Source organism: Brachyhypopomus gauderio, chromosome 10 (assembly GCF_052324685.1).
Source record: "Brachyhypopomus gauderio isolate BG-103 chromosome 10, BGAUD_0.2, whole genome shotgun sequence".
In the NCBI taxonomy this organism is placed as follows: Eukaryota; Metazoa; Chordata; class Actinopteri; order Gymnotiformes; family Hypopomidae; genus Brachyhypopomus; species Brachyhypopomus gauderio.
In genome coordinates, this window is record NC_135220.1 from 13,931,688 (window position 1) to 14,220,045 (window position 288,358).

The 288,358-nt window shown below is 42.8% G+C and overlaps 12 protein-coding genes, 2 long non-coding RNA genes and 1 pseudogene across 40 annotated transcripts; 9 read left to right on the forward strand and 6 right to left on the reverse strand.

Moving 5' to 3' along the window:
• Nucleotides 1-6,247: 6,247 nt before the first annotated feature.
• ankrd55 (ankyrin repeat domain 55) lies at nt 6,248-18,127 on the forward strand. Its single transcript, XM_077019704.1, is given in 12 exon segments — nt 6,248-6,788; nt 7,485-7,604; nt 8,538-8,668; nt 9,438-9,530; nt 9,532-9,548; nt 10,753-10,813; nt 11,536-11,664; nt 13,012-13,196; nt 14,184-14,351; nt 16,214-16,839; nt 16,928-17,020; nt 17,353-18,127. Coding segments are annotated over 12 exon segments (1,932 nt in total). The 5' UTR covers nt 6,248-6,748; the 3' UTR covers nt 17,622-18,127.
• Nucleotides 18,128-19,279: 1,152 nt separating this feature from the next.
• On the forward strand, nt 19,280-19,813 carry LOC143524905 (polyadenylate-binding protein 1-A pseudogene; annotated as a pseudogene).
• A 3,888-nt stretch (nt 19,814-23,701) lies between these two features.
• Nucleotides 23,702-36,334, forward strand: il6st (interleukin 6 cytokine family signal transduce). 2 transcript variants are annotated; one of them, XM_077019706.1, is made up of 17 exons: nt 23,707-23,861; nt 24,327-24,627; nt 25,045-25,120; nt 25,420-25,725; nt 25,893-26,034; nt 26,232-26,395; nt 26,649-26,803; nt 27,250-27,409; nt 27,525-27,598; nt 27,711-27,912; nt 28,377-28,565; nt 30,342-30,455; nt 30,613-30,756; nt 30,910-31,050; nt 33,246-33,342; nt 33,683-33,764; nt 34,505-36,334. In XM_077019706.1, exons 3-17 carry the CDS (start codon nt 25,045-25,047, stop codon nt 35,066-35,068), a joined length of 2,610 nt encoding a protein of 869 aa, XP_076875821.1. In that variant the 5' UTR covers nt 23,707-23,861; nt 24,327-24,627; the 3' UTR covers nt 35,069-36,334. The 2 variants fall into 2 exon arrangements, with proteins under 2 accessions (XP_076875820.1, XP_076875821.1); XM_077019705.1 differs by lacking the exon at nt 24,327-24,627 and having other exon boundaries at nt 23,702-23,861.
• Nucleotides 36,335-36,350: 16 nt separating this feature from the next.
• On the reverse strand, nt 36,351-38,351 carry LOC143525585 (uncharacterized). The gene is made up of 3 exons (XR_013133701.1): nt 38,294-38,351; nt 38,078-38,184; nt 36,351-37,180 (listed from the first exon to the last, which is right to left on the reverse strand). It is a non-coding gene; the product is annotated as an uncharacterized LOC143525585 (long non-coding RNA).
• Nucleotides 37,137-47,201, forward strand: LOC143525584 (interleukin-6 receptor subunit beta-like). 2 transcript variants are annotated; one of them, XM_077019707.1, is made up of 15 exons: nt 37,137-37,394; nt 39,145-39,225; nt 39,328-39,469; nt 39,618-39,781; nt 39,874-40,028; nt 40,365-40,524; nt 40,640-40,713; nt 40,856-41,057; nt 41,395-41,583; nt 42,514-42,627; nt 42,982-43,125; nt 43,343-43,483; nt 43,742-43,838; nt 45,460-45,541; nt 46,002-47,201. In XM_077019707.1, the coding sequence occupies exons 2-15, from the start codon at nt 39,165-39,167 to the stop codon at nt 46,542-46,544; spliced, it is 2,268 nt and encodes a 755-aa protein (XP_076875822.1). In that variant the 5' UTR covers nt 37,137-37,394; nt 39,145-39,164; the 3' UTR covers nt 46,545-47,201. The 2 variants fall into 2 exon arrangements, with proteins under 2 accessions (XP_076875822.1, XP_076875824.1); XM_077019709.1 differs by lacking the exons at nt 37,137-37,394; nt 39,145-39,225; nt 39,328-39,469 and having other exon boundaries at nt 39,630-39,781; nt 39,879-40,028.
• A 95-nt stretch (nt 47,202-47,296) lies between these two features.
• Nucleotides 47,297-53,597, reverse strand: LOC143525586 (interleukin-31 receptor subunit alpha-like). 2 transcript variants are annotated; one of them, XM_077019710.1, is made up of 16 exons: nt 53,397-53,595; nt 53,193-53,263; nt 51,995-52,279; nt 51,781-51,910; nt 51,144-51,307; nt 50,810-50,949; nt 50,202-50,352; nt 50,017-50,093; nt 49,701-49,908; nt 49,447-49,611; nt 49,263-49,358; nt 48,995-49,144; nt 48,762-48,902; nt 48,508-48,586; nt 48,338-48,419; nt 47,297-48,213 (listed from the first exon to the last, which is right to left on the reverse strand). In XM_077019710.1, exons 2-16 carry the CDS (start codon nt 53,242-53,244, stop codon nt 47,761-47,763), a joined length of 2,373 nt encoding a protein of 790 aa, XP_076875825.1. In that variant the 5' UTR covers nt 53,245-53,263; nt 53,397-53,595; the 3' UTR covers nt 47,297-47,760. The 2 variants fall into 2 exon arrangements, with proteins under 2 accessions (XP_076875825.1, XP_076875826.1); XM_077019711.1 differs by lacking the exon at nt 48,508-48,586 and having other exon boundaries at nt 48,338-48,468; nt 53,397-53,597.
• A 131-nt stretch (nt 53,598-53,728) lies between these two features.
• ddx4 (DEAD (Asp-Glu-Ala-Asp) box polypeptide 4) lies at nt 53,729-64,060 on the reverse strand. Its single transcript, XM_077019712.1, has 23 exons — nt 63,906-64,060; nt 62,981-63,027; nt 62,301-62,328; nt 62,060-62,113; nt 61,861-61,923; nt 61,715-61,756; nt 61,480-61,533; nt 61,352-61,402; nt 61,242-61,268; nt 61,101-61,157; nt 60,958-60,999; nt 60,813-60,848; nt 60,678-60,716; nt 60,394-60,536; nt 60,090-60,242; nt 59,745-59,899; nt 59,298-59,427; nt 58,960-59,126; nt 57,864-58,009; nt 57,423-57,522; nt 54,893-55,163; nt 54,680-54,787; nt 53,729-54,349 (listed from the first exon to the last, which is right to left on the reverse strand). Exons 2-23 carry the CDS (start codon nt 63,002-63,004, stop codon nt 54,266-54,268), a joined length of 1,974 nt encoding a protein of 657 aa, XP_076875827.1. The 5' UTR covers nt 63,005-63,027; nt 63,906-64,060; the 3' UTR covers nt 53,729-54,265.
• A 1,131-nt stretch (nt 64,061-65,191) lies between these two features.
• slc38a9 (solute carrier family 38 member 9) lies at nt 65,192-74,664 on the forward strand. Of its 2 annotated transcripts, none has more exons than XM_077019713.1 (15): nt 65,192-65,524; nt 66,757-66,871; nt 68,042-68,171; nt 68,584-68,702; nt 68,909-68,972; nt 69,106-69,199; nt 69,697-69,867; nt 69,974-70,033; nt 70,376-70,576; nt 70,839-70,946; nt 71,489-71,595; nt 72,102-72,215; nt 72,373-72,521; nt 72,926-73,015; nt 73,312-74,664. In XM_077019713.1, the coding sequence occupies exons 2-15, from the start codon at nt 66,780-66,782 to the stop codon at nt 73,475-73,477; spliced, it is 1,665 nt and encodes a 554-aa protein (XP_076875828.1). In that variant the 5' UTR covers nt 65,192-65,524; nt 66,757-66,779; the 3' UTR covers nt 73,478-74,664. The 2 variants fall into 2 exon arrangements, with proteins under 2 accessions (XP_076875828.1, XP_076875829.1); XM_077019714.1 differs by lacking the exon at nt 65,192-65,524 and adding an exon at nt 65,633-66,036.
• Nucleotides 74,665-74,861: 197 nt separating this feature from the next.
• Nucleotides 74,862-82,874, reverse strand: sh2d4a (SH2 domain containing 4A). Of its 2 annotated transcripts, none has more exons than XM_077019717.1 (9): nt 82,206-82,386; nt 81,459-81,762; nt 80,960-81,119; nt 79,554-79,683; nt 78,998-79,145; nt 78,575-78,773; nt 77,713-77,843; nt 77,292-77,509; nt 74,862-77,056 (listed from the first exon to the last, which is right to left on the reverse strand). In XM_077019717.1, the coding sequence occupies exons 2-9, from the start codon at nt 81,631-81,633 to the stop codon at nt 76,964-76,966; spliced, it is 1,254 nt and encodes a 417-aa protein (XP_076875832.1). In that variant the 5' UTR covers nt 81,634-81,762; nt 82,206-82,386; the 3' UTR covers nt 74,862-76,963. The 2 variants fall into 2 exon arrangements, with proteins under 2 accessions (XP_076875832.1, XP_076875830.1); XM_077019715.1 differs by lacking the exon at nt 82,206-82,386 and adding an exon at nt 82,439-82,874 and having other exon boundaries at nt 74,863-77,056.
• A 6,861-nt stretch (nt 82,875-89,735) lies between these two features.
• Nucleotides 89,736-173,197, forward strand: psd3l (pleckstrin and Sec7 domain containing 3, like). Of its 14 annotated transcripts, XM_077019719.1 has the most exons (18): nt 89,736-90,373; nt 91,034-91,109; nt 93,438-94,719; nt 104,259-104,373; nt 107,098-107,983; nt 108,893-109,336; nt 123,013-123,204; nt 126,464-126,544; nt 126,794-126,903; nt 127,966-128,024; nt 134,051-134,140; nt 154,969-155,012; nt 159,405-159,595; nt 160,820-160,890; nt 164,136-164,293; nt 164,906-165,050; nt 165,364-165,507; nt 169,726-173,197. In XM_077019719.1, the coding sequence occupies exons 3-18, from the start codon at nt 93,538-93,540 to the stop codon at nt 169,924-169,926; spliced, it is 4,113 nt and encodes a 1,370-aa protein (XP_076875834.1). In that variant the 5' UTR covers nt 89,736-90,373; nt 91,034-91,109; nt 93,438-93,537; the 3' UTR covers nt 169,927-173,197. The 14 variants fall into 14 exon arrangements, with proteins under 14 accessions (XP_076875834.1, XP_076875835.1, XP_076875833.1 ...); XM_077019720.1 differs by lacking the exon at nt 91,034-91,109; XM_077019718.1 differs by lacking the exons at nt 89,736-90,373; nt 91,034-91,109 and adding an exon at nt 91,925-91,944.
• A 4,808-nt stretch (nt 173,198-178,005) lies between these two features.
• On the forward strand, nt 178,006-183,857 carry pofut3 (protein O-fucosyltransferase 3). Of its 2 annotated transcripts, none has more exons than XM_077019734.1 (4): nt 178,006-178,265; nt 178,998-179,250; nt 181,708-182,543; nt 182,796-183,095. In XM_077019734.1, the coding sequence occupies exons 1-4, from the start codon at nt 178,185-178,187 to the stop codon at nt 182,844-182,846; spliced, it is 1,221 nt and encodes a 406-aa protein (XP_076875849.1). In that variant the 5' UTR covers nt 178,006-178,184; the 3' UTR covers nt 182,847-183,095. The 2 variants fall into 2 exon arrangements, with proteins under 2 accessions (XP_076875849.1, XP_076875848.1); XM_077019733.1 differs by lacking the exon at nt 182,796-183,095 and adding an exon at nt 183,170-183,857 and having other exon boundaries at nt 178,008-178,265.
• Nucleotides 183,858-191,237: 7,380 nt separating this feature from the next.
• Nucleotides 191,238-195,931, forward strand: LOC143524906 (uncharacterized). Of its 2 annotated transcripts, XM_077018315.1 has the most exons (13): nt 191,238-191,330; nt 191,416-191,560; nt 191,855-191,972; nt 192,132-192,223; nt 192,322-192,439; nt 192,590-192,676; nt 192,768-192,971; nt 193,076-193,593; nt 193,866-193,981; nt 194,165-194,206; nt 194,489-194,597; nt 195,200-195,270; nt 195,426-195,931. In XM_077018315.1, the coding sequence occupies exons 2-8, from the start codon at nt 191,492-191,494 to the stop codon at nt 193,234-193,236; spliced, it is 849 nt and encodes a 282-aa protein (XP_076874430.1). In that variant the 5' UTR covers nt 191,238-191,330; nt 191,416-191,491; the 3' UTR covers nt 193,237-193,593; nt 193,866-193,981; nt 194,165-194,206; nt 194,489-194,597; nt 195,200-195,270; nt 195,426-195,931. The 2 variants fall into 2 exon arrangements, with proteins under 2 accessions (XP_076874430.1, XP_076874431.1); XM_077018316.1 differs by having other exon boundaries at nt 191,254-191,560.
• A 12,920-nt stretch (nt 195,932-208,851) lies between these two features.
• Nucleotides 208,852-210,973, forward strand: LOC143524907 (uncharacterized). The gene is made up of 4 exons (XR_013133508.1): nt 208,852-209,293; nt 209,445-209,592; nt 210,211-210,347; nt 210,649-210,973. It is a non-coding gene; the product is annotated as an uncharacterized LOC143524907 (long non-coding RNA).
• Nucleotides 210,974-221,260: 10,287 nt separating this feature from the next.
• nrg1 (neuregulin 1) lies at nt 221,261-249,361 on the reverse strand. Of its 7 annotated transcripts, none has more exons than XM_077019749.1 (9): nt 247,791-249,361; nt 233,186-233,324; nt 230,558-230,616; nt 228,260-228,283; nt 226,554-226,653; nt 226,080-226,236; nt 225,536-225,666; nt 224,942-225,142; nt 221,261-224,776 (listed from the first exon to the last, which is right to left on the reverse strand). In XM_077019749.1, exons 1-9 carry the CDS (start codon nt 248,485-248,487, stop codon nt 224,104-224,106), a joined length of 2,181 nt encoding a protein of 726 aa, XP_076875864.1. In that variant the 5' UTR covers nt 248,488-249,361; the 3' UTR covers nt 221,261-224,103. The 7 variants fall into 7 exon arrangements, with proteins under 7 accessions (XP_076875864.1, XP_076875863.1, XP_076875861.1 ...); XM_077019748.1 differs by having other exon boundaries at nt 225,536-225,663; nt 226,554-226,656; XM_077019746.1 differs by having other exon boundaries at nt 226,554-226,656.
• Nucleotides 249,362-253,056: 3,695 nt separating this feature from the next.
• LOC143525596 (pro-neuregulin-1, membrane-bound isoform-like) lies at nt 253,057-265,309 on the reverse strand. Its single transcript, XM_077019755.1, has 4 exons — nt 265,093-265,309; nt 259,676-259,841; nt 257,556-257,677; nt 253,057-253,984 (listed from the first exon to the last, which is right to left on the reverse strand). The coding sequence occupies exons 1-4, from the start codon at nt 265,154-265,156 to the stop codon at nt 253,962-253,964; spliced, it is 375 nt and encodes a 124-aa protein (XP_076875870.1). The 5' UTR covers nt 265,157-265,309; the 3' UTR covers nt 253,057-253,961.
• Between the last annotated feature and the right edge of the window lie 23,049 nt (nt 265,310-288,358).

Genomic DNA, 288,358 nt, shown 5'->3' on the forward strand with positions numbered 1-288,358 from the left:
ACTTGGTAATAAAGGACTTGGCAACAAAATAAAAATGACATGTTTTCAATAGGTTGTGTAATGACACCTGACGGCTGCATCCCTATGTCTCTTCAGGAAATGTAAAACTCTGAACCCCCCTCCCCACACACACACACACACACACACACACACACACACACACACACACACACACACACACACACACACTGTCATTCCCTTTAGTCTTCCCCCAGTCTCTCTCTCCCACACATACACACTCTCTGTATCTCTCTCTCATCTCTCTTTCCTTCTCTCTCTCTATATAACTCCTTCATTGCATGGCTCTGTTCCATGTCTTTGTCTGGCCTCTCTGATGACTGTAAATCATCTTGTGGCCGGCAAAGTTTACTGCAGGGAGAAAAGGCCCCTTTTCAAAGCCCCCTTTTGTACTTCTCTTTCTTTCTCCTCCACACCCTAGCTCACACTCCCTCCACCCCCTCCACACACCCTCCACACACCCTCCACCTCCCCACACTCCCTCCACCCCCTCCACACACCCTCCACCTCCCCACACACCCTCCACCTCCCCACACTCCCTCCACCCCCCCCACACAAACCTCCACCCCCACACACCCTCCACCCCCCACACACCCTCCACCCCCTAGCTCACACTCCCTCCACCTTCCAGCTCACTCTCACTCCATGTCCCCACACCCCTCCATCCCTCCACCCATATTCCCTCCAACCCCTCCCCCGGTCCACTGACCACACAGGTCAGGTCATGTAAAACGAGCATGCATCAGTTTCTTCTTTGTCTTGACAAAGATTACGGAAAGGGCCAGACTGCAGCTGCATCTGTGAGATAATTGCACTTATAATTGCCTGGGGGTGTTGATTTAAACCTTGGCACTGGTGCAGATCAAATGTAGCTCACTACAACCGTTCAAGGCTGCAGGCAACTTGGGTGTTTCAACTCTGATTAACTAATCAACTCATGCCTGATCTCCAGGCACCATGTCCATTATAATACAGTATAATCCATATAATAGTTGGGAGGTTGTCTGATATCACAGTCATTTCCCTGTAGTTAATCCTAATATACTGAAGGTCCAAAATCAGGCAGAATTCAGTCAGTCATGAGGCAGTCCTGGAAACATCATATGTCTGAACTCTCACAAACGCACAGTTCATCAGATAAAGCGCTGGCTTGGTCTGCAAGTCTTTGAGAAGGCAATCGGGATCAGGTGGAAGGAGGTGTGAGAACAGGTGCTGTGGCGGGCGCAGGCCGGCTACAGCCAAATAAGGATCTCTGCCTCAAATCTCTCCCTCGATTTGTTCTCCGAGGGGACCAGTGAGGTCCTGCCAAATCCTGAGTAATTCCATTAACTCAAACCCCACCAGAGTAATGAAGAAAGTGGAAGAAGAGACAAGCAGACATTCAAGCATTTGAGATCCAGTAACAGCAAGACCCACTTCACTTTCAAAGTCTTTCTGCAATTCTGCACTATTCTGTTATCACAAACCTGCACTAATTTGATCCCCCGTCCTAAAAAACATGTGCTCGCGTACGAGTTTTGAGTGGACTGTTGTTGAATGCTTAACTTTAAAATCTAAACCTGAACACAGCACCAACATGGCCTTGATCTTCTCCTCTGCAGCAATATGTCCACGTGCTGATAAGAGTGATCTGTGGAAGGATGGATTAACATTTCTCCAGGGAATGGGGAGGAGGATGCGTGCTGTGGTTGGCGGCCAGACTCTGTCCAACAGCAGGACTTCCTCTCTGAGCACTTCCTGCCCAGGACTCTGCTCCACTCCAGTTGGCACTCATATTGCAGCCATTGCTTGTGATGACCATCCAAAATCATCCCAGTGATGCTGGCATGCTTACACACCACTTCAAGGGAGCGTGGGGTGGGAATCTTTGAATAATTTGTTGAAGCAGCCTTGTCAGTTGCAAAGTTTTGGATTAATCTTGGTTTTCCAATTGCTGAGTGAACTCTCATGGGAAAGACGTATATAAACCCTTGAGATGGGAAAGACGTATATAAAGCCGTGATGTTGCTTATTGGAAGGGGCTGATGTGGCTAGATCAAATTAGTATTGTTAAAAATAAATATTGAAAACCTGATCTGAATTCATAAAAGATCATTTTACTCTTAGTTCATTTTAGTTCATTTGTGCATTGTAGGTGCAAGAGTCCATGTGTGTGTCCATGGGTGTGTGCATGTGTGTGCGCATTGTGTGTTTGTGTATGTCCATGTGTGTTTATGTGAGTGCATGTGTGTGCGTGTATGTGTGTGGGTGTGTGTCCATGTGTGTGCGCATGTGCGTTTGTGTGTGTCCATGTGTGTGTCCGTGTGTGTGTGTGTGTGCATGTGCGTTTGTGTGCGTCGATGTGTGTGTGCATGTGTGTCCGTGTGAGTGTGCATGTGTGTGTGTGTGTGTGTGCGTGTGTCCGTGTGTGTGTGCGTGTCCATGTGTGTGTGTGTGCGTGTGTGTGTGTGTGTGTGTGTGTGTGTGTGTGTGCGTGTGTGTCTATGTGTGTGTGTGTGTGCATGTGTGTGTGTGTGTGTGTGTGTGTGTGTGTCCATGTGTGTGTGTGCGTGTCCATGTGTGTGTGTGTGTCTATGTGTCTGTGTGCATGTCCATGTGTGTGTGTGTGTGTGTGTGTGTCCATGTGTGTGTGTGTGCGTGTCCATGTGTGTGTGTGTGTCTATGTGTGTGTGTCCATGTGTGTGTGTGTGTGTGTGCATGTGTGTGTGTGTGTGTGTGTGTCCGTGTGTGTGTGCGTGTCCATGTGTGTGTGTGTGTGTCCATGTGTGTGTGTGTGTGCGTGTGTGTGTGTGTGTGTGTGTGTGCGTGTGTGTGTGTGTCCGTGTGTGTGTGTGCGTGTCCATGTGTGTGTGTGTGTGTCCATGTGTGTGTGTGTGTGTGTGTGTGTGTGTGTGTGTGTGTGTGTCCATGTGTGTGTGTGTGTGTGTGCGTGTCCATGTGTGTGTGTGTGTGTCCATGTGTGTGTGTGTGTGTGTGTATCCATGTGTGTGTGTGTGTATCCATGTGTGTGTGTGTGTGCATGTGTGTGTGTGTGTGTGTCCATGTGTGTGTGTGTGTGTGCGTGTGTGTGTGTGTGTGTGTCCGTGTGTGTGTGTGCGTGTCCATGTGTGTGTGTGCGTGTCCATGTGTATGTGTGTGTCCATGTGTGTGTGTGTGTGTGTGTGTGTGTGTGTGTTCGTGTCCGTGTGTGTGTGTGTGTGTGCGTGTCCGTGTGTGTGTGTGTGTGTGTGTGTGTGTGTGTGTGTGTGTGTGTGTGTGTGTGTTGTCCTCTTTCCTCCCAGCTCCACCCACCCTGAGCTGCCTCCACTCTGAATGTCTCCCACACAACTGACGTTCTCATTTCAAATTCCAAGGAAGAAAAGATGCAGCCACAGGCTCGTCCAGACAAACAACCAGCCTACAGTACTTCAGTGGACACAAGCTGCTTGGCAGAAAGCCACTCACTGTAAAAAAAAAACAAAAGCCCATTTTTGCTTTTCTCAACCCCAAACAAGGGCAGAACTACCCCCACCTCATCCACAGAATGTGTTATTAATTCACTTCATAGAAATAAATCCATTGTTTATTTTTTAGTTTTTTTTAGAGATCGATCTCACCTCATTGTCTGTTTTACGTAAGTATTAAATAAGGCAATTAGGATTAAACAGAACATTTGATTAATGTTTGTACAAGGTTTGTTACCTGCTAATTATGTTTATGCTAATTAACAGGTGCATGTCGGGGCAGCTAAACTTTCAGGAACATTGCACTGATCTAACAAACTGTTCATGCTTTCTGTTACTATCAGAGTGCACACACCTCACCGCTATCCTGATTTCCTGTTTTTCAATTCCTCTGCTTGACTAGATTTGCTTGAACTGCTTTTTCCATGCCATGTATGACCCATGGGGAATTTCACACCATGTTCAGAGTGAGAGGACCATTAATATGCAACCAAAGTGCAGAAGTTTTTCAACATTTTCTCAACTGTTCCTCAGCAAGAAAATAAGTCCACGTGCCTTTAAAGTAACCCAAATTTGTGAAAGCATAATTTAATTGTGACTTTTTTTTTACATGTTGAAGCTTCACAGTGTTAACAGTGTTCCTCCATTTAAACTGAGTGAATCTTTATTCACTGTGAGTCTAATGAAGGCTACTCTTGGTTTTGAGTAGCTCAACATATTTCAGAGTTGCTTGATGCTCAGGGATTTCCTTTGTTTATGGATCATGCTGGATCCCTTGTCTGTTTGCCTAAAGCATGTTTATCCTTCATAATTACCCAAAATCCCCTTTTTCTAGACTGGGCCAGTCAGCAAGCTGTAGAGAAGTTCATGGAGGGTCAGAACTAGACTACAGCATTTCCTCTGTTGCGAAACAGGCAGCAAAGGCCAAATACAAAATGAATAATGAAATGATTGTGAACAGTTCTGTGTTCCCAATGAGCCTCCATAATTGCTTTGTGTCCTAAAAATCAGAGAATTCCAAAAGGAATGGCTGAATTTCTACAGGTTTCCACTGTGGTATATGTTCTGGTCAGCAAGCATAATCTGCCTCTAAAAAGCTAAAAATAAACAATGCAAAAGGAAAGTTATGTACATAAAATGTTTAAAAGTATATTATTATTATTATTATTTTCATTGGACACCATGTATTGTATCGTGTCTCTTTGACGTCATCATGTTTCTTATAGGGATTCGGGCTCTATTAAATATTCCATGCAATTGAAGCAAATCTGTTCTTATTTTCCGAAGTCTTGGACTTTGCTTAGCTGTAGCTATAGATCACTGATAAAGTGTCGGCACCTGTTGGACAAACAGTGGAATTGCAGTTATGTTATTTGCATGTGCCTTTTACAGTAACATTTGACGTTTATCTAGACTTCACCGTGACGGCATGTGTCTGGGGAATTGATTCCACGAAGTTGGTGTTGCTAGCTTCATTCTCAACAGGATCTACAGGAGCTACATTATATAATTTTTCCCCCTACGTTTCTAAATCATCGATAATTGATATCTGAAATATCATGTAAACGTTTAGAGAATCTGTTCTTTAACAAATATGCACCCTAGATATTTAAATTCAAACAACTTTCGAATTAGTGTCACAAAATAGAAACTTTAGTTCCAAAGTCGTAAAGACCAAACATTGGTATCTACATGGTCCAACGAGAATTTAGGGAAAATACAATAAATCTTTAAGAAAACAAATAACATTTTATTTTATGCTTATTGATTACATAGCCTCATGAAATCATGTTATAATTTTAACATCTACTTCCTCTAATATAAACTGGTTTCACCTAGAACACTTCGCTTTTTCACATTGCTGATAAAAAAACTCTTATCCAAAACATCTCTGGAAACATTGTGGATTTTTGAAGAAGAAGAAATACAGTCGGATACAATCTGTGTATGTTCAATCTGAGATGTTCCCTGGACTGCACACTTCTGAGCTGTTCCCTGCCTGGACTGCCCTCTTTTGGACAGTGATCTCGAATGTTATTCCTGGGATCTACTGGAACCATTTTTCTAGTTTGGGGTTTACATCCCCTAGTCCTTTGATTACCATGGGAACCACTGTTGCCTTGACCTTCTATATCTCTTCTAGCTTTCCAGCTTTTCTCTCAGCTTTTGGCTTAGTCTTTCTTGAGATGATTTTTGTTTGTTTTCTATTTTTCAGAATGTGGTGTTCTTCAAGGTTCCAATTACGACAATGTTCATGATAATTATGAATGGAATTAAAACATGTTACCTCAGGGGCGGTCCTTTCTGCTGTCTGAACAGGAGCGTCACCCACAACGCCTATTTAATCCAGGGTCTCGTACAAGCTTTTAAGTACACAACCTTTTCCTTCATTTTAATTATTTAAACCCCGACATGTTTCAACAGTGCCTGGTTTTGCATAGATAACCGCTTTGCGTTTCTACGTTGTCTATAAAAATAGATTTTTGTTATCACTCACTGGTAGATACAGTAGATCTGTACTGGTGTCATTTTGCAGACAACCATGTTAGCTGTTTTTAATTATAAGTATATAAAAATAGGGCGGGGCAGCGTAGGGTGTGGTTGAAATGGCAGCACATGAATAGCATCCACTGACAAAATAAATCAAAGGTTCTACATTACTCCGGTCTCTCTGGACCGCGCACAACGAAACCAGGCTCTGCGCTCGTGCTGACAGCAGGCTGCATTGTGATGCTGCTGCACATGCGCAGTCCGCGCTTCTCCATCCCCATTCACAGACAGCTCGAGCGGTGCATCGTCTCCGCGCGCCTCACGCCGTGTCCACCAACGGATGCGTAGAATTTTCACGGCGCCCGGGAGAATCCTTTCCCATTTTCCTCTGCCAAAGCGCGCTCTCTCTCTCTCTCTCTCTCTCTCTCTGTCTCTCTCTCTCTCTCTCTCTCTCTCACACACACACACACACACACACACACACACACACACACACACACACACACACACACACACACACACACACACACACACACACACACACTCTCTATCTTTCTTTCTTTCTTTCTCTCTCTCTCTCTCTCTCTCTCTCACACACGCTCTATCTTTCTCTCTCTCTCTCTCTCTCTCTCTCTCTCTCTCTCTCTCTCTCTCTCTCTCTCTCTCTCTCTCTCTCTCTCTGCTATGGGTTCCAAAGCTAGAAGAGGAGCGCGGGTGCGCACCATGTCATAGGCTATCGAGGACTCTCATACCGGTGTTGATATCGTGGTGATTTTCTCACGCTGCGCTTCTCGGCCATGGAGTTCACCTCTTCATCTGTATTTGACCAGCACAAAGGTAAACTGCTGCGCGAGGAGTTAGCTAGTGTCGCTGCCAGTGTTGCCATGGTAATGCTCATCTCTTATCAGTAGTCTTATCAATAGCCCGCGTGGTAATGTTTTTAATCGCTGCAAGAATCATATGCATGGTAAACTCCAGTTATTCTGCAAAAAATAAACAACAGCAATATTTGTGTTTTTTCAAAAACACCTGAAGCACGAATGTGGTTTGCACAGTAGCTTTGCAGATAAGATTCGAAAGGGTACATCAGGGCATTCAGCAGTGACGTGCAAGAGGATTGCTAGTGGGTAGTTTTTTTATATTTATGCATCCCCACATAGCATTAAGGATGCAAACAAGGCTTATTAATTCAGTGATTCACTTTCATTGTTAGAATGGGAAAACAGCCTCTATAGTCATAACACAAATGACTTCAGAGGTAAAGATAGATATACAACCGCTAATACATAAGCCTAATGATCTCTTGGCTGTCTCTTGCACCCATAATTTATGATGAATGAATATGTTATGATAGGATAGGAGTATACTCCTAAGCAGTATACTCAACATAAATGCATTCTTAAACCTGGTCAGCCCCACCCCAGCTCATACTTAACGCCAGAGCACACCACACTCCATTTGGGAAACTGACAGAAAGTAATGTTTTCTGTTTCTAGAAGACCTTATCCGTGTTGCTGTGTCTGTGCCCCTTAGACTGTGTTGAGGAGGTCGACCTGAACGTGGTGTTCCAGGCGGCGTCCACGGGGGACGTCAACACCCTGACGGCTACGATCCGAGAGGATCCCTCCATCCTGGAGTGCTGCGATGGTGAAGGCACGTGCAGAGCGCCAGCACTACACCCCCTGTCCACCTCCTCTTTACCCCCTCTCTACCCCCTCTCCACCCCCTGTTTACCCTCTCTCTACCCCATCTCCACCCCCTTTACCCCCTCTCCTATTCCTCTCCACCCCCTCTCCACCCTCTCTCTACCCCCTCTCCACCCTTCTTTACCCCTCTCCTATTCCTCTCCACCCCCTCTCTACCCCCTCTCCACCCCCTCTCTACTCTCTCTCTACCCCCTCTCCACCCCCTCTTTACCCCTTCTCTACCCCTCTTTACCCCCTTTACACCCCTCTCCACCTCCTCTCCACCCCCTCTCCACCCCCTCTTTACCCCTTCTCTACCCCTCTTTACCCCCTTTACACCCCTCTCCACCTCCTCTCCACCCCCTCTCTACCCCCTCTCCACCCCCTCTTTACCCCTTCTCTACCCCTCTTTACCCCCTTTACACCCCTCTCCACCTCCTCTCCACCCCCTCTCTACCCTCTCTCTACCCCCTATCCACCCCCTCTTTACCCCCTCTCCTATTCCTCTCCACCCCCTCTATACCCCCCCTCTCCATCTCCATCTTTGCAACATAGACATCACAGAGGCCTTGTTCACAGCATGGCATTATAGCATAAAAAAGATCCAAACAAAAGCAGTGGTATTTTGTAATAGTGGAGAAGCTTAGCTGGGAATGCTAGTAGTAGCCGGGCGGCAGCGTGAAGCTTAGCAGAACAGAGTCGATGTCAGCCGTCATTCCAGACGTGTGCCGACCCGGTGGCAGGGCCTTGTTACCTCCGCCCTTCACGATACGTCTGCCGGGCCTGATCACTGCAGTGCTCACTCAGAGCAGCCGGGTGAAATATACCTTGGCAGGTGAGCAGGGTTCTGCCCCTCCCGTGAGATGGAGCCCTGAGCTGGCTGCTTATGTCTCCGGCCCAGGCTCCACGCCCCTGATGCACGCCGTCTCTGGCAGACAGGTGGACACAGTGAAGCTACTGCTGAAGATGGGAGCGTCCATCAACACCCAGGATGCGTGCGGCAGGACCTCCCTCTCCCTCGCTACGTATTTGGTACAGTCCGTACTTTGCTATTATCACATATACGACTGAAATGACTTCTGTTAATGCAGTGGTTCCCAAAGTGGGGGGCGCGCCCCCTAGGTGGGGAGCGGAGCTATTGCGGGGGGGCGCGGAGCTTGGAAGTAAAACATGTGCACATGTGTCAATATGGGGGGGTGTGTGTAGGGGGGGGGTGCAAAAATATTCTCATCTACTAAAGGGGGGCACGGCAGAAAAAGTTTGGGAACCACTGTGTTAATGAGACACTGAATTGAAAGAGCTATTTGCCATAAGAGTACTGCCCCTCCCCTGCTCCAACACCACATTTTAGGACTATAAAACATTTCCATGAAGTTTACATTTGCTGTCTCTTAGTTAATTACATGCTATCATAGCTAATGTGATGCCATCTGCAATTTAAATTATATTATCCATTTCAATACCTTATTACATTTTTTCACAAATCTATGTAGTACGGAAAAATAAGTTTGAAGACTTGCTGAAGACATTTGGCTGTTTCAGATGTTTTTTATGTTCTCACAATAATGCTTTCCAGCAGTGTTGCATGGATGCAGTATATTTTCATATGTTTTGCTGTTATTGTTGAATATGGGCAGTCCCCATGTTGTTATTGTCCTCAGGACAGGGACAGTCCTCAGCTTGCTTGAAACAGTCATGCTCTCACCAAATCAGGATTCCACCATCTCTGCATTTCCGGAGGGCTGTTTCCCGTCAGCTCTGATGGGTTCACTGATAGGGCCTTCTGTGTTGCCTTGTGCAGGGTTGGCTGGAAGGCTGTGTGTGTTTACTGCGAAATGGCGCCAAGCAGAACGTCCCGGACAAAAATGGCCGCCTGCCCCTTCACGCTGCTACCCGCCGAGGTGGACCTCAGGTACCACGATGATCTCTGCTCTGTGGCTTCTTATGTCTAAGAAAAGCTACTGAGAAGGTTCTCAGGATGTAAGACTAGATGTCATGCCGCAATGTCTATGTGTATCCAATTAGGGTGATCTGGAATGAAATCGTTTTCTGGGCAGTTAGGGTTGAACTAGGCTTGAGGTTTCTCACGGATGCTAAAAAGTTCAGGCATGCTCTTATGGAAGCGAATCTACCTTTGAATTGTTCATTGCAAAGAGAGTTCACAATGATCCTCATTGTTCACAATGATCCCTCAAGATGTTTTTAATCTTCACTTCACAGATCTAGTTCAGGCTCACATAGGTTTATGGAACACAGTCAGGTAAATAATATAAACTAGCATGATGCTGGCTGTACTGAAGTCACTTGATGAAAATAAACAATATGTTCCTTGAACGTATATTCGAATATCTGTCAAATTACATTAAATACTTCAAAATCACTTTTGTAAATAATATTAAATCCCAGCAGTTCCTTTAAGAGCACTGATTGAAATGAGAAATAATTCAAGAGTAACTTAGAAACTAGAGGCCCTAAGAGGAACCGAAAGCTCCCTGTAGTAGAAACAGTCGCTTGGTCAGCAAATCGACCTTTCTGCATCACAGTGTGGTTGTGGTGTGTGTTCAGGAGTGCAAACTCACGAGTTACTTCCCCGAACAGGAAATCCTCCATCATCAGGGCAGCATCTGTGGTGCCTATAGCAACCAGAGACCTTTGCTCTGGTGTGCCACTGCTAAGCTCCTCTGATATAAGGAGGGAGTGAGGCGATAGGTCTCCTCCTCTTGCAAAAACAAATAGAGACGCTTTATTGGGACTTCCTGTTTCTCCCCTGCCCATCTGGCAGACTCTTTCCACTTCACTAGCAGTAATGGTAATGAGAACATGGTGTCTGCATACATCTATAGGAACTGAGAGTAAACATAAGCAGGTTTCAATTAGCATTCTCAAGTTGAGAACGGCAAGAAAGACCTTTACTGTGAGTGAAGTCACTAATGACTAGTTACACATGGATGCTTCATATCAGCAGATCTAAGAGAAGGTCATGATTCGATGTTATGATGTTGAGCTTACAGTAGGATGTACTCTTCACTATTGATTCTGATGCTGATTCTTCACCAAAGATCAATGCTCATCACGATTATACCATATGCTTACATTTTATGTGGTGTTGTTTATAGACTCATGGCTGTGTTACTTCAACAATCAACCCTGTGTGAAATAAATCATCAAGACAATGAGGTAAAGGGTTGTTTATCGGTTTTCACTCTCAGACAAATGTCTCCGTGCAAAAATTGAAAAGTATTTTAAAGTCTTTTCTCTCAACGATAGAGCCAGGTTAAAAAAAGACTGTACCTCTGTTAGCAGTCAACTCAATACCCTTAGTCATTCACAAGACCAAAGATAAAGATATGAGTATGATCCATGTTCGTGATTTAGCTTTTTTCATTCTCTCCTATAAGCTCCAAACATGACTCACCCTTGTGACATTTAAAACTACAGCAAGATCATGCTAGGCTGTGATTTTGAGAATTCAGCAGCATATATTTTATGTTATCAACGAAATAAGAGCTGGCTCATTAGAAAGACCTTAAGGACTACAACCGCAGTAGAATACGAGGATTACTAACTAACTTTAACATTTAACTGAAACTGTACTTACAAACTATACTAATTGTAACTGTAATAACTATATTTTCTACTACTTGTACATACAGGAATAAAAACCAATATATGTGACACCTGCAGCCATAATTTGAAATTACTAACATAAATCTTTTAAATGTACTCTTTCACACATCTGCCATGGAAACATTCATCAGCAGCGCTTGCTATTTTTAGACAAGTTTGAAACATTTCAAAAGTTTTTAGACACCCCGTGAGAGAGGGGAAAGAGGTTGCCATTAATTTACATAACCAGCATTTTACAGCACGTTATTAAGACAAATTACTGGTTTTTACAGGGGATGACTGCTCTTCACTGGGCGTGCTTCCACAATCGCCCGGACCACGTGCAGGCCCTGCTGCAGAAAGGGGCAGACCCCACGCTGGTGGATAAAGACTTCAAGACAGCGCTTCACTGGGCTGTGCAGGTAGGAAAATGGCCTCCGTGATGAGCTGGATGAATGTCATCAGCAGAACAATGAATCATGGGTAGAAACCATGGTGACCTTCACATGAACTCCTGAGTTTAACCCTTCAGATTTAGAACAATGAATCATGGGTAGAAACCATGGTGACCTTCACATGAACTCTTGAGTTTAACCCTTCATTTTTTTCATTTGTTTCATAAGCTCCAGTATGTAAATTAAAACCCCAGTTTGTTTTGATTTTGATTTATTCATCAGAGACAATGCACAACAAATACATTAACCTAAAAATCCGGAGAAATGTAGTGTGCCAGGTTGTATCAATATGCTAATTTCCACCTTTAGTCTCTGGACAGGTTGATGTTTAGACAGAATAACAGAAAAATACTGTTTAGTGGATGACAGAAACCGTTTAACATAAATACGGGCATACAACATATAAAATTCATCTGTCTATTACACCATTCATAAAACTTACAAAAAATCCTCCAGTTATCACAAAACACTAATTTGTTCACATACACACACCTGTACATCATCAAACTTTCCCAGACAAACCTCTCACTCACACGTCGTAACTAATGGGTGCAAACTTGTTTCGATAAGAGCCATTTCCTTGTCAGATGTGCGAACGTTGGGAAACTTTTATATGTTATAATCTCATTTGGCAAAGTATTCCAGTGACTCATGGCAACAACTGAGAACGCAGATTTAGCAAAGGAGGTCCTATATTTTGGGATGCTGCACTCTCCTCTTGAGGTTGCTCTTGTGACTCGAGCTGTTTTTTCTGAGCTCAATGTTATAAACCTTCTTAGAGGAGGCGCAGCTACTCCATAGATGAAGTGATTTAAATATTGAAATTGTATAATATTTTGAAAGAGCAGGGTATGCTGTGTCATCTAGAGTCCTAAAGGTGGTCATGGCAAATCATTCTAAGGCACTCCAGAATTTAATTATTATTTAGAATGAATAATCTGAAAAGTAAGCAATTTTCAGAGTATGATTTGTATGCGTATGCCTGTGTGTGTGTGTGTGTGTGTGTGTGTGTGTGTGTGTGTGTGTGTGTGTGTGTGTGTGTGTGTGCGTGTGTGTGTGTGTTATCCCTCTGAGAGCTGGGTCAGGATGCCCTGTGTCTTAATGAGGCACACTACACTTATGTTCTCATCCCTCGGGCCATCATCTCTAGTGGAACAAGACTCAGGCTTAATTAACACAGGCTTGAGCATGAGCTAATAGACCTGTTTTCATATTGTTCTTATCTATCTATCTATCTATCTATCTATCTATCTATCTATCTATCTATCTATCTATCTATCTATCTATCTATCTATCTATCTATCTATTCTGCAGAGTGGTAGCAGATTTATGTGCTCACTAATTCTTGACCATCATCTCGGCTGCTCGGTCATCAACTACGATGATGAAAACGGGAAGACGTGTGTCCACATCGCCGCCGCGGCGGGCTACAGCGACATCATCTATGAGCTGGCACGTGTGCCGGAGACCAACCTGCAGGCGTTAGACGTGGACGAACGGTAAGAGAGCACGCCACGCACGCAACACCATATGCCTCGTGGTCTGCACACGCCCAGGATGTCTGGGTTTTAGCGCCCTTGTCACCTTTCTCATCATCCACCTAAACCCGCAATTGCAGTAAGAGTTCTACCTGCTGCTGTGATGACAACTCACTGTATAGTGCTGCACTGATGAAAGATCAGACAGCAAAGGGACTCAAACCCAAATGAGAAGCTTGGAATGAAGGTGGAATGGGATTATCTTTATTGTCCCCCTAGGGACATTTTCTTGGACAGCCCAACACTGCATTGCTTGCAAAGTCACCAACTGTACTATGTCATTCATTTACTCAGTAACATAACCTTGATTGCATTAAAACATTTAAAACATTAATCCACAACAACACATCAATCACTTAATAGAATTAAGAAATGCAGTAGATTTAGGTACAAAATAATTTTTAACCCTATTCAGCCTACATATTGGTGTTCTAAATATCCTCCCTGAATGGAAGAGCTGATACTCTGAAAAACATCATCTTACTCATCCCAAGAGATCAGGACAATCAGTTGCCCCCCTCCCATCCCCCAGCATGCATTGCTGCGGTTTGAGAAGCAGGTTCTGTGCAAGACTTCCTGCCCCGCGCTGGAGCTGCAGCTGCACAAACACCTCTGATAGTGAGAACCAGCGGTGTGTGAAGCTGCAGCAAGGCACTTCCTGAAGAGAGCATAACTGTTCAAACTGATCATTTATGACAACTCTTTAAAACACTGAATTATGACATTGATAGCTATGCTGCACACACACACACACACACACACACACACACACACACACACACACACACACACACACACACACACACATATCTTCCCTGTGATCAAGACAGGTGCACCTGCAGATTAGGTGAACTGGGTCCTCATTTTCCACGTCATGACGTGCTGTACACATTATCACCTTTAGTTCAACATCCTGGCACTTTCTGTGACCCCTGACTTCTGTGTTAGGACCCCTCTGCACTGGGCTGCCGCAGCAGGGAAGGAGGATTGTGTGCAAGCGTTGCTCCAGCTGGGCGTGGAGCCCGGGCCCAGGGACATCAATGAGAACACACCCCTCACATACGCCATGTACTGCGGTCACACCGAGAGCATCAAACTCCTCTCAGCCGAAACCAGGTCTGGGTTCCCATCTTAACTGTTCTCTTCCACTGCGATGTGACTGAACACAGATAATGTGGTTAGGTGGCACACAGTTTTGCAGCCACCTTGAATTATCTTAGAGCCATTTAGGAAACCTTGGAAGTCTCTATATTATTATGAATTACTTAAACTTATTATTGGTATTGTTAGATAAATTGGGGTTTATAATTGGCATTTTGGACTAAATGAATTTCTTTGAATTAATTACAGTTTTTTTTCCAGTCGATTTGGTATATTTTTCAGATCATGGCTTACATTGCCATCACAACAAGTGCATTTATCAAAAATCAATGAAATACCTGCAAAAGCACATACTTCACTCAAAATTATTTGTTTTTGCCTCAAAAGCAAATATTTAGGTCAATCAATTTGTCAGTGCCATCAAAATATCTAGTCTGTGTGCCATTGTTTATGAACAAGGCAGTCAAAATACTTAATCATGCAACTGCAATTCACTGTCAGTGCAGACTGTATATTCTGATGGAAACTAGCTAAGCTTTTGATTTCAAGAACGCTGCACATTCTGTGGTATATAAAATGAAACAATACATGTTACACACAAAATAGAAACTTACACAGAACACAGTTACACATGACCATGTGGGAGACTGATAGCAAGAAATTGGACTGAAATAAATCTGACTGAAATTCAGAAAAGACAGACAGCTGACTGGAAAAACTGCAAAATTAGAAACTTACTCTACACATTCAAAACAACCTGAGCACATACAGCCTCCTCTTGTTGAGGTGTAAAAATGGAACCTCTGCCCCCCCATGAGCTCATTTTGATGTCCTATATGGTATAAGAATGCAAAAATGCCATACAAAAAATTGAATAACATCAGAATTTATGTCAGTGTGCAGCATTACAGCAGAGAGCACATTTCTGAATTATCATACATGTTTTCTCTATGAAAACAATATTCAGCTGTACCCAGCGACCACCTTCAGCCACTGTGAAACCATGACTTACATGTAAAACATGGTCCACAATTGTTGCCCTTATTTCAATCTTTTCCCCTAAGCCTTACACTACACAGTCTTACCCCTCTACACCACATAGTCTTACTCCTCTTCTTGGCTGTTCACCCTGTACATGGCCTCGTGTTTCCATTATGAGACTTTGTGAAACTGCAGTGTTTAGCGTCTATAAATGTTTGCCAATTATAGTAAAGTTTCATGACACGCACTTCTGACCTATGGTTGAGACCATTGGTTTATCTAAACTTTCACAAATTCCCTTTCTTACTGTAACTGAATGTTCTCTTGTGAATAATTTAATCAAGTTAGGATAAAATTACCAAAATATAACAAAACAAAAAAAAGTTAAATGATGCCTTAGAGATTATGACAACATGTTCAGCACTTTTGCATGTAATGACCTAGGCGATGACCTAAATATTAAATGTTTTGGAGGGTATGACAATTCAACACACAATCTGTACAACACATTTTGCAAAATGTACAAAAGCATTTGCAAAATGTGAAAGACATTGAGAAATGCACAAGTGACAAGGAGATGTGGAGATTGAACAAACAGTTTTGAGAATTTCAATTCTGATCTGAGAAATAAACCAAATTGACTGAGAAAAACTGTAATATATACTTTTGAATTGAACTCACTTTTGCAAGATTTTATTTGAGTAATGTTCTCATGCCACATGGACATGACTGATGAGGTTAAATTGGTCATTGGGCTACAATTAGCGACTGCTACATGTTACAATGCTAGCACTTCAAATTTTGTAGCACAAAAGTATAAACTGAAATTCTATTTACATAGTCTAACATTACAAGACTATGAACTAAAAATAACTTGCGATCTTGTTTGTCCGCAGGTCTGAAGCAGTGCGACAGCTTCACTTTCAGAGCAGTGATCCCTCTATGAGAAAGGAGGGCAAATTCCGTGTGCTCAACCACATCTTCTCCTGTAAAAAGAAAAAAGATGTGCGCGCCATCCGGCAGAGGAACGTGAGTCAGGAGCAGCACCTTCAAGAGGAGACCTCTGAAGTGGACGACATCATCACTGTGTTCGACTGCATAGTCGATCTCCCGGGGAAGGAGGATAGCCAAAAACACGCTGAAGAACCTCAGAAGCTCCATCTGATGGAGGACCTCACTGCCAAGGACCACAAGAGCCTGCCACCCATACACACACAGAGTCTTCCACCCATAACTCTGGGAAACTCTCTGTCAGCCAGCTCACACACCGCTCTGCCTAGGACAGGGCAGGCAGTGAGTCATTTGGTCCGCAGGTCGCAGAAGAGCAAGAGCGAACACGACCTGTTTGACAGCAGAACCCAGGGTCAACAAACCGCTGGACCTGCCTGGAAGACAGAATCTAGTCAGCTGCTAACCCACAAGGCTTGGATCTCACCTCCGTCTAAACTGTTGCACGAGACAGCAAGTCCCATAGACGTGCTTTGCTCAAACCATGTGCCATACATTCAGAGAAACGATCAAGGTGACTTGCAAAAACAGCCTCTGCTTACTGAAATGTTTTTTTTTTAACACCAAACATGATGTTTTCTGCTTTTGCTCCTTTTCAGCAGTTGTAAATCCTCACCTCGTGCCCCTGAGGATGAGAGAATCTACCCTGACACCTCACAGTTTGGCTCCCATTCGTGATCACTGCACTCATAGATGTAAGCAGCTTTATAAATGCTCTATTATTCTTAAAACTATAACAGCATTTTCTTGCCTTGTTTCTCCGTGTTTATTAGGAAATGTGTCTATAGAGGGCTTATAGAAACTTTATTAATTTGATTTAGACCTGTATGAACTGCATCAGAGTTGCTCAGTGGTCCTAAGTATCTGCTACCATGCAGATTTTAGATCAAATACACCCTCATCTAATATTGAGACAAGATTAATAAGATCATGTGTGTTAGGGATGGAATTAAATTTCTGAAGAATGATACAACTGCGAGAGAAGACAGCACACTTTAAATGAGTTAATTTCCTTTCTCGTCTTCAGTTTCCCTGCCACCTGACCAAGTCTCTCAAGGAGTGAAGAAGTCCAAATCCCTGCCGCTCAGCTCTCTGGGACGTAATCTGGCAGGACTCCCACCTCCTTTAACCACCAAGGCCTATAGATCCAGCATCCGCCAGAGCCAGTCTCTTTGCTCCATCCCTGCTCCTCTGATCACTGAGCCCCTACGGAACATACAAGTTCTTCCCGCCATCCCTCCTCAAAGAAAACGAAGCCCCTCGCCCCCCAAACTCCAAACGACCACTCAAGAGTAACACTGACAGAAGAGGCTAACAGACCTTCAGTTTACTAGTGACAAAAAGAATAGTGAGAGACCTCTCTTAAGCCACACTGTGACTGGCTCCACTCTGTAAACTTGAATTGAAAATATTCTTTAGGATTCATTAGACTGTTCTGCACCAAAAACTATTCTATCTTCAGAGTTGCCGGTACATTTTTTGGCAATGGGACAAGATTGAAAGTCAGTTTCAATTAATTGTTATAGATAATGTTTGATAAAATATACGAACCTATCAGCCTATTTTTCATACATTTTTACAGAATAATTGAATGTTCCTCTATGGCATGCACTATGTACTAAATGGTTTTCTGCTTTACCTTGTAATTTCAACACAGTTTGAGTGTGTAATGTGAATGTTTTAATGATGAATATTAATAAATATGGGTATATTTTTAAAAATATTACACATCTTGATTTTTTATTCTTGTTTTTTTATTAATACCAAAATAGGTGCCTACAGTTGAAACACCAGTTAGCTCCATTGAATGAGTTGCAAAGAGCTTCCACTGTTAATTGTAAAAATCAAATACAAATAAATAAAAGTCAATAAAATAACGTGATTCAAATGCCCAATGTATTGTTAAGTTGCTGTTATTATTTCTACGACAGAGCTATGTACATTGCACTGAAGAGTCAAGCAAATGTACTGCTAAATAAATATGTAAAATATGTAAAATGTAGCTATTAAAACATTAGTTGGATAAAAAAATGTTTGCTCATTATCACAACTAATGAAGTTCTGAATTCGTTAACACTATACTACAAAGTAGTGTTACGGGCTGTCCCCAAAGGGACCAATGCAACTTGATTACTGAACAATGCAAATGATTACTGAAATGCAACTGAACAAATCGATTCCGCAGAAATTATTACTTTTTATTACTAATAAAAAATCTTAGTATTATTTTTTTTCAGAAACTTTTACTTAGTGCAGCGTTGCCAACTTTTCAAGATCACTTGTAGTGAGATTTGAACCTGGAGGGGTGGCGAACGTAAAATGGACACAAATTAGTATTATATCGTGATCGATCAATCGCCAGTGGTTGGTGGCAGAACTAACTAGTAACTCATTGAATCATAGATATGGATCAGAGCAAATAAACTAGATTATTTTTTCGGCGTGAGAAATCGGATTTGTGGCGTGAGAGCGACAGTCAAATGCGTGTCTCACGGCTTTCACGCTCAATGCGTGAGAGTTGGCAACCCTGCAAATGTTATATAAAAAAGCACTCACATACTGTCAAAAGAATATTTATGTTGGCCGAAACCCCGACTGTGCTGTGCGAGGATCTGAATGACGCCAACTGAACTGGGTTTATGGCAGAGACCCAGCAACTTGGCACCTGGCAACTATGAGCGCAGCTAACAAACCACGTGGCGTTAGCAACAGGCCCAACTAGAGAGGCCCAGCCGAGTTTCGAGGTCTTGCTTGTTAGTTACCCATTATTATGTAGTGGCACTTTCTTTTAAAGACATTTTAAACGATGCAAGCATTTGAAAAATGTTAAGTCACTTTTTTAAATTGTAGCCGTTTGGCTTTCAAGTAGTGTAGCTGGTCTACAGCGTCGACCCTCGTAAATTCCTCGGAACTTGGTTCGTTAAAAGACCTTGACCGTGACCGGACGAATCAAGATGAACCCCAGTGCCCCATGTTATCCGGCCTCACTGTACGTCGGGGACCTCCAACAGGACGTGACCGAGGCCATGCTGTACAAGAAGTTCAGCCCCGCCGGAGCCATCCTCTCCATTCGGGTGTGCCGGGACAAGATCACCCGGATCTCCCTGGGCTACGCCTACGTGAACTTCCAACAACCCGCGGACACTGAGCGTGCGTTGGACACCATGAACTTTGATGTGATCAAGGGGAGACCTGTGAGCATCATGTGGTCTCAGCGCTACCTGTCGCTGAGGAAGAGTGGGGTGGGCAACATCTTCATCAAGAACCTGGACAAGTCAATTGACAACATGGCCCTTTATGACACCTTCTCTGCTTTTGGCAACATCTTGTCCTGCAAAGTGGTTTGTGATGAGAATGGTTCAAAAGGGTACGGCTTTGTGCACTTTGAGACGCAGGAGGCAGCCGAGAGAGCCATTGAGAAATTGAACAGCATGTTGCTCAATGACAGAAAAGTGTTTATGGGGCATTTCAAATCTCGCAAAGAGTAGGATTGCCACCTAGGCCTGACAAAAAACAAGGACACTGTCATACTGACACAGGGAGGGGGGGTGGCGAGTGTAAATTGCTGACGGGGGGGTTTGCGAACGTGAATTGTTGACTGGTTCGGGGGGTGGGTGGCGAATGTAAAATGTCACGTGAAAACCGGGACAGTCCCGGGGAAACCGGGACAGGTGGCAACCCTAAGCGCAAGGCAGAGCTTGGGGCCAGGGCCAAGGAGTTGCAGGAGCAGAAGCAGATGCTGGGTGAGCGGCTGTTCCCTCTGATCCAGAACATGCACCCACCCTGGCGGGCAAGATCACTGTCATGCTGCTGGAGATGGACAACTCTGAGCTGCTGCACATGCTCGAGTCGCCCAAGTCTTTGCGCTACAAGGTCGATGAGGCCGTCGCAGTGCTCGAGGCTCACCAGGCTAAAGAAGCCGCTCAGAAAAACGTGACCAACTATGCCGGGGTCACAAGCCTCTAGGCCCCCCATACCCAAATAGCGGCCCGCGGGCCGGCTATCTATTTCTGGCCCGCGAACTGTTTTGAAAAGTGTTTTTTTTTTTTAGGAATCTTTTTTTTCAATCGCGCTATCCACTCTTATTTTGAAATCGCGCACCGCGATCTCAAGACGATGCCGGGGACAGCAGACGCCCAAATGCGTTCGCCAACACCCCCCCCCACCCCCCCCCCCCCCCCCCCCCCCCCCCGTCGACTGTTTACATCCCCCCCCCCCCCCGCCCCGTAACCGGCCCCTTCAGTGATTGAAAAAATAAAATGTGGCCCGTCATCATTTCTATTTGAGTACCCCTGCTCTAGGCCCAGGGACAGGAAACTTGCTTCACTGGGAGTGGGAGGGGAGGGGATTAAAACATCGAGATGCTGTGCCAGCATTGTGAAGATTCCTGAACTGAATGTGCTTGCTCCAAAAAAAAAAAAAAATGTATATAATGTTACATATATTTATGTTGTAAGGGCAGAAAATATACCTTTCATGTATCTCTGAATCCAGCTTGGAGATACTGTAGATAATAAGAATCGAAGGATTTGGTGCATACATTACAAATCATTATATTCATGATTATTATTAGTATTGTTGTGATCGATGATCTATTATGTAGAATTCCACTTTTAGTTAATAAACTGTTGTCAAATGTTCAAAAATATTGCACAATTAAAATAGATGCAAATGAGTTCTTTGTTTATTTATTTGTTTCTGACATTTACATAGCATACCCAAGATGACTTAGCATAAAACTCAGGAGGTAGAGAGAGAAGGAAAGTAGAATAAGTAGAGAAAGTAGCAGAGAAATTAGAATAGTGCTGAAAAAATGTGACAGGTGTAGAGCAGAGGGACCCTCCAGGAGAGATGGAGGGGGGGCACTAAACGTACTGCCACACATGTAGAAGACAACCTTGTATTCCAGAAGATCTAAGATGGTTCTACAGATGAAAGAGTGCAGACAGATAAACAGGAACATGCAGACCATTGAATGTAAGAAAGAGGATTTGATGTTTAATAAATTATGAGATGGTTAACCAGCGTAACTGATTCAGGAGGTAGCAGGAGGAATATGAGCAGACCTCCCTGTCTGTGTCAGTACTCTATCTGCAAAGTTTTTAATGTGCTGAAATCTGTTCAGGTTGTTAGGAGGAAGACCTACAAAGACGCAATTACGATAGTTAATAACAGATGAAGGCATGAACAAGTGTGTTAGCATCATTAACACTTAGAGAAGGGTGAAGATGGGTAATAATGTTGAGATGAGAGATAGCAGAGTGTGTGAGGCAGGCGATACGGCTGGGGCCTGATTGCAGCTGTGGACCAAGGACATGGTGCAGGTCTGGGGCTTAGCCAGGTTATTACAGAGAGAAGCAGAGCTCAGCACACTGGGACAATGTAAGATCTAATCACCCTAAAACACACACTCAACCTACAAGCAAAGGAGCTGCAGGACACATAAAACAGTGTTGCGCACACACACACACAAACAGATGCACACACGTCCATACGAGTTTTGTGTTAGAGGTGAAACAGCAAATGCAGGGTTGCCAACTTTTCAAGATCACTTAAGAGTGAGATTTGAACCTGGGGGGGTGGCGAGTGTAAAATGGACACAAATTAAGTATTATATCGCGATCGGATGTGTGGCGTGTACTTCGCGCGCGCTGCGCCTCAGCGCAATGAACAAATTCATGTTTTCATACACCTTTTTACAAGGTGGAATTCAAGCAGATATACGTCACTTTAAAGGTCCATTTCAATATTTCCCAGCACGTTAAACTTAATTAAGTTAAATATTTATACATATACTCGAAATTATTCTAAATAATTAGCTTTATATCACATTATTTAATGGTTGTTTATTTCCAAAACGCCCAATCTTAACGTCTTCACGTTCTCTCATGTTTCGTCCTGGAATTACAAGAGGCTCGTATTTGTTAACGTAATACAAGAGAACTGTTCAGTCAGACATATATTTGTTGTGAAACAAAGTAGTTACAATTTCAAGTATTTTCAAGTACTTTAGCCTAAATTCCAGCACTTTTCAAACCTGAAACACAAAGCAACATTAAAATTCGTCAGGTAAATGTTTCTTCCACTGTTTTTGAGGGATGTTTCAAACCCCGCTTCGAAAAGCTGTGCACTGCAAAAAGGGCTCTTTGTAGCCATTAGTTCTGTCACGTTGAGGCGGCCCCCTACCGGCCGCCTCTGTCCACAGCGGCTGTTGTTGTTGTTGTTTGGTGACGTCATGTGCGTCCCTCAGGTGGGCGGGGCCCGTGATCCGTCTCACCTGAGGGTCGTTTGTTTGCCTATATATGTCTTGTCTTTGTACCAGTTGACCGCTGGTCATTATATCCTTAATTTGGATTTTTTGCACGGGTTTTGGTTTGCACACTTTCTATTAAACCATCCTTTTTCCCTGAGACTTGGGGTGATCGCTTCCTTTTCAGTTGCTCACACCGCCCGTCACACGTTCTGACTCATTTTGATTAAAAAAAAAAAAAACAGCACAAATTGTTGTAGGCTATTGCATGTTTTATAGGTTAAAGTGTTAATATATTGTGCTCCTGAATTAATGTTGCTGATCAAGTTGAATTTATTATTATTTATTGATTTTATTTAATTTCATTTTTCAGTATCAAATGCCAGTCAGTTCAAAAATGTTTCTAGTTTAAATAGGGGTCTCATTTTTTTCCATTTCATTTATTTCTTCAGTGTTAATAAGGACCTTATTAAGGTGTACTTATAACAATTTTATAGATAAATGATACTACAGTGTGCGTATAAAAACACATTTTTATCCCATTTTGTCATGTATGGGGTTTATACGCCCACAGAATTTATAGTCGCGGCAGAGAGTAGTGACCAGGGTGGTGGTGGAGTTAGTGTGTGTGTGTGTACGTCTCTTATAATTTTTTTCGGAGGGGGGGGCGCAAAGTGTTTTCTTCTTCCTAGGAGGGCTTAACAGAAAATAATTGAGAATCACTTGTGTAAGTACATGTAACAGAATGGCCACCACTAGTCCCAATGCACGTGTTTGCTTCGAAATCCCTCCTCCTTTACTCTCATCGTGTGCTTACTGAAGTGCTAAATTCAGACTAAACGGTAAGGATACGTTCAAAAATATTTGGGATGTACCCCAATGTCCGGTTTCCCGATAGATTGGGAACAACACTCGATTGAATCGCATCCCGTCAGCCCTCCCTCAAGTGCGCTTTCGGGCAGAGGGCGGAGATTAACTGGAAATGTAATATAAAATGCCTGACGCGTTACAGGTCGTTGATCGACAGTTCACTTAACCAACCAGAAAGGGCTCGAGACAGGGCGTGTTCCTATGATTTGTGCTTGCGCATTTTGTTTTAGATCTATAGAACATGTCTTGTTCGTACGCTGCCGTGAGAACCCACTGTTCTCATCCGGGCTCTTAGTTGCCAAGTCGTGTGTTAGTGACTGAAGTATCCAAGAATGTCACTAGCTGGCTAAAAAGTAACCTTAGCGCCTCCTAAAACATCACACATAACCCATAACAATGGTTTGACAACGACGGAGGTAAGACCGATAAAAAGACAACTTCGAAGGCCTGTGTTGATCTAGACATGTCGTGAATATATACTGATTATTGCGTCCTGGCTGTTTCAAAGTAGCTGTGGTAGCTAGCTAGGTAGTTAGCTAGACAGCTTAGCCAAGTGCCTCGCAGCTACCCAAGCTAACCCGCTAACTTCACGCTAGGTAACCAACTGTTAGTATCTCGTTAGCTCTTGTTAACGGTTTGCTAGCTTCTGTGCATTCTGTAGGTTAACGTCATTTGCAGTTGTGCGTAGCTAACTAGGTAGCTAGCCATCGTTCTGTACCCAGATTCGTATTGAATTACTAACATGAAGTCTAATTGTAACATATAGTAATTAGCGCCAGTGCTCACTTTGACATACATTTTTAAGTGTGTATGTTAGTTAAGTAGCGAAATGTCTCCCGTTTGTATTTTAATCCACACTCTTGCGTCATTGGACTTCTTAGGTAGCTCGAATTAGACAGGGGGTTCGAGTTGGAACCAGGCGGTTCGAGTTGGAACCAGGCGGTTCGAGTTGGAGCCAGGGGGTACGAGTTGGAGCCAGGGGGTACGAGTTGGAGCCAGGGGTTCGAGTTGGAGCCAGGGGGTACGAGTTGGAGCCAGGGGGTACGAGTTGGAGCCAGGGGGTTCGAGTTGGAGCCAGGGGGTTCGAGTTGGAGCCAGGCGGTTCGAGTTGGAGCCAGGCGGTTCGAGTTGGAGCCAGGCGGTTCGAGTTGGAGCCAGGCGGTTCGAGTTACAGATCGTGATGTATGGTACAGGTTAAATGTGTGAACACCTGAGCTAGACCCATGCTGCAGATTCTGAAAGGGGGACATTAATTTAAATGTTAGTTGTCATTGCTCAATTCTAATATTATTTAACGACCATAATACTATACTATAATGAACGAGCATGTTCACATTATAACAAGAAGCTTTATTGTAACCTTTATTGTAATGTTTTTATAACGCGACGTCGTTTTGCATGTAAAGCGGTAACATCTTCATGTACGTGCTCTCTATGCATTTTCTGTAATTACTGTGTTCTGTGTATAGATCTAGAAAGTTGATTGTTAAAAAGTGACCTAACTCACATTGCACTGTTGTTATTTATAATACAAATCTTTGATGTAGAATATCTCTAGTATATCTTGCAAATGTATATAATTACCAATTACTATTCCAGATGACAATCAAAGTCAAAATGAAAACTTCACTGGGCTTTGTACTGCTTATCTTTACGTACTACAGATGTGCTATTGGTAAGATACTTGTTTTAACATGATAACAGATGTCAGAATACATGGCTGGTTGGTGTTAAATTCAAATCCTAGTCCATAAACTTATTTGTCAAAGCTGTACCTTCAAGTAAATGATTAGTAAAGTAATTACTGTTAGAAATTAAAATTAAATAGTTAGTAAAATAGTTACTGTTAAAAATATATATTTAAAACTGCAATTTAAGCACACTCATATCAGGAAATCATGAAAAAAGTAATCTAATTAATATTCAGTATTTTTTATCTTTAGTCTCATTTAGATTTTAATCCTCTGTCCACAGGTGACATTCCTAACTGTGCAAAAATAGAACCAGATTCTGCACAGAAAATCCCAGTTGCAATAGGCCAGGACTTCACAGCTACCTGCTATCTTGATGCAAGTTCAGAATATAGCGCAGACAACATTGAATGGCTCCTCGGAGATGCTACTGTTCCACGGGAGTTGTACAAGAAATTAAACAAATCAGCTGTATCTGTCACTGTGAAAGTTCGCAGTGACATGAGAGACCCACTGATTTGTAAAGCTCATAAAAAATCACTTTCATATCAAGATCAGTGCACATATGGTATCTTCCTTCATAAAGGATGTAAGTATTTGTTTTTTAGGTCTTGGAATTTGGAATAATTACTTTTTCAGTAGCTCCTAGATGATATTTGTAGTAATTGTAATGTTATTTTTTGGTTTTTGGATCACATGAAAATTAATTTTTTACACATACTAACAGACTGGTGGCATTGATGTGATGTCTTTCAGATCCACCATTAAAGCCAGAGAATCTGCAGTGTGTTGCGCTTCAAGATGGCAAATCAATTAACCCTTACTTGACTTGTTGGTGGGATCCTGGGAAAAGAAACCCAATGTTTACCACCAACTATACACTCAAAGCAAACAACGGGTTTGTCTTGGTGCTTGAAATTAATTGTGAAGTTAGTGAAAGGCAGTATGCAGAAAGTTTGATTTAAGGGGGGGGGGGGGGGGGGGGGGGTGGCATTGAGTCCTAAAAATCTTACTAAGTAACTTTTTTCTATTTTTATATAATGTTATGAAATGTTATAGGATGACAGTTTTTTGTTGTTTTCTCTTTATTCATAGGGAAAAAACATTCTCAGCTGTCTCCACTGAGCCACTCTGCCACAATCTCACCATTAACTTGGACACCTTTCCCCATTATATGACAATAAGGGTCTGGGTCGAAGTGAATAATGTGTTGGGTTCCATGAAATCAGATGAACTGTTCAATGATGCAGAAAATTTTGGTATGTAATAGAACATTTAAGATGATTTTCTTGTGTTTTAATATGGTGGAACTTGCTTTAATAGTCACAGCATTTAAAGGTACTAATGTGCAGTATTTTGACCCACTTTCCTTCCCAAATGTAGAATCTGAAATGTATAATACACCATTATTAGTGTATATAGTAATAGTGTATGTTTAGGCAATGAAGCGATATCTGAATTATGCAGTGAAGTGATGCATGAAATGTTTCTCTTCTTCTTTTTTTCCCAAAGTAAAACCAAATCCACCATCAGATGTGAAGTTATTTCCAGAAGCCAATTTCCCCAAATCTTTAATGGTTATCTGGACCCATCCCATTCACGAAACAACCTTCAAGCTTAAGTACAACATCAGATACTGCCAAGCAGGCTCCAGCATTTGGGAAGAGGTACCTGGAGCTTTATATTATCCTCTATATAAAGTTGTGTAATGAATCAATAACATATGGTTAATATCTCTTGACAGGTGAAAGTAATAATGTGTATTGTTCATCAGTATTACTGATGAATTTGCATGCTATTACTTATTTGCAGTTTGCTTTAATTAATGAAGTGTCATCTCATGGTGTATAAACCAAAAAAAAACTGTTGTTGCATTTTGCTGTCTGAGTCACACACTCTTCTGAAGTGCTCAGGTTGAAGAAGATTGATTTTAGTGTCTTAACTCCTTGATTATTTCTATTAATACAGTCTTTACTAGAATCATTTTAAAGTTGGTCAGTCAGACTGTGTCCTAGCTCAGGATGTCTGTGAGGTACGACTGCCTAAACCACTCAGCCAGGATCTTGGTGGACGTTCACTCTCGTGATACTCAGGGTTGACCATGTTCTTTCAGGTTCCCCAGAATTACACTAAAATGTACGTGGAGTCCTACAGGCTGCAGTTCCTTCAGCCCTACACTGATTATGTGGTGCAGATGCGCTGCATTAATCAGAAGAACATCGGTTTCTGGAGTGACTGGAGTCCCAATGCAACAGTTCGCACGCCAGAAGCCCGTAAGTCACTGCTGAGTAGATCCATCTTGGAGGATTCTCAGTGGGTGTGTAAATCCCACTATAGTTATCTGTGACCATTTGCATATGATCTTATACACCACCCTATTTTGCTCAGAGCCTGAAAGTATGCCAGATCTGTGGAGAGTCTATGATGAGAATAATGAAACACTCGTGAAGCTGATTTGGAAGGTGAAATGCTTATTAATCTTTTGAAAAAAAATGCATGTCTTTTTTTGTCAGAAATAATAAATACATGTTATGATGTCGGAGTGAATGACAATGTTTCTTTTTAATGTGACAGGATCCTGTGAAATCCAATGGAAAAATATTAGTATATGACATCACAGTTGAAGGGAACGGGAAGGATCCCGAGAGATATTCTCTCAATTCTAAAGAGCAACAGTTGCATATAAAGGGGGAAAAGATTTTTATCAAACTGACAGCAAACAATTCTGTAGGCATCTCTCCCATGGCTGCCTTAGTGATTCCAAGACGTGGCAAGGGTATGTGAACATATAGTCTCACTGTTATTGTGATGGAACATTTTGCAGCAGCTGTGAAGAAAGGAGTTTGCATGTTTTAAAATTTTTTGTCTATTAATTTGCTCCTCATTTTAACATTATAGATGTTAAAAGAATATATTTCAGAATTAGGTTTTCTGTAGCTTTTTGTTACAGTTAAACACGTTTTTGTGAGTTGTAACATTCAAATAATTTGTAGTTGCAATTAAAGATCATCAAAAGATGTGTAACTTGTCTAATAGATGGTGGCCCGACCGTGCCTTTGCTAAACAGGGCACATTTCTATACCAAGGAAGCATTTATTTATTATAAATTTATAATTGTCAGGTAACCTATAGATCAACATATAAATCATACCATAATTTTAATATGCAATACATAAATCAGTGTTAAAACAGTATGGTGTTTTGGTTTCACCTCAAGCTAACTGTGGTTTTGCCTCTCAGAGCTTCGAGTTGGAGTAGAAAATGTCTCTTGGTGGGTCCAAGATGGGCAGCTGTGTCTGGACTGGCTCCCACCCTCCAGATCCCCCTTTGAGTTCCTGCTAGAATGGGTGTCGGTTCCTGATGGAAAGAGGGACTGGCAGAGAGTCTCAGCCCAAGCAACTACCAGCTTGTACAGTGTTTGTCTTAAAGGTGAGAAACTCTTTACATTACTACAGGACTTCTATATTGTATTATACTATATTATATGAGCTATCTTATTGATGATTATTATCATATTGTCTTTTTCAGATTACTTTAGGTATATGTATGCTTGTTTTAATGCCTGGCTTTAGAATGTAATTAGTAGCTAATTCTGTTAATTATTGTATATTAATAGTTCATAAACCAACACTGTTTACAGAGCTATCATTTGTCAGGTGCAGGATAGCTCTTCTCTGCATCAGTGCTCTCATGTAGATGTTTGTATTAGTGCTGGGCGGTATACCGGTTCGCACCGAAAACCGTTGTTTATTTTTGTTATCATAAGAATTTTTCATAAACCGGCCACACAGGTTTAAAATAACCTTCACGTGTCCGGAACGCAGAACGGTCGTTAATTGTTTCTCAATTCAAAAACATTGAAGTAAAAGATGATGCCCCAAATGAACTTTTGCCAAAGAAAGGAGCCGTGTCTGTTGTCAGGATGTACCTTATTTTCTCGACTATACAGTGCACCTCAATATAGGCCGCACCTACAAAGTTAAAAAAAATTAAATGTTGTATAAGCCACACCGTGCTAAAAGCCGCATATATCTACTGAACTGAATACATTTAACTGAACTGATCAGTTTCTGAACGGTTCCTGTAGCATTTCACATGCAACAGATTTGGCTTTCAGCTGGTGTTGTGGCGAATTCCGACTCCCCTCGTTTAATTATTAAAAAAATTAATAAAAATACACACTGGATATACCGAAATTCACCTCTGACCACATGACTTCGCAGTATTACAGCAGTATTATGTCTAAATATCAAGTTAGGACAAAACTAGAGTGCTCAATTAACTAAGTTATAATCAATATAACTCCCGAATATCATTTGCTGCGTCTTTATGCGTGTGCAAACGAGGGGACTCGGATTTTGGCAGAACACATGTTGGTTTGAAAAAAATTATCCGTTGTGCCTGCTGCTTACATGTGCTAAATGAAAATGAGCACTTTCTTCTTTGATTTACAACTTTGTCCTACCACCTGATTCACTTTCTGCTCCATGCCTGACGGGTGACGAAGAATCTACAGAAAACCGCACTTCATTATAAGTTGCATGGTTCAAAGCGTGAAGGAGTAAATAGCGATTTATTGTCCGGATAATATGGGTAGCAATCGCGGGGCGCCGCTGTGGCGTGTCGAGGTCACGTTCCGCTCTTCAGTGCTGTGTTTGCAGGGCTCATCCACCTTTATAAGGTGGAATTCAAGCACTTGTATGGAACTTTCAGAGTCCATTTTCAATATTTTCCAGCACCTTCAGCTTAATTAAGTTACATATTTGTACAAATACACATATGGTCGAAATAATTCACTTTTTATCACATTAAAAGAGATAAAAATAAATAAAACGTTTTGTATTTTTACTGCAACTGTCATGCTATATGATTCATTCACTACTTTAGTGCTACCATTTGAAAACTGATCATGTGAGGCCTTGCAAATCTGTATTACATGTAATACTTAGGTGGAGACATTTTTCTAACAGTGCAATAGGGTACTCTTAACCACTCGACTGCCGTAATTCTTTTCATAATCAATGCAGTTAACACATCGTGCATGGGTGGAAAAACCGTCAAATACCATGAAACCGATATAATTTTGAAAAATACCGTGATATAGAATTTTGGTCATACCGCCCAGCACTAGTTTGTATTGGTATTCATTTGTTTGATAAGTCTGGCTTCATTAATTGAAGACTTCTTTTGACTTTACCTTCATAGGTAACTTTGAGCCATTTATACGCTACAACATATCAGTCTGTCCGATTTATCGAGACAAGCACTCCAGTCGTCTGGGGAGGCAGGTCACCGTTGGAGCCTATCTCAAACAAGGACGTATGTATCTCACATCTCAGCCTATTTCACACACCTTTCTAAGGTTGTTTTGTATTTCATAAACTTTCATATTGAGATGTGTTGACTCTTAACAAGAGTTAACGTGGTTGATTTAACTATGCTAACGTGTTGAACTTCTTTTTGATTGGGCCTCCAGCTCCTCTGAGGGGCCCCACTGTGGAAGCAAGCGCAACCCAGAAAAACAGTGTTCATTTAAAATGGGAGGAGATTCCAGTTGCCAGTCAGCGTGGATTTCTCACCAACTACACCATCTTCTATAAATCCGGAGACAACGAGCAGCGTAAGACAAAGTGCTTCAGGGGCCTCCGAAATGTTGCTTCGCTGTTACTTTTGGTCCTCTGTTGTTGCTGCACTATATTGACGTAGGTCATTAATTAAGTATACAGTCAGTGCTGAATGTGGAGTATTGTTCATAATTCAACTTGTTTGGCAGTTATTGTGGTTGGACCTGACGTCCACTCCTACAAGCTGACTGGACTGAAAAGTGCAAACCAGTACGTGGTACATATCATGGCGTCCAACGTGGGGGGCTCAGTTAATGGCTCCGATTCCAGTTTGTACACAAAGAAGTATGGTATGTATGAGTTTCATTTATTTCTGTTTTTATTTTACATAGCATACAGTATAAAGCATACTGTACTTTCAGAACTCCAGATTTTCAGATTTTGGTGAATTCAAGCACCTGTGTGAATTGCTTGTACTATATATATATATATATATATATATATATATATATATATATATATATATATATATATATATATATATATATATATATATATATATATATATATAAACTGCTCAAAAAAATAAAGGGAACACTTAAACAACACAATATAACTCCAAGTCAACCACACTTCTGTGAAACCAACCTGTTCAGTTAGGAAGCAACACTGATTGTGAATCAATTTCACCTGCTGTTGTGCAAATGGAATAGACGACAGGTAGAAATGAGAGGCAATTAGCAAGACCCCCCCTATAAAGGAGTGGTTCTGCAGGTGGGGACCACAGACCACTTCTCAGTACCTATGCTTTCTGGCTGATGTTTTGGTCACTTTTGAATGTTGGTGGTCCTTTCACACTCGTGGTAGCATGAGACGGACTCTACAACCCACACAAGTGGCTCAGGTATTGCAGCTCATCCGGGATGGCACATCAATACGAACTGTGGCAAGAAGGTTTGCTGTATCTGTCAGCGTAGTGTCCAGAGGCTGGAGGCGCTACCAGGAGACAGGCCAGTACACCAGGAGACATGGAGGAGGCTGTAGGAGGGCAACAACCCAGCAGCAGGACCACTACCTGCACCTTTGTGCAAGAAGGAACAGAAGGAGCACTGCCAGAAACCTGCAAAATGACCTCCAGCAGGCCACAAATGTGCATGTGTCTGCACAAACGGTTAGAAACCGACTCCATGAGGATGGTATGAGGGCCCGACGTCCAGAGATGGGGGTTGTGCTCACAGCCCAACACCGTGCAGGACGCTTGGCATTTGCCAGAGAACACCAGGATTGGCAAATTCGCCACTGGCGCCTTGTGCTCTTCACAGATGAAAGCAGGTTCACACTGAGCACATGTGACAGACGTAACAGAGTCTGGAGACGCCGTGGAGAGCGATCTGCTGCCTGCAACATCCTTCAGCATGACCGGTTTGGCAGTAGGTCAGTAATGGTGTGGGGTGGCATTTCTTTGGAGGGCCGCACAGCCCTCCATGTGCTCGCCAGAGGTAGCCTGACTGCCATTAGGTACAGAGATGAGATCCTCAGACCCCTTGTGAGACCATATGCTGGTGCGGTTGGCCCTGGGTTCCTCCTGATGCAGGACAATGCTAGACCTCATGTCGCTGGAGTGTGTCAGCAGTTCCTGCAAGATGAAGGCATTGAAGCTATGGACTGGCCCGCCCGTTCCCCAGACCTGAATCCGATTGAGCACATCTGGGGCATCATGTCTCGCCCCATCCACCAACGTCACGTTGCACCACAGACTGTCTAGGAGTTGGCGGATGCTTTAGTCCAGGTCTGGGAGGAGATCCCTCAGGAGACCATCCGCCACCTCATCAGGAGCATGCCCAGGCGTTGTAGGGAGGTCATACAGGCACGTGGAGGCCACACACAATACTGAGCCTCATTTTGACTTGTTTTAAGGACATTGCATCAAAGTTGGATCAGCCTGTAGTGTGTTTTTCCACTTTAATTTTGTGTGTGGCTCCAAATCCAGGCCTCCATTGGTTAATAAATTTGATTTCCATTGATGATTTTTGTGATTTTGTTTTTAGCACATTCAACTTTGTACAGAACAAAGTATTCAATGAGAATATTCCATTCATTCAGATCTAGGATGTGTTATTTGAGTGTTCCCTTTATATTTTTGAGCAGTGTATGTGTGTGTGTGTATATATATATATATATATATATATATATATATATATATATATATATATAATGTTATGTATATTTATAAATGGATGTCACACGTCAAACACGTTCACACCTTTATTGTGAAATTACCCGTGAAGGGTGCAGGCATACAGACAGAAGAAGTGTGAAGTGTTAATGTGCTTCTTACTTAAAGGGTGCTTTCATTTACATAGCGAATCAAAGATTGATACGTTTTCTACACAGTAGGTGAACATAATTCTAGATGTTGAATGTGTGTACAAATGAATGCCCTTCTCTGTGTGTGTGTGTGTGTGTGTGTGTGTGTGTGTGTGTGTGTGGTGTGTGTGTGTGTGTGTGTGCGTGCGTGCGCGCACGCTGTGTGTGTGGACTATAGATGATGGTGAAATCGAGATGATCGTGGTGCTGGTGTGTTTGGGCTTCCTCTTCGTCTTTCTTTTTATAGTGATGCTCTCCCTCAAGAAAAGAGAAGTGTGAGTCACGAACCACATGAAATACCTCATTTTGCTTAACATGAAAGAAAAACCGACAGCTAAAGTAAAACACAGGACATGCACTTACAAGAAAAACTTTAGTGTGAAAATGTATTTACTCAACAATACAGTGTTGGGTCTGGTTGTTTAAAGTTTATATGTATTTTTAAATATCAATACATTTAATACACTCAATCAGTACACAATTTTAGCTGGAAACATTCTTGCAGTTTGAACAGCAAGAAATATTTTTGTGGCTGTTAATGTTTTACATTTATTTTATGTTTTTTGTTAGTTTATTTTGTGGTTGATCTTCTCTTGTTTCTTATTCTCTGTCCAGGATTAAAAAGCGTTTCTGGCCACAGGTTCCAGACCCCTCCCACAGCACTATAGCTAACTGGTCACCTGACTGTCCCACTAGGGTGAGTGAACAGGTCATCGTTTGCATCACCTGTCCACTATAGTCTTTCACACTGTTTTTGTAATGTCATGTGAAGTTTAGGATGGTACCAGCTGATGGGCGTAGTTTGTAGGCTGCACTCTGCTCCCGATTTCATTCAAGTCACAGTATTGGATTCGCGGTTCAGTTTTCTCACGATATTTGAAGATTACAAATATTTAGTCCCCTGCAGTTGAAAGAAAATATGAAGTTTATAATTGTGAAGAAAATGTCCTGTAAATGAAATGTAACTTCACTATATATTACATAAAAATTTTTTGTTTGTTTCTGAAGCATAAACAATGCAAAACAATACAGGGCAAGTTTTTGTATCAAATTTTAAATAAGAATCTTTAGTCCTCTGCAATTCTAATAAAATACTAGTTCTAATGTGGTGTCCATTCTATGGCATAATACACAGAACATGATGGAACCCATATTCACCCTCCCATTTTTACACTGCAGTGAAGGTGTCCCCATTATTCATTACACCCTCACTCATTTGAGCACATCGGAAGGTACCTGCTTTATTGCTGATTGCCTAGATTATATGAACTTTACATTTTTGTATTTTATATCATCAGTTATATCATCTTTTGTCTAGTTCGAACATTCTCGTTTTGCAGAGTTTGGCGGTGGGATGTTGTATATGCAGGTATGCGACCCGATCGCAGACTCGTTTCAGTTCAGAGGAAGCTGAACAGCTGTTTTCAACCTTCTTAGGCAGACACCCCGAAAGAGGCCACGCAGCCTGACGTGAGCGTGGTGGAGGTGGACATGTTCGACGGGAAGTCCCTGTGCGAGGAAGACAAGACGGTCCTGCCGCTGAAGAAAGACAAGTACTTCTCCGAGGAGCACAGCAGCGGCATCGGGGGCTCTTCCTGCATGTCGTCCCCCCGGCAGAGCGTGTCCGACAGCGACGAGGGCGACTCGTGCCAGACCACTGCCAGCACCGTGCAGTATTCCTCTGTGGTGGCCAGTGGCTACAAGGGCCAGACCCCCAGCTTGCAGGCGCCTGTCTTTACCCGCTCCGAGTCCACGCAGCCCCTGCTGGACAGCGAGGAGCACCCAGAGCACCTGTTGGAGGGCAGTGGTCACCGGAGGAGCACTTACTTCAGGAGGGGCAGAGGCCTGGAGCAGCTGCAGATGCAGGAAGGGGAGGAGCCAAGCTGCAGCTCCTTGAACTTCAGTTCAATGGAAGAGGAGGACACGCCCACGCTCACAGAGGATTTACCTGGCCCCGCCCCCGGTTACATGCCACAGCAGAGTGGCTATCGACCACAGTGAAAGGAAGATGCTGCTGCATTTCAGTGTTAACAAGGTCTTGTGCCTTTTATTGCGTGACATGATTTTATTGCCACTTTTTATTGTCTGTTGTATAGTTTTTCTTTTGGTTTCATTCTGAATGCTGCTTAACCCAAGAACATGTTTAGGACACATATGTGCCTGACAATTTCAGTTTATTTTGTATATTAACAGTCATTGAAGTAAAACAAGAAACATTGCACATACTGTGTCAGAGTATATATAATAATATGCCTTAGTCACATGATTGTGAATCTCCTTTGAAATATTTAATATTCAAATATTATCTAGTATTATGTTTTCATGCCTTATTTTTCTTTACTGAACAAAAATGTGTTTTGATTGTATTTTATATGATTCATTTAAGCTGTTACTGCCTTTAAACATTTTTTTTTCTTTGCAAGTCTTCCTTAAAGCAGGAAGGATTATGAAATACTTACTCTATTGAAAATAATTTGAATGTACTTTTACTTTCATAAATCTGTCGGATCTTGGCAGGAAAACTTAACCGTTGTACATCACTGTGGCCGCACTACACCTTAAAGGTTCCCCAGTTTCCAGTTTTCAGCATGTTCTTGTCTAACAGTGTTTGTGCTGCAATTTGCCTTTGCTGGACTTCAGTTGGAGGTGGTGATTTCACCCCGAGTAATTTTACATTGAACAGCGTTCAAACTCTGGACATGTGGCTGTTCTCAGGAGGGAACGTGAGACGTCTTGAAAACTCGAGAACAGCTTCCTTATTGCTGAGGTATCACTGCACATATTTCATCAAACGCAGCTTCAATCAGGACTGAACACTGCACGGGACGCTTCATGATCCAGTAACAGGAGCACATGCACGTGTGTCTGTATCGGTGCAAGAAAATCAACACTACATTGTATAAATAGGCCGAGTTTTTAATGCATGCCTTTTCATGTGTATATATCCATTCCCCCAATCTGACATTTCATCACAGATAGTACACTTTGTAGTGACCTAATGAAATAAATGGTCATTTATTAAAACCATTTATCTTGCGCTTAAGTGCATTAGTCCACTATATAAGATTTGATAATCTTATCCATTTTGATAAGACCTTCAAAGTTCATTTCATAAAATTGTACGATGTGTAGAACTGTTGTATACGTGTATACTTAATACTCTCAAATGTGTATAAATGATAATTATTGCACATTAATAGTAACAGCTTTGATCGTTAAAGGACACCCTTTGTATTCTTCCAAATTAAAAGAATTTTATTTATGTAACTCATGTCAAAGGAAAACAAGTTTCTGCCTAAGGTAAACAGGTTTTGTTGTTTCTAACTGTTATACATACTTTGCTGTATGAGCCATCAAATGTTATGCAATGAAGCAGCATAGATTTAGATACTGGAACATTTTATATGCCATTGTTAGCTTGAGAACAGGCTGACGGCGTAAAATATCCAGTCAGTAGCAGTTCTATGTCATGTAAGTTGACCAGGGTAACAGAATGACTAACAAAACTATACATGGAAATTGATGAAGGATGTTTTAACAAAGTGGCTGGTAGGTAGGCTATATGTTATCTGTACTTTGCGAGATCTTGACAACACGGTAGCAGATCTTGTCACACATATTCATTCTTTGAGTATACCTAAACACGTTTTCTGATTATGTTGTGTCCTGCAATTACTTAGTCTTACTGGCAAGTTGGATATTTGGGACAGGTGTAGAAACAAATGTCAGTTTCTCTGAAGCTCAGAATATTTTCCTTAAAATTAAATCGTCATTGTTTTGCTTTGAAACCAGCCATGGAAAGTTAAGAAAGGTTCATTTGGGACGCTTCAAAATGAATTCAGTTCAGTTTTCCCCCCTAGACCTGACAGCAGAGATACACCAGGTTCACGTTTCTTGAAACCAGGGGAACTCCTTTCTGTAGTACCTTTCACACGTTCACGCCTGTACTACTGCATGGCTTCGCTGGAAATAATTTTCCTGTTGCTTAACGATGATTCACTATCCTGTAGACGAATCGCTGCCCTGCTCAGATTTGGTTTTAAGGTACAGTCACGCAAGCGGATGTAGTCCAGACTCCCTCAGGGCGCAGTCGGACGGAGGGAGGAGTGTTAACTGGAAATGAAAGAAAACAGGGCATATTTTGCAAGGTGTAACACTACACCAAGTTTCGCATACTGAGTGAACTCATTCAAAAGTTAACATGGCGTTGTAATACACAGCCATCTGGGATTAGTATTTTATCCAAGGACGTTTTATGGGAAGTTTGTTGAGAAAAAGCTACAGAGCGTAAAAAATCACGTAGCTTATGTGACCGAATTCAGAGGAGGTAAGAGACCCCAGACTTACTTCTTAGACATCAACGCGAAATTTCATGTAATAGGGTTCAAATAAGTTAAACGTATAAAAAATCAAAGTTGGATTTGTGCTCTGTGAATAGTTTTTGTTTGCTGTTAGTCGTTTGTTGATGTTGGGAGGAGCGCGTGGGAAGTTCTGAATACGCAGCGCGAATTTGCGTTTGGGTCAACGGTTATATGAACCCCTGGCCCACAAGAGGCAGGGAACACATGCCTTAAGACTACTGTAGTACCCAGAGAGCCCAATGAATCCTCATTATATTCAGGTGTAGACTTGATGCATTTTAATAATCACTAATCCTCCACTTCTCTACATTAAAACATCTCAATTTGCTCCTACAGTATTCTAATCTACTTTTGCTCACGCATAGTATAGGCCTACACATATTACTAATTCGTACAGCAAAACAACTGTCAAACACTGTAAATGTAATGTAGGCTAAATCAAATATCCAAATCTCTTTGCTGGCTACCTTTTCAACTTTTCTGCCTAAATGTGGACTTTATGTCTGTATTATAGGTGTCAGTAAATGATTTGTGAGGGGGGGGGGGGTGTAGTTACATGTAGCTAGTGTTTATTATATGAAGAAACTATGGGCAATTTAAGTCCAAAGTTTAATATAGGATTTCTTCTGAAAGTGTGTGTAGTGATCACCTGAATACGGTAGGTGTAGGTAGACTAAAGCTCCATACGGATCCTCACCATTATTCTCAGTCAGGTAGTCTATTACTATCCATATGCAGCTAGCTTACGAGAGTTTACTAAGGAAGAGCAAAGAGCAATGTAAAAAAAGAGTCCAAGTTCAAAACACCAGGAAAGCAGAATAAACAGAGGCACAAGATGGCTAGACAAGAGGAAGAAACAGATAACCTGGCAGAAAAATGTAAAATACGCAGTAAGGCCAAACACAGGGAGATGCAATCAGCTCGGGTCCGCTCACAAGAACTGTTGGCAATATTGCGCATTAAATGACTGCGCAGGTGTTTAAATAGTAAATAAGGTAATTGGCTAACAAGGGGACATTTGAGGTAACTATGACAGTGTCTAATATTGCGATGATGGTGACCTCTGCTGGCCAGGTGGGGGGAATGCAGAAGTCAGGGCCAGATTAATCAGGCCACGTTCATTATATACTACCAGAGACGGAGTGGATAATCGGGAGATTCGGGAGGATTCCCGATGGGCCGGCTCATGTCAATCTCTAGTTTGGGCCGATTGGGATGGAAAAATAATTTAGGGCTGGATTTGGGCATGAAACTCCTGGGCTGAACAAGGGGCCCACTCCGGCCCTGCCAACTACACTCACATAAAATCAGTGAATGATGCCTGTAAAGTGCAACTCCTCCAAAACAGATAGCAATTAAAACATTTAAAAATTATAGTAATTTCATAATTAAAATATTTCATAATTGCAGCAAAATGAAATCAGTTATTGAATCCTACAATACATCTGTCATACACACACACACACACACACACGCATGCATGAACACATGCACATAGACTCGCACATATTTCCAGGAATGATCTTGCATAATGTAGTAGTGTACATTAGTATGCATTTGTATTAGTATGCATTTGCTGTCATTGCCACATCCTTTTAAAACTTCAAAAAGTCAGCTGTTAAAAAAATGACTTAATATACATTTATTTAAATTTTTTTAATGTAGGCTCCTGTTCTGACTTTGTGTTGCAAATGTGTATAACTAAAAATCTTTCAGATGCTGTCCAGGGTGTGACAATGAGAACTCCACTGCATTTTTTACTGATGGTCTCCTATTTATCCTTTACCTTGGCATTAGGTAAGGCAGATGTCATAGATAATCTTGTTTGAAATGGTTTTACACATTTTTATCATGTTGTTATGATGATATATTTTTGACTATGACACTGATGTCTTTCAGATCTGCCATTAAAACCAAAGAATTTGCAATGCGTTGCTTTGCAAGAAGGCAGGAAGGTGTCACCTAAGTTGACATGTCACTGGGATCCTGGGAAAAAACACCCACACCCAGCGACAAGCTACACACTCTATGCACACTATAGGTTTGTACATGTTGAAATGCATATCTAATGTTTAAAATAAGGAAGCGAAAGTCTTGAAACAAACCTACGCTTGTGAAATCGATTACTTCCATTTAGCAAGATACTCAGAAAATGCAACTCTTTTTCAAAACACTTCTTTATTTTCTAGGGAGGAGACATTTTCAGTTGTCAGTTATGAACCACTTGCAAGCAACCTCACCCTTGATTTAGGCACTTTCCCAATTTATATGAAAATGAAGGTCTGGGTGGAAGTGAAGAATGAACAGTGGTCTGTGAATTCAACAGAACTTTGTACTAATGCAGAATCCTTTGGTAGGCAATAATAAATTTTTTTGAGCAATTCTAATGCAATTCAAATAATTCAATGATACCTGATACCTGATTTCTGTTTTTTTTTCTCTAAGTAAAGACAAATCCACCATCAAACGTGACGTTAATTCCCGAACCCAACGTCTCAACATCTTTAATTGTTAATTGGAACAATACCATTCAAAAAGGACCCTTAAAGCTGAGGTTCAATATTAGATACTGCCACGCAGGCTCCAGCGTTTGGACAGAGGTGCTCATGAGTTTTTACTCATTCTCCATAACCAGAATTCTTATTTAGCTGTTGGCTGATTTTTCAGAGGACTTAAAAAAAAGTACTGTATTATATTTATCATAATTCCTGAATTGTTGGGTGGATGAATTCCCCCATGTCCTCCAGGTATGTGAAGGACTGATTTATATTAGTCGTGAGGGAATGTCTGATTTCTGGTAGAATAATTTAAAAGTTGGTCAGTCAGACTGTGTCCTAGCTCAGGATGTCTGTGAGGTACGACTGCATAAACCACTCAGCCAGGATCTTGGTGGACGTTCACTCTCGTGATACTCAGGGTTGACCATGTTCTTTCAGGTTCCCCAGAATTACACTAAAATGTACGTGGAGTCCTACAGGCTGCAGTTCCTTCAGCCCTACACTGATTATGTGGTGCAGATGCGCTGCATTAATCAGAAGAACATCGGTTTCTGGAGTGACTGGAGTCCCAATGCAACAGTTCGCACGCCAGAAGCCCGTAAGTCACTGCTGAGTAGATCCATCTTGGAGGATTCTCAGTGGGTGTGTAAATCCCACTATAGTTATCTGTGACCATTTGCATATGATCTTATACACCACCCTATTTTGCTCAGAGCCTGAAAGTATGCCAGATCTGTGGAGAGTCTATGATGAGAATAATGAAACACTCGTGAAGCTGATTTGGAAGGTGAAATGCTTATTAATCTTTTGAAAAAAAGAAAAGCATGTCTTTTTTGTCAGAAATAATAAATACATGGATTAAAGTATTTAGTAATGAATGTGACTTATGATGTCAGAGTGAATGACAATGTTTCTTTTCAATGTGACAGGATCCTGTGAAATCCAATGGAAAAATATTAGTATATGACATCACAGTTGAAGGGAACGGGAAGGATCCCGAGAGATATTCTCTCAATTCTAAAGAGCAACAGTTGCATATAAAGGGGGAACAGATTTTTATCAAACTGACAGCAAACAATTCTGTAGGCATTTCTCCCATGGCTGCCTTAGTGATTCCAAGACATGGCAAGGGTATGTGAACATATTTCACTACGTCTTATGAAAAAATGTTGGTTTGGAGACGAGTGTGCACATTATCAAATCTACTTTGATCTTGCTGTGAGTTGTGACTTGTAGAGGATTGGGTAACTTAACTAATCAGGACATGATGCATGTTTAATAAAAGACAATGAAAAGCTGAATTTTATTTATATTTTTCGTGCTATATTTTATTTTTGACATTGCATCAGTACATGTAAATTGCTTCATCGTAATATACAGCATATAAATCAGTATAAATGAAAACAATGTGGTGTTTCGGTTTCAGGAGCAAGTCTCTCCGAGCTAACTGTGTGGTTTTGCCTCTCAGAGCTTCGAGTTGGAGTAGAAAATGTCTCTTGGTGGGTCCGAGATGAGCAGCTGTGTCTGGACTGGTTCCAACCCTCCAGATCCCTCTTTGAGTTCCTGCTGGAATGGGTGTCGGATCCTGATGGGAAGAGGGACTGGCAGAGAGTCTCAGCCCAAGCAACTACCAGCTCGTACAGTGTTTGTCTTAAAGGTGAACTCCAAGCTCACACTTGTATTCTGAACTATAACACTAGTACCTGTTGATTAAGTCATGTTTATTTTTAAATCATGCTTAAAGCCAATAAAAGTTGACTTTATTTGAGAAAATACTATTCAGGAGTTTCAAATACACTAGATCTGTGAAGTCGGATGGATGGATGGATGGATGGATGGATGGATGGATGGATGGATGACCATCATCATCATCATCATCATCATCATTATGATGATATTATCATGGCCTGATGGTAGGGAACTGGTCTTGTGACCGGAGGGTCGTGGGTTTGATTCCCAGACCTGAAGCCATGACTGAGGTGCCCTTGAGCAAGGCACCTAACCCCAACTGCTCCCCGGGCGCCGGGCTAGGGCTGTCCACCGCTCTGGGCACGTGTGATCCACAGCCCCCTAGTAATCACTATTGTGTGTGTGTGTGTGTGTGTGTGTGTGTGTGTGTGTGTGTTTTCTCACTGCACAGATGGGTTAAAAGCGGAGGACAAATTTCGATTGGGGTGTAAAAAATCACAATTGACAAAAATATGGCACATTATTATTATTGTTATTGTTATTGTTAGCATTATAAGCTTTTGTTGGGCTTCTTTCTTCTTAGGATGCTGCTCAAACATAAGACCACTGTCCACTGATTTACTGCAGAGTTTCATTATGTGTAAAATGCATCCAATACATTTTTTTATGAACTGAAACAATACTTTGTAGTTCACACTTGTTGATTAGTTGATGACAGCTCATTTATAAAGCTTTTTATTAAATACAGTATTCCCTAAATAAAAGGTAACAATTACATTAAAATGCCAGTATGAAGTAGTGATCCAGATTTAAGTTACTGCAATAAATTATCATTTAGAATTCTGGGTTTATGATGGGTACAGTTTATTAATATTTTTTTATTATTTCACCTTCATAGATTTGTCGCCATTCACACGGTACAGAATATCAGTCTATCCAATTTATCAAGATGGAATGATGTTTCACCTTCCGGGGAAGCAGGTCTCTGTAGAAGCTTACCTCCAGCAAGCACGTGTGTAACATGCAATTTGCTTCATGCTTTTCAAGATGTGTTTTCATTATACGATCATTTGGCTAATAAGAAAAACTTCAGTGTAGTTTAGTGCAAAAAAAAAAAATCTGATTCAATGTTAATAATATATCTGTTCTTCTAAAGTAAAATGTAACAGTCAATCAAACAAACACCCACAGGACATTAGAGCAGGCATGCAGTTGTGCTCTTGTCTCTGTCTGTCTGTCTGTCTGTCTGTCCATCTGTCTAATCTAAAAACACAGGAAAAAAAACACTGGAATTTTCTATTAAATTTTTATTTACTCATCAGTAGTGTGTTTAGATTGTTCCTCTGAAAATTTTTTTTATCTCCAGCTCCTCTGAGGGGCCCTTCTGTTGAAGCAAGTGCAACCCAGAAAAACAGTGTTCATTTAAAATGGGAGGAGATTCCAGTTGCCAGTCAGCGTGGATTTCTCACCCATTACACCATCTTCTATAAATCCGGAGACAACGAGCAGTGTAAGACAAAGTGCTTCAGATACTTATTTACTATATTACTTTACTGTTTGAGTATATATATATATATATATATATATATATATATATATATATATATATATATATATATATATATATATATATATATATATTTTTTTTTTTATATATAGATGATGTTTCTTGAATGTAAATAATAATTCATAACCGTTTGCGGCTCATGATTCAATCTCTTTGCCAGTTGTTGTTGTTGGGTCTAATTTCCATTCGTACAAGCTGACCAAATTGGCAAGTGGAAGTCGTTATGAGGTACACATCATGGCATCCAACATGGAGGGCTCAGTAAATGGCTCTGTTTACAGTTTTTACACACGGACCTACGGTATGTACTCCTTAAAGTTTGCACTGCATTTCTTGTTTTTATATTTTACATGACAAAAGTACAACTCAGCTGCATTGTTACGTTGCATTTTCATTACTGGGAGATTCTTGTAAATAAATATTTATTGCATATTTTTGCATATTGCATAATTTATAGATTTAAATAATCTATGTACTAAGACATGAACCATTGTGTGTATGTACAAAGAAATTAACCATTGTGTGTATGTTTTGTGTTCTCCACCCTAATGAACTGTAGATAATGATGAAATCACGATGATGGTGGTGTTGGTCTGCTTGGGTTTCCTGTTCTTCCTTATTATTATTAGTACAATCTCACTCAAGAAAAGAGAATTGTGAGTCAAGAATCTGTTCATCTTAATGAAAAGAGCTGCTAACTAGAGTTAACACATTTTTTTTGTATAATTGCCTGTTTGGCTGTGGAGACCACACCTACAGTGGAACTTGAATAGAGATGATTGTAGGTGAAATTTGAACTAGACATCTGTGCAATATCTAGTAGAAACCAGCCCCAAAAGTGACTGCATCTGGTATGCCTGATGGTGAACATTTTTGGGGTCATGTTTCGGATTTTAATGCAACTACATGGGATGCCTTCCCTGGATGCAATAGCCAAATAACTAGTCAGGTGGCTAATGACTTGGTCATGATGGTGATTGAAGCAGTGTTGAAAGATGAGGGAATAATATTTTGGAGATGAACAGAGTATTGTTTGGTGTTTGAAAGAGCAACTCTAGCAGATGAGAATGGAAAACCAGAGTGAGTTTGGTTTATAGAGCTCTGCCTCTTGAGTAGATTTTACGTGTGAAGAAATGGATGGAGAGGATGAAGTTGGCTTATTTCATGTAGGGTGAGGGAAAAACTAGGGTGTGTGTCTGAGGTGAAGCAATATAGTGTGATGTGTGGAAGCATCGCAATCTCGTCTAGCCTAACCAGGAGATGGAGAAGGTCTGTGGTGGTGATGCGTTTGGAACTGCATCCTGAGATTGATCCATGCAGTAGGTGAACTGGGGGTTCAGTGGAAGATGTTTCTGAAATAGAACAAAGTGGAATGGAAACTGTGTCTGTAGTTTATTAGTTCATTTATTCAAGATAAATGGTCTTTATGGTATTTTCTGGGGAAAGACAGACCCTGCAGTGGCAAAGGGCAGATAGCAGGCAGAAGGAAGAGGAGAAGGTGATGGCAAGTAAGAAGATAGAAGATAGTGGATGTCCAAAATGATCAAATAACAGGACCTAGCCATGGCGTCAAATATCTTGGAGTTGATCTTACAGCCAAGGCACAAAGTGAAGTGAAACTTGCCTTCCCAGCAAACAGATCCCAGAGGATGAAGTGGAGAACCTTGAAGGTAGAAGCGGTGTCTGCTTTGGTGGAGTCATGTCCTGCTTGATGAGAGAGGTGGTATGGTTGATGGTTGTGGAAGAGTCAGATGGCCTAAAACGTGGGGAGGGGAGGATTAGGGCAACTGGGAAGAGAGTGTTGGCTGCAGTATAGCAAAACATGCAGGTGGTTGCAGCAAGACGCAAAGCAACAAGCAGAACTGAAGACATTGCAGATCATCGTGCTGCCCAGATGTCACGGATGCTGAAGAAGAGGAATGGTTGTGATGTAAATGGGGCAGAACTCTAAGGAGTATCAGACCAGTAGGAAGTTGTTGAAGTGAGATACAGGGTTCGCAAACACAGCTAAAGTTAGCTGTCTTCTGGCAAGTAGGATCTCATTAGCACATTTTCAAGTTCCACTGAAGTAGAATGAAGGATGTGGTCTTTCTCCCAAACAAATAGCAATTACACAACTCTATTGTTGGTTTTAATTGTTTTTATTGTGATATACTTGTAGAGAGTTGCTTATATTTGTTCAACATTCCCCTTTCTCCATGTTGCTTTTGTGAAACTCAATTGCAGCTCTCATAGACTTAATTGTTTTGTGGTTTCTCAACTCTAATCTCTTTCTAGGATTCAAAAGCAATTTTTCCCACCCATTCCAAACCCATCCCACAGCACTATTGCTAAGTGGTCACCTGACAAAACTACCAGGGTGAGTGAGAACTACATTCACTGCAATGATTTGTTCTGCAAGTCTTTCTTACCGTTTGTGTATTCGCATATCAACGTTGGGATTTTTACCAGACAACAGAACTCAGTCATGTACAGGAAAGCTTGCTGCTTTATCCCTGACTGGTTGCCTAGTGATGTCATGGTTTCCCTGGCGGCACGGTGTCCATATGCTTCCTTGTTTTTTTTTTCCCAGTTCCTCCCCTTTGTTTCAGTTCCTCACCTTCATTTGTTGGTTCAAACCATCATTAGATGTTCTTTTGTTATTTAAGCCCTGTGTTCTGTGTACCTTGTTCACTGTGTTTTACTTCTTTAGCTCAGGCACCTTTGTTTTGTACTATTTTTTTGTGTGTGGAAAAATTTTATTCCTACTAAAACCCTCCTACACTTGCATCCCACATTTCATGACTCATTTGAATTCACGGTAATCTCTTTTATTTTAGGTGAACACTCCAAAGGAAGACATGTTGCCTGATGTGAGCATGGTGGAGGTGGACATGTTTGATGGGACGTCTCTGTTTGAGGAAGACAAGACAGAGCTGCCACGCAAGAAAGACACCTCCTTCTCGCAGGATGTCTCAGAGGATGGGGGCATCGGGGGCTCTTCCTGCAAGTCGTCCCCCCGGCAGAGCATGTCCGACAGCGACGAGGGCGACTCGTGCCAGACCACTGCCAGCACCGTGCAGTATTCCTCTGTGGTGGCCAGTGGCTACAAGGGCCAGACCCCCAGCTTGCAGGCGCCTGTCTTTACCCGCTCCGAGTCCACGCAGCCCCTGTTGGACAGCGAGGAGCACCCAGAGCACCTGCTGGAGGGCAGCGGCCACCGGAGGAGCACTTACTTCAGGAGGGGCAGAGGCCTGCAGCAGCTGCACATGCAGGCAGGGGAGTCCAACTACATCTGCTTGAACTTCTCTCCGACGATGGAGAAAGAAAACACGCCCACTTCTATGGAGGCTCCACCCACCTTCCATTACATGCCACAGTAGAGCGACTACCAGTCACAGTGAAAGGACAATAGTGCTACTGCATTTCCTGTGACTGGAGGGAGAGGGAAGCTCGATTCACTGCCACAGCCTGATGACTGTTGTAGGCTGTTGCATTTGATTTCACATTGAATGCTGCTTAGGCAAGAAAATAGTTTAGGTGGTGTGGTCGCACTGTTTTAGTATTAACACTGCATTGTCACTTTGATGATATGTGATATGTATATATTTCAGTTTTATTTTCTGTTATCAACATTTCTCTGGAAACTGTGTGTACTTCACTGAACGTTCTACTGCATCTCTCTCACTCTGTGTGTGTGTTGGTGTGTATATAGGTCATGCTTTTATTATTTTTTTTTACATTTTTGTATTGTAAGCACCGCAGGTGCTTTTTAACCTAGGGTTGTGTTGTTTTAACATAGGATGTGTTGTTATCGCAGCATACCTTGATTGGGTCAGATCATTACCTGGCTTTGCTCAGCTCACGCTTCCTCACGCAGGATCATAAGGCCTACCTCACAGCACACGTGTCTGGCGGGATCATAAGGCCTACCTCACAGCACACGTGAAAATGTATAAAAGTGATGAACTACTTCATTTGGCATGTGCTGCTGCACTGTCAGCTTCAGGCAATAATAAAAATAATTTATAATAAAGATCAATGTAGGATTTTTGTGTATTGGTTTGTGTGTGGTTATAAGAATAAAATATCAATACTAGATTAAGTAATGTGATAGATCAGAAAACATCACAAACAAGATGCATGCATTTTAATGCTTCTTTTTCCAGGACATTCAAAACATTCATTAGAGATTAGAGTTTCTAATAATATCTAGTTATTGATAACCCTTAGCCTGCCGTGCTAAGTGCCTGACTGTGCACTAAACACCAGTTGGAAGCAGGCGGTAACATCGCTATATTTACATTTTGACTAGCTTAATGCTGACATTTAAACAAAACAAAACAAATGCCATTCACACAGTACATTATAATCATACATTATCATACAGATACATTTTTGTGTACCTATTGTAGCTTTTACTTATGGTATGCTTTGTGGGGGTATTATGTGCAAGATGAGAAGAGTTAATTCTGGTAATATTCACATTAGTTATAATCTAACCTGCCAACACATGCCAGTTTTATGAAGACAATTAAGAAGTATTATACTTATCAGAATCTTGCTGTCTGGTATGTCAAATAATTCACAAAAGCTCTTTCACATGTTTTGAGCTCTACTACAAGCAAACACTTCCACTGCAACATATGTAGGATCTAGAGTTGCCTTTTGAGGCTTTGCTTTCAGCAGCCTCTCTCTCTCCTCCAAAGGACACGGTCTTCTACATGTCTCCACAGGGCTCAGCTGGGGAGTTGTTTGATTCCTGTAAGTCTGAGAAAAGTACATGGGACAATCTCCAGGTGAGTTGACACCCATGGATGGAAAATTATGAGATGTTTCCTGCTTGCCACCAGATGGCAATTCCACTGTAATAGGATAGCAGGCCAGCGTTGCATCCTCTTGGTGCCTTGTTGCTCCCTGTGCAGGCCTCCATGCCTTGAGCGTCAACTCTCTTCGGCTGCCTGGGGACACGCCTACTGCCTCAGTGTCCAGTTGACATGGGAGCACTTTCTCAGAGTTAAAGTCCCAAGGCAGTGTTAGTGGATTCCAGTGCTAGAAACAAAACCCATCAAATATGTGAGCATTTTTTTTTTAAAGAGGCAATTCCTGAACTCTGAGAAACATGTTTATTTTCCATAAATAACTGGTAGATGCAGTTAAATGAAAGGAAGGGCACCGTTCTGTGATTCTGCAAGGACCACACGGATAAGGAACTACGGCGAGGGTTGGGAAACGTCTGAAACAAGTATTTCCTTCGTCTGTAGAGGCAGTAAAAAACATGGATCAGATCATGGCAGTCTTCCAGTTCTATGAAAAATAAGAAATGTAATGTAATAAGAAACTCACATTATCACACTCACTATGACAAACACAGGCAGCAGGGACAGTCCTACACAGACTCCAACAAGTGTGAGAACAGGGCCTTCTGTCAAAGGAAATATATCTCTGTTTTAGACATGTGTCTCTGTAACATTCAATGCTGACATAAGTGACAACCCATGAATCATAGATAACAGATCTATCAAACCAAGAAAATCCATTCTGTAAAAGATCAACAAGGCAATGAAATGTACAAACGTGAAAAGAAAGTTAATAATTACCATGTACTTTAGTGGAGAACTGTTTTGTATCACTGTTTGAGGAAGAAGCCATTGAATTGGCTACAACATAGACACTGTAAACTGTGCCTGGCCGCAGATCATCCAGGACGACACTTTGTTGATTTTTACCCACAGTCACATCTATGCAAAAAGAGGGGTCACTGTACAGCTAAACCACAACCTTGTGCAAAATGGCACTTGGGCAAATGCAACAATATGCTAACCGGCCTTACATCTGGGCCTGGGGTCATTGTGGGCTGTGTAGATCACTGTGTAGTTCACAACAAAGGCACAACACTCTATGTGTAAAGCCGGTACCCACTGGATCTCTGCCTGCTTGTCACTAATCCACTTCACACTGACTTCAGACACTCTCGGGGGCTCTACATGGGAGATGATGATAAATGCCAATGTCGCCAAAGTGGGTTTGACTTAAAAGAGGAATTTCAGCACTTTTAAGCAAGGTGAACTCAGTACCAGGTCTGATATCTTAATACTCACCTCCTTCTTGAACATATTTATGGAGTCTGACTTCATCTCCAGGACCACGCTCATAAAATGGACTCACAGATATGGTGTAGAGAGTAAAAGGCTCACCTGTTGAAGCAAGCAACATAGAATTTTACATCTTGATCATTAACATACATTCAAAAAATTTGCAACACTGACAAGGGCAAATAAATACCTTTTAGAGAGAATTGTGTTTCCTGAGTTTGCTGCCACAAAAAGTCCTCATGAGTACTGTTCCAGACAATCAGATAGCCAGTGACAGCAGATGTGGGCTTATCCCAGGTGACGTGAATCTGACAATCTTTGGTGAGGGCAGTGACATTGTGAAGTGCAGGGAAATCTAAATCCGACCAAACGAACATGAATGAATTCAAAGGCCACTCGTGTGGTTATTTTAATCTGTTTCATATATTCCCCAAACCATCAAACCTTTTTCTGTGCTTGGCACGTTAATGCACGTTTTGCTGAGACGGCCGCCTTTACGGAACACAGCCAGACATAATCTGTGTGGCTTGTCATCCAGTGTACAAAACGTGTGATTCTGCGAGGGCTTGAAACTTGATGCAACAAACTTTGAATTGTGTGTTTCGTCAAAGAGACGATACTCATCAAAGGCATTGCATGATGCGGGGATTCCCTGAGAGAAAAATAGAGATATATATAATATAAAATAAAGAAAATAGAGGATATGGCATACATCCTCACTCAAGGAGATGAGCAGTAGAACCATCTGCTGTCGTCTTACCTTCCACATCAGGTGCACGACCCTCTTCCCCTGTCCAGATAACAAACTTTTGGATCTCCAAAGCTGAACATAACTGACTGTTAATATAAACAAAATTACATTTGTTTTACAGTCCATCTTCATCCCAGTCCAAGAAAAGTATGTAAGGAACAATTGTATTAGTGTTTGAGGAGGTGTCTGATTACCATTGGTAGAGGAGAGGACTGAAACATTTTGGCATGTGCTCCAGATTGAGCCCTTTAGCTTGCAGCACACTGAGATTGTATAGTTAGTACACGGTTTTACTCCAGTCAGTGAAAACTCACGTGTGGAGTCATTCTTCAAAAGCTCCACAGGCTAAAAGACATATGATTAATTTAAGGTCAAAGTTGGGCTTCGTATTATCTTTAATTCAGACAGAGTGTCTGATGAAATAAAGACAAATACATCACGAAATTAAAATCTGTCTAATATGACCTGACAATCAGTTAAAAGCCACTTGATTTTTACTCAGGTGTATTCATTTATTTTTTATGAGATTTATTTTATTGTATCGACTTTTTCCATCATGTAGGCCTATATATTCACTACTTTCTTACTTACCACTCAGACAGGGATACTTAAGAGTATTTGAACTACGGGTACTTGTAAAACATTACTTATGTAAAAAGTCATTGTACAAAAAATAAACAAAATCAGAAAAATAATTTCTACAAGATATTTGCTTTAAAGTGAAAAGCTAAATGTTTAAACAGAACACATGACAGGCAGACTTTAATGATTCAGGATTTCACTTTGTGAATACATGACTCACCTCAGTATACGATACATTTTCATGTTCAGCAAAATGTACATGACAGTCTATGTCAGACTCACTGAAGTAATTGTTTTTCCAGTGCCCTCTGAGAACATTCAATCCAGGTTCCACGTTAACATTTGGCCGATCGATTTGAACTAAAGGAAGTATACAACATGTGATTCGCTCAGTTGTGCAGTAAAGATGAAAACTTCAGTCAAAGAACGTAATCAGTGCCAGACAGTTATCAAATAGGTAGAGTAGGTATTGGCTTTGGGCCCCGTGCTTTTAGGGGACCTGGGAAAATTATATCAGGAGATCAAACTGTTGAGATCCATTATCTGCTACTTACCAATTGACCAAAAACCATAATGGCTAACGCTATCAGAGTAGGCTGTGCTAACTGGATTCTCCGCCTTCACTGTTATAGTAATATTTTCATTTGGTATTGGACCGAGTTCACCATGAAATGTGCAGGATTTTTTGGTAGATGTGCAGATTTTCACATCTGAACCTCTGTATATATATATATATAAAAACAAAACAAACAAACAATATGTCACGTGTGACACAAGAAATACAAATGCAAAGAGTCTATAAAGTTCATGCTCATTTAAATATATGTACATTTTTACATAATTATATGTTAAATATAAACATTAAACATAATGCTACTTTCACATTTATGCGGTATGAAGTTACATTTGAATTCATATAGCCTACATCATTATACATTCAAAGAAAACACTACATTGTTTCTTAAATCACGTTAAGGTTTAGCAACCTTCTCTATAGGGGGTAGTACACATTGAAAACAAGAATTGCTGTACACAGTAGACACGCATCAACGCATTTATATCGCAGAATTTCTAAAGTTGAAATAAATGCACAGGTATTATGGCAGTGTTACATGCATTCTGACAAAGCCATAACCATGCTAAAAAATGGTAAATGAATAAGAATTTAAATATACTAAAACTGTGACTTACTGTTTAAAATAAACAGTGTAGTGTGTGTTCTTTGTGTTGTCAAGATCCCAGTTACACGTGACGTCAAATGCACTCAATTTAAAATCAACTTTGGCAACACACGAGACACTTCGGGGTCTGCTGAGAAGATCTGAGACAGGCGTCAGGGAACAGCACATTAACAACTGTAGAGCAAATAAAATCTGATGTTGTTTCCATGAGATGTTTTACTTACAATATGAGTGAAGATTGACTCCACCCAGAATGTCTCCATCGAAAAAACACTCGATTAACCCTCGTGCTAACGAGAAGTTCCGAATGGACACGGAAGCAACGGTGGAATTGGAGTGATAGAAAGTCTTGGCTATCCTCTTACTGTTGAGTGTCCAGTACACTCTGCTAGTATTAAAAGCATTCCTATTGCGGCAGTCACTGTTTGGCGATGCTTTCAGTGATACTATTATGTCTGATCCAAATCTAATGTTTTGGTTTCCTGGAATAATTTCACACAACTCTTGTCCTGGAAGAAGATACACATGATTATAATATAGCAAACATAGTAAGCATACATCCACCCACTTTATGAGGAAAACGTACATTCACCGTTAAAAAGAATGTTAGTATTAGCATTACGCATATCTTACAGGCTGATTATCTATGTTTACATTTACAGTCTGTTGCACATCGAGCAAACCAGCACAGAAGACCATTTCTGATCTAACCAAAGCAGTAACACAGTAGGAACTGGTATGGGTTGATCAGGCACCGGTGTTACTGGACACATGGCAGCATCACTACAGACTACACAGTCAAAAAATTACTTTAGTGTGATGATAAACAGAACATACTAGTCACACACCAAATTAATATCCATTCATCTGTTTCAGATTAGGCACATTTACGGCACTCCAATCTGCGTAGATGGGGTGGGGCCCAAACCTGACTGAATAGAATACCCCCATTTAACAGTACAAAAGTCCATATTAGTCTGGTCACGTTATTTGATTAAAGAACGAATTGCGCTAATACTGAGGGTCTAAGAAATCGTATATAGGTAGAACAATTTAAGGTCCGAAACAAATGTTAGAGGCTTAACAATCAATTACTAGGACCAGTCATGACACTGGATAAAACGCCACTTCAAAAATACTAGTACCAATATAGTACTCTGGAATGGTAGATCAAATAATTGAAACGAATGCCAGAATATCTCATCACAGATCAAGTTACCTTGTTCCCTAAACTATGATATTTACTATCTCATCTCTTACGCCTTTCATGTGCAGTCTGCACGCAGTTATCCTGCGGGTTCTGGTTTCCTCAGAACCGTATTTCCTGTAAACGTGTGTCCCATTCCCTTACAATGCCGTCTAATAGGCAACCTAGTTGAAACGGGTCTAAAAAATCAAATATGAGTAGAGATAAACACCCACCTTTACACATCACTTGAAGCACCAGAACCATGATAAATGTAGGGGTCCACATTATTTTTAAACCTACATTGCTATAAAAAAGGGGGGGGGGTGTTAGTGGCGAACCTGTACACCATGTAAAATCATAATCTGAAGTGAACTTTTGACACATTTACAAACTGAAAGCAGTGCAGTAATCGTACAGCTACCAATCATCTTCCTCACCTTTGAAGCAACGAAGTTCCTCTTGCTCGTCACCAACAGCTGCTTATTAATCTGCTTAAAAGTCCTTTACGCAGTTATGGTGGTCATCACACCGTGTAATTTAGTCCGTTTTAATTCGTTATTTTTGGTTGACACAGTTAAACATGTAGCAACATGGAGATAATCTAATCTCAGGAAGCGCAGAGCAGCGAAATATTCAGCTGTGCCTGTTGCGACACATGTGTCGGACTATTAGGAAATAACTCCTCCTCCATCAGCCTGAGATGGACCCACTAGTCTAATACTGACTACTGAGTGTCACCTTTAGGAAGAGCTTTAAGCATTAACAAATGTGTTGTGTACATTTTTTATTTTACATGCCATATTTGCAAAACATTGTTGGTCAACTTATGCCTTCACAAAAATACTATGATCACAAATCAACCTGGAAACAACCCGGCCCAAAAGAACAGTTTAGCCGGCAAAATTTCAATAGCAACCTTCAGGTAATGGCTTACACAAATAAATCCGTTTGTGTATATAAAAGTCACAATGTGATGGTTCAATTTTACTTTTAGAAATTAGTGCAAACCCACACATTCTTTTCAAAGATAAATCTATGTGGTTATATACAAAAACAAAATTCACAGCAAAGTGATTCATGCAAAGAATTTAAGGCAAAAAGGTACAACTTGATTAATATCCTCAAGATTAATTTATGAAGCCACATCAACAGGTTTTTCCTCTTTTCCAGTGCCTGGGTGCGAGACCCTCTGCATCATAGGTTAATATGTGCACCTAAGCATATTCTTAACATAAAAGAAAAACATGTGTAAACACAAGCAAACTTGAAAACAAACGTAAAACCTAAAAGGTAAGCATGGGTAGATCTACTCCCAGTTTTCTTCATCATCTGCTGCAGGAGGACTGTACACTGCTGGCTGAGGTGCCTGTTCCTTCTGAAAGGAGCCACCCTGTGTGAGCACAAAACCAAACTCAGGCAATTCTCCAGGAGATCCAAGCTACCAAGTACAACATCTACATGGCAAGTAGGCATATTTTTTTATTGTATACATCAGTCTACTTTATGGCAGCTGGGTGGAAATATTAAAGCAGGGGTAGAGATTACTGCCCAAACGGCCATGATGACTGGTTCATTACCAAGTAGCAGCACACCTAATCCCCTCCATTAAAGCCCTCTGGTCTCTCAGGCGTACTCCCGCCTGATTCTCCACCAGCGTCAGGGCGTACAGGAGTTAGAAGGTCCACAAGTCATTTGGACATGTCAAACAGTATGCAAATACCTTGCGAGTGTCTGTAGAGGCAAACACCTTCCCACGTGGGTTAAACCCTGTGGTGCCATGAGCACTGAATGCAATTTCCTCCAGCCATGAAGGAACTTCCTGCTGAGCCTAAAAGGAGAAACAGCAGCAGTTGAACCTGAACTGTGCCATGAACGTTGCAATAATACATTTACTCTCACTGGATGGAGATGCATTGTGAATATATTAACAAACCCCTGACAGGACTTTGACCAGCGAGCGTGCCAATGGGGTGTCGGGGTCTGGGTCAAAGAAGGAGATTGCTCGTCCCGTATTCCCACAGCGACCAGTCCTCCCGATGCGGTGGACATACTCCTCGATGTTGTTGGGTAGGTCAAAGTTCACCACATGCTGGACATGCTCGATGTCCAGACCTCTAGCAGCAACGGATGTGGCCACCAGCACAGGACAACGACCCGTGCGAAAGTCACTGAGGGCCTTTTCCCGCTCACGCTGCTCTCGGTCACTGTGGAAAATGTACATATTGCTATGATCTTTTACTTCTTCACGTGCAGAACCATTAACAGTTGCTTAGAACTTTTTCTTAACCAGAAATAAGACGGTCCCATGAAATTTTCAGATCAAAGACGAAATGGCGCCCAGAACTCGTGTTCGAGTTCGGAACATGACCTGCAATGTTAATGTACGTAATCTCAACATCTGACAGAGGCCGATCGGTGTGCCTGTTGACAAATGGTAGATACGCATGGATAACATTATATTCACTTTCCACTGAGCATGCAAACAGTAACATGCCTATGAATTCCAACGCCCTCACATTATTCTGGACATAACTACAACCTAGACGGAACAAGCAGTGTTCAAGCCATTCGCATGCAGTTGTACCAGCCAGACATACCAGCATCCGAAATGTTTCCAATAAATTGTTAAACCAGATTAAATAAAACTGGGTCAGGATGACCAGGGGTGGGTTTCCCAAAACCTTCGTAGCGCTAAGTACTTCTTAACCTCGTACGTTTCATACGAGGTTACGAAGTACTTAGCGCTATGAACGTTTCGGGAAACCGACCCCTGATCAGTAGACTGGAAAAATATATACAAATCAGTTTCAGGCATGAAAATGGGTCAGGGGTTAAAAAGGTGAGAAGACCGGGGGGCGGGGCATGTGACATCATGGGGATACGGCGACGGGGCGTTGACATGTGACGTCATGGGTATACGGCGACGGGGGGTGGGGGGTGGTGGCTGCTGGTGTACGGGGATACAGCGACAGGTGATGCCAAATATTACGAAGCCCGTAAGGTGACATCATGTAAAAAATATAACGCGTGGCCACGACTTACTAACGCGTGCGAACGACTTACTAACGCGTGCGAACGAGAATTAACGCGTGCGAACAAGATAATTAAGTATTACTTTATATAAAGCCAGGTTTACCTTCCTTGGGCAGTCAGTTCGCAAACATCCCTGGGATCTGCTTGCTTTGCTGTGAAAAAATAAACTTTGTTGCCGCGTGTGAAAGGCGACATTAGTATCTCGCTCCCACGCGTTAGTAAGTCGTGGCCACGCGTTATTAATTTTTTTTTACATGTCACCTTACGGGCTCCGTAAAATATAGTAAAATCCATAAAAAAAAAATTTTTTGACTGTCATGTCAATGGATTCAATGTATGGAGCCTGATCCTTAAACGCGAGAGGCCGCTTTCGCCATTCCAGATGGCTCAGTCAAAACCATTACGTCTTAATGAACCAATACATCAGCGGCGAAAATGAGTGTAAAAATACCAGGTTCACGTGTTTTTATTTTCTAACATGGGCTAAAGCACAGGGTAGACTCAAACGACAAGCGTTTACAACTTCATCTTCAACCTTTTCAGCCCTGGCGCGAATGTCCTCACACGTCACTGGATTCACCAGTTACAACTACAGACACACTAGAAAAAACAATCTTGATTCTTATTTTATGTCACCGTTAACTACACGGGGTTGACGTGAACTTAATAGGCCTATCTATCTACTTATTTGTCACAAGAGCTTGTGGCTAGATCTGACAGTGTTTTACCGCAAAATATGAAAATTATTGAAACCATTAATAACCCAATTAAATCCACTGGGAAATGTACGATCTGGTAAATGTAGTGGTAAATGTATGATCTGGTAAATGTATGATCTGGTAAATGTATGATCTGGTAAATGTATGATCTGGTAAATGTATGATCTGGTAAATGTATGATCTGGTAAATGTAGTGGTAAATGTATGATCTGGTAAATGTAGTGGTAAATTTACGCTCTTCTGCCTTGTCCCCGGTGTAGCACTAGGTCCTGCTTCTCGTCCCGCTTAGCAGTAAATGAATAACATGAATGAAGAACGTTCGTATGATTGAAACGCTATTTGGCCTCTATGAAGGTTCTGGGCGGAAACTGCTGGCCACTGTCATTGAAATTGCCGATTTCGGAAGTGCTCTGTTTGCTTATTAAGTCAATATGATAATTAATACATATAATCTCCCGAACCCCCCCCCCCCCCCCCCCCCCCCCCCCCCAAACAAAAAACTCATCGGACCTACACGATTCACGTAGGTCACCCTTTTCAACTTCAAAACGGCGAATTTCGCCAAAAGGTGACAGATTTTCATGCCTGCAGTTTGTTAAAAAATTTAATAGCAACATGCAGAAAAGCACAACCATGATTTAACATGACTTTCCTGGTTACTTTTACAGTATGTTTTCCTAAAATTAAGTTTACAGCATTATATATACATACCCATGAATGCTTGTAGTTGGCACTTTCTCCTGACAGAGAAACGTTGCGATGAAATCTGCACTTCTTTTGGTTTCTACAAAAACCATTGTACGCTCCGTTCCTGAGGAAATGGTGGTTAAAAAAAACCCCAAAGACATAGACCCCAGGTTACCAACCGTGCACAATCACCCCACATATCAAAGAAAACTTATTCTGGAAATGTGATATGATTATGCATGGATCCCACTTGAGAACTGAATTTCTATTTATTTTAAAAAGAGAATTACGATGTATGGAAATACGAGATTTGCTAGCATGAGTGACTGGAGGAAAGCTCGAGGCTGAGTCTACATGAGGCATCTAGGTGACGAGTGAATACTGGAATATCAAAGGGCCAGCTGCCCCCTGAATGGGACCATGCTGTAGAGAAGGGTGATTTGAGCAGGTGAAGTTTATGCACACCTGTGGTCTTCAACAGATCCAGCAGCTGCTCCCTCTTCGAGTACTGGTTCACCTGAATTATCTGCTGCTCAACATCACTGCAGGCTCCGCCCACCACCCCCACAGCAAGAAACAGATAGTCTATCTTTAGAAACTCCGCAGCTAGCCTGTCAGGACACATTAAGAGAAATTGTGCAAACGTCAGCCTAAACTGCACGACACCTGCCCCTCACACGACTGACTGATTACTTATTTAGTTAGGAGCTCAGCCAAGTACATCACAAAGATAGACTACTTGGAAAACGTTAGGGATATTTGGTTTTTGGGTGGAAAGGTTCACAACTGGTCCATCTGGCAGGGCACTGCTCACACTGAAACTTTCATAAGTGTGGAAATGTAGCTAAAGGATGTCCACTTAGATGCCTTTCTGTGACTCTTGCAGTCTTCTCTGTTGCAACCTGCTGATGACACTCAGACATTAAGCTCAGTGGCCACATCCGTCTCGGAACATCGCAATGGTGAGGTACTGTTGATCAATTGTTAAGTGTTGTCTTGGACTCAAAACAAAATCATCAATTTGATGTCAAAATGTGAAGAGCATGTTGAGGAGGACTGTAAATACCAGGATACATAATTGAACCAGGAAATGTATTGGTCGATTTATCGATCAAGAACACCTGTTGTGAACTTTGCAGTTAAGCTTCTTGTACAAAAACAGCAAGTTGTGCAAAAGTTGCACTGAAACATTGAACAGTTGGACATGTGCATTCAAAATCTGAGGTCGTCACATCAAGTTCACCTGTAAAGGTCAGAGGGTTCATCCTAAAATTTCACCCAAAAGCCAAATTTCCCAAACATTTTGTGAGTAGTATAAATAAATGACTAGAATTGGAAGACTTGATTGCTAATAGAAACAGTCCATATTTACACTCAGTTCCATTACTCCTCAACAAAAGAATTAAAACAGATACCCAATAGAGACTTGTGCTGGGATACAGAAGAATGATTAGAAGCAATGTCTTCAAAAAGACCCACAAAAAACGCATCAGTTTTACTGCTCAACCACTTTAGCAAACCGTTACAGAAGCAGATTAATTACAACAGCAAGACCACAGACCTCTGAATATCCTCTGGGTAGGTGGCACTGAACATCAGGGTCTGTCGCTCTTCTTTGGGAGGCATTCCTGGAGATCCCACCAGCTTCCGCATGTCAGGCTCAAAGCCCATGTCCAACATCCGGTCAGCTTCATCCAGGACCAAGTAACGAAGCTTACTCAACCCAACCTGGACGACACCACAATGCTTTTGGCATACACCCAACCAAACATCACTGCCCATATAAATCCACTTACTTACATGCAATTGGTAGACAGGCTACTCCAGTGGACAAGCTATTTAAAAAGGCAACTACATTTCAACTTCTAAATTATTTTATCAAATATCAACACAACACACCTTCCCACGACCAATAATGTCGAGTAATCTTCCAGGGGTTCCACACAACACATTACACCCCTTCAACACCTCACGAATTGTGTATCCAGTGCTTGTTCCTCCATAAACAACGACAGGACGCACACAAGTCCTGCAAGACATTCAGAAGTGCCTTTCACATGTATTCTAAATTATCACACTGCAATATTGCACTCTGTGCTGCATGATCAGGAGAGATCGACAAGGTAGGCAGGGAAGACCACCAATCTGACAACCAATTTTTCCTGTTACAAAATACAACCAGTACATTCAGTTAAAATGAGATAAAGTAAATGGTTTTATACATATTAAATTCACTACAAGGACATGGTGAAAAATCAATAGTGAGGTATGAGATAAAGTAAATGGTTTTATACATATTAAATTCACTACAAGGACATGGTGAAAAATCAATAGTGAGGTTCGTACCCATATGCAAACTTGCGGGCCTCCAGGTAAATCTGATTGATGAGTTCTCTGGTGGGGGCCACAATGATGACCTCAGGTTCCTGCACCTCACTGAACTTGCTGGCTGCCACACCATCAGTCATCAGCTGCTGGAGAATGGGCAGCAGAAAGGCCGCCTGAGGAAAGAGAAAAGCACCCAACACTTATGGCTCCACCGCACACATCTGTTTGGTTTTTGCTGCAGAGGATGACAGAACAGCTGACGTGCCTTGCACTTGAGCCCTAACAATCCATAATAATCCACCTTCCTGTTTATTTTCTAATAAATATAAAAGATAATTTATTAATCTAATAAATTATTTTCACCGTTTTCCCCGAGCCAGTCTGCGCACAAGCCATGAGATCTCGTCCAGCAAATATTATGGGGATGCCATGTTTCTGAACAGGAGTGGGCTTCACATATCCCGATTTGGAGACATTCCTGCTGAGTGACTCACACAGTCCTGCCTCCTCAAATGTCTAGAAGCAAATAAACAAAAGGTTATTTTTCCCCTCCATTTCTTACTACCTTGGTATGTTTTGTACAAAAGAGGACCAACACAACAGTATTTTCAGTTTTACTGTGGTGTGGGTTTGAGAAAGTGGAAGAGATGAGTGGAGTGTCACCCACCATGATGGCTTTGGGAGGATTGCTCCCACTGACATCCACGAGGATGTCATCATATTTATCGAAGTTGATTCCCGTCTCATAGTGTGAAAAAATTGATCCCTCTTCCTCTGGTGGGGGAGGAGGCACATAGATGACCCTGGGCCCTGTAAGACAGAATAAAAAAAGAGACCGAACAAAATATTAGGATTAACAGCTCAGTGTAATCATAATACTTCTACTATTAATAAACCAATGTGAACAAGGTCCTCGCATTGTCTTGGGTTCTACTGGGCTGAATAGCTCACCTGCATTCACATCTTTCTGTTCATCCTCCACCGTTGAACCTGGTTAATAAAGGACAGAAAGGAACAGATGCAATAGGATACAGAAGAGGAGAGGAGGCCCTCAAAAGGTAAAGATACTTTAAGATAGGATCCAACCCTTGGAAAACACTTCCTCATCTCGTCCTCTGTAACCTGCGCAATTAAACACAATACAAGTACAATTCTAATGTGAAATGAACACCTTAAAAAGAACAAAAATGTCTGGCGCTTGGAAAATGTTTTAATATAAAATGTTCCTCACCTCCACCTCCCCCAAAACCTCTTCTGCCTTCTCCATTTTCACCTTAAAATAAGAGATAAATCTTCAACTTGACACACAGACAGTCAAGTGGCATGTCAGTAGTACCTTGGACAGGAGGCTTTACCCTTGACCAGCTAGCATACCCTGTCTGAAGCCACCTCCGCGGCCCCCACGTCTTCCTCCAAAACCAGTGTTGAAATCTGTAATAACAATTACCCTTGCAAATGTTTGCAGCAATAGGTTCATAAAAAATTGTCTACTGTGAAACATGTGGACTCCTTTACCATCACCACTGCCATTTTCATCTGCCTCTATCAGGGGGGGAAAATGGACGCAAGTTAAGATTTCAGACTTCCACTCAACAACAATCAAGTCAACAACTCAGAAAACTTACCTGACTGGAAGGAATTCCTATATCCTCCCCTGCCTCTTGATCCCCTGCCTCCTGTATCAAAACAACATGACTGACCACAGTAGTAAAACAGACTGCTTCATCTCACCAGCTCCTCACACATTACTTACCTCTGCCTCCTCTTCCCCTGAAGCCATCTCCATTCAAGGAGCCGCCTCCATTTTCTACACACAGGACAGGACCAAGGTGTTACAGACAAGATTATACCATCACCAGCAAATAAAACCTTCATGGGTGGCATTTTTAATCATTAAAAAATACAAATTGAAGTAATAACATTGTGACATCTCTTGCGTGTGTAAAACACCTGGCAAACAAAACAGCACGCTAGAGTGGTAAGCACACCTGAACTGAACCCGCCACTGCCTCCTCCTCTGGAGCCCCGCCCTGATGTTGAAAACATTTGGAATGGGTTCCAGAGAAAACCACATATAATCGCACAAGCACTCAAGAATCAGATACGTTAGATTTAATAGCATCAGCTCACTCACCTCTGTTCCCACCTTGAAACCCAGACCCACCGCTATTAGTTTTCCAAGAGCTGTTCTCGTTGTCTACAACCCACCACATTAAGCACATTAGACCCAAAATCACAGGCATGGCTAGGTCTGAAAATTCATGATGGTTAGGTGCTCATTTGGACTTTCCAATAATGTGTTTTGAACAATTCTATAACTTATCAAATACTACCATTGAAGGAGCCATTTTGGGATCCCCCATTTTTCCAAGAGCTCCCAGCATTTTCTAGAAAACAATTTAAATGAAAGTTTGCAACCACTTGCACATAAGATTGCAATAATATACCTGCTGTAGCATGTATGATTTACATATGTCAAAAAAGCATTTGGAAATGACTAGCATAAATGCTGCGGGGACAGTAAATGAGAAATATGTGATTGAGTGATTTGTGAATCCACTGAAACGCATTTACCAAAACTTGCATTGCTCACAACAGGACTCTGTAGAGGATTGAAGAAACACAACAAACGCAAACAAAATCACAGGTTGCAAAGAGTCATACAAAAATTAAACGGTAACAAATATGCAAGTGCACTTCTCAGTAAGTGGTCTTCTAAAAATTTTTTTTAGTATTAATACCCCAAAACTGAGAACTGCTTTTAACATTTTTAAACTTAACTTCATCTTGAGTAATACATTTCTACAGAGCCCGTAAGGTGACATCATGTAAAAAAATAATAATAACGCGTGGCCTCGACTTATTAACGTGTGGGAAGAGATCATAAAGGCGTGGGAACGAGATACTAATGTCTCCTTTCACGCGCGGCAGCAACGTTTTATTTTTCACAGCAAATCATGTCGTGAACTGACTGCCAAGGAAGGTAAACCTGGCTTTATATAAAGTAATACTTGATTATCTCGTTCGCACGCGTTAATTATCTCGTTCGCACGCGTTAATAAGGCGTGGCCACGCGTTATTATATTTTTTACAGCTTCGTACATTTCTATATAGGCTTCAAAATAAAAATATAATATAGGTTAACAAATTATACCATTTCCGTGATGGCGTTTTCCATCACTAAAGCGTCTGCATGTTCAATATTACAAATCTTTAGCCATTGATGGTTCATTCTCATTTATCCATCTACGTACCTGCTCTTCTTCCCAGTCATCCATAGTTGCTTATTGGGATGTATGAGCTGGAAAAAAGTACGAGATTTAGCGATTTAACATCACATCTAGGGATTTTATCGCAGCGAAACCCCTACCCGACGTGTTTAGTCATTTAAACTGTACTCCAGCTGGCTAGTAGCTCAACACACCCCCCTTTACCCACGCCACGAGGTCTAGGCCAACACACACTTTGCGCAACACATTACTGATGCAGGCTCTCTCTCTCTCATATATATATATATATGTGTGTGTGTGCGTGTTTGAGTACAACTGAAATTAGAAGCTATTAATTTTCTTACCGTTTTGGCAACTTAAAAATGGCGTCAAACGTGCAGCTAGTTAAATAATTAGCTAGCTTTATTTTAGCAAAAATGCTAATTAGCAATAGCGCTTGAAATCTGTAGGCCTAATGCAACTTATGTTAAAGACACAGTATTATTTTAAATAGCATACATATAAATATAAACCCGTATCTATATATATGTACACATATACCCGTACAAAGGATGAAAATCCTGCGGTGTGTAGTGTTTAGCGGCTGTATTACAGGTCAGGGCGTTAGGCTGCCAGCTATATGTCCAACATCAGAGCCAAGTTAACGCTAACCTGACTAGATAAACGCGACGTGTCAGCAGTTAAAGACTACTCCTACGCTCGCCGTTTAAAGTTTTAAAATACCCGAGTTTTGCACATTATTCATCTTTTATTGTCAAGTCCTTTAAATGCATAGTATGTAGCATACGAAATTAACTTGGCTTGAAACGTCTCGATTTCTTTCTTTTTTTTGTTGTTAGGCGTTTATAATAATGTGCCATAAATTTTAAACCGAGCAAAAAAATATTTTAAAACATTAAATTAAAGCATTTTGCGTTACATATTAAACATTTTATACAGTCTGACTCACTTTTTTTGTTTAAACCTAAATCGTCGCAGCAGCCTTCAAACGCGTCCACGTTGAAAGAGCGGATCGGCGAAAAGGGCCGAAGAGGAAAAACGGCGGGAAACGCGGAGACGTCGGGGGCGTTAAGAAAACACCTGGGGACGATTTTCCTCACAGCGATCTTAGACTAAAGTAGTCCCTGAATTATTACCCAGTGACAGAATTGCCAGGTTTGCGGTTTTCACGCCAAATTGGGCTTGCTTGAAAATCCAGCCGCGGGTAAAAATTCTGGGATGGCGGGTGCGTTTTTTTGGGCTACTAAATTACCACGGAAGTTACAAGTCAAACTTGTACAAGTCAACACTAAGAACCAGGAGAACATAACGACATAAGGGAGGACAGTGTGAAACGGAGAGAGAGAGAGAGAGAGAGAGAGAAAACAAGCAACAAACACACACACAATGTGAAGAGAAAACAGAACAGCAAGCAATAAATTATTAAAAGTTATTTTCTTTTTTCTAATTATGTTACTATTAAATGTTCTTGACTGGGATATAAAACTGATATAAAATAACTAATAAAACACTAATGTTACAATATTATTAATGACTAATATAAATAGCAATACTGATAATAAATTCCTCATAAACAAAATACTAAGTCATAGACTCATAGTTTTGCCATTTGGTTTAAAATCTGTGACAGACATATGCTTTGGGCTAGTTTAAGCTTCTGAAGGGCGAGTTTTACACTGACTTAGGACTGGATATTTTTGTAGGACCTGGCAACCCTGCCCAGTGAAGTAACTATGTGAGGTTCTATAAATAACCTTCCAAACTACGTATTAACAGTAAAGTAAATCAAATGAAAGTAAATCTATTATATTTACAGAACATTTTTAAGTGTTAACAATACTCGTGGGTCTTCAAAAAAACTTGTTTTTTAGTATATCATCGATAAAGAGAAACGGCGTTAACATCGTTAAGTGTTCATATAACGTATTGTTTGTGATATGTGACTGTGGACATTAGTTAAAGAAATACGTTACTTCGGCAGTGCCGTTAACATCGTTAACATATTGTTTATGATATGTGACTGTGAGACACTTTACTTCGGCAGTGCCACGTACCACGTGACCCGCTGCTTCACCGTCCTGTTCGAAGTAGCATACTACATACTACCGGCGTACTGATTGGGGCTCGAAATCAGTGTGCAGTGTGTGACCACGGTATGTTCAACGTTAGCCCTCAATAGCGGACTTCCTCACACGGAGATGGCTAGAGGAAGTGAGCAGGGGGTTGTAATATTTTTTGTCACAGTTCCTAAGGCCTGCCTCAAAGGTGCCGTCACATGAGAGTGCGTTTAAAAGAAAGGAGGAACACATTATAGGGACTCTATTATTTGAATTGGAGTCGAGCAAGAAAGGAAGGAAGAGAAAAGAGCAGCGTATTGAAGTAGAATTGTGGGCACTGTAGTTTATTGTTTCCTTTCACAAAATAAGAGTTTATAGGGTTTGGGCGAAACATGCACTACAAGTCCTACAATCCCTTTGTTCGGCATGTGCCTTTGCTTTTCAAAACAAGTTAGTTTGGGAAAATAGGACCAACATCAGAATAGTTTGTTTTTTCGGCTTTTAAGGGGAGGTGAGTCACCACACAGGGTTGGTACGTTACAAGTGACAATATAATAGGACTTGATTAATCCACAGAGGTAATATTTATTTTGGATCTTGGAGTAAAAGACCGGTTCTTAGACAACGACGACTTTTTATGGTTATGGAGCTGGTTAGCTAACTAGCAGTCTTGCCAGCTGAGATAACTTTCTAGTCAGTATAGTCAATTAACTGTGCAACTAGTAATATTGAAAATGTGTCTTGTTTGCTCGCCAGCTGGATTTACATCCCTCCTCCTTTCTAACATCTTTCCGCTTACTCAGGAGTTAGAGCCACACATCAGCAGTCCTCATCACGATACGGCATAGACATTTGCACTGCTTTCAGAAATCGGTCTGGTCACATGTGCAGTTTCAAATGTTCAATGATCTTGGCTAGTAGACCCATCTTCACATTTAAATGGTAGCTCGGAGAAACCTCATTTGTCCTGTGAAGAAGGATGACATTACTAACATTACTATGAGCCGGACGAGGAAGTAGCGTGTATGTTTTCCCACCTATTCTGTGTTTATTCTAACAAGTTTCATATATATGTATGTGTGTGTGTTTTGGAGGCCATAAAAAACGTTGGATGTCTTGTGAGTAGCAGTGTCGATGGCCTGACGTTCATTGATACTCTTCTTGGCCCAAAATTGGACTGATTACACTTTATTTGATGCAAACCAAGTCTGTTTGTTAGCATTTTCATGTTCTCTGCGTAAGCAGTTTGTTTTTGCACCGAAAAAAGTAATTTGATTAGGGTTTTAAATTGCCTTTATTTATGAATAATTTTGATAAGGCCGTGTAATCTTTAGGGTAGGATTTTAACCTTTAAATTAGAACTATAATTTTCCTAAATTAGACATTTCCATACCTGCCACTGGGCAGGACGTTTATGTACAGTTGTTTTGCGCTTCTCAAGAGGGTCTAGAGTGTTGGTGTGGACTAGTCTTTAACCTTTTGCCCCTTTTGTCATGCTTATATGCAGGGGTGAAGCATCTTTCCTCCCCAAATGTTTGCTTTGGCTTGCTGAGTCACCACCAGCAGGAAGGGGGTTACTAGACTCTGTGCTCATTCTGACATGATCACTTTTGGTTTGGAAGGAGGATTGACTTCTCTTGGTTCAGTTGTGGTGAAGATAAGACTACAGTTGTTATGAAGGAATTAAGTTGAGGAAATGGGTCCCAGTTTGGAGCATAATGAGACTAAGTTTTTTCTGTCCAGGTAAAGATTTTCAGTGAAGCACTATGTCTGTTAACACGGAGGACGACACACAGCCGCTGTATGCAGGAGAGTACAACGCGGACCAAGCCGACTCCCTGGACCCCAGGCTGCGAAGGTAGGGTTTTTCCTAAAGTGTCATAAAATACATTGTAAATGAACTACATGTACTTTTAAACCATGACAACAGTCCAAACTAACATTCTTTAGCTGGAGCCTCACTCAACATTGCGTCTGATTATTCCCTGGTGGCTTTTCTCTAGAATCCACAGTGTATAATGAACTATTATGCCTAAGCATAATGAAAGTGAAGGAAACAAATATAAAGTTATATATAATAACTATAGGGTGACCATATTTTCATTTGGGGAAAACCGAGACACCTTAGTGCGGGCGAGGTTGGTGTTGCTTGTTGCTTGCGTACTGACAGTCAACAGGGCTGAACAGTCAACTGAACAGGGCTGCCCTTACTGACACGGCTCAGGGATTATGGCACACGCAGCTCCCTAGTGTCTGTACATTAAAAATTTAAAGGTCCAATGAAGGTAATTTAAAAACCAGGTCATTTCTTCACTTAAAAAAAAAAAACCCGGGACGCCCAGGACAGGACGTGAAATACAGACATGTCCCAGGAAATATGGACATGTGGTCACCCTAAATAACTATATCACCAGCAAAACCATTATTAAAACCAGTATTAAGAGGCTGCTATGCCGCTAAAATATGGTGATGTTTGTCCTCGGGCATAACTTTCCTTTATGTCCTCAGTTACAGATGTACCCAATGAGCCACCATACCACATACTGTTGTGATATGTTTTTCTGACTACAGTATGCCTGGTTCTCTGAATGATCAGTCATCAATTACTCCCACCGAGTGGCAGTTTGCTGTGAGCTTTTCACAGTGCATATCAGTTCTGGTCATAGAAGATGGGTCATAGTTTCCCATCTATGACTCGAGTCATTGTAACCACCTAGCTGGTGTGAATTAATCCAGTCTGGTATTTAGCGAATGCAGACTAAGATGCAGGACAACAGTAGCATGTGAAGACGGCCCGGTCCATAGCCCATTAAATGACTGCAAAACTGTGTTATTTTTAGCTCAGCAAATTGTGGGACTCGTATTGCAAATATTTCTTCTAGACCTTCTCGGTAATGTTTTGAGAGTCGTGGTGTACGATGTGCACACCTAAATGGTGAACGCTCAGTCTCTGCATTCTAATTGGACTTCATCTGGAGTCTTTCAAATACTCATTTATACTCTTGACATGCCTTATTCTGCCTTGCAGGCCTTTCCATGTGGAGCCCAGGAACATTGTTGAGGATTCGGCGCAGGAGCGGATCTCTGCTGAAGCTTCTGTGCTCAGCAGCAGAGTCCACTATTACAGTCGCCTGACAGGCTCTTCCGACAGGCTACTGGTATTGCGCATGTGCCTCATTACAAAACTACACCAGCCAATAACACGTTTCGCCTGGCAGCCTGTACTATTGGGTTTTTACCTAAAATGTCTAGTCATGTATGGGAAAAACCATTAGTTGAACTGGCTAACCAGTGGTGACCATGCACTGTTAAGTGAAGTTTTAGTCCTGGGCTAAGCTAAGTTTTTTTTATTCACATTTCAGGGTTTTGAAGTGGCTGTCTTTGAATCTGGCATGTTGCAGTATATATTAGAAGTTTTATTTTTTACAAAGGACTGAACTGTCATGCTTTTCATATGAAATGAAACGTGACTGATTTGAGTTAACCCCCTCAGAGCAAACTGGCTTCTGGAGTTTTATGAGATGTTTATCAGAACATAATGCTTATGTTCATTGTGCTCATCTTCCAAAGGCTCCACCAGACCATGTGATCCCCCCACCCGAGGAGATCTACATTTACAGCCCTCTGGGCACCGCCTTTAAAGTGCAGGGAGGAGAGGGCACTGCTAAAAACCCCAGCATCGTCACAATGTTCGTACCAAATACTTCTCCTGGCATCCTATGAAACCTCGTTTCAACCCATGCAGTATGAACTAGTTCTTAGTTTGTAGTATATACAAATGTCCAACTTCACACATTTTCCTCTAAACTCATGAGTTAAAGGAACAGCACATGTCTAGGTTAATTATTTTATTTTGTTAAGCAAATAATGTTTTGTTTGTTAATTTTGTGTGTAGTTTTGCCATCTGGAATACAATGATGGGTACATCCATACTGAGTATCCCTTGGGGAATGAAACAGGTGTGGTTGTAGTAATTAAAAAATATATACCATATATATATATATTTATCTTTATCATATAAATGGCTATTTCCCACAACTTCTCTGATTCAGCTTAGTCCACAAACACCTTAACTTTTCTTCTGATTTCTAGGCTGGTTTTACTTTGGGAATCATAACCGTTATCTTAATGGGTCTGCTGACTCTCTACTGCTGCTACAGAGTACTGAAGTCCACCCAGTCAATACGTGAGTTCTTCTCTGGGATGGGAATGTGGGGAATGTCCCCTGTAATGTCGGCCCTTCCCATTTGGTTGGATGTATTCAACATGTGACAAGTGATATTATCACAGAATCATCCCATATACACCACATCAGTAGAAATCCAGGCTGATGTTTTGGGGGGGGGGGGGGGGGGGGGGGGGTCTCTCCTAGCAGCTCTGTGCTAACCTTTACTCAGCTCCTCCCTGCTGTCTGCACACACCTATAAGAGTGGAAGGCCCAGTATTCCTGAGTTGGCCACAGTTTGTGGGATGGTATATACCTTTGCTCAATTTTTTCCTGTGGATAGATGTGGATTTTCTTTTGATGAGCGTTTTCAAGGAGCATCACATTAAGACATTTTAACGTAGAGTCGTCATAATGAACTTATGGCCTGTTGTGGAGAAGCAAGTTGTGCTGTGTGGTTTAAATAACAACAATATTGAGAGACTCAAAGTATGTTTGTTTGTTTGTTTGTTTTGCAGCATATGTAGACACTTCAGACTGGGAATTTCCGGATGTGTGTAAATATTACTTTGGGGCCTTTGGGAAGTGGTTAAGTCTGTTCTTCTCCATGATGTCGCTGATTGGGGCAATGGTGGTGTACTGGGTGCTCATGTCCAACTTCCTGTTCAACACGGGCAAATTCATCTACAGTAAGCAGCTATTATGTGTTTGTGCATGCATGTCCATGCCTGATTCACTGTGATGTAGTTTCTATGTAATGTCCTAAGCGTAAAGTTCTTCTCTTCCCACCACCAGACTATGTTCACAACATCAGCATGTCTGACACAGAGTTCGGAACAAATGGTTCTGAGAGAGGTGGGTGCGTTTTGGACCGTTTCATGTTTCAAGTCCGTCTTGCTTGGTGAATTTATTCACTGGCTTTTTAAGTGGCATTTTCCATTGAAAGTACTGCAGAACTTTGATTTGAGTGTCTTCTTGGTGGTGTGTTTATAAACTGTCACATGCTAATAATGGCTGGCAGTCTTCATCCTCCAGAGTCTTCACCCACTCTTTCACAGTACTTCCTACTCCTTTGTAACAGTTGGTCATGTGACCAGCAGTGACCAGTCATGGCTCCGCTTTGCTGCAGTCAATGTCAGTTGAATTAAGAACATGCTCCTTGTCATTAACTGCCTGTTTAACCCCCCCCCGCACCAGTGGTGTGCCCATACCCAGACCTGAATCCGCACGGCAACAGCAGCGCTGTCCCAGGCTACCACAGTGACGGTGTCAACAGCACAGCTCTGTTTGACCACTGGTGGAGTAAGACCAGCACCATCCCCCTTTACCTCATCGTGCTGTTGCTGCCCCTGCTGAACTTCCGCTCCGCCTCCTTCTTCGCCCGCTTCACCTTCCTGGGTGAGGTGCCATTTTGTCCCGCTGTCGTCTGTTTGTCCTGAGGTTTTTGCAGCGACCTTTCAGTGCGGAGTTGTTTTGAATATTGTTTTGGTAGCCTAATAAAGTGGGATTATTTTTAACAGACATGGCGTCTCACACACGCTATATCTGAAGATGAAGAGAGAGGAATTTGCATTCTCTCCTGTATGCGCTAGCATGTTTGATTATAAAGGAGAACTCCTGGTTTGGTTTTGCGTTATTCCCTCTGGCTGTTCCCCCACAGGCACCGTGTCCGTGGCCTACCTCATCTTCCTCGTCACGCTGAAGGCCTTTCGACTGGGATTCCACCTGGAGTTCCACTGGTTTCATTCCACCGACATGTTTGTCTCAGGTAATTGCTGTAGAAGTGATGGATCTTTTGTACTATACCGTCTATATATCTAGGCACCCATTTGTGTCTTCGGATGAATTAGTCTCATAATCCAGAACTACAGAGAGAGAAAATAAAGACTTGTATTAATATAAGAATTTGAAAAAGGAGTGTTGAAAACGATTGCCTGCAAACATGGTTCTGAATTGATTGGCATATTTGCCCATTCAACATCTATCAGCTATCAATCAACATCGCACATCTTGACCTAAAACTGATGTAGGTATAGGAAGTGTTAACGTACCTCACCATCTACAAATTGTATACTTATGTTTTACATTTTTTCCATATTTATATTTGAAATAAAAAAAACATTTATAGGGACAGCCAAATTTGCTATGTAAGTATATTGTTGTAAATGCACTTTGTTTTGTGTAGATTTCAGATTGTCTGTGTGTGCACTGCTATGGATCGTGTGTGTGTGTGTGTGTGTGTGTGTGTGTGTGTGTGTGTGTGTGTGTGCATGCACATGCGGAGCTGATCCCATGTGCTTGTTTGTGCAGAGTTCAGACTGCTGTTCCCACAGCTGACTGGTGTTCTCACGCTGGCATTCTTCATCCACAACTGCATCATCACCCTCATGAAGAACAATAGAAACCAAAACTGCAACGTGAGTTTCTCCATGTGACCTCACCACATCCATTATCTCAGTTCCTGCACCGCAGTGCTGCCTTCAAAGTTGATGATGCTTAGCGCTCTGGGACGGCAACTTGGGCTTGAAAAAGCCAGAGTTCTCCAAAAAAACCAAAAAGGCTGACCGAAAGAAAATGCATAATGTGCGTAATAAGTGTTTGAATACCAGTGTGTACAGTGGAACAGAGTTCTGAATGTCTTACTGGAATAAAACTAAATGTAAAGATCAGGAAGTGTTGAATAGAGAATGCAAAAGTTTTCACTTGTGTTGGTGAAGTCCATACTACACTTCCTGCTCAGGTGCTAAGCTGAACTAATGATCATTGACATTTACTGAATCGCTATGCATGTGTCTAGGCCTAAGGCAGTAACCAGAGCGTCTCCTTTCTTTTTTTAATTTTATTTTTTCTCCCAATTTTCATCACAAGGTATTTAGGGATTTGCTTAGATGGAGTTTGCTCATGAGTGATTCTGTGGTGGCAGGTGCGGGATTTGTCTGTGGCGTACCTGCTGGTGGGACTGACGTACCTGTATGTGGGGGTGATGATTTTTGCTGCCTTCCCATCTCCGCCTCTGTCAAAAGAGTGCATCGAACCAGTAAGACTTACTCTCTGGCTGTGTGTGTGTGTGTGTGTGTGTGTGTGTGTGTGTGTGTGTGTGTGTGTGTGTGTGTTCATGCACGTCCTTTAATCATATAATTACGCTGTTGACCTTTGACACCCCTCCCCCTTCCTTCCACACCTCCCCTGGGCAGAACTTTCTGGATAACTTCCCAAGCAGTGACATCCTGGTGTTTGTGGCTCGAGCCTTCCTGCTCTTCCAGATGATGTCCGTGTACCCTCTGCTGGGTTACCTGGTGCGTGTGCAGCTGATGGGCCAGATCTTCGGGCAACACTACCCCAGGTCAGCTCTCCTTCAGCGTGGGCTCCTCGTTCTCTGCGCTGGAGAGCGTATGCTGATGACTCGACGTTGTGCTGTTTGTCCCATTAGCCTTACTGCTGCTTGCATATCGAAGAGCCCATTACTCGTATTAATAAAAGCATAGCATTAGGCTCCATTTGTGAAACATGATCAGGGCCTAACTGCCTTACCAGGAAATAAAACCTGGACAGAGTGCCGGTCCGGTCATGTTGGTGAAGACTGGTCTTTGTTCAGGACTAGTAATGGGATTAATAAAAATGGATTTGAAGAATAAGCGGGATGTTTAAAACTATTACTCTTGAAGTAAAGCAGGGAAGGATTGCAGCTTGGTCATCATGGCTGTGGTGAGGAGGTTCTGGCTTAGCACTTCTCTGCTCTGTCTTCAGTTTTGTCCATGTCTTCATACTGAACGTCCTCATCGTGGGTGCCGGGGTACTTATGGCCAAGTTTTACCCCAACATTGGTTCCATTATCAGGTAAGTGGGGGGGGAAATCGCATGGCTTCAACTTGATACAACAGCTTACGTTCAGAACTCTTCACTCGATGGCTGTATTATCTACAAAATGCAAATATTTGATCACATGTTTTGAAAACCTGAGAATGCAGCATGACATTTTATGTCAGTAGAAGTTGCAGTGAATTTGTCCTCGAAATGGGTCTGTTTCAGATCTGAAATGTAGCGTAAAACATTGAACCGTACCACAGTACATTCCTAACCCCTGTATGTCTTCGTGTGTGTGTGTGTGCGCGTGTGTGTGTGCGTGTGTGCAGGTACTCGGGCGCCCTGTGTGGTCTAGCTCTGGTGTTCGTCTTCCCCTCCCTCATCCACATGGTGGCGCTCCACCGCCGTGGAGAGCTACGCTGGCCCTCTGCCTGCTTCCACAGCTGCCTCATCATGTTGGGTGCAGCCAATCTTCTGGGACAGTTTTTCATGTAGCTTCCTCTCTGTTCTCCAGCACATACCATCCATCTCGCTCCCCCACACTGGTCCAGCAAAGCAAACGCTGTCCTGGTGTTGTACAGCAGTACTTCTGCTGTTTTACTGAACACATTGGTATTGTATGGCACATTGCAACTCCGAGTTTATACACTAGGTAGCAGTTACAGTATTACACCGTTGGGTGGGGTTTTTTTTTTTTATTAGGAAGAATAAACTTGAACCAATAAACTTCTGGCACTCGGATAATCTCGGTGAGCGATTATGACTTGTGTCTTTTTGCATAAAGGTATCACTGTTTATTAAAATGAACACAATCTTACATCCCAGAATGACAATGTTACTGATTGAAGACCTTCTGCTGCCATGAGAACTGCCCTCTAATTGTTTCACTTTTAGTTGGATTATAATCACCTACCGATGCACATAAAGCCAAGCACTGTTCAGCAGCAAAGTTTCTCCACTTTTCTGTAACCCAAAGGTGTGAGCTACGGGTGGTTTTTAGGAGCTATAATTTCTCTATGCAATTTGATTTGGAACTCCACTTTTGCCCATGCAGTATCGACTGTGATGTTGACGGAGCGCTCTCACTGGACCGTTTGGTCATCTTTATGCTGATAAAAGCTTGGCATGCAACTCCCCATCAAAGGTTTTTTTCTCGGACAAATTATTGTATATTTTTTTATAAACCACTTGCTCACTCTGCCATTTGGTTTCTTTGAGCAACATGCACAACACGTGTAACTTAAATTTGATAACTATTGATCTAAAGTCTTCTGAGCTCTGCTATTACTTTGAGTTATGAATGGGCATGTAAATAAAAGTTTTATATTTAAAATGGATCTTAATGTATTATTAATAGGATAAACAAATGGATGTTGTAATGTCTTTGGAAACGGGTACAGACAGACCGTAAGAACTGTGATTTGTTATTACCTATACTGCCCAAAAGCTGTTAATACTAAATCAGTATATACAGTTATTACTTTGTATACTGAATGCAAATTTCGTATGCTCATCCTATTGCTGGTGGTTATGCAGATTTGTTCATTATTGTCTTAATTGTCAACTCTTTGAACTTGAACTTCACAACTTGAAATTGTGTGTAATATTAGTTTTTCCTTGCTTGGCAAGCAATGTGATGTGCTGCTATATGGATTTTAATAAATGTTAAATTGAATAGCAAATATGTTTTGACTGTTTTGATCTTTCGAGTAAGCTGATAAATGTTGTTCTGTGTAGGTAATGCAAGGCTATTGGCTTATGTTTGCCAGGTGCTCAAATTTTGGGGGATAACTGCAATTCTGAAATGACACAAGAGTTTAATTTATTACTGGTTTGACATAAAGGGTTGTATTATGGTATGCTGATAAGGACATTTAAAATTCCTTCTAAAAAAATGTAACTCCAGTCTTTCCATACCAAGAACACATAAAGAGCTCGTTGTAAACAGTTCACAATGCCATTGCTTTCCCCCTCAATAATATTTAACACATATATTTGACAAAAGAGACTTCATTACTGTTCCCATCATTTGCATAATTTATTAGATATAATAAACATATTGAACTATTGGAGTGGTTCATCTCACGATGACTACAGTGTAAGATTAACACACAATTTAGATTAAGATTTGATTGGGAGCTAACAATAAAAACAAATACTGCTACTATTTTTTAAATGAATAATATAAACCAGAAAAATAAACCAGACCCAGTCGTTCTGGAAGTCCATTCTCTGGACAGACGAGTGCAAAATGTTATTTATACACAATCACAGGCACCATGTTTGGAGGAAAGTCAACAGTGCATATAAAGAGAAGAACTTCCTCCCAACAGTGAAGCATGGTGGTGGAAATGTGATTTGGTCTGGTCCTGCTTTTCTGCCTCTGGACCTGGACGACTCCATATTATCCAGAGAACCATCAATTCCCAGGCCTTCTTGGCCAGAATCTCCTGTATTCAGTCAGGGAGTTGAAGCTGGAATGAAAATGGATTATGCAACAAGACAACAATCCAAAGCATTCCAACAAAACTACCAAGGAGCGGCTTAAGAGAGAACATTAACACTCTGGATTGATCCAGTCAATGTCCAGACCTCAATACCATAGAAATACTGTGGCAAGATCTGAAGTGGGTGGTACAGATACTCCTCCAACTCTCTCAACTGGCAGGGTTATGCAGGGTGAGGGGGCAAACATCCTCCAGAGTACATGTGAGACACTCGTTTGTGGATACAGAAGCTGTTTGGTTGGAGTAATGGCTGCAAAATGAGGCGCCACAAGTTACTAACTAAAAGAGTTCACATATTTTTGCACTTGGGAGATTAGGTTTTTTGGAGAGAGAAATTGAATAATGAAAATGTATATATTTTTTCTGTGTGTCCCTTATTTGGAATGTCTGCTTTACAAATTGAGATTTGGATTTTCGTTTAGTAACATTACTTACATTTTTTGTTTTAGAAAACTGACCATGTTTGGGTGCTTCCCAAATCTTCAAGCACCCCTGTGTACATGTGTGTATATCCAAAAAAGATTCCTAGTGTGTAAGTGTGGTGTACTGAGATGTAGAGATATTCAAAATTATAGTGACATACACAAAGTTTCCTGAGAAACAGGACATTTTAGACAAAGCTAAATTCTTCTGAATTAGTAGGAGGAGGAACAGTTTATATTTGAAAAAGTAGATGTTTAAATATTAGTATTCATGCCATGAGGTTCTAAGAGTTCCAAGAGTCTAGATGAGTTATTGACTGATTGATTTTGAGTTTCCCAATTTTCCCAATTGCAGCAACTAGCATTGCAAACAGATATGTCATCATTGTAATGTCCATTAGTATTAAGATGCCTTGCCAGTGGAAGTGACATCCTTAATTATGATGGTCTGAATGTGTTCAACAAACCAATCAGCAAGACTTTGGTAATGCAGTAATTCATGAGGAGGACTGAGTGATAAGGCTACAGTTATGAATGGCCATTTTCCTCACTCTTGATGAACATGTTTTTATTTGATCTGTAGGAGATTATTGGAGGATCCTCACACTCAAAACTCTGTGTTTGTGTAGGACGATACGTCAGCACCAAAGGAGTTCTTCTTGTCATAACAGAAGATTGATTACAGTTCAGCACATCCACTTTCTGAGCAGGTAAGACAAGCAAAAACATCGTCTATGACGTCCTTAGGAATCCCACAGTTTTGGTAAGATTCATTTTGATTTTCACTGCCAATGCGTTAAGTGATTAAGTGGTGGCGATTTTGCAGGCTTTGGACTGCAAAGTATTGTATTGCAAATAGGATGGAAAGTCTGTTAGTTTGTAATAGATGGTGATAAGTGGTAAGAATTTCACTGAAACCACAAACATCCAAGAACATCCTCGTGTGCTATACTTCAAGATGTGCTCTTCTCCATGTAAATCCTAGAGCTTGGTGGAACTTGGAGAGGAACAGTGAATGTTGTCCATTTAAATGTATGTAGTTGTGATGAGGTTCAGGTGAAGAGGTCACTGTAGTCCACAGTGCCAGGCTTTTGTCCACATGCCTTCAGAAGCTGTTCCCCTCCAGACGAAGTTATGGGCTCATCCTGGTGAGAGAACCCAGAAGCAAAGATTCAGACCATAGACCATATGTACTCTCGTTGCACTAAAGCACTTTGCAGAATTTTACTAATACACATTTTATTTAATGCTGTCAAAGTATATGCAAGGAGGGGGTTCTGTGCATTCATGCCAGGTTGATGCATCTGGCAGAAACCTGCAAACACATTTGATTTCCTCTGTAGTTGAAGTAAACCATGACAGCTGTGGATGATCTCTTACTTTATGGTAGTCCACCAGGTCTCCCAGAGACAGGAACTTGAACTGATCGCCTAGCAGCATAAAGCAGTTATCCACAGCATCTATGAGGAAGTGCTTGAATCCTTCTTGGGTTCGGTAAGACAGAATGTACCCAAAGATCTTCTCACTAACACGGATCAAGAAGCTTCCAGGGCTGGAACTTCCCAGTAACTCCTCAGCCTCCTGAAGAGAAATGATGCCTACAGACAAAACAAAATACATCATTCATCTTTTTTTTTTTCCAAACTAAATATATAAGGTGCAAGAATAAATTGTGTGTGCAAAAAGCTGCAACAATGAAACGCAAAAAAAGATAATGTGAGCAACACAGATGAATAGTGGTGATTAACATCCCATAGCTGGAAAAAATGTTTGCAACTTCTACTACATACTGCAAACTCACCATGGAACCAGGGTGCCACATGGCTCTGGTCCTGGTGGAAACAAACTCTGAGGGGAAACTGTTCCTCCCTAAACCAGCGGATAATTTCCTCACGGTTGGAGGATGATACAGAATGACGCTTGCTCGTCCTCCTGTCAATCACAGGGGGGGGGGGATGAAACTTAAATGCATCCTGAAGGCTGAACACCAAATATGTATATACAATGTTTTGAGGTTTTTATTTTTGTGATTGTGTTTTTTTTTTTCTCTATGCTTTTCTTTTTTGTGGCTACTGTTTTGTTTCCCCTTTCTATGAAGACCTCATGAATTCATATATTTAATAATAAAGTATTATAGGTCTATAATAAAGTATATTATAGGGGGGGAGGGGGTGCAGGGTTGGTTAAAACAAAAAAAGAGAGAAACGTGTCCGGAAGCCACCATCTTATCTGACTGGAAACTCCAGTTTACTAGTAGTACTTGTCAATCTCATGGCTCTATGTGAGTGTGATTCAACCTGTGGTAAATAAATGTTTATCAACATCCTCAACAATGTCCTGTCCAATTTTCTTTTCTTTTTTTTCAGTGCAGATGGTATTTGACTCAGTGGGCTTGTACTAAATATTTACGGTTAGAATCATATTCACCTGTTATTAAGCAATTATTGTCTGTCAGGTATAAACAAATATTTATTTACTTTTGTTTTTGTTTATTTTTATCTTATATTGAGGATATTATGAATAGGATCTATCGATCTTTCAGTTGATTAGTCCTAACTTGTAAGAAGAGCTTAGCATGCTTATTGCTAAGAAGATTTCACAGTAACGAACTTTAAGCAGTGGATTGATTCCTTATAATGTAAAATAAAATGATGCCAACTAACTGATCGATGGGTTCATTAGTGAGAGTGAGGTTCCGGGGCTTGGCTTTGGGTGGGGGGGCAGCTGTCTGTCCCCCAAATGCTCTGGTCACGGCTGCCACGCGACCTCTCTCCAGCGCTATCAGCGAACGCCTGCGGTGATCCTCTATAGTCTGTTTGGCCAGGGACCGCCGGCGTTGGTCAGCCCTTTTGGATTTCCGCACTGAAACATACACACACACAGACACACACACACAAACATACACGCACGCACACACACAGTCAGCTTTGCTGAGTAACTCATCATGACCCAAAGCCTAAAGCATGATTCAAGCAGGTGGGATAACCAGTTGAGGGCCATCACGGCCTCCTTTCACAACAACCTGCAACTTTTTTGTCATGCAAAACTAAGAGTGGCAGCCATTCCGAGGCCATCTAGTCCCTTACAGGAATCCTGCCAAGCCCTGTCCTCCTTGTCCTGGCTTTTCCCTTGGCATTCCACCTTCTTCAGGTCTGTGTAGATCTGCTTGGTCCTCTCCTCCTCCAGCCTCCTCACCTCCTCCTCAGCCTTCTGTCTCTCCTCCGCTTCACAGCTCTGAGACAACCAGATCAAACCAGACATGCTCGTCTGCGCTGTGGTCTCACATTAACACGCTTACGAAAGATCTGTTGCATTGTAGATTTAAGCCAGATGAAAGTTCAGACCGCGCTGTATAGCACACATACATTGTTCAAATTCTGTACAGCACTTATCTATGTACTTTTCTGTTTTTCTTTTGTTGTTGCGTTTTTTGCAATCTACAGTGACATTTGGACTACCTACTGTGCCTAATCTAGGTGGATCTGAATCCGGATGCATTTTACAATAGTCACCGACCAACTTAGTTGACTATGTCTGGAGTGACCGGTGGAACAAGCCATCAAGGGCTGGGTAAACCACGTCGAGGCACATAAGCTCTGGGCGGATGTGCGTCCTGAGGCGAGGCCCCTGAGCTGGGACTACCTGGAGCGGGTCCTGCCTGTTCTGCTCCTGGGCGGCGGCTTTACGGGTTTGCTCCTTCCTGTCTGCCTCCTCTTGCTCCACCACGAACAAACCAGAGAAACGTCGCTGGAGTTCAGCCTCCTTCTTCGACCTGCACACAGCCATGACAAACAGGTTTTAGTTCGTAGTCATTTGAAATCTCTATTTATAGTTAGCGCATGGTGGAAGTCACTGGAATGTCGTTGTGACTGCTTAATCTAGGTGGAATGACTCAGCAATATGGTTGGTACGTGTCACCCCCCCTTACAGAATACCAAGAGATCCTCAAATGTTCACGGCGCATAAAATCAACTCCATGACCTCATCAAGCCTTATGTAATTTTTTATTGTCAGTGCAAAGAATGCAAACTCATTCTTTCAAAGAAATGTATTTGTTGTTCTCCATAAAGCACAAGAGTACAAGGTTTTGGGAAACCTTGGTGAATGTTTAGTGCTCTTTAATTGATTTAATTATGACAAACAGTTGTTTGTGATTTTCCTGTTCTAAAGGAAGCATTTTAGTATGTGCTATTATTATTCAATAGCCACAGCTAATGCAGCCCACTAAATGTGCACTCCACAGGGAGTGCCCCCGTGTCAATAGCATGAGATTAAGCTGGGTGAATATTTAACTGAAGGGCATGAAAGAGCAAAAGAAAAAAAACTGACACAAGGTCAATTAGTGATTAACTGGAATATTTAGAGAGGGTCGTTCATCAAGGGAATCCAAGCAGCATGTCTAAGAAGCATTAAGGGGTGTCTTCTAAGAAAAAGGGCAGGCCTACACTGACAACACATCTTCCAGCTTTAGGAGTGTTCAATGCCTTATTTCCATAGTAGATTTAGGAAGAGCCAGATACTATGGATGTAACAAACTTCAGCTTCAGATATCCACTTTAGTATTGCATGACATGTCAGTGAACAATAGTTACTGACTACTGAATAATGATTAGCTTTCTTCACATTAGTAAAATAACTACACAATAGCATTCAGTAGATGAAAATCTGAAAAGGTGGAACAGCATTTATAAGATAAGCATGAAAAACAGGATGTAAACCTTGATGGCCAAACAAAGTAGATTTGCAACTGCGTACAGCTGTAGATTTAATACTACTCTGGGATTCTATGAAGTGACTGGGTTGGAAAATGTTGAGGAAAACCAGATGGTTCATATTTACTGAAAGCCTTGTGAATAGGAACTCACTCAAAATCAGACCACACACACACACACACACACACTATCACAAAAGCACTTACACAACACATTCACAGACACACCCATCCACGTGTGCATGTACACACACACACACACACACACACACACACACACACGCAACACACACACACACACACACACACACACACACACACACACACACACACATACCTTAGCTCCTGTGCTTCTCTTTGGGCCTGCTTGGCTGCACGCTCTGTCATGATGTCATCACAGATCTGGTCGTAAGTCTTATCAGCAGGGTGCTCACCCATCACCCACACCCAGACATCACTGTCCGGACCCTTCAGCCATGACACAGTCTTCCCTGATACTGAGAGATAGGACACACACACACACACACACACACACACACACACACACAAACATACACACAAACAGAGGTCTTCTTCACTGACTTTTATGACTTTTATACTACATGTTTATACTGCTTTTTGCCTGTTGTAGTTAATATTAGAAGACACACAGTAATATTAAAGTATAAAACTGACCTTTGAAGGTTGGGTTGGAATAATGAGAATTTATTTATAATAACATCGTGTTTCATGATAGAGGAGGACGTTTGTGTTACAGGGAATGGTTGCTGCGTCATTTAAAGAAGCGAACAGTAGCTGAGCTATAAAAAACACGTGTAACGGTGACGGAAGGTCACCTTTTTTCGGTTTCACTCTCCCCGTCTCTTCCTTCTGGAGTTGCGTCTCTCTTTCTTTCCACCTCCTCACCTGTTCTTCTCGCATCTTGAAGAACAGCACCTGCTTCTGGTCCTCGTTCAGCTCTGCCAGTAACTCCGGTTCGATGTACATGTCCGTCAGGATCTGCTGCAGCATGGTTACGTTCCTGAGTCTTTTCCCCTCTGCGAGAAATCGTGTCCGTACCGTCCAGAACTTTCAAAGGTCGCCGACTCAAACGGTGGAAGCGAATTCAGTGATTTCTTAAAGAGGTTGCATCCAGCAGAACTGCATGAAAAAAACATTTGAACCTATACATATTATGTGGACAGGCTACACACGATCTGAAAGTTGTAAAAGAATAGCTTAATAAAAGTCACATTATTATGCCACATTATAATGCCATGCTATTATGTGCTAACAAGTTCGAGTTCAACCTTAATCATATGGCACTTCCTCGCTGCACAAAGGTCGCTTGCAGGCACACAGTGATGGGAACACAGAGGAAACGCGCTTTTGCTGCTGGTTACGGACTATCATGTTGTTTATATGTGTCCACTTTGTTGTTGAAGTGTAGATGTGCAGTAATTTCATTTCAATTACTGAACATTACTGAAATTAAGCAGGTGTTATTCCGCTCACTCTTTGATGCCCCACACTTGAACTAGAATATTCAGAGAGCAAGTGAGTTTAAGTAAATCAGAACCCGAAAAATATAGATCTGCACGTACCAACCATCATATCCTGAGAGGTTGAGTACACCACAGTGCACGCGGCGTTTTGTTGATTTGAAAATTATAAAATATGAAAACTAAAGAAACTACGGTATAATCACAAACTGTTACAACCCCACCAGTAAGCTTATCTAAAGTGATTAAAAAACACATTATGCGCAATTACGCACGGTCATGTCCACCGTGTGAACCTGGCACAGTCGACATCTCTATAAAGTAACTTGAATTACCGGCGATCCAGTCAGGAACTTCCTTTCTAGTCTTTTCCAAGTTCTAGAAAACTCAAACGGCTAGACGACGTCGAGTACAATCCGCTCCCAGCTTCTTCAGAACAAGTTTCATACCTCGGTGGAGTTCAGGAGGAAAGGTGTGGTCTTACACGCAGGAAAGGTGCGCTCCTCAAAAACTCTGTCACCTCATCGGGTGAACGAGGTTTTTGGACGTTCAACCCAGTCATTAGTAATGTGAAATTGAAACGTATTAGCTATTACATGTTTTGTATGTATTCCGAGCATTACGTACATTAATTGCAAACCAAATAGATGTGGTTTGCGTATTTCATAGTTTTTGCCAAGGTGCCCGTCACGTTCTTCCTGCTTAGAGTAAACAGGACACTGGCCACCGTGGCTTTGAAGCACATGGTTTATAAATAGCGATCCACATAGAATACTATGAAAAGTATATCGAAGTACATGCGTAAAATTTAGAAACTGATATATGCCAGAGAGGTTTACAGCGTTTTTATACATGGACCTGTTCAGAAAATCTGTTTGTCCAGTGTTAATGAATTTCACATTCAACGTCACACAATGGAGAAGGACTCCCCCTTCCATGAAGAGGCATTTCCGCCTGAATACCACAGATGGATGGGTTTACAAAACTCTTCCTGTCTCTGAAGCGGCTGTGTATCATGTTTCTAGTGTATCTCTGCGGTGGTGCAGTTGCTTGCGGAAGTTATTATTCTAAGGCTCTGCATCTTGTAAAAATACCGCAATAAAAACGTGTTCTTCATCCAGTCTCTGGGATCTGGGAAGTCATCAACAGTCGGCCTTCAAAACAGGTTCCGTATTTTCCGCCATCACCGGTGTCGGTTATAGCAGTGATTTGGAGCGCAGGTTCCACAGGAGCAGGACCTGGGGCCCCTGAGGGCCTTACACAAACAGGCTGAGAGACGGTAGCTTGTTCTCCACCGGGTACACAGTTTTGGCTATCGGAATAATCAAAGATAATGAAACGTGGATGCGAGACAAACAAGCACTGGAAACTAGAAACGATTTACACAAACATTAAGAAAATGTTGACATACAATGTAACACACAATCCTATTTGGTGATCTGATTTCGTGAGCTAGTGTCAGCATCATCCCACCAGATAAGAAGCGATTAACCCTTAAATTTGCCCTACACGTTTAACACAAACTGCGCTGATCACTCTAAACGTATTTGTCCTCAAAAGAAAAAGCTGCTTTTTGACTGCAGTGTGTTTATCATGGATCGGTAATAAGTGGCATAAGCAACGCATCTCCATTAGCCCAACGTGGTGAGCACGGGTCCCCCAGAGGCGATGCTGACATACGCGGCACAAAACGTTCCTGCGGTCTTGGCCTCATTTGAGCACCAGGTGGCGCTTGAATCAAATATTCGGAGATGAAAATATCGCCCATGTTGTGGGTAGTAGGTGTCCATACAGGTTACCTAGCTTAAAATTACAAATCACATGTCTATATGTAGTTTCAGTAATCTAGTACTGTCTGATTGGGGTGTTTTTGTGTAGACTCCAGTTTATATACAGAAATAAATCAGAACCAGGAATGTAGGCCTACCGTTGCCTACTGGCTAAGTAAAAGCGACATTACTGCAGTTTCATTTAGATTCTCTATTTAGTCCTTCACCCTACAGCTCTTTGTTTTGTCAAGAGTTTAGAAGTCATTGGTATTCAGCTGAAGCGATAAATGTTCTGGGTTGTTCCTGAACGACGTGTACCACATTTGTACTCCTTCACCTTCTTGTTTACACGCTGGGAACTATATGACCAGAGGCGCTCGGTGACTCAGTCTTCAACCACAGCGTTTTATATTCAAAACATATAGCTTAATCCCTTAATGACTTCATCTTTATCTTTCTCTCTTTTGTTGCTGTGTTTTCGTTAAACCCTTAACTGTGTCGGGCAGAGACCCATGGCCATGCGTATTCAGGCTCAGATGATTATAAGACGGTTATAAGAGCCATATCAAGCCATAACATGGCTTACATTAAGGCCTTTTTAATGGAAGGTTCCCCCCATGCTATTACTATACTAAATTGTGTAGACGTGCTCCTAACTGAATTAATGAATAACAATAATTTCAATTTATTTCACAACATAAATCTCTCTCTCTCTCTCTCTCTCTCTCTCTCTCTCTCTCCCTCTCTCTCTCTCATTCACATGATACCCACTGTTTTCTTATAGGACTATGGTGATGCTAATTTTCTGTTAAATTTTGTTTTCGCGTTTGCCTTTCGTCAACCCTACAGACATTTACACAACAAAGATTGCAGCATCTGCTCAGAAGGAATTCAAAGACCTTCATGTTAATTTGCTGTTTGTATACAAAACACAGTGTTGAGAACAGTACTGGGCATTAGCTCAAAGGCAATAATGATTTCCTGCGCCATGCTGGAACGGAACTCTATAATTTCTGCATGTTTATGCACTTACATGATGATATCTTCTAGAAGCTTCTCTCAGTCATGGATAAGGTACCAGGGGTGTAATTAGTAGTGACCCGACATGGTTTGATGTCAGTGTTGGGAGATGGGCAGACACAGCTAGGACATTCCTGCACTGGGCCCACGAGAGCCGTGATTTTGACTTCCTGGAGGATGTCCAGTGCAGATGCAGTTTCTTGGGAGGGAAGATATGGGCTCCTGAAGGCTCTGTAGACGGGGCAGAATGTAGCCACACACACCGTCTGTCCTGTCACAGACCCGCCATGCATTTCAGGTCAGAATAACCCATGTAGCACTCGTTCCAGACTTAAAGTGATTATGGGGTTCAATTCAAGTTCATGACATTTGAATTGCATGTGTTTTTCACAAATCAAGTCTCCACAAAGAATCATCTGCGCAAAAGGTGTATAATTCTTTTAAAAAACCATGTAAAACGCGTAACACTCGTCTTGTTCCTTCTTCTTAAGAACACAATTCATCCACTCAGTCAAACTGTTTTGTTACATTCCCACATAATTTGAAACATAATGCAGAAAGTGTAATCCAGAAAGCGTGATTCATCCTTAACTTGAGAAGAAAATTGAGGTCAGATCCACTAAGGGTGTCTACTTTCGTTTTAGGACATGCCCTGAAAAGCACATGTGGCCATGCTGTAGGGTGGAAGAGAAAACAGCATAACTGATATAAGGTCTTTGTAGGCTTGCAAGGTACTAGCCAGAGATTGCAACAGGAATATATATGTAAACCTTTTTCTTACAGGCTCAGGTTTTCTACCAGAGGTCTGGGACCTTGAGGGTCCTGCACAGTTTCAAGGACTGCAGTATTCTGGATGGAGCTCCTGAATGCTGTTCCTGGGATCTGCTGGAGTGATTCTCCCAGTCTGGGGGTTACAGCCCCTCGTGCTCTGATTATGGGAGCCTCTGTTGCCTTCATCTTCCACATCTTTTCTAGCTTGTCTCTCAGCCCTTGATGTTTAAGCTTTTCATGTTCCTTGTTTCTGATGATGTTCCTCCCCATTGCCATCACCTCAGATTTCAGGTTCAGGACCATGATGAACACCAGCGGGGACAGGGCATCACCTTGGTAAATCTGATGATCTGAAGTTGACCTCTAGTTGACCTATAGGATCATATTCCACAGCTTCATTGAGTTATTGATGAAAGTTCTTAAGAGTCCTGATGATGCTTTACAGCCTTAAGCACTCCAAGATCCCTATGTGAATCATAGGCTTTCTTGTAGCCAATAGAGGCGGTGCACGGGTTGGTCTGTCTGGCCTTACAGTCTTGAGTGACTGTCTTGAGTCTTGAGTGACTGCTATCCACCAATAGCTGGTGTTGGGTCCTCTAGTGTTCTTGCCAGTGCCTTTCTGAGCTCTGCTCATGTTGTGAACCATGTGCCTACTGATCTTACCTACATGGATGCCTTACAGGATCTTCCATGCTGTGCAGACGCTGGTTACTGGCCGGTTGTTGGATGGAACCGCCCTTTCTGGGGGTGCTTCAAAATCAGGATTGTGCAGCCTTCAGTTGACCATTCAGTATGTTACATCTGTTAGAAGATGGTTCATTTGTACAGCCAGGCGTCATGGAGTGCAATTAGCGTCTTCAGGCAGTAATGTCAGGGAGCTCTTCATACTTGACGTCCTTTCTAGAATATCTGCTAGTGTGATGGTTAAAACTGGATCATGTTCTTGGAAGTTACTTTGGTCTGCTCAATCACTTGAGTGTTAATGTTACGCAGGGACATAAGGAGCAGGGGTTGGGGGTGGTAGCGGTGCATCTTATTGTCCATATAAGAGTAAACATCTCTTAGTGTGCAGCAGTGCTAAACAAGCACTAACAGAGACAGGAAGACGAATAAGAAAGTGCTCTCCTGCAGCGTGAGCAGAAGTATCGTTCCCTGTGTGTGAGTCTCTCTCTCTCTCTCTCTGTCTGACTGGCAGGACATAGGTACATGATGCTGACGTCAGCACTGAGGTGACTGAGAGTGAGGGAGTGGTTGTGGGTGTGTCTGTGTAAGTGTGGGCGTCTCCCCTGAGTAGTGAGTGCCAGCTCACTACTACAGTCAAAAGCATTGTCAAAAAAGATATGATGAAAGTTTTGATATGTTATATATGTTATATATTATGCCTCAGTAAAAAAAATGTATTTTTATGCTTGATATATATAGCATGTATTTAAAATATAACTAATGTCTTACTTCCCATAAAAACTGAATTTGAATAGTGTTGTTATTTTAAATATAAAAAGGCTGACCTGTAAACATGGTGAGTAGCTAGATCCAAGTTTATTTTTGGGCACAAAGCAGAGTATCAGTACAAAATGTACAGGTACAAGAGACTGAATCTGGTTTCAAAACCTCTTCTTTATTTTTAATAAATGGAACATTTTAAAACCATTTTCTAGCAAAGTTTGCTGCTTGTCTCCAAAAACGTACTTATGTCCCACCATCTTGTGTTCAGTTTCTTTTTTAGAGTTCCAATGTGAAGCGGACCCTCATTATGTCTCTTTATCTCTCTAATCTTGGCTTTGCCAGTAGAGTTTACAAGTGAGTGGGAGGTCATGTCGACTGAGGTCTGACATCAGAGCAATAGGCCATATTAACACAAAGGTCAGGCAGTAGACAAGGAGGGTCAGGTCCATTGGCATAACTCAGCTGATGGAGGGAAGGAGGGTCTTGCTTGTCTTGAGTCATGGCGTGAATGGGCCCTCTGTTTTCCTTCCATGGCTCACGCGGTCTAGCCCGTGTCTTCTGTGCATGCCCTTGGGCACCTGAGTGTCACAGGGAGCTGCTATTTCTCTCAGACCCTGACACAGAATGACAGCAAATGTAGATCTACATAGAAAGCATCCATTACATCTAAAGTTGGACCTTTTTGGCAAGCTGGCAAAACATGTTTTGAATTGCTTATCTGGATTTAGATTATCCTTTTTATTTTTAAATGCTGGAGTTTTGAAAATTTTAAAATAGAACAAAGGACTTCCTAACACAAAATATTTTTACTACTACTTTTAATACTATAATACTTTTAATACTAGCCTTATATCTGATGGGTAATAGACATGTCTAATAAATCTCTACATACACCTCTCTGAAGAGAACTCACAATTGTAACATGAATCACTTTCAAGTGAAAAGTCTAAAAAGCAAATATTATCTTTTCCCGGGAACAAAAACAGGACTGTAAATCAAATAGAGAAGTAAATTCAAAATCAATGATGAATGTCTCAGACATGTGACTTGTTCATATATTTGTCTGTCCTGAATTACCAGAATGAATGAACAGTTTATGTTCACAAGCTTGTTTGCGTTAATGTAAAATATATGGAATATTCCTTGCTTGTGGATGTTAAAGTTTGGCATTTCCCATGGTAAGTACTATACCCGCCACTACATTTTAAAAAAGTGCAGTATCTATGACTTAAACTATGAAACAGGGAAATGTACAGAGAATTGTGAACTGAGACTCAGTCTGCCTCTGAACAATGGTCCTTTCAGACCACCCTCTGTTTTGACTGGAACTCTGTGCTGTAATTAGGATGACCCAGAGCTGGGGTCAACATCTGCCCCCCCCCCCCCCCCCCCCCCCCCCCCCCCAATGCATTTCAGAGGGATTTAATTTAATTGATTGCTTTAATGTCCTGCCTGTGTATCACCTTCCATTCATCATCCCATATTATTCACTGAGCACTTTCTCTCGATTTGCCATTAAACACAAAGCTGCTTTGATGCAGAAAATCATAACTGATCATCTCTACTGTTCTTTTAAATACTATTTTGACCTCTTGATTGAAGCACTGTTAACCAGTAATTATTTAATTTTCCAGCTATCACCTTCATGATTAATAAATCAGATAAGAAGATTGATAAGATTGATAAGATGTTGAATATAGATGATTAAAAACATATTAAAGAAAACATCTTCACTGTGAAATAAAACATTTGTTACTTCTGAACCCATTAATTATATCATGGCAAGGAAGAACACTGACCCACATCATTGTAAGACAGAGAGACACATGGCCTGTTGTAAAGTAGAAGACCCTGGCCTTAGTGCTTTACTGTGTCACAATTGGCTGTGCTGCATGGTTTTGGTCTCTCCAAGCAACAGTGGCAGGCAGAGCAGGTCTTAATTTACACAGTTAGCAGCTGTGGAGTAAAACACTTAATTCTGTGCAATTCTCATCATGTGCTCACGCTCCTAGGGGTGTAACTCTAACCACTTTACCCTGACCCAGATTTTTTTTATTTTATTTTGAAACATTCAATCTCAAATTAGCATTACCCTCAACTCCACAGAACACTGATTTCAAAAGTAGAATGCCCTCATTTGGTATTTTTTGAAAGGTCTGTCAGAAAGAATGATATGCATTTGAAAGAGAAATGCATGTGCTAGTTATTTATATAGGTAATACCTTTAGAATATTGATACATGAAAGGAAATTATTCTGTAATCTATAAAATATATGTTTTTAAAACAATAAAAACAATAAATAGACGAATAAATGGTCAAATAACGGTCATTTATCTATAACAAGCACCTATTTTGAATCCCTTGGCGAGTCTTGTGGTTGTTTTTAATGGGAAAGTTACATCTTGTTGGACAGAATCTGGACAGGCCATTAAGTGTCCAAGTTACCTCTAGGCTTTTTAAAATGCAGAATCACCCCTCGGAACTAGTCCAATAGCACTACGTAAGGTCCGTAAGATCATTTCCTCTGAGAACAACCCGCTCATTGTCCTAAACTGACACAAGTGCATACTTCTAGGTTTAAAGAGGGGGTGAAACGAGAAAAGAGCGTAATTGAAAACAGACCTAAGACCGTGATGAACAATACTCTGGATATGTTGATACCTGTAAGCTATTTTTTATATAACGGCGTAAACATGTTGGCTGTTCTGACCCGCGGTGAAAGATGCCTTATGTTTAAGGAGACATATTTAAGGAGAATGAAAAAAGTCTTTTACGCGCCTTCAGAAGACCGCAAGAGGAACGGTGATGATTATTCCACTTTTCTTTCCTACTGCCATATGCCAGGCAAATTCTTTTCTCTAGCATCTGCTGTAACGCAGTGAAAGTTAAACGACAATAAGAGAGTCGGTTCTAACTAGCATGTGGTGTGTTAGTATTTATAATATTGTTTCATAGACTACATTTACCTCCCGCTGATCCGTGGCTGTTCCTCCCGCTCACTACATATTGAAGTGTTTTCACTGGGAGGAGTGAACTGTAAACACGTGCGAATGAATGACGAGTCAATGGACAGGAACCAGACTGACAGCTCGCTCGCCTCGCAAGAACCAAGGCACGAAAACCGTTAACCGGGATTCACCGCTCCATCAGAGCATGTGCCTGTTTAAAGTAGCGCGCGCGTCTTCGGGTAGAAATGAAAAAAGACCGTCACCTTTATGCACGAGCTCAAACAGCTGGATTTAATCGTGGACCACAAAAGCATAGTAAGATTTTAATTTTGTTTTAAGATTCTTGAGTTTGTTAAAACAGGCCTTGAAACCTAGAAAAAAACGTGTAGCATCACGATAGAAAAAACTGTAGACATGTAGTTTTCAGATCATTACAGAAAATGTTACCGAGGGAGGGTATGTTGTTAAACCTTTTAAGTGCACAGTGCACCATGTTCTATTTAGTCAATTTTATACAGTAATGAACATTTTCCTGAGTTCATATTTAAGGTCCAGGTCATATAACAAATTGAAGCTTCATATGAATTTCATAGTAATAGGAATAGGAATGTTGTGTATACTAAAATGTGTGAATAGATGGTGTAGGGGGTCTTCCAATTTCCAAATTAGATTCTGAATAATTAATAAAATCAAATATTATCAACATAATTACATAGAATAATTACAAAGTTATTATTATACACCCTAGGGATTTTTAAAGATTAAAATCTAAGATTAGAATGTGTAAGCACCATGCATAGATTTAGTATCTGTTGACAAATGTAGTTTGTTGGCCAACATTGTTTTCAATAAGGAGAGTTTTGTCTTGGACAGAAATTCCTCCCAGTCTTGGCTCGGCCACAAGCGCGGTGTGGGTAGGATTCTGAAAACCCTTCCTCCTCTTTCTTTTATCTGCTTGGTAAATGTTTGCTTTAGTGCCCACTCTTTGCCCCAACAAGCCCTCGCCTTTATCATCAGGCAGCTAGCAGCATCGTAACAATGTGGGATGTGGGTGAGTTCAGATTGTCATCTCCTTGACTTGTCTAAGAGCTCACTGGCTCTTTCTCCTCCTTACTGTCTAAAAGCTCAAATGACTCTCTCTCTCTCTCTCTCTCTCTCTCTCTCTCTCTCTCTCTCTCTCTCTCTCTCTCTCTCTCTCTAGAGCACTGTACAGTACACTGAAGTAATGCATGTTCAAAATTTTAGCAAAGTACATAATATTTCCAGAGAACAGGTCTTAGGAGTTGAAATCATGGTGTTCTGAATTTCAGATTGTAGAACTGTTTTTCTTGAGTTTCCTAACTTCAATCTAGTTCTGTTTGAATAGCTAGTTGTTGCTATGGTAACAACTGGCAATGCAAACATATATGTCATCAAGGCAAGGGCCATTAGCATTAAAATATTTTTGCAAGAAATGTGTAAGACAACTCCGGCAGTACTAATAATTGTGCTAGTTATAGTAGTGGCTGTTAATAAGTGTACATGTAGGGTTGGCTCTGAGCTGATAGCCCAGCTGTTTTCCCTTCTTGACTCACAGTGGTCCAGCCCATGCTGTTAGTCTGCCAAAATAATGCTTCCATTGCAAATGAATCCATCAGCAACATGTTTCTCACTGGCCTCTGTGGTGAAGAGAGTGTGAGGCCATGGCTGTCCGAATCGTGAGGGATCCCTTGGAGCTTGTCAAATGACATCATTTCCTCTGTGTTTGGTTACAATAATGGGGGCACGGCGTAAGTGGACATTAGGAGTCCACACACATGCCTCCTGAACAAACTTCTATTCACCATGTTGCTGTGCTGCTTAAACTGATGTCTATGGTCTTCAGGACATTGTTCTCATGACATGAGGTAAGGAATGATCGGGAAACAGCTATAATCCCTGTTTTTTTTTCAGATGGACAAATTAAATATATCTTGGTACCTTCCGGCAAGTTGAAAGCGGTTCTGTCCAGTCCATTGTTCAGTTCTCATTCCAGAATAATGCTTTTAAATACAGTCAGTTTCTATTCTCGGTCACTATACTTTCCTTACTACCACAACCTATATTCACTACCATGACTATCCCCTCCTCATCATCACAGTTCTCTATCTGGACTGCAAATTGCAATGTCCTGCCACTATTATGGTGGATTCTACTTTTCCCCCCTCCCTGCACTGTGGCTGATTCAGGGTGATGATGGCGTTCGTCTAACCTTGGTTCATACTGTCTTAAGCATGTGGCCTCACTTGGCTCACCTCCATGGCGTTGAGAGAAGTTGTGGTTTCACTGAAGCCTCACCTCTACAGCTCAGCTCAAAATAGTAGCTGTCGCTGACATTATTTTATCATGCAAGATATGGTGATGCGCTGAAGAGGAGAGATGACTCATAACAGAGAGTATATAAAGCGGAAATAACCCTATTTGAAAATATTGTTCCCAATTTTAAGTCTGTTTTGGTTTTGTTTTTGCTGGTTCCCAGGAAGTTCTTTTCAAACTGTCAGCGTTCTTCTTTAACAAACAACATGGCACCTTTTAGCTTACTGCAGTGATTACAGTGATTTTTGCAAACCATGATTTTCCACTGCCGTTGCAAGGCAAACTGTGCAAGCCACACACGCGTTCGGACAACACGTTCGGACTTCACTGCAGGTGCACAGTTGTTGTCCGCATAATATAACACATAGTGCTTTTTTGTATAATTATACAGGAAGATTATATTGTATCAGTATGGATTATAAACCACAGAAAGCAGAAACCTGCTTTTCATTGCTTAATTTTATACTGGCCACTTGCTTTTGTAATCACGTGAAACAACAGTGTAAAGGATTCACAAACAGAGGCCTCAACAGTACTCTACCAGACACTAGCAGTTCAAATCCACATTTACATGATCATTTCACATAAGTAGGAAGGGTTTCTACATTTTATAAAGGCAAAGAGCCACAGGGATGCTAATGCAACCTGAGCGAATCTCCTTGACCAGTTATCGGATAAGTCTGTTAGTTCTAATATCTGCCTTAGTGTGAATCAGCAGCTCATTACAACTAAACAAGTAGTTTCAATAGTTATTCAGTAAAAAGAAAACATTTATTTGACAAAATACACCTTCACATAATGTAGAACTATGTTTATCCATTGTTCATTATCTATTTCTCCATTATTCATTATCTTAATTTATAGCATTTTTGTGAAATAACGTATTTGCTGACTTATCCTTTCCAAGGTACTGGAATTTACTTAGTGCTGAAAATGCAGAGGAACTATTCCACTTGCTCTGGAGATAAAGGGGCTTCTGGATGATAACGTCAAGTACCCGCAATAATCTCGCCTTTATGCTGATCATGTGCCTTTGCGTCTTTAGGTCAGCGGCGACCTGGGGTGGGCAGGGGAACCTGTGCTCCCAGCTGCTGGGGGTCACCCTGAGCTGCAGTGAAGAAGTGGCTCCCCCTCCCACAAAGGAAATGGCAGATCATCATCAAGTCAAGACTTCCTTCCTCTTCATCCAACTGCAGTCGCCCCCCAGGGCCCCTAAGCACCAGTCTCTCACTGGCTCGCCGTGCAAAGTTACGGAGGAAGGATCCTCTACTCCTCCAGCTACAGACAGACCACGACCTCCACCCTGGCACCCAGAGACCCTTTACAAGGAAGCGGCCAGGGAGAGAGAAGGTGACGTTGTCCAGAAGGACACCTCAGAAGACACCTCATCGTTAGATAATTTACTGATTGCGGGTCAAGCTCCTGAGATTAAATGTATAACAAAGGAAGCATCCTTATTGCCGTTTGATACAGTAAAGGAGGATTCCACTGCTGCTCGAGGAGGGTTTACAGAAGAACGCTCTTCATCGGATGTGCTGAGGATAGATATCAGGGCAGCTAACCAAGGAGACATTCTACAAGGAACCTCTACACCATCAAGCTCTCACACTCCCACAGGAGATGTGCCTGTAACTGCTACGGATAACCATTCTCAGGAGTGTTTGCTTCCTGACCTCGATAAAACATTGCCCGAGGAGGAAAACTCCGGTGAGGACTCAGAACGCTCCGTTTGGATCTTGCGTCAGGACGCTGCTGAAATCATGAGTGCGGCGGTCCCATCAGCTCCAGGGGAGATCGCTTCCACGTCCATCCACCCTATATCCCCGACACGCCCCAGAGTGAGCTTCCTCTACCCAGCCTCAGCCTCCGGCCCTGACAGCGGAGCTCCAGCGGCGAAGCCCAAACTGAGCCCAAAAACCACGGAAGACCCTACGGCCTCAGCACCGCCTCACGCTCCATCTAGCGCACATCGCCTGCCACACGCCAGCTGGGTGCTCAGTGCCAAGCAGAAGGATGTGGCTGCCACTCTGGGTGGAGCACAGATGCAGGCAAGCAAGCCACCGGAGAGGACCACCTTCATGTCGGCCGTCATGGAAAGGTCCTCCAAGCTCTACGGGGATGCTTATAATCCTGCTTTCACTTGGGGTTCTTCTTCCAGGTCTAAACCTGCCACAGAGTGCTCTGCTAAAGGTGAAACCGTGCCTGGCATGGGCAGCAGGGCTCCAGCAGGGACAGTAATGAATCAGTTTGCAGTGGCTGTAGCCTCTGGGGCCAGTGAGAGCACAGATGTCCCCTTAACTGTACTCACACCTACAGCGCCTGAAAAGGTAAGACCACTGTTAATCGTGGCAATGGGAACTACATGTAGTTATGATACTTGTCTGCCTACATTGTTATTTACTGCTGAGTCCAGAATGAGTCTAACTATAATTTTGTAGCTTGAATCATATTTTTGTGATTAATAAGATAAAGTACAAAATCTTATAATATTGATCTTAATAAATGATACATTTTTGGAATATAACTCATATACTCGTAATACATGTTGAGAAATTTGATATTGATTATGATCATAAATCAGGGTTTTGGAGGCTTATAGTTGTCTTTAACATGCAGAGAACAGAACGGGTCTATGGGAGCTGACCGCAATAGGGTGGATAATGTTTGGTGGCTATCCACCCAGATGGACTGATTACAGTTGGGCATTCAAGATTAATCTCTGTCATTCCAGCCCTTAAATGGACCTGAAAGAATTTTCATCTTCCTCCTTTGAAATTGCTCTTTTCTTTCTTCCATTTCACTTTTTGGTTTTTAAGTTTAAAGTTGACTTGATTATATTTTAGGATCTCAGCTCATTGTAGAACATGAGGGATCAATGCTTCTGTTATACTTGTTTGTTAAATTAAATTGTTTATTTTAAAGGATTTTAAAATTTTAATTAATTTTCCATTTGTCCCAGTAATGGAATAATCATGTATGCTGTGAAAGGTAATGTGCAAATTGACAGTATGTTTTAGTAGATTTAATAATCAAAAGGTTTAATAAGTGCCACATTGCACTTTAGCCATAACTAAATGTGACAATTTTTTTTCTTACATTGATATTGATATTTCCTCTCTGGATAATTTGATTGACCTTTCCTGGTAATAAACAAACAAATAGAACACAATACAAATGGCCAGGGATAGAGGGGCCTGTGTAGAGAAACCCCAGGGCTGGACCACCCTCTAGTGTTACACTCCTAATTTTGATGCACCATTAACATTCCCATTTGCTACAGAAGGGAGCAAATATTAAAATTCATAATTATATGTAAAAGTTGTTTTTTTTGTTCTAACCAAATTATGTGTAATTCACATTTTAAGGAAATTATTGTGTAAGTGAATAAAAAAATGTTGCAGACTTGTAAGTCTCCATGTAGGTAAGGCAGCTATGATCCATGCACAGTGTTAGTCACTGAACACATACACTTTTTTAAATATTAAGACCAAGCTCTGTCTGAAAGCAGAAATTACTAGTGTATGTCTACTCGAGAAGACTAACGTTTTATGTGAATATCTGAACCACTACCACCACCCTCAAAATCGAACATGATCATTCGTGTGACGCTAATAACATTGAGTTTCTATAAATATAATCGTTAAAATGTGTTAAATACATGACAGGCCAACATCCCGGGTAAAAAATCCCAGCCGCCCGTCCGCAAAGTCCTTCCCAAATTCTCAGCCAGCATTTCAGTGACAGATGAATTGATTTACAACTTTCGTCCCGCTCCGGCGCTCAGAACACCGTTCAAACCTGCGCGCTCGCAGGAACGTACCAAGTGTCCGTGAGACGGAGGGACGGCGTGTGGACAGAGACACCAGAGACACTCGCGGGTTAAAGCGTGTCGGTCCAGGTCCTGCGGAGACCCAATATGCAACAATGTTTATTAGAAGAGCTTAGTCGTTGTTGGTGAGTATTATTAACACAACTTTGAGCGGTGTGAGGGATCAGCCGTGCCACTTCAGTCTTGTGTTTCACTTCTCTCGTGTTTCTTATACAGGACTGTCACGCCTTCAGGTCGAGGAAACAGAGTAAGATGCCCGTTCGGTGCCGCCACTGGCCCGCTGGCCCAGTTTAGCCCAGTTGTCTGTGTGATGGGACACTATGGGATTACCGAATGGGACTTTGAACGTCGTTTTGCCAGCTAGGAACATTGTATCAGTTATTCCCATCGATTTCCTTTATGCGCTGCCTGTTCAGATAGCTTGCTAGCTAAACACAGCTACTTAAGCGAAAGCTGGAGTCTCCGAGGCGAAAGAACCAGAACCAGAGCCAGAACCACAGATCCTATGAGCACAGAGCGTGTTGGATATGGAGCAGAGCGATGGGGTGAGCGGCCAACACTCACCGCTGTAGCTGCTGTTGTAACACATTGTAACTACTTAATGGACCCGCGGCGTTAATGTCATATCGCCCGGTCCGGAGAACCAGCGGAACCAGCTTGTTCCTTTCAGGTTGGTGGTAAACTGGTTAGTTGCTGGTGGTAAACCAGTTGCTGGCCAGTACATGGTATGGTTCGGCTTGCCAGCCTTTTATTATAGGGGCAAGCTAGCCTCTGTTGCTAAGCTAATAGGAGGGTGTGTGGGGGGCATTGGCAGTTCTTCACAAACTTGTCAAAACCCCGGTTAGCTAGTTATGTAGACGCACCTAATTAAGTTAGACGCATTTTAACTTATTTCCTTTGTGTCTAAATTTCTACAAATCCAGTCGATATCCTGCCATGTGATTCAACTAAGTAGCAAGCTGTGGTTTCTCCTGGTGGAGGTATAAGGACTGTGAATGAACTCAAAGCGACGCAGATGTTTTGGGGGTTTTTTTTTGTCTACCAAGATTTCGTCCTGTTATCTGTTAACAACTTGTATTGTATTAGATGCTTAACGTCAGTTCTGTTAGATAAAAATCGTATTGCTTCTTCAGTGGATTCGCGAGGGTCCTGCTCATTACCCCAAATTTGGTCCCGTTTCTTTGTTTAGGATACGGTCATATTGCATTGTTTCTGTCAGCTTTGTGCTGGATAAGGGAGCACTCACTACAGACGTGGAATAAGGACACACACGCCTGTATTTTTCATGCATACTTGTGTGTGTGTGTGTATATATATATATATATATATATATATATATATATATATATATATATATATATATATATATATATATATGTATGTGTATATATGTATCTAGGTTTATGAGAGGCTTTATGCGTATGAACGGTAGTTAAGTTCTGCTTGGCTAAATCATTGGCATGGGTTCATTAAGTGGGTTGGAGCCCTCTGTATGTTCTCAGCAAATGTTTCCATATCAGTATGTTTTCTTTTCCTTTTACCCCCACCAATTACCATAAATATAGACTTTAAGTCTTTGAAAAAAGTATCAGACTGTTGGACTTTCCTTAGTGTGACCTTTATTAAAAGATGGGATGTGTAAGGGAGGTTTAACTGAACTGAAACATTTCAAATCCTTTGTGGAGATCATGATGGGTATTTATTATTGCATTGTTCCCCATAGAACAAATGAAGGCTAATGTCAGAGACAATATGGCAGTGTTGCCTTGATGTATAGATAGATAATCAAAAGTCTTTCATCAACCATGCAAGCAAAGTTTATATTAGACATCAGATTGTGCACATAATTCCTAGATTCTTCCTCATATATATATATATATATATATATATATATATATATATATAGTGTGTGTATATATATATAGTGTGTGTATATATATATATATATATATATATATATATATATATATATATATATATATATATATATATATATATATATATATATTCCCTTTTTTCTTTTTGCATGATAAAGTGTGCTCGGACATATTGAGGACATTTTTGAGTCATAAGCCAATGCATTTGCATTACTGACATAGCCAATAGATGTTATGGTTATTTACATATTCTATTTGTATGCTCCATAAAACCAGCACAGAGTTCTCGTTGGTGTCTCTGTTGTACACGTGTAGGAATATTTGATTTAGGTGCTGTGACGTAGCGAGAGCTGTGTGCGTGGTGCATCGGCATGGTCATGTGGTTAGTGTGTAGAGTGGTGATTAGTGCTCGTGGAGCACACAGGCCACTGTAAGCTGCTTCATGTTCAGCGGTTTGGAAAAATGTGGTTGCAGGCTTCACCAGAGGTTCCTCTATGAGATTAAACGGAGAGAGAAAGTTTAAACAAAAAAAGCATGTACGGAAAATAGAAATAGCTCCTCCAATGTGGGATTTTCTTTAGGTGCTTTGATGATTTGGGATCAATCTGAGCCACTACAGTCAATCACAGTCATTACTGTTATCTGAAAGCAGCATAGTAGATACTCAGTTTTGGTGTTACAAAACATTAGCAACATTAGTGACATTAGCAATTGTTACACAAAAAGGCTCAAACATTTGATTTAATGGTGCAGTCTCAGCAGTTTTGTTAATAAAGTGGGAAATTTAGATGGGCAATGATATAAGATAACCTATGAATAATCGTACCAAAGCTTGATTTGAGAGGTGATGGGCATTAAATAATAACTATTTTGTTTCTTCACATATATCAGACGTTTCCACTGCGTTCCCAGCTCGTATGTAAACACGGATATAAATGTAAATGTAAATAAATGTAAATGTAAATATATTTTACACACACACACACACATATATATCTTTTACACTGTGAAAACGGGGATGAACTCTTTCTTTTCAGGCTAATGCAACTTTTGTCCAGGGGATGTTTTAACATGCCAAGTGAAATCTGAGGAGAAAACATTTGCAGAAAATGCTCTCTCTCTTTGGCCATGGCAGAACACCACGTCTCGGTTTGTGGTATTAGGAAAAAGTGTAGGCTGTGTGTCTGAATATTTTTCTGTTGATCTGATATGCAGCTTGCGCGTCCAGCCGTGTTTGGAAAATCTGTCCTAATAAGATTTTCTCTAAGACCTGAACATTTTATTTGCTATCAAGATCACTCTTTAGTTTTTTGTTTTGTGTTCTGTGTATTCAGTAGGCCAGTCTTCAAGAGAAAACAACAGAGGTTGGTGGCCATTCGGTAGATATTTGGTTAAAAGTGTAGCTTGCTGTCTCGTTACCTCGTCCATCGAGCTCTGGGGGAGTATGGAAGGGCCGTGTAGAATTAAGAGATCTCTATATAGATCATCTCTAATTCTCTCTATATAGATCATCTCTAATTCTCTCTATATAGATCATCTCTAATTCTCTCTATATAGATCATCTCTAATTCTCTCTATATAGATCATCTCTAATTCTCTCTATATAGATCATCTCTAATTCTCTCTATATAGATCATCTCTAATTCTCTCTATATAGATCATCTCTAATTCTCTCTATATAGATCATCTCTAATTCTCTCTATATAGATCATCTCTAATTCTCTCTATATAGATCATCTCTAATTCTCTCTATATAGATCATCTCTAATTCTCTCTATATAGATCATCTCTAATTCTCTCTATATAGATCATCTCTAATTCTCTCTATATAGATCATCTCTAATTCTCTCTATATAGATCATCTCTAATTCTCTCTATATAGATCATCTCTAATTCTCTCTATATAGATCATCTCTAATTCTCTCTATATAGATCATCTCTAATTCTCTCTATATAGATCATCTCTAATTCTCTCTATATAGATCATCTCTAATTCTCTCTATATAGATCATCTCTAATTCTCTCTATATAGATCATCTCTAATTCTCTCTATATAGATCATCTCTAATTCTCTCTATATAGATCATCTCTAATTCTCTCTATATAGATCATCTCTAATTCTCTCTATATAGATCATCTCTAATTCTCTCTATATAGATCATCTCTAATTCTCTCTATATAGATCATCTCTAATTCTCTCTATATAGATCATCTCTAATTCTCTCTATATAGATCATCTCTAATTCTCTCTATATAGATCATCTCTAATTCTCTCTATATAGATCATCTCTAATTCCCAACATGGGCTCCTTAGGGCTGTTCCCTCCTTGCTCTGCCCTATATGAGTGCCCTAAAATGTCACCTCATTAACTCCTGTTATCATAACTGCTCAAATTCTCATGCCCCTCAGGGTTAACGTCATGTCTCCCTAGACATCCCACAATAGCAATATAATGTATGACATAACTACAGGAAATTGTGTTACCGGTAGTTCTGTGGGCTGCTGCATTGGTGTCATGTGACCAGGGTAACAAGCTGAATTAAAAAAACTGGCTTTGCTAACCTTATGCATCCAGTTTATGACAGCATTCCTGCATGCAGGTCTGATGTGTAAACATTGTGCAATATTGCATAAGCTGCTAAACGTCTAAAATAATGCTAGCACTAATGGTCCTAAATTCCTGCTTAATGTTGTAACATGCTGTGGAACTAGTAAAACACGGGTTATAGTGTTTCTTGTAAATTTGAAAAGAAATAACTGCAGAGGCGTTTAGCGTTAGGCGATAATTACTGTGTAAAGACACCAGGTCATAGGATAACATGCCGGCAAAACACCGAAGGGTCTCACAAGGCATAATATCAGACATAATCTGGAAAGCTTGAAGGCCGTGTGGTTGATCAGAGACTCGTCTCATTCCTCACCAGATCCGGAAAAATTTGAACCTCAGTTGTGAGGTGTGGAGCATTATTGTTTCCAAATGTGTTTATTTAAAAGAGGAATATTCAGAAATTAGACCTCTAGGATAAGTGCCCATTTCCCAGCAGATTCGCTGTGCGGGAGTTAACGGGACATGGCTGCAGCTGATTGTGTTGTATTTGTGTAAGCTACACCGTCTGTGATGCAGACATTAGTGCTGCCGAGTGTGAGAAGTGTGCTTTTGCGGATGGAGGCTTGGTCAGCGGCCTGATCAGCAGATCAGCCAGAGCTCGTCTGGACTGCGGCCGGAGCACAGCTGCCTCAAACCCCCACGGCCTGGAAGGCTCACCACGAGTCCAAGCCTTTAGGGCCTGCTCATACGAGACTCCTCCTATACGCTCTAGGAAACGTCTCTCAAGGGTATTTGGAGCATTACGTGTGTTCATTAGTGTTGGAAACTACAACTATTGACTCATGTTAGACAAGTCGGCAGGTCAGGAGAGCAGGGAGAGTGCCGTTGTGCAGCTGTCTTCTGAGCCACTCCACACTTTAATTCCCCAAGGGTCTGGTGCAGTAAATATGATCATTGTAGAAACCAGTCTGCCAGATTCCCTGCCTAAACTGTAATATGGCAAAATCATAAAGTCTTAGGTGGTGCACATATTTTCAGGTTCGGTATCATTTTTTTAAATTCTGAAGACTTTTGACTTTAGATTTTTTGTGTTAAAAATGATGAATATATAGTAATACTGTATTGGATTGGTTTCACTTGTACATATATAAACAATACTAATAGCCTAAAGGTTGTCTAATAAAACCTTGTACAGCTTATTAGAGACTCTTTAAAGAGACAGGGTGAAGCATCAGTAATGCATGTTTAAATCTAGATATTTGAAACTGCATTGAAATTGTCAAACCATTAGTGTCTCTAGACTTTCGTTTTCATTCAGACAGACCTGTACGAGCAAGTCTGTTCTTCTACATCATATTACACCACATGTTTTCCTTGTAGCTATAAAAAGTGTTTTTTACAGTACATCTTGACTCAGGTTCAGCTCATTCATCTCATAGAGATAGCAAAGGTGATAAAAACCATTTCAAAGCCCCCCCTAACTGAACACAACCACACAAAGACTTCATTCATCCAGGCCTTTCAAGTAGCCACTACTAAAAAATTTTAAACACTGAATTTCCCTGCCTAATTTCATTTCATTAACCACTTCCTGATCATGGTTCCGATTGGACAGCTGACTAGTGAAACAAAATGGTATGAAGTGGTACACTGCAGGGAAATACCCAGGTGTGGTTACGTTTGGAGTACTGTTTGAAATTTCTGTTCTCCAGGAAACGCACGCTTCACGCCTCACTGCGAACTGTACCTGTTCTGTGGGCTTCGTTCCTGTAAGCTCATTGAAGGTTGGCAGAAAATCTTTGGCCCCAGTTTCTATTAACACTTGGGAGAGTTTTTAATCTAGACCAGAGTCTAGATGCTTTTGTTTAGCCAACTCATGATGACAAACGTTTGCCCAGAGGTGTTTTAGTCTTAGGTCTGAGAACTGATGACATTCCTCAATGCTTATTCATCTGTTGTTGTTTGCCACGGTGGAAATGTATTGTGTGTAGTAGAGGTGAGATGTGTAGGGAGTGTTAAGGTCTTCTTTTTAAGTTTTTTTTTTCTAAAATGTTTTTAGACCGGTGTCAGATTTCTTGTTAAGATGACAATGTTAAAAGGCATTTGAGAGTTGCTTAAGTTGTAATTACTATGTTTTATTTACATCAGTTTACATATCTACCGTGTCAAGGACATGCTTATGAAACTTGTGTCTAGTGTAACCTAAACAGCTCATGAAGAAGCTCCAGGCCACTGAGTGAAGGATCATGTTACTGTTAAAGTAAGAAGAGACACCGCTAGGCTAGCTTCCGCTCTCCAGCGTGGTCTTTAACATCTGACAGCCTTGCCCTTATTTGTACTAATTAAAGCGTCTCTGTGCTGTAGATCCCACTGAGCTGTGGACGTGTTCTTTAATCCACCCTACAGACTCGCCCAGACGAGATGGAGCTGGGATCCTTGGGCTGAACTGCTGCCCTGCTCACATACCCAGCCTGCACCCCTGAGCCTCCTTATTGGCTCTGCTAATTAGCCTGTGCCATCTATTAAATCGAGGCTTCCAGGAAGCCCCGGCCGCCGTGACGCTGGTGGGCTCGACGAGCCGGCTTCTGGACTTTGGGCATGTTGTACAAATAATAGGGAGCTTTCTGATAAACGGGCCAAAGGGATACGGCCGATTTTGAGACTCCCAAATAAACTTGAACAGACAACACCTGCTTCCCACGTGCAGCACAGTCAAACCGATGAGTGGACTTACAGGGAATGCAGCAGGACCCTTATTTTATAAACGCTTGTGGCCTGTTTTTTGTTTGTTTGTTTGTTTGAGTAAATGCTTCAGGCATCATGTTTACATCATGGATATTAAAAAGAGATTGTATAGAACATTTGAATAAACATATGATGCAGAATTGAATGCAAGCCTCATGCCGGTCATGACTGAGCTGTTTATCGTGTCCTCTGCTTGCTGAGGCTTTTAAACCCGATCATGTCCTATACAGTTCTCCAGTCTCACTAATGAGTGTGTGGGCCACTTTCAGTCGCCCGCACGGCTGCTGCAAAAGTGATTAAAATAAACAAATAAACAACAACAGGCATGCGCATGGGCCCTAGAGCAGGAGTGAATGGCTGGGGCGAGGGGCCTGTGTACCCTGTCTGTCCACACGCAGCCATGGCAACGGAGCTCTCCCTCCAGTCAACACTCTTAACCTTTTGGATCTGTGGGAACCCCATGCAGGAGCTCGTGGCTCCACGTTTACATTTGCATTCCGAACTAGCCTTGCTGTCCACATCACAGCCCGATTTAAACAGCGGTCCGAGGGCTGCGTTTGAAGCGATGATGTCAGGAGCTTCGGTGAACGTGAAACGTGGGTAACTGGCTTCGCACGAGGGCCATTTGAAGCTTGCTTTTCGTTTGCAGGTGTCTGATGCAAAAAACAAAAGAGCTATAAACTCCTACAAATCCATCGCAGTTGGTGCAAAGTTATGGTTATTAACGTATTTTGAATTCATCCTAAAGGTTTGTTTCTGAGCGCCAGTCAGCATGGCCGCCGGATTATTTCTGTGTTTTTTTTTCTTTCTCACATGGAAGGACTTCAACAGCAAAGTTATGTGTTTTATTTTGTGGTCTCTTTCAGCAGGCGGAACCGTTTGTTTGGGTCAGCAGCTCTTCGTCTCACGCTCAGAGTGTTGCCAAGGCCAAGTACCAGTTCCTCTTCGGGAAGACACAGGACTCGGGTTCATCGGACAGCGGTGAGACACCGTTTTAAATTTTCATTCCGTTTCCTTTAAAGCGCAGATCATAACTTAATAACCTGTTGGGGATTCAGACTCACTCAATCATTAAGTGTAATCCCACAGTAATCTGGCAATAATTTGTCAGTTGACTAATTCTGAGCAGTTGTAGCTAATTCAGCATGATACATATAGAATTAGAGGTTCAGTAGGAAGGCAGAATCAGAATAGGCAGGCCTAGGCCAATTTATTTGAACAACACTTTTCATACACAGTGGCAACTCAGTGCTTTAGTAAAATAGCATTTTACATTATGAAAATGTGTTCTGATTTGTTTTACATCACCTACTTATGTTACAATGAATCTTCTTTTTTTTGTACCCCAAAGACCCTTTGAGGTGCACTGCCTTGCAAGTGAAAAGGTTAACTAAACCTTTTGATCTCTGATTCAACCCTTGTAAAACTCTACTCTATAGCATTTTGCAGTCCAAACTGCTTTAGAACCACGGCTACGTCTCAACCCTTTGACAAATGTCAGTTGGTGGCTGCGTTTTTGGTGATCGGTCATGGCTCCAAACACTAACCTCCTCCCTGTCATGGCCCTTGTAGCGATCGTTGTTTTAGAGGAAAGGTAAATTGTAGTTTTCTTGCCGTCTGGGTGAACTTTGGCCCTTGTTTGCCTTGTTGACCTTTCCTAATGTTCAGCTCAATCTCAGTTAAAGCCATGTGCCTTCTGCACCACTCCCCTGACCTACATAAACCCTCTGGAACTGGAGCATTGAGCCGAACGGCCTCGTTTTCTTGAGTGACAGCTGATTTCGTCACAGAGACACTCCACTTTGAGCTGTGGTTTAGATCTACACAGATCCCTGTGGGAGTTGCAATCAGAACAAATATACTCTATCACATTAGTCATTAGTGGTTTTTGCTAATGTTAATTCGTTAAACAGACATTTTAGGAGTCAAAGCATGTACGTTTGTGTTTTAAAGACGTTGTTTGTAACTGCTTGTTTGCCACCACATTCTCACATACAGTATTTCCAGTCCTGAATAGGCTCATTTGCATGACATATAGCGTGTGCTTTGAGAGAACTCTGGGCCAAACCTTGTCCATTCTTACTGACTCTGACATTTAAATGGACCTTTTCATGGAATCTGCAGACACGTAAAAAGCTATTTTTTTCATAAGTGGGTCACATTTGGATTGATCTTTAAAAGAAAACCGCAGCAACTGGACATTGGGACATTCACATGACTTTACAGTATTACTTCACATGACATTTGATTTCGAATTTGACACAAAGATTTGACTCTTTTATGTCTGTCAAGATCTTTTTTAAATTCCACCAGTGGTATATGAAATGCCTTAATTGCACTAGCATTTTGATTTGTTCACACCAACAAAACGGACATGAACATTTTATTGAGATGGTGTGTGAACATGCTATCTCCATTAGCACAGGAGCTAGCAGGTGCTGCCACCTTGTGATGTTCAGGTAAATTGAGTTCCCTTCTAGGCTAAGGGTCTCAGCCTTTAAAAATGTCAACTAATTCTTACTTTACTTTGCATTGGGATTGGAACAATGGAACACTTCCGAGGTACATTTTTAAGGTGGCGGTTGTGGGGGGGGGGTGTATGTTGTGTGGCTTAACTGCAGGTTTTAACATTTTAGAGACATATATTAACAAGTGTTTGCAAGTTTTTCATCAAGAGACATCTGCGTGTGCTTCAGCGCAGCTGTGGCGTGTGCTGTGGTTTGGACCGGGCTCTTCCCATCCCTCCCTGTTTATAGAGTGGACACAGTCCGACTCTGTTCCCTTAACCACAGTAGAACTATTCATGATTAACTCACCTCCCAGACTCTGATACACACAAGTCCACTACTAATACATTTGTAATCAGAACATGAAGATCTGAGTATCTGATAGTTTAAAACATGTTATTTCCAAACATTTTAGGATTTATGACTGCAGTTTCTCATGGTGTGAAGGTGATAATCCCAGTAGGTATGTTTGGGTTAGATGCCTTACAGGTGTGACTCACTTTTCTACCCCAGTGTAATTGATATCTGATTATTAAGCAAGCTTGTTAATAAGATGCACATTTGCACCCATGCGCACACACACAAACACATAATTAAATGAGGAATAAATCAACTTGATGCTTTTGAACTGTTAGAATGAGGCTGGATCCTGGCAGTGTTAAGCGGTGAACTCGGGCCAGGAGCCCTGAAGCCCTGTGTGTCAGCTAACTGGAGAGGCTAATGTGAAACACACCCACGGACAGCATGATTCGTCATGATGGAGATGGAGATGGTGGACTATATAAGCTATACAGCTAGAACATTTTGATTTCCTGTCACTGGGTTTTAATAGAACGAGGTGATATTGCTAAATAAATATATAGAAATGACTGCAGTCATATTTTGGTTATGAGCTTGGTGACGAGTCATCAATGTACCATTTTTTAATTTTTTACAATGGCACCATTTTTGCAGAGGGCAAAAGGATTATTGGCAGTGAATTGCAATTTATCTTCCAAACATTTCCTCCACTAAGATCTACCTCCAAGGTTGTTGCACTGTTATGACATTTTAACTGTTTTCCCCCCAACTTCGTTACAGTGTTGCTCGTGTCGTAAACGCTAGCAGTTTAAATTTTAAAACTGGTTCGTTAGCCGGTAGATTTAGATTTTAGATTTAGATTTTAATTGAAGCCCTTTCTGTCTCTCTGGGTGCTCAGTCTCTACAGGAAGCCCCCAGCCCCAGCAGGACGAGAACAGCGGCATCAGCCTTGACCCTGTCGCCCAGGACGATGACCTCGACGAGACCTCTCTGTTCCTAGAGATCGACCGGGAGCTCGCCAATCTGTTGAGCGGCCTAGCCGCCCACACGCGTGATGCTCCATCGACCGCTCAGCTGGACGAGCAGGGTAGCGAATCGGGAGACGCCGCCTCTACCATGATCCCCTGCAACGGCCACAACGGGGCGCCGCCCTCTCCGCCAGCCACAGCCAATCAGGGCTCGGAGTTGCAGAACGGTTTTGCTGACGCGGGGCAGCTGGAGTTGCCAGGCGAACCCTTCCTGACCTTTGACTCTTGGTGCGAGGCGCTGATCCAGGACCCCAGCTCGGCTGCGCAGGAGATGAGCCGTTTGAACAGCGGACTCGGTGGGGACGGCTGGGACGTGCGCACCAGCCAAAACAAACCCGCAGCCGCAGCCATAACGTCTGCGGAGGAGCCCACCATGGGGCCACGTTCCTCCCCGCCCCCAACAGAGACCGACGGCAGGGAGGGAGCGAGCGAAGAAGGTGATCCGGCCGGAGACGTCCCGGGGGGCCTGCCCGATGCGTCCCTGGAGGAGTCCAGCAGGATCCTGGCTGAGATCCCGGTCATCTTCACCGCCTTCCTGGACGGGGGCAAACATTGGGAACGGCCCCAGAAGAAGCTGCGCTTCGGAGGGGCGGAGGCCGCGGTGAACGGAGAGGCGGCTCAACCCCACAGCGGAGCAGGGGAGCAGCTGGCTGAGGGCCCGGGGAAGCTCGCGCACACACACACACCCGTGGCTGCTGCTCCACAGGTGTGTGCGCTGAGCCACAAGGGCAAGTCAACAGGACCCAGCTCAGCCAGGTAGGTATCGGCTCAACCTCACTGTTTCAGAGACCTAGTGCACAAAATATCTCGGGCCACGGCATGCTTGAAGTGTTCTTAAGATGCTGGACTTGTCGGTCAGATGCCAGAGAACCACTTGCAGGCCTCTAACATATGTAACTGCAATGTGACCGTGTGAATGCCAAGCTGAATGGCCTAAAACGTAGCAGTGTGTACCAGAGTTTCATCCTCATCTTGCCTCACGAGCTGAAGAGCTCACCAGTAGATCTGTGTGGTCCGCCTGGACTCGGGCAGCACACCACCACAGTGATTCCTGAATAGACTCGTTATGCAGAGCTGACAGGCGCAGACTCCGCCTCCCTGAACAGTAGTTACAGTGAAGACTGGGCACGCTCGCTACAGGAAGGGCGGCGCCATTGGGCCGAGCCATATTTGCGGAGGTTAAGAGGGGCGTGGTCAGTGTAATAATGCAATCGGCCCCGTAGTGTTTCCTCTGCAGTCTGCCTAGGAAATAGAGATGGGAAATGGAGACTGATTGGTAATTTGTTCCGTCTTATAAATAATGGGGAACGGAGGGTGTACAGGCAGAGTGTCAAGGACGTTTGATTTTAAAGGTCACCGTGATGGGGGGGGGGGGGGGGGGGGGGCACAGCTCTGGGTGATCTTGATGGTACCACACGTTGCTTATTTTTGTTTGCGCTTATTCTGATGTTGTGCCAGTTTTAGCATGAGATGCCAGACATTTCCGTTGGCTTGAGGTCTGGCCATCTGCTTCTGTCTATAAACTACGTTCTCACAGTCGTGAAGTGATTTTTTTATTATAATAGTGTAGCAAGAATGTCCAGCACTAGTTCCTGCTGGTAACTTTACAGTGCTCATCTCTTTCACGTCTCTCTTGCCGGTCTCCCGTGACTCTGCGCATCTCAGGCGTACGGTGGGCGGGGCCTCCGGTAACGAAGAAGCCACGGATGTGTTCAGCCGTCAGTTCGAGACCATCCTGGAGGCGGAACGGATGCGTGGGGCGTGCTACAGCAGCGTGGACTCCCTGGACGCCCTCTCGTCCTCCGCCGACGAGACCGACGGCGAGCTGGGCCGGGGGGCGGGGCCCTGGCGGAGCAAGGAATCGGCCTCCGCCCTGGACACGCCCCTCACGCCCATGATCCAACAGCGGCTGAAGGAGAGCGCCCTGCTGGCCGAGCTGGGTGACAGACAGGAGGTGCTCAGCGTTTCGGTCACCGGGCGGAGCGGAGGTCACCTGGAGGTCACCTCCTCCTTCCTGGACGCAGGTGCTGCATCGGAGGACTTCTCCAGAGGAACCCTGACCAACGGCGTGGAGAGTGACACACAGGACTGGCTTCAGGGCTGCCTGAGGTAGGACTTGGTGTTTTCAGTGGCTTCGGACCAATACTTAGTAATGGGGCCCACTTTTTGATCACCATAAAGTCAAATGGTATCATACCTACCTGGGTTGGCATTCACATTAACTCTGTTGGGAGTCTTGATTGGCAGCTTTGCAAATAGCATTTTGGAGCGTTACATTTCCAGAGCCAGTGGTTCAGTGTGGTTAAATTACACTTCAGCACAGTATGACTGGATGGAGTGTTGTTTGTTATTAGACGGAAAGATGATTAGATATATAGCAAGATGTACTTTTTTATCCCACAGTAGAAATTTAGGAGCTACAGCAACATAGAATGAACACAGTGCAATCTGGTTCATCACACACATTTAATACAAAGCCAGCAGTCCAAATCATCACATGAAATTTTTAGAGATAGACAGATTTGGTACAGGTGTGCACGTTGGTACACAGATCCTCTCCTGTTATACTTTATATACTTAATAATCCTGTTAGACTGCCCACCATGGGAGGAGTTTATTACAGGGCCTGAATGTGTAGGGTGGAACATACGGAGTTATTCTGGGATATATGATTTTACGGAGATGTAAATATGCAGACTAGGTCGGCAATTTTAATTTGAATGACAAATGGGTCAAAAAGAATGCCATGGTTACGTACGGTAGTGTAGCAGATACCAGGAGTGTCACCCACGACCAGTGTGGAATTGGACAATTTGAAATGATGGATATAGTACCTGATATAATCAGAAATATGGTCTTATTTCCATTAAGCCGTAAAAAAATGCACACAACCAGAAGTTAGTTCCCGAATACAGGAGGTCAGAGTTCGAGGTGGGGATGGATCTGAAGGGTTAATATTCACATACGTCTGAATGTCGTCAGCAGAACGTTGAAATTTGAGGTTGTTGTGAAGAATGATAAGAAACAAGAGGCAAAGAACCTTGATCCTCGGGGAATGATCTGATTAATGAGCAGTGACGGCCTTACGCCTCCCCAGTCAAACAACTGGGTGCCTAGCGGTTAGATATGATTTAAACCAGGACACAACTAGTGCCTCTAAAATCCACATTGCAGAACCGACTGTAAGCAGAACCCTAACCCTAACTCTAGCTCTCAAGTACAGACGAGGATCATTAAGACTATAAAGAAGAGCTATCTCAGCACTCAGAAGGCCTGATTGACAAGTTTCAGAAAGATTATTGGAGTTCACATTGTCAAGCTACTGGGACGCCACGACTCTCTAGACCTTTGGACATGAACAGGAGACTGGATAGATGTCTGACATTCTCCAGGCTGAACTGTCAAGACCTGATTTCTTAATAATGGGGGCTGACAGCTGCTAATTTTAGAGCAGGTAGAACATAAGCAGTTGTAGGTGACAGACTGATGATGTGTCAGATAGGATTAGAGACATCGGAGAGACTTTAAAAAAGAGAGAGAGAGAGCTGTGGGTGGGATGACGTTGTGATGACGCTGATATCACCTCAGCGGTAAAGTTAGTGCCATGAGCACAAAAGCAATCGCAGTTGGCTGTTTTTTTCTGAGTCATCACACTCTCTCACCTTTTAAACGAGAAAAAAAGGCTTTCTGACAGTGTCTCTCAGGAGTTGAACACCAGCTGTATAAAGTTGATGTGTAGGCTTTGTCAGGTTTAGCTGCTTTATATCTCGCATGTAAACAATGTTTGAAATGAAACTGGAATGCTAGGACCAGTGTCACTCGCTTTTCAACTTCAACAGTTTACATTTTACACATTTGTCAGACAGATCTTATCCAGAGCAACTTACAATTTCAAGGCAGGTAGGCAAATGTAGTGTTAGGAGTCTTGCCTAAGGGCTGTTATTGGTATAGCATAGAGTACATGCCAGATGGGGTTTAAACCCCAGTCTTCCCAGGGAGACGCATTATGGTTACCCAGTACAATGAGAATCCTGGTCTGTCAGGATAAGGAAAAAAACATAAGCACTGGATTACATGGGTGTTACTTTGTTAAATGGGGCCATCTGCTGGACTGTGCAGTGAAATGCAATCATAAGACAATTTGGCCACATAATTCCCTGCTAATGTATACAACACAACCTTAACAGGGCTCTTAAAATTTTAGAATGCCAAATAACATGAAGTGCCTAAAAACCTTTTTGTTCAGACTTTTACTTTTATTATAATGTTTCTCTGCTTCAATGGTTTCTACACAAAGTTAGGCATGGCTGTGTTACATATGTCAAAAATGAGATCTGAATGGCATTCCTGGCACGTAGGTAGTGTTTTGGATCAATGTCATTATGCTAGTATTTAATGTCCTGCAGCAATAAAATAACCAAACCATTCAAATTTCATATTGCACTTTGGACTTTCACCAATACAGGATGGCAAAACATGACAATGACATTCTCCAAAAACCAGAAACTCGTGAACTTCTAAGGTGATCTTCACCAAACTGGTCTTACGTGCAAACTGTCTGATTCTCATTCTGATTCAAACAAATTCATACATTCTCATCATAAAAGCAATTTAGTCTTCATCACAGCTCCAGAGGTACACAAACACAGACGGAGAATGGCTGCTAGGATTCCACACACATCTGCTGGACACATCTGCACCTTTAAGCTCCACACATCCACTGAAGCTCCTGCTCGGTCTGCTTGCTGGGAAACATTGTGCCATTGCTTTGCCATTTGGGTTTGCTGCTGAGACTTTTGATCTACATCTAGAACACAAGATCCCAACATGCCCTGTAGCAGGACTGACAGGGGGTTCAACTAATTCTATTGTCCCTACAGGACAGCCAGCCAAGACAGGGCTGTAGTATCTGAGATGCACATGATTGGCCTACTGGCTGATGGAAATTCCTTCGATCATTATGGATTAGAGGGCAGAGTGTCGAGGTTCTCTTCTCTCTGCTTGGCACGGCGTCCACGTCTCCATGGTTGCGTGCAGGATGGACCTCGAGTCCTACTGCACACTGGGCAGACTGGGCTGGAGGTGCTAGTCACTGGTTTATTTTGTTAATTTTCCTTCTCACCTAAAAGGGGATGAAACAAAATTATTGTAAGTTTATAGTCTGTGTGCTGGTTTTTAAATACACATTTTTTAAAATGTAAATTTAAATTTGTTTGTAAAAACAGTGCTAATAAATCACCACTGGGGTGTATTACGCCCTGAGAGGAATCTCGTGTCTTAAAAGATGGCTGTTTCGACCGTGTTATCTATCTGGTGTACTTTACACAGCAGCCTTGTAGAACACAGCTGTCGTGAACGACCCGGTTCGGGACGTCGGCACTAGGAGCCTTAAGCATGCGCCCTCACCTCTCAGCCCAGAGTCGGGTGCATCTCCGGCAGGGCGTGTGTCCTCGCGCTGGCCCGGTCCTGCTGGTGGCAGGGCAGCCCAGCTGCTGGGTTATTTATAGCAGGCGGAGTGCGCAGACTGCAGCCGGCCAGGCTACCGTCTCCTTCCCTGCAGCCCTGGCTGACGTCACACCCTCCTGCCACGCGCACTCCCATCCGTTCACTCCTGCAGCTGTCCTTTCCCCACCCGTCTCATCCTCCATCTCCTTCTCTCTCCGTCTCTTTCTCTCTCTCTCTCTCGCTCCCCCTTCTGGCTCCGTCTCTCTCTCTCTCTCTCTCCACATCTCTTCTTCCCGTTCCTCTTTCTCCGTGTCTCTGTCGTGAGGAGGAGCTACGTTCTGTCAGCGCGTGTGTGTAGGGACCGCCCCTCCCCCCCACCCCACGTCCGGCCGGCCCACAGATGGAGAGTCAGGCGGGAGGCGCACCTCTCCTTGAGCCCGATCGGAAGCACTTCATGTGCAGGGAAGGCTCATCGCTCACCCCCTGCCCTCCCGCGGGGCCCCAGGCGAGCCGGCCCTAGGTGCCCCGGCGACAGATCGGTGTCCCGGCCGCTGGGGCGGAGCTAGCGCTGCGCTGCCTCCATGTAGGTCAGAGCGGAGGCACCAAGGCAGCGGTCACATGGCGCGCAGCAGGGAAAGATCTGGAGTTTGTTAGCAGGGACTCTCCTCTTCCTCCTCCTCCTCCTCCTCCTGTCTCCTCCCGGGTCCTCCTGGCCGCCGTTGACCCCTATGGGCTCCTTCGTGTCCGGCTGCTTTGCCCAACCGGGCCCGTCCGACACCGAACCCGACACCGTCCAGTAAGTCTTGACCTTTGACTTGCATGACATGCTGGTTAGTCACTGCGATGAGTTAAAGTGCGGCGGGAAGACGCAGTCGGCTGCTCTCGCCTACATCAGGCGTGTGTGAGTTAGTTAGAGAGTGGGACAGACTGCTGGGAAGTGTGTGCACATTGAAGCGGCTCCTCAGAACAGTAGCTGGCAGCATCTGTGTGTCTCTCTCCCTCCCTCCCTCCCTCCCTCCCTCCCTCCCTCCCTCCCTCCCTATCTGTCTCTCCCTCCCTCCCTCCCTCTCTCTCTCCCTCCCTCCCTCCCTCTCTCTCTCCCTCCCGCTTGTACTCTCCCTCTCTCTTTCTAATGTCCTCCAAATATGAAGGTTGAAGTAGTGCTTTGCCGCTCCAGGTCTTCGTGATTGCCGTCTTCCTGAAAGTGGGCGGTTCTTAATCCAACAGGAAGTTCGAGGCAGATTATGACGCAAATATTAAACCAACATGCACATGCCATGCTTTTCTGCTGTTTTCTGCTGTTTTTTCTGCTGTTTGCATGAATGCTAATTTGCAATTCCTGTTTACATAATAATTCATCACATTCTGACACAAGGTGATCGATATGTGTTGCAAAATAGCTTTTAGCTTAAGTAGTTTGTGCAGGCCTTTCCCACACACTAAGATGAAGTTTGTCCTTGAAGCACGCACCCAGGGAAAATTACCTACAACAAGAAACTGTGTGTGGTAGCTCTGAGAAGTCACCCTGTGGACAACAGCAGTGAAATATTCCTCTCTGCGCATGTGTGCGCTTGGGAATTGCCACAAAAATGCGAACAGAAGGGCTCCGTGACCATGTGAGTGCATGTGCACCGTATTTGCACATGGTTCTCTATGGTGTCACACTGCAGGGTCATTTAGTTCCTCACCGCCACCGTTTGATGCCAGTAGATTTCCTGCCTCAGTGCCCCATGCAAATTCCCAGTCATGGTCGACAGAAGCCGTGATGATTTCAGACAGTTAATGAAGTGACTCACGACTCTCCAGTTAATAACACACCACAGAAATATAATGCAGAGGGCATGATGAACAATTGATGAAAGATGAACAAAATAAATACTCATCTTTAGATGTGCGTCTCGAGCATAAATTCAGCGGTGAAATTTATTCAGTAATTTTGAGACACTTCTCACAGAATATTAAAAAATAAAAATAAAAGATGACATAAAACCACCAAACCTCTAGCTTATGTGAAACAGTCCATGTTTATTACATAACATGCGACGCTTTACACTTGCATGACTGGACCGCCTGCAGTAAACAGTATGTGTTTGAGTGTGTGTACCAGGTGGCCCGCCGAGGTGCGCGGCTATCGTGTGCCAGAGACCCGCCCTTCAGGTCCCGCGGCCCCTCCCCTTGTGCAGTGAAAGCTGTCACTTCCTGCCTCCAGGGGCTCTGTCCCGGGCCACTTTCATCCTCTGCCAGTGCCAGAGGCGTGACTCAGCAGAGCCCACTGGTTGGCTCCGCCCCCTCCCTACCAGGCCCGCCCACGCCCCCAGTTTATCTCTCAAAAGCGCCGCTTTTTGGGTATTTTAGAACTGAAGCAACAAGATGTGTTCGATATATGTGATATATGTGTGGTGGATAAACATAACAGTCTTGAGCAGTTGAAGTTGCATGTTATTATGAAAATTCCTCTGGAATTCTGGGGCTTCTTTTAAGTTGAATGGGGTTTTGTGACAAAGCAAATGATCAGTCTGCATGACGGTTGAAAGAGGAGCTTTTCGCCGTCTGGAGGATTTGCAAGGTAAAACATGAGACTTGCTGCTTGAGTCAGATGTAAATTGTGTGTGTGTGTGTGTGAGAGCGAGCTGCTAGGTGTCAGTAATGAGCACACGCTAGGAGGACGATGCAGCAGCTGTTTGCACTCTGTGAAACGAGGGAGTGGGACATTCTGCCCAGCCCACAGAAGAGAGGGAGAGATCTGTATTCCTCCATACATCCCAGCCAGATAAGGAGCATAAACACCGCACAGCTGAAGTACAGCTACGCCTGAAGTGATCTACATAGCATACCATCCATTCCAACCCTGCTTCACACTACACTTCAAACAGCTAGAAAAGAAAGTCTGTTGCTGTCTATTTGTCCGAACGACAAAAAAAAAAACGATTCAGGTATCTTGTCCACTGTGAGTTTCATGTTAGCTTATTTGAGTGAAACAGTGGGTTAAATCTAGATCGTGAAGCGTGGTTGACTCCCCACAACGAACTGTAAGCAGCTTCACCCCTGAACCCTCTCAGAGGAGCACGAGTCACAGTTCAGAGGGCCTCGCTGAGTCATGAGAGCTGTAGTCCACACCCCGCCGAGTGCTCCCATGTCGGGAAGCTGTGAGCAATCGGCTTGGTGCCGTTTGTTTATCTCCTGACCTAAGCCTGATCCCCTCCGAGAAGGAGGAGAGATGTTCGACCAGCGGTACCAGGGAGTGCTTGTGTGTGGGGAGCTTCAATCTGCCTTGCGTTTCCAACCTAGCGCACACAGTCTGCTCCCTTTGACTGGTGTATAATGACTCCATGCTCATTTCTCCCTCCCTTGTATTTAACCTTTCGTGCCATGTGTGAATTCTGTGCGCTTCATTAGGGAGGTCTGTGTCACAAATGATTATCGCAGTTGTGCTGCCACGTGCTTCAGGTAATGGGAGCTTGTTGCTTTCTGATCTTTTATATTTTTCAGCGCCCCGGACTGTGAAGGCCCCACGCCGCCGAAAGCGAGAGAGGGAAGTAGAGGGATGTTTGGAATGTGTGGGGAAGGCTGAATGTGTCTAAGTCCACCGCGTTAGCATGCGCCAGTGCCAAACACACTACCACACACATAAATAAAGGCTTGTGCAAACTGTGCAGGACACGTTGGAGAAACAAGTCAGATGTTTGAGCTGTACTGTGAGCACATGGACAGAAGCTCTATGGGATGAGGAGCACTGTTGTTTGGGGGAGTCCTGTGGTCGGCGCACTTTCTGCACATACGTATGACGACACCACTATGCTACGCTTGGCTGAGATGCTGCTAATCCACACCTAGACACCTCCGTTTCACAGCTCCAGTAATAGCAGTAGCAATGGTACTATATGGTATAGTAATGGTAGCAAATGTTAATCTAATTGACCAAATACAAATCAGGTCTCGTTAATGGACAATACACCAGATGTAAAATTATCTTTCTCTGATATTCTAGAGACAGTGACTACAAAGAGGATGATTTTTAGACTCAAACCTTTTAAATGACCATGTCAGGTTAAATGCTGTTCAGAAGAAGAAGCTCTTCTGATCAATGCTATGGTGGAATGTTAAGGACCAAAGAGACCATTAAAAAAGGGGGAGATTTGACAACAACCAGATGTAAGGCTGAACTTGTCTTCAGCCTTACATCAAATTTCCTTTGTGTTGTTACCATGATGCTTTTTGAGCATTAAGTTCTGCAGTTTTTACATATAGATAAGTAGTTTTTCACCACCCTGAACATTTTCATATTTTACATGACTCCTGGGCCTGTTTCTGTAGTATCGATTCAGGCCGGGTCTGAATTTGGCGAGGAGACGCAGCGTTTTGCAGCTTTAACCACAATATGCAGACCTCTGGAATGGAAACAGACTTGCTGTAATTAAAAACATGATTTACAGGGGGAAAATAATGGGTGTGTCTTTAAAAAGTGCCTCATTCGGTTTGTTGTTATGGAGAAGTGGTTCGGTTGTTGGAAGTTCATTTGTATTTCATGAAGTGAGAAGCCTGTGGACTCGGGCTAGGTCGGTGGCACGCCATAGTGAAAGAACGACTTCCTGGTTTTCATCACTTCCCCTGAGAGATGTGAGAGCATTAGAGGAACCTAATGATGGAAAAAAAATATTGATGAAAGGGCCCGCAGCTGGAGACATCCAGACACTGCCTTAGTCATCTTATACTTCTGGAGCAAGGTGGTTTGCTTTGGTGAGCCCCACCTTAAAATGTTCTACTCCACATGGAAGTGATCATGTGTGATTTTGTACGTTACGTTGATAAGAAAACATATGAAACAATGCACAAGCTTTACAGGTGTTATACCAAAAAATAAATTAAAATAGCATTTTGTGAGAACACAAATTAATTCCTCAGTGCAAGTGTAAATTACATAAAAATATGGGACATCCTTCCAAATGATCAAAATGCAGTAATAACAAGGTTTAGTCAAAGTGACAGATCTTTGCTGCAACTCATTTTCTCTGCATAATGTTTTGCGTGTACATGCGTGTTAAAGATGTATGGGAAGAAAGTGTTTTCTAATAGGCCTACTGCAATTTGTTGTGCGTACTCTGCATTCCCCTTAAGCATAAGCAGTTTGCACAGCTGTTCAAAGTGTGCTCATGAGTTTGTCCTGGGGTGATTTTTGCGTTTTGAATTGTCTACTAAAATGTTGAATGTCTGGTATTTCCCAATCCAGCCCAGTAGTACTCCTGGGGTGTTTATTTTTAGTGGTTTTTTGTGCTCCTAATTTCTGAATCAGCTCATCGGCTAACAGCATGTATTAGGTGTGTAAGAGAACAACACTCGTCTGTGTGGTTCAGTGCACTTCAAGACTGCACTACGTTTTACCAAGGCCAGTATAAACCATTCCCTGAATATATTTGGGCCTGTGTCTGGACACTCCATTCTGTGCTTGAGAAACACGTACTATTGATCTGGTAAGCCTGCAACATTTAGAGACGTTGCTCCTACTATAAGGAACTATATCTTCATCCCCGAGTTTTGCATCCTCTTGAGTATCTCATGGTCAGCGGCAGGTCTTTTTTGCATGCTGATTGGTCGGTTAAATAAGTTTGTGCTAAACACGCGCCAACGTCCCGATTAGACGTCATCCGTTGCATCTGTAATTCATCTGAAATGTAAAGGTTTTTTTAATTATTATTTTCATCACTTCTCTTTCTCATTGCATAGCACACAAACCTTCAGAGTTCCTAGGTGCGTTTGTCCTTACTCGTGCAAAGGGGTGATGGGAGACGCCACCTCTTTCCCGCAGAGGGATCCACCCGCGCGCGGCTGCGCGAGCTGCACGGGCCGCTCTCACCTCCTCCACGCGACATGTCGGGACGTAAGCGCTCACCGCGGAGTGTCGAGCTCGTTTGCGGTACCGAAGTTTCGAGTTTGACTTGTGCGTTTTTCTAACTACGCGCGGAGTTTCGCAGGTAAACACACAGACTTGTTGCTGCCGAGCTCGTCGTTGAAACTTCGTAACCAGACACCAGACAGCGTGGAGCTGCGAGTTAGCCTGCTGTTTGTAAAAAAAAAAAAACAAACGTGTGAATGGAGTTTACGTTTCTTATTTGATGTTTACGGATAAACACGGCGCATTTAGGGAACTTGTTGACGTATTTTTCGATGCTGGAGTTTTCTCTGGGGAAAACTGAAGTTGAACTAAACGTGTAGCACGGAACTCTTTTAAGATCCCCCGCCAACACGAGCATACCGAAGAAGTCCAGGAGTTCATCACTGGCGGTATTACGGTGATCCTGTGTGTTTGTGTTTTCCACTCATCTCCTCTTTTTTCTTCTCGTCTCCTCTTTTCTTCTCATATACTTCTCAATATAAAGCGAGACTTTTACTCTTTCTAGAGCTGCCGAGCACTTTACTTCCTCCTGCATCGTCTTAACACCTATCTGGCCCATTGGGGTGCAGAGTCCACTGAGATTACAGCCTATTATTGTACAGTCGTGTAAATGGTTAAAACTTGTGTGTTGGTGGGTTTTTGAAGCTCAGTGTCTTTGCACCATGAACATTAAGTCATCCCATTTTGGTGTTGGGAACTTTCCCGTGTGTCTGAAGCGTTTTCCAGATGTGCATATCCAAGAATGTTACCTCAGTGCCCCTTGTTTGTTTGATTATTGAAAACAGAGTGAATTCGTTCGGTTGAGGCACGCTTATGAAGACTAACGTGTGCTCTTTGGGTTCAGCTGAGCTGAAAGTAGTTGTTCCACATTTTTTATGCTCACTTCACTTAAACTACAGTAATAGTTTATTTAGTCTAAAATGACAGGGTGTGCCTTCTCACTGGCGCTCTCACTATTGTAACGTTCTATTTTAAAATGACATCTGACTTGCTTCTGTGTCTATACTGCGTATACTATACTTCCCATCCAAAGTAAATGAAGAGTGCATCACAGAGAAAGGCTTGTTTTCAGGGTTTTCTAAATGGCTACACCGTACAACTGCAGTTTAAAGAACTAGATGCATTTTTAGTGTTAAACCTCGCGTATTGATTGCTGTGAGATAGCTGGAAAAGGGAATAGGCCAAAGAAACCTCAAACCAACAGGCTTCGATCTCGTAGTTCTCCTCTGTCCTAGCCTGGCTTTTGTACAGAAGCAGTCAAAATGCAAGAACTGTGGGTGTGTTTTTGTTACACCCACCGTGGCTAAGAGTTCATTCATGGCCAAACATCCTCTCACAAGGAGCACGGGCGGACTCTGGAAGTAAAAACGCGTCTTCTTGGAAGACCTCGGCCTAAGGCGGACAGAATGTGCTCTGTTGCTTTGTACGGGCAACACTGATCTTTCATTGTTCCTTATAGGCCCTGTTTTCTCTGCATGAATTTGCAAAGTGAATTTGCTTGCTGTTCCCAAGGGTTCTTTAGTGTTAAGGTTTCTTACTTTGAGTTGATGGTTCCTCTGACTGCCACACAGTGGTGGATGTGTAGAACAGCGCTCATATTTTAAAATACCTCACTGTTCGCTTTCCAACTAGCATCCTAATGGTTTCACTTCATTCGTTATAGCTGCGGTGTCCTGTTAATCTGGATAATTGCTGTTGTAAAGTCGAAGTTGCTGTTATTTTGTGTCTAAGTTTAGTTTTATGGGAAGAATGCTGGTAGTCTTTGGCATTACAGGCTGTAGCTACTATTTAAAGTCTGTGCCATGCGAGTAAACACCTGCAATTTATCTAATTATGGTGATTGCTCAATCAAGAAGGCCATGTTACTTTTGTTTTCAAGAAAGAATAAGTTTACTGCAAAACTATGAAATCAAAATGAATGGGTTTTGGTTCCTTTCTGGTGAATGAGGAAGTCCTAATGATGTAATGGTGTTTTATTTCTCTCCACTAGCAGAGATGTTGGGGAATGTGGTGAACCTGCCTCATTTTTCTGGGCATTTCCATTTCCGTTTATTCAGCATGAACTGCTGCAGTGCTAAAAACAAACACGAACCTTCATGGCTAGGTGCGTACTGAAAGGTCAGCGTCAGACTGCAGGTCACGTTTTGTGGACGGTTTTATTTTGCTGCTGTGTTAAACTGTATAAACGATCACCTTTGCATAGGTCAGGTGTACTACACTGACATCAAATAAGTGAAGAACTGGCCGTTGGCCGAAGGGCTTTCTGGCCGATGTTGGCGTGCCGTGATTCATCCGCTCTTGAGGAGGTGAAAGCGATACACACAGAACCCTCCCCCACTTTGCTTGGGCCAGCGTGTGCGATGAGTGTGTATCGGTGACCTCGGTTGCAGCGTGAGTCAGAGTGAGAAGAACATGGAGGTTCCTCAGCTTCTCTGTTCCTCGTTCCTCCTCGTGCAGCTCATCGCTGAGCCCCAGAGACGGCGAGGGTGGAGGGTGGATCTGTTTTACATACCGGGTGTGTTTTAAGAGGAACTCCCCCGCCATACTGACCTGGAGGATTACGGCTTCACACGCACGAGAGCCAGGAACTGTACTGATGGGTTAGTTTTCACTGCCCTCTTCATGTGTAATCACTACCGGGTCAAAGGGGAAACATTCATATTCAGCTATAAGACATATATAATGCTTTTTGCTTTTCTGGCTGATGAATGATTTGCATCCTCTTGAAGAGATTAGTTGCTTAAGCTGTGCATATCCAGTGCCCCCATACTGGAAAAGGAGAACATACATGAATGACCTTATGTAAATATACACTGCATAAAGTCTGCTTCCCTCTACACCTGAGAGCATTGTGCAAGAACTCCTCTGAATTCAATTTAAATGCAATTTGTGAGCAGTATAGCGAGGCTTATAAAATGCTTTAATTGTCCTTTTTAATTGTCTATTGTTCTCTTTTTCTAGTTACTGCATTTTGGATTAAGAATGAAATGCGTCATACAGTAATCATTCTGTACACATTTTCCCTGCTGTTTACCTGTCTAGTCCACAGGTGGCACTGTTGTTTAAATTTTGGCCATGGTCTCCTTTGCCTTCACATACATTTCACATTGTTATTTAATAGCCATCAAATGCTGAAAAAGGCCCCAGAGGCAAAAAATTCGAGCAGGCAGTTTCTCCTTTTAGGAAAGAGAAATCGGTTCATTGGAATCGCGGTGAGGTTCATGTTGCTAAAACTTACAGCCAGTTTTGTCTTTTTTGCTTTGTTTGCTACTCCATTGATCTCCCTCGATTTACATTGGCTCTCCCAGACTAGAAATAAAAGCATCATTAGTTTTTAGCGCCTCAAATGTCGGTAAACGCAGCCACCGTAGCGGCCGCCTCACTCCCCTTTTATTCTGGTCATATATCACCGTTTGGACCGGGACTAAGCTCAGTGTGAATAATAATGGCCTCGTTCAGTGTCTGCCCTTGCGGAATAGATGCCTTCTCTCCCCTGCGTCATCGGTGGCTGTCCCGATCCTCCGGGTGAACGGGTGGGCGTGGCCAGGGCATGGCTAGGGCGCGGCGATGGCGTGTCTGGCCGCTGCGTCTCCGGGCGCCATCCCCGCCGTCTCTCTCCGGCTGCGTTTCATGTGCCGCGTGGCGTCTTCTCGCCACCTGGGCCGGAGGTGTTGGCTGGATGCCTGCGGAGCTGAAAAGTGTGGCCAGCATTATGGAACATCACACTCCTGACTGGATTAAGGACGTGCGTGTGTGTGCGCATGTGTGTGTGCGCGTGTGTGCGTCTGTGCAGAGGGGAATAGTGCTAATGGTTGATGCACTGTGTAGTGTTTGAGTGAACATACTGAACTATAGTATAGGCAGTATAGTTCGGAACAGAGTATAAGCAGTCATTCTCTAGATCTCATTCTCTAGATCTCATTGTCTAGATCTCATGGTCTACATCTCATCCAATGTCACTCTGCGGTCTCGAGTGCAGTACTATATTCCGATGGTTTCTGAAATATTGCTTGCCGTGTAGAGGATTTGGCTTAGGGTCTCATTATGTTACTTAGCTTAAAAGAGCTTTACTGTTGGCACATATTTGAGCTCGTCTTTCAGTTAACTTAATCTAATTTAATAAACCCATTTTAAGTGCATGCCCAGCGTGAATGGAAAATCAACTGTATGCCTTATGAAGATATTCTCTGAAGTCTCACATTCTCAGGAACTGCTCAATCAATGGTACCGACAGCAGTCATCGTGAATCCAATGTTAAGCTTCCACGTAAAGGGCTTTCTAGTCATGAAAGTCCACTGATATTAACATGTAGTTCGAAAACAGAATCCTAAGGAAAATCCTGTTTTGTCGATGCTTAAGATTGCTTTGGAATGTTTTAAGCACATTTTGGAAGAAGCAGGGCCGTTTCTTACCTAACCCCTCTCTCTCTCTCCGCTCCCCCCCACAACAGTGATGAGGGGTTGAAGAACGCGCTGTCGGACTGGGACTCGGACATGGACGGCCCGGAGACGCCGAAGGAAAGCTCCGGCCCGCTTAACAACGGTCACCGCGGCGACCAGGAGGCGGCTCGGCGCCTGGCTCGACGCCTCTACCACCTGGAGGGGTTCCGGCGCTCCGACGTGGCCAAGCACCTGGGAAAGAAGTGAGGAGGAGCGCAGGGTCAGACCAGCGCAGGGTCAGACCAGCGCAGGGTCACACCAGCGCAGGGTCACACCAGCGCAGGGTCACACCAGTGCAGGGTCACACCAGCGCGCATCTTCACCAGCGCAGGGTCACACCAGCGCGCGTCTTCACCAGCATGAGCCTCTGGTGTGCTGCCGCTCCTTCAAGCGCGGTCACCTCCAGGCTCACACCCGCACACGTGGCCTCACACGACCTGGCGGATGCATGTATCCGTGTACACACACACACACACACACACACACACACACACTCGTTCTCGTGCAGAGGGACGAGAACATGCAGCCGGTTTCCCCCTCAGGTGCAACGTGTTCTCACAGCGGTAGACCCGCATCACGTGCACGGAGCAGCCGTGCACACACTTGTACGTAGGCATACCGAGACACGCATCGTGCTTAAACACCTGCTGACACGCATCAGCTATAGTTCAGACAAACTCCAAAGAGAAGAACACCGCAGCTAAAAGTGTAGTCATGCCAACATCTCCACTGCCTTATTTTCTCAGTGCCTTAAATGCACTGAACCTCTTCACGTAAAAGCCTAAAGGTAAAACGCTTCTCGATGGATTTCGGGTCTCCGTGTCATTCTGGTGCACGACGTCTTACGCTGGAGCCATGAATCGGGCCGAGGCCAGACCGGCGAGGCCTGCCGCAGCCTCCGAGGACGACAGTGTTGCTCAGACGCTTCTCGTTAAAGCTGTCGGGCCGCTCGGCGTGAGTCATCTCCCCTCTCCTCTTCTCCGCGCGGCGCCTCATGAGTTTTTCCCACAAGGCTGCCAGCCTACGATTTTGTGAAGGAGAGCGGGAAAGGGACTCTGTCGCTGGGCGACCCAGTCACATTCTGGTTAGGTTTCATGGAGCATTGATTGCTAGGGAACAGCACCTCTTGGATAACTGATCTGGGATTTAAATTTGTGTGTTTAAATTCAAGTCAGCTGTTTGTGTTTTTCTAGCCAGTCAGAACAGGCCAGTTACATTTTTTTCAATTCCCTATTGAATTGAAATGCTATATAGAATGATTCCACATAGGTGGAATAGTGCTAGATCTGAAAGTTGTACCCAGATGTGTACCTGTACACATTCCTTCCACTCTCATGAAGTCTTAGTTTGATAGAATCTTAAAGACAATATTTGCAATGTATTCCATCTAAGCTGTTTTAATCTTTAAAGTACACTGTCCGGTGAAGTCACATGTCAATATATTTGGTTATCAATATGAATCATGTTTAGCATGTTCTATAGATTCTGGTCAGTATGACCCATGCCTCAGGTGTAGCCCAGACTAGGGCAGAACAAACGAAGTGCCAATGGCAAATAGATTAACCTTTCAGTTAATATAGTGTGAGAGGCACTCACAAAAAGTCCCGAAGGGATGGACAAGTGAGAGACAAAAACGCCATCATTAGTTTTCACTAAATAGGCTGTTTCCTGTCACCGTGCCTTTACCCATTACGGAGTATTCGGCCCAGAGCCATATTTCGAACAGGTACATCAGCGATAAGGGCACCCTGACCGAACCGAGGACTTTCTCTGCATACTGAGCCACGGCCAGACTGCAGTTAGAGCTCATGCCTTCTGTGGATGGAACCGCTTCCTGTTACTGGAAGACTAAGCCTTGTCCAAGTGAATTAAAGATTGTATGATCTCTACTAATCGCAGTGCCAGGATCTTAGCAAGCACTCTGTTTTCTTTATGAAATGTACCAGGGGCTGAGGTACTTATCTACGAAATCTCCTTCATTTGGCTCTGGAGATAATGGTCTGATGGCAGCTGTTTTCCTTGTGCTCTGCCCTTCACTGATGTGGAGTTTGAGTTTTATGCCAGCTGACAAACACTTGAACCCTTTGCTGAAACTACATTCAATAATTTTAATCTTCCACATTCTTTTGGAAAATATCCAGCATTTCATAATGAATTAAGGAATCAAAAATGTCTTTGATGGGTTATTTGACGTTGACCTGTTTCTTATAAGTGATTTGAAAGAGGCGTATCTTGTGAAGTTGTCGTGTCGTATACAAAGTAAAGCAAAACATTTCTGGGAACTGTAATTGTCACTGCTATAGCAGAAATAGGTTGCTGATTCTCAAATGGCCCTTAAGTGGTAGCATTTTGACATCTTAATCATTACATTCAATGTGTTTTCTACCATAGTCCTTGCAGATCAGAGGTGCCTGGTGATGCATTGTGGGTCAGATCTGATGTGTTGTCATGAAGCGTTGCTCTTCAAAGCACCTGTCATCTGGTGTATCCGACAGCTCTTTAATTCCACCATTAAAGTATATTTTCCACCACTAATTTCCTTATAGACATGTTTTTTATGTTTTCTGTAGTCTTGGGTTTCAGATCTTAAAGATTTTCAGTCAGTGGCTCTGTGGTCTCTGTTGCCAAGGAGACACAGTTGTTTAATTTGTGACACCCTGCATCCCCGTGAGTCCTGACTAGTACCTCGCCCAGCCGTCACATATCAGTCCACACCTATCTCACCTGGTGTGGGGAGGGGCGGAATGAGATGTAAACACCTTCTCCAAACCAAATGTAAACAAAATGCAGACCGTTTTTAAATTAACCCACACTTGGTCTGAAATGCTGTTCTTTTTTTTATTATTATTATTATTATTGTTCTTTTTTGTTTTTATATTTATTTATTGTGGTTTTTCCGCCAACCGTCCGTGGGCGTGAGTCACTCGTCACTCTGCTGGTCTCTGCTCCCTCTGGGCGTCGGTAGAGGTCTGGAGGAGAGTACCACCTCCTCTGCTGTCATCAAAACCCTTTCCCTCCGTGGTTGATGTCGTGATTTAGAGTCGGTGCTGTGGAAGTCTGTGTAGGCGTTTATATAAATCTCTCCCTCTCCTTCTCACACTCGTTCGCTCGCTGTCTGTCTTGCTTGCTCTGTCGCTCTCTCCCTCCCTCCTCCCTCCCTTCATCCCCTCCTCCTCCTCCTCCTACTCTCTCGTTAGCTCTCATTTTCTCTCTTTCTGTCACTAATATGCGGTAAATGAAAGTGATGTCACGACCTAGTACACTTTTCATGCTTATGAAATCGAGTGCATGCAGACACTGCAAAAACAATGTGTCCTTGGCCCAAAAATGTGAAGGATCGGTTTTCATTAATGTTATTAGAGGACCTAAAGTAATAAAATGCAGTTCTTGACTGACTAGTGTTTTTTTGTTTTGTTTTGTTTGTTTTTCTCCTGGACCTGATCTGAATCTCTCTGTCTACAGCAATGACTTCAGCAAGATGGTTGCCCAGGAGTACCTCACTTTTTTTGAATTCGCAGGGATGACGTTGGACCAATCTCTCAGGTAGCACTCCCCAGAGTAGCCCAGTCCTTTAACGAAAGTGCATCATAATAACTCCATGATTAAAGCAGGCTAATTAAACACAGTGTTGGTAACAAAATAAGGAGATACAAAAATGGAGGCTGAATGTCCACACCAAAAATAAATATTGCTTTAACTATGATTCACAAATTAATGATCAAAAATTGGGTGGTATTATAATTTTCACATATTAAGAGTAATTTCAACCATTCTTCTGTTCTTCCTTTGTAGAGCCTTTCTGAAAGCTTTTGCACTAATGGGTGAAACCCAGGAGAGAGAGCGGGTTTTGATCCACTTTTCTAATAGGTACTATCAGTGTAACCCCACCATCACCTCACAAGGTACCAAACTTTTACTGACCTTTTGGATTCTAGTAAAAATAGTCTTGACATTATTTACAAATGTTTTTTTTTCTTCTGAAAATTGCATATGGGCAAACAAATTCCAAATGAACGGGATTGACGCCAAAGCCCTTGTTACTGACAGACTGTCCAGCCTCTTATGATTCTACACTGAAAATTGTTTGATTGCAAGCTTCAAGTTTTAATGTCAATGACTGATTTACACTTCATGGTTTCCTGAAGACCACCTGAGGAACTGAAAGTCTGACTCACACCTTGCACGACATTTTGCAAACATTTTTTTTTTACAATTTCCACTGCCATTTCCTTCGCATAAAATGGCACCTTCCCACGCGCACAGCCTATAGATCTGCTGGAGATCAACCCGACAGTCCCTTGAGGAATTAGCCATTAGGTGAGAATTATGGAGCTTGCTGGCCATCATGTTGACAAATGATTGTTGAAAGAGACGAGCAAAGGTTCGTCAGAAGGTCAACATGAGACCCCCTCACGATTCCCGCCTCTTTAATTAGTCAAGTGAAAAGAGTTGGAAGGGATTGTATGCGTGCGTCTCCGTAGTATATTTCATCATGTTTAATATTCACGTCCAACTTGGTCTCTCGTGGCTTCCGTTTTTTTTTTTGTTGTTGTTCAGTGCGGGAGTGTCATGTCTTCCCCATAGCAACCATCTTGGTAACAACAAGCCTATGTGACCAGTAGATGGGTAAAAGCTAAAACGGTCTCCTTGTTGCTAAGACTGTTGCCATGGAACTACTGTTACACTTTGGCCCAGTGTAGAGATGGATGATATCAACATGGGGGCACTTATGCATTTTCAGAGGCTCTTCATATGACTGTGTGAAATGCATTATTTTTTTGTCTGTTTGTTTTACGTTACTCCAAGTGGGCGGGGATTTTGAAGTATGTAGCTTTTGTGTGGCAAGCTGTGACCGTGTCCATGGCCGCACATGAGCTACATGTGAGCGTGATAATTACTTTTCAACTGGCGCTCCTTAAACCCACGGGTGACTAATTGCTCATTAACAATTGCTCTTTTTGCAGATGGAGTGCATTGCCTTACGTGTGCATTGATGCTGCTGAACTCTGATCTTCATGGCCAGGTATGTAGTCCCTGTTGCCCACAGAGATCTCCCGTGTTGTGTGTGTGTGTGTATCCTCAGTGCTTACTTGGTGGTTGAATGAAAATTTCTGCAGCTCCTCCATGTCCCCTGTGAAGAGTTGCAGAATGACGCGCCATCATTTGGTCCCGTTGTAGTTGATTATTCATCAGCTGGTGAAGGGAACTTGAAGCCCTTCCTAATGAGAAGTGTCCATCAGCTCCTGACCCAGAGCCCCTGCACCTCTGAGCTCTTGTGTGCTTCAGGATATCCTGACATTTATAGTTGTGCAGAGAACCTTCAAAGTCAGCCGGACTTTTCAGAGTGTTCATCAAGGTGGCCCTTAGACTGGGGGGAAAATGATTTCACTTTTAGTGTGTGGGTGTGGTCCACAGGACATTTTGATGTGGATTTGATGAGAATCCCAGGTGTGAATTGTGATTGGCCTGCAATAAAAGTGTCTTGCTCTGATTTATACATCCAGAGCTGCATTTCTTGGTATGTGAATTCAGTCTGATTTAGTCCAACCTTTCTGTCGTACTTCTTCATCTTCATTCATTTTCCATTTCCCTTTTTCTTTCTTGAGTGTCTATAGATTAATTATTGTATTGTTTCTAATTGTTAATTTTTTTACAATTAAACAATGAAAATAGTACTTAACGGTATTTTCTTATAATAGTCCTTGTCTTAATATTAATCAAAGCTGACAGTACCTGATCCAAAATGTTTTGTTTTTGTTTCTTTATTTTTAAGTCCTCCCATATAACAGAGGCCTCCTTCATTCAGGTCCCAAGTCAGAGCTTCCATGATCCTATATTTCTAAATTGAGGATTTAGACCAGGGGTCACCAACCTTTTTGAAGTTGGGAGCTACTTCTTGGATACCAATTATTGCGGAGGGCTACCAGAAAGAAAGTTGTTGGGGGGGGGGGGGGGGGGGGGGGGATTGGGTTCATGTGCGCGTTTCAATTGCTAAGCGGGAATACCGCTAGCAACCGCGGACAATCGCTAATAGCAGCAAAAACATAAACGATGCAGCGCTTTGGTGCATGGCAATATAGTGAGCTGTTTTTATAACAAGCCCACGGGCGACTCATAACGTCCTCGCGGGCGACGTTGGTGACCCCTGATTTAGACCAACTAACACCTTTAAGCCTTGTGATTCTCAAGTTTCAGCAGACCAGGCATGAACTTCTCCCCAGCAAAAGCAGGATCTTTACCACAAATTTGCAGTGATTATTGTCGGTGTAGATAGCACGTAGCTTCAGCGTTCTCTTTAGAATAGCTCGTCTCTGTCTTTTCAGAGCTTGCTCATGTGTCTTTATGCTCACGGGGTGGTGAATCTTGGATTTGACATTTTCTGGCTCCTTCTCAATAGAACACATATGCGCCACGGAGACGCCAATATTTCACGCCCACACCGCGTTAGTTTGCGAGACGCCTGAAGGATGGGCCTCACTGGACTAGCCTTCCAGCAGGTGCGGAGTGTGCTCTGTAAAGTTGTGTGAAATTGGCAAAGCAAAGTAAACGCCCCTCTTGTACTGTCTTCACAGAAATACAGAATTGGGTCTGTTTTTAGAAAATGGTGTTGGCAAAAATGTTGTTTAACGGGAGGCGTGGGCTATGAGTGTGGCTGATGCTGCCAGTCACCATGACTGAAACCGCTGTCGATAAGACACACCAGAATATTTCCTTATTCTTTCACATTGCTCTTTGGGCTGGGTTGCTGATTGGCTATTGTTTAGTTAGGGCACTGCACCCTTCAGGTGGTCTGCTGCGTTTTTTGCATAACTTGAACTCAAAAATACATAAAGATTGGAAACTGGCACGATGTTCATGTTGTATATAAATGTTTTTTCTCAAACTTTGTGATTGTTACGGTTGTGTGACCTTTTTAAAAACAGATACTGCTTCAAAGGCATCTAGATATGCAGATTACAATTATGCATGCAGATTGGAAAAGGGGCCCGATCTAACGGAGTTTACATCGGCATAGACGACCTCAGCAACGGCGTGCGAGACGGAGACCGCTGCAGCGCTGGTCTAAGAACACGGCACAAGGACGTTAGCTCATCACCATATGCTAACAACCGTCCACTGACTGAGCTGATGCCTCACACGGGGCCCCGATGTGCTTTCGTACATTGAAGTGGAGTCACAGTAATGGAGGCTCACTTTACTCCCTTCCACGTGCGCGTTAGCGGCCGGGCGACGCTCTTTCATAGCTCGTGCCAGTCCGAACATTTGTCAGCGCTGTCCACCTACAAAGTCGGCTGGTGCTGGCAGAAGCTGTAAAGTCATTGGAACAAACACCGTCTGCTCATTATTTTAGCATTTGCAGCAACCCCCCCTTGCCTTGGTCTCTGACGTTATAGAATTCATGGGAAAGCTTGACTGAGATGTTTGCAAGGTAAAATCCATGTTTAGGTTGATTAAGTAGCAGTAATTGATCACTGTGATGTAGGATGTTAATGGGCCTAAGTTGGGTATTAGTGATACTAGTTTCATTACGAAAGTTTGTTTCAGGTGTGTAAACTAAAGCCTGCTGCACTCTACAGGTTTGTAGTCCTGATTTTGATGTCGCAGACAAATTTTTGTGCTCAACAACAAACTCCCAGCGTGGTGAGAAATAGCTGCTAGCGCTCGTGTAATGTGAATGGCTCGGTGACACTGATTTCATCATCCTGTGAGCAGTCGCAGACCTCAGGTTTAAGATCGTCAACGAGGAATTGTGTAACATGCACGTGTGAGTGTGAGCACCTCTGTGACATGTAGAAGGAGGAGCAGTGAGGGCAAAAACCAATGACCATGCAAAAAAACAACTCTGCACAGCCACCGAGAACGCAAGGGCAACCTCAGCACAGCCACCGAGAACGCGAGGGCAACCTCAGCACAGCCACCGAGAACGCGAGGGCAACCTCAGCACAGCCACCGAGAGCGCGAGGGCAACCTCAGCACAGCCACCGAGAGCGCGAGGGCAACCTCAGCACAGCCACCGAGAGCGCGAGGGCAACCTCAGCACAGCCACCGAGAACGCGAGGGCAACCTCAGCACAGCCACCGAGAACGCGAGGGCAACCTCAGCACAGCCACCGAGAACGCGAGGGCAACCTCAGCACAGCCACCGAGAACGCGAGGGCAACCTCAGCACAGCCACCGAGAACGCGAGGGCAACCTCAGCACAGCCACCGAGAATGCGAGGGCAACCTCAGCACAGCCACCGAGAATGCGAGGGCAACCTCAGCACAGCCACCGAGAGCGCGAGGGCAACCTCAGCACAGCCACCGAGAGCGCGAGGGCAACCTCAGCACAGCCACCGAGAGCGCGAGGGCAACCTCAGCACAGCCACCGAGAGCGCGAGGGCAACCTCAGCACAGCCACCGAGAGCGCGAGGGCAACCTCAGCACAGCCACCGAGAACGCGAGGGCAACCTCAGCACAGCCACCGAGAACGCGAGGGCAACCTCAGCACAGCCACCGAGAATGCGGTCCATTTATTTATTTTTTGTCCATAAGTGAGAGTGGATGTAGTTTTGCTTTCAGTTCACGAGTTCCTGGTATCGCTTGCCTGTGTGAAGTCAGGACTCTTGTGTGAAACCCAGGTTTGGAAAGTTCAAATCAGATTGGTGCGGTTTTTGCTTGCTTGAGTCAGATGTTTCATTGCAGTATTTATGTCCAACTCCCTTTGAAAAACAGACAGTTCTTGGTGCCCATCGCTCCACAGTTTCCTTTTATTCCCTTTTCCTTGTGTCCATACCAATGAGAGCAGAAACAACCACTAGGCAGTAGACCAGTCTCCATATTGACCTGTGTTCTCTTGTGTGTTTTCATGAAGGAGCCGTATTTGCAGATCAGTCGTTGTTCCTAGTTGAAAGGTCATGTTCTGTGTGAGCTTTGGCCGGGATCACTTGTGTAGTGTGCGCGCCTGTACATCGACAAAATTTGTGTCGCGGATGATGAAGGCCATGTGCTCAGCAGAGCGATTCTGAGATTTTCAAAGTCGTAATGATTGATTAATTGAAGTATTGATCCAGCGCCTTGAGTAGGATCTAAAGAGGGTGCGTGCGGCTCTCTGTGTTCAGTCTGCATCTGTAGAGTGGTGGCGACCAGATTGGGAGGGTAAACAGTAACACCAACTCCCTCTGTGCCAGTAACAGCCCCCTGGTGCCCCTCTGTGCCAGTAACAGCCCCCTGGTGCCCCTCTGTGCCAGTAACAGCCCCCTGGTGCCCCTCCGTGTGCTGCCATTCTTTGACTGCGGCAGCCGGCTGAGGGCACACAGGAGAGCACCGGCTCACTGTCCAGGACTGCATATTTATTTCATAGTAAAGTATGATTGCATCAGCCCATAAACCAACAGAAAGACACAGTCGACCAATAAAGGCAGCGGATCATCAGCACTGCGTGTGCTTTTCAAAAAAGTAGAGTAATACTGACTGTATATGGCTAAACCTGCACAGGGAGGAAGAAGGTTTAAAAAGCAAAAAAAAAAAAAAACTACCAACAAGCAACATACAAAAACCCATGAGATTCAACCCAACAGCAGAGACATGTAGTGTGTGCAGGAATGATAGCAAATTTGCTTGATAGAATTTCATGAGGAGGCACTGCTGTCAGCAGTTGCTAAAAGGGATTGCTCAGGAAGTGATGGAGTGTGTTGCACTGGACAACCAGTGTTTTTCTGTGTATTGTAATTCTCAGATAGGTTTTCATTTGCAAACAAAAGATTTTCCAGAGTATGTTTTTGTGTTGTTTATGTTTTGTCCAAGAAAGTATGCTTCACCCCAATAAAAAGGGCATAAAGTGAAGACATGACATAATAAATAACATGCAAGCATTTTATCTGAAAATCTGTAAAATGATCATCAGCATGAACACTTGGATTCCCACAACTGCTGCAACCTTCTTAGCTGATTGCACCACTTAAAAACCCCAGTACTGTATTTTGCATTTTAATGTCTCATAGAGCATTATACATTTTAATTACTTTAGCCCAAATTACATGTCTGTTACTTGCATGATTTAATATTAATTTTAAATTCTACTAGATCCACTGAATTTAATCTGATGTTATTCTAATCCAACATAAAGGAGATGTAGTTATTGATATGGATATGCTAAGGCTTTTAATGAGATTTTTTTTAAATATACCAGGCTGTATCATGTTGCTACATTGTGAGAACAGGCCATGCAATGTGCCTGTGTGTGGTTTAGGTGACCTTTTAACTAATAACTAATATGATAGCGAGAGACGAATCCATGTGTATAATGGATTACGTTTTAAATTTGTACTGAGCGGTGCCTTTGCATGGATGTCATCCACCATGTTGCTTGCAATTTAGCAAGTCGGCAGTGATGGGTGTCTTGTAATTTAAAGGAGGATCTGCACCATGTTTTTGAAAGATGGCTTCAAAAGGATGAATGAGAGGGACTTCTTGCAGAGAAGGTGCTTCAAGTCGATTGGCACGGACGTCAGTTAGGATAATCGGAGCTGGCAGGCATGTACTGTTGGTTTCAATGGAGATCAAACGGTACATCAGCCGTTACGGTGTTTGATTAGTTCCTGATTGTAATGGATCATTTTATTCGCATTCACAGTTGCTGAACCTGAACCCTGTCCTGGCGTTTAATAATGCCGACCGTGTGAGCGCCTGAAATTTACAGTGTTTCATGTTCAAGCCTCCACTGTGTCATTTTTTAAGTCACTTGCACAAGCTGTTTATTTTCTTCCTTTTGCCTGTTGTTCTGGTTGGGTCATTCTGAAATAATAATGCTGTGTTAATACTCCTGTATTGATATGAAACCAAGACTGACTGATATGCCTGTAACATAGTGTTGGGATTTGGAGGTCAACGTTGAGACAGATCATTGCAGGCCCAGTTGTACACGCTGCTTGAGAAGGAATTAATTACTGCGGTTCCCTTAGCTGTCAGTGGTTACAGACAGTATGTAGCTTTAGGATTAAATAAGTTTCTGCTGGGATGGTGTATCACAGTCCTGCTACATTATCAGAGCAATAAATGTGTCTTTGCAGAATATTGGGAGGAAGATGACGTGCCAGGAATTCATCAATAACCTGGACAAGCAGAACACAGGACACGATTTCCCCAGAGAACTGCTCAAGGTAAGTCCCACTGCTTCGGCCTGAAACGTCAACCCATAAACACTCTCGTGAAAGTCCTGGGGCCTGATGAAGCATGTCAAATTGGCCAGGCCTTCATGGTATGGATAAAACGAGATGGGCACGGGCCACACTCCCAGCAATGAGAGTTTTTGGACAGTGTAATCCAAAACGCTGGTTTGGCCAGCATGGTACAAATGATCATCTGATCTCCCGACCTCTTCATTATCTCATGCACCTGATATTTGTACACCTGATATTCCTCACGACTTACAAGCCGGGGACAAAAACATCCTTACGCCGGACTAATTAGGATGGCTTACATTTTGTTATTGGATACAAAGGGAGGGGGGTCTTGGGGGCAACTGCATGACATTAATCTTCAGATTAATAGCAAGTGCTGGGATCAGTTACAGCGTGGTTCAGTTGGATTGGCAGGTGTGTGTGCATGTGTGGCGTGCTCAAACATGCCTGTATGTCACAGCATTGGATTTATCAAAAATAAACATGGCCGTCTATATAATTTTGAATAACAGCACGAATCTTAATCCACCTCCCAAGTTTTTTGGAATGTCTAGCAAGAATACAATTATTATCTGGCAAAATGTCAATCCAAATGACTGCGCTGTTAGAATTGACCCTTGGAGTAAAGATTTAGTACAGATAATCAAACTTTACTACAAAGGTGAAAATTTCTAACAACAAGGTTGGTGGTGTAGATTGCGTCACTCGTGAAATCCAGAAAGTCCCAAGGCAGTGGACTGCTCAGGACTGCCGTGTGTATTTAACACCTGTCTGCATAATGGTAAAAGTTTTTGGTATTACATAAATTACTGTGAAATTATCTGTAAGGTTTTTATGAAAGTATTTGCCTTGATACTGACTTGTTGATAACTGGAATCTTATCAGATACTAGAATCTTACAAAAGGCCTGTACTCACATTTGAAGTTTGAATGAATGTGCCTTATGTTTAAAGACTGGAATTTATTATTTTAAAGAAATGTTTTAAATGTACTCTTTAAATTTTAGATTTTTTAACATTAATGTTACAAAGCTATACTTTGGAAGAAATTTGGCTCTCTAAAATCCGTGTTGACGTAGTAACAGTGATGTGTAGACATAGTGCATCAAGTTTTTTTGTATTGGCGGGAAAGATCTCACCTGTACCTTTGGAAGAAGGAATCAAAAGTGGATGTCCCTGTAGTGTTATTAATCATTGGCTTAAATGCTTGCATTTGTATTCTTGAGGTTCTCTCCCAAAATTCAGTCCAGGGCTTTACTGATGGTGTCCTGATTTCATCTGGATATGAAAGCATAATGAAGCTTTCACACACCTATAGATTCCTGCTGTGGTCAAGTCGAGAATTAAAGCACAGCAAGTGCTTTCTGTATGTCGACCCAGTCAATAATGGCATATTCCAGTCATGACACAAACCATGGTCATAAATCTTTGATGGATAATGGTCAGAAGTTGAAGGAAAAACCACCTTATACCCAGACCTAAATTTTTTGAAGCATTACCTCCTGTTGTGACGCTACATGCAGTAAGAAAGACTGCACCAGCTGAAATCCAAAATGTATTTGCAAATGTACATATTCTCCAAAATATCCTCCATGTAATGGATAGTAGAACTGTTTAAGCTCTGTTAAGTGTTAAGACTCTGTCTTAATACGCATCCAGTGAGGTGCATTATTTGTCAGAGCCGACCAGATGGATTTAATGGATTTCTGTTGCTACACCACAGGCTCACCTGGTCAGTGTGTTGACTAGTGATGACACCTGTGCAGGTCACATGACCTGGTCAGTGTGTTGAATAGTGATGTCACATGTGTCAGTGTGTTGCAGTTGAAGTAATTTGCTATAATTATAACAAAATTAGGAGAGGAGATTTTTCTCCTCTTCTACATCTTTCTCTCCATTAGCTGAGATGGTTATTGGTTCCTCAGCCTCCCTTGCTGCCACAACAGCACTGGTTGAAGTCTGGATAGCTAATCACACTGTTCAGCTTCCCCACGTTGTCTTAGGTTTCTAACTGTTTTGCTAATACCACACTGGTCCAACCTGTTGCATCTCCTTACAACAAAATAGTTTGATGCTTAGAAAGTACTTTTCAATATGCATCTGAATTGATGGAGCAAATGAACCAGTCTTTAGGATGCTGGTTGTTCAGTGTCGCATGAAATAAATGCCATCAGTGAGGAGGTCCTTGTTTATCATTCAGTATCTCACACAATCTACACTAATGCATCTAGCAGTAAGGAGATTTTATTTTTATCACACCCAATCTTCACTAATGGCTATATTAGTGAGATTATTTCACATGCAGCATCACATAATCTACTAATGCCTCGGTCAGTGAGAACATTTGTATTTATTCAGTATGTGACACAATCTACACTAATGCCACTTACAGTGAGGTGGTTCTTATTTTCTATGTGAAGACGTATAAATTAAATATAATCTTTTTATTAGATGTAGTTTCCAGATTAGATATAATCCTGTGATGTCATACCCATTCATCCCTGGTCCATACTGATCGTTTCGTAAGTCCATACTGTTTGTTTCATACTGTTTTCATCAACACTTTGAGTTGGCTGCACTTGTTACTGGCTGCAGTTCTTTTAAAGGGATCCTGTATCCTGTTAGGTGTGAATGTCTTGTGGGCTTGATGGCTACATACATCACACACACTGGATGTGAAGATCTGGCTCCAGATTTAAACCTGAATGGTTTAACACTACAACTAAAGTCTTTGCAGAAATTGCCAGTATTGCAGATATTGCTTCCATCTCTGTGTTTCAAAACAAAGTTTGCATTTTATAAATATCATGTGCTTTTGATTTAATCTTAGAAGATACTGGAGATTACAACGATACTACAAAATAATGAAAAATCGACCATTAAACGTTACCGTTGAAAATTGTTTTTATTTATTTATTTAAATGTCAGGATTTAAATGTCAGCTTATTGTGTCCGTCTTTGGCAGACATGTGCACAGACTTGTAGTTTGTGCACTTTGTATTGGAGGATTACGTGAGTCAAAGGCCAAACTATTGGCAAACTGCTGTTCCATCGCCGTCATCGCTGGACGCATCCAGATTTGGAAGAGAGATTGTGTTCTTCATCCTCGTAGTGTAACATCTCTAATGAACTATGAAGCCGTACATCTCGTAGGACATGTGCAGAAATGTAGCGTCCCGTCATTGTTGTTGTTTGTTTTATTGAATGTGGAATTAAGTTAAGTAAATTTAAATATGCATGGCTGTCACAGGATCCATGCTGCCGTCAGCTGTTTCGCCTGAGCCCTCTGACTCCGTCCTGCGTCCTGGCACACCGTCCGCAGTGCAAGCTCAGTCCTGAATGGCCTCACCGGAACACACACACACACACACACACACACACACACACACTCCGGGCGTAAGCTCCGCTACCCGAGAAAGAAGGAAATGAGTTCCCCGTGCCAAGAAAGCCTCTCCAGCAGACTCATCACAAACTGCATATCTCTCCTTCCCATCCCCCCGCCCTCTTTTAATTAAACAAAACCCACACCTCACCCTTGCAGCAAATCTAGCGTGTTGGACTACAGCACGGCTAAAGCTCGGCCTGCTCCTGCACATGGCCCATTGGAAGGTATGACGGTGCCTTCCAATTAAGTGGAATGCCCTGCCTGGGCCTCTTGTCATGGTGCCTTGGCTGATGCCAGCTTGGATTGGCTGGTTGCTTTCATAAGCTTTTCATTACCTGCTCACAGTAGGTCTCCTTGGACTCGAGAAACCTTACAGGCTTATGGTTCTAATTAGAATAGAGTGGTGCTTTCAGTACTTGCTTAATTAAATAAGATGGCCCTCTGAAATGACCCTTTGAAGTCGGAGAGATTCTGCCACTTGAGGATTTAATGTGTGCCAGTAATGCAATCAAGTCAGCTGGGTTGATAATGTCAGATTGTTTTGCTATTGGCACAACAAGCATATCATGGTTGTAATTGTAACTGGTAAACAGGTGCAGTGACCTGTTTGGAGCTTCTGTATGGGCAAGTTTGTATGGAGCCCCTTTAATATGAGGACCGATGTGTAATACTGCCATCATAATGGGCACTGCAGTCCATATTCAACATCTTGGAGAGGGTTGGCTGGCCCTGCCTCCCTCTCCCCAGACTCAGGCTCACGTGGGTTGCCAGGTTAATGACCTTGAACCTACATGAACAAATGAAAAGAAGAGGAATATTAAACTTTGTCAATGGCAACCAATGAGTCCTACGGTATACGTTGATGTGTTAATGTCACCTTGCTTTGCATTTGTTTGCAGTGTTTTTATTGTTTGTAAATCGGCTCATAGATTTACTTTTTGTTATTATTTTTAGAATGTCAGTGTTAAGTGCATGACGGGCTGTGTGCGGTAGTCAATACGAATTCTGTTATTACAAAAGCCCACTGCTCTAAAAATACGCTGGAGTTGGAGTTGCTATTTCCCCGGCCCCGTTCACATACTGCTCGATTTAACAGATAGCAAATAAATCATTTCACGTTTTGTTTCCAAAGCTGTAGCCTTCCTCTCTTCCTTATTGTAGCTCGGTGCAATCATGTCAGATGAACGTCAGTTTAGTGTATAGTGTTCACATTTGTAAGCAGAGTCAGTTTATAGTTCAAACTTGGATCTTGCTGAGGTAGTTAACGGCCATGGTGTGACTGATATCAGTAAACCTTAGCGTGTGTTAGCATGACGACGTTAGCCATTATTCAGGCTGACTGCCTCTAGTAATTGCTGTCTTGATAACTCAGTTGCACACTGATCGCAGAGTGTTGAAATGACTTAACATTTCAGTACCAATGATGATTGGCCAACCTTGGCTGAAGGTTAGTGCTTATCGTTTTAGTAGAAAATTTGCCAGTTAAATGTCTAGTCTTTCTGGGCTCTAAGCAATCTACCTTCCTTGTTTTTACTATGTGTCTGATCATGCAGCTGTTTAAAAGGATGGAGAGGCTTTGGGTCTGATCAAATGCAGCATTGACTCTATTGATCTAGTTTGTTTGCTTGCTTGCGTGGCTGCGGCATGGTGTTTGCTGGCCAATTTGTGTCATATCTGGCAACCCAGGGTGTCAAAATGGTCCTGGGAAATGGGCAGTGGGCGGGATTGCAGGCCAAAACACAGACTTTCCACTCTGGAATAGAAATTGCAGAGAACGTACTGGCTGTAGAGCTGCTGTTGAAGAAGCCTGTATTTCAGCTTGGCATGTTTGCTTCATCTGTGGTGATATTTCATGGTCATTTTATCATTTAGGGCAGAAAATATAGTGTACATTCTTCCTTTAAATTTAAAGAAAACAATTTTAAAGTACATTTTAAAGTAGTGATGAAATAAATAAGAAAAGGGGTTGTTCCAACTGACACTATTTTGATGTGTGTGCGTCTGTGGTAAATAGGTGATAGTCAATTTGTCAATTTGATCGCACTACTGTTCCATCAATGCAGTGCTGATATGATCCAATCCTATCCTGCTTATACTGTCATTATACATGAAGTGAATCACATTGGAGCCTTTTGTTGTTGTTGTTGTGCTAGCACCTGATATCACACCATTTTTGAACACATTGTAGTATGTTGCGTGATTCCTGTCTTGATGTCTGTCTGTTTCACAGATCATCTACTACCATCCTTCTTTTTGTGCTGTGGTCCCACCTGACATCTTTGACCTGAGTGTTATAATACCAAGGGCATAGAGCTGAAATTGCCAGTTTCTTAACAAAAAAAAAAAAAAAAGTCCTGCTTTGTCAGTGAGGACGTTTGGCTGAGTCGAGTTACAGCTAAGGATCTTTTCTAAATGCAAAATGTGTTTGGGCAGTGTTCACAGAAGCAGTGGGTAGTGTAATATGAAGTCAGTAAAAGAACTGCTCAACTGAGACATTGTTATTATTGTTTTAATACTTCTCAGCAGCAAGATGTTCCGTTTATGCACACCACTCCTCTTTATAGCATGCGTGGGTTCAGGCGAGTATCTGGGAAACACAGCCCATTTCACCAGTCGTTCATCTTCAAAGGGCGTATGGGCCGTTCTTCTGAAGTCGGCCCTCTCCAGACTTCGTGCTGTCTGCGTGTCCATCCGGCCAATCGGCTCACAACGCTACGTTTACTGAATGGAAGCTACGGGCTGATCACCTACTGCGTGACCGAGCAGAGTTGAGTGGAACGGGCCTGCATACGCCAGGAGGACTAGACTGCAGGATGACGCTAATATGTTCGCTGCACGTTCGTGAAATTCCTCCGTATCTCTTGTCTCCTACGGCAGTTCGTTATCCACAGTTTGTTATGGCAGAATTGCTAGAAATTTGATGGAATTCAGGTCTGGAATATTTCGATTCAGGTTATTGTGGATTTGTAAAATAAATCCTCAAATGTATTAAATATGCAAAAGATTTTAAGTTAAAAGTTGAAATTTCATTATATATACAAATAACACACTTCCTTTCTCCAATTAGTGTGAGGGTACTTGCTGTCCTGATTTCACAAATCATGTGAACACCAAACTACTAATTTATGACGAGGGAAACTTTTGGAAAAATTGCCTCATCCACATTTTAAATAAAGTATCTTGCATTGATTTGTCAACTTATTTTTTGGCTTTTTCAGGGGCTTCTGTCCCAATCGTGGGCCCCATACATAGACTTCATAAAATCACAATAATGCAACACTGTGCAATGCATCCAAGTACAACCGTTTGGACTAATATAGACAGCTTACCCAGGCCATAGGGAGGACAGGAAGCGATACCCCAGCAACATCTGTTATCAAGCTGCCGTACCTTTGCTGTGACCTCCATGGCAGGATGTATTCTGCAAGAAACTTCAATTGATGCAGTGTCCTTCTACAAAACTTATCTAATACACGCTCGTCTCAAACAGTTTTTTCAGCTGAGTTTCAATAGTACCACAATACCAAAAAGTACCACAGTACCAAAAGCGCTCCGATTGATGTAAGAATAGCAATCCTGTATTGCACAGCCGCTTGTTCTCATGTATGCATACATTTCAGTGCTTCCTGTCACAAATGGGCTTTGAACATTCAGTATTGTCAGTATCTTGAACGCAAAAAAAAAAAATCATGATTTTTTTTGGCTAGTGGTGGTCATGGGATTAACTGACCTTTACCTCAGATAGTAAGTGAATTTTAGTTCTTAACTTTTGTTTATTTTAATTTTGCTCCCACTAGCATGCATATATTTCCTGACCTTCATACAGTATATGGCAGGGCTATTCAACTATGATTTTCTGCGGCCAGATTTGGCAGAGAGCTCTGCCATGTGGGCCAGACAATTTTCAGACCTATACCAATACTCACACACAGCGTCACAGCGGATGTAAAATTGAAGCAAACACTACAACGTAAATTGTTGACGGGGGAACGTAATCGGTTGACGGGGGGGGTGGCGAACATAAATTCATAAACGTAAACATAATTTCGCGAACGTAAATTCGAACGTAAATTTCGACACAGTGTCGTAAAATGTTGCAAATAAAATGTCTTTTATTTTTACGGCTGTTTATCAAATATTTATTATTATTTATGGAGAGATGGGCTGCGGGCCGGTACAAATTGGAAATGGGCTCAGACTGATCCAGCCTGTTTTTTTTCTCCCCCCTGTCATGGTTCTGTATCCTAGACTCAGCAGGATGGTGACCTTGAAAAATCTTCAGCATCCCCATCAGAAAGGAAATGGGGAGTTGTTTTTCTCTGAGAAGTGCAGCCATGTCAGTTTTTGGCGCCAGATTTCATTTGGAAGGATGCTGGATGAAGCGTTCTGTGGCCTGTGTTATGAAAGCTTATGCATGGTGTTTTTTTCTTCTTCTTCATGTGTTATTACTACTGCCATGAAGCACAGCATACTATGGTGCTTTAATTCATGGGCTCCCTGCTCACCACTGGGTATGACTGTCAACCAGTGTGGCGTTAATCAAATACTGGCTACATCGAAAATCGCATATTGTAGTAACAGAGATGGTTAACCTATCAGAAACCTTAGTAATCACAATTATTACCTGAAATGTTCCTGGATGTATTATTCAAAATGAAGATTCGTAGTGTGTGAACACTGAGCACTATTCTGTCCTGTGATCCCAATGGTTGGAAGCCAATCCAACCAATACAAAATGGCAGATGCTGATCCAGCCGTGTTATAGTGACTTATAGTGTAATTGATTCACCCTTTTATTTTTAGTGTGAGCTGTGTCGAAACCTAAGAAGAAAATGTGCTAAAATATTGATTTTGGTTATCTGATTAGCATGAGCCAATGTTGTGTGAGTAGGGGAGGGGGCATTCTATGAAAGCTAGCTAGCTTATTCTAGGCTCAATGTTGTCAAATGCTGCAAGACATTTTGATCTTAGAGTTTTTTTCAAAAGCCGTTGCACTACATGAATGTTTAAAGCTCATGGGCACTTTTTACATTTTACAGTTTTTACAGGCATTAAGAGTTTTCATCATGATGTTCAAAGGTCATTGGGCATTCAGCTGTAATGGTAAAATCTGCCCAAAACATTTCACACTCATTTGAAAAAGAACCAAGTATGTAATGAGAATAGTATGTATTGCCATTACAAACAAGTGTGTAGCATATTGTTCCTGATTTTGGATGTAGCCACAATCTGTTGCAAACATATAAGGAAGTGTACAGCCCCTGATGAATTGTCCAATGAACACTTTTTTATTGTTTTGACACTCTGCCGGTGCATTGGATTTGAAATCCAACAAATATGAGACTGATGTCTTGAATGTCAGACTTGTTTTGGCAGGATCTATATTCAGTGAATCATTTAACAACTACAGTCCCTTTTAATGGCTTTTGGTTCTTTATATACTCCATCTCATACAATAGATTCACCAGGATGGTTCAGCCAATATTGTCAGTAGACATGGCTATTAATGTCTAACCACAAATGCCTGTGTATATTTTCTTGGTTACTAAGCATTAGATGCTGAATAAATTTCTTTTGTTTACAAATGGTGGATCCCCCCCTCCCCCCTCTGTTTTGTGTGTAGGTTTCGTATGGTATAAATACACCATATAAATATGGTATATGGTGTAAATCCACCTGAGTGAGTGTAGCTTCTGGACTCTAGAGTTTGAATTTGATCAGAAGCAATGCAAGCACAGCTCTTTATTGGGGACTTAAACCTCCTGGGATCATTGTTCACCTGAGCGATTGAAGTGCATCTCACCCGCAGAGAATTGAAGCGCTGACCATTCAAACCAGTGTCTGGCAGGTCTGCTCAGGAAGTGCCTCTGGGTCCTAAGGTCCACCCTCACTTCTAGGTGCTCCTGAATTATAAGTAGCTTTTTGAACCTAATTATTTGAACGTGGCCCAAAAGTGTAAGAGGCATTGTGTTAATAAGAGCTTGATGGTTGGGAGGTTTTCTAGGTCTTCTTTTTATGGGCTGAGTCCAGGTCAAGGGTCAAGGAATTCATCATATCTGTTTCCGTGAGTGACACGAATGGCGAAGGCTGACCTTTTGAGAAATAAGGGACATGGCAGACTCCCATGTTTCTTTGTAATCAGACACCGATTGCTGCCATCACAGTAGTGATATTTCTATTTTGATCAGACCGACTTGACAGCTGTGCGAAGGTGGAGATTGCTCAACAGGAACAGTGTTTGTTATTTTGGACATCATCCATCAGCCCAAATAAAGAGGAATAGCAGACCTCATACAGACTGTGGCAGCCTCACTTATGTCAACGAGAAATGAACAAATGAGTGATGTACCTCCGTCATAATCTTGTGCATTACTTAATCAAGCAGTGGTCAGTAACATGTCCAGACTGATGCCAGGAGCTGGGCATGTCCTTCAGTGCCAGACTGGACAGGGTGTCCACCATCCTTTGCCACTCTGTTCCTGTCATGGTTTTGCCAATCGTCATGACCATGAATGCAAAGTTTTGCATCCTGATAAGTGTTTGACAGGAGTGTGCGTAGCTCAAGTAGCAGGCGGAAGAAACGTAATAGAAAACGATGAGGCCCTGCTGAAGTCAAACGGCGTCGGGATGTCACTCCAAGCTCAGTGGCTGCTTTTAGGTGCTTTTTATGTGAGGGAGGAAGATGAGCAACTTAAGGACATGTCACCATCCAAGACTGAAGTTGAATCTGTCACTTCTCTTGGGTCTCTCTAAGCCGTCTGTTTTTATTAGGGGATGAACCTGCATCTTCTCTGTCTAGATACTTACTCTAATGGCTGAACTCTGAGTATATGTCGATACCAGGCACTACTCTAATGGCTGAACTCTGAGTATATGTCGATACCAGGCACTACTCTAATGGCTGAACTCTGAGTATATGTCGATACCAGGCACTACTCTAATGGCTGAACTCTGAGTATATGTCGATACCAGGCACTACTCTAATGCTGGTAGCCTTTTTTTTCTCCTCTTTAAAATCTTCATGCACATGAGCCTGTAACTACCCGTTATGTTAAACGATCATTTAACAGCAAGTACTTTGGTTATTGTTTCAGTATACACATCTGAGTTTGAAGTTAAGTGCAAAATGTGGTAAATATTCAAAATATTGAATATCTTACTCCATGCTGCTGCTCTTTATTTTATCAAGTTCATTTAGAAATTTTAGTGAATGCTTAAAATACCTCACAGCGTTTCCACAATAGGTTTTCAGTGTCCAGGTAAATGTTTGCTTCTAGCTGTGTCCCGCACCATCGTGGGCACTTTGGTCAGATTTCTGCAGTGGAGGTAAACGACTGGTGTAGAATTCACAAACATGTTCGTCGCTGCACTTTGAGCATCCTTGCAGAATTTTCCCGGCAAAGGTTCCTCTTAAATTTAGGTCCAACAGACACAGAGCTTGGATCTGTAAGGAAGGTGCATATTTTAATTGCTTTGCAGTGTGTGTAGGTACTTTTAAGTAGTCTGTAATTAAGTGTACTCGGAAATATTCAGAAAGGCAAACTGTTCCGTGGTGTCGCATGTATGATACACACACACACATATACACACACACACACACACACACACACACACACACTTTCTGGCTATGTTGTCGCTGCATCTCCTGCGTGTTTTTGAAGTGTTGTGGCTTTTTGAAACCCATCCATCAATGTCTGCTCTGTTTCCTCTTGGATTCTCATTTCTGTTTGGTTTGTATGGTTTACTCATATTCCTTCATGTGGTGCTCATGAAAGTGTCTGATAGATATTTGTTCTAAACGTAAATTAATTTAGCCTGTTACATTTCAGAGCGATCTCTTCCATCCCTCAAACCACTGGATTTTCAAAGCCCATAGGAGTTCCAAAGCCCTTAGGAACTGCAGTTACATATTCACAACGACTTTCCTTTGTCTCAACTGGTTTATACAGGACCCATTTAGTGAGGCCCTTATTGGTAGCAATAAAGCCAGTTGAATATTTAGATTTTTCTTAATAATCATATTGTGTTTATAATATGTTCATAATATGTTAAACCATGTGCTTTTGTCCTCCGCTTTTAATCCATCTGTGCAGTTAGCGCGCACACACGCACACACACACACACACTAGTGATTGCTAGGGGGCTGTGGATCACACGTGCACCGCAGTCATGGCCTCCGGTCTGGGAATCGAACCCACGACCCTCCGGTCACAAGACCAGTTCCCTACCACCAGGCCATGACTGCACATGCTGGGTTTTTTTTTTACGTTTATAACAGTTTTAACACAACTGGTCTCTAGAGTATCTCTGGTGATGTTTCTCCTGCATCTACAGCATGGATCTACTACCCACCCACTGAGAGTGGGAACCAGCACTGTTCCATCAGTTGCCTTTAGACTTATTTCCATCCCTAAACCAAAATCCACAGGCTAAAAGTACCATCTCTTTGATTGCTTGGTCCAACTACCCATTTCATTAATCAAAATCTTTATTTACTGGGTGTAGAGGTTTTTTATATATATATATATATATATATATATATATATATATATATATATATTAACCTTATTTGTTAAGGAGACCCAACCGATAATAGTGACTCTGTAAGGAAAAATATCAGCGTTTAATTAAAGAGGCTCTCAAAACGGAACGGCATTACAAGCAGGCTAGTGAAGATATTGATATTCTTGTTAATGTGATGAATCAGTGGAATAGTCCCTGCAGGTTAAATCTGTCATTCATTCGGCTCACATGACAAATTGATGGCCTTGGGGCAACACTTAGGCTCTCTGACTCTAATTGAAGTCATAACCACTTACCTTCAGATCATAAAAGCTCGACTTGACCATTTCAGGTCACATCTCTATACTTGTCACTCATATAGCTTAAAAATCCTTGATATCTCCATGCAAGGTCTGTACATTAAAAATGGTCAAACATGTAAGTTTACTTTTTAACTGCAAAACATGTCTGAGAATGTTGTACATGCCGTACTCTGAACGTCCAAATGTCCTCATATGGCTCGAGTCCACCTAGGGCTGATTCGCTGCATTAGACCGTTGTGCAGCTCTCTCTAGATGCTCTGGCTGTCAGTGAGGTGTGTGCGCGTGCGCTCTAACCCGTACAATGGTCACATCATGATAAATTCTCCCATATATTTAGCCTGCCTGACATGGAAGTCTAAATATGACCCTAAAATGCCATCGCATGTCAGCGTGCTGTGGTTGTTTTCACTTGGGTGTGGCACGGGCCACGCACACCGCACTCGTCATGTAGCGTAACGAGGTGCCTGAAGGGAAGGCATGACTCCGCAGGGTTAGCGCTCCCAACTATAGCGCGTGTGGTGGAATTCTATGCTGGGATATTTGAATTAGGCACAGCTGTGTGTGTGTGTGTGTGTGTGTGTGTGTGTGTGTGTGTGTGTGTGTGTGTGTGTGTGTGTGTGTGTGTGTGTGTGTGTGTGTGTGTGTGCGTGCGTGCAGCTGTGTTTGCCGCACTTGGACTAGTTTGGCAGCGTCCCTACACATTACAGGATAAAAGGTTTTAATGTGGTAATGCAGGATTTCTACAAGATGTTATACAGCCGCTGAGCTACTTGTAATGTAGCTTGTTCAATACTTTTGTTAACTGTTGGATTTAGTAAGTAGTGTCTTTAAATGCAAAGTCACAAGTGGGTTATTGGTGGGTTATCTTGGGTTATTCTTTGTTTTCTGTTTGCCTGTTTTGGGATCGTAGGACTTGATTATCATATACTTTTCATTGTAGCTTGTGAGTTTGTCATGTCATAATAAATTGTCATGTCATAATTTTTCAGCAGTTTCAGATGTACGTGTCTGGTTGTGGATGGTTTACAGGACTATTACTGAGCTTCTGTTATGAACTGTTCCTAGTCTTAATCCTGTAGTCTTAATCAGAGTCCTGTAAACCATCCACAACCAGACACAATGAAGGATATCGACCGGTTAGTCTATCACATTCTTTCAGTCTTCTGCAATGTTGAAATCACTGAAGGTTGGTGCCATGAGCCCTGTTACAAATCACTGTGCTGTGAGCACCCTGAGCCGCACCAGGCTTGGCGGGTTAATGTTCTGTAGGTGTTTGCTGAATTAGGGTGTTGTGCTGATCCAACAAACACAAATAATTCTGCTTGGGGGGGAAAAATAACGCAGGCCAACGCTTAACATTTGCACATCAGTGGAGTGGTGTGTTTGAAACAAACAATTGTGATATGTAGCAGTGTGATGGGCGGGTTTAGTGTTTTGTTTGTACCATGCAGCCTAGCTGTATTTATTCATTTAAGGACCTGCCAAGCTCCCAGTGGAGCCTGTCCCACCAACCCCAACCCCAGTGGAGCCTGTCCCACCAACCCCAGCTTCAGTCTCCTGTCCTAATTTTTGTGAATACGGTGAAGGGACATCACCCAGACCATCCCTTCCTGTCCCCCACTCCTGTCCCCCATGAAACCCGTCCTCGTCAAATGAAGAGGGTATCTATTTTAAATCACGCCACCTGTTGTTGCTATTGTGACCGTTTTGTCATTTGACTGATTTGACTTTCACCAGAGCGGAGTACAGATGCCATTTTGGACAGAATAACCCATCCCCCCATCCCCCCCTTCCCAGCAGGACATTATCAGTTCTTGATGGACGTTTTATAGCCAGGTTCCCTCACTCACCACCACTGACCCCCAGTTTAACAGCAGATGGCTCAGTTGAAACAAAACTTCATAGAATTATTTCCATTTTTTTCTGCAGTGTGCGTCTGACTGAAGGCCGCCACTCCCATGACCATCCCCCAACCTTTGGAGAGAGTTTTTATTCGGCAACAGGTCTGCTTTTGAACGCACCGTGTCACAAACGCGGAGCATTTCGCCTGGTGTTAGTCATTTCTCTGCATGCTGAACAGTGCGTGAAGCCATAGACACCAGTCATCTTCAGGCATTTCCACAAACGCCCACATGAATGCATACTTAGCAGTAATGCATCATGGTTTAGCGTCCATGAAGCATCAGTGTACCTTTTCTCTCTTCATCTTCATGTACCTTTCTCGTCACTTTATTTGATTTTATTATTTAGTTATGTTTCTTTTTTTTATTTTTGTTAATTATGTTTCTTTTTTTCCCCCACATCTTGACATTTATTTAGCCAGTTTGTTTAGGCGACTGTTTTGACCCCTAATGTGTGATCTAGCCGCAGTGAGTGCAGGGTCAGTGTTGGAGCAGGCGGGAGCACCACTCCCTGTGCAGTGCTGAAATCAGCCCACCTCCTGCCCTCCCCCGCGCCGGGCCCTCCCCCACGCCAGGCCCTCCCCGCGCCGGGCCCTCCCCCACGCCAGGCCCTCCCCGCGCCGGGCCCTCCCCCACGCCAGGCCCTCCCCGCGCCGGGCCCCTGTCTATCTGACGTGAGGCCTTATGAAGGCCCTACGCTAGTGCACTACGCTAGTGAGATCAGACATCCAGCAGACGAGCGTCCCTCAGCACATCTTTACAATGTCAGACACTCTGGTGGCACCACTGAAGGAGTCTGTGTATTACGGTTCTGGAGTCCCCCAGGGTTACTTCATACTTCCTTTAAAATTCATCAAATTCAACATTTGAGGCTGGGTGATGACCAGACAACAGCATCATCCATCGAATGGCCTTCCAATGTCCAATTTACAGTCCAATTTAATTAGTATGTTATTCGTTGTCAACTCTATTATTTATATTTTTCAGGGAACTGCATTTTGCTTTTTGTCCATTAATGTTGGAGATGGCTTGTCATAATTGACTGAAGGGGTCCTGTCTGCACAGAAGCAATACGTAGGAAGTTATTATTAACATGAATAGTATTTTTTGTTTTTATTGACCTTGCAAATTGTATGATTGTCTTATAAAAAATAAGGCATTTTTGTGCCATACTGTAATCCCCAGTGGATCAGTGTTAACGCGATGCGCCCGTGAGCTGTGAAATAGTTCCTGCTCGTCTTGTGAGGACACGGAGGGCGAAATGGCCGTTGCTGTCTCCATGTGGACAGCAGGGGAACAGATGGACACGGTGATGCACGGTCCACAGGCTCTCTGACCACATCGGGGCATATTGTGTGGCGTGTGGACGTTCAGCTTCCACCAGGCTGCTCCTACCGGTGGACGTGCCGTCTCACGCAGGGCCCTGAGGTCCCGGTCACGCGTCTGTAACCGCCATCCTGCTGCGCAGTTTCGGTCGCACCTGTCGGTAGTTTTGCGCACAGTTGCTGTTTTGACTGCGAGCTTCTCTTGTAGTTAGTGCCATAGTTATTTTGTTTTTTGTTTTTCCGAACATAAGTGTGACGGAATAAATTGACGGTCTGGCCAAAGTCTGTTTATTGTGCAGGTTAGGGGAGCAGGAGTTGTGGGAAACTTCTTCTCAAATGATTCATAGTGATGTGCTACCCTCTCCAGTACCGTTTCATCACTGCTCTGTGGACTCGCTGGACTACGTGGACCTGCTCACCAGGGTCGCGCTCACAGCCGAATTACCATACTGTTCAAGCTGTCTTGTGCAGACACCACATATCCACCACTCGGATTTGCATCTTACCTCATTTTCGTTTGGTTTGATTATTCATGGGATGCTGCAGTATGGGGTCCCCACGCAGAAGGTTTTCATAGATCAAGGCAAAATTGAGCCTGTAATTCCACATCCAAATGGCCATTTAGTGGTGCCCCGAAGAGGCTGATTGGATGCTGGGATTCTCCACGCTCACCCCCCCGTGGGAACAAAATCCCTGGTCCCCATCCTCGCTCAAAATGTCGGCGCACTCTGTGACGTACGTCAGTAAGCCCGGCCCGCATCGCCGTGAGCTCCAGCCCAGATCAGCGTCCCCCGTGCTATGGCTGCCACTCGCCCACTGTCATAATGCTGGACCTGGTCCAATCATTTGCAGAGTTGCTTCTCCTTTAGAGCTCGGAAAGACATTTTGCACTGGCTTATGGGAAGTGAGAGGTTTTTTTTTTTTTCGCCTTTCGCTCTCCGCCGTGTTCTCGAAGGCTCGGCATGCGTTAAGACCCGCTCTCACGTCCACTGGATCACAGTAACCCGTCTTTCAGCTGGCGTCCCGCGCGCCTTCGGTCCGGCCTGAGGCCACTTTGCCTCCCGGCAGGATTGGTGCTCGGTTTCGCACCACCAGTCAGGGTCTGGCTGACCAGAATGGTTCATTAGCTATCGTGTCAGGAGGCAACAGGCCAAAAGCCCTGACGCCTCTACTCGTGGTTTATCACCTTGGAGTTCTGCACTCGCTGTAGTGGAATAATTACACCCAGCTGCTCCAGACAAATCACCATAATTTCACATGCTTATAAGCTCACATGTATTTCTTTTGGAAGAATTAGTGGGTTGACATTTTTGAATTCTTAAAAAAATTTTTTTTTTTTTTTATGTAAACTACATATGGGCCTGCTGAGTTACATTTCTATGTATTATGCTGTATAATGTCTATTGCCTTATATTGCTTGTATGTTACCGGACAGGTCGAACCAGTTGGGATCTTGTTGAATTGTACCCAGTTCAGAAAGAACAGGAAGAATTTAAGAATGATTTATTCATTATTAGTTATTGGTAGTGTGTAAAAAATAGCTACTAATCACCATCACTGCCAAAAGCATTAATATCATTACTATATGGTGTGCTTTAAAGTCTGAGTACTGCCATTATAACCTAAACACAAGGGCTCTACTGCTGATCTTGGCTTACACCCTCAGGGGGCTCCCCCACCACAGATATTTTAACCCTTACCCTCTCGTGTGTGTGTGTGTGTGTGTGTGTGTGTGTGTGTGTGTGTGTGTGTGTGTGTGTGTGTGTGTGTGTGTGTGTGTGTGTGCCACCACCACTGACGCACTGTGCTGTGTTGTGCCGTCCTTACACTCATGCTGCAGATATTAATGAGCTTCCCGTTCGGCATTGCAAGCACCACACTGTTGCTGTTTGGAATTAACTGAACCACTTGTAAAGGAGGGGAGGAGCTGTCTCCACCTCCCTGTTCTCTCTCTCTCTCTCCCTCTCTCCCTCCCTTCTTGCTCGCTCTCTCCCTCCCTCTCTCTCCCGCTGTTGCTCACACTCTCTATCTCTCCGTCTCACTCACCCTCGCTCCCTCCCACCCTCTCTTCCTCTCTCTCTCCTTCTCTCTGAAACTCCCAGTCACTGATGCTTCCAGGGGAGCTGAAGCTCTGAGTTAAAGTCCGAGCAGCCGTGATGCAGGCGAGGACTGTGCTGGCCGCGTTGCTGTGAGCGTCGGAGCCCGCGTGAGCGATCGAGTCCGTGCGTGTCCGTCTGCCGGTCTCACTCTCTCCCAGCTCTTCACGTCCAGCTCTCCACCTTTCCACAGGGCAGCGTCTGTGCCGGTCGCCAGTGCGGGCGTCCCCTCTCTCACTCTCTCTCTCTCGCGCGCGCTCTCTCCCTCTAATACCATTTCCGCCGCCACTCCAGCGCGTGGGGTTTAGCCGGAGGGCTTCGGACAGCCGAGAAGATGATCGGGGTAAATAGCGTTCAGGGCGCCGGTAAGGTGCGCATGCGGGCAAGCGGCTCGGTCAAGTACGGCAGGGAGGAGTCCATCAAACGACAGGCCCAGCATCGCTCCAAGTCCCTCAAAATGTCCAACTCCACCGAATTCTCCTCCGGACAGCCCAGGAAGGACAAGGTAAACGCTCGCGTGTGCCGAGACTCGGAGTCGTCGCCTGCTCGGTGCCCGGAGTGCAACCTGCTGCTCTGATATGTTCTAACTAGCTTTAACCGTGGAGGAAAGGAGGAAGGTGTTTTTGTCACCAGTTGCTGTGCCTCACGTTTGCTCAAGTGCACAACAGTGATGGAGCGAGTTCATGCTGCAGAGATCGCAGCCTTTAACCCAGAAAATCGCTTTCTGTTAGTTAGAATGCTGCTTCTTGCGTTGTTTCTTAGTGGTGAAATGCTTGTGGCATTCGACCCACTAATTTACCTTTGAGTCTGGTGCTGTGGTTTTCTCTAGTTTCTTCTTGACGGCTTCAGGCTTCTCAAATTGACAGATGGACCTGTAACTACCTTTTGTGGATCTGACTGCATGGGGACGGTCAATTGTTAGCCTTGTGTTGGACTTGCCTTCTAACGGACTGATATGTCACCCTGCCCTCGCTGCTCTCTCTCCCTCTCTCCCCCACTCACTCAATCTCTCACTCTCTTCTCACACTCTCTCCCTCCCTCTCTTGCTCTCCTATTTCTCTCTCTCTCTCCCTCCATCCCTCCCTCCCCCTCTCTCTCTCTCTACCCCTCCCTTTCACCTGTTTGTGTGTCTTGATTGATATCGACACCAGAGACGTGTCATTTCTCCAACTCCACGTCTTCACCTGCCCCCATACCCCCCCTGCTCTGCCCCTCTGCCCCTCTCTGTACCTTTGATGTGCCCACTTGTCCTTATTTATGATGTCTGCTGGCACCTACTGTCCCAGTATTGCTCCTTGATATGCACCATATACACACATCCGTGTGCATTTGTGTGTGTGTATGTGTGTGTGTCTAAGAGTTTTTCCTGAGTACTTTGCAGTGACATATGTATGAAAACTAAATGGTTCTTGTGTCGCGGTAGTTGGAAACATTTGTGCTTATGAAATTAAATGTGAGGTTTAAACCGTAAAGAAATTAATTTCAGTAACATTAATCTTTGATCATATTTTTCCATCTGAGAATCGTACTATGCATTTTAGAATCGTAAAATTCATTTTATTTTACAAGCTAATCTCAATGGGGATATAATCTAATAGAAATGATCTGATTGGTTGATGTATTGAGTACATGTGCATTGCACTGCATTGGTTGTTGGTTTTAATATATTTTTTACTTCCTTAGTGGAATGATGTCTTTGTGCGTCATTCTGGATTTCCATCCTTATTCTAGGTTCCGTCTGCCTTGTTTCTCAGTACAGATGTCTTCCAGCAGAGGGCGCTGAACGTACAGTAACGGATGCATGCCACATAGCCACACACTGGGATCTTCTGTGTGATGGCTTAACAGAGTATCTGGGTTGCTTGACGATTATAAGATGACATAAAGGTTTTTACATATATGAGGTTCTGAATTCATATTCCTGCTTGAATTTTGTCCTTTTAAACAAGATAGTAATCCTTCTATTGTAAAATTGTCTTACTTTGGGCTGTAATGGCAGTAATAGTAGTAATAACTATTCACCTGAACAGTAATCACTCAGATCAGATCACCAAATAGTTACTTTGTTTTCCCCAGAATCTTGGCAATATTTAAAGTGGCCGGTCCGAAGATGCCATCCTGTGTGGTCTTCGGTGGCCGAGACTTATGTATTTTCCTTCCATAGCCTGTGGTAGAAGGATGAATCTGGCGGGTGACAAACTCCATGCCAGTCTACCTGGTGGGAGAGGGGGCGGGATTGGGCAGAGTGATGACAAATGGTGACACCCAATGGAGTCCTTAAAATCACGACCAGCCATTTGTGCTGTCATTTATCTCATGCGCTCCCTGTCGGACAACAGAACTCCATAGTCCTGTGCTCATGAAGTAGTTGGTACATTTATATGTTGCATCCAAAATGACAGGCATAGTACTGTCTGTATTTTTTCTTTCCATCCTTGTGTGCGGTGTTGGAAAGCTGGTGGTGCGGTGTCAAAAAAGCATTTTTGAATATAATGAATGAAAATGAGTAACAAGAGCCCAACTTGACCAATACTCCGCCCACCTCGACCAATATAATACTTAAGATGTAAGACACGTAAACCACAGAGAGTTATCAATTTGGAATGTTAACAGAGGGTCATTAAAGTATTCTATATGTACATGCTTAAATTTTTTAAAAAGCCAAATGGTTGTTGTGCATTTTGAGGTCTAGGAGAAGCTGGCAGAATTGATTTAATTTAAATTGCACGGAAGTATGCTGGCTGTCCTAGGGGCACTAGCAGTGTACACATCCACCATAATTGTGAAAGATTTTTAGCTTTCTTAATCATTCGGAGGTTTTCCTCAGCGTCTTTTAGGTGTTTTAGTTCAGCTACACAATGCCTTGAGGTTGAGCTCATCTGCTGGCGAGGGTGTGAGGGGCATTGGAGGAATGGTGATTCAAACAAAAGTGGGCGGGGCTGGCTGTGAGACGGCCCCCTCAGCGTGTCACGGCCTGGCTGTAGGGTCTGAGCAGCAGCAGCTGTTGAAAGCAGGCCACGGAACATATGTGACGCCATTGCACACCAAGGAAACTGAATCAGCTTGGGTTTCTTGAGCAGTTGTTTGTGCGGATGAGTTAACATGTTAACATGCTGTTTGTTTGCAGCTGAGTCATAAGATGCCTCTTACCATAAAGGGAGAACTGATGGGGGAGGGGGGGGGGAGGGGGGATCACGGCGGAGTGTCTGTTGACAAACTGTGTGGATCGGGGTGGTCGTACTGATCTTTTTCTGCCATTTGTGTTCCTCTCTGCAGGCACTGTACAACTCCATCAAGAACGAGAAGCTGCAATGGGCAATGTACGTACACACTTCACTCAGAGATTTGACTTATGCACGCATATGTATACGTGATTTACTTCTCTTTGTGCTGTAACGTACTACATGATATTCTTTTGTTAATTCACATGTTCATCATTTATATGATTTTGGAGTTTTCAGCGGCATAATAAACTAGTAAGTGTCCAACAAACTAAATTTGATCATCAGAAATGACCAGGGCAGTTATGTACTGATTTGCATGTCTCTTTGGTAACAAACCGGTGAGCCATATTCAAACGATGTCTTCTTAGCTGTGTGCGCAAACAATACGATCTTTAAAAGCAGTAATTGGAATAATTTATTTTCTTTCTCATCACTTTAATTAAATGAGAATTCAATTAGTTTAAAATGAATCCTCTGAATAGTTTAAACATTACAAATGAATGGATGAACTTGGGGGGGGGGGGGGGGGGGGGGGGTTTCATGTTATCATAATCAAGTGACGTGTTGCTTGGCTGAAGTAAGTGCATGGGCTGAAACGCCCTCTGAGGCGGGCCTCTGTATCAGCCATTTCTTACTCGCTTCCAGCTCTGCTCTGAGTGTGGCAGGCAGCTGTGCGTCTGTAATAAAAGCAGTGTTGCATGGTGCCTCCTGCCGCGCGGCCGGCCTGTCCGCCTGCTGCCGGTGCCGTGAACGGGGGACGCAGCACAGAAGGTGGTGTTTGTTCGGCACACGCCGAGCTGCTCCATCACCTCTGTGTTCATCAACCCATCCTTCCTCAATTTTCTCACATGACTAAATGACTGAGCAGACATTTGCTTTTTTACTTTGACTTTAGCCTAGGTGGTATTTGTACTTTCTCTGTTTCAGTGGCACAGATTGTCTGTCTTGAGTTTAGACAAATGTTTGTCAGCAACTGAATCAACCAAAAGAAAAGGATAATAACAATAAGCTTTATTTCTATCTTAATGTTTAAAAACCTTAAACATGGTCCTTTATAGATATACAGTAGAAATATGAAATGCAGATTAGGATATGTGTGAGACCAGGTGAAATGGACAACCTTGCTCATGGCTGTCATGAGTCTCACTGCAGTTTTGTTTAGGGAGGGGTGTCTGGTACGAACGTAAGTTGTTGAGGGGTGTCTGGTACGAACGTAAGTTGTTGAGCGGGGGCGGCAAACGTAACACTCATGACGGAGTGTTTTTTCAATAGCCCTGAAATAAATGCTCCGTTGTTTTTTTTTTTTGGTCCGTATCCAGTTAATCAGGAATGAGATTGAGTCCAGACAGGACTGCGTTCGGGTCCAGATCCGGACTGCGGTCCGCCAGTTGAGTACCCCTGCTGTAGTGTATAATTACAGATTTTATCTTGACATCCTAATTGAATCTTTGTCTCAGAATCAGAAATCATACTCAACCTGAAAAATGTATTATAGGCCTACTCATAATCAATATTATTAGAAATTATTACTACATGCATGGATTTTCTAAAGAGAGGTGTCTATAGGCACTTAGTAATAGCATCCTGAACATAATAAAAGACCAGAGAACCAGGTAGGTGCAGTTTCATCTGCAATGAGCAATTTCATTCCTTCAGACACCCTGCTATTTTGGAGGAAGTAATGACCATATTAAGAGTGTGGGGCAGGGTGGTACTGCAGAGGAGAGACTATATTATAGATGGTGATGCAGACTGAGGAGACTGTATCGTATAGACGGTGATGCAGACTGAGGAGACTGTATCGTATAGACGGTGATGCAGACTGAGGAGACTGTATCGTATAGACGGTGATGCAGACTGAGGAGACTGTATCGTATAGACGGTGATGCAGACTGAGGAGACTGTATCGTATAGACGGTGATGCAGACTGAGGAGACTGTTATCGTATAGACGGTGATGCAGACTGAGGAGACTGTATCGTATAGACGGTGATGCAGACTGAGGAGACTGTATCGTATAGACGGTGATGCAGACTGAGGAGACTGTATCGTATAGACGGTGATGCAGACTGAGGAGACTGTATCGTATAGATGGTGATGCAGACTGAGGAGACTGTATCGTATAGATGGTGATGCAGACTGAGGAGACTGTATCGTATAGATGGTGATGCAGACTGAGGAGACTGTATTGTATAGATGGTGATGCAGACTGAGGAGACTGTATAGTATAGATGGTGATGCAGGGAGGCGGGTTGAGTGACTGGACTGCACTTCCTAATGCAGATTCTTGCCCACACAACAGACTACCTGGGTAAAAATCCATCAGTGTCGACCTTCTGCAGATACTTATTAGAGATAATGAGGTTTCTCTGAATAATCTTGCTGCCTTTATACTAATTCCTTACTTTCTCTGTGTAAGGAATCACTTATACATCTTTTTACATCACATCTGTTACAGCTTTCCTCAATACACTGGGTCCCCATGCACTTACATATACAACAGGTCATATTTCCTAGTCCTCAGAATAGTAATACACAGTATACTGATACTACAGTTTTGGAAATTGGTATTATGCCAAAATTTGAGGAAATATTTGATTTTATTATGGTATCTGGCTAATAGGATTCTGTCTCTCTAAGAACGATGCTGACAGCGGTGACGTTGCTGTTGGTCTGTGTGTGATGATGTGGGACACAGCTGTGATTGGGTTAGCACCGTGAGCTCCAGCAAGACTGAAGTACAGGGAGAGTAGCACTAGAGCGAGCGTAGCACTATCGCTGTCTTCCATTGACTTGAAAATGGACGCAGCTTCAGTAACACCTGATCCCATTGGCCAAGACGGTGACCAGAGTGGAATGTGGAGAGTGTTGAGTAAAACTGTCCAATCTGTCAGCAACCATCCCAACCTTTTCCATGAATGTGAAGACCGACAGGTGGTTGACTAGATCTCTCTCTCTCGTTCTGTCCATGAAATACATACAGAAGGATTGAAAGCATCTCCACAATAGTAATGTACTTGAGTATACACAAAGCCTACATACTGTGTTTGGTCAGTGCTAAAGGTGTCATTCATAGACCTATTTGAACATGATTCGATTAAATGAGATTCCAGGTGTCATTTCTTCTTTGTGCTCCTTTGTGATTGTTTTTCTGTTCAGCGTTTTACTCCCTCCTCCCCCGAGAGAATTACTGGCCGAATTATCTTCTGCTTTTCTGTGATTGGCTGTTGGTTTAGCAATATGAATATTAATGACTTCTAAGCAAACGTTGCCGTTCATTGTAAAAATACAGTGCTGATACTAGCAGTGGCTAGCCTCCCGGAGCATGTGTCCACCATAGACGTTTCTGAAAAACAAAACAAATTAAATGGATTTGTGTGAATTCACTCAGACTCTTGGTCTGGATGTTTAATGTGCCACTTCATACACTAACATGGAGGGAACTGTCTGGAGAAAAATGAATTCAAAATCAATGAATAAAGCCAGATCCTGTGGTTTCATTAAAGGGGAGACAAAGTAATAATAATATAAGATAATAATAATGATAACAATGATGTTATATTCATATAGTGCTTCCCAGTAACCCAGATATGCTTACAAAGTTATCAGTTTGTGTTTGACTGCAAAGGTTTGTGTTTGACCAAAGAAAGTACAGTAGTGACATTTGAGTGTTTTCCCCTTTTTTTGGAACATTTATGGAAATTAATTATTTGGTCCATCGGCATCTCACAGGAGAGAAGGTTGTAGTGTGTGAGGCAGTCAACATTGCTTCTGACCTCTGTGCACAGAAGATTCTGGAATAGGAACACGATCAAAGCACCTCCTGGTATGGTCATGGAGACGCCGTTCAACTGGCCAGAATTCAGAAGCAGGTTATACAGGTTGGAATTCAGCTGGCTGGAATTCAGCTGCAGATTATGCTAGATGAGGGAAAAGAACTTTGTGTGCACGCTCTTGTCATCTCAAAGCCCCGCTCTTCCCCTTCCAGAGGCTACGAGAGCAGCAAACACCGTTCAAGTAATGATTTTTGGAGGAAACTATGGGGAGCTGAATGTTCATGACATGATTCCTTACGAAACACACAGCAATGCTAACACAATTGTACATTATGGAACACTGCAAAAGTGTTTACACAGTCTGTTGTAAAGAAGTGAAACATTTGACCCCTTCGGTGGTGTGTAATTTAAAGCCATACCAAGGTCTTGTTGTTCTCTCGTGTGTGAAGAGGTGCCAGAGGAAAACTGCTAACCTCTACTTGACTACTGGAGTGCACAGCATCAATTAGTATGTACCTAAAAGAGGAGACTCGGCTCAGAGAATACAGCAGTCTCAAATACGGTTTAAATACCATTACGCTTTATGTCCCCGTACGGGCTTCAGAAATGAGCAATGCCAAATGGACCGTGTCCTTTGCTTTAGGGAAATCATTGACTGAATGATTAAAACAAAGTGCCAAAGCTAACCGACGCCGTCTTGCCGTTGTTTGCAGTGATGGGGACGAGTTGAAGAAGTCGCTGTCTGAACTAGCAGACAGCAGGCAGGACAACGCCCACAAGGGCGTGGCCCGGATGAGCGGGGGCAGCAACCCCTTCCTGGACATCGCTCACGACCCCAATGCTGCTGTTCACAAAACTGGCTTCCTGGCCCGCAAAATCCACGCGGACATGGACGGGAAGAAAAGTAAGACCTAATTAAGGTTCTGTGTGGTGCACTGGATGGAGATCCAACTTTGTTCTCATCCTTTTTCTGTCCGGTTAAGCTCTGTGTCTCTTAAATGTTTACAACTTTGTATTTGTCGGTGTGCATTAGTGTTGACACACATATTTATCCCCCAAAAAGCCATTGGAAGTAAGTACTACAGTAAAATATGGCAGTGTTGGTCATCAAACAGTAACATTAACAATGTGTGGTTCACATGCACAAATGCACCTTTCTCTTGATTTAGTCCAGCCGAATGAGATCAGAAATTTACTAGCTGTAGCAGTGAAGAGGAGAAGGGAAGAGGTCATTAAAATAACTGCTGTGTAATGTGAGTTGGCAAGAACAGGTTGAATGTGGCTCCTCCAGCAACCAGACATGAATGGATGGGAGTTGGCCTCGTATTTCACGTCCACTAATCTTACCTGTCTACTGGGTTTCACTGAATATCGAGGGGTGCTGACTTGTTAGTGGTCTGCTTATGTCTGCTGAAAAGGCAGAGGACCTGAATTACGTGACTGGCATTGCACTCAGTTAGGCAGGTGTCTCCTAGACGAGCACAAAATGGCTTGGTGGCTTAATTTGCTTCATTTGAAAAAGTGAAATACAAGTGGTCTGTTTGCTTTAACTAGTCCAAACCTAATGGCTGTGTTGCACAGACACAGGCTGGTGTGTATAGCAGGACTGTAGAGTTCTGCAAATACAAGCATTTGCAAGCAGCCTCGAGACCCTGGATCAGCATGCTTTTTCAGCATGTGTATTCAACCAGCAGAGAAGACGAGGTTGGAGTCTTGGGTCAAATGCACATTTCCACACACCGTGCCTGTAATTCTTTTAGAGCCAGTGAGGTTAACTCCGCCCAGGCTGCCAGACCTCTGTTATTATAGAGATAAAAACAGCAGGACTTATGTCCTCTTTTCCTCTGATTTGACTAGTCATACGATGCAGTTATTCAGGCCTGTGTCCTCAACATGACAAGAATAGGCAAGTTTCTAAGCACCCAGGACAAGGACGACAGGATATCTGGAGGATACTTGGAGCATTTTATTTGTTTGTTTTGACAGGGGCATAAGGTGCAAACGATGGCAGAAGGGTTTGGAGTCCTGTAAACATGTCCAAATGTGTTCCTAAACTTACATGTTTTAAAGTTCTTTACCATTTGTGTACACCATGACATGATGAACATGGTGTGTTTGTCTACCCTAGCACCCAGAGGAAAGAGAGGCTGGAAGACATTTTATGCTGTTCTCAAAGGAATGATCCTCTATTTGCAGAAGGTACAGTTCCCATTTCTTTCCTCTTCATGTTTCCACGAGAAGGTTAGCACTAATGCTATTTAAAGAACGCTAATGGATTTATTTGTTGTATTAGTCTAATTACTCTTTTCTTTTGTCTTTTTTGTGTCATTGACCTTCTGCATAAATGATTCATCTAACCAACATTCAAAATTCTGGTTATTGTCGTAGCGCTGAGAGATGATCTGTCACTCTTTGCCAGCTAGCGTCTGTTAGCACTGCTTACCCAGCACTGTTTCACCGCTGGTGAACATGTGACTCTACATTGTTTAGTAGCTCATTAATTTGCAGGTCAGTCAGCATACGGAGCATTGAACGTGTTTCATTTTGAATTATTGACACCTTCACAGTAATATGCATTCATGTTTGTATCCACTACAAAGTTGATTTACCCATTACCTGCTGCAGAAGAATGGGTCCGTTGTGCTCTGCAGATGAAGTCACGGTGAATGGAAGGAACACTCGCTCATGTACAAACCATTAGCAGGAAATTGCACTCTAACAACTGACTGAGGTTGTGCAGGGTTCATTCACTCAAAATTCATTTATATCATTTATTTATTTGCAATGATGGACACAGTCTTGGAGCACGCCTTCGTTGGAATGCTGTAACACACGTGTCAAAATAGGAATTCGTGCCGTCATGTTCTCTCACGGCGTCTTTATCGTGCCACGCTGCGTCTACACGAAGCTGCTCGGAGAAATGACCAGATCACCATCAATGAGGAGGAGGGGACGTCACACTTGCTCGGAAACCGTCGGCTGGCTTTATGTGCAACAGCGTGGAAATTTGTACCCGAAGCATCTTGGGGGGGGGGGGGGGGGGGGGGGTGTTTCTGGAAGTTCCGTTCAGTATAATGAGGAGCAAGTCAGTGTCAAAGCATGTATACATATGTGCTCGTGTGCTTTCCCCTTGTAGCCAGAAGCTGTCCGTTAGCTGTAATAGAGTGTGATTGGCCGTGTGAGAGGAGAACGCCTGGAGCGTCAGTGAAGACAGGAACACAGCCTGTCTGCTAGCACTCTCTTCATCTTTGTAAATGTACAATGCTAGTTACCGTTTTGCCTGAGGAGATTTTTTTCCTATTTTTTCTCTTTTAATATAAACCTCACTCTAGCAGCTCAAACTGCTAGAAGTCACTCTTTTGAATGTGTTTGAAGGGACACTTAGTTGAAGTTATGGGTTTTGTGAAGTTTGTCTTTTTTTCCTCTTGTTTCTCTTTTCCCATCTAGGGAGCTGCGTTGTGTAGAGGGTCCAGCCAGGGAGACTGTGTCTAGGAGACAGTGTCTAGGAGAGGGGCAGTGCTGGTTCTGAGCTCTTGAACTTGTGTCTGGCTTCAGGTGCAGCCCAAGCTGTACTGTAGTTGTCACTCACCACGCGCCGTGTGTGTTGTATCAACTGAGGAGTGGCAATCATGCGCAATAAACCTCAGTGGCTCATCAGCAGAGCCAGAAAAGTGACGGCTGGTTGTTGAATTTTAATTTGAAGTGGCCTCTGTGACTTTCTGCGGAGGTGGCAGGTCTCAGCAGTTTTGACTCACACTTATCAGAACACGACAGATTCACTTATTCTGTCAGTCAGCGTTGGCTGTTCCCAAGACCGCCTCGCTGGCTGTTTGGAGTATTATGTGAGTCTTTCAAATGTGATAATTTTGCCTAATCTGATTCTGATTCTCTTTCTTCCCTTTCTTCATAGTCCGTATTTTTCACTTAAAGATGGTTTTTCCCAGATACTGTGAGTTGATTTTGGAGCATGTAAATAATAGATTGCTTTTTACTGCGAATAGTAAGATTCAGCTCTGTAATCCTAACACATCGCATACATCCCAGTTTGGTGTCATCACTGGTTCGTCGGGTTGTCTCATTTCAGTGTTGTAGTACCTTCTGAATATACTCAAGCTGGTGTTCTGGACACTTGACATGGCACACCAGAGTCGAGTGTCTTCCTGTAGCTCACCTAGTCGAGCAGGTAGGATGTTGTGCTGGTTAAACCAAGGCCATGGCTTTGAACACCAGTGTGTGCATGTCCTGACATAGTGATGAATATGCAAGTCGTTCAGGATAGGATGATCTGCAAATATGTCCAGAATAAATGAAATTAGTGTTTTATTTGTTTTTATGTGGATTAAAAATGCAACAACCACTTTTTCTTTTTCACACGCCTTTTCACAGATGTGGAAATCACAAGATTTTGTTGGCTTAATTATGGATAGTATGTGAAAATGTTTAATAAATTAGTGCATGTCAAAATTCACTGTTAAAATGATTAGGGTGTTAAGTGGTCAAATAATGGGAAAGAATGATGTTCAAACGCTGTTTCAAAGTTGAGAGTGAGCTGTTAGTAGTGTTGAACCTGATGTGCCAGTGTTGTGATGCTAGTTCATTAACTCATCAAAGCGGATCATCCCGGGAGCTGTGGGCTCTGGAATGTGAGATGAATGATGACCTTGACATCACACTTGACACACAGACACACTTGGCGATACGCTGCTGATGTTCACCATTCCGTACACATCTGTCAGGCAGACACAGTAACACAGCTGAGTTCATATGAACTCGGCACCACACTGGCCTAGTTTACCGTTCCCAGTATAGCCACGAGCACTGAAGCACTGAGAACCACCCACTCAGTTATTTCCCCTCGGCCTGTGTGTTGCGAATAGCTGGAAAGTTCTAGAATACAGTGCAGTGTTATGAGTTTGAGTTTAGACCACATGAACATGACGAAGACTCCTTTTTTTCCACCCTGATTTCAGCAAGTGAAAAAATATTTAAAGTAATAAAAGCTGATTTTTCTCGCACTTCTGACCATTCTGACTAGAATTGCCTTTTCAGTGGTTTCATCCGGTCTGGAGTCAGTTTGTTTGGATCTTTTTGGTTTTTTGTTGCATCCTGGATGGGAAGATGTTCAGATCATGAGTAATATAAAGGTCTGTGTATCTCATCCTGTCTCCTCGTGACTAAGATAAAGACGTCTGAATCTGGCACAGTTTCACTATGGGTTGCGTCTGATTGGCTGTGCACCCCATGTTTCAGGAATTGACTCACACTAGCTATTACCATCATGTCACATCTCTTCTTCGCTAGAAGAAAAGTATATGACTCGTACTCGGAACATGATCTGTATGTAGTCTGTATTGTCGCTAGGTCAGGGCTAGAGTGGAGGAAAACTAAGGAAAAGTAGGCTAACCTCCCTTTCCTGCTTCCGTCACCATCATGTCTTCATGCAGGATGAGTACAAGCCTGAGAAGGCCCTGTCGGAGGAGGACCTGAGGAACGCCATCAGCGTCCACCACGCCCTGGCCATCCAGGCCATGGACTACGAGAAGAAGCCCAATGTGCTGAAGCTCAAGACTGCTGACTGGAGAGTCTTCCTCTTCCAAGCCCAGTAAGAGCTGCCCACACAAACCTGCTGTTGAGGGCCCGTAGAAGAAGGGGCCTCCCCTGGAGCCACAATCTCATTTCATGCTTGAGTTCAAGCATAGTGAAAACACATTTGTCTCTGCTCCCAGTCCGTCCGAGGCATTGGTTGTATTTTTTTATTTTTTATTTTTTTCTTTTCTGTCCATTTCTTCTCCAACTTCTTCCCCAGTGTTTGTGGAAACCCAGTGAAGGGTCTGATCAATAAGAAAGATTGATATTATCTTCGGAGACCATTTTCTAAACGTGTTAATTAGAGAAGCACAGTGCATGACGTGCTAGTAAAATGCCATGGCATCTTAATTGGGCCTTTTGAAGAACATAACCAGACAATTCCTGCTTTTTTCATGTCTAACTGCTTACTAGCATCTTGCTCTACTGAAACAGTGGCGAGGGAAGATGCCTTACATCACGTGGTGCATCATGATGTTGTTTAAGACCTTTGTAGTGGATGTTTATAAGATCTTTAAACCACCTTTAGCTCAGATGCTATTTGAAGCTTATGTTTAATGGTCGGGGGAGGCTTCTAAACGTCTGTTCGTTGAGTGTCAAACGCTGACTTGCAAGTTCTTCTCTGCAGAAGCCCAGAGGAGATGGAGACCTGGATCAGAGTGATCAATTCGGTGGCAGCCATGTTCTCTGCACCTTCCTTTCCGGCAGCTATTGGCTCACAGAAGAAATTCAGTCGCCCTCTGCTGCCGGCAAGCACCACGCGCATGTCTCAGGTGTGGAACCCCCACGTGTCTGCATTAGCCACGCCTACCTGACCCAGTCCTCGCGTGTAGGGCACATCTCAGGTGTGGAACCCCCACGTGTCTGCATTAGCCACGCCTACCTGACCCAGTCCTCACGTGTAGCGCACTTCTGCGCCAGGAAATCCAAAGTTCTCAATTCCTGGAGCAGTTTTACTGATGGGCAGTGATGCGGATGATCTAGGAGTCTCTGAGATGTGGGTTGGGAGTCGGGATTAATTGTGGATTAATAGGTGTTAAACGGGCAGGTTTTCCCACTTACCTGAGCCTTGCTTTTGTGTTGCAGGAGGAGCAGTTGAAATCGCATGAGGCCAAGCTGAAGCATGTTAGCACAGAGCTAGCTGAGCACAGATCCTACCCGCCGGATAAGAAGGTCAAAGCTAAGGAGATTGATGAATACCGACTGAAAGAGCACTACCTGGAATTTGAGGTGAGGAGCATCTCGTAAGCACCAGAAACAGCCTGTTCAAGTGTAACTCCGCCGTTCAGCCTGTCACTAACATGGTGGCTTTTTATTCGGTCACCCTTTCACTTTAAAGCCTGTGGACACGCAGAGCCTTGGATGGTTTTTTTGTATGTTTTCTTAGAGTTCTTGGCAGAACTCGGACACATTTTTTTGGAAGTGGGTTTGTTTTGATTTACATTTCACTAGATGACATTAAGCACCTAAATCAAGGAAGAAGGATTCTAAGCCAAATGGGATTGGTGGACTTAGCACTGTGATTTGTATTTTTTTCTTTTTAAAGATGAAACTGAGTCCAGAATTTTCTGCAGTGTTTGCTTTCATGAAGTGTTTATTAGATGGTGTACGTGAGAGGTGATTTTGATGCTTTCCGTTAGCCTCTCCTCAGTGCTTGTCAGGATGTACTAGCATCAGAGCTGACAGCTGCCATAAAGGCCCAATTTCCCCAGTGTTTCTCAGAGGTTATTAAACCTGCTTGCTTCGTCTCCAGGAACTTTACTGCTATGTTGTAACTGTTTAATTGGCTGAATTAATAACCCCCCACCCACCCTTTATGCCCTCTGGGCCTTGTTCCTCGTTGAGTCTTGACAAATGATCCATGTGCCCCCTGTACTAGTCTACAGTAGTTGTTTGCGGTGGTGTTCTTCTCCGCCCACCGCAGCATACAGTCGGTATGTGAAAACCATGTCAGCCCGTAGCTTTGGAGCGTCTGCATGGGCCAAGCTGTGTTGCGTGTGAGCAGCTGGGACGTGCAGAAGCTGAGCTGCAGCCTCACAATCCACAGAGTGCTGGCAGGAGGAGCTGTGAACCGCTCCGTGCCTTCAGAACCAATCTGCAGTCATCCGTCTCTCCTGGAAGTCCTCATGACATGTTTGAAGAGAAGGACTTTTTCCTGGATGCTAAAGAGAGAAAATACATAAAGGAACGTATCTCTTGGACAGCTTTTCCATATAAAGCATCACTCCATTACACACACACGCACACACACACGCATGTGCTAATGTTCTTGGTAAAAAATTTAAGCTTGTTTGTCTTTTTTTTTATGTTAATTTCACAATGACTTTTAATAAAGCAGTCTGTAGTGTATTTAAAACATCTCAACAGTGCCAGAAACCTAATTTATAATTGATACTTCAAATAACAGATGAGAGGAGTTGGGAGAACTATACGATCGAGAGAAAAGCTGTCATCTCTATGCTGCAGGCTACCTGTAACTCGTTTTGGAAATAATCACCCTGAAAGTGTCTGTGTCAGGAGTGTTCACGCAAGGATTGACCTGTCAGCCATGAAGGAAGTGTCACCAGATAACAAGTGTAACACAACTGCCTGTTGTCAAGGCCGAAGAACACCATTTGAATCAACCACCAAACTACACCATTAAATGGGAGTGGACAGAAGACCTGAGCCGTGAGGCATCTCCCCACGATTCAGGAGAATTATTTTCACACTTCCATTAAAGTCCTTGCAGTTCAATCTCCTTAATGTCTATGATATGATCTCGCATTTCAGTTTTGCCTTTATTTGACCAAAGTCTATTATAGGCTGCTAGAACAATCCCCAACATAAAACATAGAGAATAAATTAAGAAATTCTTGATTAAAGAAACTGTCCATGAGCTGGTGCCATTACCTTTGGGCTGTCTACACAATTCCCTCCCCCCCCCCCCCCCCCCCCCCCCCCCCCCCCCCCCCCCCCATGATTCTTCGGATTATTTGTCAAATGTAAAAACACGAAGTTCTGGCATGAGATGCCGTCTGCTAAATTGGATGTGTCATTTGGGGTATTGTCTGGTGTGGATGGATGGACCCTTCTGAAAGGCAGAAGGCAGGCGTGTATGCGTTGGTAATGCGCTGATTTGCAGTGGAGACACAACACCTCCATGCTGCTTCAAGGTCATCCAGTGATGGAGTAGAGTAAGACGAGTTCACTACTTTGAAGTGAGTCGTGCTCAGGGGGCCATGAAGCTGTAGATTGTAAAATCAGCCCTAACGTGGACATGGTGCCCTTCACATTATTTTCACTTTCAGCTGAAAGAATGGTTGTAACACTACAGAAAACGCATTGCTAATTGCTAATATCATTATTTTCAAAGTTCAATCTTGCATGAAAACTAAAGGCTATACAAGTGATTACAAATCATATCAATTTTGTATTAATGTCAATGTTCCACTACCAGAACAATCTCTCATCCAGTGAATCCACCAGTAACATGTAAAAATGAGGAGGAAAAACCAGTACAGTTGGATCTACAAGGTGCAGTGGCACTTGGCTTGAATTTCTGCACCATCTGTGGAACGTTTGACAGAGTGCAGTTAAGCAGTCTATAAGGCTATTATTAAGTTACATAGCATACTTCTGAAATGCCTCAAAGGCTCGTGTTGTATCTGAATGTTTGTGCAGTCTCTAACACAGACATAACAAGATAATGAGTGTGTGTGTGTGTGTGTGTGTGTGTGTGTGTGTGTGCGCGCGTGCGCGCGCCTACCGGCCTACCTTGTTAAAATAGTCTGCTATTTTGAATCATTTATGATTTTTCTTCTTCATTTTCTTGCCACTTGTATGATAATGTGCAGGCCAGACACCTTGTTTGTATGAAGACAGGCTCATGATATCTTTGTCTCTTTGTGAAAATATGCAAATGCAGGATTACGTGCATGTGCATTTAATGGCATGTTTCTTAATCAGTGCTTTCAGATGCATTTCAAATGGGTTCAGCCCCATTTATTTCCAGTGCACTCTCAGTCTCTCCCTCTGAACCCTGGATCAGGCCAACACAAGACAGAAAAAAACAAAATTACAATAGGGCTCCTGCACTATGTGCTTGAACCCTAAAAATAAAAATATTCAAAACATTCTTCAAAACGGGAGTAATTTATGGAAAGCTGCTGAAAAACTGTTGGGGGGGGGGGGGGGAAAGGGTTGTTTTCTGAAGCTTAGTTTTACAAACTAGTGCTTTCCTGAAAGCTCTGTAGCATGCACAAAGGAGCTACAGTCTGGAGCTGTACTTCACAACGCTCTGGACTGGCCTTGGGTGGTCTTCTCTAACCTCTAAGGTCCCTCCGACCCCCACAGCGGTTTGGAACAAAGCCCTACTGAATTACCATCAGCTTCCAATAATCAATGCACATTCATCCACCTCCGCATCAAACGCGCTTACTATCTGGCCCCCTAGCCAGATGCCATGGTAACTTGCACACACATATTTATGAACTCGGTCGTGCCGTGGATGAAACAGCCTCCTCTGTGCTGTTTGGAGAAGCGATTGATCCTCTTAGACCCCCATTTGGTCTGGTGCAGAGATCAATAGGCCTGTCTGCATGTCTTATAGTTTAGTGATTAAAGGCCACCCAGTCAGGTGAGTGTTAATCGATGCTCCAAACATTAGATTAACCCGCCTTGCTGCCCCTCCACTGCGGTCATCCCCGGCACAAATGTGACTGGTGCGTAAACCCTTGGCCAAGGGCTGGATTACGTTTGATTTTGTGCCTCACAACTCTCATGAACACACTTCTTTTTTTGGAGGGAGTATTTTTATTTGCATGTCTTGTACAACAGACATGGTTCTTCTGTATGCCGATAGCACGACTGCTTGTTTCCTGGAACCCTCTTAAAGTGTCCTGTGTTTGCTGCGTGTACACATGAGTGTGTACTCTTTTAATGCATTCTAATGAACGTGAACGAGCATCTTTTTTTTCCAGCAGGCAAGACATTTAAATCTACGGCTTGAAATCCAGTAACCTTTTCGTGAGAGACGCTGTTGAAAGGCCACATGCTCTGTACAGGTGTAATAGGCACATTGTGACAGTAGCACAGTACAACACTGGAACATGGCTTACTGGAGGCAGGCTTGTCTTCTACGTTACATGCCAGCCTGTAGTATTCTCGTCTCCGCAAGGGTCCTTCCTGTCACCATTTCGGTCCCTCATTAAGAACCACACAGTGTAACATTCCGGATTATATGTTTCCAAGAATAGGTTGACATTTTTCAATATAAGAAGAAAGAACTTGACTAATTATATATGTTTATTTTACTCTCATTTATTTATTTTTATTATTTTTACTCTCGTTTACTGACTGTTGGTGTTTTGGTGGTGTTGGTGGTGCAGCTGATTTATTATTATTATTATTATTACTACATTAGCTGTTGCGGTTACTGAAGGCACACGTTCTCCATCTGTTTTGCAGGAGAGTCGTTATGAGATGTACGTGAAGCTCTTGAAGGAGGGCGTGAAGGAGCTGCTGACGGCCAAAGACAATGACGCGGCGCTGAAGAAGTCTCAATCCAGCCCCTCCCTCAACCAGGAGTCCCAGCCGTCTACGGCCAAAGTCAAGCGCAACACCTCGGAGAGGAAGGACTACCGGCCCGAGACGCCCAAGGTCACATAGGCACATTCTGTCTTTGCTTGTCAAAAGAGCCATTAAACACAACATGTGAATATATTTTAATGGAATTATTTATCTGCCACTGTTAAAATAAAAAAAAATCGGTTGTGTAAAATGTAACTGAATGGATTTATCGTCCTCCTTAGACTGACTGGTGCTCGTGTCGCTGTTCGTACAGAACGTTACTTACGTACACGTGGTCCGTTTTTGTTTGTTTGTTTTCATTTCAGTGTTGTCGGTGTTGCGGCTGTCGTTATGGTGATGAGTGTGAGATTTAATTGTGAGACCGTCACTCTGTCCGTTCACGCATTCTGTCCCAACGCTTGATTTGCCTTTTTGCGAGAGAAGTAGTAATTACTAATCGCAGATTAGTGGAAATTTCCACTCTGGGTTCTTTGTACATACAGTAGATGTGGTCTTGCTCTGAAGGTAATTTTAAGTATGTAAAAGAAGTGAATGTTAAAATCACGCAACAAAACTGGGAAAGTAAGGTTTTCAGAGAACTGACTTGGCTCTTGGTTCCTCCTCCTAATGAAGGGAATCTTGTTTGAAGGACCTTCTGTCTCGAAGAGTTTTATTTTTTCAATATACTGATGCATCAGGATGTAAATATGAAAGTGATGCACTCTGTCATTCTAACAAACTCTCCATGCAGTCTTATGAGGTTTACTTCATTATTAATTTACTATAGCAAAATGAAGGCAAATGCCCACATTGTGCTCGTCATCATTTTAGTCTACCAGCATGTCTCTGTTCAAACGTGCTGGATACATTATTTTCTAATTTCTATGACTAGTGGTACCCAACAAGGATTGTCTGACGCTGAGTATTTACAGAACATGGCTTTTACACTGCAGAATGGTGTTCACGTTAATGTCATCATTTGAGCAGATGAGCCATTTATTTTTTTAGCTGTTAAAGCAAAACCTCTGCGTTATACTTCAGCGTTTTTGAGTAGTGTAAATGCCAACGCTCCTTTTGTGTATTTTATAATCTTCTTATATATTTGGATTTATAATTCTCAGTTCAGAACATTATTGTTGTAAAGATTAAATTAGTATTTATAGTGCACTTTATGACTTAGTTCTTTTTGAGTATTTAGAGCTTTATAAAAGGTAGTGATATGTTTCTTACCTACATCACAGGTTTTTCAGGCAGTACTAAATTGTGTTTATCTTATTCATGGTACTGAGCTGACTGTACGTTTTTTTTTTTTTCCTTGCCAGCTCAAACCGTAATGTGTTAGTATGTCAGTGGTTCAGTAGTTTTGCTGTTATAGTTAGGTTGTTCAAAGACAAAGTTTCCTGTTTAGGAAGCTATTTACAGTGCTGTACAACATGGAATTATTGCCTTTGGTGACGTTATTATTGAATTTACGATTTCTTTCTTGGTTTCATTAGCAACAGAACTGACATGAACACTATGAAAATTTTACACTTCCATTGCTAACTACACACCAACACATTTTCCATACCAGACATACATTGTGTTGAGTTTTTGAAGGTTTTGATTGCAAATGTATCTCAATTTTAGTACATATGGAAAAAGGGTGATGATAGAAGTATAGCCAAGCTATTTGATCATATTTTAATCATATTATTATACATAGGCTAGTTAATGCAGCCTCTCCAGTCTAAAATAATGTTGTTTACTTGAACTATATGTATTAGACACTTTATTTTTATTTCATAATTTAGTTTTTTATTGTTGTTTATTTACCACACTTGTATGGAATTTGATGAATGTGAACCATAAAGTATGAAAAGAATAAGTCCATAGCTGCATTACAAACTCCGAACAGACATTCACATATCTCCTGTCTGCTTTCTGCTCACTTTGCTATGTAGTTGCTTTGTACAACAGATTCTTAACAATCTAAACAATGGTAATGATATTCACATAGAAGCACTTATTAATTTGCTGTTTTCTGGTTTGCTGTTTGCCAGTATATACAAGTTAATGTCCAGTAAGTCATATTAAAAGGTATTTTCCACCCCTAGTGTGGAAGACGGTATGAATAAAAGAGCCTTTTTTGTAATTAGTTTCTTTATACTGATAATTTTTTTCACTACATATGCTGACCAAATAATTTCCCTTGATACAAAATATTTTTAGCAGAAGCCCTTTATTAACATGTATGTTGCACAAGAATTTCTTAATTATTCTTTGTAATTATTTTTGATAGTAAGTAGAAGAATACGCAGGGCACAAACAATGGAAAACAGAACTTTGTGAGTTGACTTGTGAAGTTGAATTGATGTATGTTATTCATTTAAAATGCTTTTATTTAATGTATTTTGGACTGGAACACATGCATTATGTTTGTTTCTTTTTCCTGAGAGAAGAAAAAAAACATGGTGTAGAAATTCACCCCTGAATATTGATATATGATTTGATCTCAGTTGGGATGATGACGTACAAATGGAAAGGTGTGTTTTGTTTTAGGTAGGATTTATTGCCTCCAAGGATGGATTGTATGTACTTAAATACTGGAATGGCACCAGTGTCATGAGTTCACTAAATTAAATACATTAGCATTAGTGTTGTAGTTTGTATCTGGGGCAGTACAGAGACCAGTGAGGTTTTAGTCCAAATTGAAATCAAGACCAAAGCAGGGCAAGTCCAAGTCTAGGTACTGAGCTGAGCGTCCATCATGCCATTATAACATCCACCCTGCAAACTCCAGTTCATGTTTATGAATGGCAATATTATTACACTTGTTTTATGTTTGTTTGGTTGCTTTATATGTTTTTTTTTCTTTAATCCTTTGAAAAACAATTACGACATGTCCAACACCGTGTTAAAGCAGAGTAAAAAAAAAAAACACCAGACTGAGATGAGACCACTGAAATTCAGTCTTAAATTTGGTCTCGAGTATTACAACCCTCCTCTTTATTCTCCCGTCACCCGAGTTAAGAAGTTAAGACAGAATCAGTCGTGCACCTATTACATCAGTAACTGCTAGGAGTGTGGCTGACCTTGTATATACTCATGCCTCAGTAGACAGTGAGACAGACACACCATGGCTATGCTGTTTAGTCACTGAACAGTGCATAGAAATCTCTCTCAAAGCTGTGATCTTGTACAATCCTTTAACTCTGTAAATGTTGGTAAATATAACTGTTGCCCTGTATTCAGAGGATTCCACTCATTGGTCGTTCAAGTAGTCTCTTGGCACGGGGGCGTGTCTTATGCCCTCCAGCCTATCCCAGGGACACAGTGCTGGTGTCATCCAAACTGTAGGAGGATTCAGTGAATAAAAAACAGTATTTAATTCAGTGTTGCATTTGTCATCGTTTCTGGTCAGGGTTTGTGTTTATTTATTCTCATCAGACAACTCCAGTGTGCTTGTGTACACATTGAAGACCTGTTTGGTCAGTACTATCCCAACGTACGTTTTTGTTAAAGTGAAGCGTTATTATTGGTAAACTGATCAAATAATTTGTACCCACTGTAGTCTCACGCGGTTAAAAGCAGAACATTCTATTCAGCTGTGCATAAGAAAACATCATCCAGTAACCCATAGCAACACAAGACCCAAGAGTGCACCACCATCAATTCTGGGTTCAAGCTGTATAAATGTAACAAGTGCTGATTCGTAATACATCTGCAAATCTTATGATAATGTGCATCGGCTGAATAATGATTTTGGAGTTGAGTCCATTGGATAGGCACATGGAGGTAATATTCACAGCTTTGATCTGTGGTTCCTTAACTGTATCCCATAAGGCACTTTGGTATATATGAACTTTAGATGCACATTAATGCAACCCTGTGGCTTCCCTGTCATCTTGGCCTTTGCTCCCTGAGGAAGATATTTTGTGAGCTGATGCTTGGTACTGAAGACTAACTTGTGGTCCATGTATTGTGAACTTTGCATGAGCACCAGATCCACCAGCTCTCTACTAATTTCGGGTACTTGTGTGACCACGGACATGGCACAGTTGTTAGAGTTAAATGAAACGATGGATAAAGTGGTCTGGGAAACATGTTCAACATTCATAATTAGTGTAACTACACAAATGTTCCAAAAACATCACTGAATCGCAACATGGACAAGACACAAAGCACGAAGACGTGAAGAAGCTTTTAAAAGCAGGGGGTTGTGATGCATGGCAAATAAAACCTTGTGACAGAAACGAGGGTGAAGAAGAGGCCATATAAGTGAGGTATGTCATCCATTAGTGAGCTAAGGAGAAGTACTGCCTGACCTGTAGCCCAGAGTAATGGCACCTGCAGTTTCTAATGCTCTTTGCTGAAAATGTCTCATTTATGAGACACAGGAGCCAAGATTATTACCATTATTGGGCAGAGTTCCCTACCTAGGCCAGCAAAAAGCTGATGGAAATTTATGTTTTAATTAAGATACTTAAATATGACCTATGATCTGTTGCAATTAATTAAAAAAATATTCAGCCCAAATATGGGAATATTTTACTCCCATTATTTTTTCACATATGCAATTGAACATGAACCCATGAACATGTACATAAATGTTACATAATCATAAGTGGACTGCTGTGATTGGAAACGGTTGCTTGGAAACCAATGGCTGCAATGCACTTCAGATGATGGAGAGCTGAGGAGAGAACAAGGATGAGTGCAGGAGGGATGATGTCAGTGCTTGTCCAGGCACTCTGCCGTCCGCGTGCTGCAAGGTGACTTATTGTAATAAAGTGCACACAGACCCTTAACACAAGTTTTGCGATCACATGACACAGTGCGGCAACTTGCTGCGTCATGCTGGATACAACTGCTCATTGCAGCCATGGAGCATAGATTTTCAGGATAATGATTCACCATATATAGCCAAATGTACAGCATCTTAACATCTTAATGAAGCAGCTTCTCAATATATTTGATTGTAGCATTATTTTCACATAGCCATATTTTTTTACTGACATACTGGTCATACAGTAGGCAAATATGTCTTGATACTAGTAAGTAGAGCTTCTAAAGGTTTATATGTATATATATATATAGCCAACAATATCATCTCAACAAGTTATTGCTTTGTTTCCTTGGTGATTACCTCAACAGTGGCTGATTGACAGACTATACTCAATAATAATAATAAAGAAATCTGGATTTTCCTTAAGAAATCTTACATCCTTACTTCAACGATGTACCTAGACAAACAATAAGAATTAAACTGATGAGTTAGCATTTTTGAAAAGTTCTATTTAGAAACCATAGTGGACGTGTCCATAACTCCAAAATAGTGATTACAGCTTAGTTAGTTTGACCATAAACCTTCTTGAACGGACATCAAACCCCGAACTTTTCAGTTGAGTTCAGGACAAAGAGGATGTCTGCTTGACATCTCCATTAAGTGTTCTTATCTACATTAGCAAAGGAAGCTATCCTTAATTTTGTTTCTGCTGGTAATGCCTGGTAATTACTTTAGTCATTTAATCTAGTCTTTTGAGTGCTTCAGCCAAACATCTCCACTGCAATGAAAAGGCCAGACTCTGAATATGCACTCACTAGCAATGAACCAGTATTCACCAGCCACGTTCCTAGAAACAACTACCCCGTGCCTACATCTTTATGTAGGCCTGGCTACTTTATGAGGTGTGGCTCACATACAGGTGCATCTAAATAAATTAGAGTATCATCAAAAAGTCAATTTACTTCAGTAGCTCAAAAAGTGAAACACATATATAGATTCATGACAAACAGAATGATCTATTTCAGGTATTTATTTCTGTTAATGTTGATGATTACGGATTACAGCTTACAAAGAAATCTCAGAAAACTTGAATAATTAACACAAAACATCTGCAAATGCTTCTTAAGTGTTTAAAATGGTGCCTTAGTCTGGTTCAGTAAGCTACACAATCATGGGGAAGACTGCTGACTTGACAGATGCCCAGAAGGCAGTCATTGACACACTTCCCAAGGAGGGTTTGCCACAAAAGGTCATTGCTAAAGAAGCTGGATGTTCACAGAGTGTCGTATCCAAGCATATTAATGGAAAGTTGAGTGGAAGAGAAAAGTATGGTAGAAAAGGTGCACAAGATAACCGCAGCCTTGAAAGCAAAAGGCCATTCAACGGCAGCCTCGTCAAGAAAAGGTCATTCAAAAATTAGGTGGAGATTCACAAGCAGTGGGCCGCCGCTCTAGTCAGTGCACCACACACAGACATATCCATGACGTGGGCTACTACTGTCACATTCCTTGTGTCAAGCCACTCATGATGACCAAGAGACAACGCCAGAAACGTCTTAACTGAGCCAAGGAGAAAAAGAACTGGACTGTTGCTAAGTGGTCCAAGGTGTATTCAGATGAATGTAAATTTTGCATTTCATTTGGAAATCATGGTCCCAGAGTCTGGAGGAGGAGTGGAGAGGCACACAGTCCAAATTTGGGGAGCCATGCCATGTCATGCACACAATGCAGCCCTGTTTAACATTCACAATCAGCCACTATAAACCTTGTTCATTAATAGTTGGTGGGTTTTTTTTATGCAGGACTATTGCTAGATGTTATGTGATTCATTTGCATATACCATTTTCAGCACAACACTGGCATAATAGTGATTTTGTTGTGCATTCAGAGCTGGTACAAATTGACGAGGTACGACAGTGTTGCTGGGGTTTATGGGACAACTAACAGCTGATCAAGTTGTGCATGTCGAGTGATGTCCTATGGACTTCACCTGTCCCCCTGCAAGGCTTTTCATATTAAAAGGCAGGCAGTGAAGTAGATTGTTGCTTTCTCTGTGTTGAGAAACTGGGTTTATGATGAATTCTTTATGCACAGAAGTGAAAATACATTATCAAGCAGTTGTTTTTCAAAGTAATCATCCAAAAATAATCTTAAACCACTGATGTGTAATAAAGAACTTCCTAATTACAGTTTAGCGCCTTAACCTTGTTTGTAACATTAATTAACCAGAATTAATTAACTAGGGAAAAAAAACTAGGGAGTTTTTCCTTGCCACTGTCGCCTTTGGCTTGCTCACTGGGGGCTAGGACTCGGCACTTGTAAAGCTGCTTTGTGACAACAACTGTTGTAAAAAGCGCTATATAAATAAAATTTGATTGATTGATTGATTGAAATAATGCAAACATTTAATGACTAAATGTGCATCCGGTTTGTAAGCTGTTGTTAAGAAATGGCCCCTGGTAAATTGTTTTGTGATGTTCATACAAAAAATACAATACATCTTTGTCAGGTGTAAACTTGTAAAAAGACTTTGTAAATGAATTATTTCTCCTAAAACCCGGGAGACATGTCTGCGTTTCGTTGCCATGGAGGTGACCACACCGAGTGGCGCGCGCGCACACGCGCGTACGCGAGCGCGCGCACACAGAAAGCTCCGTGATTCTGGATCGCTGTCATAGTGACTTTAGAATTAGAAAATTCATAAGCACGTTCCTGTGAACAGTAGCTGCGTGGATGCGAGCTGTCGCTCTCCGAAATGTGTATATGGTTCTAAATAGCTAGAAAAAACATAGATTAGCATAGTACACTGCTTCTCAACAGAAATATTGAAGTTTTTCAATATTAAAGGATGCTTCTCTCTCTCTCTCTCTCTCTCTCTCTCTCACACACACACCTGATTTTATTCTAACAGCTGTCACGTCGCCATATTAATATGGTTTTAGCGCTGGCAGCTGTCGTGTGACTTCAACAAGTAGGCTATAGGTTTAGTTTAGGTTTCGAATAACGAATCGCTTAAGAGATTGCGTGAATGAAGCCAAAGTCAGTAAAACATTAACAGATGTACTAGATTGTGAAGACAATATAAGGACTTTAATGCTTTTTGCATCGTTTCTACGTTTCATTGTAGTATCATTTTTAAAAGCGTTACTGCTAATGATGACGTCCCCGTTGGCATCAGATCTGAGTTCTGATCCAAGACCACCGACCTTCAGCCCATATGTGGAGAGTGGAGAGCTCTCACGATGGAGACGGGCTGGTCCTCCCCCTCCACCGGGCTGCTCCTCCCCTCCACCGGGCTGCTCCTCCCCTCCACCGGGCTGGTCCACCCCCTCCACCGGGCTGCTCCTCCCCTCCACCGGGCTGGTCCACCCCCTCCACCGGGCTGGTCCTCCCCCTCCACCGGGCTGGTCCTCCCCCTCCACCGGGCTGGTCCGATCACGGGCAGGAAGTCTAGGCTTCGTGGAAAATGGCCGATCAACGCGACCATAACTCCCTTTAAACAAAGTTAAAGTGCAAAAACGTCCTTCAGAGCTTCCGCCAGTCATGGTGTTAGTCGTTTTGACTGCATTCTTTCGTACAGGATTCTTGACATGGCGCGACTTTTTGTCAAGAAACTTTTAGCTCTTTGCCTCTGCGTTTCAGCGTTTCTTTTTCTAATCATAACCTATCAGGTAACTAAAAGATTTCTCATCGTAGACATTGGGCTCGTCGCTCTCTCTACATGCAAGTTAGCGAATTGGGTTTGTTTGAGGGTAAAAACACTTTTGCGTTTGAGTAATGAAGGCTGTGTGCATATGCTGTGCATACGCCGAGACGTTAGTCTCCTGCTCAGCTACGCGATTCAATACAACTGCACATATCCGCAGAAATCAGTGCAACATCAGTGTAAGGAGCGCAGTGCTGTCCACGAGGCTCTCTCGTGTACCTGCTCGTCCTTGTCTCTCCCTCTAACCACAAGTTTCATCACATTTCCTTATATCCATCCACGCTGATGGAGAGAGCCTGTCTCAGTACTGAAGCAGGGCTGCAGTCTTGTGTTTCTCCTGCCTAACACAGCTTAGGCCAAACATGTGACTTTGATTTTGCCATTTCATCCTTTGCACAAAAAATGAACTGACCTGTCAACTGCTTTTCAATTATTTATGTGTTCCTGTCATGTGCCATTTTTGTCAATTTTTTACATGGCATCCATTCATAAATACATATTAAAATCAACGTCACTGGTATTTCGTACACCCGCATGAAGCGTTGTAATGAACGACCGTCTTTGCTTTGATATCAAATCTACCCCACTTGCACGTTTATATCTAGGGTGTATACTGAAATCTCATAAGAAGGCCTGAGCCATCACAGATGTCCGCTATGCGGGCGCCTCTCGTCACCAAGTTTCCTTCTGTTTTCAGGTTGTAGAAGAGCTGAGCCAATTTGATCGGACAGCGCACACACTCCCCCTTGTGGACAGAGAGGAGATGACACGCGTGCAGGCACACCCAGACACAAGTCCGCCAAAGGACCAGTGGTACCCATTTATTGTGTGGTGGTCCCCACTGACTGGGGAGCTGGGACGCCTTGGAGAATGTGGGAATAACAGGTGCTTTTTTACCATCAACAAGTCATACCATTCTCACCCGTCTACACAAGCCTTCCTGTTTTATGGTGAGTGGCTCGGGCTTGGTTTCCTGAAGATTTACTGAATGCTGTTAAGTGTATATTTTGCTATGCAGAAAAAGAGGCCAAAATCAGCTTGTACATTATTTGAGAGGAATTGTGTTGTGCTGAACATTTTTACAGAAAGGATTAGAAAAAAACATACAATTTACTGTGGACTACATTTGAATAGGCTAAAATTAAAACAGAGTCTTTTTATATATATATGTATATATGTGTGTGTGTGTGTGTGTGTGTGTGTGTGTGTGTGTGAGAGAGAGAGAGACTTGACAAATGGCAATAACATTGAAGATGATGGGTAAATATCAAATTCAACAAGTAGATAGAGTAAGGCTAACCTCTAAAATGTTACTCACTGTGAAAAAAGGAAAAAAGAAGTGTTGAATGAGAAGGGCTTTAGAACTCTCAAAACTAATCGAGTGTTAATAGTTTGTTTCACCTATTACAGGGTGCTGCATTCATGTGTAATATATATATATATATACCCCACAGGGGATTTCTGGTCAGATTCTTTGTCTACATTGCCACACCATGGCTGACTGACAGATTTGCAGCCCAGGAGTGAAGAATAAATGATTTTGCAAACAGCTGGCACACATGCAGCAGTAAATGACAACGTCACTGTTGCTGTCCATTAAAGGTGCTGAGGTGAGGGGTGTGTGTGGTTTTACCCTTCCAAACCTGAACATTGCACTTGCAGGGCCATTGTGTGCACAGGTGCTACTCACTCTAATCAAATGAGTTGCTGAACAAGCACTGTAAGAGAGAATAATAACAATCTAAAGATTAAGAACCCAAACTTTATTCAGAAGATAAAACATTAGAGGGAGTGGAATTTGTACATCTTAGTTATGAATCTAGTTTTTGATGTTTTTTTATATTCTGCAAAAATCGTTACTTGCTTGCGAGTGTGTGCTGGTGCTAGTGGAATGTCTTGGCCCTCCAGCACTAAGGCTCATCTGGGCTTTGCTGACCCTGCTACCTTGAGCTGTGCACTAAATACCTTCAATCGACTAATTGTCTCACCTCGCAGACCAGTGTGAACATCACAACCAGCCGAGCAGAGTCCCAGACCGTCATCCGATCATCATCCGATTACTTAATCTCTCAGCAGCACAGATTATCACTAATTTGCAGAAGCTAGCTAATTAATCTACTACCTGGTGCACACTGCTGATTCTATGCATCAAACCCATTTGCTTAGTACAGTGAGTCATTTTCTTTTGAAGGGTTCAGGCCAGCATCATTAAAACATTTAAGTAGATCACTTCTTGCTTTTTGCGCACTATTTGTGTTCTTTTATAATCTACATGCTTTCTTCTGTTGGCAGACCAACACTCGTAGTGAATACCTGATGAAGCTTCAGGGCACTCAGCATCACTTAAGTCATTGTGGTCTCCGGGGAGAAATTAACGCACAATTACTGTAATGAGGTCTGTGGTTTATAGTTGCAGCAGGCCAAATAAGCAAAAGCTCCATACCCACTTGCCAAAAATAGATTTGCTGCTATCAAAGATCTACAGATTCAAATGGCTCAACCTGTAAATGAGACTACACACCGAAAGGCTTGACAGAAGTGCTTAAAGCCATTGAAGACAGCATCAGTAAATGTATCCTCCTACCTAAGTGTTTCCATAGAAATCCCATGGCAACTGTGAAGGAGGCGACGCTTCTGTTTCTTCTGGGGGAGGCTCACCGAGTGTCGGAGGAGAAGTGCTAGGGGCGAACTCCAGGTTACACTGGTCCTGTCTCGGATCAGCCTTCTGACTTCCAGCGGCGAGAGAAGTCAGTGGGTCAGACGAGTGTGACAGTCCACGGCTGAGTTTGTAACCTTCTGCGGTGGAAGGTTCTGACAGCAGCGCTGTTCTCTGTCCTGGAGACGCTGCTACCTTCGGGTCACCTGAGGGAGATGTCAGTTCTGATTTTGCAGACCTCAGGTGTAAGTGCCGCTGAGGTGAACATTTGTTTGGTGCGACTGTGTTGATGTGGTATAAAGGTTTTGCTTCATTGTTGTGATGTCAGGTGAGCAGAGTGAGGAGATGTGAGTACAATAAAACAAACAAGGCTTTATTTAAACACAAAACAGGCAGGATCAAAGGCAGACTGACACAAAAGGACAAAGACGAACAAGGGAGTAAAAGGCATAGAACGATAGAGAAAAGGAAGAGAGGGAGGTGGATAGGGAGAAGTGAAACAAAACAGGTGTGTGGTGAACAGCCACACAAGTGTGTGGTGAACAGCCGGTACTTAAGTGGTGTGGGGGGTTTGGTTGGAGGTGTGGGGTGAGATCTGTGTTTGAAGCTTGCGGGTGTTGACTCTGCTATGTGGCTGACTGAGACGTGACGGTTGGATTCGTGTTTTGAACGAACCAACTACAATTGAAAACAGTGGCGGATGAACAAATGGCAATGTTAGCAACTCTGTCGCTCTTTTTGTTCTTATAAGGCACAGACTTCAACGTTGACAGTCTCCCTCTACCAAGGATGGACCAACACCAGTGGGCTCTCTTTCACGAGGAGTCACCCAAGAACAACTACAAGCTTTTCCACAAGCCTGTCATTACCCTGTTTAACCACACGGCCACCTTCAGCCACCACTCCCATCTCCCCCTCACCACCCAGCACCTGGAGAGCCTCCGTGTACTTACCTCGCACGCTTTCCTCCTGCCCCAGGCCCAAAAGAACCACCTGAGACGCACCCTGGCTCCCGTGGTCTACGTGCAGTCGGATTGTGACCCACCGTCCGACAGAGACACGTACGTGTGGGAGCTCATGAAGCACATCCGTGTGGACTCGTACGGCCAGTGCCTGCACAACAAGGACCTTCCTGCCCATTTAAGGGAGTCCACCGCCATGGAAGACCAGGGCTTCTACCGCATCCTAGCCCAGTACAAGTTCATCCTGGCCTTTGAAAACGCAGTCTGCGACGACTACATCACAGAGAAACTGTGGCGTCCGCTCAAGCTCGGCGTGGTGCCGGTGTACTACGGAGCCCCGAACATTCACACCTGGCTGCCGAGCAACAGAAGCGCCGTTGTGGTCGACCCACACGAGCCCCCAGAGAAACTGGCCCAGTATTTAAAGAGGCTGGACGAGAACGACGGGGAGTATTTGACTTACCTGGACTGGAAGTTGAGGCGAGACGTCTCCAACCAGAGACTCGTTAAAGAGCTGACGGAGCGCACGTGGGGCGTCCAGGATGTCACGCAGGATAACTTCATCGACGCGTTTGAGTGCATGGTCTGCAACAGGGTGTGGGAGAATATCAACAGGAAAAAGAAGGTAACCTGTTCTTTGACTGTGGTACCATTTCAGCTTAAAATTACAGCAAAGAAATGCCACAGCCTGTTTTTCCCTAACCACAGTGGCACAGGGAGGATACTTAGTCACGGACACGGTGATTATTCTCGAATTAGCTCAGATTTAACTAGGTATGACCTGAGGCTAGTAGAAAACCTGCCCCAGTGGAATAGCAATAAACAGAACCATGTTAGAGTCAGGAAACTCAGAGTGGGTTTTTTTTGTGTTTTTCAGATGCAGAATTTGTTTGGGATGCATTGCAATAGATCAGCTGTACATTTATAACTCGTCATGTCCAAGTCTATTGTGAAGTAGTGATGTGCTGATTGGTCCGTCGTTTGTTAAACGCTGAGGGAAACGTCTGGATGGATGTTACTCCCCATTTAAAGAACGATGGTCATGGAAGACAGAAGCAGCTTGGAATCTAAAAGGCTTTATTGACTCTCATGCTGCCTGGTCTCTTAAGGCATCTGGAGTGAATTATACTGATGAATAAACATTTGAAAAACCTGAGAGTATGGATTTGGTATGCTCACTGTGCTTGTGTTGCCATGTCAACACATTTTCAGTTGTTTTCCATGTCACATACCGTCTCCTCTCCCTGACAGGGCCTGGCCTCCAGAGTCTGGCAGGCTGAAGGAGATCATCTCACATGCCCGCCTCCGAAGACGTTCGACTTTGCAGCAGTTCCTCCCAATAGCTCCTCTCTGCGCCGCGTCTGGAGAGGCAGTTATGAGCAGTCAGTGAGAGAAGCCGGAGCCCTGAGACAGCTCGCACTACGCAACAGAAACTTCACACTGGCACAGTTCTGGAGGGAGGTCTTCAGTGACTGAGACATATACTTCCTGAAGTGTCTGTCAATATATCTATACGTACATAGACACAGTGTGTATTTGTGTTTGTAAAAATATATGTAGTGTGTGTGTGTTATCTATCTAGCTATATATCTAGCTATTTAGCTATATAAATACACACACGCACACACACATACGGAGGGGTTAAACAAGAGAGGGTAGTACAGTATTTTCACTGTTCGTAGGATGGAGGTTGGTGTTGTTCTTGTTTATCCCTGGTGTTGTTCAGAACTTGTATACGATATTTAAGGTTTTGAACCATAGGTTTTCATTTTTGATATGCTGTGCGCAAGCATTTGTAAATAAGACAAGAATAATCCAGAATTTTGTTATTGGGTAACCTTGTGTGTATATAATGTAATATAAGAAAATGTAAGCATTGTAGAAACATCTTAAATGACTGCATTGTGTGCAAAAATGAATTGTACTAATTGTATTTCCACTGAAGACTGATGTTGTGTTTACTGTGTTTAGAGTTTTGAAAATGTGACTACAGATTGGACAAAAGGATGTTAGCAGTCATAAAAAACTGTAATATAGTAATAATATAGTAATCATTTGGTCTAGGATAAATATATATTCAATAGGTAAACAATAATCTTTAATGGACTCTGCTGTATATAGTAAGTGGAGACACATATAGGTGCATTTTTTTAATGTACACATGCAACTACAAAATTACAGACTGCATGTTTCATTGCATCTATTATTTACTCAAGCTCTCAATTTATTGGTCAATAAATCACAAATACGAGTGGCTGAAATGAGTTTCCTCCGCAGGGTGTCTGTGGTCTCCCATAGAGGAGTACGGTCATCCAGGAGAGACTCGGCATAGAGCCGCTGCTCCACGTAGAGGAGCCAGTTCAGGTGGTTTGGGCAGGTAGTCCAGATGCCCTCTGGGTGCCTCCCTGGTGAGACGCTCCGGACATGTCAAACTGGGCCTCCTTGTTTAGACAACTGCCCCCGTGACCCGGACCCGGATGTAGATGGATAGATGGATGGATGGATGGATATTGGTATGCAGTTCATCAGCTACTCCTGAGACCGTTTATCATTACCTCATTGATCTCTACCTAATTTGTCACTTGTTTTATTATCTTGTTTATCCCTACCCCATTTATTACTACGCTGTTTATCCTTACCCCATTTATCAAATCAAATCAAATATATTTGTATAGCGCTTTTCACAACATATGTTGTCACAAAGCGCTTTACAGGATTTACAAGGTTAACAATACTATGGGTCCAAATCCCTAATGAGCAAGCCAAAGGCGACAGTGGCAAGGAAAACTTCCTAGATGGTGGGGAAGAAACCTTGGGAGGACCAAGACTCAAAAGGGAATCCATCCTCCATTGGGCGGCCCGTTAACACACAAATTACACAAAATACAGACAAATACACAAGTCACACACAAATCACACAATCAGACTAAGTAATAGGTAAAAATGAAAGTTCTGGGTTTTGATATTGTCACTGTAAATGTCTGTTGATGAACGCCAGGCTTTCATTCCGTGCCGGAGCAGTGATGCTGGTATTGTAGGCTCCGATTGCAGTGTTACTCCCCAAGTGAACCTCGGAGAAAAGATACGTGATGTGGTAAATATGTAACAGATTAATCAACGGCCAAAGTAAACAGATAGGTTTTTAGTCGAGATTTAAACATTGAGACTGTGTCTGAGTCCCGAATAGAGGCAGGAAGATTATTCCACAATTGTGGAGCTTTAAAAGAAAAGGCTCTTCCACCTGCTGTGATCTTTTTGATCCTAGGAACAGTTAACCCTGCGTCCTGCGAGCGAAAAAATAAAAGTGAATAAAATCACATTTGTCCAAAATAAAGCCTTGTAGTACAAGATGATAGATGTAACTAAACAAAATCAAAAGGCTGTGTTCGAAATAGCCTACTACATACTACTGGCGTACTGATCGAGCCCCAAATCAGTATGCCGTAGCCTATGCAGTATGTGACCAAAATGAAATTTTCCAGTACGTGAAACATACCCGGATGACCTACTACTTCCGCAAAATATTCCAGTACGCGAACAGAGCTATCTTTGTGGTGTACTGCATCCCATCATGCAACGCTATGATCACGTGACCCCGTAGTATGTTTTGCTTTTGTTGCATACTGGAAACTGTACTGCATACTACTACGAGGACAAGTATGCAGTATCCAGTATGTAGTAGGCTATTTCGAACACAGCCAGGGTTTATATATACGACTAAACAAGGAACTAAACAAGACACAGCTGAAAATGATGAGAAGGTGGAGTAACAAATGACAGGGGTGTGGCAGAACACATGGGAAAACCAAAACATGGACACATGGAATACCAAGACAGACAGAGGAGGGGATAAACAGAGCATGATAAAGGTAAAATCACCAAACCGTACAGAAGTCTGAGATGCCTCAAAACGCTGAACGGGCCCAGTAAGACACACTCTTACTCAATATTAAATCACTCAATGTAATTTACACAAATGAGTCATTGGTTAGAGTGTATGGAATTAAAAATAACATACCTGTTAATTTTTTATACTCTTTCTAAAAGGTGGACAGACTGCAATTACCTCTACTACAAGAAAAAAGTAAAAATAAAAATAAAAATAATCAAACCTGCTACTACTGGCCCCTGAAATGCTGCTGCTGCTGGCCCCTGGACAACTGCTGCCGCTACTGCTAGCTCCTGGACAAGTGCTGCCGCTACTGCTAGCTCCTGGACAAGTGCTGCCGCTACTGCTAGCTCCTGGACAACTGCTGCCGCTACTGCTAGCTCCTGGACAACTGCTGCCGCTACTGCTAGCTCCTGGACAAGTGCTGCCGCTACTGCTAGCTCCTGGACAAGTGCTGCCGCTACTGCTAGCTCCTGGACAACTGCTGCCGCTACTGCTAGCTCCTGGACAACTGCTGCCGCTGCTGCTGGCTCCTGGACAACTGCTGCCGCTTCTGCTGGCCCCTGGACAACTGCTGCTGCTGCTGCTGCTGGCTCCTGGACAACTGCTGCTGCTTCTGCTGGCCCCTGGACAACTGCTGCTGCTGCTGGCCCCTGGACAACTGCTGCTGGCCCCTGGACAACTACTGCTGCTGCTGGCCCCTGGACAACTGCTGCTGCTGCTGGCCCCTGGACAACTGCTGCTGCTGCTGGCCCCTGGACAACTGCTGCTACAACTGGCCCCTGCACAACTGCTGCTGCTACTGCTAGCTCCTGGACTCCAATATGAATCCATCCATGTTAGGCTGTAGTGTAATCAAAAAGTGTAATCACATTTATATGGAAGTGATATGTTAGGCAAGCTAGTTAGGCCAATATCTGCATTATCTGTGCTTGGACAACTGCTGCTACTACTGGCCCCTGGACAACTACTGCTGCTGCTGGCCCCTGGACAACTGCTGCTGGCCCCTGGACAACTACTGCTGCTGCTGGCCCCTGGACAACTGCTGCTGCTGCTGGCCCCTGGACAACTGCTGCTGCTGCTGGCCCCTGGACAACTGCTGCTACAACTGGCCCCTGGACAACTGCTGCTGCTGCTGGCCCCTGGACAACTGCTGCTGCTACTGCTAGCTCCTGGACTCCAATATGAATCCATCCCTGTTAGGCAAGCTAGTTAGGCCAATATCTGCATTATCTGTGCTTGGACAACTGCTGACAACTGAGATAAACTCATACATTTGACTTTCAATATCAGAATTGTGATCATAATTAAAACTTATCAAAGTTATTTATTTACAACATTTTACCATAATTATGATTGAATATCAAAAACATGACATACATGTGTTATTTACTTTTAGTCAGGTGAAAGAAAAGGGCTTTATGCGGGTTTTTGTTAAAATTTTACCTAAATTGAAAAATTCCCAGACTGCTTATAAATTTATCTCTTGGGATAATACGAAGTTTTACATATCACAACATCGGCAATATTCTCACCTTTAATTTAAGCCATATTTAATCAAAATCGGATAAGAAATAAGGGCGCTAGGACTGTTTTTGTGACAGATGGATGCACAACCCACATAGGAACTACACTGCTTTGCTGACATGACTCCATGCATAGTAATGGCTCCGAGGGTGGCGCATCGCTAGCTATAGCGGCAACAGGCGACGTCCAATCCAGTAATATAGATCAATGGTTTTAACAACCCACTTTGAATTAACCTTCATTTTATAATTACTTTCATTCCATAAACCCCAGGCCTTTATTTGGATTGAAACATTAGTCCCATGAACAGCACACTTTTGGATTCTGGAGGGCGCAGTTCGTACATAAAACATCCAGGCATCACCTGCTCAGTTTTTAATTGTAATTAAATTGTGATTTCTGGGACATTGGGATATTAGGATATCCGGCACATTTCAAATTTTGTGCATTGACATAATGTCATGAGATGGACTGAACAGCTTTTGTATAGTGGAAAGGTGATTTTGATATACACAAAGGAAGTCAACTGTCCAACGTGCTGAAATGAACTTGATATTCATTGGATATTTTACGTATACATTATAAATAATGCATAGCTCGATTTTTCAGACTGAACAAAAAAAAAAACGGTAGTGGCAACTAAAAATGTGCCCTGTTGGCTATCAGGCACCGGTGAGGTGGGCACTGGGTATTGATCTATTGGCCCGTGTGATCCTCCTGTAACTGAGCCCGTCATTCTCATCACTGTCATTAAGAAACCTAGCGCAGCGCGTTTCCTCTCGGCTCCCTGATCCAGGGCCTCCACGCTCAATATCATTATTGCAGTTATGGGGTCACACACCCGGTGGCGGATTTGAACTCTCGTCGTTCTGACCCAAGTGCGTGACTGACCAGTGCGCTACCCATTACGCCAAAAACGAGCAAGGTCAAAGGTAAAAAATTCATAATATACAAAGGTAAAATATACGAAATATGCGCATGTGTATTGAGATTATCACACCTCACCAATGGACAAACTTCTCAAAGAAGCCTATGTTTCAAGCACAAAGTGGACCTTTGCTTTCTTTCCATTTTATTTCACCTATAGTTATAGTTTGAAACGATTTATCGTATTAAATTACTAATTTCCTCAGGCGTTTTAAGAACCCACCTTGAATTAACCTTCATTTTATGATTACTTTCATTCCATAAACCCCAGGCGCTTATTTGGATTGAAACATTAGTCCCATGACCAACACACTTTTGTATTCACACTTTTTGTAGTTTTTAATACAGACTATTCAGTTGTACTGATACATCTTCTGATGCATAGCTAGGGCACATCATCAGTGATGTTACCTGAGGTCATCGGGTGTTTCGGGTCTTTCGAACATCATACACCCTCACTCAGGCGACCCAGCCGAGGTTGATCAGGTCTCGGCTTGTGTCCTAGCAGCACTCGACCACGGCTCCCCTCTTCTTATCCAGAGCCACCTAGAGGATTTTTCTGCTGCCTCTGTGCTGTTAAAGATGGCTCTCCTCCTTCTGCCTCCTCTGATGCCGAGTACAGTATAGGCTCTGTACAGAGACTGCCCTGCAAAGCCCCTGCACCCTACCTCCACAGGCAAGCATCTAGCCTTCCAGCCTTTTTTGTGGCAGTCACTATCCAGGCTGTCGTACTTCCCCCTCTTCTGCTCAAAGGCCTCCTCCATGCGCTCTTCCCATGGCACAGTGAGCTCTAACATAATGGTGGCCTTCGTTGCTTCTGACACCAGCACAATGTCAGGTCTGAGGGTGGTCTGAGCAATATGTTGGGGAAACTTCAGTTGGCTGCCCAAGTCCACTGATAGCTGCCAATCCTGTGCGGTGTTGAGAAGCCTTGGTGTTTCCTTGGCTGTTGCTGGCTTCTCTCCAGCTTTGATGAAGTTGATGATTTTCTTCACAGGCTTTGACCTCCGGCAGATGGTAATAGCACTACAGATGCTCTCTGCATTTGTCTTGAGCACCTGGTCATGCCGCTATCGGTATCTGCCTTCCCCTAGAGCTTTTGGGCAGCAACTGAGTATGTGCTCGAGGGTCCCTCTCCTTTGGCATAGGGGGCAAGCTGGAGAATCCACCAGGCCCCAGCAGTGCAGGTTGGATGGACTGGGGAGTACATCATAGACCGCTTGAACCAGGAACTTGATACGGTGTGGCTCTGCCTGCCATAGCTCTGCCCATGAGATCTTCCTCTCCTCTACTTGCTCCCATCTAGTCCAAGCACCTTGCTTTCTCATCCCCACTGCCCTGCTGGATCTTTCCTCCTCCACCGCTGCTCTCACCTCCTCCTGGACTAATTGCCTCCGCTCTGGCCCCTGAGCCTTGTCAAACCGGACCAAAGGGGTGGTTCCTAGTCCAGCCCTGCCTCTGGATACTGTTCCCACCAGGACTTTGTGGCGCAGGTGAGACTCAGCCTGCTCCACTGCAGTCACTGCTCTCCACTTCCTGCCGGTCTTTACTGATACTCCTGCTCCAGCTACCTTTGGATCTGCTGACTCTCGAAGTTGCAGAACCTCCCTCGCACGCAAAACCTTAAACTCCTCCTCGATGGATTTCAGGGGGAGTGTCAGTTTGCAGGTGTTTCCATAGCTTTCATAAACAGATCCTTTTTTTTTTGCTCTATTTGGTTGTCATCACATATTTGCCATGGTCTTAATCTAGTATGGAGATAATTTCTAATGAAGGATTTTTAAATCGTAAAAATGTTGGCCCTGCGATGCATGTTCCTGATGTCTATGGATAGCAGCATGCACTGATCAAAGTCTCCCTTCCAACTCCTCTACATACCTCCCAACAGAATAATAGGGCTTTGTGACCTCTACATTAAATAAGAATTCAAATATAAGGCCACTGGAAACATGTCAGCACCGGCTAAGTCTCTTTAAGAACTGAACAGATCTCTCCAAAACCCACCGGGCGCAGTGGCGCGTGCCTGTAATCCACGTTACTTGGAGGCTGCGGTTGGAGAAGCGCGTGAGTTCTGGGCTTCTGGGCTGCACCGTACTGTGTTGATCGGTTGTCCGCACTAAGCTCGATGTCGATATGGTGTCCCTGAGGGAGCTTCAGGCCACCAGGTTGCCTGAGGAGGGGTGAACCGGCCCAGGTCAAAGCCCCCGTACCGATCAGTAGTGGGATCGCACCTGAGAACAGACGCTGTAGCGCAGCCCGAGCGATACAGTGTGACCCAACCTTTTACAGCGCACCTGTCTGACTTTTGTGCTGGCATGCTTGATAAAACTGTTTTACTTTACTCTGTTGACTAAAATAGCCTGTGCCTTCTGTCTTGTTTTTTTTGTTTGTTTGTTTTAGGTCGATATGATCTGTGCTTACCAGTTACAGTGTGTAGATTATGCCAGACACAATGGACACCAGATAGGTGCGACCTCATAAAAAGTGGTTATTGGCCTGCATCTGTAAATGCTGAGACCTTGTTTACAATAGATGTTTTCCTTACGTTTTTGGAAATGAAAACTGCTGCACCTAGTCTATCAAAGCAAAGTTTTTTGCAAATGTTGGATGGGAGGACTCAGCAGTTTGGAAGGGCAAGTCCAGTGCGGAGTAATATATCTTTAGGTGTTCTTTAGGACTTTTCATTTTAACTTAACAAATTGTAACCTTGCAGTTTGGGAAGATACATGGAGACATGTTTCAGAGAAGCTTTGTGGAGTACTCATTCTGCAAGTTTCAGTGTGACAAAATGGCTTTTGTGGACCACTTCACATGCTCTGCTTGTACCCCAAACATGACTGCCGTTTGTGCAGATGGCAACAGAAAACTCTATAGGTTTCGACAGTCAGCAGGGTAAAACGGCTTTATTCATAGTAAATGTATGTAAAATGTATGTAACTGTAGGTATAATTCCATGGTTTTTTTGTTTTATGTTAAAGGTCAGAGGAATTATACTTTCCTGGCACCTTTATTGCAAAAGATATTGATGTGTACACATTTGTTGAAGATGTCAGGGGTAAAGTGAAAAATGTTGGTACAATTTGAATTCTCTCTGCCCTTGTTATTCAAATGTGTATATATTTATACTTGTAACTAACTAAATTATTTTAAACAGACTCAAGGCAAAGGAACATGTGGTAGAAGCCAGTGGTCAGCCGCACGTGAGACTGCATGAAGTTCTCACAAACTTGATGAAGAGGGTCTTGAAGTGGCTGTCTGCAGACAAGGAATACTACTCAAAGCTCTCAATATGTTCAGGGGTGAGATTTTTGCATATCCATTGTTCCTACAGAAGGAGCTGCATGCAGCCACAAATGCACATTTCTATTGCACTGACATTGCTTGCAGGTATTGGCCTTACCTTGAGAAAGTGGCAATATCCATGCCAGAACTGGGATCTTTACTGCAAATAAGCCCATTTCTGTCTGTGATGCATGCAAAGGCCCATTCAACAAAGTGTGAGGTACAGTGTTAGGTTTAATAAACATAACCATTAATAATAATTACCATAACCATTTTTTGATGGAAAAATGACTTACTCACAATGTTGTTAGATTGTTTGGAGTGGCAGAAATTTGGATGGTGCTGGCACTACTGCAGGGGAGGAGGTAGAGATGGTGAACAGTTACCTCTCGTGTTGTGCCCTGACAACAAAGTACATGACAAAGTCTGGTGTGTATGTGCTTTCATAAACAGATCCTTTTTTTTTTGCTCTATTTGGTTGTCATCACATATTTGCCATGGTCTTAATCTAGTATGGAGATAATTTCTAATGAAGGATTCTAATGAATTTGTGAGTCTGTGTTACTGTCTTCAACTTTTTGTCTAAAGCTCGGAATGATATGCTGACTGTTCACGCCATTGGATGGAACCTGCGGAAGCAGAATAGCCTTCATCTTTCATTATCCAGCAGATACATCAAAGTAACTGACCATACTAATGTAGTGTTGCTGTTTTACCTCAGAGGAAACATTTTGTCAATTTGTCTCATTGTTGCTTCCCACCACCAATCCTTTTTCAGACTGTTTGCAGGACAGAGATGGCAAATAAGAAGCTAGAGGACTTGTGCAGCGAGCTTGGATGCCCTGAGAACAGGGTTCTGGAGTGGGTCCGTGATGTTAGACTATGGGCTACAGATGGTAGGATATTACATGATCTTTTATGTTACAGCTGGTGGTTAGTCCTATTTCTGACATCTGATTTAGTACTGTAGTGGTAATTTTATTTATTTACTATGTAAATTAAGTAGTACCACAATCAGTATGACTGTACTTTTCCATACATACCAGTTGTAGTAGCCAACATGCCCTTCAACACTCAATTGAACAAACGTTTCTTGGTGTGCATCAGAAAAAAGCAAGTCTATAATAACACTGGTATGTTTGTCTACCTTTCTTTTACCTATTGATATTGTTTAACAGTTATTTGAAATGTTTTTACATTGGAACTTGTCCATGCTAACTCTAGACAGCAACAAGATTCGTCATTTGCGGCGAAAGAAATTGAGAGAGGAAAAGAGAAAACTCTTTGAATCAATAAAGTGCTACAATGAACAAGTACCAGAGGAGGGCCGCATAAATACGGAACTTGTGGAGAGCAAACTCTGTGCGGGAGCAAAAGGAGATGGTGGGGCAGACAGTTTAATATGGCCGTGGGAAATCTGTAGAAGTGGTATGGTACAGTCTTTGTGTTTCTGCAGCAATCTTTGTTATATCCTACATTAATGTATACATTTATCTTCTCATCATGAGTGATGGTAATTCCTATGTCTTTAGAAACCACCAGTGTCTTCACCAAAAAGAAGAAAATGGGGCTTCAAGAGGAAAGGGTCATCCCAATGCGTGAGATGAGACAGCACTACTCCTATCTCAGAGGCCAGGCAGGGAGTATTGGCACACTAATAGCAGAATTATCCACTGGGAAAAATTGTAAGTAGCTATTCCAGTTTACACCTGGTCGTTTCATGCATCATGAGTATAAGGATTATAACCCTTTCCTGCTTTTCTCTATATGGTGGAGTTTAATCTAGTAAGATGCTGGACATTTTTAATAACATTATTTTACCTTTATTTACCTTTTACAGAGGACGGACAACGTGGGCTGAAGTGCCTTCTTCGAGAGACACTTGCAAATATGGAACACAAAATTAACGTTGTTTTATCAAATTATAGGATGGCATTAGGACCAAATGCTATCCTACTCCCTGGAGATGGAACTGAGGATATACCAGAGGAGCACAAAATACTTCAGCATGAGAGTTCTGATGATAGTGATTGGGAGGATGTTTAGTAAGGTTATTTTCATTCAATATTTTTCATTCAAGGTTATTTTCATTCTCCCACAGTCCGTGTCAATGGTTATAAACAATTGTTAAACAAATATTACATTTGCATTGATTAGGTTATCATGTCTAAATCATTTTTGGTTGTTTGCATGTTATGCATGTTGTGAAATGTGCATGTTAGTACACTGTTCATTTTATGTTGGCCTGTTGGCCCTGTATTTGCCTCATTTATCAATAGATATGTGGTAGGGTGATGCTAATGTTTACATATTTATTTTCAGTTTTGAGGCTCTGGAATTCAAAAGACCTTAACCAGGAGGAAGCAGTTGTTGGACCATACAAATTGTATGATTCATCTTTTAGAACACTGCAAGGGATGGCATGGGTTGCTGATGAAGTAAGATTCAGAAATACATTTGTAATGAGTCCTACTCACTATTTTGTTCCAACTGGCTGGACTCTTTTGATGCTGGATTGAACAATTCGGATCGGCCCAGCAGTTGGAACAAAATCCTGATGTAGATTTTGACTTTCTGGACACAATTGTATTTGTTTATTAACAACTATTATGTGAATGCAGGTGATTGATGCATATCTGCATCAGCTGATAGAAGAACATAAGGCAAGTCGTGTTTAAGTGTAGTTATTTTGAAAATGTGCATATTTTTCCCTACACTAATTGCTGCTTGGTGCTTTTCAGTTGTGGTGTTTTAGTAATGAAGGTATATATTCACTTTTTCAGTTGTGGTGTTTTAGTAATGAAGGTATATATTCACTTTTTCAGTTGTGGTGTTTTAGTAATGAAGGTATATATTCACTTTTTCAGTTTTTGTTCACAAATATCTTCAGGCCAATGAGTATATGATTTAAGATTAAAAAATGTTGTAAATAATTAATATTGCAGTTCGCTGAAGAATTCCTTTTGACCGGAGCTGTAGAACATGTGCAGACAACACAAGCAGCTGTTAGCACTGCACGAATGGGGATAGCCTGTTCATTGCTTGCACGTAAAGGTGAGTTTTTTAGCATTACCATACAACACATTACATTTTGTCCTTCATATATACTCTCAGAATCAATTTCGGTTAGATGATTAGAAGAATATAAAGTGTTATTTACATTTAGCATAAGCCTTTATCCAAAGCGACTTACAATTACAATGGAACACTAAACTGAGTAATTGAGGGTTAAGGGCCTTGCTCAGGGGCCTAACAGTGACAACTTCATGAGAGTGGGGCTTGAAACAGTGACCTTCTGCTCTCTAGCCCACTGTCTTACCCACCCATCCCTGCCCTTTATCTAGGAATCAAACTGTTTCATGATGCATCAATGATCTTCTGTAAATCTCTTTAGGATCTTTCAGTTTTTTTTTCTCTTCCAATGTTTAAGATCAGTGCTCACTTAAGAAATAAAAACGCCTCTCTTTAACTTGGGTTTTATTAAAACTCTTATTACTGACAAATTTGAACTCTGATCTGGTTACGTTTGTTATTGCTGATGAACAGTGCGTCATAAAAGATGATTATTATTAACAGTGCTTTGTCATCTAACGTTGTTATTGAAGTAACTAATGTCCTAATATGCCGACATGTAATGAAAATAAATATGCTTCTAGGTAACGCAGAGGACTACTGCACAGTTTGCTCTATGCTGGAAGGGGATGCTGAGAAGAGCATGACTGAAATGGTAAATATTTATTTATCTGCATATATGCAGTACGGTTACAATACAATCAGTAAAGATTACACATAATGCTTGTAAACATTATAGATGTGTATTTTGATTTAGTTGTTTCATGCAGTGTTTATGGTTTCCAATTGACATGTTTTATTTTTTTTTAGGTGCAGTGTGACATGGGCAGCCATTGGGCACATTTTGAATGTGTCCATTACAGCAATAACACCTATGTAGAAAGTTGTAACGCAGCTTGCGCTGCGGAGTGAGAGGACGGACACAATTCCTGAGAAGAGCGAGATTTATTACAGGGAATACCATCATCGTCGTCAGAGAAACAGTCTGGGGTCATAACGGGAGGGCAGTCAGAGTAACACAGGTACACGGGCATACTGAACACGACGGGGGAAACACAGAGCAAACTTTACAACAAGATAAACAGTGAACAGCCAAACATCCAAAACAACCGACGAGGGACAAGAGACACTCAGGGACTATATATACAGAACTTTAAACAGGGAACAGGTGAGGGCAATGACACGGGGGTGTGGTAACAAACGAGGAATCACGGAGACAAACGAGCAGGGCGGGATAAACAGGCGAGGAACACAGACACAAGGGAACCCGGAGTGACAGCTAGGAGAGGGGGCGTTGCCATACGTGACAAAAGTGTACAGACACAAATGTTAATTCAATAATTAATTTTTTTTTTGTAAAGTGTACTTGAGGTGAAAGGCACTTATAAATAAAATGCATCACTTCAAATATGCTGGAGATTTTTTCTTATTATATTAAACTGCACTTAACCCTGTTTCAAAGAAAATTGTTCTTAATGACTTATTTGGAGAAATAAAGGTTATTACTATGGCAGATAAGACATTGTTGTATCATAAACAACAACCTGGTATCTATGAACAAAAGTAAGTGTCTCAGATCTTGAAATGTGCATACGCAGCAGCCACTCAAGGAAAATGGTGCTTTATACCTGACCCCAGAGGAACGACATTTTATTTCAGTATGTGCTTGTATTTGAAATTACAAATTAAACTGATTCTGAAAACAGCCAAACTTTATTAGAAAAATCAATAACAAAGCATACGCAACACTGGATTCAGAAAAATCTGACTGAAAATATTTCTGGCATAGCCTATTGCTTATAGTTTTTTCTGCTGTTAAATGAGTCTAACTAGAGTAGATGCTGGTGATGCTTTTATTTAATGACATTTAGGTTGTCAATATTTCCTACCTGCGCTACATTACGACGTTTCCATAAGGTAAACAAACTAAGAGATACGTCTACAAATACGCGATGCCAACGGACACGGTAGGAAAATTCGACAAGGTAGGGAAATTCGACAGACTAGTCTATAAATACGCGCTGCCAGTTGATACGGTAGGAAAATCCGACAGAACACCGGCTGTCCAGGGGGGCGCGCGCGTGCATGCGTTTTTTTTTTTTTTTTTTTTTAACAAATGAACAATTAATACATGTGAAAACAAGCAAAGTCCACATAATCATAATTCCATTGTTTAATAATATTAGTCAAATTAAAAATTCTTATAATAACAACACACGACACCTATCACACGCGCGCCAACCCGCCCTCCCCCGCGCGCTCTGCGCACCTCGTTACTGTTTCTCTGTACATCACAGAGACTTCAACGCCTTCTCTGAAGGTTAATTGATCTTTAAAAAGATGCTTTATCTATTATATGTAATATATGTTAATAACGCTTCACCAATAATTTGTATTTTTCCTATAAATCGGCTTTCAAATCCACTTTTCGTACTTGTGCTGAAAAAAAACCTCAGCGGTGAAATAAAAAATCAACCAATCAGAATATTTCACACAGTTGTTTCTAGGTAAAAGAGAAAAAAGCCCTTTTACATTGAGAACTTTTATTATAGATTGGCAGTTTTATCAACCAATCATATTATCGAATTAGAATCGTACGTAGAATCGTAGAATCGTAGAAAGAGACCATTGGCCGTGCGCCAATGGTCTCTTTTTTACAAATCCAAAATGTTGCCAATCTGTAGCTGTTGTGTTTTTTTTAACCAGCTCGCTTGACTCACAACTAACACTCAGTCGTCGTTGTGGATTTCCCCCTCTTTATGATCTTAGTGAAAACCGCCACTGTCATCATACTGCCCAATCCTAGTAGGTGCTATGATTAGCTTAGATCAGCAACTTTTTAAATAAATATATATTAAAACACACATATGCTCCTCTGTTCATTGCGGATGCACTTTTGAAATAATAATGTTGCAGTAGGCAAACTGCCCTGATTTGCACTGGTGTTGTTTTTTATTTTTTTTATTTATTATTAATATTTAAAAGTTGTTCTCTGCACTACGTTATGTAAAATAGTTTTAAAATATTTTTTGTGCAACACCTTTATATTTATTGCTTGTTATATGGTAATATTTAAGTCATTTGCTTTTTATTTGTTTCTTTAATAGTGACACAATCAACACAACGATTGATGATGCAGGGGGCACCAACCAAAATCTCGCCTAGGGCACCACATTGGTCAGGGCCGGCTCTGTGTCAGGTGCAGTCACACTGCAACCGAAACCACAGCATCAACGCGTGTGCTGCATGCGGCAAGTACACCTGCCGCAAATGTAGGAAAGAGGGTCTCTGGCGGTGTAGCAAGTGTTAGCTACAACTACATGAAGGTACGTCGATAAGTATATGTGGTGGTACGTACTTTTTATTCAAAATGTAAGGTGTACTTTGAATTGTTCTTCAGTGTGGCATCGACATCATGGACCAGAAGGTTCAAATACACCGCGAACACAAGAGGTACTTACACCTGTCGACATCATGGAAAGGAAAGTTTAAAAACACTGCGAGCACAAGAGGCACACATAAACACTAATATTTGAACATGCCCAATAATCTCTTCTCTTTCTGTTTCAGAGTCGCACTTCAAGAAACCCGGAATAAACATTCCACATCAAGAAACCCGATTAGAACAAATATTGTCATAGTAGCTAGCGAGTTGTATTTTCTTTTATTTACATTGGCCTTTCTATCTGGTGTGCATGTATCCTTTGTTGTTTGTACCACATGTAGCTGCCGTTTTAATAAAGGCTAATAAGATATTAAAAACTAGACCAGTTAAATGTTTTCTCCTTGAAGCCCAGGATAAACCTCACAGGAATAATGGAAGTCCAAAACCAGAATGACATTCATTTTACTAAATTAAGCAAAGTTGTGTTATAGTGTCTTGGCATTCACTAGTCCTCTAAAAATTCCATTTTTTTTGCATGAAAATGGTTGACATCATACTTTTAGGTGCTGTACCTTGCTTTTTGAATCAGGATTTCTGGAACAAAAGATCAGGTCTGAATTTTCCAAAACCACTAACATAAAGATAATCTCTAATTGGTACAGCAGGTCACCGAACACTTTCTCTCTCATTTAAGGGAATTTAAAAATGACGAAGACTTACATAACTGAAATGGTATAACTACATTTGTATTACAGTATATAAGTACCCTAAACTGAGACGCTATTAAATGCATTAGATTATTTTTAAATCTGCCTGCTGGTGTTTCAGTAAATTATTTTAGAAAATTTATTTTGAAATATTTATTCAAGAAAATGCACAGTTCTTAGCTAGAGGATTCAGACTTATTAATACATTTTTATCTGGTGAGATTCTTTCTGAATAAAGTTTTATTATTAAACAATACATGTCAAACATTTGGATTTCATTTCCTGTTTTCATTTTGAGCTTTTATTTTGTGTGTTACATTTGTGACCACTAGATGGCGACCTTGATCTCTTTAATGAAGAGCAATCCCTTTTATTTCAGTTATTGTGTTCAGCCTTCCAACAAGGTGCATTAAAAGTGCAGAAACTTTGATTTAAGAATACTGAATTGACATACAGCATGGCTACGACAAACAAAAACAAATTTTAAAAGAGAAAAAAAAGCAGGCCAAGTGTTACATTATGTATTTGTTAGTAAACTATGTGCTGTCATTTGTGGGATGTAGTAAGCAGCTTTAGTAAAAGGAAAGGTGGTAATGCCATGCTGTGATGGATTATGGAGTGTCTCAAATGGAAATATGTCCAAATGTTTCTAATTTGAATTCCTAATGATTTACCTATCAATCTTAAGATAATTAAAATATGCAGATCTAATGCAAGTGTCATTAAAATCACACCTGAGTGCTGTGTTAGTTACAGTGTAGTGGGCTCTCAGAAGGAGATCCGTTCCTTCATGACAGTATTGGTGGATGTTGCTCTATTCAGGTGCTTCTTTACCCAAGACAAAAAAATGAGGCATATGAATCATCACATACTTTATGCCAATATTATGTATAATAATGTTAGGCATATGCCAGGAACACAACTCATTGTACATTTAATGTATTGTTCCAGCCAGAGGTGTAGCGAGGTGTAGCATTAATTTTAGGTGGATGAGGAAACAATAGCTAAGTCAAATGACCCTGTAAACGAATGTAACAGGTGTGGTGCAGTAGAGACACTACTAGAAGTGTTCAACGTTTGTTTCATTAAGGCACAATCTACTGTCAACACAAGTAAAATAATCTATTTACACAAGTTAAACATATTTACAGATAAAGTTACATATTGATGTATTGAGTTGACCTTGTAAATCCATGTATAGTTTGTGCTTGTATTTCATTTGAGTATTGCTTCCCAGAACTGCTGTTTTGAGGTATAGTGATGGTCATTCTCATGGATCCTCCATTTAAGGATGCTCCTCAGGTTTGTCATAGGACCGTGGTCAGGAGATGATGATGGACAATCCATGTTGGTTTTTTCCTTTGATGTCCATAGCTAGTGAGGAATCGTTGGTGTTTTTGGAGTATGGGATAATGTTCTGCATGATTTTATTTTGGAAGCCACAATTCTTTTACACCTCGGCAGAAAATGGTTGATTAAGAACTCCACATATTTAGCAGATGTCTTTTTTAAACACCCTCAGGGACCCTAAAGGGACCCTACAATGTCATTCGGGCCCTGATCATCACTCCACCACCACCTTGCTGATGTCACGGTCTTCCTGAAACAGGTTGGCCAGATCTTCATGTACTTCTGAGCCAACTACAAATGCTTCTCTTTGTGAGCTTTAGTTACCGCTGGCTGACATACAGGTTTAAGCACTTTCAGCCTGTGGAGGATCTCAACATTCCAGAAATACCAGCAGCTTCAAGTACCTGTTTGCTGCCTCACAGTGGCTTTTTTATAGCTGGCCTTTTTAATAAGATTAATTTGTATGACAGAAACTTTCCTTAATAACCCTTTATCTGACCACATTAGCATGTGCTTTAAATCACTCACATATCTTTTCACATATGATCCCTCTTCTCTTATCATGAAATACCAACTGTTTTCATGCCTTTTAGAAAGACATTTTAGTTCAGAATGAAACTCTTTCTCTCCATATTACACGAGAACGATAATGTGACATACTTAAAAATGTCATTACTTTAATCAAGATCAACTGGCAAATGAATGAGCAAACCTGTCTGAGGAAAAAAAAAAAAAAAAATATATATATATATATATATATATATATATATATATATATATATACATATATATATATATATATATATATATATATATATATATATATATATATATATATATATATATAGGTTCATTGTGAGATATATATATATATCTCACAATGAACCTGCAACCCGTCCTTTACCACAACATAAAGTTATCATTATCAGGAATATGTTCCAGTCATTCACAATGACACTTTAGTCAGTGAATTGGATTACCTTAAATCAGCTACTTGCAGGATTGATGCCTTACTGACTATAGCTTCGTAAACAATTGAACAAGCTCATTCAATGTCAAGAGTCTTATCAAGTGTTCATTCAAGCTCACAGCCCCATTCCAAAAACTACTCATTGGGAAAATAATTGAGAAAACAATTTTCAAGCAATGTATTGATTTTCTATCCTCAAATAGATACCTACACAAATTTTGGTCATGATTTCAGTCTAGTCATAGTGCTGAGATTGCTTAAGTTAAACAATCACTTTTCATTAAAGACAGCTTCTGGGTTCTCCTCATTCTCAGTGTAGCTTTTGATACCAAAATCAACAAGGTCAGAGATTTCTTGACAAAACCAGACAAACTCATCTGCCTTAATCTGCAGCACAGTTGGTTACTATAATGGCCTCCTAACAGAACCCTTAGATCATTAGGACTGTTCCTGAGAGTCCAACCCACTTCTGTAGTGTCTCTATGAAGTCAGAGAGGAACAGAACAGACAACTTCCCTGAATCTGTGTTCAAATGAATGTCTTTAATTACCCAGAGCAGTCTCAGTACTGTGACTAGGTCGAAATCCTGTCTGACATTTGTCTAGACAGCGACTTGCAAACAGGAAATCAGTAAGTTGATTGAAGAAGATATTTTCAATTAGAAATGTCTGAGAAACAGCATGTCTGTAATTACTGTTAAAACTAAGCATGGAGAGGTAGTGTGTAGATATACTTCTGTTTTTGAATGGAACCAGTTGTCAGAGGATATTGGGAGTGTCCTGACACTAGATGTTCTTACATTAAAACTAAAAACACCCTTTTTGCCCCCTCTTTCAGCTCACATTAACCACTGCCCCCTCACACACACAAACCACCGCACTCTCACATACACCACCACTGAGCCCTCACATACACTACCACTGACCCCTCACATACATACACTACCACTGACCCCTCACATACATACACTACCACTGCCCCCTCACATACATACACTACCACTGACCCCTCACATACATACACTACCACTGACCCCTCACATACATACACTACCACTGCCCCCTCACACACACAAACCACCGCACCCTCACATACACCACCACTGAGCCCTCACATACACTACCACTGACCCCTCACATACATACACTACCACTGACCCCTCACATACACTACCACTGACCCCTCACATACACTACCACTGACCCCTCACATACATACACTACCACTGACCCCTAACGTACACTACCACTGACCCCTCACGTACACTACCACTGAACCCTCACATACACTACCACTGAACCCTCACACATATCACCGCTGCCCCTCACATACACTACCACTGACTCCTCACATACACTACCACTGACCCCTCACGTACACTACCACTGACCCCTCACATACACTACCACTGACCCCTCACATACACCACCACTGACCCCTCACATACACTACCACTGACCCCTCACATACACTACCACTGACCCCTCACATACATACACTACCACTGACCCCTTACAAACACTACCACTGACCCCTCACATACATACACTACTACTGACCCCTAATGTACACTACCATTGACCCCTCAAGTACACCACCACTGACCCCTCACATACACTACCACTGACCCCTCACATACACTACCACTGACCCCTCACATACACTACCACTGACCCCTCACATACATACACTACCACTGACCCCTCACATACACTACCACTGACCCCTCACGTACACTACCACCGACCCTACACATACACTTCCACAGACCATTCACATACACTACCACTGACCCCTCACATACACTACCACTGACCCCTCACATACACCACCACTGACCCCTCACATACACTACCACTGACCCCTCACATACACTACCACTGACCCCTCACATACATACACTACCACTGACCCCTCACGTACACTACCACTGACCCCTCACATACACTACCACTGACCCCTCACATACACCACCACTGACCCCTCACATACACTACCACTGACCCCTCACATACACTACCACTGACCCCTCACATACATACACTACCACTGACCCCTTACAAACACTACCACTGACCCCTCACATACATACACTACCACTGACCCCTAATGTACACTACCATTGACCCCTCAAGTACACCACCACTGACCCCTCACATACACTACCACTGACCCCTCACATACACTACCACTGACCCCTCACATACATACACTACCACTGACCCCTTACATACACTACCACTGACCCCTCACATACACTAGCACTGACCCCTCACATACACTACCACCGACCCCTCACATACACTACCACTGACCCCTCACATACACTACCACTGACCCCTCACATACACCACCACTGACCCCTCACATACACTACCACTGACCCCTCACATACACTACCACTGACCCCTCACATACATACACTACCACTGACCCCTTACAAACACTACCACTGACCCCTCACATACATACACTACCACTGACCCCTAATGTACACTACCATTGACCCCTCAAGTACACCACCACTGACCCCTCACATACACTACCACTGACCCCTCACATACACTACCACTGACCCCCTCACATACATACACTACCACTGACCCCTTACATACACTACCACTGACCCCTCACATACACTACCACTGACCCCTCACATACACCACCACTGACCCCTCACACACACTACCACTGACCCCTCACATACACTACCACTGACCCCTCACATACATACACTACCACTGACCCCTTACAAACACTACCACTGACCCCTCACATACATACACTACCACTGACCCCTAATGTACACTACCATTGACCCCTCAAGTACACCACCACTGACCCCTCACATACATACACTACCACTGACCCCTTACATACACTACCACTGACCCCTCACATACACTACCACTGACCCCTCACGTACACTACCACCGACCTTACACATACACTTCCACAGACCATTCACATACACTACCACTGACCCCTCACATACACCACCACTGACCCCTCACATACACTACCACTGACCCCTCACATACACTACCACTGACCCCTCACATACATACACTACCACTGACCCCTCACATACATACACTACCACTGACCCCTAATGTACACTACCATTGACCCCTCAAGTACACCACCACTGACCCCTCACATACACTACCACTGACCCCTCACATACACTACCACTGACCCCTCACATACATACACTACCACTGACCCCTTACATACACTACCACTGACCCCTCACATACACTACCACTGACCCTTCACGTACACTTCCACAGACCATTCACATACACTACCACTGACCCCTCACATACACTACCACTGACCCCTCACATACACCACCACTGACCCCTCACATACACTACCACTGACCCCTCACGTACACTACCACCGACCCTACACATACACTTCCACAGACCATTCACATACACTACCACTGACCCCTCACATACACTACCACTGACCCCTCACATACATACACTACCACTGACCCCTCACATACACTACCAGTGACCCCTCATAAACACCACCACTGACCCCTCACATACACTACCAGTGACCCCTCACATACACTAACACTGACCCCTCACATACATACACCACCACTGACCCCTCACATACACTACCACTGACCCCTTACATACACTACCACTGACCCCTCACATACACAAACACTGACCCCTCACATACACTACCACTGACCCCTCACATACACCACAACTGACCCCTCACGTACACTACCACTGACCCCTAACATACACTACCACTGACCCCTCACATACAGCACCACTGACCCCTCACATACACTACCACTGACCCCTCACATACACCACCACTGACCCCTCACATACACTACCACTGACCCCTCACGTACACTACCCCTGACCCCTCACATACACTACCACTGACCCCTCACATACACCACCACTGACCCCTCACATACACTACCACTGACCCCTCACATACACTACCACTGACCCCTCACATACATACACTACCACTGACCCCTTACAAACACTACCACTGACCCCTCACATACATACACTACTACTGACCCCTAATGTACACTACCATTGACCCCTCAAGTACACCACCACTGACCCCTCACATACACTACCACTGACCCCTCACATACACTACCACTGACCCCTTACATACACTACCACTGACCCCTCACATACATACACTACCACTGACCCCTTACATACACTACCACTGACCCCTCACATACACTACCACTGACCCTTCACGTACACTACCACCGACCCTACACATACACTTCCACAGACCATTCACATACACTACCACTGACCCCTCACATACACTACCACTGACCCCTCACATACACTACCACTGACCCCTCACATACATACACTACCACTGACCCCTCACATACACTACCAGTGACCCCTCATAAACACCACCACTGACCCCTCACATACACTACCAGTGACCCCTCACATACACTAACACTGACCCCTCACATACATACACCACCACTGACCCCTCACATACACTACCACTGACCCCTCATAAACACCACCACTGACCCCTCACATACACTACCAGTGACCCCTCACGTACACTACCACTGACCCCTCATAAACACCACCACTGATCCCTCACGTACACCACCACTGACCCCTCACGTACACTACCAGTGACCCCTCACATACACCACCACTGACCCTTCACGTACACTACCACTGACCCTTTACATACACCACAACTGACCCCTCACATACACAAACACTGACCCCTCACATACACTACCACTGACCCCTCACATACACCACAACTGACCCCTCACATACACTACCACTGACCCCTCACATACATACACTACCACTGACCCCTTACATACACTACCACTGACCCCTCACATACACTACCACTGACCCTTCACGTACACTTCCACAGACCATTCACATACACTACCACTGACCCCTCACATACACTACCACTGACCCCTCACATACACCACCACTGACCCCTCACATACACTACCACTGACCCCTCACGTACACTACCACCGACCCTACACATACACTTCCACAGACCATTCACATACACTACCACTGACCCCTCACATACACTACCACTGACCCCTCACATACATACACTACCACTGACCCCTCACATACACTACCAGTGACCCCTCATAAACACCACCACTGACCCCTCACATACACTACCAGTGACCCCTCACATACACTAACACTGACCCCTCACATACATACACCACCACTGACCCCTCACATACACTACCACTGACCCCTTACATACACTACCACTGACCCCTCACATACACAAACACTGACCCCTCACATACACTACCACTGACCCCTCACATACACCACAACTGACCCCTCACGTACACTACCACTGACCCCTAACATACACTACCACTGACCCCTCACATACAGCACCACTGACCCCTCACATACACTACCACTGACCCCTCACATACACCACCACTGACCCCTCACATACACTACCACTGACCCCTCACGTACACTACCCCTGACCCCTCACATACACTACCACTGACCCCTCACATACACCACCACTGACCCCTCACATACACTACCACTGACCCCTCACATACACTACCACTGACCCCTCACATACATACACTACCACTGACCCCTTACAAACACTACCACTGACCCCTCACATACATACACTACTACTGACCCCTAATGTACACTACCATTGACCCCTCAAGTACACCACCACTGACCCCTCACATACACTACCACTGACCCCTCACATACACTACCACTGACCCCTTACATACACTACCACTGACCCCTCACATACATACACTACCACTGACCCCTTACATACACTACCACTGACCCCTCACATACACTACCACTGACCCTTCACGTACACTACCACCGACCCTACACATACACTTCCACAGACCATTCACATACACTACCACTGACCCCTCACATACACTACCACTGACCCCTCACATACACTACCACTGACCCCTCACATACATACACTACCACTGACCCCTCACATACACTACCAGTGACCCCTCATAAACACCACCACTGACCCCTCACATACACTACCAGTGACCCCTCACATACACTAACACTGACCCCTCACATACATACACCACCACTGACCCCTCACATACACTACCACTGACCCCTCATAAACACCACCACTGACCCTTCACGTACACTACCACTGACCCTTTACATACACCACAACTGACCCCTCACATACACAAACACTGACCCCTCACATACACTACCACTGACCCCTCACATACACCACAACTGACCCCTCACGTACACTACCACTGACCCCTAACATACACTACCACTGACCCCTCACATACAGCACCACTGACCCCTCACATACACTACCACTGACCCCTCACATACACCACCACTGACCCCTCACATACACTACCACTGACCCCTCACGTACACTACCCCTGACCCCTCACATACACTACCACTGACCCCTCACATACACTACCACTGACCCCTCACATACACCACAACTGACCCCTCACGTACACTACCACTGACCCCTAACATACACTACCACTGACCCCTCACATACAGCACCACTGACCCCTCACATACAGCACCACTGACCCCTCACGTACACTACCACTGACCCCTAACATACACTACCACTGACCCCTCACATACAGCACCACTGACCCCTCACATACACTACCACTGACCCCTCACATACACCACCACTGACCCCTCATGTACACTATCACTGACCCCTCACGTACACTACCCCTGACCCCTCACATACACTACCACTGACCCCTCACATACACCACCACTGACCCCTCACATACACTACCCCTGACCCCTCACATACACTACCACTGACCCCTCACATACACCACCACTGACCCCTCACATACACTACCACTGACTCCTCACATACACTACCACTGACCCCTCATGTACACCACCACTGACCCCTCACGTACAGTACCACTGACCCCTCACATACACCACCACTGACCCCTCACATACACTACCACTGACCCCTCACATACATACACTACCACTGACCCCTCACATACATACACTACCACTGACCCCTCACATACTCTAAGGCACCTTCCTAAGGGATGTAATACGCATATTATTGTTCTTTCTTAACAGAATTTTGAATTGCCACTGCATATGAAAAGTACTATCCCAAAAAAATAAAACCTTCCCTTGCCTTGTGTAATGATAGAAAGTACCCAGTTATGAAAAGTTTTAAGACAAGCTGGTTACACTGGGCATGATTCTGAGTGTTTGATGAAGAATGTCCAGTAAATGGGGCTTTTATTGAAGTCATTCCTGTTGAGGATCAAAACAGATCAAACAGAAAGTCCGAGTCCAGGAGGGATCCAAGGTTTAGGATGAGGACTAATAGGATGAGGACTAATAGGATGAGGACTAATAGGATGAGGACTAATAGGATGAGGACTAATAGAATGAGGACTAATAGAATGAGGACTAATAGGATGAGGACGAGGGCTAGAAGAGCAACATGAGTACAAAGGGTGGCAGACATGGCAAACACTCAATACGCAACATTAGATTGGCAAACACTTCACAAAGAGGAAGAGGAAGAGGAAGATCTGTATATGACGGGAAATATTATGGGTGGGGGAGAAATGAGGAACAGGTGGGACTGGTTAAAACTAAGGTGAGCATTGTCAGGACTGGGTGTAGATCTGGGCCAGGCAGTAACAGTCTGAGACGCAGCGGTGTGTGTGTGTGTGTGTGTGTGTGTGTGTGTGTGTGTGTGTGTGTGTGTGTGTGTATGTGGGTGTGTGGATTTCATGAATTCTTGCCTTTGTTATGGATTATGGAACTAGGAAATTAAACACTCATATAATTAGGGAGGTGTAATTAACTAATGAGTGTTAGACAGTGGTAGAGAGACACGGTTGGGGCAGCCCAGTCAGAGGCAAAGAATGTATGTTAAATTTATGTTGAAAAGAATGTATGCAGAATCTATGATAACAGTAAAATTGCAGGCAAAATAGGCAAAACACAGACTAATGAATAAAGAAAGACATGAAAAGAGGTCAGTCCTGTCTGACTGGTAAGGTGGAACATTTACAAGTATATAATGTGAACCTTGGGAGAAGTGAGATGTTACCTAGCTGTGTGTGTTGGTGAGAAGATGGCTCTGATGGTGACTCTCATCCTTTCTGGAGTTCTTCTCACACTGGCCCCTGGATTCTTCACTGCAGGTCAGAGATCTAATCCGTTAAATTTGTTTTGGCAAATGTTAATGTGGTCTACTTGCAACTTACATAGACAAGAATACTGTGGAAAATGGGGAAAAGGCTTCCCAAGCCACATATTGTAAAGGTTCCTCAAAGTTTCTTCAATGTTTGGCAGAAGCAATTGAGGGTCCATATCCCATTACCTTGACGGTATATGATTCCCTCTCGAACCAACCCAACTTGACATTCACCACATGTATCGCTTACAGAGGAATATTAATTGGAGCGATGGAGAAGGTTCAGAGAACTCACAATAACTTCAGGTACAGTCACATTCTCCCATATTCACATCATCCGTACTACAGATTTCAACATCTTGTGAAAAACTACGAAGCAACAAAAAAACTACTGATTTGTGTCCATAGATATCCTTCAGCTATCTGTTCTTAACTTAATTAAATACATAAAATGATCTTTTCTTCACTTTAGTGAGGGACGGAGGGTAGGCAGGGAGAGTGGTGCATGTGACAATTCAAATCACTGACAACGGAGGGCAAAACACGAAGGGTTAAATACACACACTAACGAGGGGACACATAATTGTATGATACACATAATAGAAGGAAAGCCAACAAGGGGGAGTGGCAACAACAACAATGATGACAACAAATACACAAAACAAAACACACATGCACACAGCGGACCGTACCAATGGTGCCTATACGAGGAGGGGGGTGTTGCACAGTTACATATGCTTACTTTTATGTGGAGTATTGATTTAATGTGTGTCCTTTTTAACACTAATGTCACTTGTACTTATACAAAATCTTTGATATTTATAATTTCCATGTATTTAAATATTTACTTATATATTTTAAAGATGCTTTTGCCCTGAATGTTGAAGGACAAAATGTGTTAAAAAGAGCTTTCAAAATGTACAGATTCACCACCACATACAATGAAGATTATGGGCCCTTTCTCGAAAGCATCAATGATGTGACAGGAAACTTGACCCAACATACGTACTGGGAGCTTCTTATCCAGCCCAAGACCGGCACTATTATCGTCGCTGACGTTGGTCAGTCTACAACTCACTTCCTGAGCCAAACACATATATTGGTCTAATATACCATGTAGAAATGAATTAACATGCAAGAAACATGTAAGAAAGTAAACAGTTAGACTTAAAAAAATATTTGTTCATAAAACATTTTATTGCATATTGCTTTAGGATGTTTAATTTTGCCAACGATCTATCTAATTACCTCCTGTGCCAAAACAATAGCTTAGTGAACTTTCAGATATTTAACAAAAATTAAGATTGCTTAACATTACATGTAATTATTAAAACAGATGAAAATGTTTACATTTCTTTTCAGGCATTGGATGCTATATCCCTGATCCACATGACAACATCATCTTTAAATTCACCGAATGGTGAAGGTGTGGTGGTGTAATTCTCCAGAGGGGGGGGGTCTCCTTTCATCCTGTCCTTAAAGCAGTTATCATCTGCTCTAATTGATTATAATCTGCTCTGATTGATTATCATCTGCTTTGCTACATGTGTCTTCACTTTCTGCATATGTACTCTATGGGTTTCTTCTCTCTGTGAGGTTTGTATAGTAGCACATTTTTATCATGTGTCTTTTGTCTTATCGTTTGAACCTCTATCCATTAGCAAATAAAATTCTGCATTCAATTTAGCATTCCGTTTGAGTTGTCTCAAGAATCGTGTTTTTTTATTAACTTGCTCGCTCACATTTAATAAAAATATCAGATACCACTGATGTAAAGATTATTGAATTCATATAACAAAGTAATTGCAATGGTATTATGCTAATTGTGCTAATACACACACACACACACTAGTGGTGCACATGTGCCTAGAACAGTGGGCAACCGTAGCCTGGCACCCAGGGAAGAGCTAAGTGCCTTGCTCAAGTGCACCTCAGTCATGACCTGGGAATCAAACCCACAACCCTCCGGTCACAAGACAGGATCCCTAACTACAAGACCATGACTGTGAATGCCTCATGAGTTTTGCAATCTATGAATGTATGGATTGTTTTGGTACATAAACAAGATCTCATTCAAGAAACCAGATTATATTTTAAGACACTACCTACTCTATAAGGAGAATGACTTTCCTCTTCTAAAAAAACAGAGTGGAGAAGAGTGGAGTTTGATTAGTGCCTTGACTAGTGCCTTGGTGAGAAGGAATGGTTCAGATACGACTTGACTGAGAAGTGAGTTTCATTTTAGAAAGTTTAGAAAAAAATGTGTCTGTGTATAATCTTAAATTACAGTAAAGAGTATATGAGATATACTGAACATGAGTGAAGGTGTTTTAGTGCTTCAGGCCACTACTACACCCCTAAGCACGGACGTAATTTGGGGGGGGGACGGGTTTTTACGGTTAAAACCAAATATTTAAATAGCGACGAATCCATGCCCCCCCCACTTTTGAAATCAATATTACGTCCATGCCCCTAAGCCAATTTCCTATTTGTTTTTTAAACTGTTTCTTCTAATATTAGTTAGAAAAAAGCTTTGCCAAAATACATACAGATAATTTGCTTAAAATTATGTCCTTAGATTTACACCCTAATAGCCAATCAAATGCCTGCTTCATTTGAAGGGGAAATGCCAGTGTCCCCATGAAATGCCTGAAATGGTTAACGTTTTATGACTTCAAAACATATCACTTTTACAGTCAATCATAGATTTGAAGTAGTCAGCTGATACTGAAGCTGACAACATGGAAAGAGTGTAAACAGCAGCTGTGTTCAATCTTTTGTTATTAAATGTGAATACATTTAGTGTTAAAGATTTGAGTGAAAATCTAAAACAATATTGCATCTAAGTGAATAGTTGGTTGGCACATATATGAAATGACATTGCCTCTAAGTGAGTGGTTGGTTGGCACATATATGAAATTACTAAATCATAGCAGAATATATGACAAACTGAATTGAGCATGAAAAAGTCAAATACACAGTGGCACAGCACAAATAAGCTGCTGTTTTAAATTTATACTTCTGACTGACACACACACACACACACACACACACACACACACACACACACACACACACACACACACACACACACACACTCTCTCTCTTCAAGAGGTTATTCAACAAAAACATAGCATCAAAATTTGAGCCTGTGTCATTTATCTAATTGGTGGGATTTGTTATTGATGAAGTTTATAAAGTGAATGAGCTTTCGGCACTGGAGTAAGGCTAATGAATCTCAGCCTTTATGATACACATTATGTAATCCTGTTTAGTGTTGGGGCAGTCATGGCCTGGTGGTAGGGAACTGGTCTTGTGACCGGAGGGTCGTGGGTTCGACTCCCAGACCTAAGCCATGACTGCGGTGCCCTTGAGCAAGGCACCTAACCCCAACTGCTCCCCGGACACCGGGCTAGGGCTGCCCACCGCTCTGGGCATGTGTGATCCACAGCCCCCTAGTAATCACTAGTGTGTGTGTTCTAACTGCACAGATGGGTTAAAAGCGGAGGACAAAAATTTTGATTGCGGTGTAAAAATCACAATTGACAAAATACGGCACATTTACATTTAAAAATTTTTTTTACATTTCTTGTTGATGAACCTGTGCAAGTGAATGTATCAAAGCAATTGGGGTTCTGGAATTTTCTTGAGGGACTTTTCTGAAAGTCCATTCTAGATTGGACACTTGTAATTATATCCATATAAGAATTAGTCACGAAAACTCACATGTGTGACTTACAGAACAACCACTTCATTTATCTGAGTATGTACCGGCAGCAGAATACTGCACTTATATGAATGAGCTCATTTAAAAAATGTACTCATTTCACTAAATGACAAATTAGCAAGAACGTGTCTAAATATATATCTTCTCAGGTAAGAAGTCTATTGAGCATTAGCTCAGGTGAGAAGTCTATTTCATTTCACCAGAACACCTGATACCATCATCTGTAAGAAGCATGTCTTTCCCATGTTTGTATTACATGAATTTGCTAATGTTTCTCTCACATTAAATGCTTATTAAAGACTTTTATTTTGGAATAATTAATTCTAAGTATCCAGAAGGTCTTAGAAGGGAAATTCAGAAAAAAATCATACTCTTCTGGAACATCCAAATGCTCTCTAGCAAACTTCAGACGTGCCTGGATATGGACTGGCTTAATTGTGCAAGTTCTCACAAGAACATTGAGGATAAATCCCAGAACCACAAGGGGGTATCTAGTGAATGACCTGCAGAAAGCTGGGACCAACGTTACAAAGGCTACCATCAGCAACACACTACGACGCCAGGGACTCAGATCTTGCAGTGCCAGACGTGTCCCCCTGCTTAAGCCAGTCCATATCCAAGCACGTCTGAAGTTTGCTAGAGAGCATTTGGATGTTCCAGAAGAGTATTGGGAAAATGTCATATGGTCAGATGAAACCAAAGTAGAACTATTTGGTAAAAACACAACTCGTCGTGTTTGGAGGACAGTGAATGCTGAGTTGCATCCAAAGAACACCATACCAACTGTGAAGCATGGGGGTGGCAACATCATGCTTTGGGGCTGTTTCTCTGCAAAGGGACCAGGACGACTGGTCCGTGTACATGAAAGAATGAATGGGGCCATGTATTGTGAGATTTTGGGTGCAAACCTTCTTCCATCAGCAAGGGCAATGAAGATGAAATGTGGCTGGGTCTTTCAGCATGATAATGATCCCAAGCACACTGCCAGGGCAACAAAGGAGTGGCTTCGTAAGAAACATTTCAAAGTCCTGGAGTGGCCTAGCCAGTCTCCCGATCTCAACCCCATCGAAAACCTTTGGAGGGAGTTAAAAGTCTGTGTTGCCCGCCGACAGCCCCAAAACATCACTGCTCTAGAGGAGATCTGCATGGAGGAATGGGCCAACATACCAGCAACAGTGTGTGCCAACCTTGTGAAGACTTACAAAAAACGTTTGACCTCTGTCATTGCCAACAGAGGATATACAACAAAGTATTGAGATGAACTTTTGTTATTGACCAAATACTTATTTTCCACCATTATTTGCAAATAAATTCTTTAAAAGTCAGACAAAATGATTTTCTCAATTTTTTTTTCACATTTTGTCTCTCATAGTTGAGGTCTACCTATGATGTCAATTACCGGCCTCTCTCATCTTTTTAGGTGGGAGAACTTGCACAATTGGTGACTGACTAAATACACATTTTCCCCACTGTAGACTTGACAAGTTAAAAATACTTTTAGGAAATGTTTTAGGAAGTGTTTTAAGTGTTCACTTTACTGGATTGTATGTTTCCATTTCTGTTTCATTGCAGTAATACTTTGTGCACATAATGTTTCTGTGAATCTTTGAACATGCTGTTCTTCATTGCTGAGTATTTTTCCATTGCTGGGTGACAGTGATTTATGAGAAAACTGTATGCCTGAAACCAGATATGACTAATCAAAATGTTGGTGCGTCTCTCAGAGAAGGGAATTTCATCCTTGTAACATGACTCCTAACAGACATCTACAATTCCCTCAGAAAAGAATTACCTGCCTGGTTATTACATCAGTTGATTTATACTCATTGAAATCCATGGAAAAATCAAACAGTTAGGTTCAGATCCTGAAATTGATTGAAGTCTGGAAAAGAAAAATAATCTAACAAAAGATGAGCCCATGTGGATACTGTGGAAAAGAGCTAATCCCACTCAACCCACTACAGATAAGTTAATGGGGAAAAGACAACTGGACCATCACAAGCAAATGTTAATCAAATCTAAACTAAGTAAACCAAACAACACTAACAAAAATAACCAAAATGCAATTTATGATAAGACTCTTGGTTATACAAAATGGTGTCTCATTGGAGGTCACTAACTAACAAAGTAACTTAATATATATGATTAAGATATATGATTATCTTTATTATAAAGATCCAAAAATAAAAACAAAGTAAGAAACCACAAAGGTTGTGTCAATAAGGAGGGTCAGCTCTATGGTAATTTTACCATATTACCATTTTGTTTGTGACCAAACTTTTTTGAATTAGTTATTTGGTCTTACGTTTATGCCCTCACTACAAATAAATGATGTTTTACTTTTTAACAGCAGTTGGTAAAATCCAGATTCTAGGCCAGTATTGCTAAGGTCAAAGTTCATGCAACCAGCCCAGACCCCTTTCTCAGTCAAAAAATACTCACCCGCAGTGATACGTTCATTCCTGACCCCTCTCTACACTACACTACCATCATTATGAGCAACAGGTTAATTTGACACCAGACACATACTGAATGTGGTGATGTGATGGAATTGTGTTTTAAAAAATTAATACTAATTTCCATATGTTTTTATGTAAATAAATGTGATCTTGTCATCTTTCAAATCAGCAAGTCAATGAGTTTTTTAAAGGAATATTAACTGCCTCTATTGTTTCTGTTCTTATACTGTTAGACCTTAGTGCTGCTTTTGACACCATTGATCACAACATTCTGCTGGACGGGCTGGAGACACTCATTGACATTAGAGGTCAAACACTCTCCTGATTCAAATCCTACCTGACAAATAGTTACCAATTTGTACTTGTAAATAGCGAATTCTCAGAACACACAAAGGTAAAATATGGTGTTCCACAAGGATCTGTATTGGGCCCCATATTATTCTCATTATATATGCTACTGCTGGGCACAATCATTCATAGGTATGATATTAGCTTCCATTGCTATGCAGATGATACTTGTATATATCCTCAAATCTGGATGATGTCAATACTACTCCCAAAATTGAGAACTGCATCCAGGAAATAAAAAACTGGATGGCGTCTAATTTTCTTCTTCTAAATTCCGATAAGACTGAGGTGTTGCTTCTTGGACCCAAAGCTGCAAGACGCAATTGGTCTAATATTCCTCTAACCCTAGATGGCTTTTCAGTAACACCTAAGTCTACCGCAAAAAGCTTAGGTGTCACTCTTGATTCAGATCTTTCATTTGACACACACATATGCAATATCACTAAGGCTGCCTTTTTCCACTTATGTAATATTGCCAAGCTGAGACATTTACCTTCATTAGCAGATGCAGCGAAGCTTGTCCATGCTTTTGTCTCATCTGTCTTAATTGGATGCTGGGGACGAGGGCCCCCAGTCATTGAGATGTTGATGCCATGTCATGCAGCCATGTCATGCGTTCACTCTAGTTATGATAATGACTTGGGTGTAAGCAATGACTCAGTGAGCCCTTTTGACTGTGGTCACCCCCAGGCCCTTCCCTTTAGTTATGCTGCTATAGATAAGCCTGCCGGAGCCACATACTAATTACTGCCACGTGTGCTATATATATTGTTGTTTAAATTGATGTTCACATACATAAACTGCATTTTATATCCTGCTTACATGCTTCTACCAAAGACAATTCCATACAAGCACCTGGGAGATGGTCTGGCTTGTCAGTGGATGTGCTGATACCGTGTATTGAAATATGCTGCTTTGTGTTGTAAACTATGTTGTAAAAAGCGCTGTGTATATATATATATATATATATATATATATATATATATATATATATATATATATATATATATAAATTTGACTTTGACTATTGTTTTTGAGGTATGCTATGAAGTTCTGAAGTATGACAAATGTTAGTGACTCTTAAAATCACTTACAAGTTCACAAACTTCATCAGTTATTAAGCATTTGAAGAAATGTTGGTGAGAAACTGCCACACTGTGCTACAAAGGTGAAGTTATGGAGTTTGATGTAACAGGTCATACACCATGGTGAGGCTGAGCACAGCAATAAGACATACGGTCTCTCATAAGGCAGACACAAGGCTTCTGCAAGGTCTCTCTCAGGCAAAGATTTCAAAGCAGAGTGGATTTTCAAGATGCGCTGTACAAGACCTTTTGAAGAAGCACAAACAGGCAGTGTTGATGACTGATGCAGTCGTCGGCCAAGGAAACTTAGTACAGCAGATGGAGGATCAGACATGAGGATCAACACACTCCTCTCACATTTGGAGGCAGTTATGTGAGAATGCTCACTGAATACAACTTGGCATTCAACAAAGTCAAGCCTTCTAAATGGGACATAGAGCTCCAATGATTCTGACTGTTGACTTCCCTCTGAATTTTCTAACAGGAACAACTCGGTCTGGCAGCAATGGCAACGGTGCTCCCAGCACACAAACAATAAACACAAACAATAAACACAGAAACCCCTTCCAGTCTCCACTCACTCCCAGATCAACACTGGTATCACCAAATTTGGTGATGATACTACAGTTTTTGCACTGCAGTATTGGACTAAACACTAGGAATAAGATATAAGGTAGAGATCTTCTTAGTGATCTAAGTCCACATCACTACATGTAGCTGGAGAGGGTGGAAACCTTCAAAGTCTTTCACATCAGTGAGATTCACACCTGCTCACACAATACATCTCACCTTGTAAAGATGTCACAGCAATATTTTTACCTGCAGAAGTTTGAAGATGTTTGGCCAGCTAAGACCCTTGGCAAGGTTTGTAGCACAAAGAGCATTCTCCCTCAGTCTGCTTTTGGAACTGCTTTCTAAAGGCCTCCTGAGATTGGTTAAGACTGCACAAACCATCACAGGAGCTGCCTTCTCATCACCTGTACAACATCAAGGTCTTCAGAAGTACATGCATCATCAAGGACACAGTACCCTGGAGCACTCCTCAATCTGCTACCATTGCGGAGACTGTACTGGAGTGTGAAATCAGAAACCACCACACTACGCACCAGCTTTTATGGATATGCCACCAGACTTGTGAATGACCACCACTGACACAAGGAGTCTATCTGTCCAACCATGTGATGTGCTCCAATGCATGCATGCACATGTGCACGACCACACACACACACACACACACACACACACACACACACACACACGCGCGCGAGGCTGCTGAAGTCGAATCTGCATCTGCGCACTATGCACATGACACTTTACACTTTACTGTGTATTTTTGTGCAAGAACATTTACAAGCCTTACAACTCTTAAACAACCACTGCATATCAATGACCACTTAGCATTTAAGAACATGTTCATCAGTGTCTTTTATTGTGCATGTTTCATTCTTAGCACTCTTTTATTTCTTGCTATTTTTTCACATTTATATACTTCTTCTTAGCTGGAATGCAAGGAAGGCAGAATGAAAATATCACTATTCAGTGGTACTGACATCTTGATTAAAGGTCGAGCTTTTTAGAAAAGCCCCATACAGACTGTATCCATTAGTATAGTGCATTTCACTAAAACCGAACAAAGCACAAACTATCCTGACCACTACTACGGGTTACAGTGAACTGGGTTCCTCGTGGGGTTCTCCTGCCCACCCTCTCATCTCAGCTGTGGTCCATGTCTAATGCACCAGACCATACGGTCAGAAGCACCATGGTTAAAGTGAAATGTCTGTAAGGCTTTAGTGCATTCACAGCATGAGAAGCACCAGATCACTGTGATAGCATGCAGTCACACTTCTGTGATGGTGGGGAAAGCAAACATTTAGTAACAAAATTTGTTGCTGTTACTATTAATGTCTGTATTCTATGCAAATACATTTTTTTCCACAACTGAAAAATTCAAACAGAACTGATACTCTAAACAGTGTTCAAATCATCTACTGGATCTACTGGATCCAAGATTGAATTCCTCAATCATTTTTTCCTAAAAGAAATTTTTTTCTTGTGATTTTTCTCTAGTTTTATAATTTCATGAAAATAATAAATCTTGATTTAATAAAATATTGACCTTTATCTCTCTCTGCCATTTAGTCACCAGGTAATATATTTAATAGATTTCTAAACCCAAACTAAACTTCAACACTGATTTCTCTCTCTCGGTTTTTGACATAGTGCAGTTAGTGAGCAAAAAGGTCTCATTGGTTTTTTCTGTCTTTTCCATCAACATTAATTAAAGAAAAAAATGTTATAATGCATCCTTTATAAATAGTTAATAATAAAAACTTGATGTGACTGCCAGATCAACTTATAATTTTTTTTTTTACTTGTCGTTTTTGCCTTCTTTTTTAATTTGTCAAAAATGATAAAAATGATCAAATATTATGTTGCATATCCTTAAAGCACTTACAATTATTTATTCTCAACTAAATTGAGAAATAAATTCTCTATCTGTGCTCAGTAAAGTGTGATCTCTTATCATAATGAGTTGTTGTATAGTTATATTTTGTTTACATTTTTACATTTTTATGGCATTTGGCAGACGCCCTTATCCAGAGCGACTTACATTTTATCTCTTTTTTATACAAGTGAGCAATTGAGGGTTAAGGGCCTTGCTCAGGGGCACCTCAGTCATGGCCTCAGGTCTGGGAATCGAACCCACGACCCTGGTCACAAGACCAGTTCCCTAACCGCCAGGCCATATAATTTGTCCATAGGATTTGACCCAATATGGGTTAGTAGGTTAGCAAGATCTTGTGTCTTATGTTATGGCCACAAAATATAAGGTGGTAAAAATATTTGTGAAAATAATTATGATAATAAAATAAATGGACAAATAAGAACATTAAAACAAAAAAAGAAAATGTTGCTGTGAAAGTAACAGTCTGAAAGGTTTCATGTTCATTCTTAATATCCTAGAATCAAAATCAATCGTGGTTATCCATAGGCCTTCTAATGGATTTTTCCATTAATATTACAGTACATTTGCTCATCTCCAATATGACTCTGACCAGGTGTGTAATTTCATTCATATCTTGATCTGTTTTGTGAATGATGTCTGACTCAGTCCCCTTTAAGAGGCCACAGTATGACACACACAGCCTCGCAGTACTTCTGTGTCAAATTCAGCCTTCATGTAAAAGGATCACAGTATGTCGTGACACTCCTCAGGCTGTGTTAGGTTATTACCAGTGAGCATCCAGTGTTGGACTTATGAGTATGAGATCTCATAAGGTCATAAGCCAATAAATCCCTTTCAGTGCAGGAAATCAGTTGTGCTTCTAATATATGGTGGGAAAAAAGTAATTTAACTGGCTTAATACTACGTTTGTCTGAGTGGAGTAAGCAGTGGACAACTTTTGATGCCAATCTAAGACATTCATAGGAGAAGATTGAGCTAACTGGCAAACTGGGCGTGAGCAGAGTTAGAACCACGCAGAGAATTATGAATTATTTTTAGCAGGTGTGCTTTGCTGTAAAGACTACATGTGAACTATTTACCTTGGCATTCAGTCCACAGAAGGAAATATCCCTGCCTAGGTATGATGTTTTGAGTTATTTAGGTGCCAGGGCAATTATAGAAACTGAACGGTTTGCATGCCATAAAAGTCAGTGATGCCATTAAAAGAGCATGAGTCAACACTGCCAGATTTTGGTTCAGTAGGTATGCAAGTCATGCATAACTACAGCAGTACACCTGAAAGCCCGCTGATCTTCTGGAGAAAACAGATACACCTTAGTCACATGCACTTATTAACCTTATAAGGTGTATCAAATATGCAGTGAATGTTAAATGTGCAGGAAATGGAATAAAATAAATAAAATGAAAGTTTATCTAGTCCTAAGTATTGTCTGAAAAGATCATTCAGTGCATGCCTTTGTTTTTGTTCACAATGATGAAAACAGAAGCACGTCGCTAAGAAATACGTCAATGAACAACCCAACGTCTTTACTTGTGACAAGGGCAGTTCTGCATGAGAGGGCCCGTTCACTCCCAGGTAGTGGACTGCCCTACCTTGTAGTCTTTTTAAAGTGCTTGACAAGAGATTAACATGTGGGTCAATGTATTCTGGGATTACTTAAGGTGGAGAGAATGTTTGGAATGCAGCAGGACCGACAGCACAGGATCTCAGACAGGGAACGTGCCCAGACATGTATGTGAAGAAGTGAAACTCTTTCAGGGAAACCCTGGGGACACTCAAGAGTTTCCCCTATTGTGTAAGCAGCACATTCTCAGAAAACAAACTAATTACTAGCCTCAAGCAGAGGTGATGTGTACGAAACTCAATGGAGATACACACAGAAGGTCATAGCAGGACATTTATCAGAGAAGTAAAAGTGGTAGAAAAGTCCCTAACTGGACGGCTCTCTTCCATGGGCACCTGCAGGCCTGCAAGCCTTTGGCAGGTAGGCTAACTACAGTGGAAACAGAAGAGTGCATGTCAGGATCATTTCTACCTGTGCATGTGTTTGTCCACTTTTTTCTGTAATGGTTTATCAACAATTCATCGTTAAGAATCGTAAAAATATCTACACAAATCATGTTTCTAAGCTGGCCAGTAAATAATAAAAACCTAAGAGCATAATCATTGTGTATTCAACATAATTCAACAGTGTTTGGTACATCACGCCATAATGGGAAAAAAAATATCACCTCTTTAATACCATTTAGAAGAAGGATCTTTAAGACTTTGCCCACTCGAGAAACATCTCTGAAAATGCAGACGTTGTGCAATTCATTTGTCATTTTGTGTGCTCATGCAGCTGCAGAAACAAGAGTTTATTTGTTGTCTTCATATACATATGCTCAATTTCCCTCTGTGGCACCTGTACTGTGGCTGAACAGAGTGCTCATAGTTGACTCAGAGACCCAGCAAGGGATCAACAGCTCATCTGTTTACATGTTATTTATCTGAAAACAAACATCAAACAGTTTTTTTTCTTTACCAAAATGAAGACAATGTACATATAATTACCTACTGTATGTCACAAAAGTATCAGTGATGAAATGGACACATAGGTGTTGAGGACGTGTGCCTCAAAAACACAAATCTTGCCTTAATAGTCTTATTTCAATTTTTAAAAATCCAAGCTGTTGGAGGCATATTTACATAAGATGAAAGACACTCCTTGGTTTGAAAGCAATGCATCATGGGGTATTATTAAGATGGGCTCCACGGATGAGCCAGGCGTGATCAGCTTAGCATGATGTAAGCGTACACACGTGTTTTTTTTAAGCAATTGTAAATTTATTTATTATGTTTTTGCAATATTAGGTCTCAAACATAAAAACAATGTATAGGAATATAATGGAATGGTGAAAAAAAATGAACGTATAGATTTTTTGATGGATTCAAATATCTACACTAAACACTAAAATATAAATTGTAGGCTAGTTGATATATGAGGCCAAAGTAATAAATAAATAAATAAATAATAAATAGACAAAAATAAATATACTATAAAATGCAAAACATAATTGAACCAGATTTTTCAAATTTTCGGAAATGGCCATTACGATTATTAAAGGTTAACCCTGAAGAAAAAAATTGCTCTTTGCACCATAGTTGAAGGAAATATGGTTTTAAGGGTGTGTTATTGGGTCATCGGTCTGTTAAGCCAGGTAGGCAGTTAAAGATTCAGAAAACTTGTTATTCTGCTGAAATTCTTAACCTCCATATTTTGTCCGTCCCCCAAATATATAATTTGAGTGTAACAAAATACTGTACAAGAAGAGTTATTACACTGTACATATAAACAGAGATCTAGGTAAGGCAATGCAAACTGAAAAACTTGTTTAACAGACTTTTTTTTTCAATAACCAACTACACCAATAAAAAATAGTTGATGAATATCAATATCACAAAAGTTACACACACACACACCATTATATATATATATATATATATATATATATATATATATATATATAACTTTTGTATATATATATAACTTTTGCTTATGGTAGAGCAAAGTGAAAATTTAGGTAGTGTTCAGAGACATAATGCCAATGTGAAAATTAAGTTAGTATTCAGAGACGTAATGCTAATCATTTCGAGTCTGGAACCCCAGCTTTTCTCAAGCAGGGACCTGCTAACCTTGCATTTGTCTTAGACTACAAAAGCAACTCTGTTAAACAAGCGTTTACATGACCTAACCTTTACATGACCTAACAAACAGGACAGAGCAACATCTTGGGCATAAATGTAACATTCTACATGGATATTGAAGGATAGAAGCTAAAAGAAGGATTTGGACAGAACGATAATCTTTAAATACATGAAAAACGTTCATGGTGTGTTCCATACAATCAGGAAATTAGGTCTTAATTTGGTGCTATACTTCCCCACAATGCATTACTCATGAAGCCAATGGATGTGTTGGGTAGATCGCAGACACGGTGAGCCATATATTCAGTGGTTGGACAGATTGATAAATAATTTTGAATTAACTAATTTTTTGTTTGAATGTGATGCATTAAACTGATTCCTGGTGTCTGATGGAGAGTACAAGCACGGGACACTGGGAGCTGATTTGCTGCTTCTTTGCCTTTGTAACAGTTCTCAACTTTGTAACGGGTTTCTAATTAGATTTTTTAATTATACATTTTCATGTTGGTTTAAGTGACTAGCTTAGACAGACTCAATAATAACTTTAATAATAAAAGCAACTTTTATAATGCGACAATAAAGATCAATACTTTTTGTCCTATGGTTTACATGACATTTGGTGATGTTTACATGCCAGCTGTGATTTACAGCAGCACTGAATGCTAGCGACATCCCAGCAAATGTCTTCTGTTTGCTGACAGTCCTGAATATATGGCTCTGTGTCTTAATGCAGGTTCCTTTATTTCTCCATGCTGAAATTAAAGGCACCATTGATATTTTTCTGCCCTTGAAATACTGGGACCACTGCTACATACATGAATGGCACTTTCATTAAACACATTTCATACACACTTTTAATTTATAAAAGACTTTGTTTCACTACGTCACTAAAATAAAAGTTATCATTTTTTGTGTTTACTTATTTCCCCTCAAATACTTAATTTATAGAAAATAAAGGTTTAGTGTTGACTCTGTATAATTCTTTTAGTATCTGACATAAGTTTGTTTTCTTATTCTTTTAAGCGTTGGTATGTTTACTTTTACACAGCGATGGGATCTTGGTTGGCCATTACGCTGGCGAGTCTGGTCTGCAGGTCGTCTTGGGGGGAGAGGCGTAGTGCGGGGTTAGTCCTGCTGCTGTCCCGCACGTCCAGGGCCAGGATGGCTGTGCTCACCGCCCCAGGGTTCTGTATGCTGAGGAAGGGCGTGTCCTCGTTCACGGGTTCGTCCTCCGTCTCACTCTCCGAGGAGCTGCTCTCAGAGCCGCCTCCGCTGCCCGCGTCCTGCCGTGCGGCCGGGCAGGTCTCCGAAGCCTCGGTTCTTTCGGACGGGCTGTGGGGGGTGGAGGTGGAGGCTGGGGCAGGGGTGGAGGCGGGCGTGCCCTCACGCTCCTGCATGCTCTCGTACCGGTCTTCTTCGGCGATGTGCAGGGGGCTAGGGGGCGGACTGGCCGTGTCCAGGCCGTGGTTGTAGTGGGCGGAGTGACGGTGCTGACGGAGCCGGTTGGCCCCCTGCGCCCTGCTCGCATCCGGCTTCTCGTGGAACAGCAGGGGGTGCTCGTCTGCACCCGACGGGCTCGTTGCCATGGAAGGGACAGAGGTTGCCAGGCTGGAGAGAGGAGCTGACATCTCGGAGGGAGGAGAAGAAGGCGTTGCCGGGGAGAGCAGCTTCACAGGTGAGAGGTGGGTTGGTGTAGTCATGGTCGAAACATACCTTACACAGAGAGGAGACATTTATCAGTTTGATAACTAATTTCGAAAAACACCAGCTTATTACTTATAACACTATATAACACTGGATCCTATATGCAATGATTTAGGTGTATAATCTTCAAAACCAGAGAAAAAGGAAGAATAAGGTCAACGCCGCGGTAACTACCTCTCGCTGTACGGCGAGTCTTTATAGGATTCTGTTAGTTCCCTCAAATTCGTCAAGTGGGATTTGAGGTCTCCAGTTCCACCAGTGGCGTTCAGACGCCCACGGTGACTGGGAGTACCGTTCCTGCTGCCCTGGGTCGACAGGATCACCGTGGCCATACGAGAGTCCGACACGGCACCCGTCGTCTTTCCATTACTCCAGCTGTGTTGGGACAGAAAGACAGTGTTCTACACGGAAGCCATTCTGCAGAGAGTCTTCACACCCTTCCTTATGACACTGCTTCTGTCTTTGTAACATGCCATTATGGGTATTCAGTAGAACAGTATTAGGAACAAACCCTGGAATTACCCTGTACCCCATGAGGCTTTACTGAACTCTATCAGCACTGAATAAGTAAATGCAAACATGGGCAGTACCAAAAATGACTCAGATCTACTGCAGAACTGGAAAAGAACAGCATATAAAAGACTCTGCCCATGCTAAAGCTCTGGCGTTAGGCCCAGTTCGTCAGGCCCTGGAAAGAGATTCTGGAGTGGGTCATTGGGTGGCTCCACCCAGCCTGGAGGTGTAGTAGGGTGGAGGGAGATGCTATACCAGTGGTTGGAGGGGTGGGTGGAGACAGTGGATGGCTGTGTAGATGGTGTGTGGTGGCCCGTGGAAAATGACGTCTCTGTTTCCTTCTCGATCACGTGCTGGGGAGGGGCGGCATTTTTCAACGCGTACTGCTGAAAGTGACAGAATCCAGAAGCAAGAACAGATGGCGGTCAGTAGGAGACCGTGTCCTGCAGGTACACATTTCAGGAGGCCAGTCACAAGTTTACTTTATGACTCACTTTCAAGAGTCCTTGTAAAGAGGGAAAAAAAATGCTTTGCTCTCATCATTTTATGGATCTTGCTTTTCATCTTGGATCTAAATAAAACCCTAGATGAATTAGAACCGTGTACTACGCGAGTCCAAAAATAAACATTACTTCAGGAACCCAGTTCTGTTCGTTTTTGTGTGGGTTTGCTAGGTTTTAAGCAGTCCTGCTCCTTTCAGGGCAGAGCGCGGCTTGTAATCCAACCCCAGTTTCGCACCACACGATACGTGTAACCCGTCCCTCCTGCTGCGGAGTTCAGGCGCTGCACAGTTACTCACGTTAACCAGCTGCAGGCTGTGCGGAGGCGACTGCAGAGGCGGCTGTCCGGGTCGGGGACACTGCTGTCCGGGTCGGGGACACGGCTGCCCATTGGCCAAGGCGTTGCGCTCCCTTACGCTTTGCCTCAGACGCTCGTGAAGCTTTTGTCTCTGTTTCCTGCGTGAGGGACAAATGTGGAGGCGGCGGTCACTCACGGCCCCGGTGCAAACCAGCCAGTCATCCGCTGCTCTGGTTGGTGCATGAAGAGCCACGCCCACGGTGGGGTGGCGTCCAGCTCGGGTTTGGTGATTCCCCTGCTCAGACGTGTCCCACTACAGCCGGTAAAGAACTGATGTATCGAATGGGTTATACAAATAGAGAAATCACCAATCCGGGCTGGACCACACCCCTCCAGAGCAAGCGCTACCCCCCCCCCCCCCCTTCCCCCCGGTCTATGACATCAAAGGCAGGAAAAAAAAAAGATGGAGAATTACTTTGTTTTGCAGTAGGCCACCACACACATGATGCCCACGACAAGCAGGGCAATGCAGATGCCTGTTATTGTTAATACGCGTTTCTGATACATCTCCTCAGCTTCTGGAAGAGATCACAGAACATTTTTACTCCATGACAACATCATCTCAACAGGGAAGTCATGTTCAACCCCGAGTGTTTGTGCAAGTGAAGGTTATGTGAAATTGTTAATATTTTCACTTGCACAAACGCACCACACGTGGACGGGCTCTTACAGGAAAGGTTTCCAGTCCAACTATTAGTGAATTTGTTTTTCTGTTACTGGGAAAGCAGATGCATGGTGATACATATTTATCTCAGGATGCAGTGTTGCTGCACAGGGATGGAATACAGGTGTTATTACAAGGTCAGTTCCAAAGTCATCACTCCAACACAAGCAACTCTAAATGCATCCTCTGTAATGCATTCAAACATTACGGATTACTAGTGGACATGTTTTAACACTACTTTCACATGCAGTAAGGGTTTCAGTACACTGTTAACACATTGAGGGATCATATTCAATAAGACCTCCAGTATGTGAAATACTTTTTAGCACCTGCAAAACCATCATGATAAACATTTCAGTTAAAACTGGCTAAATTGGTTTGGCCTGCAGGTGCTACAGTTCTGCACATACCCAAGGCTTCAGGACACGGGTCTTAAGGAGCAGCAGTGCTCGGTCACAGGAACCTTAGCAGGACAGGAACTAGTCAACATTACTAGTCAGCAGATTTGATTTATGCAGCAAGGGAACTTGTCTTTGATTTGGTTTGGTACGGGAGCACCAGAGAGTGGGGAATACTCTCTGTAGTCAGATACCTGTGATCAAACACTGCTAGCACCGTCAAACATGTTTTGGGTTTGGTTAACAAAGGGGTTAGTTCAGTTTAGGTAGTCAATATTCCTCTCAAACAGACACATGACACAGCTGCCATTACTACGTACAGACACAACATGGAGCAAGAAAAGGGTCATAAAGGGTGAAGAGAAGAAAGAAAAGAAACGGAGCAGAAGCCGTGGTGAAGGGGGAAAATGGAGCGCTGAGATGAAGGGCTGAGAGGAAAGGGCAGAGGGCAGAGGGCAGAGGGCGAGTCAGGATCTGGCACAGCATGCTAAGGTGGGCTGGATGCAGAGGAGGACAGCAAAGCAAAGACTGAAGGGATCTGCACATACAGCATAACCGCTCAACAGTCCGCCTAATACAGGGGGGCTTGTGTATACGTGTGTGTGTGTGTGTGTGTGTGTGTGTGTGTGTGTGTGTGTGTGTGTGTGTGTGTGTGTGTGTGTGTGTGTGTGCGCGTGCGTGCGTGCGTGCATGCACGCCTTGAATGGAACATGTCAGAGGTCCACATGAATAATTTAAGACATCCTTCACAGTCATATTTGTGCTGATGTGCCCCGCGTGTAAACCGCCCCTGAGCAGTGATACACCGATTCAGCTTTTTAAACCAATGGAGACTACCGGACCGTTCTGAGAGATCAGGATAAAAAAACAACATTCTTTGGCTAACAGGACCGTAGTCAAAAGACTCCAATCCAATAAAGCTGTATGGAGCGAAATCACAGTATCTGTTATGGCTGTATGATCCCTTCATTAGCAAAAGGAGACTGGCTAGAGTTGGAGGAGAGAGGCTCAAGCTGCCCTACAGACTAGGAAGAAGGAATAATCCATAATAATCCATACCCATAAATTCAATCCCATGATGTTCTGCCGAGGCAGACAAGGTGACGAAAAAAAGAAAGAAAGTACAGTTGGTTGGAGATTTGAGTGATAATGCAGAAATGATCACCTGACTATCTGAGGAAAAACATTCGACAAAACCTCACTGCCAAGCACGTCTGAGGACAAGCACCTCTGTGCCACACAGCTGAATATTTCTGATCTTGGCATGTGACAGCAATACAGTTCAATGGCACATATCAGTCATCAGTCATTACCTTAGCGCACATTTCAAGGATGCCTGATGATAAGTTATGATAACAGTACAATGGCATGCTCATGCAAACATCTCTGTGCTTGCATCATAAGAGATTGTCCTGTGTCCTTTAAACAGGAGGAAAACGTGTGTTATTCAACAGTTATTCGATACCACCACACGCAGCTCAGATTAACATGCTGACGGTCATGCAGCTTGCACTCATCCAAACGACTTCAAACCTGCAGTGAGCCAACACCATCGCTTATATAAAAACCAAAACCCAGCGCGTCCACGCCTAGTATCCGTGTTAGTGAACAAGGTCAAGAGATTTACATACAGACTAGACAGCATTTAATGAAACATGGCATTTATTAAATGTCATGTAAATAGCAATTTGTCAGCATCAAATTGAGTGGTCTATCTACTACATCACCTAGGAGCCATGTTAAGTAATCAAATAAGTTTCAAACCTGCCATATTTTATTTGAGTAGTTCAATGATATGTGTCTTGGGTCATTTGATTCTGACTGTGTAAAATGTGAACTGCTCAAGTTCACAGATTGTTAAAATCTTATTCTTCACAGCGGTGCTCCAAGCCCATGTGTGGTCCTTACACGGGTCACATGTCTGTACCAGTCGTGGAATGAGGAAACACGGAGCATGATGGCATTTCCTACACTGCCTGCTCTTTTTGTATTAATAAAGTCTGTGTCAGTGAACAGGCACCAGGGTCACAGACACCTAATGAATAACCGTTATCTTGATAACATCTCAGAAGCTTAGCGGGGCTTTTCACAGAGTTCTTTCATTGACCTTCAGCAACATACCTGAAGTTACTAGAATAACTAACAGCCAACATGTTGGACGATAACCACACGCTGCTTTTCGGTTCTATGTGCCGTCCTCGCTGCTCAGTGACCTATGACCTATGACCTATCTCCTTAAGTAGCTGGAGAGGCAGCTCTACTTCTACTCTAATGGTAAGCCAGTGAGCCTGCGATGGCGAGGCGATCAAAGTCCGTCGGTGCTGGTAGATACAGCTCTAATAGCGGGCTGACTCAGCTCCCAGCGTGCCCGTCTTTCATGGCCTTGATCACAGTCCCAGAGCGAGGAGAAGGAAAGAGGATGAATAACCGAAGGTGCTGTGCTCAACAAGAAAACTGACAGTTAAAACTGATGAGCACTTTTTTTTTGCACGCTCTGCTGGCACTGGGCCAAACTCCAAACATCATCCCCCCCCCCAAGTGGGCAAGAAGGCCTCAAAGAAGTGATGACCAAATATAAAAACTAGAGAAAGGCCCTGGGCTACTTTAGCTGCATTGTTACACTACATATGAAGTTTCAAAAAATTGCTATTTTGAGGCTCAGCATGCTATTATATTCCCTTGGTAATCTAGGCTAGCTGATGAATATAATGTCACACTGCTTTAAAGATATTGTGTATGAACAATGCTATGAACTTAGGTTTATATTTGGGAAATGAAACTTGAGTTAGGTAAAAAAAAAAAAAAAAAAAAACGAACATTTCTTGCTCTAAAGCAAAAGCCATATTTGATCTGTCTGGGAGAAATATTCATACTCCCATCTATGCCGTATCGATAAAGAGGGCAAGAGTAATCAAATCTTGCAGTCAGTCTGGCCTAACATTAGTTTGCCATAGTTTCTACTATGCGTCTAAGAGGAAATTATAAAAAACCTTTTAAAATAGAAAAAAATTAACTTATAAACTATTCAAATCAATCAGGAACACTAAATGTCTCTAAAGGTAAGCTTTCGTGGAAAAATTCCAATATCTTTTTAATTTAGTTTTGTCTAAATTAAATAAATATTAAAAATATAGACTTTATCCATCAAGGTTAGTAATCTAATGTAACAAAACTAGGTTAAATAATGCCAACCATGCGAGAAGCAGGTATGGTAAAAGGCATACAACAGAACCCCAAAACCGGGGAACAAAAATCCCTGGTCTGCCTATGAGGAAAACCAAAAATGAAGCAACAGGAAGTAGCGTTGACTGAGCATGCTCCAATCCAAGCACAGACAGGAAAAGGAAATAGACGTACTGTAGAAGCTGGCCATTACGTAGTTTTGGCAGCGATCACCAGTAAACTCATTTGGGCACCTGAGAGGGAAACAAAAAAGTCAGAGAGAAGAGAGAAGAGAGGAAGTGAGTGGACACCCAAAAGTTCTCCCCAGTGCCCACGTGCATCTCTGTGGTCGTCTCCCCAGTGTCTCACAAACATCATCCATGTTTGTTATAACACACTCCTCCCAACCGTTAACCAAATCACAGCTCCAGTGAAACATCCTGATTGTGTGAGATTAATTTCCAAGCATTCACCTCAACAAAGATGAAGGATTACAGAATTATACTGCAGAAAATATTTGCGTGATCAACTGCTCTGAGCGCCCTCCAATGGAGGTAATGGCAAACTTGTTATCAGAGAGCTTTAATAAATGCTTCGGGTTAGCGAGAGAAGAGATTGCTGGATGCAGGCGCCTCGAAGCACGCAGAGACCCGTCCCGGTCCACGTCTGACGGGGGCGGACAGACGTGTAGGCCGGAAGGTTTTGAGCTGTGGAGACTGTGATTATGGAACAGAGGGGTTAGAGAAGGGAAGGGTCGACCACAGGGGTGCAGCAGGTGCTTGGGAAGGATCAGTGACTGCACATACGTTTTTGGTCTATGACTCTCACAGCGTCTGATGTTTGACATCGGTCCCCTATGAATCCTGGGGGGCACCTGAGGAAACGGGGAGGGGGGGTTAGGTGATGAGCACAGCACAGATACCGACACTGACACAGAACAACACAGCACAACGTACATTTAACAGCACAATACAACATTTAAACAATGATGAAACGGTGTGCTGGTGAATCCAAAGTTCAGGGAGGGACTCGTGCGTTCTTTATTCTTTTATTTACTTATTTATTTTAAACGGGAACAGTCCCATTGGCTTCCTCAGTGGAGATAAAGGCCCAATCCAGTTCTTTTCCACTGGAACAATTACAGTTAGTTAGCCATGAACTGGTCTTACATTACCATGGGACAAGGGCTTATTTTAGGCCCGTAGGACCCATAGCCGGTAGATGGGGCATGGCTGGATTTCAGGGAATAATGGTAGTTCTTGGTCTGTGGTCCTCTTAAAATTGAGGCAGGCACTCAAAGAAATGGCCTTGGCCAAGACCCCCTTGTTCTGAGCTGAAGGTTTCAGCAGGACATCTGCTGTGTGATGACAGAGAAGGGGCTTTCTGAAGCCCTGATGAAGTGGCTCTGCTGGCGTGACAGGCACAACCTTCAAGCCCTCCCAGCTGTGCCTCTTAAAGGGTCTTAACAGCTGGGACAGCTGAGGCTCTCTGAAGAGGGAGGAGTGGAGAGAAGGGGTAGGAGAGAGAGAGAGGGAGGACTGAGAGTACATTTATTAGCTTTAAATGACTAAAAGTCAACATTAATAATTGAGTGACATACACAGCAGTTCCATGAATGTTGAACTTGAATGTTCTCGTGAAAATACTTTGAAAATGCTACGTCTTGGCCTACAGCCTCCACACAAAGAGAGGTCTCCGTGTTTATCACTGCTGAGATGTCAGCACTCTGTGATCCCTGGAGACACGAACAGCTTTCCTGCTTCCGCACCATATAGACATGTACAGACAGAGAGAGGGGGAAAATGAAGGACAGGCAGGCTTTTCCTGTCCTACGCTGCTTGCGGAACAGAAATCCGTGCCAGCGTTGCATTTCTGCCTAGTCATTGAAGTATTTAAGGCGAAACTCAATCTCTCAGTGAACGGTAAATGTCCTTCTTATGTACAGGATGGCTCCGTGCCAAAGTTTCTCCTTGGCAATGCAAAGCCTCCCAACAGCGGGCGCCCCAGCTGCGGGTCCGTGCGGGGCCAGCGCCCGTGAGCTCTTCCTAATGAGACTAATGGCCCCACAGCTCACCCTGAAGGAGCAGAGGGCAGAGACGCTGAGGAAGCTCTTGTGCGAGCACATGCCCTCGACCACCTACGTGCAGATTCCACTGCGACAGAGATGTCGGGGGGTGGGGGGTAAAAGTCAAGATCCTGCATGACATACGGTTTCTGTACTCGTGAAATCTTTACTGGGGTGCATTAGAAAAGTGCTTAGGGTTTAGTGTGATTCGTGGAGCTTCTGTGATTGGTCAGATAGATTTGGGTGGTCCCTCTTAACTAATAGAAGCCTGTGCTTGATGGTGAGAAGGCCTCACTTGCTGCATGTACCAGTACTTCAATGCTAACAGAGCCGTCTGCAGAGAGGCCGTGCGGATCCCAGCAAACACAGCCTGCCACACCAACACTGTGACCAGCTGTCCAGCTTCGAGAGGTTCTTTTAGGGAAAGAACTTTTAAGGAAAAGCCCCAAGCAGATGAGAAGCTGGAACAGTAGGCATCCCTATGGCCCATCAGGCATGACTGGCTTCTGCTCTTACTGCATTCCAACCTCCACCTGGCATTAGAGAACTGGCTGTAAATTCACACGTGACACACCAAAAGAGCTTTGTGACATTAGGTTTCTTCAAACGCTTCCTGGCCTGGCCACAACAACATGCATTATAACTGCAACGAAATAAACCCAAACCGGGAGACGTGAACAAAAAGGAGGCATCGGAGTGGTGCAACGAAACAACCCAGCGGGGTTTGAAAATATCTGCAGCGACACCGAAGGTCCTACCTGCAGAGACGTTTGATGCTTTTGGGCGTGACCTCCAGGGTGAAGCACTCTCCGCCGTTCACGCAGTAGCCCTTCTCCTTCTCGCTGCAGCGCGTCACGTGGCTGGACGTCTTGGCCGCAGGCGTGGTGCTGGTCGCAGCTGGCGGGAGGCAAGACGACAAGACGGCTCAGTGCACGGAACGCACAGACACACTGATCTGAGAACAGATCGGGGGGCCATATCTTGCCAGATTCTACAGTCATACATTAGGCAAGACTGGCTGGAGATCAGGAGGGGAGGCCGACGATATCCCACCGAGCGCAGCAGTTCACTGCTACTGCAGATCTGCTGCCTTCTTAGCAGACGCTGCAGAAAGCGACATGCACACCGCATTTGATCCTAACGTCCTTCAGTGCTGCTCAACATCGGCTGAATAATAGAGAAATATGAGAGGCAAATGGTCCACTGACAAAGCATTTCAGGTCAGTGATGCAGCTCGAATCAATGTGGACTGCTCACCTTGGACCCCAGATACCTCTCCCTAGAATAACACATTAGCTGTCTGTGCCAGGGGCAGAGAAGCTTCAAATTTTAATGATACAGTGGAGTTTATATAAGTATTTTAAACCTCACAAGTGCAGGACAACTTTCACATAAATCACCACAAAATCACGTCCTGCCATAACAGCACAAAGTTAACTAATGTGAAACTTTGACCCGCATGTGTGTTTTCACAGAATATGGAAAAAAAAGACAGCACGTACCAACAAGGAAAATAGCACTAAAATCACTTCACAAAGATGGTTTCAGAACAGCAGACAGGTTTATGCCACAGCCTAAGGAGCCAACTCGTCCCTAAAGTGCCTAGGGCTGTTCCGAATCCCTGAACTCCGAGCCGCGCTGCTGGTAGAAACGAACAGGCGGTACCTGTGATGTTCCGGATCTGCCCGGTGGCGTGGAGCCGCATGCCTTCTGCCTCTCTGTGCCCGGTACTTCCCAGCAGGGGTCGATAATCCTGAGCACTCAGCCTTCCTCAGTGCTACCTGCCCTCTCCAGTGCGCCGGCTCAAGGCTCGTCTGCATTTTTAAATGAGCCCTTGCTGCCTATGGCTGTCTGCCTCCCTCCCCACGTCACAGCTGGCACGGGTAAACGTCTGCAGCGCCAGCACAGACGTCACTGCGCGGGGCCCAAGGGCGTGAGTTTGCACCTCGGCCTGCCAAGTGAGTCAACGTTTGTGGGTGGCGGCACCTTGTGGCAGGACTTGATGGCCCGGTCTTCGGTTAACGAGCATCTTTCCTAACGCTTCCGCGGATCGTCTCCAAGGGGACGTGATTAGGGACCGGAAGACGACCCGCTTCGGCCACGTGCAGACGCCAGACGCCCAGCGAGGGCTCTCGGTCGTCAGCTGCGTGACTTCGCATGGTAAGTTATTGATTAAGCAACCACTTTTAGGATGAAGATTCATTCCAGTGGGAGCCGAGTCTGGAAACATCAATAATCTCTAAGCAGAAATGATATTTCCCCCCCATTTGTGCAGAGCGCGGTGACCCTCATCCGACAGGCCAATTCCCCATCCTCTAACGCGCAATCACAGGGCCTGTGTAACTAGAAAAGCAGGTTGATTTGTCGTCTAGAATATTGGTGAACTTTGACTAGACAGCTGCATGCTGCATCACCGTGTCTCCTTTGTGACAATCAAGTTTGCTTAGAGATCGCTGCTCAAATACCAGAGTAGAATCACAGGTCAGGGAGCCAGTCAGGTAACCACAGAGGTGGGAGACATCACCATCGAGTTAAACGCAATACAATCTCTATGGTCCATACCACTGCTGTCCTAGACAACCACTGCTGGTAGAATAATTGGCAGTGCAACAATTTGTCTTTGTAATCAAATTATTGTGTCTCTCTCTCATTAAACCTACTGGATCAGAGATCAGAGGCTGTCACAGATCATCACTCAGGGCCCGGCGAATTTCTATGGCTCCAGAGAGAAAGACTCAAAACGGATTAGCATACATCTGAATCGGAGCAACACACAATAAGAGAGAGAACACAATGCGACTGGTTACAGATATCGCGGAGGTACTGGCTGGAGTGACAAGCGATTCAGTTCAAGTGAGAAGCTTAAAACAAAAAGACCATTCAGTTCATGCTACACTCCTGGCAACTTGTCCCTCATCTGACAGACACTCAGACAAAGTGGTGCCATCGCCGTGGCGGCAGGGGTCCTGCAGGCTTTTCGAGGTGTGGGCCGGAGTGTCCAAACCATTCAGCTCACATATAAATGTGCGGTCAAAGCGCTCCTGCCTCCCCTGAAGATGGCTCCACCGTGATGGATGGCTGAAAAGGAGAAAGGTGAAGAACCGCAGCGCTGAGCCTTCACTCGTCCGCCCGGCCGGTTCTTTTGGACTCGCACTACAGCCGTGCACACGACGGGCTTCGCTTTCAGCTGACCCAGTGAACAATGCGAGGTTGGAGTTAATGTCATTTAATCAATACGCACACCACTGCATTAGGTCCACAGTACCTACACTGTCTCAAAAAGTTTCTGTATGTCAGGCTTAAGAATGTTTCTGCAGCAACACTATATAATCAATGCTGAATATGAGTTTCATTCAGAGAGAGAGAGAGAGATGTCCGTGGGACAGAGGACCAGGCTGAATTCCTAGCAGTTGCGTTTTGGGTTTCAATGCAAGAGAGCTGAGCTGTGCATTTTCCTCTTTCTCTTTTCCTTTTTTTTAAAATCAGGCTCTAGACGGACACCATTGGCCGGATCGATTTAGCTCCATATCTTTTTTTTTTTTCCGCTGGTGGAAAGAAACCCAAGACCCTGGTGCCATACAGACAATGTGTGGTATTGCGGTACCAACAGGCCATCTCCAGCTCCTCACCTTCCTCCTCCGTGCGCTCGTTCCTCTTCCTCATGCTCTACATGGTTTGCTGGGCAAGCGGTTTCTTGCTGTGCTACGATCACGTGAGTGGCGGAGCTATTGAGGGCAGGGACGCCACTGTGCCACTCTGGCCGGCCCCAGGAGAGAACCCGTCAGGAAGAAAACACGCCGTGCTCAGCACACCGAGGGAAGAGGCTCAAGGCCAGTGAGAACCAGGAGGCTGAGTATGTCTACTAATCCCATAAGAAAACTGGAGTAGTAGACTCCAATTGAGGCCAGTGCTTTGTGCACAATTATAGCAGCAAAATAGGTATCTGAATTTATGATGACTAGTCTAGTTTAGGGTATCAAGTACGAATGAACAATCTGTCCACATTCATCCGACAAGGGAGGCGTCTTCTCACTGACTGACAATTCATTTGACTCATTGAAGACTGCTTTCCTTTCTTTGATCCATTGAAATGTTCTCCAACTGTCTTGCTGTCCTACTGAAATGACTTCCCCTTAAATCATTACTACATTCTGTATCTAACTGGCAGTTCTGCACCCAAATCATCTTGCAGCTTTTAATAATGATCCATTAACAGAGACTTAAAGTTAAAAAAGTTAAAAATATGGACGGCAAAATCAACATTGTTAATCTATTACATAAAAAGGAACTGGCATATCATAGGCAGAAATTATAGCATGACATTATTAGCATTGCAGCTTAATCTTTTAGACTGGGTGAAACATTTGATTATGCTACTATGAATCTCTGGCCCTAAGGAACATCACAAATACTTCAGTGTCTTAGATTCAGAGGCTCCAACACAACAGGGTAAAGCTTGAATACAGACACATCGTACAGTGCACCACTCACTAGTCTCCAGAGATATCACAATCAGCAGGACTGCTGTATGGTCAAGCCATATGCAACTGTGCCAAGTTCAAACCGCACGCCAAAATAATCTCTGTCCACCTTCCTGTGTGCTATCTCCACGACAGGTGTGAAACTGTTGTGTCTACTCATCAGCCTGGATACTGCATTAGCGCCTCTGGGGAAGACCCCCCCGGAGTCTCGGTGTGAGTTCGGCCTGCCAACCGGCACGGGTTGATTCATTTCACACGTTCTCATGCCGGGCGCCTCTAAGAAGGGACCGCGGCATCTGTTTGTGTGTGAATCCATGGCGACAGCATACGTAGAGCCGGCGGGTGGGCAAAGGTGTGTTTCGCCTGGCGCTTGAGCAACCGCACACCTGTCAGGTGCCCCGCTGAGGGGCCTCGGGTGGGGGAACACGCACACACGCTTCAGTCCAAAGGTGCCTTTGTTCTAGCAGTCAAATAAAGTAAGTGCTTCCTGTGAAGGGGGCAGAAGCTACATCCTCCCTTTCAGAAAAATTGCCCATAGCTGTGCAAAGTTTTGTCTTGGCAAGGCGATGAATTAACAAAACGCATTCCCTTTAAATTGCTGTGACAAGGCACTCCAAAACACCACAACGGCTGTAGCCTGATGCTAAAACAAGCAACATATACCGCTCGTTTGGACTTCATTCTTTACTTGTCCATCCTGTTCAATGCATGTCAACATAAGAAAAAAAAAAAGACACTACTTGAAGGTCTAAACACACTTAACTGCTAGCCACAACCATTTCACAGGAATGCTTTAGTCAAGCTGTAGCTATCTCAAAATACTTTTACAAGCTTTAAACATTATCAGCCACTATAGAAAAATAAGACATAGAAAAAAAAATGTGGTGGCTATGGTGACCAGTATCAGGTCTTCCAGAAATTCACCCGAATGTCTAACATGCGTCTTTACGACCCGGTATGCAATATTGGAATAAAGGCAATTTGTCGATTATATCCTCAATGGACAAAGTAGTAACACTGGTACATATCACCTAAATTGTACAAACTCCAAGCTCAGTGCAAGTGACAGTCTAAACAGTACTCAAACTTCATTATGGGTTTCCAGAGAGCCTGATGTTTGGTCCTTGCCCTCAGATCTGCCTCGTCATTAGTGATGGGGCCGTGTTCTCTCCCTAAATCTGCCCCCAGGTACCATCCAGAGGATTCAAAAACACTACAGCCTGCTACCAGCACCTCCCTCGCGTTATCTAAAACAGCCACAGCCAGGAAACAGAACTGCACTGCAGTCAACTGTATTTAACACTAGGCATTACACAGCAGTGCAATCCCGTGTGTTTTGTCAGTTCAAGCAGCAGTGAAATAAGGAACCCTAAATACCTGGTGATTAAAATGTGCCGTGCCACTAAGCTAGCACTTGATGTGTATTGATTGGCTCTAAATATTCCTGCCTATCGATGAAAGCTGGCTACTCTGCATCAGATAGATTTGTCTACATAGCCAGAAAAAGGAGCCATTACAGTAAAAAAAAAAAAACTAAACTAAAAAAAAAAAAGCCCCCCCCAAAACCACTAATGTGTTGCAGAAATGCTTACCCATAATGCCACTGCACCAGTATCTGCCACTGAAGCCGACCCCCAGCCTACCGCCCATAATCAGGTTTCATTGTAATGCAAATTATAATGACAATAAAGGCGATTCTGATTCCCCACGCACCCTAACCCACTCCCATTCCCTACCTGACCTACCCCACCTCCAGGCCAAACACCACACATGACTGGTGACTCATCCACACACCTGACTGGTGACCAATGCATACGCCTGCTGCAGTAATACGATGCCCAGTATTTTGGTATTTACAGTCCATTTAAGAGTTAGGACAGGGAATGACTAGATGGAGCTGAAGCATTTGTTAAGCAGAAATCCACATAATTAGTAATTAGCCACAATATAAGTGGCTTAGACCCATTTATTTTAGGATTAAATTAATCTGACTCCCTATTACACAACATCCAACTCCCACATATTTAATCCTCAACTGCAGAGAAACAAAACAAAAATATGAGAGGACACCGTAACATAAGGGTTGGTTTATGAAAGAATTCCATGTGGCTGAGATGAAATGACTGAGTTACATCAGAGCCCCAGCACATTAATGGAGACCAGTATTCACCAGGGAGCTTGAGTCGCTCTATAAAATACGCTCTAGAACTGGCACATAATAACAACCCAAAGCACAAACAGGCCATGGACAGATACACTGGCCTGTTGTAATTTTAGGAAAGCAATGTTGATTTAGGGCTACACTCAGTGTAAAATACCCACATTATCTCAGGATAGCACAGCAAGTGGGCCTGAATATGGATAAAAGATGGTGGTAAACTACCTTCATTTCCAAGTGCAGAGGTATTATACACAGTGACCACACACTGTCTCACTTCTCTCATTGTTGAAGTCGTGAGTTGTGAACCTTTTTCCCCTCTTATGTAAGAATTTGTATGGATCTAATAGAACTAATGGGGTCATGAATCAAGTCATCATATTTGGATATTTTGTCACTTGAAATTCACAACAAGGTTAGAGAAGGGCTAATCCGTAATAAGATGGTTGGTTCCTTGGTTGAAGCTCTCTGATGTTCTGGTAGCGGGACATTCTGAGCTACTCCTGAATGTGGTCATGAATGTACCCCACTATCCCCCTTGAGTTTGTCGACGTTGAAGCCCCGGACCGGCACCTCGGGCGTGACGGCCTAAACGGCGCTCCCTGCTGGGCACCGGTGGCACTGCTGAGGACTGCAAGTCTTCCTTCAGCGTCTCATTTTTACTCTACTGGAACCTGACAGGGACTCAAAGCCTGGAACAGGGATTAATCATTTACACGCAAAAATCACCACTAGGTTTTACAAAGTCCTCATGGAGAACCGATGAACAGATATTTAATCCAGTGTGCATTTGTTTTTACAGGCTAATAATCAATAAATTTTTTTTAATCATTATATATATATATATATTATATATATATATATATATATATATATATATATATATATATATATATATATTTTAATCTGGTGTTCCGCCACATTGACACCGGAGAGTTGTCTGTGTTCCACAAGTAAGTCCCCATCGCCGGGCAAAAGCATCTTTCCTGCACACAGCCTCAGATAAGTCGCAGGATGGCATACCAATCTGCTCATTCTCATTTCAGCCTCACTGAAAAAGCATCAATGGAGGCCCAGACGGACTGGGGCGGAGCGGAGCGTTGCCTTCTGAATGAGGCAGGACATTTGGGAGAACAGCGTAACACGAATCACGGATTTATCCTGCGGCCGTCAAAGGAATTTAATATGTGAGCACAGTCTGCGGGAACACACAGAGCAGAACGAACCGATAGCGTCTGGCTGACGAAGCCCTTCACGGCTGGCCCTCGGGACGGGGGTGATCTATCAGCTGGGAGGACGCGTCCCTCACATTCATCCCACCAATTATGTGCAACAGCAGAAGTGTCACACAGAATAAAGGACCAGTTAAGCACTTGCTGATCAACTGAGCACGTTGATTAAGCAAAGCCACGGACAAATACAGTGGCAATAAACAGCAAATAAATCCGGGGGGTGCAGACCAGAGGCGTAAAAAGCAAACACAGATCACCTCGTCACTGAGTTAGCGCATGTTCCCGAGCCCCTGCTGTTTCTAGCACTCCAGTGGCCATGTGACTGTGAGGCGCTCAGGGAAAGTCAGACGAGCCAATGGACACGTGACGAGGGCAAGTCAGTGGGTGTCGCGCAGAGGGGGCGGAGTTCAGCTGCACTGCAGTGGTTTCGTCCTTCCCACATTTCCCAAACGGGGCGGGTGGTGGGATGGGCTCGCTCAGTTTTTCTCGAGCAAAAGCATGCCTTGGAAAAAATGAGAGAGAGAGAGAGAGAGAGAGAGAGAGACTAGAGAGGGTGGGCAGGGCTGGTGTGCGCGAGTCGTCCGGCCACATGACAGCCGTGATGGAGACAGTCACTGACACGATAGATACTATGTCAGCGAGATACAGAGACAATGCAGTGTGTGTACAGGGTTAAGAAATCAGTGTACGCCATCAGTATCTCTGCAGGGTAGGGGGTGGGGTCGGGTGGAGGTGTGGGGGTGGGGTTCTGTGCATGGGAAAGCCACGCTGATCCCGCAAGGTAGGCGGAGAGATGTGATGAAAGGGGAGGAGGGAAAGAGTGAAAGTAAAAAGTGAATAGAGAAAGAGGGCATGCAGGGTGAAAGAGATAGAAAAAGAATGTGCGAAAAGGGTGAGAAAAAAGCCAGGGAAGGGGGTGGGGGGGGGCAATCTCTCCCTCCACCACTGCACTTTAATCACTGCTAATGTTGCTCTGCCTGCTTCTCCTGGTCCTGCTGACATATTGGCATCTTAAAATCCCCTCTCTCCTTTTTTTAATGCTGGATGAGGCATCCTTTAATCTTCGGTCAAGACGGACTGCTACCCTGGAGAGTGTTTCTCTATAGAGAGTATCCTGATAGGTGGAGTGCTGTACGACACACCAAGTGAAACACTCTACCTTGGGGCCGGCGATGGATCAGGAGTCAAAAATGCTGCGTTTTCTGAGACAGACGATCACCTGTGTGGGAGTGATCACACAGATTGGTCCTGGCCAGAACACAGTTTATAGAGGCTCCTGAAACCACACACACACACACTTCGCTCGGCAAATGCGCCACACCACCAGGAAGACACGATGAGAAAATGCTGAAAAGTAAAAGTAAAACACACAGATGAAACTGATCCGGTGCAGCAGCTTGTAGCGGTCACGTCATCCGCACGCCGTTTGTCATTTATGTGCTACGTGGAGCACTTGAGAAAAAGAACAATAAGGAGTTTCAACGGCTGCCTGGGCGTCGGCCTGTTTAGAGGCGTGTCTCAGCCGTTGTCGCGTGGCCCGTTTAACGAGGCGTTTAACGAGCTCGTCTCGGGGGATGGGGGGGGGGGGGGGGCGAGTTTACGACGGCCACGTGGGACACCCTGCTACAGTCACAGTGAGGGACCGCGTGGCCCCATTTCCCAGCTGCTGCCATCGCAGTTGTGAGCCCACCGAAGCCCCATTCATTTCATCTTACTCACTGACAAATGGGAATCTCAAAACAGCAGGTCTGCAGAACAGACCTGAATGGTCCCAATAGGCTACACCATAAAGCTGCTAATACGTAAACACTCAGTGTGAAGCATCGTTGAACTTACACATATCGACAGAGTCGACCTTCACTAATAGGGGCACGTGGACACATGGCCGAGCCACTGGTGCACTGCACCTCAGCTCTGGTGACCTTGTCTGCTTGGATTGTAACACAACACTGATGAGCTCCCCCGCAATATCACCACACAGAGTCCAGGGGACCTGCTTTTCCGGACCAGTATCAGTATCGCGGTGTCCAATGAGCGGCAGGATTCCCTTCCGGTAAGGCTGCACATAGGCATAAATGAAGAGACTATACCGTATTCATATAGCAGCCAACTGGGTAAAGATACAGTACAGCTGTTGAGTTCTCGTGAGCTCTACCACAGACAAATAAGCTGATGCAATATAAGACTAAAAAGTACACTGACCAAGTTTGACAAGAAAGCTTTGAGATCTCCATTGTACCCATTCATGTGAAAGTTGTCTAGACGCAATCCACACATTTCAAGCTTTTCCCCGTCACACTGTTGATTTTATCTCCAAAGCTTTTTGTACATTGTTCACTGTGAGCAGACGCTGCATTTTTTTATCCCCCATGTCTGCTGGGATGGACCAGAGTCCCAGAGACGAATAGAAGTACTAAATCTAACAGCTAACGTGATCTGAATCTGGGTGTGGACAGCACCACACAGATGAGACGTGGCACAGTTAATGGACTTTACATGAAAAATGGCACAGAAGCACTCTCATCAATTAAACGCATTCCAGTCACCTCAGGATCACGGTCAAAGAGTGCTGAGAGGAAATGAGGGGGAAAACAAAGAGCTCAAGAGAAAGATTAACATGTGAAAGACCTTCAACTTCTTTCGCAGAGAAAGAGTTTTTTCTTCTTCCTTTTCCGAGTCAGTGCAGCAGAAGGGGACAGGTTGATCCCACAGCAGCGACTCCGAGAGCTGTGTGTCTGCTGAGTCACTGGGCTAAGACGAAGGGCTGAACGCCACTGGCCGTTAGTGTAATCTTTTCCAAATGGACTAGAACTAACGGCATCTACCTTCAGCCATGGCACCACTGCCAGATGTCACTTCATTTCGGTCTAATTCAATTAGAGCACGCCGCCTCAGCTGGCCTTACTCCATAAGGGTAATGAATTTGTTAGCCTGCTGGTCCTGATCTAAGGGTCCCTCAGTCACCCCCACCCCCGTGTGTTTGACGTGTTAATCCTGTTGACTTATGCTAATTAGAGCCACCTCACTGAACTGCATTCATTGTTAGCTAGCTACATAATGAAAAACCCAAAATCATAGGAATTCTCTCAAGTGAAAATGCTGCTGACAGAACCTAACTGGACCGGCTAATGTAAAGCCTGACCCAGCTATACCACAGGCTGGAAACGGACAGCATCTGCTTAGCCATTTAGCAACAGATCGGCCGTTCAGAATCTCTGGGTCCCTTCGGCTAACTGGCACGACAGACAGACAGTAGTGTCATGTTAGGTAGCCAGTGGTGAGGGTCCTCATGGACCATAAAACACTTCCCAAGTACACGCCCAGATGGCTGGGGGGGGGGGGGGGGGGGGGGGGGGCACCGGGCAGGCCCAGCATGCCTTTGGCACAAACTGTAATTAGCTACTGCAGGTTCATAAACAGCTGACGCAAGTTTTGCCACAGATTCATGTGGCATTTCTGGGTTTCTTTGGTCACTCATATGTGACTAAAGTCATCAGAATTGCCATGACTGCTCATAAAAACGCAAGCCTGATACAACCAACAGCTGGTCCGCAAAAGCGGATTTAACTGATTAAGTGAATCAACAAAATGGTAGACATTAGCTGGCATTAGCTGAATATGACTGTACACGTCAGTGTACTTCAAATTAAAATACGTTATTCCACAACTGTAAACAATCAGACTACAAACAGCGGAGATTTCAAGCTTCCTGTAACGGAGGACAGCAGTAAAAGGTGGTGGTAATGGGCCAGGACTCATTTGCTAAGTGTCTGACATGACCCTTACATGAACCTAATTATCCCAGAACAAAATCTGCCTCAACAGCGGGTGGGGGGTCATGGCAGGGCATGAACACGTCATTTACAGGAACACGTAAACTTTAAAGATCATTTAGCTAAAAAGATCAGAGAGACAATCTATACTCACAAACTAAGCCACCATCATGACAAAGCTCAACTCTCATCTCAAATAAAAAATGATTTGATCGGATTACTTAAGTCACGTTGAAGCAATAGGAATATTGTAAAATATTAGTCCTTGAGATATGGAATCAATAGGAAACATAAGAATTTTAAAGGATGACTGATATGGAACCAGTGAGATGGTGAGACAGACTGTGGCAAATCAATAAAGGCATCACACAGCAGTCTATGAGAAGTCATGTATACATTATTGAGTAAGTGTATAGGTCCTTTCAGTTAAATAAGGACGCCACAGGATAGATACCTACAGGCTTACCACTATGGATCATACAAGTACGGTGATTAATATTTCAGCATCATTCACGCAAAGCTTCTATACATTTCCATAAAGGTGAAATACAAATAAACATTAGGTGTCTGATAGCAAGACATTTCTGAAACTGTGTGACATGCTTGAGAAACGTTTACTTTGAAGAAGCAGACTATGATCAATATTCCAGTTACGACAGTCTTCACACTCACTGAACAAGGCTCAATGTTCAGAACCAGCCACATCAATGATAATTATTTGTAAAATGCCAAGCTCTCAGAAAAACAATATATAATAATAAAATTATAATAGAACACCACATTACAGGAGCTGGATAAAAGGTCAAAGGGCAGAAAGGTACCATGGAAACAGCTCCATCCTACCCTGCGCCAACCCCAAAGCACTTGAGGAGTTGTGCAATAATGTTCACAGAATGAAAAGTGCCGAAGGAGCTAAGCACAGTTAGCTGTGCTGAAGTGTGTGCCAACCTTCACCCTGAGCAACGTGCTCCACACGCAAGTGTGTTAGCCTCGTCCTCTACTGGCCTGACAGAGCAGCAATTTATTAATGTGTGTATATATTATGAAGTAGCCAAGATTAATTAATTACCTCCACCATTAAAGGCAGTGTTTTCATATCATAGCCAAGTCACCACACTATAATTGCCTCAACCTCCCTCACCTTAACCTTAACCCCACGTGTGCGCTGTGTTTGGTGTCGACACAGCGTGTGGCGTCACAGAGCCACTGTCAGAAAGTCAGAGAGCGGAGAGTTGCTGAGAACAGAAACTGTGTGTATGACATAACTGTGAGTTTGCACTCAGCCAGCCACAAATGACTGCCTTCGGCTGTAATTACCAGTCCCTGTGACGAGCGAGGTGTTGTGTCGTACACTGCTGTGTCATACGCCGTTGTGTCACACACTGTAATGAAGCAGGAACACTGTGACAAGCAGGTCCTTCACAAAGCCTCTGGTTTAGAGTGCAAACCTTTAGGGGCAGGAGGAGGCTTTCGTGAGCTCAGTGGAAAAAGAAAGAGAACACCATTCCCCCTGTGACCCAGCTACACAACAGCATCTCAGAGCAGCGTGTGCAGGGCCAGAGTCCCCCAGTGATGTGGACTCCAATCTGCTCTCTGTGAGATAAAAGTTGGCTTGGTAGAAACAAACGACTTACTTGCTAATGGACATACGCAGACAATAATGGACATTTGCAGACATTTTGCCTGAAGACATGCGCAGGTGTGACTGAAAAAGATCACGTGCTTATGAATGCGTGTCTAATTATGCAAAATCAGGCTGGAGTCTATTCCACATGGAGTGTAATTTCAGTCAGAAGAAAAATTGCTGAGATCAGGCTCTTAAAATTTAAGTAATGAAATTCATTTAGCTTTAAAATAACCGAGACCAACTGCCATAGGAAACACAAAAACGGCAGGCAATCACTTTAAATAGCCGGAGTTTAGTAGAATATGAGATATTATGCATAATAAGTGAATTAGCATGCAGAACGCTACTGAAATAAAGGGCCGTTGCTGAAAACAGCCAAGACTGCCCTGTACCGGCCTACTGGTTCACATACGATACAACAATTTATTGAATGCTCATGTACAAATGAGACAGATCAAAGGAGTTCACACACGTACACACACGTACACACACACAAAATATTGATGTATTTGCCTTTGCATTACGCTTCTGTTCAGATCTTTGGTCTTTGCCGATTAGTGCGTACATGTCCAGCAGGGTCAGAACTGCTATCGGTTTCTCTGGGCCTCCTCCTAGAGCAGCTGACCTGCTCTCTGTGTGTATTGATTTAGACTGAGATTACCAGTGAAACCGATCGCATTTCCATTTCAGGCCTCGGACAATTGATCACCGCTGCTCAGAAAGGGGAGGGGCTTTTAGAGCTCTGATAGCACGTGATTCAAAGTAATATGCAACAAAAAAGGACAGACGTGAAGAGATCTACCTGATTCCAGTATTTGTTTTTAAGTAAAAGGCTCAGTGATTTACTGGCTGATGTTTTAACACTTGTTGCAAGGCTTACAAAATATCAAATTCCACTTTGGTCTGATATTATTATATAGGTTACATAGATTATGTTAGTAGAAAACAGTTACGTTGTAAGAACGTTTGGCATAACACACACTTCTGGGCATTGCCTTGTGGTCACATTTAATTTCACTAATTGGCTTATTTTGGACTAATGTCGTTCTCAATGAGGAACCCCTGCAGAAACACTTGCGTGCTGCAAATGACACAATGACAGTTACTGTGACAGAGTGAACAAGAAAGAGAACGTTTGCACTTTTAAGTAGATGCCGTTAGCTTCTCCCTCAGACGCCTTCTCTCCTGTGGTGGTAGACACAGAAGGCCCCCCCCCCACCCCCCCTCTGCCACCACAGCCGCCTGCCGTAGGTCAGGCTGACCTCTCTACCACGCGTCAAAGTGGATGTGACAGGGAAAAAAGGGATGAATTGGGGCATGGGGGGGGGGGGGGGGTGCATCTGGAGGCCCTCCAAGCTGGTCAAATTCGTCCAGCTTTCAAAGTCACAGCGGAGAGCTTGGGTCCATTTGTGTGGCAAGGCCGCACAGCTCTGCTCACGCCTGCTGTAGAGCGCATGGTAGCATCAGCTGAGCAGGGAGCACGTCTCTTGCTACAAGGACATTTCTCCCACATTGCCCCCCCTCCCCCAGGAAGCTACTGATGCAGTGCGGCAGGTACCAACTGTTTGGGTTGCGGGGTGGTAACTCTCAGTTTTGGCTGCACAGGGAGGGTGTGTTACACAAGCTTCTATTCGGTGGAGTTGCTCATTCTTCAAAGACTTAGTCACAAGATTCAACAAGATGCAACACGCTGGCCCTCAAAGTCATGAGCAACAGGAACTTCCTTCTATCATGACACATCGGTTACATCTGAAAATATTTCAGTCAATGAAGCATTGGTTTGATAAGACAAAAGAAAACGCCACAAGTTGTTTTATTCGGTGACATGGACATAAAAACTATTCCATGTGCTGACGTATGAGAAATAAATTATCATATATATTTATACGTCACAGCATTTTACCTTCAAGGCAAATGCCAGCTGCTTATATATCTACTTATTCTTCTAGAACAAAATGGCACTACAAGTAGGTAAAAGGACATTGAGGTTTGTCCTCCCTCCTCTGTATAAGGGCACCTCCAAGCCTCTAAGCCAAAAGCAGACATTTCAATCCAGCCAGAGAGGCACTAGGCAAACAGGAAGTGTACTTACAGGTTTTAGTAATGATGTTGTTAGATTCCAGACTGGGATGTTGGCTTGGTGTGCCGTTTCTGCCAGGTTCTGGGGTGGTTTTGGGTATGGGCCAGATATTGGGGCCTGTATGGCTAGTCAGTGCTGAGGTGGGGGTCACCTTGGGTGGGGCAGGTCCAAAGGGGCCTGCTGTGGACTCGCCCTCCACAAATACCTCAGGCTGTCCAGGGTTAGCGGTGGTGCTGGTGGCAGGCGGCAGGGCAGTGGGTGAGGTGGAGCGCGAAGCAGACACGGGGAGGCCCAGAGTCGGGTCTGCGTCAATCACCACAGGGTCCTGACCGATCCGCTTAGGGTCCAAGTGGGTGGGTGGCTCGTACTCAAAGATCTTGTCCACAAAGACCCACTTGAGGCCGGCGGTGCAGAGGGCCAGACTCAACAGGCAGGCGATGATGGGGAGGATGCAGATCTTCTCGGAGCGGGCACAGCGATGTATCTGCTCCAGCTCCACGCACACGCAGCAAGAGGCTGCTGCCAAGCCCAGGCAGCCCAGTGGCCCCTGCTCCTCACCACCCTCTACCACCACCTCTTCCTCCTCCTCCTCTTCCTCGGTCTCCTTGGGGCCGGTTTCAGGAGGAGCATCCAAGGGGGGTCCCACGAGGGACGTAGAGCCCGGAGGTGCGCTAAGTCCGAGCGAGGAGTCCTCCGCTCCCTCCTCCATCCCGCTGGTGTCTCTGCTCTCGTTCGCTCGCTCTCGATCACCTTCTGGCCTCTCGTGGAAGTTCGGTCTCCGGACGTCTATGCGTCTAGCTCCAAAAGCTACGCAGTGGCAGCATCGCTCGTGGCGTGGTGCGTCGGGGCTCGTAAAGTGCGCTGTCCATTATCAGATCGCTTGGAGGAAGGAGGGGAGAGGGGGGGGAAGAGACCAGGAGAAAGCAGTGATCTTTGAGCGCTGGGAGGATAACCTTGTTAGCATCCGGGACACGGCTCAGACTTCCACGCGGGATGGGTTTCTTCCTCTCTGGCTTGCTCTCTCAAGGCATCCTTCCTGGTCTTGTTGACGCAGGGAAAAACACGCGTGCAGAGAGGAGCCTATAAATAACGTGGCTCCCTGGAGGCTGAGGGGACGACGAGGGCTCAGCGTGCACCTGAGGGCAGGGCGAGGTGGGCGGCCCGGGGCTCTAGCGAGGGCTCCGCCGGCCCAAGAGCCATGGCGTCACGCTCCGTCGGCAGGGGCTTAGATGAGCTGTATCATCCAGGAGCGGTTCGTGCCCGGTCCGGTGTCCTGTGTCCGGGAGCCGGCGCCGTGGATGAGAGACGCAGCCAATCGTGAGCGCTGCACAGACCTCCCACTGCACAATGCGGAAGGATGGACCAGAAGTGAGGAGAACACCCACACGCCTCCTCCTCGACTCTAACCCCTCCTCTTCTCTCCGTTTCACTCTCTCTCTCTCTCTCTCCCTCTCCCTCCCTTCTCAAATGCTCATCTCTCTTTCTCTTTGCCTCCTTCCATTTCACTCTCTCAGGAATTTCTCTCTGTCTTTTTCTTTCACTCTTTCACAATCGCACACAAGCATTCCTCTTTCTTTCTCTCCCTCTCTCTCTCTCAGTCTGGAATGTCCACACTCCAGCTCTGCACTCTGCAAACAAAGCGTGGAGCTCAGGCAAGTCTGCACTTGATCCAATTACGTAGAGAGGCAACGAATCAAAGGCAAGAAAGGCAGACAGTCCCACCCCCCCACCACCACCACCACCTTACTCCATCACTGGTCCTCCTGCTCTTCCTGCAACATTGATTATGCCGCTACAGTCTGGGTGTTTTTATAAGCAGAAAGAGCAACACCAGTGACTGCGACATGTGATATTTCTCATGGGACTGCAGGTATTATTTTCAATGGGCTCCGATTAGCTAACCGAACGGTAATATTACTGGTTATCCTGCAGCAGTGGAATAAAAAACATGAATGAAAACATTTGATTATCCCGACTGGGGATTAAAATCGTAAACCTGATTTGTAAAGGATAAATGGATTTGCCCTCATTTACTTCCCTTTCTCCTTGGCTGACACTTCCTACGCACTCTCTCCCACCCCCCACGCGCCAACCCCTCCGTTAGGCGTACCATAATCACATTTGTCTGTACCTGGCATTGTATCGCTGACTCAGGGGATGGGGGAGGGTGTACTAGGCCGTCCGGAAGCCCCACGCATTACACATAAATAGTGGATGAAGAACGGACCCCTCAGGGGGTTTCAGTCAAACCGGGAGCCTGGCTGTTTCAATGACAATACACCCAATCCCATTCCAAACCTCCTGGTTAGGGTGCCATAAACCGTTTTATTAGCCAACAGCAGCATACTGTAATCAAAACTCTTAATCATTTTTATAACTATAGTAAAATGAATTGCTGTGATTGGACAATGCAGGAACAAGTGTTGGAGGGCCAGTATTATGGAGTTCCATACCTGAAAAGGTATGTATATACCTGCAAAGGTATGAGGCTCAGGTAAAGTGTTAATGGACACCACTCCTGTCCACAAGGAGGCCACTGTTCTAGCTAGTGGATTACAAGACCTTGATGTGAATTCTGTGATGCACAATGTACTCCACCACATCACTTTATGGAACCACACAACTGACTCAAATTGGCCCACACTACTACAGTGGGCCAGTTTTACACTACAAGAGCTGGGATCACCAGCCCGACTGGCTCCAAGAAGAACAACCTCACCGGCATGGGGTTCAGACAGCAGGTGTTAAGCCCCACCCTGGTCAAAACCAGACCAGGTCAAGGGTTGAACTCCGGCATGGGTCAGGCCAGCGGGCTGGCCTTCTCCCGGTTCCTCCCCCGCCTCTCTACCCCTACAAAGGCCACTCCATCTGACAGAGATAATGAGATGTCTGTAAAGAGGGGGTGGGGATTTGTCTGCCAGTAATCCCTATCGTGTTAAATGGCCAATTCATAGATCAGGTTTGCACAACACAACTAGGGGGGGGGGGGGGAGTAACAAGGGTCTTCTCTACATCTCTACATGGTCTATGAAGAACAATTTATTACCACCATCTAGAACAAACTCAAACCATTTATTTTAGGAGTTTAGAGCTTTTTAATGAATTAATTCAATGTTCATACATTCAGAACAAAGAGGAGGCATGAGGTACTCCGTCATGTCACCGATATCATGAAGGGAATCAGGATAATGTGTGTCCAGGTACAATGGTCATCATGGTGGGATGAATCCTATGCAATTAAAGTCTAAAACTTACAAAACACAACAGACCCGATCATGACACAGTGATACTGGTGCCATATGTGCCATATTTCGTACACAAGGAATGCTGCAAACTCTAGTGCATCTATTATGTAGTACTGCTCGGTGGGCCATCCCTGTGAAACCACATAGGCAATAGTAGCCCTCTGATGCAAAGCTTCCAGGTCCTCCACTGGAGGCCTGTCGAATTTAAGAGCTGGGTTGAAGGGGCATAACGACACTCCGCACAAAGCACATTAAGAATAGTTGATCTGGGTGGTTGTATGTAACTGCCACAACTTTCAACCTTATGAATATTGTTTGATCAAAACACTTTTAGATGATGAGAATTGTGATGATTAATGGATTGAATTGACTTCTGTTACTGGTCACTGGCTCAGAGATGTTGAAAAGGAAGCAAAAATACTTGCCAAAGCCAGTCAATGTCTGAGACCAACTCACTATGCTGATCTGTCTGTCAGAGATGTGGCAATGTCAAAGAGCCTTTTCAGGCCATTGAGACTGGTCCATCAGAGAGCCACCATACCACAGCATGTGGTCACAGAACCAGGACAATCACAGTTCAGATGCTCAGAGCGACCACCTCCGGCTCCTGGGTAATTTACAGTACATCACAACAATGAGTGCCCTCATGACCTGGTTCAACACCCCCTTCAAAAAGTTCAAAACTTGCGACGGCAGAAGGAAGGAGCTTAAAGTTCCATCAAACAAACACGGGAGGAAGGGGTAATTACCAATGTTAATGATTTGACTACCAAAATGGGGATAAATTAATTTCCTTGTTGCAGCCTTTTACAGGACGTCACATGAATTATTTATGCATGCGAGAGAGAGAGAGAGAGAGAGAGAGAGAGAGAGAGAGAAAGAGAGAGAGAGAGAGAGAGAGAGAGAGAGAGAAAGAAAGCCAGTGAATATGACCTAGAAAAATCCCTGTGCAGACTTCAAAGAGAGGTGAGATGTCTGCCTATTGGCAGAGAGAAGGTTGCTGGTGCATTAGAAGATGAGGGGCACTTTCATGCCAACAGACAGAGAGGCATAACTTAACCAAAAAGGGAAGCAGTCTTGGAGGCAGGCTCAAATTCAATAATGTGGCCATTCTGTGCTGACATACAGACAACAAGAGGCTTTTAGAAAAATAAAAACTCTTTTCATCCATCTTAAGCACAATATCATTGCCAGGCCGAGACAGCGTTTGTGACTAAAACGCTGCCCCCTGCTGGTAGCCTGGGGAGGGGTGAGGTGCTTGGAGCTGCAGCCTTTTCTCTCCCTTGGCTGTGACTGATCATGAAAAAGCCAGTAGTCATTGTACAGGGAAGACAAGATTAAGAGACCAGGCGTGTGTGTGTGTGTGTGTGTTCACCTCCGCCTGCCCGCCTGGCTGGTGCCTTCACCACAAGCTCATCCGTCTCCTGCTGTGACCCTCTCTGTGTCGCCCGACACACGTGTGCCACACACACACACACACACACACACACACACACACACACACACACACACACACACACAGGCTGTGGCTGGCGTCCCAGCTGTGCATGTAATAGAGCTCGAGGGCAGGAAGTAAGTCATTCGATTGAGGAGAGAGCGGGGGTTAGAAAAACCCCATTATCATTACGGGTAGGTGCACACAAGCTCATTTTTTACACAGCGCCTTCAGGGGTGGGTGCAGAAATGGGCAGGGGGTGGGGCTGTCAGTATTCAGCACCACTCTGCTGGACAGCTCCCGTCTGATAGAGTGCCCTAATGTTCCCAAATGAATCTGCTTTTTAGAATGAAACCTGTTCCATAATCTTCCAGTAGAACATTATGCACTGAATCATTGATACAAACAGCAAGCTCAGGAATGACAGCAGATATGTCCGTGAGTTGATGTCAACCCAAGACAAAATCAGTGCTCCTCTGTGTAACAGAATATGTTCTATAGGACATGACTTAAGAGCCTAGCCCATGTGCCTAACACAAAGTCCCCTACACTTGAACAATTGCATGATTAGATGTCAGGAAGAGACTCCTATAATACATCACTACAGCATCCAGCAGTAGCATTACAATGACATGAAAAATGAAACTTACAATTTCAGTTTCACATAAACTTGTTTTACTAAACAAGTTGTAAGATATTTCATACACAATATGAAAAGTCAAATCATATTTCACCATAGTGATAACCAAGATAGATATTGATACATTGATTGAAAACGATACATAATCATCCAGAATGTCTTCACGCTTGCCAATAATATCTACATTTTTTCCACAGACTTTTCTCTCAAATAGATTTTCTGCCCAAAATGAAACTTCTTAGCCGTTTTTGAAAGGTGTTGATGCTTCATCTTTCTCACTCCTATTTATGATTCCAGGGTTTCCTGTTCTAGTTCATTTCAGGGGGCAAAACCATCAGTTTCTAAAAGTAAATCTGAGTCCTATGAAAGACGTCATAGTCAGACTCTGTGATCTGGAGGTTCAGGGTCCATAGAGCCCAGTGCTCTCAGGGTGCAGACATCACTAATGCACTCAGAGGTACAATGTGTTCTTTCTTTCCCCAGAATGTCCCCAAACGGGTGCAAAGTAGAGTGGCATGACTAGAAACTCCCTCTACAGGAAGCTCGATCATTTATATTTAATGTGTCTGAGAAACAAACATGACAGGGAAAAGGGAAAAGCAATATTTATACAGGTACCCTGGTCTTCCCTTTCTGTTTTGTTATTGTCCAGATGAGTGAAACTATCCTCTGGGAATAATCCTGCAGGAACTGGCCTACTCTCTGCCCACAACTGCAAGCTACAGGCGAGGGAAACACACGCCGAACAATGTCCTCCACTGTCCTCCACTGTCCTCCACTGTCACAATTCATCAAGTAAAAGCAGAACTAGATTTCCAATACATTTCACAGTAATACAGGCAACATTAATATTTCAAAAAATACTAATGCAGTGCATCCCAGATCACTGAAAAAGAAAAAAAAAAAAAAAAAGTTTAGAACCAACAGATGAAAAAGATACTTTCTGGATATGCTGGCTGTAGTTGAAATGATAAATGATAAAAAAAAAAAAAAGTGATGAATTATCAAATTAGAGTCAATATCCTGGCTATTAGACATATCTACATGCTAATACAAGTTTCTGTTTCTGAAAGCTTTTTGAACACTGAAGAAACACAAGACAGACAACACAACTTCAACTGCAGTCATAATACGCAGTCTTGTTAACTGCAGTCCTCGAGTAAAGTGCTGGGTGAAAAACCATTCTCCTCTCTTTCACCTAACTAGGGTAAGTGAGGTAACACGCAATGTGTCAAGGCATAAAAAAAGTCATTAAAGTCAGATTTATGTTCAAACCAAAACAGACCTGAACCCTGAGTATGGGGACTTTAATAGTCATAGTCTGAGAAGGCAATTACACCAGATTCAGATCATTTTCCCAGAAGTCTTTGTACTTTGTCTAGACATTTATTCTTATATCTTCTCCACTCGAAACAGGATCTATGCAGATAACAGCTTATAAAAACAATCTGACATTTCCACAGAATTTAATTATTATGAGGTCCAAATACCACATGTATTACATCTTGCCTCTGCAGACTGCTCTAAACGTGGTGACATATCTCTGCATACAGCTGGACATTTTTGTGAGTCAAGGCACAAGAGCAAACCCACGCCAGGGTCCATCACCTGCTGGTATCCAGACATGTGGGCCCTGTTCTAGTCACCGTGTGAAACAAAACTACTTGAAGAGCTCATGGCTTCAGCTGTATTCTGTACAAGACATTACCAGTAATCATCAATAACACCAATAATAAAAAAAACAGCCATTTTGAACAAAAACACTGATCATCCTGATTTTAAATGCTACCGTCAGTGTGCACCAGAGATTGATATCTGGGTATGGTGTAGTTAAAATGACCCGGATGGCGCAGGTCACTCTTAGGCTTGTAGAGGTGTAGAGAAACAAACACACTCATGGGAGAGGGAGACCAATTATTCTAGCTCTGTAGTGCCATACTGCTTTTACAGCCGCCCGCATCTCGACAAAATGAAGTGTTGCGAGATCTCAAAATCAATAGCCATATATTTTGTGGATGTCTCTTTTCATAAGAGAGATCCTCTTGGACTGTAGAAATTGCTTGACACACTTTTTGAATCACACTCTTCCTCAAATGGGATTTTAGCAATTTTGACACACAATACCATAAAGGTAATTCAACCACCATTTGAAATCATACTCACTGAGCAGATAGCTTGTTAGTAATCAGTGAGAAAAAGCAAACCAGTGTTGGAACTCTACTTATTTTCAATACACAACATTAATCTTCTAATGATCTGTGGTCAGGTACAGCCAAACCCAATAGTGTTCACCCACCACACTTTCTAAAGAGCCTTTTAGGCGTCCTTTAGGATGAAAAGTTGCAGATAAAATCTTGCATTGTTCATGTTTACTTATGAACACATAACGTAAAATAAAGAAATGCATCTTCTTTCCTCACCATCACAAGTCATTTAAATATTGTCTGATCGCCTAAATCCATTCTCAACCACCAGATACTAATCCATCTGAAATCCCAGGCTGAACTGAGGATGCTTTAACTACTGAGTATGAAGGGTATAGGGTTTTTCTGAAGCCTTGTGAACTATCATCTGATACAACTGGCTAATGCTGATCATTATATCAATGGAATGGAGAAAAACGACTTCCCTTCAATGGATCAAATGAAATGCACCGATAAATGGGGGGGGGTCTTCTTGGGGGAGCTAATGATAACTTGTGGTCTCAAGTTGCAAGAAAATGCAGCCTATAAGGTGAACCTTGAGGGGAAGCCGCTCAGACATAATGGCCACAAATCAATGGCATGTTGAATCCGGACTCGTGTGGGCGAGGCATTCGGTCACACGACCAGAAGCGCGTCCGCAATTCTGAGCTCGACTGTAAAACGCCACCTCCTCAATGCCCCCTGTTGTCTTTCCCCTTCTCCATGCATGCATGATACCAAGGTCATGGGGGGGTCACACTCGCTACCGTGGAGGACCTGGGGAGTGGGACACCAGCCCAGCTGGCAGTTGTGGGACACCACAGAGTTCCTCCGTCCCTGTGCCAGCAGCGTCCTGTCTCACCGACTGCCGCTCAGCACGTGAGGCGTCCACAAGTGTCAACAGCCATCTGACTGCCAAAGTGGCGCTACGTACAGCCCTCAGCTTGGGATAAAAATAGAAGAGAATATGGTGAAGGGTGAAGGACCCTGAAAACTGGCAGGTGCCCTTCAGTAAGGCCTATTGTGTTAAAGGCAAACTTGGTCCGTTTTATAAGTTAATGCTTTTCATAAATAATCCTCAGACTATAGAAAGAAAGAAGAATGAGAAAAACCTTTGTGTCTTTCAATTCAGAACAATCAACAATATTTGGGTAAATGCATGTACTGTATTTGAACATTAGGGCATCTGAAGTGAATGTGCCCTGTGTGCATCTAGTGCCTTAAGAAATGTCCCTGGACTATGTTTCTGCATGTTGGACCTAATTAGGTCCTTTAGCTATAACCGATAATTCATCGTGCCCCACTACGGCCAAGAGAAGATGAGAAGAGTAGAGTGGCCACCATCAACCGTCCTCCAACGGATCATCCCAGAGCATGAAGCCCGACAGTCTCCATTTAACAAATGACAAGATCAAGCCTGCTCAGTCTGCGAGGTGTCGATATCAAGCACGGCTCTCCATTTGGCAAGCACCTTGTCCTTACTGCTCTAATAATGTCATGGACGAAGCAGCTTTTTTTTTTTTTTATCTTGGCAGGCGTTCAAGGAGGTACTATATGCTAATTGAAAAAAAGAGATTAAGTGACCAGATTAAACAGAGCTGCATACTGATCGTGATTGAGACAGATCACGAGCAAAACAAATCCTGCATACTTGCTCAAGAGATTTCAATTTTGGTTTTTGAAAACCTCCACCAGTGGTTTTCATTATTGTGGACGGGTTCACAGGGCAAATGCAAACATAGGACTGTGCCAACCTGACCAGGTGTGTCAGGGGGAGGGGCCAGGCTGTTCAGAGGATCCAACCTGTGGAGATGGCCAAGTCCTGTATGACACATGAAAGCGTTTCCTTGGCTCCATCAATTGTGTCTGTTTAAGTATGCTGGATGTTTAACAACAATCACCTGAGGCAATTTAAGATGTGGTGCTGTGATCAAACAGTTCCAAGGATGTCTGGTTCCCCTGGGGACATCAAAGTCAAACTACTATGGTCATTCTGATTTATACACCAAGCATGACTGCAAGGGTTCAGTGCAGCTGGGTCAAGTTTGGTGATTAAAAGCTTTCCTTAAATTCAAACTTACCTGTGGAATTAAATCAACTGACCATCTGTATTCATAACCCAGCACTATATCTCTGAACCAGAGTCCCAATTACAGGACAATATGATCCAATCCTGCCGTTTGTCATATTTTACAAGCAGACGGCATTTGAATGCTGGAATCTGGTGTTCAATTGGTGATGACTGTTTTAGAATGACTAGTTATCTCCTCTTACCTCTGATGACAGTCACGTTGCCACTCTGTTGATCTTCACCGTGTCCGTTGATGGCCTTGCATTGGTATTCTCCACCATCGGACTCTGTAGCTTTCGTTAAATGAAGCTCTGATACTGTCCCTCTGTCAGACAAACGTAAAACACAACCATACGTTTTTTTATTATTAACAGACCTTACATGGATGTCAGAAAATAAGAATGGAAAATGGAATCCGTTGTTGTATTTATAATGACAATATGTTCAATATAAGTACTTGTTTCATACAACATTCACTTCTACAGAAGTTATATTTGAATACCCAGCTACAGTTCATTAAATCTGTGAATTATTAATAAACTGCAGCACTTGACTATAAACGCTGCCCTTTTCCAGGATGAATGGAATTCATCATCAGAGAACTGCATCTTCTCTGGACCATTTGTAAATGTATGTACCCTGGTACACTTGTGCACCACTGCATCCTATAAATGTTAATGAAAGATTCATTGCAATGCAGGTGACTGCAGGGTTGGTTGAATTAGGCTCTGTAGTCTGATGTGTGGTCTTTGCTACACCAGTTTGAATTAGACACAGAGCATTTGATCTGGTTTAACACTGGATTCGTAAAGCATTTAATAAATGTTCAAAATCTTACTTGCCAGAGTTTCATGCTTTTGGAAGACCTTGAGGTACTATGCTTTCATATGGAAATAACAATACTGCTTGTAGGGTTATTGAGTAATTTAAAGTTATCATAAAAAGTAGATATGACAAACAAATCGATCGTGCCAATGAAAATGTGCATATCTGTAAGAGAATGGAATTAATTTTTGGTTTTCTCAAATGTGTTCAAAATGTTGTTGCCAGAGTGCTGATCAGAAATCACATGCCACTCCATTTCAAACTCTGAGTAAAGGCTCCACACATCACAGTTCTGTCTTGTTTTCAGCAAATCACCTTTTCCTCTTCTCAAATGATCTCCTTTTGTGTCCATCTTTGGTGACCGAATGTTTTTGCTTTTGCTAGATTTATATGAAAAACCTACGCATTATATGTAAATAAGCAACTGCTACTAGAGCAATATAAACCATCCAGATAACAGGATATCATTCATGCAAAGAACATAGGGTAAAGCAGGGCATACATGTGAGTGATGTGTAGAATATTTGCATTTTATCCTTGGGAAGTTCAAAGTGTGATATACTTTCAGTTGATATTAATACATTGTACCAGTCCCTTATTTACATAAGACTATTTTACTTTAAAAAAATCCTAAACCAATTATATATTCAATCTCTTTTGTATATTCAGCATCAGTGATGTTGCATTTCCTTATTAGATAATGGAATGGAAAATCTCCAATTTGCTCTTAGTCACTAATGTAAATTTTAATTCAAATTGGAATTCGCTAGTAATGTTTAGGAAGTCACTATGTATCCTGGTAACATGGCCAATTATGCTATCTATTACCCAGGGCTGAAAGTGTTTGTCAGTACACAGATGTTTCTAGATGAAAGTTAGAGTCCAGGAACTCGGAGTTCAAAAGGGTGGTAAAGCTAACATATGCAAATGGGCTTAAACAGAGGATCATTTTGAATGTGCAGTAAAAGGACAGAAATACTTGCACGTCTTTACTGACTGATTCTTCTTTGTTTTACTCCTACATATTTATTTAAGGCCTTTCACAGGTGTGGCGTGGAAATGTGAAAGAACTGTTATACATCAGATGAGCACAACTTCGGAGAATATCTTTTGGTATGGGGCAACATCCTTTCATCCTGTAAGGAATCAGAAGCATTTCACATGCCTCTTTCTGGTGCCTTCCAACTTCCTGAACAGAATGTAGACAGGCAAAGACATAATGTATGTGTCCTAAAGACAGGGTAGAGAGAAATGTTGGCATCAAGTTGTGATCCTTGATAAAAATCTGTCCCCTAGACTCCCGATACAGGCGGATGTTTAATAGTTGCACAGCTGAGAGATCCGAAAAGCACGGATGGACGACTTTTCCATCACTTCAGCACACTTGCGTTACCCATTAACTTATGACTCAAAGGTTCCTCAGAGCGGGTGGAACGCCGCTCGAAACCAAATTCATCGCGACTCCTTCCCAGGAGGAATATGAGGAGGAGGTGCTCACCTTTTCTTCATCCTGATTTTCCTGGTTTTGGTAGCGTCTATCTCCATCCTATTCTGGTACCACTTTAACGTGGTCTGCCGGCCACCGGCTAGCAGCTCACACTTCAGGATCGTCTTCTGGCCTTCTGACACGGTCACGCTCCTCACTGCCTTTAATTTGGGTGCAGCTGGAACACAGGAAAATATTTGGCAGGTTAATCAGTGGTACCGTCTGAGCGGTGTGCGCACACACACACACACACACACTCCTAGAATAACACATAATCCAAGTCTCTGGAAAACAAAGAAACTTATGCATGCTCATGCGAAATCTGAAAATGTGCGGCAACGAAACCACACGCTGTGGTTTTGTAACCGTTTTCCTTCGGCCAGACATTTTATTTGTGTTCGGTGTTTTACGAATCTCTGCATAGATTCCTTTGAAGTGTCTAATGCCTTTGCAGGACCAAAACCATAACTAATTGACCAGCTTAGACAGCGAGAGAGAGAGAGAGAGAGAGAGAGAGAGAGAGAGAGAGAGAGAGAGAGAGAGAGAGAGAGAGAGAGAGAGAGAGAGAGAGAGAGAGAGAGAGAGAGAGACAGACAGACAGACAGACAGACAGACAGACAGACAGAGAGAGAGAGAGAGAGATGGACATGTGTTCACTGGGTGCCAGCCGAACAGTCCAGAGCCCCGTGTATCGCAACGCTCCGTTGTACATTCATTATGCTGGACCATCTTTTCAACAAATCCCATTCCACAATACCATGGGAATCAGTGACTCCTTTTTAACCCCCTTGCAAAACAGAACTTTGCTCCATGGAAGCTCTGTGGATTCTCTCTAAGGCAGCTCCTCCAGTTACAGACAAACACAGTAGAACAATACCTCCATTCCCCCACATTTCAAGTGACCCACATTACTGCCATGAAACTGTCTAGCTAAAAGCAGTTCTGCCTTTGAGAGAAGAGTCTGGAGCAAAACTCCATTATGCTCCAACACTATGCCATAGTCCATCAGCTATTTGATGTCTCCAACAGCCAAAGGAGTTCACGCAGCATGCTGGTGGGGAATGTGGGAGTTGTATTTTTCACTGACAATCTCCAAACTTCAAAAGCCCCGTGATTCTGCAAAGGCTCCTCGCAGATGGACATGCCATGAATCTTACGCACTACCGTGCCGTCCGGACAGATGAGCGCAGTCTGTCATAGAGCAAAAGCGAAGATGGCCAGTGACAAAGAGGCAGGTTTGAGGAGGAAGCTACAAGAGGCACATATACATCGCAGGACCGCTCATGGCTTTGTGAAATATGCAACAGATACCCAGATCAAGAAAATATGCAAAACATGCAAAGAAAGGCATGATGGAAATTTGGGCAAAGGGACAGAGGAAGGAAGGGAGGGGATTTTATATATATTTAAACACACACACACACACACACACACACACACACACACACACACACAGGTTATGAGTAAACTGAATAACAAAATTCCAAATCTTCCAAATATTCCTACATCGGCATCTCTTATATTTGAGTTGATGGGCCACTCGCACAACAGACACATTCAATAATGGTTTAACTACATTCAAGCAAACGTCCTCCAGAGAAAACTGCGTTGGAAAACACTTCCAACGGCATTAGAAGCAGACACATGCACATATTCTGCTCAGCGTTAAAGCAGCAGTAAACATCCTCATCATTTATCACACGTTCTGTAACTCAACTAAACGGTACCTTCCCAGCAACAGCTGATGACAGGCAAAACTAAGAATGAACACAGAGAAGAAATGTGTCACCACCAATATAATCATATAGAAAACACGAGGAAGAATGTAGTAGTGTAGGAATGCAGAAGGGTTGGTGTGTAGGGGACCCGGTACGTGGGGGGTGGGGGGTTGGGGTTGGGGTTGTTGGGTGAGAGACAGAGAGGGGAAAAAAGGATGTGCTATAAATCATTGTGTCGGTGAGTACACAGAAATGAATGGTGGTCTGCAAATAGCATGAGAACAATGATGATGGAGAGGAATGCATGTGTACGTACTGAACACTGCAACATGCGTCGGCGTTAGGCATCGTGAGGGCTGTGATGCATGAATAACATTTCAAGTGCGGCTTGCTCGTTCACACAAGAGTTAAGTCAATATTTGAACCAATGAGATTAGTGACACGCCTCATTTGGGAAATAGATTCCATTCTTTTCCATAGAAATTTGAGGGGAAAAAAAAAACTGACAAATGCTAAGAACACGAGTGACACTGTTCCGTGTGCTAGTCTGGACCTCGCTGGTGTCTGGGCCTCTCTGGTGTCTGGGCCTGCAGTTTGAGTCACATGATATTTAGCTTAGTGTACTTGTTGGTGTTGATAAACAAAGCAAGATTGGAAAAAGACAAGACAATAGGTGAATAAGGCTGGTTGCTGTCCATATTAATTTAAGAATTATTCTTTAATAAAATCACCCAGTGGAATTTCTAAAATCATTCATGTCGTTAGGTGCTCAAACACTCCAACTGCTCCACACAGACACACTTCCAATCCTGCAGGTTCCTCTCAGTCCGCTTTTCATCACTAGGCAGGTCTGGCATTACACAAAGCATTGAGCAATCCACAACTCACAATACCTGAAGGGGCAAAGCTCAGGAGAAATTGCATGGATTTCACACTGAATGCATTCATACCGGTTTTAGTTCACCATGAAGGGGAACAGGCTCACTCTCAGCTGTTACCTTCACTCCCGATCACCCCGGGGAATGTCGCCCAACCCAAACCGGAAACTTTTACTCTCGTTCTCATTCAAAAAAAAAAAAAAAATGTAAAAAAAGAAAAAAAAAGAAATGTGATAAGAGGTGAAATTCCTCTGCTAAGTAGGTGTAATTCAATGCTAGTTGCAAAACGAGGAAAATTGTGTCTGCTGCAACTCACCGTGTGACTCCCATGAAGATGTTTCATGATAAAAAAAAGAAAAGAAAACGTGCCATTCGTTTGCTTGAAGTGACATCACTGAGGATCTGATGAATTCCGATTTACATGCACATATACACTTAGTGTGAGGCTGTGTGTGTGTGTGTGTGTGTGTGTGTGTGTGTATGTGCGCACTATAATGAATGCAGACGTTCCTGTTTCTGGTCAACTGTTATAAGGTAAAACATTTCAAACATCTCAATCAGCCAACTGTCTATATACCGGTACTAACACAGAACAAGATAATGTATGCAAGTCACTTGTATGTTTTAGTTGATGACTTCAGTGTTGAGCATCAATTAGATCAGCACAATGACCATACAGCAAATGAGCAAAACCTGCACGAGCTACTACAAAACACGACACCCCCCCCCCCCCCCCCAAATGGTTTCACGTATTCTAAAGAGCACTGGAGCTCTGACATTTACAGCCAAACTCAGTCCTCGCCTCAACACCACTTCGCGCCAGAATACACAGATGTCTGCTGCAGCACTGTGGAAGGAGGGATGGAAGGAGGGATGGAGAGAGGGATGGGAAGGAGGGAGGATGGACGGGGAAGGGATCCCACCATAGACACACAGTTTAGAGCAGACAGTCCCTTTCAGACTTTTTCAGCTCACAGACAACAGCCAGGACGTGAGACACGTCCTCACGGAAGACGGGACGATTTCATCTGTAGTTCATCGTTTTCACAGAGCGCTGGGCGTCAGCCGGCTCGGGCCGGACTGCCAGCTGTTTCTCCGTGTCACAGAGGAGCCCCCTTTGGGGGAAAACTCCTACGCGGTTTACAGGCCACGAAATTTACACGAATCTGGGGCCACATTCCAGCCCGTGCTGCTCTGTGGAGCGAGGAATTCCATGATCTAATACGGGGCCCACACCCCCGCGGGGTCCGGCCATCGCCGGACGGCAGGGACTGGAGTGGTAACTGATAGCTAACCCTAGTGCCTCTACTGGACTGGTCTTAGCGTTGTAACTGCATGAAAGGGGAGGAGAGCAGGGGTTAAACGCACTTTGACATAAATCCTCGAGAGGAGAGACCTACAGTCTTTGAATTTAAGCCAGTACCCCAATTAACTGATTTTCACCAATTGTTTATATGTAACTAAATCTATAAATACCTGTTTAACAAAAGGAAAAGATCACTAATGTAATCTAATTGCTTGTTAAGTGCTTCACTAATTCACGTGATTATTTGTTTAAGGTATTAACAGCCGTTTTAAAAAATTTTTAACCCACTGTCCATTCTGTACGGACCACTAGAAGCCAGTACATAGGCTGCCTATCAAATAAGGGAGAATGTCAATTTCCATATCATAATGTCAAAATAATAATAAAAAATAACAGAAAAGGGGGCCCTACATTAATAGTGTACATTAACATGACAATTTAAATACAGTTCATAACAGGTTTTTATGAAGACTTAACCCAGTTAAAGAATGCAACAAGCAACTCTTTCATTAAGTGAAATCTGGAAAGTAAATAATAAACATTTTTCAGTTCAATCCTTTGCCCTAATTTAAAGCTCAGCGAGTCATAAATCACCATCATGGATTGACACCTGTCAGAGTTCACAGACACATTCATGAAACAATCTGCCAGCATGTCAAATCAAATGACTTGTAGAACTAATATTTGCCGCTGTAGTCCAACAAACAATGTTTCACAAATACATATGATGGCGTTACACCCTGTGAAATTTCCACATCTACGCTGGAGAGATTTCCAACGTCAGAGCCCGAATGTGCTTGTTCCGACACGATTGGTTTCATTGTACTTTCTGCGAAATGAGGAAGTAATGTCTAGTAGATTTACAAGCACTAAATTGATAAATAATAGCAAATACTAAACAAAGTTCTTGGGATTCCTAATGTTAAAAGACGGTGGGAAAGGTGGGAGTTGGTGCTACACGAGATGAAACACGCAGCACCTGTCATTCCAAAAATTAGGATGAATTTAGTGCGTCTTTTTCCAAAAGGTAATTCGTCTGAACTTTTATCTTGTTAAACTTGCCCAAGAGCCGTCACCAGTTCCTCATCATTCCTGAAATCCTGGCCTACCCTTGGGCTAAAGGGAGTACCCATTTGCATCAATATTGAGTAATAAACGTCTGCAACTGTCGAAACGTGCATATTTAGGTACAAACGTCTACAACTGAAACACAAAGATGTCACACTGCTGACAGCTTCTCGTGCTTCTCCTACAGACACGTCAGAAAACCCATTACGTGAAACACCTGCTCCCACCACTCTTAAATACAGACGTTTATCGATATTCCTGCGGTGGTGGGGGACAGGGTCAGGTAATGACGTCTTCGAAGCGGGTATATAGCTTACGTCAAAAGAAAACATCAATTCCTAAATAATAGTAATAATAGCTTAGTCCCTGCCATAACTATAGACCACATTTCGCGGAATCCCGGCCACATTTATGAACTATCACACCACAACACCTTTGCTTGTTAGGTAAATTACACACCTGGGACATCTTCTTTCTGTCCTTTCTTTCCACCTTTTCCACCTTTTTTACTCTTTCCAGACATCCTTGGTTTTGTGGTCGTATCTTCAGTTTGAACAGACGTTTGTAGTTAAGTTCTTGAGAAGTTTCGAAGACTTCCGCCCGAATTACTCCAGCACCTACCGCAGTCAACTTTTGAATGGGAGCATTCTGTGTCGGCATGGGTTTTACAACCCACAGAGAGAGAGGCGGTCTCTCTAGTCTACGATATATTGTAACGATGAGCAGCCATTGGCGGTTTTCATAACATCATCGACGGTTCTATGACAAAATTGTAGTTGTTTATTTATTTTCAACTCCTCAGATCTCATCTACATGAATGGATAAACCTCTAATGAGGATTTTCATCTTTAATATTAATTAATATTTTGGAAAAATAGATGAACTGGTCAAATAAATAAATTATAAAAAAGTATTTCAAACTAATTAAAATGCCAATGTCACTCAGCAGAGTCCTAAGAATGCTATAAGGACAGCAGCTATACTAAAAGACGTGGATTTCTACATGCATAGCTCATAAAGGACCTGACTTGTATCTTGTAATATGACTTGTAAGTCATATTACATTTATCAAACTGCACAGGTTTGATGCTCTACCTCAAACCAATGGTTTACATATTCAGGTGTGAACTAGCGGATCCTCCTGTATTGGCAAAAACATACAGTAGCTATACAGCAGCACTTCCTGAGTCCTTCATGTGAGTCAGGAGGTAGGTGTGCTTATTTCTGTAAATAAAAATGTCCAGTTCATTTATATTTTGTGAAACTTTGCTTGAAAAATCAGCTTTACATTAAGGTATTTAACAGTATTAGAGAAATGTGGCCACACATTGATCACAGATCAAATATTTTTTCTCCCGTACAACCATATGCAGTTTTGAATCCACTGGCCTCTCAGTACTTGCAAGATGCCCAGACATTGTGGTAGCAATACAGCCTCTCACCAACAATGTTTCACAGTTGGGGTGGGGTTGGGGTGTTGGTATGTGGTGGTTTGTTTCCTCTAAACAGAACACATTTACAAAAACAATAAAGCTGTTACTCATCTGAACACAGAACATTGTTCTAGTAACTGAGAGCAGTGATTTATCACCTTCATTCTATAGAAACATTTCAGTGAACAACCATCTTAATCAGTGGATTTATTACAGTAGACTCATTCATACACACAAATGCCTGCAGATCCTTAACTGTCATTCCAGTTGAGGGTCTAAGCTAAGTTGTAACCTTAACATTTTTGCTCTTATATTCTTTTGTCATTTTTGTGAGGACACCTTGGTGAAACCACGAGAGTCACAGTGCTGTGTAAGAGAGCCGACTGTGGACTGACTGAATCGATCAGTCTCCAAACCTTGGGCTCCTCAACAGTGTTTTTTTTTTACCTGCGATTCCCTTATACTGCTTTTGAACAGACCACATTTCACATTAACAGAGTTCTGTTGCGAAGAGTTTGATAATATGAAATACAGTACCAACACCTGCACTGAAAAACTTTATTGTCTGAAAAAAGTTATTGACCTTCAGGTTTACAGCTTCCACCAATGACCTTGACTGTTCATTAAAGATAAACAATATAATATGTAGGTTAAATAAGTATTGTTATTATCATTATTGTTGTTGTTAGTGTTATTTTCAGATTACATTTCAGGATCCAAAGGTTACCAGCCTTCTCCTCACATATGTATTAATCAAGTAAGTGGATAACATAGCTCTAAACACACCAACCAGTAGTACTATAATGGACATATTCCCAGAAAGCAGTTCAGTTTAGATTAGTGGATTTATTTTCCACCACAAAGGAAATGTGTGTTTGGCATCTCCATTTAAATATAGGATTGAAATGACAAAATACAAATAAAATATAGTTAATAGTAACAAACACATTATGAGCAGAACATGGCCCTCACCACCAATCTTGGATGAGGAGGACTACACATAACTGTATAATGCCCGGGCAGTTAGGGACGCAAAGGAGTGTTCCTGGTAGATCTGGAGACCTTGATGGCCCTTCAGGTTCTGGAAGGTGAAGGAGAGAAACTCGTGCAGGTCACTACTCTTAAAAAAATGTCAAATGACCAAAATAGGAATAGCCTTCTCAGAAATAACTTGTGCAATAGTCAGGTGTATTTTACACACGCAAGCATGTGATGTTGTTACCACCTCATTTTGCTCTGTGCTGTACAGTGAAGGACTGTTGAACCAGTGAGGCTGACAAATTAGATGACACGGATCTTTTTACGCTGACTTTTTTATGCAGAGTTGTTGAGTCATATCCGTTTTTTTCCATTTGGCTGGCTATCTGACGATCGCGTTTGACAAGATCAGACCTGCTATCAATAACACAGACTGGGATTGGGGAGATTTTAGGTGAAACCAGCTTCAGTTCAGTTCAGATCAGTTAACTCTGCTCAACTAAATCTTATGAGTATAATAAGGCTATAATAATCAGCCTTAACCCACTAAACACAAGTGCACATCCACCTAAAAGAAATTATCTAATTCAACTAATACAAGGGTTACATAAAATGTTTCTATAATTTTTATGAAATACTGTAAGAAAAAACCTTAGCTCTACTTATTGATTACACTTATTGATTACATGTAAGTTAGTTAAATGGTACAAACTACATAAACTATGTTCAGAAATGATTTACATTTGAATGAATGCGTAGTTTCGCTCTCAGTAATTCTCAGAATGGTTGCCTTTGCCACTCTTAAGATATAATCCTCAATCTTTTCATCGGCACATGCAGCGGCATGTTGAAGTCCTAAGAAAACAGCTTCTCTTTCTACATGCCAGTATCTCCTTGTCCTGCTGTAATCTTCGTCCTCGGTTTCACTATGTGGGTGTTTCAATGAAGCCCAGTGCGTATGCTAAACGAGGCACTGTTGGCACACCGGGAGGGTATCCGGGGTGGGGTTGCCGTGTGAGGAGACCCACTGCACCTTTCATGTCACAGATTGACATGGGGAGCTGATTTCAGTGAGCCAAAACCTTGGAATGTGTGTTCCGTGAACAGGCACCCGGGACGCGGGCCGGAGCTGAACTGGGCTGAGGCGTGAAGGGCAGGTGAGCATGTGGGAACAACACCTGAGTGTGGATCCCTCCCATAGCCCACATAGAGAGTGCAGGTTACATGGGAGGTGAGTCTGTTCAAAGACACTGAAGGGATTAATGACGCAAGACTTTGCTTTAAGATTTAAGACAATTTGAAAGAAATTTGGAGTTGCCCACATGAACATGCTCCAGCAGCTTTTTATTTTATGTTCTGAACATATATACATATATAACACAAATATAAAGCACCAGAATTTGTAAATAACCCTTCTTCAAAAAACTATCCATATTTACTCCAGACGTAGTAAATAATGATACTTCAAAAACTATCCATCTTATTTACTAATAATACAGAATAAAACACTGCATTATGATGCTTCCCTTGTGTTTTGTACAGTACATTAAGATATTAATCTTACTTAAAAATAATAAAAATCTGCTTCTGCCGCCATTATTTTAGGGACAACTGGTAATTTTGTTATTTCTTTACTCAATACCACATTGTTTTATTTATATGATTTGGATTCACCAAGGTACAACATGGCCTTGTAACCATTCAAGTCTTTTACTCTGGTCAATGACAACACAGGAAAGTGCAGTGAATCGTTTTATTATGTTCTTGCGGAGTCACTCTAAACATTTTTTTTTTCAGAATGGTAAACACATTCTTCCTGTGCTACCTTAAAGCGTCTGTGTTTCCATGGAACGGAGTGAGCCCGAAACAGTGTGACATCACTGCATTTGCGTGATCTTGTGAAGATTAAAATTCAGATCATCCGTTCAGCGCTTCGATAACTTGCATGTTAAAAACATTCCGTTATTCTAACGATGCACCAAACTAAGACACATGAGTGAGACCAAGCTTTACTACCGCGGTCCAGCCTGTGTCCCAACTGCAGGGTCAATAAACAGAGATGCAGGACAAACAGGGGCAGGGTGGACAAGACTGTGCAGCCTCCACATACAGATAAACACACACTATGGTGATGTGTGGGGAAGAGCTGACCGGAGAAACTCTGTCCGCAGGCCTTGTATCTCTGTGGGAAACGTGAGGGTAACGTGTGAGGAGAGCCGGTTCCTACACCAGAGTCTCCGACGAGACCCCTGGGTAATGAAGGAGATGGATCCAGTGATTAATAAGCTGATTGTGACTCCCCATTCTGTGTACTAAGAGTGTGACAGTCATACAACCCCACATTTCTTTTAACTTACTCAAGAGTTTTTCTGTCACTTTAAAATCGATCATGCTTTTTTTTTTAAACAACAGAAATTTATTAACAAGATTCATTTTTTTCTCAATGAGTGTTCTTGACATCATAATTTAGTCATAACAGACACCATACTGAGAAAACATGCTTGTGTGGCAGTACTGACAGAGGCTCGACATCCTCACAGAGCGCTAGTTCTACAATAGAGCGGGCAATGACTACATTACAAAACATGACCCTCAACATGATTTCACCTCCTTCGTCTTAAATTTAGCTATGATAAAGGCAATAAACAAAAGGAAATGTGAGAAATATCAAAATAAACACTGTCCAAACACTGTTGCCCAGAGTTAAAATTATTTCATCCTAGAAATGTGACTCAAAACAGAACATTTGAAAATCAGGCAATGAGAAAACATGTATGAGTTGCTCATTGCCGTCATTTCCTTCTAGACAATAAAGTGAACAGGATGCGCAAACGGTGACTCTTCTTCACCTACGCCACGGCCTCTCATGCAAACAATTTATACTACTGAGTTCAGGGCACTTAGGGGGCCTGGGGTTTCCAGAGGGCTTTTCTGAGAAATAAGGCTTTTTAGGAGCACAGATGGTGCAAGCACAACGCCTACATACGAGGCCCTCAACCCCATTTTCAACGACCTAACATCCAGGAAAACAAGGCCACTGACATGTATTTGGACGCATTAATTCTGTAAAATGTTGGTAGCTTTCTACAAATGCTTGTGCACTTGTTTCATGGAACATGAAAGTTATGACTTTCTCCTAATCTCTTGTTCGCACAAAGAGACAGACAGACCAACACACACATGCTAATGTTGGTACTGAAGGTAGGAGGTAAACTAATCAATTAAATGTTATAAAACTGTTACAGGTCGACACAATTAAAGCAGACGGCTAGAAAGTGCACGTGAGACTGGGCCGAGGTCAAGGCTGCCCAAAACCTTCAGTGCTACAAATGGAATACAAGGGCATTGACTGCCAAGGTCTGGATGTAGAAACGTTTGCCAACACATGAGACTAAACTATACCATTCACAACCCCACTACTGTTACGAGGCTAACGCAGAAGCACGTGTGCCGTAACAGCAGTGTGTACTAGGCTGCGGATGATGACGATGTTTGCTGTGCAAACTCTCCATAGCTCATATATTGGAAGATGCCCTACACTGCTTCCTACACTTTCTTGGGTCCACACATGACGTGGCAGTTTTTGATTACTGCCAGTGATGTTTTGTTTGCAAAAAATATACTAGCTTTGATAAAGTAAATATTTTTTAGGCCTAACCGGCTGCAAGTGGGAGTTTAAACCCAATAAACGGATTTCACAGGTGCATGTTTTCATCCCCATAAAAGGTCATTCCAACCAAAAAACAAATGACAAAGACCACAATTAAAGTATCGTATCGTAAATATTATGAGTCCAATGGAGGCTAGCATTAAACACACTGCTGCGACGTCACCGTGTTCGAACATCTACTTAGATGAAAAGGGCGGGCGGAGAATCATCAAAGCCGGCACAAAAAGCCAGATGTCGACCATGATGTGTGTACTCTGCGTAATGGAGTGTTTTCTTGAAACGTTGTAGAAAGTGAAGTTGTTTTAAATTGTTTATTAAACACAGTATGTTTCAAGGAAAAGTGCACTCGACAAAATCCTGAACATACGAAGCTTTAAGCAGCATCACAGTGTGTATAAGCATTAACACTCCTGAACATCTTCAATCATGGCAGCACAGGACCTATAGTCCAGTCTAACACGTCCCTTCATTCAGATTGCAAATGTTTTCATTCAATATGAGTAATGATCATGTGAAACAAAGCGTTTGGGGTAAATTTCCACGACATGGTTTTCCACTAAATCTCTCTCCAATGGAAATTCACATGAAGCAATTTCCAGAGTCAGCAGATATGCTTTCCTACTGTACATAGTCATGAAGGTTTATGAAGGAGAACAAATCCACATGGAGGTCAGGTATGGGCTTAATCTCGGGACCTTTCATGTGCTTCCTGCTGCACCGGTACATTCTAATGGCAGAATTATGATAATTGCCACACTGAATCCAGGCACAATTCAGGGTCACGACCCCTCCCTGCCCCGTGGCCTCACCTTATCTGCCCGGGCATCTAGCTACCGTGAGTTGCACCGCGCAGGTTGGCTGTAGAGACTGTAGAGACTGTCGGGATGGACGTGTTCTCTTGCTTTATGCTGTGTCACTGTGCAGAATCACTTACCAACTTGCTCAACAGTCTTGGCGTTATTGTGGAACATAGTCATGTATAAAACAACTCAAATAAACCGAAGGTCAAGGGTCAGCAGGGACTCATCAGCAAAAGCAGAAGTGCAGACAAATAATTCATTTGTAGTTTAAACCAGCATGAATGTGGTTTGAAGTGACTATGTCATGCAGCTGAAGCATAAACATGGATATATAATATAAACATGTGATATATTAAAGGCTTATAATCTCTTCATTTCTTATAATAAATGTATTCCATCCAGTGAGTAATATAAATGCTGACCTATGCAAATATGGTCTTTTCTATTTGGATTTTAATGCCTGCCTCATTTGTGCTCACATTCATGTCAAAACAATTATGATTCAGGCGCTACAGTTATTGAGGGAGAGAACAGAGCTCTAAAAACATCAGACACACATCATAAATAGCATATGAAGTAGACAGCTGCTGAATCTCTCTCAACCTCCATTAGTGTCTTCAGATTTTATTGCACAGTATTGTGTGGAGGACAATTTTGTCTAATACATTTTATGGGATGGATGGCTATCTACCTGCGGAAGAGCATCGTTTAGAGCAGCTTTAGGACATGTGTGAGAAACTCCAGACCAAAGGTCTTACTAGGTTACGGTGACCTGTCCACATGTATTTCAGGATATTCTTGAAAGTCTAGTAATACTATATAAAATCTTACTTGCAATTCTGGCCCATAGAAGCAGAGGGCAAACACCTTAACTGATATGCTAGTCCTATTTCAAACTACACTGCAAATGTTGGTTTTGCATCCTTGATTCGGATGCAGGTCATTTGCATTCTACATGCATGACCTGGAAACTGGGGTCAAGTGACCTTGTACTCAGTGGTGATGCTACAGATCAGGCTAAGAGTCGGCTCAGAGGCAAACAATGACAGTTGACTTACCCCAGCCGAACATAATTGGCCACCACAGTAATAAATGACATTCTTTTACCACTGAATGAATTACGACGATTGTTACATCACAGATGAGTGGAACTCTAGTAAGAGTAGGTGAGCTCCACAGGCTAATGTAATGTGAGTTAAAGGAGCTGGTGGCCATTTTATGTGTATTTATTTAGCCTTTAGACTTGTGAAACAAGTGTTCAGTGTTTGTTCTGTGCCTGCATTGCTTTGGCATTTTAAGGTTTTACCAACAGTGATCGTCCTTATTTCAACACAAAGGGAGTCCTGGTTCATCAAACAAAGTTGAAGAAGACCTTTATGACAGTCAGAAGTGGTTCCCAGATAAATAGACACCAAATGACAAGAATGCAAATCTAACATTAGGTCTACAACACTTGTCAGATGCTCTGGTGCATGTTTTCAGCATACATGCTCAATGAGAAATCCCATACAACCATACAACACCACACAACCATGCAAAACCATACAAAGCCACAAAAGAATTAACCACTACCTGTATGTTTCATATTTCATCAGACAGAACAAAGACTGGGCTAAAGTGTACTAAATAATTAAAAGGAAATTTGTAGTTATATCCACTTTCATCAGAACTCCAACAAGCATAAATTAGGGAACAGGCTTCTAGAAAAAATGTCCATCTTATCCGTGGGAGCTGAAGCAAGTGTTCTACAGGCAGGAGACCACGTGCAGGCAGAGCACACGTCTGGTAGCCACTCCTCCAAAAAGACCTGGAAGTTGTTAGTTTGTTCAAAGAGCCCTTTATCCAACATTACAACAAAAGGACAAGAATACTGTTGCACTCAGGTTGTTTCAGTTAATCATTGCCTTGCAAGGGAGCAGGGTTCCCCTCCCCCTCCGTCTGAGCACGTGACCTTCCCATGAACACACGTGATGATTACAAGTGCATATACTGACCAGCTGCAATACAGCAAAATATGGGCATATTTATGAAAGAACTAAATAAGGAAATGACAAATGAAAACACATTTTTTCAGTAACATTTGCAAGTTTCTTTACTTGGCATGACTGCGTGCAGACTAGAAGTTTTGTTTGTAATCATATGAGAATGTCACTCCCATCAGATTGATCAATTAGTGATCCGATCTATTGATCCTTTAGATCGCCATTCACAAGTAATTTGGAAGAATTCGTAAGATCTTGATCTGGTTCAAATACCTAACAATACAGTTTCCATACTTTTCCATACTAAAATATGTTTTCCTTCTTTTTTTGCATAGATATATATAGATGTTCAGTGGCTCAAATGCTTTAGAATTTCTTTGTCTTACAAATGTTATGTAAAGGCTATGCAACCTCCATCTAGGAAATCTAGTCTGATCCTATACATTTATATTAGTAAAACCACAAATGGCCTTCCTTGTCCCATTTCCTCCCAAACCATTGTGCACTCATACAAATGTACTGCACATCTCTGCACCAAACGCAGTCGAGTCAAATGAAAACACAGCCAATCAGATTAGAGCCCACCACCTGCACATTCTCACTGCGAAATGGCAAAGTATGTGTCACAAGAGGGGTGGGCGTTGTGTGGGTTGGTGACTTAGAGCAGGATGTGTCCTCCAAACAAACCCACTCACCCCTAGGGAAGCGCTGCTGCTTGACTTGTCCGCCCTTGGTTGCTGCTGTCCGATCCTCCACGGTCCCCCCGCCTGGCCTGAGTCAGTGGATAAACACAGAACAAAACCCACCCAAGGCCCATGCATGCCAAAAGCACCGCTGGGTCCTCAGTTCTGTACGAAAACCAGAATGTGTGTGGTCACTGAAGAATGACAAGATGAAGGAAAGGTGTTTCAAGGGACACTGAGGCATCCATATTTATATTGTGAACTAAAAATTGCTACCAGTTCATTGTAAAATATGAATACCATGAAACATTAATGTGTTTCTTTGACTGTCATTTTAGATGAACAGAAAACCTTTATGCTGAAGTGTGTAGAACTTCTAAATGCAAACATCTGGCAAACACCAGAAAGAAAGCCTTTGGTGCCAGTAAAAGATCACTAGGACTGGATGTATGGTTTTCTTATACAACAAACGTCTTTTTACTGCTACATATTTATATTCATTTATATATTTTAGATATACACACAGGTCCCGTTGCACTTGTGCCATTCAAGGTGAAGCACATGAGCAACGACCCAGGAGACGTCAAGATCAGCCATCAGGATCAGCCGTCAGGATCAGCCATCAGGATCAGCCGTCATGATCAGCCGTCATGATCAGCCGTCATGATCAGCCGTCAGGATCAGCCATCAGGATCAGCCGTCAGGATCAGCCATCAGGATCAGCTGTCATGATCAGCCGTCATGATCAGCCGTCATGATCAGCACACACATGCCAACATCCCAGTCTGGAAGCTGGGTTGTGATGTTACTGTATGAGCATTGCCTGGTTTTGATCATTAACCCTGTGTTTAATGCAATGGCATGAACCCTTAGCCAGGCCACTCTACACCTATTTTTGGTAGAAAACACAAGGTCACGATGACGAGGTTGAAGAAGTCCATTGCTTACACAGAGGCCATTATCCTACTGCAGAAAGCCAACAGGCGAAACGGCAGATTAGTCTCCCTCCTCCAACTTCCTCTCTTGAAAATAGCACCACACTTATCTTAGGAAAAAGGTCTATTTCCACGCGTTCCTTTGGACTAAGGCCATACGTGACCATTGCTGTCATCTATGAAAATGTACACGTAGTGGCAGTGATTTGATTCAGTTCTTTACGGCACATACAGTAGACCAGGGGTGCCAACAAGTTTTCAGCTTGCGAGCTACTTATAAGATGACCAAGTCAGAAAGATCTACTACTTTTTAATGTGACGCGATCTACGCACATTCCTTCGCGATCGACCGACACTTCCTTCGCGATCGACGTAATGAGCACCCCTGCAGTAGACAGTATGTGAAGCACACTGATAGTATGATAGTAGATGATAGTATATGATACCTGCAGGTGTGAACATCAGTCTACTACTTTGCAGACTTCAGAGCCTCCCACAGCATCTTGGGATCCACAGATGTACTTAGCTGAGCTCAGATCATGCCTTCTCCTTCTAAAGGAGGGCAGATACAAATTAAACACATGGTAGTCTAGCAGGCGTATGAAGCACATGGTAGCAGCCACTATTGAACACTTTCAACTCCATTTTTTGTCTCAATCATATTATACAGATACTATACAGCTTTTGTAATCTTGCGTATGTCTGTGTCTGAGGTTCTGCCAGGGTCCAGAATAAACATTACACGCAGTGACCCACAACTGTGACAACATCAACAGTTCTGCATGGAACAGTGATCACTACTTGCTACTGAATGTTTTGTAACTCGTTATTGTGTGTCTGTTGCTACTTCATTACATCACAGGATGGCTCATTACATCACGGGATGGCCCTGAACACGTGTTCAGAAAAAAATCACTGATTAATAAAGGAAATCAGTGTACAAAATGAACTGTGTGAAATGTGTACTCTCGTAGGTTTCCATTTCATTGGCATGGATTGGTAATGGAGCCGATAAAGATGATGGACTATGTATGATGGACTATATGGTACTGAGACATAACTTTAATGGGACCCTAGCACACTATCACAAGACTCTAGGGTGTGTGGGAGTTAGGGAAGGAAGGAACAGAGAGGGTCCAAACTCAGACTTGCTACTGCTATTGATTACCCATGTGAAATGGCTCAGGCTTTACTTATTGATGAATGAAGTTCAAATGGCGTCAATGGCAAATGGGTTTGCCTGGCAGCCAAAGTGCATAGATTATTGGCTGGTCATGCTGCCTAAGCTTGGTGAGAAGAAGCAGTACACAGTGACCTCTTTTGGAAACACTGGGTAAAATACAAGTGTCCCAATGAGTAGCAAATCATCCCGATCTGACAATAATGCAATAACACCCAGAGTAGGTTACACTATTTACATTAATCAGGTCATTACAGCAGTTATGACATACATGTCTTACCAGTAATATGTTGTGTATTGTGCCTCATGCTGATTTATAATATGCCAAATGCAAATGCAGGAAAAATTCAGTTAACATACAAGTACGTAAGGATTATCGGTGAAAGCAAATAAGTAGAATTACGTTTCAATTAAACAAATGACCAAATAACCAATGCAGGTTTTTTATTCAATATATCTGTTCCATATGAGTCTGTTGAGTATGTTGAGACTCAAATGGCTAAGACATACATTTGTGTTGTGATCCACCCCATACCCATGACTCAGCGATCTAAAGCACTCGGCCCTCCAGCCTTTGTGTTTATGAATCAAGAGTGGCCCTCAGAGGCCCTGAGGGGCCACCCAGTGCCTACGCACCATGAACTTTCTACAAGAGATTTTCAGATTAAAAAGAGGCCCAGATTTGAGTTGAAGCCCCAGTCCCAGAGTAAGGCCACTAAACAAGGACGTGTCCAGTACGTTGCGAGGCAAAACCAAGATCGCAAATGCCAACTGCCCTGCCTCTGTTCAACACCCCCCCCCCCCCCCCCCCCCCCCCTTTGCCTGGGTCACATGGGCTGCATGGGCCGCCAGGCATCCAGAACACATGCACGGAACATTTCCACAGGCAAATTCTGTAAATAGATGCATTCTGTGTACAAAACATTCGAGCAGCTCACCGCCTTAAGAATGTGACAGAATGCAGGGACGCACACACACCCCTTTGAACACCTAATCCAGATTACGATAACGCCCCCACAGCAGGTAGACAAGCATCATGAACTGGTTTACACTGGTGTGAGTGGGACTCCTCCATCTGGGGGAAGCTTATCTAGGTGAGCAGCCGTGCTAATGGAAAAGCTTAATGATGCCATGGTGAGGTCACTGTTTACACAGAGAGTTGAGAGGGGCTGTCCAACATTTCCTGTTGATATCTACCGCTGTCGATGGCAACATGTGTTCCACCTCTTCTGCAAAGAACATTGACAGTACTGAACACGCCTCAGGTCAAAAAGTGAGTGGCGATGTTTAAAGCGCGGCTTAGCTGGACACTTGTGTGTGTAGTAGTACTCCCTCAGGGTCTGAACGGATTCCATGTTGATTTAATAACAGCTATGCATGTAAGAACATACTTGGGATGTTGGATTAGTATTCGTCAAATTCATGTAGGAAATTAAGATGGAGATTATGTTATTAGAACTGATTGGAAGAGTGATAATACGTAGGGCAAAATTTTGATTAAATCTAGAAAAACACCACAAAACAGTGGCCATTTTACACATTTCCCTTAACCAAAATAGGTTAAATTAAGAATATACAAATATATAATATAAAGAGATATATATATCCATATACATAAAAGTATAATATATATCCATATGTATATCTATGATGTCTAGATTATATACAATTGTAGGAAAACCCACTTTATTTAATATAATGTAATGTATCCTTTATTTAATCTAAACCAATTAATACTAATTTAATACTGTCTTTTAAAACCATAATACGCATTTATGCACTTTATTAAATCACTGAAAACTAATGGTAAAACTCAATGGTTTTGAGGCAATGTCTTAGTGTCTAAGAGGCTAGACATTAGTGTGCAACACCGCCATCTAGAGAGCAGAAGCTGTAACAACACCCATACCAGCTTGATAACTGGTAAGTGGATGGTAAGTTATTATACTATTTAAGCTTTTATGCTACACCAAAAGTGAACATGATTGGTTTTTTTGGAAACAATAAATACAAAAATAATAATAATGAAAGCAACCTGTTTGAAAACCTCCAAATAAGCCTTTGTCAGTATGAAATGTGAGAGAGAAAGAGAGAGACAGAAACATGGAGCTGGAGGCCTCAGACTGGGATGGAGTGGCGGAATGCATTGAGAGGAACAAGCTTCCCCACACAATGGCTGCTTATGTGTGTGTGTGTGTGTGTGTGTGTGTGTGTGTGTGTGTGGTAGCGCGCCAGGCCAGGCCCTGTAGCAGCTGCCACTATCCGTTCAGCTCAGGGGGCTGCCTTCCCAGAGTGCACCACTGCCCCAGAGCCAAAAGCCAGCTTGAGCTGTAGCGGGCCGTAAATTCAGAAACGCATGCACACTCGCACACACCCCCAACCGTAATTGATCCATCGTTCACAGCTTTCTCGTTGTATTTACACGCATGCACCCCCGCGCACAAAAAGACGTGAGTCATTTCAAGGGTCCCATAAGGCACACGGACACATGGACACACTGAACAAACAGTTCAGCGTCTCTCCATTTGCCCACCATGTGACGGAGATGCCACAGACCGCACTCCTCAGCATTCCTCTCTGCACTCGTCTACTCATGTCTGCTGTGCATATATCCATACAGCTAAGGACATAACGTAGCAAACGCCAGGGCACACCTTCAGCACACACAGGCCTCTCCCATTAGACTAATATAAGGATTCACACATTGATTGTGTTGTAAATACCAGACACACCTTCTATTTCCAATCAAATATATAAGTGTGTTTGTCTTAGGCCCAATTCCAAAGCAGCAGTTGGAGATCCCCCACACTTCCACTGGCCTCCACAAGGGAATGTCCATGCATGAATGTCCATGTTGCAATCAGCGCACAGCTGTCATTTCTTAAGTGAAACATTTCCTCTGGTTCCCGATAGTGGCTCATACTTAGATGTTACGCTTCAGTTGTGGAAAAACTCACTCAGGAAAAGCAAACAGGGCCTTTTAGAAATGTATTTATTTATTTTAACCAATAAAGACAAAGAAATGAGGACAAAAATCACCAACACAGCCACACAAGCACACAGGTTATGCCAAGCAAAGTCTGAGTACACACATAATGCTGAATAGGCAGGTAGGGTCTGATCTATCTGTTCATTCATCTGAACATTCATCACATTCATCTCTCATTTTATATATAAGTAGACCGTGAGAAAAATAACTTAAATGCTATCAGCAAGCATAACCCAAATATCAACTTCAACTCCTGATTTCATCAAGAGCTGCAATTAACTAAATACCTGCCACATTAGTGAAACGGCAAAGTCACTAAACATTACATTAAAAATTAAAGTGACCAGGGTCCTACCAAGGCAGAGTGAGGAAGTGTGAGGCAGAGAGCCCAACACAAGCAACAGGTGTGTGGTCAGGGTGTAAACAATACCTGCCTACTGGCTCCTCCCCCTCCCTTGGAGTGCAGGTTTTACAGGTTCATTTGTTTCTGGGGATTTATTGAATTCTTTGCAATATTGAGAGAACAGGAATATCTGTGAATTAATATTAATACACCACTGCACATAATCTGATTTTTCATGTGGAGAAGACTGACATGTGTGTGACCAATGACGTGACAGATAACGGTCAGCTGAGAGTCCTGGAGCGGGGCCACACACACACACACACACACACACACACACACACACACACACACACACACACACACACATACACACACACACACACACAGCCTACAGCCTGATTGAGTGAGCCAGTACTGTCAGTGCATGACTTTTGCCCAAGTGTTTGATGTGATTGTCTAAGTCTCTTCAGTCACCTTTTCCCATATACTGCATACTCACACTGTCAGGTTCTTTGCATCTATTGGAGAGGACTGTCACACCATTACACTCAACAGTCTTACACAGAGCATGCAAGAGACACCAAATAATCACCTACTAACCCATACAGATTACATTTGAACTATTCAAGCTAGTAATCATACTGACTGAATAAGCACTATATCATTTAATGAATGTTTCTGATGTGTTAAGTGTGGTCATGGTAATATGTTTGTAATGTGACACTAGCCAGACATTCGCGGTTTAAAAAAGTAAAAGTCAGCCAGTACGTCACAGACTGTGATGCAGGTGGAAACCAGGGAGGCAACCAGTAAACACACGAGTGACAAAGCTGTAGTCAGTTAACCAGTCCAAGTAGAGAGAACCAGTACAAACAAACCAGCATAGCTAAAAAAACAAGCATAACAAAGCAAAAAAAGAGAAAACAATTAAGAGGAAGAGCTAACGGAGCCGGTCAGACGTGAACATCTGTGGAAACATGTTGGCTGTGCTGAGGATGACCATGACCATGGCAACACTTCGCAACAAACAACCACCCTGAATGATTTCAACAGCGCAACTGAAAACATTTCTTTGCCCGATCTCCAAAAATGAAGGACAATTCAACAGCTGTTGGCTTGACCGAGGTCACCATTCATCTAATCTAATCTAACTTCACATTTAAGGTGACCCTTCAGAGGCCAGAGCACAGTTCACTTATACTTTGTCCACCTGTGATTTTAAGAACATCTAACTGGAGGTGCATCCATTTTCATATAACTACACCTATTGAGGACATGTGTATTCCCACTGCAGTGTGCAGTTACAGTAAAGGCAAACTGAATGTTTGTGAATAATAAAAATTTCTTCTGTTGAGTTATTTTTTTTACTGCATTGTGGTGACCGCAGACTTTGTATGTTTCACTTTAGCCAGAAATGTCGCCCCACTCACCAGCTCTTTCTATTTAACTGGCAGACACACAGGACAGGGATGAATACAGGTCACAGGACCGTGGTCTTTGCTTTGATCTGATGGGCATTGATTCACACAAAAGAATGGTGGCCCATAATCTGGATGGCACAATGCCTTCACTAGAGAATAGAAATCCCTTCCTGCTGCATCCTCAGGGTCAGGGTGTAACAGGTCAGGGTGTAACACAGGTCCAGGCTTGCCAACTCTCTCACATGCATTTGACTGTGCCATTCTCACATGCCATTCATCCGATTCCTCAAGCTGAAAAAAATCTAGTTTATTACTAGTTCGCTCTGGCGCCAACCACTGGTGATCGATTGCTTTAGGCCAGGGGTGTAGTGGGGGGGGTCGCGGGGGGACGCCGACCCCCCACTTATTTTATCAGGGGGGATGCATCCCCCCCCAGTGGTGTAGTGGGAGTGTGTAGCGGGAGGGGGGGAGTGTGTAGACCCCCCACTTATTTTAACTGGATGTATCTCTTGCTGAGACTGTTACATCAAACGCTAGGTTTATACATGATGTGTTAGTAGTTCGCCAACTTCTGGCGATCGATCACCCCCCCCCCTAACAATTTAGAATCGCTACACCGCCACACCAAAAACGACCCCCCACTTATTTTTTTAGGACTACACCACTGCTTTAGGCGCAGCATAGAGGAAACATATAATACATACGTTTGATACCCCAGCCCCCCCCGCGGGTCAACATTTGACGAACACGCCGCCACCATCACCACCCACCCCCCCAATCAAATCTCACTCCAAGCGATTTTGAAAAGTTGGCAACCCTCAGTGTGTAACAGGTCTGGGTGTAACAGGCCAGAGTGTAACACCAGGTTACATGGAAAAGTGCTAAGAAGCATGCAGGGTGTTATAGGTTATAGGAAGCATTGTATAGTGCATCACCTGTTAGGCAGTGTAAGTTAGGGAGTTATGGAGGGTGGTTCAAGGCCAGCAATGGTTCAGGAGAGCAGGCTTGGACAGTTAATAACAGGAGATGTTATACACACACACACACACACACACACACACACACACACACACAGCCAGTGCCCTTTCGGAGCGGAAGCCTATCAAGATGTCAGAGCGACGGGCCGTTCGGACAAACGGGGCAATAACAAGGTCATCAAGGCCTCGCCGGGAAAGCCGAGGAAGAGGAGGAGTATAGAGGAACATGTGTAGTGCGTTGGGCACGGTCGCGCGCGGCTTCCCGGGCAGCTGGCGTGTGCATGTCAGCCAGCCCGTTTCATGTGCGCTAACCCCGAAAAACACGGGACGAACCGATCCTTCCTACTAAAGGAAACAGCTGTGCTGGGATTATATGCCACATCACTTGTGCTCTGAGGCCTCTGGCGTGTAGTCTCTGCTACGGCGCACGTCTTCAAATGGCCAATCACCATCCAGGACACAGGCGTGTGTGCGCGCGTGTGTGTGTGTGTGTGTGTGTGTGTGTGTGTGTGTGTGTAGTTATGCTTGAAGGATATCGGGAGCCATGTCTTAATTCAAATATCAAATAAAAACTTTTGTTTTAGTATATGAGACAGAGGAATATTCCTACTTGTACTCTACCACCATCCGCCAAAACCCAAACTGTGGAAGCATCTGATCAATCTTTTCTCTTGTTTTTATTGGCAATTCTATTATTAACTTCTATTATTAATTTGGCAAACAGGGTTCCATCTCAATTCTTTTTATTGACACTTTTTTGTTGTGGATTAAAACAGACATCTGTTACAGACACAGTTATCAGACTATTAAATTAATTCAACAGTTACTTTACTATTATATTAGTGAATTTTTATGTATATTTTTATTAATAAGAATGTGGAGATATGGGCCACAGGACTATAGGCATAAACTTAGCTCAGTCATTCAAATTTTATGCCAGATTGTCAATAGTTATATCAGCTGAAAAGAGTGAAGTGAAAATGAAAATAAAATGTAATATTGTTTGTTATGTGGCTTCAGTCACAAGTTCTCATTTGAAACTAAACTGATCATATCAGCTACCTTTCCTAGCTCTGACATATTGAGGTCTAAACTCCGACTCCTCCACCCCAAGCGCCATCCTAGGGGACAACCGAACCGTTGTGTGAACACCTTGGCTTTTTACAACGGGAAATTTCTGGACACGAACCTCCTGAAATATGAACACGCCAGCAACAATAGAGTTTTTATGGACAGCACAGTGGGCTTTAGCAGGGGAAGCCCAGTCCCGCAGTCCCGCAGTTGTCTTGAGCAGCTGAGGACGTGTGCTGGTGAGGGGGTGGGGTGTTTGCTGGGGAGGAATGGGACGAGCGGGGCACGTGCCAGTCCCAGACAGGTGCCATCGGGCCGCTTTCTACGCCAACACCCTGGACGTGTGAGGTGCAGGGTTGGTGAGTCCCTGTGCCTACTGATCGGGTGGATTTGCACTTTGGTGATGTTCAGATGTTGTTTTGAATGAATGAATGAATCTTCAACTTATATAGCGCCTTTCTATATCCCGGTACCCAAGGTCGCTTTACAATTTTAACACAGGTACAACCAATCACACTCCAGCGAGAAGCAGCAGCCAATTGCGCACAGCGTACTCTCTACCAGGATCCACAGCCCCCTGGGGGACTGGATGGGGTGCAGGAAGGGGAGAGAGGACAGACCCTAGTGGCAGAGCACCATCCACCACTGGTCATACAAGCACAAACACACACACTCAGACAACTGACAATGCAGAGCTGCAAGCCGAGATCCACTGCTCATCAGTACAGGCCTCCCAAACATCTGAATCACGCCTGCATCTGCATCAGGAGTGTTTACTGCAACACACACATCCTCTCACACTTCACATTGTAAATGACGATGATGGAACCCCACCTAATTTAAGGTGAACATGCAAATGAACCTGTCATGGCTGTACTATTCTCAGAAACAAAAAACTGCCCAAGATATTAAAGTTCACAGATGTTGCCAGTCATTCAGACATAATAGCAACATGACCCCAAAGGTTACTCTTCTGACCAAATCAATATGTTACTTAGCAGACCAGGATATGTTACTACAGTAACTAATTTAAAAGTCACAAATATATAGGTTTGAATGAACAAAAAGCCTTCCAGCTATGTCAATAACCTGGGACGTGTTTCTAAAGAGTTTCTAGGTTCAATCCATGATGCACACAGCTAGGCTGGGATCATAGTTTTCCATTAGCAAATGATTTCACCTTTTAACTGAACGTGCTAATGTTCTGAAGCACTTACATGCAAGTCCATCATGACCATTTCAACAAATGGTAAGAAAGATCTACCACAGCACGGGACCATAAACAACAAGGCCTTACTTGTGTGCTTTTGATACTGACATTGCTCAACTATTTCTGGCAGATAAACAGAATGCAATTGCCATTATTTTATCTACTTCTAAAGAATTGTATTTCAAATATTAAGTGATGCCACTGATAAAGAAAAAGGGACAAAAATGCTAAAGCCAAAGTGGATAATTGGGGTTCTGGATATATTGATCCTATTCTCCAAACTGGATTATTTTAATTTAATTTACTGCTTCGCTCTCTGAAATGAAAATCTTCCATCCATGAATTGTCTAACCACTTATGGAGTCCAAACTAGCATTTGTTTCTTTGATATTTTTGAAATAAGTAGCTGTGGGCACAACCCCCTTCAAATATTTCATAAAAAGCAATTAATGAACACAATTAGGTAGAGTTAATTCAAGCAGTCAGTTATTACACAGATCAAAATGTATAGCAAATTCAATTAAGTGAAACCAAATGAAAGTGCACAAAAAGATGGAAAACAGCTTTAATGTCCCTAAACTGTGTTTGAATACTGAAGAGCACCATAAATCTAGAATAATCTGTGAACAGACTATAGATTATGGTTAGAACTATGAGAACTACTGAACTATGTCTCTGATTGTGCATGCGCTCTGACTTTGATACAAATAACTCCATCAGTCATTTATATGACTGGACAACAGCATATATTGTAATTAACTTTTAGACATCAATTAGACATCAGAATAATTTATGAGACATCAGATGACCACATAATTCATTATTTTTAATATTTTTAAGGAGTTACACAACTTTTATACATGAATGAATGAACTCTGGCTTAATGGGAAATTATTGGTCACGATGGTCACACGTATCTCTTTAAATCAATCACAATACATCAACTACCAGCTAAATCATCTATTTCTTTCAACAATTTCTAGCATAAACTCAAAGTATGCAAAGACATGTAGCTGTACATACTGAAAGAAACTGAAAAGCAAATGACTCCCTTAGGGTTCACACATGGGAAACTCTCAATTCCTTTGAAACCAATGTATTAACTTCAGATTTGCAGAACTATGTGTTTGTGTATCAGTGATATTATTCCCTCTAAGAGAACAATGAAAACATTGACCAATAGGCACAACAGCCTGACTGTCTACAATGGCCACTTAACATTACACTGTGACATTACAGAGTGCACAGTCACTCAAGAAAGCAATAAATACGCCCCATAAATGGATGACAGCTTACACTGCTCTCTGCCATATTTACCATGAAACGGATATTATGTGAATGCTATAATACATACACAGACCATATCTGATAAACAGGTGCTATGCAATTCAATGCAAAAGATGGTCTAGTGTGTAATTATTCACCCACAACCTACAGTATAACAACATTAAGTGTAAAATAGGTATTAAGTATATATATATACACTTAATGCCTATTTTACACTTAATGTGTACACTTAATATATATACACATACATACATACACACACACTGTGCAAGCAAATTGCTTTGTGTGTGTGTGTGTGTGTATATATATATATATATATATATATATATATATATATATATATATATATATATATATATATATATATATATATATATATAATATAATATATAATTATAATATATAATATAATAAATACTGTATGTTATTATTGTTACAATTATTGTTGTTGGTGCATTAGGACCAAGCGCGGCACAAGCAGTGATTGGCTGAGCCATTTGTCATTATCCAAATGTCATATTGAAATTGAAAGTGTGGGTGAACATGTGCTTAATGCTATGGTAAAAACAAGGCACTACATGGGCCCCTCTCCATTGCTAAACTGCATTCCACACTGAGTCATACGATGAACCAATGATTAATTTGGTAAAGTTTTCCCAGAGGGGCAATAGTAAATCAATATGCTTCAATCAGTCAAATGAACTAACACTGTTATCTGTCAGGAGGATCAAAATTTGTAGTTCCCTTGAGGATCCCATGCCTTCATAATCAATCTGTTTCCTGACCATTATTCAAAACAAAAGATGTTTGGATAACACTATGGAACTCTACTTGAGCTACTATAAGATAGCATGTTGTCAAATTCACTTTGAAACATAGCGGAAGAAAATATGAATTGGTTACCTTTGAGAACCGCCACCATGATTAAAAGAAATCTAGTGAGAGCCATGCTTTGGTCAGCGACAGCTACTACATAAAACAAGACCCAGATTATCATCAAAGACCCACTATTCTGCTTAAGTCATTCTATACCCAAGACTTTAGGTTATAATGCTCACTCAGAATAGCTGAACAAATGCTGTGCATCCCAAGACTGATAAATTTCACATTGCCATGTAACCGTCATCATAAATGAATTAAAGAGAACTGGAAAACTGACCGTCATACATTACAACTCCAGTTTGATCCTCAATCAAACCCCCCCCCCCCCCCCCCACAGATGGAGGGCATAAGATACTGCAGCAGCTTATTGATATTTAAAGTGGTTAAATGCCACTGTACCAACACACAAAGCAACATTCAGCTTGAGAACACCCCAAAGCTGCTTAACTCATTACTTACATGTCAAAAATGAAGCAATGCTAAGAAATTAAGGATTGGGTCTTGCACAATGCCAAGTCCAAGCAAAGAGAGGCCAATCACAAATGCAAAATCCAAGGGCATCTAAATATAGTGGAAAATGTGTGTAAAAAACTTTGGCAAAAATGTTAGAACCTTATAGTATTATAGGTAAGAAGAACCTTAGGGAACCTTATAGTATTATAGGTAAGAACCTTAGAGAACTTTATAGTATTATAGGTAAGTGTTAAGCTAACGGCCAACAATACAAGGTTCTAATTTTCCAGGTTCTCCATCTGCAGAACTGGGCTGTCATGGGCCACCATGTTAATTCACTCAGCAGTTATATCACAGGTTCATACAGACTTTAGCGTGTTCAACAAGGATTTGCAGCATAATCCACAGGAATCTGCTGGCAATAGTGCATATTACTTTCTGAGCAAGCCCTGCCAAAAGACAGGGATTTTAGTCCATGCTCAGCCAATGAAACCGCTCCAAGTTGTGGGGTGCAAACCTAATGATCGAAGTTCAGTTCAACATGGTCAAGAATCCCTGGGAATATTTTTATTGAAAGTGGTAGAGTCCTTTTTCACAAAGACATAAGTAAGAACTGGAGAATTTCTTCCACGGATAATGATGTAGGCCTACTTATGAACATATAATGGGCTGTAGTTCTTATAAGATTTGTAAGTGATGCAAGTACTTCCATTTCCTAAGAAGTGTGTCCCCACAACACAAGAAAACCATGTCCTAAAAAGAAATATTCATTACGGAAATGCACATCTCCACACAAACCTTTGAGTCAGTAATAACATATCAGTACTGTCCCCTCAAAGCTGATCAAACGAACTGAACAGGCTGCAAAGTCAAGCGCGAATTAATAAGGTCTAGCGGCAAACAGCACCCCAACCTGTACCGTCAAACGACATCTGAGAGTTCAGCACCACGGCGCGTAGAGAGCTCCCGCGTAACACGGACACCCCGCGCGCTTCTCCTTAGTTTAAAACACTCCGCTCCCTCCACAAAGTGAACGTGCGGATGTAGTCGATTATCAAGAACTTTACGAGGTCTGCTATGTTCACAAACTTTCGCGAAAAAAAAATGCGTAGAAAAAAAGTGCACTGAAGTGTGTGCTTACCACATGTTGGACACAACAGTCTGCTGATAGACCTTCTCAGCGCGCGCTTGGTCTGGACAGGTGCAGAGACTGCCTTGAATATCGAAGTGTCATTAGTAGGCTCCATGAAGAACATATATCGAGTCCCCGCGTTCAGATGCAAGCAGGTATCCACTTCATTCCAGATAAGGAACACTATAGCCTCCTTCTGGAGGCCTCCCGTCTTAATCTGCCACACTCGGTGCACTCTTACCCTGACGTGACGAGACTTCACAGACTCCCACGTCTCGTTTGGCACCAACTTATTC

Bases quoted from the DNA above. Each gene is read 5' to 3' on its own strand.
- sh2d4a (XM_077019717.1), bottom strand. From the start codon at position 81,633: ATGCTGCAGCAGATCCTGACGGACATGTACATCGAACCGGAGTTACTG. The intron at 79,146-79,553 runs GTAGTCCCAGCT...TGGTTGTCTCAG, and splicing joins ACAGGCAGGACCCGCTCCAG to AGCTGTGAAGCGGAGGAGAG. The intron at 77,844-78,574 runs GTTAGTTGGCAT...TGTGATTGACAG, and splicing joins ACTAATGAACCCATCGATCA to GAGGACGAGCAAGCGTCATT.
- nrg1 (XM_077019746.1), bottom strand. From the start codon at position 248,487: ATGGAGGAGGGAGCGGAGGACTCCTCGCTCGGACTTAGCGCACCTCCG. The intron at 230,617-233,185 runs GTAGGACCTTCG...TTTCCCTCTCAG, and splicing joins AGCATCAAACGTCTCTGCAG to GTGCCCAAATGAGTTTACTG. The intron at 224,777-224,941 runs GTAGTTACCGCG...TCTCTGTGTAAG, and splicing joins GACTCGCCGTACAGCGAGAG to GTATGTTTCGACCATGACTA.
- psd3l (XM_077019718.1), top strand. The intron at 94,720-104,258 runs GTAAGACCACTG...GGTCTCTTTCAG, and splicing joins CACCTACAGCGCCTGAAAAG to CAGGCGGAACCGTTTGTTTG. The intron at 128,025-134,050 runs GTATGTAGTCCC...GTGTCTTTGCAG, and splicing joins ACTCTGATCTTCATGGCCAG to AATATTGGGAGGAAGATGAC.
- pofut3 (XM_077019733.1), top strand. From the start codon at position 178,185: ATGGCGCGACTTTTTGTCAAGAAACTTTTAGCTCTTTGCCTCTGCGTT. The intron at 179,251-181,707 runs GTGAGTGGCTCG...TGTTCTTATAAG, and splicing joins ACAAGCCTTCCTGTTTTATG to GCACAGACTTCAACGTTGAC. The intron at 182,544-183,169 runs GTAACCTGTTCT...TCTCCCTGACAG, and splicing joins ATATCAACAGGAAAAAGAAG to GGCCTGGCCTCCAGAGTCTG.
- LOC143524906 (XM_077018315.1), top strand. From the start codon at position 191,492: ATGAAGAGGGTCTTGAAGTGGCTGTCTGCAGACAAGGAATACTACTCA. The intron at 191,561-191,854 runs GTGAGATTTTTG...CAATGTTGTTAG, and splicing joins AGCTCTCAATATGTTCAGGG to ATTGTTTGGAGTGGCAGAAA. The intron at 192,677-192,767 runs GTATGTTTGTCT...TGCTAACTCTAG, and splicing joins GCAAGTCTATAATAACACTG to ACAGCAACAAGATTCGTCAT.
- ddx4 (XM_077019712.1), bottom strand. From the start codon at position 63,004: ATGGATGACTGGGAAGAAGAGCAG. The intron at 60,537-60,677 runs GTGAGCTATTCA...TCTGTCTTACAG, and splicing joins ACAGAAAGATGTGAATGCAG to GGCCCAGGGTCATCTATGTG. The intron at 54,788-54,892 runs GTTTGTTAATAT...TTCTCCTTTTAG, and splicing joins TGGTCAAAGTCCTGTCAGGG to GCTCAGCAGGAAGTTCCTTC.
- LOC143525584 (XM_077019707.1), top strand. From the start codon at position 39,165: ATGAGAACTCCACTGCATTTTTTACTGATGGTCTCCTATTTATCCTTT. The intron at 41,584-42,513 runs GTGAACTCCAAG...TCACCTTCATAG, and splicing joins GTACAGTGTTTGTCTTAAAG to ATTTGTCGCCATTCACACGG. The intron at 43,839-45,459 runs GTGAGTCAAGAA...ATCTCTTTCTAG, and splicing joins TCACTCAAGAAAAGAGAATT to GATTCAAAAGCAATTTTTCC.
- slc38a9 (XM_077019713.1), top strand. From the start codon at position 66,780: ATGTCTGTTAACACGGAGGACGACACACAGCCGCTGTATGCAGGAGAG. The intron at 71,596-72,101 runs GTGAGTTTCTCC...CTGTGGTGGCAG, and splicing joins ATAGAAACCAAAACTGCAAC to GTGCGGGATTTGTCTGTGGC. The intron at 73,016-73,311 runs GTAAGTGGGGGG...GCGTGTGTGCAG, and splicing joins AACATTGGTTCCATTATCAG to GTACTCGGGCGCCCTGTGTG.
- LOC143525596 (XM_077019755.1), bottom strand. From the start codon at position 265,156: ATGTCTGGAAAGAGTAAAAAAGGTGGAAAAGGTGGAAAGAAAGGACAG. The intron at 259,842-265,092 runs GTGTGTAATTTA...CCTGTGTTCCAG, and splicing joins ACAGAAAGAAGATGTCCCAG to CTGCACCCAAATTAAAGGCA. The intron at 257,678-259,675 runs GTGAGCACCTCC...TTTGTCTGACAG, and splicing joins AAAATCAGGATGAAGAAAAG to AGGGACAGTATCAGAGCTTC.
- LOC143525586 (XM_077019710.1), bottom strand. From the start codon at position 53,244: ATGTGGACCCCTACATTTATCATGGTTCTGGTGCTTCAAGTGATGTGT. The intron at 51,911-51,994 runs GTAAGTAAAACA...CGCCTGTCTCAG, and splicing joins AGTCAATCTTCACTCATATT to ATCTTCTCAGCAGACCCCGA. The intron at 51,308-51,780 runs GTAAGTCACAGT...ATATATATACAG, and splicing joins TACACTGTTTATTTTAAACA to AGGTTCAGATGTGAAAATCT.
- il6st (XM_077019705.1), top strand. From the start codon at position 25,045: ATGACAATCAAAGTCAAAATGAAAACTTCACTGGGCTTTGTACTGCTT. The intron at 25,121-25,419 runs GTAAGATACTTG...CTCTGTCCACAG, and splicing joins GTACTACAGATGTGCTATTG to GTGACATTCCTAACTGTGCA. The intron at 28,566-30,341 runs GTGAGAAACTCT...TTACCTTCATAG, and splicing joins GTACAGTGTTTGTCTTAAAG to GTAACTTTGAGCCATTTATA.